Raw genomic sequence first — 288,358 nt, forward strand, 5'->3', positions numbered from 1 at the left:
CAGAGGCCAGGGATACTGTGCAATGTTCTACAGCACACGGGAAAGCTCCCCCTGCCCCCCACCAAAGAATCATCCGGCCCCAAGTGTTGATACTGTGAAGGTTGTGAGACCCTCACCTGCCTCGGAAAGGCCTTGGATACCCGAGGACCAGGGACAGGAAAAGAGGCTGCGGACCCTGAGACGGCAGGGAGCCTGCCCCACCCTCTCCCATTCCCTGGCTCTTTCTTTTTATGAAAAATTTATTTATTTTTAATCAGAGGGTCATTGCCTTACAATGCTGTGTTGGTCTCTGCCATACATTGACATGAATCAGCCATAGGAATAACATGTCCCCTCCCTCTTGAACCTGCTCCCCACCTCCGTCTGCACCCCATACCTCCAGGTAGCTGCAGAGCACTGGGTTGAGTTCCCTGCCTCATACAGCACATTCCCACCGGCTGTTTATTTTACAGATGGTAGTGCGTATGTTTCAGCTGCTCTCCCTGGCTCTTTCTTCCTCCTTGGTGACTCATGGCCCTTCCCCTGTACTCCGAGCCTGTCTGAACTCATCCTGGTGGAGAGAGAAGAAGTTCTCCTTCTCGGGTGTGACTCACAGGCCCCGAGCCTCAGGCAGAGACCTCTCCCTACAAGAGATAAGCCCTCTCGGGGAGAGAGCTAGAAGGGGATTGATCCGGGGGAGGTGGTCAGTGGCCACTCTCTTTCCCTTACCTTGCTGGTCTTTTTTTTTTTTCTCCCTTCTTGTTTCCAGTTCCCTCTGCAGCTGCCCTGAACTCACCAGCAGCTCCCAGTGAGACCTGACTCTACCAGAATCCTTGGACAGGTAGCTGGCTGTCAGAGTTGCTGGGCTGAGAAGGAAGCTGGTGGAAGCTGCTGCTGCTACTGCTAAGTCGCTTCAGTCATGTCCGACTCTGTGCGACCCCATAGTCGGCAGCCCACCAGGCTCCCCCGTCCCTGGGATTCTCTAGGCAAGAACACTGAAGTGGGTTGCCATTTCCTTCTCCAACGCATGAAAGTGAAAAGTGAAAGTGAAGTCGCTCAGTTGTGTCCGACTCTTCTCGACCCCATGGACTGCAGCCCACCAGGCTCCTCCATCCATGGGATTTGCCAGGCAAAAGTATTGGAGTGGGGTGCCATTGCCTTCTCCAGAAGCAGCTGGCAGAAGCAGGCAGGGTTTTCTCATAGAGAAGAAACCTGTGAATTTGCCTCTGGATTTCTTAGAGCTCTCCAGGGTCTGCAGCTGGGACCGGTGCTGCTGGGGCTTGGACAGTCCATTCTGTTACGTGGACGAGAGCCAACCAGTCCATCCTAAAGGAGATCAGTCCTGAACTAGGGCTTGGACAGTCCATTCTGTAACGTGGACGAGAGCCAACCAGTCATCCTGAAGGAGTCAGTCCTGAACTAGGGCTTGGACAGGTCCATTCTGTAACGTGGACGAGGGCCAACCAGTCCATCCTAAAGGAGTCAGTCCTGAACTAGGGCTTGGACAGGTCCATTCTGTAACTTGGATGAGAGCCAACCAGTCCATCCTAAAGGAGATCAGTCCTGAACATTCACTGGAAGGACTGATGCTGAAGCTGAAACTCCAATACTCTGACCACCGGATGTGAAGAACTGACTCATTGGAAAAGACCCTGATGCTGGGAAAGATTGAGGGCAGGAGAAGGGGATGACAGAGGATGAGATGGTTGGATGGCATCACCAACTTTATGAACATGAGTTTGAGTAAACTCCAGGAGTTGGTGATGGACAGGGAGGCCTGGCGTGCTGCAGTCCATGGGGTCGCAAAGAGTCGGGCACGACTGAGTAACTGAACTGAACTGAACGGATTCTGTAACTTTCCCACCAGATGTCATGGAGCCCTGATTCCAAACCCCAGCTCTAAAAGGCAAACTCCTTGCCCTCAGAGAATTTACTGTCTAGCTGAGGAACATGAAATGTGTATGCTTAAAATGATCTAAAAGGCTTTAAAGGGGAGCTTTAAGGCAGCAGAGAGCCAGGGTTCAGAGTGACCATGGGGTTGCCAGAGCTGAAAACACCTGGGCTCTGGAGCCAGCTTTGGCTGTGTCCTTTAGTACTAAAGGGCCAGAGCTGAAAACACCTGGGCTCTGGAGCCAGCTTTGGCTGTGTCCTTTAGTACTAAAGGGCCAGAGCTGAAAACACCTGGGCTCTGGAGCCAGCTTTGGCTGTATCCTTTAGCACTAAAGGGCCAGAACTGAAAACACCTGGGCTCTGGGGCCAGCTTTGGCTGTGTCCTTTAGCACTAAAGGGCCAGAGCTGAAAACACCTGGGCTCTGGGGCCAGCTTTGGCTGTGTCCTTTAGCACTAAAGGGCCAGAGCTGAAAACACCTGGGCTCTGGGGCCAGCTTTGGCTGTGTCCTTTAGCACTAAAGGGCCAGAGCTGAAAACACCTGGGCTCTGGGGCCAGCTTTGGCTGTGTCCTTTAGCACTAAAGGGCCAGAGCTGAAAACACCTGGGCTCTGGGGCCAGCTTTGGCTGTGTCCTTTAGCACTAAAGGGCCAGAACTGAAAACACCTGGGCTCTGGGGCCAGCTTTGGCTGTGTCCTTTAGCACTAAAGGGCCAGAGCTGAAAACACCTGGGCTCTGGGGCCAGCTTTGGCTGTGTCCTTTAGCACTAAAGGTAGCACTAGTATTACCAAAAGAGTGTGGTGAGGTCTGGCTGCTTGTCGCTCAAAAGCCAATCAGCAGGCTGGGTTCATGGGAAGAAAAGTTTGCTTTATTTCAGATGCTGGCAGCTGGTGGAGGGGAGGGTGGTGGACATCTGTCTGAGGGTTGACTCTCCCCCCACTGGCAACCAGAGGGTCACAGCTTTTACAGACAGAAGGAGGGGGCTACATGCAGAAACAGCACAGTCAGCTCTGACAGTCATCTTCAGATCGGTCATTGGGTGCCTGGCCAGCGTCAGACCTTGTCTGTTTGATGTGCAGTTAATCTTCAGTTCCAGCCTTCTCAGGCGGCTCAGTGTTAAAGAATCTGCCTCCCATGCAGGAGATCCCGGTTCGATCCCTGGGTCAGGAAGATCCCCTGGAGGAGGAAATAGCAACTCACTCCAGTATTCGTGCCTGAAGAATCCCATGGACAGAGGCATCTGGCTGGCTACAGTCCGGGGTCGCAGGGACTCAGACACGACTGAAGCGACTGAGCACAGCTGTCAGTTCCAAGGTCCATTTGTTCCCATTTCTCGGAGGCCAGTTCTCGGAACTGCCCTGGGTGCAGTCCGGTCATCGCGTAGTTAACTTCTCCCCCTGGTGTTTCAGTATTGATAAGACAGCTCATGGGACATGGCTCAGAATATGATCTGTAACCCTTGAGAAAGAACTAAAGTCCTTGACTTTGCTTAATGACTACATTGTTATTATTTAATCTCCTTTGACTATTTTTCTTTGTTTCTGCCTTTCTCACTTCTCTGATTAAGCTTACTGACTAAGTGCTTCCACAAAAGACAGGCAGAGGACCTGAGGGGGCTGCGGGAGGGGCAAGAACCGTGGTGTCCTGTGTTTCACTAAAACCTAGGAATAAACGAGACTCTGCTCTCTGCTCCCACTGCCCGCACACAGCTGGGCAGAGTCCTCCCGAGGAGGACCGCTGGGGGTTTCCAGATTGCTGTCTGCTGGAAAATGGCTCACAGATGTGGCTTGCCGATCTGGAGGTGAGGAGTCCCAGCTCCCCACAGAAGCACGCAGCCCTGTAACTTGTAGCAGTGGCCTTGGGCGTAAGCTGGAGGCATCCTCCCGGCTCTGTTCTTGGGAGAAGGGTTCCTGCAGTTCTCCCGCCTTCTGACAGGAGCTGTGATGTACTGTGCGTCTATTACGGGTCAGGTACTGTGTGGGCACTTTGCTGTTTTACTCTATTTGTCAAGCAATAAGCAGTAGCTGAACATCCTCTCTGTACTGAACACTGGGGCAGAGGCTGGGTGACTGGGAAGTAAGCTAAAAAAAAAACCCAAAATACAAATGGGAGAGAAAAACAAAACTGACATTGTCTTTTTCTAAAATTATTTTTTAAAAAAACCACATTTATTTCTTTTGGCCGTGCCTGAGACATGCAGGATCTTGGTTCCCTGATCAGGCATCGACCCAGCGCCCCCCGCACTGGGAGCATGGAGTCTGAATCGCTTTGCTGTATAGTTGAAATCAGCATATTATAAATCATCTATACTTCAATAAAATAAATTAAACAAAAAATATATAGGATGTAAAAATATCACGCCCAGTTATATTTAGTGAGATTAGCAACTTGATCAAGGTAAGAAAGCTGGGACATAGGAAAGTGGGATTAGAACTCAGTCAAATGAGTTATCATGAGCCTATTGCATAACTATAGTCATTTTCGTCCCCAAACTTCCTGTTCCGTGGGGAACCGGCATCACGGATGAGTGTTGAGGCCTGGTGTGTTGGCCCAGAGGGCAGTGCATGACAGGACTAGTCTGTAGCTTCTTTTGGGGCAGGGAGCTGACAGTGCGGCCCCTCAGGCCAGGGCCGCAGGAGACGGGGCCTTATGTCACCAGAGCACAGGGCGACACAGGAGAGCAGCGGTTTGTCCCCGCGTTACAGGCTGAGCCGTGTCTGTCAGGAAGATTTGCTGACGTCCTCACCCCGGTACCTGTGAATGTGACCTTATTTGGAGATGGGGGTCTTTGCAGGTGTGAGCAAGTTGGATCATATTCGATTAGGGCGGGCCTTCAGTCCACTAGGACTGGGGTCCTTATGAGAACAGAAGGTGGGGGCTCCCCTGGTGGCTCAGTGGTGAAGAAGAGTCCTCCTGCCAATGCAGGGGACACGAGCTTGTCCCCTGATCTGGGAGGACCCCACGTGCTGCTGAGTGACTCAGCCCGTGTGTCGCTGCTGGAGAGAGCCCCCCGCAACAGGAAGACCCAGCACAGCCCCTCCTCCCCCAAAATAAACAAAATTAAGACGAGAACGGGGAAACACAGGGAGGAGAATGCCCTGTGGAGGGTCAAACGCAGGGAAGGCGGCCACTGAAGACAGAGAGCGGGGTAATGCTGCCACACGAAAAAGAGACTAGACGATGTGAAGAACTGACTCGTGGCCAAAGACCCTGACGCTGGGAAAGACTGAAGGCAGGAGGAGAAGGGGACGACGGAGGATGAGATGGTTGGATGGCATCACCGACTCAATGGACGTGGGTTTGGGTGGACTCCAGGAGTTCGTGATGGACAGGGAGGCCTGGCGTGCTGAAGTTCGTGGGGTCACACAGAGTCGGACACGACTGAGACTGAACTGACTGCCACAAACCTGGAATGCCTAGAGCTTCCAAAAGTTGGAAGAGGCAAGGAAGCTTCCGAGGGAGCTCAGTTCTGCTAGGAGCTTCACGCTGGGCGTGTAGCCTCCAGAACTACAAGGGAGCGTATTTCTCTTGTGTGACCCTGCACACTTTGTGGGACTTTGTTACAACAGCCTTTGGAGACTACCACTCCCACCTGGGGATCCTCCTGGCTCCTGGTGGAGGCTCCTGAGCTGTTGGCAGGAGCCTGGGGTTTCTGATCTACGTTTACAACTGAGCAGACTCCAAGGGGAGAAAATGAGACAAAACAGAGCCAAGCCTGTTCTATTATTCACTACTAGCTAAAAAGATTTTTCCGGGCTAATGGGCAGCTACAGTAAATACAAAAATTCCCGTTCGACAAGACCGTAACCAAGGAGCAAACTCCTGTGCGTTAGCTATTAACAACCAAAGGCAGCAGGACATGCAGATCTGCGGCATTGGGGTCCGTGGCCGGGCACGGTTCTGAAGGCAGAATTCCGTCCCCAGCGAGCTCAGGTCAGCCTTCTCACACCCACCTCCTTACCTCCCCAGAGGGGCTCTCTCCGCTGTAGTCACGCTCCCAAGCACTTCTGTCTGGAGAACCCTGCCATCTAGATTTTCAGATTGCCATGGCTGCTCGCTGTTCTGAGGGGAAACCCTGGGGTGGGGTCCCGGCCAGGGTCTGCTCTCTTTGGCTGGACATCTGCTGGATTAGTGGAGTGTCGGTTCTGGATCGGTGCCTGTGGCTTTCCAGTTGTTACATCTCGTAATTCTGAATGGTTTGGATGAGGCTGGGAGTAAAGGAGGACCAAGACCGCGTCTCTTTAGAGCGTCTCAGGATAACGAAAAACAGGTGGTGTCGTGTGTGTGTTCGCTGCTCAGTCGTGTCCGACTCTTTTCGACCCCATGGACTGTAGCCCGCCAGGCTTCTCTGTCTGTGGGATTTTCCAGGCAAGAATACTGGAGTGGGGTGCCCTTCCCTTCTCCAGAGGATCTTCCTGACCCAGGGATCGAACCCAGATCTCCTGCATGACAGGCAGATTCTTTACCGTTTGAACCGCAGGGAAGTCTAAATCAGGTGGTGTCTAAATCAAAGCTACTAATATGACTATGTGCTATCAGCATATACTGGCAACTCAGTCTCTTGCTGATAAGAAGAAGGGAATATTTCTTCTGCACTTATGATGTGGCCTTCCCTAAAGCGAGGACCCATTGTGTAACAGTCCTGATGCCCTCTTCTCCTAGAGGAGGAATTTTTGTGATCAGTGAGTTTGGGATAAGGCACTGGACGTGCCTAGCTCTGCTTTGCTCTCTCCTTTGCTTTACTAGAAGCACAGGTTTCGCTCTGCTCTGCTTCTCTGTAATGTAGATCTGAAAACTAGGTCATTGTCCGATTTTTCAGAAGACCACTTACAAGGCTGAGTCGTGTTCTGGAGCACCAGGGTTTTTTTCCGTCCTGCAGCTGGTGTTTTCCTCTCCGTCTGCCTTGCTTCTACCTTCTCTCTCTTAACTGGCTCAGAATTTGCAGAGAGGAGAGACGCTAGCTGTTGTGATGCTTCACGACCTCAGAGAGAGCAAGAGGGGAGCTGGCAGGCATGCTTTGCCTGGCCTGTCTCTTCACGGAGTCCCTGAGCTGGGTCAGGACACCGACAGGGTTAAGGGGTGAGGTGGAGGAAACAGTGGGTGTGGTTGGACCTCGGAGGACCAGGGTTCACAGTGGTGAACTCCTGGATGAGATAGCCGGCCCCAGCTCCTCTGCTAAGATGCTCACGAGGGGCTGCCGTGGTGATGTGAGTGTGTGAAGGAGACTGAAGTGTCCTGACATGAAGGAAAGAGGGGGCTTGTCAAGGTCAGCAGAGTGGTGGCTCGTGAATGTGGAGGTCATCGAAGGACGGGGGAGGCCCTGAGAGTTTCTGCAGGTCTCCGGTTCCCATAGACGCCTTCCAGGGTCATGGATGTGTCCCCATTCTCTCTCTGACTCCCCCTGCTCTTTCCTCGGGCACAGGAATTGCTGTTTTTGGTTAACGGTCAATAAGTGAAAAGTGAAGTCGCTCAGTCGTGTCCGACTCTTCGGGATCCCATGGACTGTAGCCCACCAGGTTCCTCCATCTATGGAATTTTCCAGGCAAGAGTACTGGAGTGGGTTGCCATTTCCTTCTTCAGGGGAACTTCCTGACCCAGGGATCAAACCCGGGTCTCCCGCACTGCTGGCAGACGCTTTACCGTCTGAGCCACCAGGGAAACCCCAAGAATACTGGAGTGGATTGCCCTGCCCTCCTCCAGGGGATCTTCCTGACCCAGAGATTGAACCCAGGTCTTCTGCATTACCTGCGGATGCTTTACCCTCTGAGCCAACAGGGAAGCCGAGGCAGTATGTACCAGTATGCAGGTTTGCTTTTTAAAAGCAAACATTTACTCACCAGTACTGTCTCTTTTAACCACGAGGAAATGCTGTTCAGCTTCTGGAGGACCGGCCTTGAGAGTCCTGTAAATGGAGAGCATTTGTAGGCATTTAAGCAAGACGGCGACCTGGTCAGACTAAGCTGTTAAAATGAATTTAAGGGAAATTAGACAGGAGACGGGGAGCTACATTTGGCAACTGGTCACAGTGGCCTTAGCTGAGATGATGTTGTCTTATTGACTTACAGATACTCTAATGCCCTTATTGGGACTGGAGATACAATGGAGATCAAGGTAGGGGAGATCTTTGCTCCCAGAGAGAGAGGAAAGGTTAGGGAAAGGGTTGGGAGATGGATTTATCCCTGCTTGCTCATTAATTGGATATGTGGGCTGAAGGAGAATCAGGCGTGACATCCCGGGTCCTGGTTCGAGTGAACAATGGCATCATTCACTCTAACAAATAATAGACTCCAGGAAGGGTGTGTTGAGTTCCATTTTTTTTTAATATTAATTTATTTATTTGATGTTAGCTGTGGCATGTGGGATCTAGTTCCCTGAACAGGGATCAAACCCAGGCCCCCTGATTTAGGAGTGCAGAGTCCTAATCACTGGACCACAGGGGAAGCACCAGTGAGATCCACTTTTGATAGAAAGAGCCCAGTACACTGATCCGGGAGACAGGGGAGGGGGGTCTACCATCCTGAAGCTCAGGAGGAAGTTCTTTGCTGGAGACGCAGGCTTCAGAGTTGATGGACATGTTCGGTCATTCAGAATGTGTCTGTTGGGTGTGTGCTGGGCACAGGGCGGGAAGTGAGGATCCAGTGGTAAGGGAACACAGACACGGTGCTCGTTCTCGAGGAATTAGAGGGAGAGCCGAGCATTAGTAAAATAGCCACACAAATTACTGAAAGTTGCAACCGGAGCAGTAACTCCAACATGGAGGTACTTAACGCTGTAAGCCTAAAACTTGGACTCAAGAAGACCAAGGAGCATTTTCCCCAGGAAGAGTTTTTTGTAGGAGGAGAGTGGGCACAGCCCATGCAAAGGCCCTGAGCTCTGAGCAAGCCCCTCGAGGATGAGGAGCTGGAAGGGGCCAGTGCTGGCAGAGGGCAAAGAGGGAGGGTGTGCAAGCTGAGACCGGCAGGCGGGTAGCGTTTTGGAACACTTAATGAGTGCTTTCTGTGTGTCAAGCGCCCTTCTAAACACCATTCATGTAATTTAATCCTCCCAACAACCTTATCAGATGCGCTGTTGAAATCTCTGTTTTACATATGCGGAAACTGTGGGACAGAGAAGTTAGGGACTTGCCCAAAGGCTCAGCTAGTAAGTGGCTGAAGTGGGGTTTGAATTCAGATCAGGTTTAGAGCCTACACTGCTATCGTCTGGTACCCTAGATTATGTTAAGAATTTTTTTTTTTGGGGGGGTGTGGGATACCATAAAAGATGGAGAAGGGAATGGCAACCCACTCCAGTACTCTTGCCTGGAGAATTCCATGAACAGAGGAGCCTGGCGGGCTACAGTCCATGGGGTCGCAAAGAGTCGGACACGACTGAGAGACTAACGCACACCATAAAGGAACTTTAGCCAAGAAGGTGGCAGGGCCGTATTTGCTTTTTGATAAGATCAGTCTAAATGCAGTTGTAGGGACGTGATCGGAGGAGGGTCTGTAGATGGGGGAGATTTGTTGGGGGGACATTGGAGTCATCTAGGAGGGACTCATCGCTTAGACTAGAGTGGGGGTGGCGGAGGCACTTAGAGGGAAGTGGCTCTGAGAGCTGCTCAGCTGTCAGTATGTCAGGATTTGGTGAATTGCTGAAGTGCCGTGTGAGGAGGAGAGCGTGTCAGGGCGAACTCTAAGGTCTCTGGTGTACAAAGTAAAGCTTGTAGGTGAAGCTGAAAGAGGTTAGGGTGTGAGCTGTAAAAGCCAAGAGACCCCAGGGTACCACCCTAAGGAAATTAATTTCAACCTTACTACTCACTGCTTCTGAGCACCAGTTTCTTCCCATTCACCCAAGTGTTCAGGCAGGTGGTTGGATTGGAATAGTGTGAGCAGGTTCATGAAGAAGGGAGAATCAAGGAAGCCAAGACCTCACTGGTATTAGGATTCCATCTCTCAGCCCACTTACCTGTGGTTGAACGGAGACCATCCGTCCATGAGCCTGGTTTTTGCAGACCTCTTGAGGGTGTTCGTCTCCCCTTTTCATTAATGCCCTCTGACCAGCTTTCTCAAGAGAACTTCTCAACGAGTTGTAACAAAGCTTTGGGATTCCTTATTGCTGGGAAGACTCTTGTCATAAGTTTCATCTGACTTTTTTTCATCCTGACCTCCCCGGAGTTCAGAAGCATGCCAGGGGGAATCTGTGACTCGTTCTCCCAGGAGCAGACCTAAACTGCAGGTGGTCCCCGAGGGATGCTGGAGAGGTCTTGGGGAGGGTTGTCTGGGAACCGCCGAGGAGCAGGGATTCTCCATCAAATGCCAGGACAGATGGTCTTCACCGACAGTGTCCAAGCACGGTGAGCCTCTCTTCCCAGGTTACGGAGACCCAGAGAGCCAAGATGTACACGGGGCACAGTCAACATAGCCCCCAGGTCTCACGGGAAGTGACGGAGAGTAACAGTGACATCACCGTGTCAACTCTGACTGCGAGCTGTGGCTTCCCCAGCTGTCGTTTGCTCTGATCTTCAGAACACCTCTGGGAAAAAAGCATGCATATTATATTTGCCATAAATATACAGCTGGGCTTCCCAGGTAGCTCAGTGGTGAAGAATCCACCAGCCAAGCAGGAGATGTGGGTTCAGTTGCTGGGTTGGGAAGATCCCCTGGAGAAAGGCACGGCGACCCACTGCAGTGTTCTTGCCTGGGAAGTCCCATGCACGGCGGAGCCTGGTGGGCTGCAGTCCCTGGGTAGCAAAGAGAGGGATGTGACTGAGCAACTGAACAGCAATAACAACAAATAAAAGTACAATAATGGGATTATATCATAATTGCTTGATTCACTTAACAATATTCCAAATACATCTCTCCACCAAAAAAAGAAAAACAAAACAGAATTCTTCCCACCTACAGAATAGCTCTAATGTCTTTGTAGAAATAACACGTGCTAGTCATAAAAAGATATAAGCAACACAGAAAAGAACCAAGTAGAAGGCAGAACATTATCTAAAACCCTGGCACCACAAGAAATGGGCGTTGGTGAGTGTTCCTTTATAAATTTCTTAATGCACTCATGGCCATAGTTCCCAAAAGCAGAATCAAGCAGAATTATACTGTTTAAGCTATTGTGTCATTCACTTTCTCACTCGTGCCGTGGACCCTCCCCCCTATCAATCAATAAGTAATAGTCTACATAACTGTATTTAATCATTGCTCTTTTCTGCTGTGTGTGTGCGTCCTCATTTACTTAACTGGCCCCGGGTTGATGATAAGGTATCTGCAAGTTTTCGCTGTTATAAGTAACTTTGACAGACACCAGTGGATGTGGACCCTGAAGAGCCAAGTCTCGGGAGAACAAGGTGTAGAGAGCCTGATTTTCACAGGCCAGGAAGGAAGACGTTGGCTCATTCCTTGGGGGCCTTGGCAACTTGGGTTTCCACAATCCCAGGGGACATCTCCACGCACAGCAAGGGCCTCGTTAGGCAAATGACTTGTTTGGATAGGAGAGATTCAGTCCCTAGACTACTGGTCTGGGAGAGACTCTCAGCAGATGAGTGGCTGGATGGCCCATGTCTCCTGCAGGTAAGAGGAGGTTGATTCACGTGGGAGAGACCTGCTGAATCTCCCCAGCAGAAGTGAAACGGGGCTGAGTCCTCTGCCCTTCGAGCTGGGTCCCACCTGCACAAGGCCTCTGATGCATCTTCCCCAGGAACCTGCTTCAAGCTGCCGGTCCTCTCCCCAGGAGCACCGCGTCTCCCTCGCTGTGTTGGATTCTGTCATGATGCTAAGCATCAGGGCTCCTCCATGGAGGTCTTGGAAAACAATTCTTCCCACAGCATGTGGGACCTTAGTTCTCTGACCAGCGGTTGAACCCGAGCCCTCTGCATTGCAGTTCAGTTCAGTTCAGTCACTCAGTCGTGTCCGACTCTTTGCAACCCCATGTACCACAGCACGCCAGGCCTCCCTGTCCATTACCAACTCCTGGAGTCCACCCAAACTCATGTCCATTGAGTCGGTGATGCCATCCAACCATCTCATCCTCTGTCATCCCCTTCTCCTCCCACCTTCAGTCTTTCCCAGCATCAGGGTCTTTTCCAATGAGTCAGTTCTTCACATCATGTGGCCAGAGTATTGGAGTTTCAGCTTTAGCATCAGTCCTTCCAATGAATATTCAGGGTTGATTTCCTTTAGGATGGACTTGTTGGGTCTCCTTGCAGTCCAAGAGACTCTCATGAGTCTTCTCCAACACCACAGCTCAAAAGCATCAATTCTTCGGTGCTCAGCTTTCTTTATAGTCCAACTCTCACATCCATACATGACTACTGGAAAAACCATAGCCTTGACTAGATGGACCTTTGTTGGCAAAGTAATGTCTCTGCTTTTTAATGTGGTGTCTAGGTTGATCATAACTTTCCTTCCAAGGAGTAAGCATCTTTGAATTTCACGGCTGCAGTCACCATGGTGGAGTCTTAACTACTGCACCACCAGGGAAGTCCTGGATAAAGATTCTTGCTTGGGAGGAGGGGACTGCTCTGGCTCTTTGTCGAAGCTCAAGAGCATGGCCTCTGGAACGTGGGCTCTCAAGTGTGGGCTTAGTATTTGTGGTACAGGGCCTAGCTGCCCCAAAGCATGTGGGATCCTCCCAGACCGGGGATTGAACTCATGTCTTTTGCATTGGCAGGTGGATTTCTAACCACTGGACCACCTGGAAAGTCCCTGGATACAATTTTTATCCACTCTCATACATGTATATGTATGGCTGAGTCCCATTGCTCTCCACTCAAAGCTATCACAACATTATTAATTGACTACAGTCCCCAAAAAAGGTGAGAATTCATATCCATTCTCTTTCCTCGCTTCAATTATGCTTGGTCACATCACTGGGTTTGGTCCTGGGAGTGTGAATGAAGGTGTTCTGTGCCCTGTCTGAGCACAGATGTGTCTGAAGCTACCCCGTGTCCTCCACATCCCCTCCTTCCCTCTGCTGTGACACCAGCCATGTCCAGACATAGGAATTTCTCTTACGTTAGCCCAAGTCTTGGAATGAAAAGTAGTGGGCTCACTACTGACTCAAGACAGATGTGAACAAGAGTGATAAATACACTTTCTGCTGTTGTAAGCCAACGAGATTTGGGCATTTGTCGGTTAATATGGTAAAGAATCCGCCAGCAATGCGGGAGACCTGGGTTCTATCCCTGGGTAGGGAAGATCCCCTGGAGAAGGCAAAGGCTACCCACTCCAGTATTCTGGCCTGGAGAATCTCATGGACTATAGTCCACGGGGTCGCAAAGAGCTGGACATGACTGAGCGACTTTCACGTTCACTTCCTGTTACTATGGCAGCCTCCTGTTCATACGGTCATAGCCCTCTCTTGGCCGTGACCCTGCTTCTATCTCCTCTATCCTGTCTCAGATGGCCCGTGCTTCTCAGATTTCTCCTCTCTGTCTCCTCCGAGAAGCCTTTCATTCACACTTACTGAGCCTGCATCTAGTCGATTGACCTAAGGCAATTTTTAAAAACTGTTTTGGCTTTTATTTAAAAACACTTTTTTGTTTGTTTTCTATTTTCAAACTCTGCTCCTACATTTGCATGTAACTTCTAAATAGTTTTATTTGTTTTGGTTTTTGGCTGTGCCGGGTCTTCGTGGCTGCGTGGGCTGCTCTCTAGCTGTGGTTTGAGGGCGTCTCACTGCGGTGCCGTCCCCTGTGGTGGGGCACCGTCTCTGGGCCTGCGGGCTTCAGTAGCTGCCACACGGCTCTGAGCTCGATAGGTGTGGCGCACGGGCTTAGCTGCTCTGTGGCACGTGGGATCTTCCTGGACCAGAGATCGAAACTATGTCTCCTACGTTGGCCGGTGGATTATATACCACTAAGCCTCCAGGGAAGCCCCCTAAAAGCACTTTTTCATTGCGATGTAATTGACCTATAACATTATGTTAGTTTTACGTATACAATATAATGATTTGATATTTACATATGCTGAGAAATGATCACCACAGTAAGTCTCGTTAACATCTGTCACCATACATGGTTACAATTTTCCCTTCTAGTGATGAGAAATTTTAAGATCTACTCTCGGCAACTTTCAGATATGCAATATTATTAACTACAGTCACCATGCTGTGCTGGAGCAGGAAATGGCAGCCCACTCCAGTAGTCTTGCCTGGAGAATCCCATGGACAAAGGAGTCTGGTGGGCTACAGTCCATGGGGGTCGCAAAGAGTTGGACACAACTGAGCGACTGACACACACACACACACACACACACACACCATGCTGTACAGTACATCCCCATGACTTATTTCTGTCAGTACATCTTTTAAAATATGAGAAGGTTCTAGTTGTTAGTAGCAGGTTCCGCACAACCCCATTCTTTCAAGCCTGATTGACAAGTGATGTGAGCTCTTGCACAGCTGAAACTGTTTCTTTATTATCTATCTCTGCTCACTTTGTGGGCTGAGGTGGGAGCATTGGAACACAGGCTTAATGTCACTGGTGGGGAGAACGGAGGTGAAGTTCTGTTTCCGTGGGAATAGAATAGCATCTCATGGTAGCTTTAAAAAAAATAAATGAAACTTGAGCTTGGAGACCAACTGTACTCATATAGTCTCTCTATGGGGACTGAGGTCTGCATTTTCCTACGGCAACGTAACTGAGCTCATTGTTCTTAGAAATTCAGACCTCAGAAGAGATGGTTATAAACCAATAAACAACCTCACTGTGCTTTATGAAACTCCTGCCAGTTTTTCTGAACAAATAGTTTGCACCTCTAGGCAAACATCTTTCTTGTTAAGACAATAGATCACTGTCTTGGATAAACAGCTTTCTCAACAAACAGCAGTTCACTTATTAAGATTTGTTTTCAGGTCCTTCCTCCCTTGTATGTGTCAATCCTAAACTATTATGTCACAAGCTTTTTCCAGCCCTGATCTGCTCCCTGATTTGGAAAATCCACCTTAAGCCACTTGAAGCCTGACCTCCAGACTCTTTAAATATCGCTGTTCAGTTGCCAAGTCGTGTCCGACTCTTTGAGACCCCGTGTGCTGCAGCGCGCCAGGCCTCCCTGTCCTCCACCACCTCCTGGAGCTTGCTCAGACTTGTGTCCCTTGAGTTGGTGATGCCTCCAACCATCTCATCCTCTGTCCCCCTTTTCCTCCTTTTGAGAACCACTAATGGTGAAAAAAAAAGAAGGAAAGAAAGTGAAGAGGAACTAAAGAGCCTCTTGATGAGGGTGAAAGAAGAGAGTGAAAAAAGTGGCTTAAAACTCAACATCCAAAAAACGAAGATCATGGCATCTGATTCCATCACTTCATGGCAAATAGAAGGGAGAAAAGTGGAAGGAGTGGCAGAATTTCTTTTCCTGGGCTTCAGAGTCACTGCAGACAGTGACCGTAGCCATGAAATTACCTTCCTTGGAAGGAAAGCTATGACAAACCTAGACAACATATTAAAAAGAGACATCACTTTACTGACAAAGGTGCATATAGTCAAAGTCACGGTTTTTCCACTAGTCATGTATGGATGTGAGACTTGGACCATAAAGAAGGCTGAGTGTCAAAGAACTGATGCTTTCGAATTGTGGTGATGAAGAAGACTCTTGAGTGTCCCTTGGGCGGCAAGGAGATCAAACCAATCAAACCTAAAGGAAATAAAAACTGAATATTCATTGGAAGGACTGATGCTGAAGCTCCAATACTTTGGCCACCTGATGCCAAGAGCTGACTCATTGGAAAAGACCACAGTGCTGGGGAAGAATGAGGGCAGGAGGAGAAGGGGACGACAGAGGTTAAGATGATTAAATAGCATCACTGACTCAATGGATGTGTGTCTGAGCAAACTCCAGGACACGGTGAAGGACAGGGAGCCCTGTGTACTGTGGTCCGTGGGTCACAAAGAGCTGGATGAAACTTAGTGGCTGAGCAACAACAACACTGAGAACTACTAAGATTCTGTATTCTCTCTTACTACAGTAGGTTTAATAAACTTAGCTTTGGTTGAGGAACAGGTTTTCTGGTCGTCTTTCAAAGGGTTATCAACTGACAATCTGCTCTTTACCCAGGGTTACGTGGGGCCATTTTGGTTCCTGTTTTGGCCATCTGATAACTGGGAAGACAAGCAGAGTTACATTACACATAAGGGAGTTTGCTCCATCAGTTTTATGAGGATATAGGTTCATTGCTCCTGCCAAGAGGGTTCAGATTTCATGTGAATGTCAGGACTGGAAGCAACCTTACATGGATCATGTTCTTTAATTCCTCCTTTTGCACAAGGGCTTCCCTGGTGTCTCAGCTGATAAAGAACCCGTCTGCAATGCGGGAGACCTGGGTTCAATCCCTGGGTTGGGAATATCGCCTGGAGAAGGGAAAGGCTACCCAGATTTGCATGGTCCATGGGGATGCAAAGTGTCGAACACAACTGAGCAACTTTCACTTTCACACTAGAGCTATTGAGGTTCTGGGAAAATAGACCCATCTCTTACTTGGGGGAGAGATTCTCAAGTTGTCTTCTTTAAGCAATGTCACTCCTTCTCTCAGTTCAGTTCAGTCACTCAGTCGTGTCCAACTCTTTGCGACCCCATGAATCGCAGCACACCAGGCCTCCCTGTCCATCACCAACTCTTGGAGTTCACCCAGACTCATGTCCGTTGAGTCAGTGATGCCATCCAGCCATCTCATTCTCTGTCGTCCCCTTCTCCTCCTGCCCCCAATCCCTCCCAGCATCAGAGTCTTTTCCAATGAGTCAACTCTTCGCATGAGGTGGCCAAAGTACTGGAGTTTCAGCTTTAGCATCATTGCTTCCAAAGAAATCCCAGGGCTGATCTCCTTCAGAATGGACTGGTTGGATCTCCTTGCAGTCCAAGGGACTCTCAAGAGTCTTCTCCAACACCACAGTTCAAAAGCATCAATTCTTCAGCACTCAGCTTTCTTCACAGTCCAACTCTCACATCCATACATGACCACAGGAAAAACCATAGCCTTGACTAGATGGACCTTTGTTGGCAAAGTAATGTCTCTGCTTTTGAATATGCTATCTAGGTTGGTCATAACTTTCCTTCCAAGGAGTAAGCATCTTTTAATTTCATGGCTGCAGTCACCATCTGCAGTGATTTTGGAGCCCCCAAAAATAAAGTCTGACACTGTTTCCACCGTTTCCCCATCTATTTCCCATGAAGTGATGGGCCAGATGCCATGATCTTCATTTTCTGAATGTTGAGCTTTAAGCCAACTTTTTCACTCTCCACTTTCACTTTCATCAAGAGGCTTCTGAGTTCCTCTTCACTTTCTGCCATAAGGGTGGTGTCATCTGCATATCTGAGGTTATTGGTATTTCTCCCACCAATCTTGATTCCAGCTTGTGCTTCTTCCAGTCCAGTGTTTCTCATGATGTACTGTGCATATAAGGTAAATAAGCAGGGTGATAATATACAGCCTTGACGTACTCCTTTTCCTATTTGGAACCAGTCTGTTGTTCCATGTCCAGTTCTAACTGTTGCTTCCTGACCTGCATATAGGTTTCTCAAGAGGCAGGTCAGGTGGTCTGGTATTCCCATCTCTTTCAGAATTTTCCACAGATTATTGTGATCCACACAGTCAAAGGCTTTGGCACAGTCAAGAAAGCAGAAATAGATGTTTTTCTGGAACTCTCTTGCTTTTTCTATGATCCAGCAGATGTTGGCAATTTGATCTCTGGTTCCTCTGCCTTTTCTAAAACCAGCTTGAACATCAGGAAGTTCACGGTTCACATATTGCTGAAGCCTAGCTTGGAGAATTTTGAGCATTACTTTACTAGTGTGTGAGATGAGTGCAATTGTGCGGTAGTTTGAGCATTCTTTGGCATTGCCTTTCTTTGGGATTGGAATGAAAACTGACCTTTTCCAGTCCTGTGGCCACTGCTGAGTTTTCCAAATTTGCTGGCATATTGAGTGTAGCACTTTCACAGCATCATCTTTCAGGATTTGAAATAGCTCAACTGGAATTCCATCACCTCCACTAGCTTTGTTCATAGTGATGTTTTCTTTTCTTTTTTTTTTAAATTTTATTTTATTTTTAAACTTTACAATATTGTATTAGTTTTGCCAAATATCTAAATGAATCTGCCACAGGTATACATGTGTTCCCCATCCTGAACCCTCCTCCCTCCTCCCTCCCCATACCATCCCTCTGGGTCATCCCAGTGCACCAGCCCCAAGCATCCAGTATCCTGCGTGGAACCTGGACTGGTGACTCGTTTCATACATGATATTATACATGTTTCAATGCTATTCTCCCAAATCTTCCCACCCTCTCCCTCTCCCACAGAGTCCATAAGACTGATCTATACATCAGTGTCTCTTTTGCTGTCTCGTACACAGGGTTATTATTACCATCTTTCTAAGTTCCATATATATGCGTTAGTAAACTGTATTGGTGTTTTTCTTTCTGGCTTACTTCACTCTGTATAATAGGCTCCAGTTTCATCCACCTCATTAGAACTGATTCAAATGAATTCTTTTTAATGGCTGAGTAATACTCCATTGTGTATATGTACCACAGCTTTCTTATCCATTCATCTGCTGGTGGACATCTAGGTTGCTTCCATGTCCTGGCTATTATAAACAGTGCTGCGATGAACATTGGGGTACACGTGTCTTTCCCTTCTGGTTTCCTCAGTGTGTATGCCCAGCAGTGGGATTGCTGGATCATAAGGCAGTTCTATTTCCAGTTTTTTAAGGAATCTCCACACTGTTCTCCATAGTGGCTGTACTAGTTTGCATTCCCACCAACAGTGTAAGAGGGTTCCCTTTTCTCCACACCCTCTCCAGCATTTACTGCTTATAAACTTTTGGATCGCAGCCATTCTGACTGGCGTGAAATGGTACCTCATAGTGGTTTTGATTTGCATTTCTCTGATAATGAGTGATGTTGAGCATCTTTTCATGTGTTTGTTAGCCATCTGTATGTCTTCTTTGGAGAAATGTCTATTTAGTTCTTTGGCCCATTTTTTGATTGGGTCATTTATTTTTCTGGAGTTGAGCTGTAGGAGTTGCTTGTATATTTTTGAGATTAGTTGTTTGTCGTAGTGATGCTTTCTAAGGCCCACTTGACTTCACATTCCAGGATGTCTGGCTCTAGGTCAGTGATCACAGCATTGTGATTATCTGGGTCATGAAGATCTTTTTTGTACAGTTCTTCTGTGTATTCTTGCCATCTCTTCTTAATATCTTCTGCTTCTGTTAGGTCCATACCATTTCTGTCCTTTATCGAGCCCATCTTTGCATGAAATGTTCCTTTGGTATCTCCGATTTTCTTGAAGAGATCTCTAGTTTTTCCCATTCTGTTGTTTTCCTCTATTTCTTTGCATTGATGGCTGAAGAAGGCTTTCTTATCTCTTCTTGCTATTCTTTGGAACTCTGCATTCAGATGTTTATATCTTTCCTTTTCTCCTTTGCCTTTTGCTTCTCTTCTTTTCACAGCTATTTGTAAGGCCTCCCGAGACAGCCATTTTGCTTTTTTGCATTTCTTTTCTATGGGAATGGTCTTGATCCCTGTCTCCTGTACAATGTCACGAACCTCATTCCATAGTTCATCAGGCACTCTATCTATCAGATCTAGGCCCTTAAATCTATTTCTCACTTCCACTGTATAATCATAAGGGATTTGATTTAGGTCATACCTGAATGGTCTAGTGGTTTTCCCTACTTTCTTCAATTTAAGTCTGAATTTGGCAAATAGGAGTTCATGATCTGAGCCACAGTCAGCTCCTGGTCTTGTTTTTGCTGACTGTATAGAGCTTCTCCATCTTTGGCTGCAAAGAATATAATCAATCTGATTTCAGTGTTGACCATCTGGTGATGTCCATGTGTAGAGTCTTCTCTTGTGTTGTTGGAAGAGGGTGTTTGCTATGACCAGTGCATTTTCTTGGCAAAACTCTGTTAACCTTTGCCCTGCTACATTCCGTATGCCAAGGCCAAATTTGCCTGTTACTCCAGGTGTTTCTTGACTTCCTACTTTTGCATTCCAGTCCCCTATAATGAAAAGGACATCTTTTTTGGGTGTTAGTTCTAAAAGGTCTTGTAAGTCTTCATAGAACCGTTCAACTTCAGCTTCTTCAGTATTACTGGTTGGGGCATAGACTTGGATTACTGTGATATTGAATGGTTTGCCTTGGAAATGAACAGAGATCATTCTGTCGTTTTTGAGATTGCATCCAAGTCCTGCATTTCTGACTCTTTTGTTGACCATGATGGCTACTGCATTTCTTCTGAGGGATTCCTGCCCGCAGTAGTAGATATAATGGTCATCTGAGTTAAATTCACCCATTCCAGTCCATTTCAGTTCGCTGATTCCTAGAATGTCAACATTCACTCTTGCCATCTCTGGTTTGACCACTTCCAATTTGCCTTGATTCATGGACCTGACATTCCAGTTTCTTATGCAATATTGCTCTTTACAGCATCGGACCTTGCTTCTATCACCAGTCACATCCACAGCTGGGTATTGTTTTTGCTTTGGCTCCATCACTTCATTCTTTCTGGAGTTGTTTCTCCACTGATCTCCAGTAGCATATTGGGCACCTACTGACCTGGGGAGTTCCTCTTTCAGTGTCCTATCATTTTGCCTTTTCATACTATTCATGGGGTTCTCAAGGCAAGAATACTGAAGTGGTTTGCCATTCCCTTCTCCAGTGGACCACATTCTGTCAGATCTCTCCACCATGACCTGCCCATCTTGGGTTTCCCCATGGGCATGGCTTAGTTTCATTTAGTTAGACAAGGCTGTGGTCCTGGTGTGATTAGATTGACTAGTTTTCTGTGAGTATGGTTTCAGTGTGTCTGCCCTCTGATGCCCTCTTGCAACACCTACCTTCTTACTTGGGTTTCTCTTCCCTTGGGCGTGGGGTATCTCTTCACGGCTGCTCCAGCAAAGCGCAGCCACTGCTCCTTACCTTGGACGAGGGTTAAAAAAAATTATTTACTTAAAAAATTTAATTTTTTTAGTTGAAGGATAATTGATTTACAATACTGTGTTGGTCTCTGCCAGACATCAACATGAATCAGCCATAGGTATACCCATGTCCCCTCCCTCTTGAACCTCCCCCCACCTCCCATCCCACCTCTCTAGGTTGTCACAGAGCGCTGGATTTGAACTCCCTGCGTCGCACAATTCCCACCGGCTAGCTGTTATGCATTTTTTGATGTGTGTGTTTCCATGCTCCTCTCTCCGTGCACCCCACCGTCTCCTCCCCACCTGCGTCCACAAGCCTGCTCTCCATGTCTGCATGCACATAGTTTCATCAGTACCGTCTTTCCAGATTCCATATATGTGTGTGAATGCGCAGTATTTGTTTTTCTCTTTCTGACTGATTTCACTCTGTGTAGTCGGCTCTAGGTTCATCCACCTCTTTAGAACTGGCTCAAATGCACCCATTTTTATGGCTGAGTATTATTCCTTTGTATATATGTACCACAACTTCTTTATCCAGTCATCTGTTGATGGACATCTAGGTTGCGTCCGTGTCCTAGTTACTGTAAGTAGCGCTATAATGAATGCTGGGGTACATGTGTCTTTTTCAACTACAGTTTTCTCAGGGTATATGCCAGTAGTGGGATGGTTGGATCGTACGGTAGTTCTTTCCCAGCCTTTTCAGGAATCTTCACACTGCCCTCCTTGGTGGTGTATCAGTTTACATTTCCACGAACAATGCCAGAGGACTCCCTTTCCTCCACACCCTCTCCAGCATTTATTGTTTGTAGACTTTTTGAAAATGGCCGTGCTGATTGGTGGGCTTGCCTGATAGTTCAATTGGTAAAGAATCGACCTGCAATGCAGGAGACCCCAGTTCAATTACTGGGTTGGGAAGATCTCCTGGAGAAGGGATAGGCTACCCACTCCAGTATTCTTGGGTTTCTCTTGTGGCTCAGATGGTAAAGAATCCACTTGCAATGCGGGAGACCTGGATTTGATCCCTGGTTTGGGAAGATCCCCTGGAGAAGGGAAAGGCTTCCCACTCCAGTATTCTGGCCTGCATAGCCCATGGGGTCACAAAGAGTCAGACATGACTGAGTGACTTTCACTTTCACTTTCATTCTGACCAGTGTGAGGTGATAACTCATTGTGGTTTCGATTTGCATTTCTCTAATAATTAGTAATATCGAGCATCTTTTCATGTGCTTATTAGCCAACTGTATGTCTTTGGAGAAATGTCAGCTTAGGTCTCCTGCCCACGTTTTGATTGGGTTGTTTGTTTTTCTGGTATTGAGTTGTATGAGCTTCCAAGCCCCTGGTTTTGATCCTATCAATGAATCACTACTTGTCCACTCTTGAAACCAGCCTGGACTTGCCTTGGAAGAAAAAGATTGTTTGCTATGACTCACAAAGAAACTCTATGCTGACATTAAGATGAAACACAGAAAGGGGATGATGGAGCGGTAAATGACTTAGGAGACGAGCTTTTTTTCATGGCAAAGGAATGGGGTCAAAGCAGTGGCACCAAGGGCCTTCCTTGCCTCATTCTTCCTGCCTCTTCTTTCTCATTTTTTTTTCCTCTTCCAAGCGGCTCTTCAGGTGGGCTGTAGGAACTGAAAGCTCCTGGTAGGGGTCAAGACTGTACGGGATGATTAGAAAAGCTGGGTCCTCGGGGAAATATGTGAGAAGCTCTTTGGATATATTTTCGGAAGCAGTGGAAATGTAAATTTGTATAATTTTCTGCAAAAACCCAAGGAGTTTTAGGCCTAACAGTAGAGCATAGACTTTGGAATCAGCTGAACTCAGGTCTGCCTTTATGAACATTATTTGACCTTAGATTTCTTGGACTCTCAGTTTTCTCATATATTAATAGGTCTAGCCTACTCATGGAATTGTTTTGAGGCTTAAATGAAATAATGTGTTCCAGGTGCCTCCCAGAATGCTTGGCACCATAATATACGTTCAATAAATATTAGCTATTAATTTCATTATTGGGCAAATGGCTTCTTCAGGCAGCAGGAGTGTTTCGTGAAAGTCCTGAGCCTTACAGAGTCGTGACAACTGGTCTTTTTATCTTCTGCTGTGTACAAGTTGCAGATCCAAAGAGGGAGAGGTGAAATATATATGAATCCATAACCCTTAATTAATATTCTCCCATTGAGTACCTTGCACTGTGCTAGGTTCAGTGGTGCATGAGATGAAATATGAGCATTGCTTCCTGCTTCAGAGAGCCTGTGGTTTATTTGGGAAAGCCAGAGACACAGCCAGATAACGACGGTGAGCGGAGTGTGTAGGAATGTAACTCCATGGGAATCATTCAGCTCTGTCCCGGGGACAAATATGCTCACATCCGTCTGCTGTCCTGGGAGTGGAGAGCTCGTGAACAAACAGGGGCTGGGGAGGAGACGGGTGTTGAATCAGAGTACACGTCACCGCAGCCTCCGAAGTGTTGTCTTTGGCCACTGCCTTTAATTGGGGGCAGGAGAGATGTGGAGGACAGGCAAGGTCAGGTGCCCGAACACGACAGGCCAGGTCTTTCAGAGAAGCTTGCACGCGTGCGAGCTGAGTTCTTCAGTCGTGTCGGGCTCTTTGTGACCCCACGGACTGTCACCCACCAGGCTCTTCTGTCCATGGGGTTCTCCAGGCAAGAATACTGGACGGGGTTGCCATGCCCTCCCCCAGGGGATCTTCCTCACCCAGGGGTCAGACATGCATCTCTTGTGTCTCCTGAATTGGCAAGTGAGTTCTTTATCATTTGGGAATCCCTCAAAGAAGCTTAACTCCAAACACGTTTTGTACATAAGCAGGAGTCTGGAGGGATCTGAAATACCCCTTTACTCTGAGTCTGGCTCCTCACAAGCTAGCTTTGACTTCCAGTAGCCTTAAGAACAAGAAATCTGACCTACGTCTTGACCCCAAGGGCAGTACCTATTGGTCTAAGTTCACGTCTGACTCTGATTTCACTCACGATGCTGCCTTTCTTCACTTGCCCTGGGTTTTGAAAAATCTTATCCTTCTTCTCCTGGTATTTGGCCCTTGGCTCATCCTTGGTTAGGGTTCCTCTGCTCTCCAGGTTCTGGTTACTTGTCCTGGCTCTGTCCTGCTAGAGGGTTTAACCTACTGTCTTGAGACTTGAGTTTTGCTTTGGACTTTCAGGGAATGCATCCTTCTGAACGTGACTAGGATGATGGTGATAATGAAGCAAGCAAAGGAAGAGGACGGTCTCAGCCTGGCAATGTCGACACAGGTGAGCTGGGGGTTGGGCAGAGAGCCAGAGGCCACAGACGTGCTGATTAACGACTCTGGGCCCACAGAAGGGTGAAAGGAAGAGGTCATCTTGCATGACCGCATCTTGGTGCCAGCAGCCCATGCCCTTTTAATGCCCAGAGTGCATAATCCTAGAAGAAGTGGGGACACTGGTCTCCAGGCATCATCTACTACAAACCACGCTATCTGCAAAGCTTTCTGCCATGTATTTAATCTTTACACAACTGTCTTGTTTACAGATTACGCTAGATTGTATGTGGCAAAACCAGACTTGGACGCTGGTCCTGTGTTGATTTCATAACCCCTGTATCTACTGTGCCATCGTATGCTCTCCCAGATCTACAGTCTTCTGTCTCAGCATGTCTGGTTCAGGGGGAAAGAGAAAGACAGAAATTTGGGAGAGTAACTAGGTCACTCTAGTGACCTGGTCTAGGTAGGTCTAGGTTGCCTGTGATTTCTCAGGGACAGCTGGGCCTGGGGAACGGGCTGGCGTGGTAGAGTGAGGGGCTTGGACAGGCTGGACCCCTCAGTGTTTCCCAGGCCGGGAGTCTCTTCTCGTGGAGAGCTGTGGTTCTGTGGTGGTGCTCCCTGCCACCCTTGTTATAATGTGTTTTGTGACTTCATTAAACTTTCTTCCCTGGATAGAAATAATAAGGAAGGTAAAATTATAGAATAACACAGAGAAATTATTCAGTGTGAGGATGACTAATAACAGCTAACATGTGCTGAACGCTAATTAAGGGCCTGGCGCTGTTCTGAGCACTTTATAGACGTTAAATCTCCTTTCATCCTCACAGGCCACCTCCCGAGGTAGTTAATATTGACAGACTCATTTTTCAGGCCAAGAGACCAAGGTCATAGAGCTTTGTGTGACAGAGCTGGGATCCAGTCCTGGGTCTGGCTGTCTTCAAAGTCCGTCCTCTGAACCTCAAGAAGACACTGCCTCCCTAAGGAACAGTCAGAGTGAGACTGCCTCAGACGGCACAGGCTCGTAGGGACCAAGCCCGATGGAGCCTCTGCCGGGGACCGCAGTGTCTGGGGACCCAAGGCAGAATAATTCAAGGATGATCCCTTAAGGGTTATTTTGGTTATCTCTTGCTATATAAGAAAGCTCCCTGGCATGTAGTATCTTACAAATATGATGATCTGCTCTTTCTCACAGTTCTGGGGGTTAGGGGCTTGGGGCACATTGCTCTTCCCCTTCTCCTGGTACAGACGGAGGTCACTGCCTCAGCCGCACGAAGCTGGCAGCTGGGCTGTCGTGCCAGGCCGCGGCCTGACCCAGTGTCGGGGGCTCAGAGCTTCCCATGGGGCGCTTCCCTGCCGCTGGCTGGGCTGGCCCACAGCACGGTGGCGGCAGGGCGGGCTTCTGAGACGAGGAGCTGGAGACCAGCCGCCCTCCTGGGGCTTGGGACTGGCCCACGGTCACCCCTGCGGTTTGTTATTGGTCAAACAAGGCACGCGAGGAGCCGTCAGTAAAACGTATGCTGCTGGGACGTCCCTGGAGGACTCTGCGCTTCCAAGGCAGGCGGCACAGTTTTGATCCTCGGTCAGGGAACTAAGATCCTGCCTGCCTCACGGTGTCGCCAAAAAATACTACATCCCACACCTGGTGCCCAGCTAAACTTTAATTTCAGACAAGCAATCAATTTTGGCTTGTGTCCCATGCAATACTGAGGTACACTTAATCTGAAAAACTTTTCATTGTTGATCCGAAATTCAGTTTTAAGTGGGCATCTGTATTTTTATCTGCTAAATCTGGCAATCCTAGTCTCGAGACTAGAGCAGATTCCATGGGACGCAGGCCTCCCCTGACCCCAGGCTTGATGGGAGGAGGGCCCCGACTTTCAGAGAAGGAGGGAGCTAACAGTCTCCATCCTTGGAGACTCTTCGCTTATGTGTCCACAAAATACTTCCTAAGTAGTGCAGACAATGTAGCGGTTGGGCATTCCCGGGTCTGTTTCAATCTTGATTCTGCAGCTTTTCAATGTGTGACCCCAGGCAAGTTATTTTACCCTTCTGTGACTCAGTTTTCTTATCCTAAGAATGGGGCTATCTGGAGTTTGTGCCTCGTGAGGGCTGTTGGTAGAATTTTGTGAGGAAATGGAGACACAGTGCCTCGTAGACAGAAGGTGTTTGATAAACATTGGCTGTAATTAAGGCAGGATTTTAAGTGAAGCTCTGGGTAACGTTTCAGTCCTACGGGGTCAGAGATGAGGGGGCAAAGGGGCCCCTGCTCCCACCCTTCACTGTCTCTTGGAGGATCACACCCAAGTTAAGCACAGTTTTTTCATTTAGTTTTTCTCTTTGGCTGCGCTGGGTGAGCACGGCAGCAGGTGGATGGTGCTGGCTCAGTTGCCTGTGGCGCGTGGGTTCTTAGTGCCCCTAGCGGGGATTGAACCTGTGTCCGCTGGATGGGAAGGCGGATTTTTCACCCCTGGACCTTCAGGGAAGTCCCTCCAGCGCTGTCTCTAATACTGTCCTTGTGCTGGTGGAGTGGCCAGTGGGCCTGTTTCTTTCCTCAGGTTTGCCCCAGACACAACACACGTGTGATGCAAGTACGTTAGAAAATCCCCCCACGTCAGGGAATATTTACACGGCTTTGTTACTTTCCCAGCCTTGTTTCTGAGCTTTGTGTTGCGCAGAGGATGCGTCCCCAGGAGAAACGTAAAGGGAAATAGCAGAGTTTACCGTGAAGCAAATATTGGGTTGCAGGAGCGAAGGCTGAGAAATTGGGCCTTTGAAGAAAAGCACTAGCAGGGTCCCTTCCACCTGAGCTTCAGATAAGAGGGAGGAACCTCCAGGCTCCTTGAAATGCAGGCACCTCTGGAGCCTGAGAAAGAGTGCGGACCAGCTCGACTGCGTTCTGGAGGGATGCTCTGGCCCTTGTCACATCTGTGAGCGGCTGTCAGCCCCAGAGCAGATGGGCGATCAATGAGCCGGAGCCACTGATCTTGGGCAGATGCAGAACCGTGAGCTCATGTTGAGTTGGATTTAGCCATGGATTGCGCTGGTCACACTGAGTGACCGCTCTGGCTTCCCAAGGAGTCCCGCCATGGGCACCCGGGGACGGAGCAGCCAGGGCGGCCTCCCACCCTGGGGGTGAATGTCTGAGCCCAGCTCCTGTGCTGGGAGTCAGAAGGTGGAGAGAGGCATGAAGACAGAGGTGTCAGAGGGGACTGATGAGAAATCTGAAGGATCCTATCCCACCTGCTGGCCCTCAAGTCTGTCTCTGGCCTTCCTTGAGCACGACTTAAGAGCCTGCGGGTCTTGCTCACACCTTTTGTTTTACCGACGGCTTTGTAAATTCCGTGATTGGGTCATTTTTACAAAGAGTGGCCGTTTTGAGCTCTGAAGCGCTGCGAGTAGAACAGCACACTCTGCTGCATTCGATAGTAACCCCCGAGGAGAGCCACACTGCTCAAGCTCTGAGGTCCTGCTTCAAACGCAGCGTTTATGGGGCATAGGGCTTTCCGGCTGATACTGATTCTGGAGGGCTGGCCTTGAAACCTGTCTCTCAAATTATCAAACATCATATTTAACATGCATCTCAGAGTAGAAGAACGGGGTCTGAGGTTGACTGGTCCCCCTCCATGGAGCAAATTCAGCTTTCTAGGGCTTATCCATACCCTGACTGTGAGTCAGGCTTTTGGTGTTGCTGTTTGGTTGCTAAGTCATGTCTGACTCTTCGGGACCTCACGGGCTGTAGCCTGCTAGGCTCCTCTGTCCTGGAGTTTGCTCAGATTCGGGTCCACTGAGTCAGTGATGCTGTCCAAGCATCTCATCTTTTGCCACTCCCTTCTCCTTTGCCTTCGGTATTTCCCATCATTGGGCTCTTTTCCAATGAGTTGGCTCCAATGAGTCAGGCTTGCTTCCCATCTAACTCAGCTCCTTGGGACTGGCCAGTTTCTCTGAGGTTCCAGAGAGGGGAGGGATGAAACAGGGTGTGGGTGTGGCCACCGTTCAGTATCCTGTGGAGAAGGCAGGATGGCCACGCCCTAGTGGGATCCATGAATCTTCTGGAGGGGATCTAACCGTCTGCTCTCCTTGTGCTGCTGGCTGTCTCTGAGCAGCTCCAGCTGGAAACGCCCTCAGCCTGTCCTGAATTCTTTTTGCAAGGGAAGGCCCCTCATTTACCTCATTTTGGTTCCTTCCATCTTGCCCCAGGTTGTCCCTTGGGGTGGTGTCTTGAGAGCATCACACCCGGTGAGTGAAGCTGTCAGCCACTGGAGAGGTTGGGTTTCCCACTGAAGGCCCCGGTGCCAGGCCGACGCCCCACCTCACGCAGTGTTCCTCCCGCGAAGACCGTTGCTGCTGCTGTTTAGTCTGAGTCATGTCCGACTCTTTGCGACCCCATGGACTGTAGCCCTCCAGGCTCCTCTGTCCTTGGGATTTCCCAGAAAAGAATGCTGGGGTGAGTTGCCATTTCCTTCTTCAGGAGATCTTCCTGATCCAGGGACGGAACCTGTATCTCCTGCGTTGGCAGTCGGATTCTTTGTCCCGAGTCACCTAGAAGCCCAGGAAGTCCTTCAGGGTTCAGTCAGTTCAGTTCAGTTCAGTTCAGTCACTCAGTCGTGTCTGACTCTTTGCAACCCCATGAATCGCAGCACACCAGGCCTCCCTGTCCATCACCAACTCCCAGAGTTCACTCAGACTCACATCCATTGAGTCAGTGATACCATCCAGCCATCTCATCCTCTGTTGTCCTCTTCTCCTCCTTCCCTCAATCCCTCCTAGCATCAGAGTCTTTTCCAATGAGTCAACTCTTCGCATGAGGTGGCCAAAGTACTGGAGTTTCAGCTTCAGCATCAGTCCTTCCAATAAACACCCAGAACTGATCTTTAGGATGGACTGGTTGGATATCCTTGCAGTCCAAGGGATTCTCAAGAGTCTTCTCCAACACCACAGTTCAAAAGCATCAATTCTTTGGCGCTCAGCTTTCTTCACAGTCCAATTCTCACATCCATACAAGACCACTGGAAAAACCATAGCCTTGACTAGACAGACCTTTGTTGGCAAAGTAATGTCTCTGCTTTTGAATATGCCATCTAGGTTGGTCATAACTTTCCTTCCAAGGAGTAAGCATCTTTGAATTTCATGGCTGCAGTCACCATCTGCAGTGATTTTGGAGCCCAGAAAAATAAAGTCTGACACTGTTTCCACTGTTTCCCCATATATTTCCCATGAAGTTAGTTTAAATGAATTTGAGACGCTTGAGAACATGATAAATGTCTAGGAGATTCAAAGTGATTTATCCCCTTTCCATCTGTAAACAGGAGACTTTAGAGATCATCTTTGTTCTGTATAGACTAGACCTGAGGTCCTGCAAGGCCAACTTTTCTCAGGTGACAGAAGCGGTCACTGGTAACAGTAACCACTCATTCAACACTGACTGTTGGCAGGGACCTTGATCCACTGTAGCCCAGCGCTTTGGCTGCCTGGTCGGGACCACAAACTGGTCTTCATTTCAGCATTTATGGCTTGATCGGCCCCTAACTTTAGCTTCACTTCCACCCAATGGAAAGTTCTAGATCTTCAGGTACTCAGTGGGCTCTGGGTGCTCTGAAGACGTGTAAAGAAAAATTCAATTCAAATGCTCTTGAGAGAGGTAACACTTTGACTGAATTTCCAGTCTTCCAGCAGACTTAGGTGAAGGCAGAGGAGAGAGCTGGGCTGCGTTTGCAGAGGGCAGGGAGTGTGGGGCTGTAGGAGCTGGATGCCTGTTCTCCCTGGCCGACATTGCTGTGCTGTCAGCTGCTCCTGCACTCAGCCCTCTGCCTGTCTTTCCCCCGTGCTTCTTCCGATTCTCACCAGTCAAATTTCTGGGGAACATGTTTACTCCTTAGCCTGTGACCTGGTTGCCTAGGGCTTTGAGGCAACCTTCGTTCAGCAACTGGTGAAGTTAGGAGGCAGAGTCTGGGATTACAGGGCAGTGAGGAGGGGCTGGCACCCCTCTCTCGCTTCCCTGGTCCCCTGTGGGTCCTTGCTCAAAGGGAAATTATCATTCAAAGAAAACTTTCTCGTTAAGCGAATGGCTTATTTTCATGGAACGATTGCAGCCCCTAACCTCCTGAGTCTGAGAGGGTAGGAGACTGGCTGGAGCTTGCTCTCTTCTTAGTTTATGTGATGGTTAATTTTATGTGTCAATTTGGCCAAGCAAAAGAATGCTCGAGAGCTCATAAAATGTTTCTGGGCATCTGTGAAGGGTTTCTGGAAGAGATCAGCTTTATAATTGGGGACTGAGTAAAGAAGATGACCCTCACCAGCGTGGGTGGGCATCAGCCAGTCATTTGAGGGCCTGATTAGACCAAAAAGGCCAAGAAGGGGCGACTCGGCTGTTTTGGTTGGAGCTGGAAGTTCTGCTCTCAGACATTGATTTTCCTGGTTCCTGAGCCTTCAGATTCCCACCGTGGCTTTCATCGGTGGGCCCTGGCTTTTAGGTTTTTGTATTCAGACTAAATTACAGCACTGTCTTCTCCTACTTCTCCAGCTTGCAGATGGCAGATTGGGGATCTCAGCTTTCATAATTGCATGAGCCAACTCTTATAATAAATCTCCATTTTTATGTCTCTGTATATATCCAGTTGGTTCTGCTTCTCTGGAGAAGCCTATACAGTATGTTAAGAAAAATGATCTCAAGCTTGTACATAAAGCAGGGAGATGATTCCAACATGATTACTAGGCATTGATCAGTAGGTTCACCTGGGATTAACAAGTTTTTTAGGAAAACTTTCCACTTTGGCATTTGTGAATTTACAGGTGAACGCTTTGTCTGGGAGAGGTGCAATCTCTTCGGCTTCTTCACAGGGCTGAAGCCCAGCGCTGTGGCCCGCAATGCAACCTGCCTAAGTTTGCCCTTTTCCCCTCCCTATCAGAACCTAAAATGGTCAGAGTTTGTTTTCCCCCATTTCCTCATTTATATTATCCACATTCCTGATCCCAAGCTTTTCCCGCTGTCCCTGAATGAGTCATAAACTGAAGTCATTCAGTGCATTAAGGAACTCGGACTGAGGTGAGCCGGCAAAGCACAACACACACTCACAGCCCTTTCCTGCCGCTTCCAGCGCCCCAGGAATGTTCTCAGGAGTGTGGGGACACCCCCACGCTGGACTGGGGTTCACGCTAATTCCATTTGAATCCTCCAAAGATACGGAGCCTCAGCTGACATCTGGGTTTCACAGTAAATTGCACCTCTTTTTCGTTCTCTTAAATCAGTAAGACTGATGTCTGTTTCAATAAAATAAGGGTTTTATCTAAAAACATACAGATAGTTTCTAATTGAAAAAAGTTATATGGTCTTTCGGTCTGTAATATTGCTTCATTGGTCATTTACATAGAAACGATAGCTCACTACTGCTTTAGAGCAGGTTTTAGTCCAAGGCTAATTAGAGATTTGTGTACTGGGGTCTCCATTCTCTGCTGCATGTCGAGTGACTACTCTCCTCCGTCTGTAGTTGAACACCACGTGGATTATTACTTCAGTAGCGTTTATTCAGAAGGGCAACATACCTTGTAGAGCCTTATGGGGAAGGTCGCTTTGGTTGAAATATGCCGTTTTCACTGTTTGGCATTCAATGAACCTTTCTATATTTGAGAACTCTCAAAACAAGAAGCAGATAGAGTCTAGCTCCGCCTTCTACCTCCCGGGGGCCTGTAAGATAGAAGTACGGATGGAGGAGATGAGCATCTGTGTGCTATCTATGCTGAATGTGGTTAATACATCAAGAGATATAGAATAGGCCAAGAAAGGCAGGATTGCATTTTTTTTTCCTTCCAGATTGAGTTGGTGTAGTGTGTTCTTGGTTACCAGAATACTTAGAGCTTTGGGGCTTTGAGACGGTTAATATTCATGGTGTGTATGACAGCACGATACAGGACTGCGTGATCTTAATAACGTGAATATGGTACTCAGTGGAGAAAATGCACAGATGACACCCAGCAGGGTGTGTCAGATGGTCAACTGCTTGTGATTATGAACGACTGCATTTTGCTTCTGTGCTTTTTGCTTTCCTATTATGCACATATTAACTTTTAAGAAACAAATGTTAAAACCCTTCAAAAAAGAGATATAGAATAGCTATGCTGCCAGACAGGTGAATGCTCCTGCTTAGGACCTGAGCCTCGAGGAAGTGATGAGAGGTCTAGGATCAGCAGGAGATGACATGCAGTTGGATGCTGTAGAGGGTGGTGTGGTGGCCAGAGCAGGTGGCTCTGTCCAGCGCTGAGTGGTGCTGAAAGCTCAGGGCAGTAATGCCAGCCGCAGCCCTGGAGAATGCACAGAGGTGAAGCTCCTTATGTGGCATCCTACACAGACCACCCTGTGGCAGGGGCTTAGCTGTGTCTTGCTGCTCTTGGTTCTTGTCCCGGCTGGGTTCTCTAGGCTTCTCTTCTATGCTATGGTCTTCTGGAGGCCTCTCTAACAAATTTGCTTTCTGCTTAGGTTAAGGACCCTAAGTAGTACAGCAGCCTTGACATCTTTATTCCGTAGGCTGTAGACCGGCGGGTTCAGCATGGGGATCACGATGGTGTAGAACACAGAGAGGATCTTGTTGTAGGCTGACACACTTTCCGGGTTGGGTTGCACATACACAAGGAACACAGACCCATAGAAAAGGCAGAGGGCAGTGAGGTGGGAGGCACAGGTGGAGAAGGCCTTGCGCTGGGCCTCCAGCGACCTCATCCCACAGATGGTGACCAGGATGTAGGCACAAGAGACCAAGATGACTGAGACTGTGGGGACGGTGGTCAAGGCGGAAAAGATGAGCAGGATGACGTTGGCCACAGTGGTGTCTGAGCAGGCCAGGTGGAGCACAGGGGGGATGTCACAGAAGTAATGGTCAATGACGTTGGGACCACAGTAGGGCAAGCTGAAGACATTCCCTGTCTGCACTGCTGAAATGAATCCCCCCACAGCATAGGTGAGCCCCACCAGCTGGACACACAAACGCTTGGACATGATGCTGTGGTACAGGAGAGGGTGGCAGATGGCCACAAATCGGTCATAAGCCATGATGGACAAGAGCACACACTCCCCAGAGCCATGGAGTGTCATGAGGGCCATCTGGACCACACAGCCCTCGAAGGAGATGGACTGGTCAACAGTGAGGAAGCTGATCAGCAGCCTGGGGGTGAACAAGGAGGAATTGCAGACGTCAAGGAAGGAAAGCACACTCAGGAGGAAGTACATGGGGGTGTGGAGGGTGCTGCTGGCTCGGATGACATCTATGAGGCCCAGGTTGCCCACCAGAGTCACCAGGTAGATCAGCAGGAAGGTGGCAAAGAGGAGCTGCTTTTGGTCTGCCCGGTCTGTGAGCCCCAGCAGGATGAATCTGGGCACTGTGCTGTGGTTCTGTCCCGAGGCCATTCCAGTGGGGTGTTTCCTACATGACAAAGAAGAAGAGAAACGAGAACGCTAACTCTCCCATCCAAGGGGTATACTTCAATGTCTGTGTGCCCAGTTGCTCAGTGATGTCCATCTCTTTGTGATCCCATGGACTGTGGACCACCAGGCTCTTCTGTCCACAGGATTTCCCTGGCAAGAATACTGAAATAGCTTGCCATTACCAACTCCATGGGCTCTTCCTGACCCAGGGATCAAACCCTTGTCTCTTGTACTCCTCCATTGACAGGTGGGTTCTTTACCACTGCACCATCTGGGAAGCCAGTAGCCTTTAATATCTCCTACTAACCTCACCACAGAGCTGCCAGAACTTACACAGGACTGGGAGAGAGACTCTTGGAGGGCACAAATAGAACCTTGAGCAATAGGACCCAGGAGAAAGGAGCAGCGACCCCACAAGAGACTGACCCAGACTTGCCTGTGAGTGTCCAGGAATCTGCAGAGGAGGCGTGGGTTGACAGTGGCCTGCTGCGGGGTTGGGGGCACTGAGTGTAGCAGTGCATGCTTGGGATCTTTGGAAGGGGGTCACCTTTATCTTCATTACCTCCACCATAGTGTGGCCCCAGGTAAATAGCAGGGAGGGAACGCAGCTCCACCCATCAACAGAAAGTGAAGTGAAGTTGAAAGTGAAGTTGCTCAGTTGTGTTGGAGAACTGTGGACTGTGACCCTGTGGACTGTAGCCTACCAGGCTCCTCTGTCCATGGGATTTTCCAGGCAAGAATACTGGAGTGGGTTGCCATTGCCTTCTCCAGGGGATCTTCCCGACCCAGGGATCAAAGCCAGGTCTCCCTATTTGCAGGCAGATATTTTACCATCTAAGCCACCAGGGAAAAACTGGATTAAAGATTTACTGAACATGCCCCCACCCATCAGAACAAGACCCAGTTTTCCCCTCAGTCAGTCTCTCCCATCAGGAAGCTTCCATAAGCCTCTTATCCTTCTCCATCAGAGGGCAGACAGAATGGACACCACAATCACAGAAAACTAGCCAATCTGATCACATGGACCACAGCCTTGTCTAACTCAATGAACCTATGAGCCATGCCATGTGGGGCCACCCAAGATGGACAGGTCATGGTGAAGTGTTCTGCCAAAGTGTGGTCCACTGGAGAAGGGAATGGCAAACCACTTCAGTATTCTTGCTTTGAGAACCCCATGAACAGTGTGAAAAGGCAAAAAGATAGGACACTGAAAGATGAACTCCCCAGGTTGGTAGGTGCCCAATATGCTACTGGAGATCAGTGGAGAAATAACTCCAGAAAGAATGAAGAGACAGAGCCAAAGCAAAAAGAACACACAGTTGCAGATGTGACTGGTGATAGAAGCAAGGTCCGATGCTGTAAAGAGCAATATTGCATAGGAACCTGGAATGTTAGGTCCATGAATCAAGGCAAATTGGAAGTGGTCAAACAGGAGATGGCAAGAGTGAACGTCGACATTCTAGGAATCAGTGAACCAAAATGGACTGGAATGGGTGAATTTAACTCAGATGACCATTATATCCAAATAGGAAAAGGAGTATGTCAAGGCTGTATATTGTCACCCTGCTTATTTAACTTATATGCAGAGTACATCATGAAAAACGCTGGGCTGGAAGAAACACAAGCTGGAATCAAGATTGCTGGGAGAAATATCAATAACCTCAGATATGCAGATGACACCACCCTTATGGCAGAAAGTGAAGAGGAACTCAAAAGCCTCTTGATGAAAGTGAAAGTGGAGAGTGAAAAAGTTGTCTTAAAGCTCAACATTCAGAAAACGAAGATCATGGCATCCGGTCCCATCACTTCATGGCAAATACATGGGGAAACAGTGGAAATGGTGTCAGACTTTATTTTTTTGGGCTCCAAAATCACTGCAGATGGCGACTGCAGCCATGAAATTAAAAGATGCTTACTCCTTTGAAGGAAAATTATGACCAACCTAGACAGTATATTAAAAAGCAGAGACATTACTTTGCCAACAAAGGTCTGTCTAGTCAAGACTGTGGTTTTTCCAGTGGTCATGTATGGATGTGAGAGTTGGACTATAGAGAAAGCTGAGAGCCAAAGAATGATGCTTTGACTGTGGTGTTGGAGAGGACTCTTGAGAGTCCCTTGGACTGCAAGGAAATCCAACTAGTCCATACTAAAGGAAATCGGTCCTGAATTTTCACTGGAAGGAGTGATGCTGAAGCTGAAACTCCCATACTTTGGCCACCTGATGTGAAGAGCTGACTCAATGGAAAACTGACTCTTTGGAGAAGACCCTGATGCTGGGAAAGATTGGGGGCAGGAGGAGAAGGGGACGACAGAGGATGAGATGGTTGATGGCATCACCGACTCAATGGCCGTGAGCTTGAGTAAACTCCGGGAGGTGGTGATGGACAGGGAGGCCTGGTGTGCTGCAGTCCATGGGGTCACAAAGATTTGGACACGACTAAGTGACTGAACTGGGAACTGAACATCTGAAAAGCCACTTCTCTTTCATAGTGGCAGACTGCTCTCCAAATCCCACACCATTCCCATGATGTGGCAATCCGGCTTTGTGTGATGTCATTGTGTGATGTCACACAATGTGTGCTAAGTGTTCCCTGTCCCTCTTAAGACAGTGTCTAAATTATTTATCTTTCAGATGTTCTCAGTGAAACACCCCTGTGCTACCCTGCTCTCCATTTACCCTTTAGCAAATCTGAACAGCTTACTTCTACAAGCATACCATGTTATTGCAAATGTCTAAGTTTTCAGAAATTCTATATTATCGCCTTGGAATATCCTTGGGTCTCTCTGTATCCGGCTTGAGGTCTGTTCCTTTCCTCTCTCCCTGAATTTCACAGATACTCCTTTAGCTGAATTAATTGGACCATACTTTAACATAGAAAATGCCCATCCAATGTCACTCAGCCACAAAAAAGAAGGAAATAACTCCAGCAACAAGGATGGACCTGGAGATCCCTACACTCGTGACCTTGGACCTAGAGAGCACCGCACTCGTGACCTACCAGATGTGGGTCTGGTTCCCGTTCTTCCACACTTGGTGCCGTGATCCGGGCAGGTCACTTGGAGAAAGCTGGGTCCTATGGGCTCACCTGCAAAGTGCAAAGGACAGCTCTTGGCTGGGTTTAGAGAGTCACAAATGGTTAAGACAGAGGTACTTTGACAAGAACGAGGTGCTTATAATAATCCTGGCTGGTGGTGGAGGGAGGAGGAAATATGATGATGGAGGAGACAAATATTTGTTGAACGTCTGCTCTGGGCTGTTCTCCAGGCTGGGTGCCCCCCTCTACCCTGATCTCATCTGAGAGGAGAGTAACCTGCTTGAGGTCCCAAATGGATGACCTCATGTTTGAACCTGGATGACCATAGAGAGAGGCCCTGACATCATCCCCTCTTCACTGGGTAGGAATCACAGCCTCAGGAAAGAAAGCAAATAACAGCAGCTGGGAAATAACTTCCTGAGAATCGAGAGACGGCGTAGGGTGACTAGAGAAGCAGAGTGCCGTGCTGTGCTCAGTCGCTCGGCCGTGTCTGACTCTGTGACGCCATGGCCTGTAGCCCGCCAGGCTTCTCTGTCCATGGCGATTGTCCAGGCGAGAATACTGGAGTGGGTTGCCGTGCCATCCTCCAGGGGATCATCCCAATCCAGGGATCAAACCCAGGTCTCCCAGATTTCAGGCAGATTCTTTACTGACTGAGCCACCAGGGAAACCCAGAGAAGATCAGTAAAGCCTATTAATTCAGGCAGCCTAAGCCAGGTACCTAAACTACAAATAACTCAGGAGAACAGAACGCGTCCTAAGTATAGTGTGGGCTTCTTACAAGAAGACCTTTCACGGGAAGCCATTGTTCTCCCACCGTAGGTTTCAGGTGTACATTGCAGCTCAGCCATCCGGTTACAGGAGGGTCCTGGTTCTCCCACCTTAGGTTTCAGGTGTACATTGCAGCTCAGCCGTCGGTTATAGGAGGGTCCTGGTTCTCCCACCTTAGGTTTCAGGTGTACATTCCAGCTCAGCCGTCGGTTACAGGAGGGTCCTGGTTCTCCCACCTTAGGTTTCAGGTGTGCATTGCAGTTCAGCCGTCGGTTACAGGAGGGTCCTGGTTCTCCCACCTTAGGTTTCAGGTGTACATTGCAGCTCAGCCATCGGTTACAGGAGGGTCCTGGTTCTCCCACCTTAGGTTTCAGGTGTACATTGCAGCTCAGCCATCCGGTTACAGGAGGGTCCTGGTTCTCCCACCTTAGGTTTCAGGTGTACATTGCAGCTCAGCCATCGGTTACAGGAGGGTCCTGGTTCTCCCACCTTAGGTTTCAGGTGTACATTGCAGCTCAGCCATCGGTTACAGGAGGGTCCTGGACTTTCACCCTTCACCCAGCCTCCAGCCTCCAAGGGTGACCCAGGTGTGCAGCGTTTCTTCCACTTCCAGGGGACTCGACTGGCAGTTCCTGCCCTCTGTGGATGATCTCTGGGCTCCCATAAGGGAAATCAGGGCCCCAAGAGCATCCAGCCTCTGAAGCCACACCTTTCGGGGTCTCCCCAGCAATGACACGAGGCAGAGCTACTCTGGTCCCTTTCCAAGAGCTGACTCAGCTGTGAACTCACCAAGAGGGTACATGAAAATGTTGAGTGAATCAATTTCATTGAATTTTGGGGGTGGATGGAGGTACGGTGAGAACAAGGGGATTACCTTTCAATTTTAATTTCTGTTTTCGTTTTGAATGGAAATAGGTTTCTATGGTACAAAATTCAGAAGGGACTGCAGTGAAAATAAGCCCTCCCATCCTCTTGCTTATGGGTCTTCAGTCACTCACCCCTCTCCTAAAACCTACCAGTGCCCTGTGGATTTGCTCATGGCCAGTCATTGCTCAGATGAGCAGTAAGTGTGTATATATCCTCCTTTTCTTTTAAAATATGCAAATGGCAGCAAGCCATTCCATTGTTCTGGATCTTGTTTTTCTTTTTAAGCTATGCTATCTTGGAGATCTTTCCACGTTAGTAATTAAGTGTGGCCCACTTTTTCCCCAAAGATATATTATAAATGTTCCTTTTAAGAAGTCTCCTGCTGAGGGATATTTAGGTTGTTGTTTCTTTTTTACAGTTACCAATAGTACTTGTCTTAAAGTGCCTTTAGAGTAAAGCAATTTGGAAACTAAAGTCATGAAGTGAAGTCACTCAGTCGTATCTGACTCTGCAACCCCATGAACTATAGCCCACCAGGCTCCTCTGTCCATGGGATTTTCCAGGCAAGAATACTGGAGTGGGTTGCCATTTCCTTCTCTAGGGGATCTTCCTGACCCAGGGGTTGAACCTGTGTCTCCCGCATTGCAGGCAGACGCTTTACCATCTGAGCCACCAGGGAAGTCCTTGGTGAAGAGTCATGAAACTCACAATAAAAACATTAGTGTACAGCCTCTGATTTAGTTACCATTCAGAGAGCTTCCAGTCTTGCTGGACTTACCACCATTTCCTTTTTGGGGGGAAGAAGAAAATCGGTGGTTCTGGGAGGGGCCTTGCTTGCCTTCCTCTTGCTTCACTTTCTTTTCCCTCCTGGCCAGATGGAACCGATGTTCACGAAATGTGGGCGCTGACCTCCAGCGTCTGGTCACCAAGGAGAGACTGCACACCTGTGGCACCTCTGGGCGCTCCCGAGAAAGGCAGAGTGGTTCCTCCCAGCCCGCCAGCATTTCCACAGGATCCGCAGTTGATTCCTGTTTTGGTTAGAGTCTGAGACACTCTGACTAGCAGCCTGAGTGGATTTGGTTTTTGTGCCAGTTGGCTGCTGGTGGGGAAGGACAGAGATGAGGAGGCTCCCGGTCCCCCATTTGTAAGACTCTGTGTTGAGGCTGATCCAGAAAGGGACCACACATTTGGCGGGAGCATCTGAAAGTGACTTGGGAGGCTGATGAGGGGAGTGTCATGACTTGCTGGAGGGGAAAGCCCCTGAGAACCAGACATTCTCCTTCTAGTCTGAGTGCGAGGGTGTCAGAGAGAAGCCTGCCCAGGGGCGGTCTCCAGCCTGGCACAGGACCGAGCCTCACTGTCCCCCTTACTGGACTTTCTGGTCCATATATATGTCCAGAGAGCAGAATCAGCACTTGTTCGAACCAGTTTTTTTTTTAAATATATTTTTATGTGAGTAGAAGAGGAGTATGTAACTTAAGAACCACGGCTAAGGGCCACCTCACTGGTATGTCATTGGAACCACATATGCTTCTGAGACTTAGAACGCAGGAGGACATGTAGACTTTGAATGTATCACGTGGAGAACCCAGCTCTGCAGAGTCATGGCGGATATCTAAGTGGCCTAGAACAGCTGGGGGACAGAGAGACTCTACGGCACTCTTCCTGCAGCCAGCCCCATCTCCCAACTATTGCAAATGCATCGCCAAATAGATGAACGTTTTACTGCTTTTCAGAAGGGCTTCTCCAGTCCTTTCCTGGAGCCTGAGGCTGTTGGCTTGGTCCTGGAAAGCGCTATTGCCTAGAAGTTAAGAGCATGGACCTTGGGATTGGCCAGATCTGAATTTGAATCCCAGTGTCTGCCCTTAGACCTTTGGTGACCCAGGACAAGTGATTTAACCTCACTCAATTTTCCTTCTGCAAAGCGGTACCTACCATTACGGTTGCCATGGACTGAATAAGATGATGCATTTGAAGCGCTTGTCAGTGTGTTTGGCAGACGGTAAATACAGGCGGTCCCTGACTTACAGTGATTCAACTTAAGTCTCTTGAACTTTATGATGATACAAGAGCAACACACATTCAGTAGAAACCATACTGTTCGTTTTGACTTTTGATCTTTTCCAACCCTCTCAACATGCTGTAAGATACATTCTCGTGATTCTGAGTAGAGGCAGTGATTACAGAACGACTGATACACTTACAGCCATTCTGGGCCCAGACAGTCATTCTGGTTTTTACTTTCAGCACAATATTCAATAAACTACATGAGCTATTCAGCGCCCTATTAGAAAACAGATTCTGTGTTAGATGATTTTACTTAAATGTTGGCTAATGGAAGCCTTCTTAGCACCTCTGAGGTGCAGCGGCCTAAAGCTATGATGTTCAGTGTGACAAGTGTATTAAACGCATTTCAACTAATGGTATTTTCAACGTATGCTTGCTTCACTGGGACTAACCTTAATGGCAGTTAAAGAAGATCTAGATTCAAGGCTTGTTATTAATTCTAAGTGGGCGCTTGAGGGTAAGTGGGGACACGGGAAGCCCAGGAGGAGAGGTGGGGGTCACCTGTGGGGGTCACCTGTGAGCTCACTGACCTGCGGGGGAGCAGGGACCGTCTCCCTGGATCCAGTCTGGAGGCCCCGGGCTGTGACCTTCCCTTCCTGTGACATCGGTGTGTCCGAGCGGCTCCAGGGGCCGGTGGTCCTTCGGCTGTCTCCTCTTCTGAAGCCTTTGGATGAGCTCTTATCCAGCCTTCCCACCCGGGCCTGTGAGAATTGCCTCATTTTTGATTGTCCCAGGGGCTGAGCAGGAAGCCCGTGACTGGTGGTCCAGGACACCCAGACAGTGATGCCTGGAGACGCAGATCCTATTGGTGCTGAGGTCTGGGAACCTCAGGGGGCCCAGCCTGGGGCCTACCCTCTTCACTCACCGAGTCTCTCCCCTGAGGGCCTCCACCCGGAGCTTAATGAGCGTGAGCCTCCTGAGAGTGAGCTCTGCACAGAAAGCCATGCACAGTGCTCTGGGAGCACTCACAGCGCCGGCTTCCGGGGGGCCTGAGGCTATTATTTTTGTTTGTCTCCTGAACAGCGGAGAGTTGGTTAGTGCTCTCTCTCTCTCTCTCATAAGACAAGCCTGAGACCCCGTTGAGGCTCACTAACTTTTTTGTGATCTCACCGCAAATCACAGGTAATAACAAATAACTGGGAAAATTTTGCAATGGTTTTTTTCATCATTTTATGTTCATAAAATCCTCAGAGATCTGAGCAGTAAACATTGTTGTCTGCATATTATGGGAGGGGAAAACAGAGGCTCAGGGAAGTGACGTGACCAGTTCAAGGTCATAACTGATGGGTGGCACAGGCAGGACACAAAGCCAGGCTCTGTAAACTTTTGATCTTTGCTTCCTCCACAGCTCTCGGACTCTAGGAGTTCAGTCATCCTGGGATTACTCGATATTATGGGTCTGGCTTAGAGAAATAATGTTTTAAAGGAGAGGCATATGCAATTTCAGCATCCTATTCTTTGCCACAGCCCCACTGCCCTTGATAAGGTTCCTGTCCTGCTCATCGGCAGCAGATTCTGACGAGAGAATCCCTACTGTTTTCCCTGGAGAATTATGACCGCTGCAGGAACGGAATCCTGTTTTTTTTTTTTTCAAGTTTAATATAATTTAAAAATATCATTTAAATATGCATACGATTGAAACTACATTTGTTTTTTTTCATGTTTTTGCTGCAGTGCACAGCATGTGGGATTTTAGTTCCCCCACAAGGGACTGAAGCCCTGCCCCCTGCGTTGGAGGCAGGGAATCTTACCCCCTAGGCCCCAGGGAAGTCCCTGGGGTGCTGTCTGTCGCTGGACTCCACATGGGCGTTGCAGTGTGCTGCCCACCCCGCCCATGCCACTTGTTGCCCTGGGGGTCCTCTGCCTGCCTCTATCCCCATTTTTTAAACTAATTTTTGTAATTGGAGGATAGTTGCTTTATGATGTTGTGTTGGTTTCTGTTGCACAACAGTGGCATCAGCCATAATTTTACGTATGTTTATATTCATATCCCCTCCCTCCTGTGCCTCTGTCCCGCTCCCCTCCCACCCCTCCAGGCCATCGCTGAGCAGGCTGAGCCCCTGTGTCACACAGCAGCTCCCACTAGCTGCCTATTCTACACACGGTCGTGCATGTACGTCAAGGCTACCTTCCCAGTCTGTCCCACCCTCTCCTTCCCTCGCTGTGTCCACAAGTCCGTCTCTACGTCTGCATCTCCATCCCTTCCCTGTAAACAGGTTCACCAGCACTATTTTTCTAGATTCCACGTTTATGCGTTAATCTGCCACATTTGTCTTTCTCTTTCTGAGTGACTTCACACTGTGTGGCCGGCTCTAGGTTCATCTCACGGCAACTGACGCAAACCCCTTCTTTTTCACGGCCGAGTAATATTCCCTTGGGCATACGTGCCACATCTTCTTTATCCGTTCCTCTGTCAATGGACAGCTAGGGGGCTTCTGGGTTCTGGCTACTGTAAATAGTGCTGTTATGAACATTGGCGTACATGTATCTCTTTGAATTGTGGTTTTCTATGGGTATATGCCCAGTAGTGGGATTGCTGGATCATATGGTAGTTTTACTCCTAGTTTTTTTTAGAGAATCTCCGTGCTGCTCTCCATCGTGGCTGCATCAGTTCACATTCCACCAACAGAGCAAGAGGGGTCCCGTTCCTCCCCTCGTGTTCACCTGCTCTGGTTCAGTATCACACCCTGGGGACCCCTCGCCCACTCTTGCTTCTTGGTGACTGTCGCCTCCTGGAGCTCCAGTGGGGCTGACGGCTTGCCCCAAATTAGCCCTGTCATTACCCCAGGCTTGGGGGTTTCCTGCGTGGCCGGCATTTCTTTCTCGCAGCTGCTGCTCCTGGATCTGTCTCCGGTCACCTGTTACATCCCACCTTTCTCCCTGTGGGTTTCCGTGACTTCATTTTCCGATTCTTTCTATCTGGAGGCAGGGGCCTGAGTCATGCCCGAGGGGCCCTGAGATGTGGCAGCCTTTGCTTTCTGTATCTCGAGGCTCAGGCTGAACATCCTTCCGTCCGAGGGACCTGCAGTGCGTGTTTGTATTATTTAAGAAAAATTCCACCACGGGATGTAAGAGAAAGCAAGGAGAGAGCCAAGGAGCCTGCAAGAAAGGAAGTAGAGAGTGTGTGTGATGAATATTTATAGGAAGGCATGAAAGGACTGTGAAACAGCACATATTTATGAAGCAATGAGGCAGTTTCACAAAGCATCAAAATGCATGAGCTTGTAAATTGGCACCACTGGGTGATGCCCATTTTTGGTCCCACTTGTCTTCTGCCCAAGACATGGAATTAAAAGGCACCGTTGCTTAGCAAGTCGCTGGTGAGCTAGGGCTCTGGGTGAAGCTTACTTTCTCCTGCCTTTTTCTGACGTGCGCCTGTTGGCTCCGGGCACCTTCTGTCCTCCAGCATCCTTGTCTGCCCTCGGCTCAGTGTTCTCGTGATCGTATGTCAGTGGGAATGCGGACGTGTCAGAGAAGGAGGAGGAGAGAGTGACAGGAGTGGAGTTGGAGGCACACGCGTGCACACAGACACACACACACACACACACACACACACACACACACACACAACACAGGGTTCAGGTACTGTGGTTCTTTCATCCTGCTTGAATGGTTCCCTAAATTTGTCCCTTTCCTCTTGATTCTCCATGCATTTCTATCATTAATTGAATACATCATTCGATTTGAGCATCTTAATTTGGCTCAGGAGCCTGTCTGCTCTGTAAGCTCTCTGGTGCTGAGGCTGCGGTTGCATCAAGGACATTTCCCACACAGCAAGTCCACCTTAATCCCATCCTATAAGCCATAGTAGGTTCTGTCTCATCAGGGATTTTATGTGAGTGTGGGGATGAGGCAGGCTTGCACGAAGCACATGAAAAAATTACAAGGAGGTGAGACAGAGATTAGAAGTGAATTCTAGGTCCTGTGCCCTGAGTTTGTTTAGGGGACAGTTTTGCCATGGCTGGCAGCTGGCTCTCTGTGGCACTCTGCCTGGGTTCCTCTTCAATTTCTCCATCCATCCCCAGCCTGGTACTCAGAATCTCAGTTTCTTCTCATTCTACTGAGTTTCCTGTTCTGAATCTGAGAACCCGGCTTCTTTCTCTGTCCTGGGGTTTCCTGAGGCGGAGTCTGAGGCTCCGGAAGAGCCAATGAGAGTGCACTCTGTGGTGGTGCCACTCCAAGGGGACACAGGAAGGGTTGGCCCCTTTCCTAGGCAACTGGAGACCCCACGTCTCCTGCCGCACTGGGAAATTATTATGCAGAATGGATTTTTGGTAGGTAGCTTGTTTGTGTGCAGGAAGTTCAGCCTCTGGACTCTTGAAGCTGGAACAGAGCCTTGGAGTGGAGAGAGTTGTAGAGGGTGTGGAGAAGACATGAGAAGGAATTCTCTGGTGGTCCAGTGGTTAGAACTCCATGCTTTCATTGCTGTGGCCCCTGGTTCAATCCCCATCGGGGAACTAAGATCCCACAAGTCACCTGCTGTACCCCACCCCCAACAAAAAGAAAAAGAAAGAAAAAAGAGAAGGCGTGGGATGCGCTCTGGAGAGACCAAGTCCCTCTGCAGGGCTGGACTCCTGGGTGTCCTACGGGTCATGACTAACTCCCACCTGCCATCAGCTATTACCCCCGTCTTTCTCCAGCATTGCGTTCATTGTCACGGTATACTGCCCAGGGGCATGCATGGCACCCTGAAGTTTTACTGCATAACCTGAACAGGCCAGAAAGCAGAATGGCTTTGCTTTTCTTTCAATCATGATCTTCAATCTACTCGGATATTTTTTCCCCCATTCCTTGATGATATCTTTATCATGAATCATCACCTTCAGACACAAAAGCAAGGGCTCGAAGGAGATTAATCACTGGCCCCGATGCCTCACCTCTCTCTGTGTTTGTGTATCTTTCTCTGAGGAATTTAGGACCATCGGGAGAGTTTAGTCAATTGTCCAGGAGTTCCGACACCAATCTCAAAGGCTTAGGGTCCAACCTCAAAGTTGGCGAGTCGAGTCCACACAAACCACTCTCAGGCCTGATGCCAACTGCAAGTTCGAAGGGGTTTCCAAACCTACCCTCAAATTAGATAGTTCTGTAAAGAACTCACAGAACCCACTGAAAACTTATCCTCAGAGTCACGGTCTATTACAGCAAAAGGATACAGATTAAAATCGTCCAAGAGAAGGGATGCAGAGGGCGGTGTCTGAGAGGGCTCCAAATACAAAGTGTCTGCAGCCCCCACGATGTATTAACTTCTGGACATTGATAGGTGACGAGAGCACTGCCCAACAGGGAAGCTCACCTGGGCTTTGAGGTCCAGCATTTTTATTGGGGCTTTTTTTTTTTTTTTTGTGAAGTATAATTGATTTACAATGCTATGTTATTTTCAGCAAAGTGGTTCAGTTATGCATATCTGTCTTTTAACTATAGGTTATTATAAGATATTGAATACACTTTCCTGTGCTATACAGTAGCTCCTCGTTGTTTATCTTTTATATATAGTAGGATGTATTTGTTAATTCCAAGATCAAATCAGCCAATACTAAAGGAAATCAGTCCTGAATATTCACTGGAAGGACTGAGGCTGAAGCTGAAGCTCCAATACTTTGGCCACCTGATGTGAAGAGCTGACTCATTGCGAAAGACCCTGATGCTGGGAAAGATTGAGGGCAGGAGGAGAAGGGAACGACAGAGGATGAGATGGCTGGACGGCATCACCGACTCGATGGACATGAGTTTGAGCAAACTTCGGGTGGTAGTGAAGTACAGGGAAGCCTGGTGTGCGGCAGTTCACAGGGTCGCAAAGAATCGGACACGACTCAGTGACTGAACAACAACAGTGTGTATCTGCTAATCCCAAGTTCCTAATTTATCCCCCCCCAACTTCTTGCACCCCTTCTCCACTGGTAACCATAAGATTGTTTTCTATGTCTGTGAGTTTGTTTCTGTTTATGAGTAAGTTCACTAGTATCGTATTTTAGATTTCACACGTAAGTGATGTCGTACAATGTCTGTTTTTCTCTAACTTCCCTTCATTTGATAATGTCTAGATCCATCTATGTTGCTGCAAATGCCATTGCTTCGTTCTCTCTCATGACTGACATTCCATTATAAATATATCTTTATCTTCTTTATCCATTCATCTGCTGATGGGCACGTAAGTTGCTTCCATGTCTTGACTATCATAAATAGCGCTGCTATCAACTTTGGAGTGCATGTATTTTTTAGATTATGGCTTTGTCTAGATGTGTGCCCGGGGGTGCTATTGCTGGATCATATGGTAGCTATCTCTGTGTTTCCTTTTTAAGGAACTTCCATTCTGTTTGCTATAGTGGCTGCACCAATGTAGTTCCTATCAACAAGCTAGGAGGATTCCCTTTTCTCCACACCCTCTCCAGCATTTATTATTTGTAAACTTTTTGATCATGGCCAATCTGACTGGCGTGAGGTGATACCTTAATGTAGTTTTGGTTTGCATTTCTCTAATAATTAGCAATGTTGAGCATCTTGTGCCTGTTGATTATCTGTATTTCTTCTTTGGAGAAAGGTCAATTTAGGCCTCCTGGTGTTTTCACTTTCTTGATGTTTTTTAAAGAACAGATGCTCTTCATTTTTAATAAAATCTATATAAAATTTAAACTGAGCTTGTCTCTTTCCAGAAAATTTTGCTGGATTTGGATTGGAATTATATTGACTCAATAGGTCAATCTGGGGAAAACTGACATCCTTCCAATACTGAATATATTGAACATGAGTATCATGTATCCATCAACTTATTTAGGTTTTCTTTAATTGTCTAAGTCATATTTTGTAGTTTTCTGTTGGGGGTCGTACACGTTTGTTTTGGGCTAGGTTTATTTCTAGATATTTTAAGTCTTGAACGTAATTGTAAATGGTAAAAATTTCCTTTTTCCTGTTTTTATTGCTGTGTATGCTTGTTGCTCAGTCCGGTCCAACCGTTTGAGACTCCAGGGACTGCAGCCCTCCAGGCTCCTCTGTCCATGGAATTCTCCAGGCAAGAAGACTGGAGTGAGTAGTCATTCCCTTCTCCAGGGAATATCTTCACTACCCAGCGGTGGAGCCCAGGCCTCCTGCATCGCAGGCAGGGTCTTTACTGTCTGAGGCACCAGGGGAACTTAATTAGGTGACGCACATCTTGTCTGGGAAAGAAGCTCTCCTGAAATGGTTAATGGAAGATACAGAGTTCTGGGATCAGAGACGCGGGTGGTTTCAGATAAACAGATTGTTCCAGTGAGAGAATGGGGCGTATTGTACCAAGCCGGGGAGAGATTTTGAGCGGGTATGTGGGTCCACACTAGTCTGGGTATTCAAGTTTGGTTGTTTGTGCAAAGGATTAATTTACCTTTGAAAGAACTGTCCTTTGGTGTCTGCCTGCCAGCTGGGAGTGAATTTGTTTCTAAAACAGTACAAGGATTCTTGGTTTCACCTGGGAGAGAGAACCCGTCTCTGTCTCTCAAGGTCGCACATTTTTCTGCGTTCTGTCTGGGAGGAGATAAGGGCTCCAGGGCCATAGAACACAATAGGCCATTCTTGTGACTATTCTGGGCACCGTGAGCGGCCTCTGTTCTTGACCCAACACCCGCCTTGGTGCGGGAACTTTGTTATCATTTCCCTGAAAGCAAATCCAACGTGACAGGATGGATGAATAGTGTCAATTCTACTGAAAGTGTCTTGGGGAGACTGAAAAGCCCTGTGAATCCCGGGGAGGCAGTTTTGATCTATGACAGAACCCAATAAAAATCCCTATTAGTCATGTATGTTTTCTCTCCAAGGGGGAAGGTTTCACATTTCTTTCATCTCTTTTCTCCATGTTCTTAAGCAAAACAATCTAGTCTCTCAAAGTCTCCGGCCTCTCTCTCATCCTCCCATCCATTCCTCTGCCTGGCTAACGGAGGCCCCTTCTTAGGGTCCACTCCTCTTAGAAAGGAAGTGGACTCTCATCCCCTACCTCTTTCTGGCGAATGTAGCTGGTAACCCACTTCCAGGTATCTGAGCACCCATTGGCTCAGAGGGATAAATGGGCTAAAGCAAAGGAGAGCCACCTCCCTCCCTAGGACTGGGGGTCCCACGGCCCCTCTTGAACACGTTTTCTAGTTCTTCCCGTTCTGCTCACTGTATGTATTTAGAGAATTTCCTGGGACCCACCTGAGGGCTTTACGGTTCAGCAGGAATGAGAGAAAGGGTGGAGATTCCATTTTGGACCTTCTGCAGAGAGTCGGACACCACTGAAGCGACTTGGCACGCATGCACACACACACACCCCACCAGTCTTTTAGTCACTGGCTGCTCCCAACCCTCTAAAGGAGCATCCTTGGCTGTTTATCCCATATCTTCTGCCCTTTTCACCTGGGCCTTGGACACAGGCAGCCCTGCCCCACCCCAACACTTGCATTTTATTGCAGTTTTTCCCCTCAGGCAGACATTCTTCTCTGTATTAGTCTTGAATTGAGCTGAAAAATAGGAGAGTCACACACACAGTTACTAAGCCTTGCTGCTCATGTCTTTAAAATGTGTTAATGGGTGGGTCATAGATTGCTCTCGCTCCTTATTCATTGGACTTGGATTCTTGTTGCCATTGGCTGGGCTCTATCGCTTTCATTCTGATATGAAAATTTGCCATTGCATTGTGATCCACTCATTCATTCATTCATTCCTTCAATGTTTATTGAGCACATACTATTTGCCAGGCAGCGTTCTAGGCACCGGGGATATAGTGATAAACAAGGGGGAGAAGACTGCTGTCCTCACGGCTCTTATATTATGTTGAAAAAGGAAAGCACAAACGAGCCAAAAACAAAACAGAAACAAAAAAACAGATGGGGACAAATTCTTGAAGAAGATCAACACGAATGACAGACAGGGCTGCGTTACAAGCTACTGACGCTGAGAGAAGGAGGAAGGCCTTTACTCTACATACTTACAAGTGATGAGGTGACACTTGCTGATTTAAATCTTCAAGTTCACAAAATAATTTGCCATTTACCCTTCCTTTTCAGAGTCTGAATTTTCATATTGGTTTTCTCACATAGACTGTGCAACTGCCATTCACAGGAAATGTGATTCTAGACCAGGGGTTTAACTTATATGCAGAGTACATCATTCGAAATACGGGGCTGGATGAAACACAAGCTAGAATCAAGATTGCCAGGAGAAATATCAATAACCTCAGATATGCAGATGACACCATCATTATGGCAGGAAATGAAGAGGAATTAAAGAATCTCTTGATGAAGGTGAAAGAGGAGACTGAAAAAACTGGCTGAAAACCCAACATTCACAAAACAAATATCATGGCATCTGGCCCCATCACTTCATGGCAAATAGATGGGGAAACGATGGAAATAGCGATACTTTATTTTCTTGGGCTCCAAAATCACTGCAGATGGTTACTGCCACCATGAAATTTAAAAAGTGAGGCTTGCTCCTTGGAAGAAAAGCTATGACCAACCTGCTGCTAAGTCGCTTCCGTCGTGTCCGACTCTGTGCGACCCCATAGACAGAAGCCCACCAGGCTCCTCCATCCATGGGATTTTCCAGGCAAGAGTACTGGAGCGGGGTGCCATTGCCTTCTCCGATGACCAACCTAGACAGAGTATTAAAAAGCCGAGACAAAGGTCTATATAGTCAAAGCTATGGTTTTTCCAGTGGTCATTTATGGATGTGAAGGTTGGGCCATTAAGAAGGCTGAGTGCTGAAGAATTGATGCTTTTGAACTGTGGTGTTGGAGAAGACTCTATTGGATAGAAGAGTCCCTTGGACAGCAAGGAGATCCAACCAGTCCATCCCAAAGGAAATCAACCCTGGATATTCATTGGAAGGACTGAGGCTGAAGCTGAAACTCTAATACTTCAGCCTCCTGATGCAAAGAGCTGACTCACTGGAAAAGACCCTGATGCTGGGAAAGATTGAAAGCGGGAGGACAAGGGGACGACAGAGGATGAGATGGTTGGATGGCATCACCAACTTGATGGACGTGAGTTTGAGTGAACTCCAGGAGTTGGTGATGGACAGGGAGGCCTGGCGTGCTGCAGTCCACGGGGTCACAAAGAGTCGGACACGACTGAGCGACTGAACAATGACAACCGAGGCCAGGGACTGGCGGGCTTCTGGAAAGGGCTGGACAGGAAATCCTTTTGGCTTTGAGGGCCACAGTCTCTCAGTCTCTGCTGGTGGTTGCACAAGGGCCATCACGATGATGTCAATGCCAGCAGGAGGCTGAGACCTGACACGGCTTTCCTCACAAAGATAGGAGTCAGGCCACAGCCTGCCGCCCCACCCGCAACAGTTCTCTGACCTTTGCCCTCAACTGCTCTTTGTTTCCCTTTACTTCCAAGTGGCAGCAGCAGCCCCTTTTCTTTGAGGGGAGAGCCCCCTCCCATTAAATGGTCTTTACCGGGACTTCCCGGTGGTCCCATGGCTGAGACGCCAGGCCCCCAGTGCAGGGAGTGAACGTGAGCGCTGCTCAGTCGTGTGCGGCTCTTGCGACCCCGTGGACTGAGCGGTCCGTGGACTTCCCAGGCAAGAATACTAGAGTGGGTAGCCTTTCCCTTCCCTAGGGGATTTTCCTGACCCAGGAACCGAGCCCAGGCCTCCCGCATTGTGGGCGGACTCTTTCCCAGCTGAGCCCCCAGGGAAGCCCAAATCCGCGGTCAGGGAACCGAATCCCACATGCTGCAGGCAAGACCTGGCGCAGCCAAATAAACACATACTAAAAAATAATTCTGTCCTTAATTGTTCTTCATTAGAAAGTACAAACTAAGATATACTAATTCAGAAAATTTATACAGTAGACAAGAAAAAGTAGGGTAAAAAATGTTAGGCTTAATCTTTACCTTCAAATACATTCTTAAGGACAGCCAGTTTTTTTCTTCCTCTTTTTAACAAACTTTTAAAAACTGTTCATGGACTTTGTTATAATATTGCTTCTGTTTCACGTTTTGGTCCTTTGTCCATGAGGCCTGTGGGGTCCTAGCTCCCCGTCCAGGAATCAAACGCTTTTGGAAAGGTAAGACAAATTTACCTTTGGAAGGGTAAATTCCAAATTGTTGTGTGAACTTGAAGATTTAAATCAGCAAGTGTCTTAACCACTGGACCGCCAGGAAAGGCCTGGATGACCTCTGTTACTGTGTTTCTTTTTGGATGTTTCTATGTGTGCGGATATACTTAAGAAGTAGATACACAGAGATATACAAACAAAGGTGTTTTTTGGTTTGCTTTTTTCTTTTCTCTTTCCTTTCCTTCCTTTTGTGCTGTGCTCAGTCGTGTCCAACTCATGCGACCCCATGGACTGTAGCCCGCCAGGCTCCTCCATCTATGGAACTTTTCAGGCAAGAGTACTGGAGTGGGTTGCCACTGCCTTCTCTAGGGGCTCTGCCCGACCCACGGATGCAACCTGCGTCTCTTGTGGCTCCTGCGTTGACAGGCAGAGTCTTTACTGCTAGCGCCACCTGGGGGCTTCCCTTGTAGCTCAGCTGGGAAAGAATCCGCCTGCAATGCGGGAGACCTGGGTTCCATCCTTGGTTTGGGAAGATCCCCTGGAGAAGGGAGAGGCTATCCAGTTCAGTGTTCTTGGTCTTCCCTTGTGGCTCAGCTGTGAAAGAATCTGCCTGCAATGTGGGAGACCTGGGTTCGATCCCTGGGTTGGGAAGATCCCCTGGAGAAGGGAATGGCTACCCACTCCAGTATCCTGGCCTGGAGAATTCCGTGGACTGTACAGTCCACGGGGTCGCAAAGAGTCGGACACGACTGAGCGCCCCCGGGAAGCCCTTTCCCTTCCTGCCCTGCTTCCCCTCCCTGTCTCCCCCCCGCTCCGTCCCTCTGTTGTCTCTGGCACACGTGGGACTGTCCTGAAACCCTGTTCCGCAGCCGCTTCTCTCACCCCACGTTGCATCATGGTGCCTCTTTGGCTCTGAGAGACACACATTCCACAGAGGGCGGCTTGTTGTTGCCAATGAGCATGACGTGAGTGTCGGGTTATGTGCGGTGAGTGGAGCTGTGAGCAGGTGGACGTGGGGGCATCTCCATCTGCACCCACACGACCCTGGCGCCGGCTGGACCGCGGGCCCCCAGGCGCTCTCAGACCATCTGCCCACAGCTGTGGGACCCTTTCCTGGCCGGCAGGCGCCAACAGCTGCTCTGGAGTTTGGAAGGAGCCTCTGTCTCCAGGGGCAGCCTGGCCAGCACTAGATTGTAAGGCTTGCTCCAAAGCAGGAACTTCTCCTGACAGGACTGGCAAACTCCTCTACAAAATGAAGAGGAGTGGGCCCAAGGGGCCTGGAGTTCAAGCATTCCCCTCCCCACATGGACTGATGGGTTTGCCTTAATTAAAAAAAAAACTTTATCAGAATGTCAAGAGCCCTCCTATATGATCCAAGCAAATCAGCTTTCCTTCCCCTTCTTATGGAGAAAAATTGAGAGAATAATAAAATAAACACCTGTATATCTTTCACTCAGATTCATAGCACTTTCCCCCACATTTGCTTTGCTTACTTTTCTTTCTCTCTAAAAGTATGTGTGTGTATATATATACACACACACACACACATAGATGAGTTTCCCAGGTGGTGCTAGTGGTAGAGAATCCACCTGCAAAGCAGGAGATATAGCAGACGTGGATTTGATCCCTGGATGGGGAAGATCCCCTGGAGGAGGGCACGGGAACCCACTCCAGTATTCCTGCCTGGAAAATTCCACGCACAAAAGAGCTTGGCGGGCTACTGTCCACGATGTCACAAGAGTCAGACACAACCTGACTAAGGAGCACACACACGTGCGTGCTTGCTAAGTCACTTCAGTTGTGTCCGACTCTTTGCGACCCTACGGACCACAGTCCTCCAGGCTCCTCTGTCCATGGGATTCTCCAGCAAGAACACTGGAGTGGGTGGCTGTGCCCTCCTCCAGGGGATCTTCCCCATCCAGGGATTGAACCCACATGTCTTACGTCTCCTGCTTTGGCAGGTGGGTTCTTTTTACCATTATCACCACCTGGGAAGCTCCCCCCCTACATATATAAATTATAAATATTTATGCATGTATATATTTAAACACTTAATTTGATTAAATTTTGGTTTTTGGCCACACCATGTGGCTTGTGGGTTCTTAGTTCGACCAGGGATGGAAAGTGGCCCCCAGCAGTGAAAGTGCCGAGTCCTAATCACTGGGCCTTCAGAGACTTCCCAGTTCTATTTTTAACTGTGGTTCCAGAATAAATCACATATTACACATCCAAAGTAAATCACAACTCTAATTTCTCCATTCCAAGCTATTTCTAATATTCCTTTACCAATTAGCTAGCCCTAAGGGGTTGAATAAACTTCCTTTCTCTCAGATAAGTTTCTGTCTTTAGTTCAGCTGCTTAGAATGTTAAAGCTGAGGCCCTTGTGAGTCTAGCTGCTTTCTTTGAGTTGCAGGGTGGTCCTCGAGAGTGCACACTTCCCAGGGGCAGACATATTTGCTTTGTTATTGCTGTTTGTCCATTGTTCAAAACAGTACCTGGCACAGTATCTGTCTGACTCTGTGCGACCCCATAGACGGCAGCCCACCAGGCTCCTCTGTCCGTGGGATTTTCCAGGCAAGAGCACTGGAGTGGGTTGCCATTGGCTTCCCACATAGCAAATACTCGGTAACTAAACGTTTGCTGAGTGATTTATTGTGGCTTCAGCGATCACTTAAGAGCTACAGGCAGCAAAAAAGAGGATGAGATGCAAAAGCCAAGAAAACAAAACATTCCTGGGAAATCCATGATTAATGGATTAAAATCCATCGCTCAATCTACTTGAGATCCATTGGCTGGAGCTCAGGGCTACCCACAGAGAGGCTGGAACATAAGGTTTTGCATTGGGCACGTTGCTGCCGCACACACACACACACACACACACACAAGCTGCTTTTCTCTAAGGAAGAGGGGACTTCATATGGAGCAGCAAAGGAGAGAACTTTTTCTGGGCCTTAGGCACCTGCCTGTGGATGATTCTGCCTGGAGAGTGTGAGAAATCTAGACAGACGATAGATAACAAGGGGTCAGTCCACAGAAAAGGGGCCCAAAGCAACAGCTTCTCAGAAAACTGATCGGGATTAGTAGAGAAACAGCTCTGATGGTGACTTTGTGACTGTTTTCTGTTTGCAAGGGACCAGATGTCTTATTTGTGCCCAACCTACTGAACTGCGGGGCCAACACAGTTCCTAAGAAGCTAAAAATGGACTTGGAGGTTCAGTCACTGGCCTGAGCTGAGCTCCACTACTGGTCAATTCTGAACTGACAAGATAACGAACTGTTTGAATCAGACAATCTTCTTTCCTGTGAACTGCATGGCTTTTACCTTTATCTTGCTGCTTGCCTTTGGTTGGCAAGACTGTCTTCATGGGGTTCCTATACTCCGTGCGTATCCAGAACTGGTGACATGCCTTGTGGAGCCCGGGCAAAATGAAAACGTGGGGCCCTTTGCTTTGGGATTTCAGGATGATGATCGTGAAATTGTAAACCAAGTGTGGGGCCGTCTGAGCACAAGGGCCCTGTCTGGGCAGTTCAGGAAGTGTTTGCACAGGTCACAAGCTCCTGAAGCTGGCTTGCCAGATCCTTACATGCGATGAACCCACAAGACTGGGACCAGTCACCTCTGACTTATTTTTGACAGTTAACCTGAAGATCCCACCCCACAGGATCGACTCCCTCTGAGTTGGATCAGATTTTCCCTGCTTGGCCTGGCAGTGAACTCAGACTCACTCACACTCATGGTGAATCAGAACTTGTTATTTTAAAATTCTATCAATGGCAATTTTAGAGTGGCTGCCACGGAATACTTAGACTAGTTAAACGTGGGAATTGAGACTACGGTTTATGTGTGTGTGTGTTTCCTTCTATGACTCCACCGAAATGTCAGCAAAAGAAAAGTAAAAGGTATGAATCCACAAGGATAAAGATATCACGGGAGGTGAGCAGAGCAGCTGAGAGAGAAAGAAAGCTAAATCTAAAGCCCCTAGAAAGGGGCTGCTGCTGCTGCTGCTAAGTTGCTTCAGTCGTGTCCGACTCTGTGCGACCCCATAGACGGCAGCCCACTAGAGTCCTCTGCCCCTGGGATTCTCCAGGCAAGAATTCTGGAGTGGGTTGCCATTTGGGAGAAGCTAACAAGGCATGAGTTGAGTCTTTCTGCAGAAACCCTTAAAGACTCAGGAGCTGGCACCCAGGCATCTTTTTTTGTGTGTTTTTTTGGCTGCTTGGCTTGTGGGATCTTAGTTCCCCGACCAGGGATTGAACCCCAGCCCTTGGGGGTAAAAGAGTCAAATCCCAACCACTGGACTGCCAGGGAATTCTCTAGCAGCTGTCTCTAGAGTTAGGGGTAGGCTGGGGCTGAAAACAGGAAGCCAACAGGAAGTCCAAACAAAAAACGGTTGTACCCCAGATTGGTTCTCTTGCTCCAAGAAAGACTGAGAGCAATTTTTTTTTCGCTGTAGAAGTCGACACACAGAGCTTTTGGATTTGGGAATGCCATGCAGAACTGAGGGCAGTAGTTGAGTACCGGTTGCCAACAGAGACTAATGAAAATCTACAGGAAGGCTGCCTGGCTTGCTGATAGCCAAACGGCCCCCAAAGTGCCGAGGCCAGGCTTCCAGCAGGGACGCAGGGAAGTCCCCTCTGGGGTGACCACCAGCCAGGAGAAGAGGCTATCTTGGCCCCCCATCTCCAGAGGTCAGCACCCCTCTAAACTGCCCTTTGCTGATGTCTATAAGCAAGAAACCCAGGCACGCCGAGTTGTGCTTCGCTCTTCAATGTGAGTGGACAAAGTAGGGGAAAGATACTAGAAGAAAAGACAAGATAAAAGTCAAGGAACAGGAGAAGGACTTGGGGGAAACAGAATACAGAGGTTAGACGTCAGCTTTGTAATTAATATAGCACGAGAGGACACCACTTCACATCACTTTCTAGTTCCATTTCTTGCTTAAATCTATTACCTCTCAACGTGACACAATCTATTAGTTGTTCACTCTCTGTTGCTCCTCGTTGAATAGCCCACTGTATGAGAGCAGGAGCTCTGTTCATTTTTCTATCATCTGCTCATGACTGTCACAGAGTAAGTGCTCAACCCATGCTGTTGACTGAATGGATAAAAACTGTTTATAAACAAAAACAGGGCACTGTAAAGAAGGCGCAATGACAAGCAGAAGAGACACTGGAATAATAATAGTGTGCTAAGAGAATTTAAAAATCCAGGGACTTCCCTGCTGGCCCAGGGGTTCAGAGCCCACCTGCCAAGGCAGGGCACGAGTTCGATTCCTGGCCCAGGAAGATCTCTCAGGCCACGAAGCAGCTAAGCCCGTGTGCTGCAGCTGCGGGGCCTGAGGACTGCAACCACTGGGGCCCACCTACCTAGAGCCTGCGCTCGGCAACAAGGGAAGCCACGGAGATGAGAGCCCACGAGCCACAGGGACGAGTAGCCCCTGCTCACTGCAACTAGGGAAAGCCCACAAGTAGTAATGGATACCCAGCGCAGCCAAAACTAACTAACTAAACAATAATGGACTGACTCGCCAAAAGAAAAAGAAAATTTAAAAATTCAGTTCAGTTCAGTTCAGTCACTCAGTCGTGTCTGACTCTTTGCAACCCCATGAATCGAAGCACGCCTGGCCTCCCTGTCCATCACCAACTCCCGGAGTTCACTCAGACTCACGTCCATCAGTAGGAGATTTAGAAAATAAAAGTGAGGAAATATCCTCAAATATAGAATAAAACAATGAAAAATAATTTAAAAAACCAGAAGAAAATTGGAAAGATTAACCAAAGAGTTTTAGCATCTGACTAATAGAAGTTCCAAAAAGAAAGAATAGAAAAATCGGAAGGGAAACGGTTGGCACAGAAACGATGAAGAAAAATTCTCAGAAATAAAAGGTATTTTCAGAATTCAAATTCACTGAGTCTGGAAAAATAAATACATACCATCTCAAAGCACCACTCAGGAAATTTCAGTTTTAGGGTTAATTATAAGATCCTAGAAAGCTTCAATGGCACCCCACTCCAGTACTCTTGCCTGGAAAATCCCATGGATGGAGGAGCCTGGTAGGCTGCAGTCCATGGGGTCGCGAAGAGTCGGACACGACTGAGTGACTTCACTTTTACTTTTCACTTTCACGCATTGGAGAAGGAAATGGCAATCCACTCCAATGTTCTTGCCTGGAGAGTCCCAGGGACGGGGGAGCCTGGTGGGCTGCCGTCTATGGGGTCGCACAGAGTCGGACACGACTGAAGTGACTTAGCAGCAGAAAGCTTCTAGAGAGTAAAATAACCACAAATAAAAGATGAGTGTCAGAATGGCATTGGGCCTCCCAGCAGAACACTGGAAACCAGAAGACGGGGACAACGCGTTCAAAGACTGAGAGAGTATGATCTGCACCTTCCAATTCTGCGCTCAGACACAGTGTTACGGGGGTGGTGCAAGAAAGAACTGCTCAGACACGCCAGGTCGAAAATATACACCGTCGATCAACCTGTGTCAGGAAGCCCCAGAGAGCGCATCAAAATTAGGAACTAAACCAAGAGAAGATCTCAGATTGAGAGGGGAAACGTATTCCCATCCCGACGGTATTCTCAGGACGAGCCCTCCGCATCAGATCAAGAGGGCGGCCAGTCCAGAGAGGAGCAGCAGTGTGCAGGGTCCCAGGAGATGCGTCTTTGAGAAACTCACGCAACTCGTGGCTTACCTGATGCATTTGTCTGGGCGTGGATGTTGAGTTGTGTTTGGTACTAGTCTGGGGATAGTTTGAGTCAATCGTACGTATATAAAAAGCCAAGCAAATGAAAAACGAAGGCAATATGAACTCAGGAAAAGCAAACTGCCCTGTAAGAAAGGGTATGTGATCGTAACATGCCAGACGACTCAGCCAAGAATTACATTTTTGTAGTCAGCCATGTCATGTAAGCCTTAAGTAGCAATTTTAACAAAAAATCTTGATACAACTTCATCGAGAGAATGTCCAGGGTATATAGGGATGTGTGGGTTAAAAGAATGAAACCCTTGTTTCCTATCCTGTGAAGTCCAAAGTTAAAATTTTGAAACAAAAAAAAAGAAACAAGAAACACCCATAGGCACGTGATTTAGGAACACGATGGTGAACAGGCCAAGGAACAAACGGAGTTGAGAGGGGTCGCCTTGGGGTGTGGAGGCTGGGCACAGGCAGGGCTGAGGGTAGGGAAGGTTTTTCTGTCGCAAGCCTCGTGGTACCCGTTCACTCTTTAAATTGCACAAGGAAGTCCTTTGATGCTAAAAGTGATTAAAGGCGGTTTGCTAACGGGCTGATGCGCGGAACACCCTCTGTCATCTGTCCGCCTCTTGGCGTGGTGTTCACAGCGAGGGCTTGAGGGCAGCGTCGGCCTTGGAGCTTAGTCATGTGGAGTGTGACGTCTTCTTTGAAGCCATCACGAGCTTATCATGTTCTAGTCTCGCTGGGAACAGAAGGTCTGGGAACCAAGGGCTGGGAGATGGGCATGGAGCCTTTCACTACAGATGGAAGGATAAACAAGCATGCGTATACCATACAAACATCTGGCTATTTCTTCCAACGGGAAAAACTGCAACCCCCTTCTGACTTCACTTGCCCCCAGCTCTTTCCTATTTTTGTGTCACTTTGTAGCCACATTGTTCCAGGTCGTGGTCCTTACTTAGTGTCGTGAGGTCTTCTCCCCGGCTGCCTTGAACACTGTCCAGTCTGTGCTCGCTAAAAACGCTGCTTCTTTCAAGATCTTTAACAGCCTCTGTGTTACTAAGTCCAATGGTGAATTTTGTTTTTATCTTCCTACTGACAGCATTTGATTCAGCTGATGGCATTGGATTCTCTGCAACACTTTGTACTCAGAAGGAGGGCTCAGGGTCATTGATTCTTCTGTTCCATGGCAGAAGGGGAAGAGAGCTGAAGGATCACCCTGGAGATTTCCGCTGCTTCAGCCTGGGAGACAGACATCTCCTCTTCTCACATATCATTGGCCACAACCAACCTTCTCTGTGCCCAGGAAGAGGAAAATAAATGGGATTTGGTGAACAAAAAGCATGACCTTGACTCAGTTACTCTTCAGGGTGTACGTGTGTGAGGGGCCAAGGGAGTACATGGACCATCGTGGAATTGTAGTTGTGTGTGGTTATGACATGTGCTTTATTATAAAAAAGTTTTTTAATACAATTCCCAAAGTGAGCTCTCTTCTTATCTCCTGCTTCGGATTTACGGCATCCATAGTCTCCACCTTTGCCCTGAAACAACGTTACTGCAGGACTCAGCAACTCCTTCAATTCTTTCACTCTTTACAACAGCCTGCAGACTTTTAGCCTCCTCTTAGACACTGGGAAGTGAAGACTGGAGAGGTTACATGCTTTGTCTGAGGTCACACAGCTAGCAAGTGGCTGACTTGGATGCCAGCGTGAGGGTCTGGGTTTCTGGCTTTGTTTCTGACCTCATCCTGCGGTCTTGGAGGGGGTAGACCCTATCAGAGACGAAGCGTCATCTTCCCATGACGTGTGGGCGCCTTCCAGCCCCAGAGCTCTCTGCTGCCCTCTCCTGACGTTCACAGTCCTGGGTGAGAAGTTGCTGTAGCTCCGGAGCGCGCGTGATCTGACAGTCCCTAAGGCTGCAAGCTGTCTCCCTTCTTCTGGATATTTCACACCCCCCATCTCGCCTAATTCCCAGGCACTGAGTACATAGTAGGCACCGGGAAATATGCCTCTTGATTAATGTCTTAGAGCAGCAACACTGATGGGGTTGTCAGAGTACCTTAATGTTCCCACTACTGATGACTGTACACACATAATCCCATGGGTTCCTCATAACGACTCTGTAAGGAAGTGCTCTTAAGTCTCTGACACATGGGAAAACTGAAGCAGAGAGGATGCAGCAACGTGCTCAAGACTATTCACTTACTAACTATTCTATATACTGTCAATGGCCAGACCATGGCTTAGATGTTGGGATATAATTTTAAGTTCTCTGCATTTAAACAATGATTCAGAGATGTAGCTGGAGTTAGAACTCAGATTTGTTCTGATTGTTTAATAAAACTAAAACATACTGCGTCTCTTCCTTCGAGGATGATTGTAAGGCTATTTTCTTTGTGAAGTTTTCTTTGAGTCTTCCTGTCTCCCTCCCAGATCAGATATGGAAGCACAATTAACGTCCTGCAAGTCCTCGGGGTTACAAAAGCACTCTTGACAGCCTCTCTGTCTCCTGGCCCCAGACATGAAGCTCTGGATGGCATCTTCTCGGGATGGCAAATGTCGGCTACTTGTGAATTACTGCCTGGGCTTGAGCTGTTTAGCAGGCATTGCTAATCCGTTACGACACCCTTTCAGAGACACAGCCTGGGAATCCTCTCTGCCTCCCCTCTGGACTACCACAGATTGCTGTAAAGGGCTTTTGATCCTCAAGGCTTTGCTCTGACACGCACTGCCACGTGGTGTGATGGGTGGGCCAGTTTGGGAGTGTCTCGGTGGGGAGAGCTGGGGCGAGCGTGCCTGTCAGACGACAGCAGTAAGCACAGCGCGTGTTTCTGGTCGGGGTGGTGATCTGACCCCTTGGGAGACAGTGCGATGCTACTTCATGACGTCCACTCAGACTGCAGGAGAGGTGAGCTTTCTTTTCCACTGGATTTGTGTGCAAGGTCATAAATCTGGAGCTCCTGGCAGCCCCTTGGCCACTGAGTGGAGGGGGCTTGTTGAGAGTGAAGCCAACACGGAAGTGGATAGAACCGGGAGATGGAGAAAGTTGGCTCTGGGGACTCTTGGGTTCTACAAACCCATAGGTTGTCATTCTCTCTTTTTTCCCCCAAATTGAAGTATACCTGCCGTACGATGTTATATAAATTATAGCTGTACCATATAGTGATTCATAATTTTTATTTATTTTAAAAAATTCGAATGGCATGTAATCTTTTTTTTTTAAATTTTTGCTCCTCAATGTTTATTTCTTCAGGATAGATTTTCGGACGTAATCCCAAGAAGAAAAAAGTAAATATTGAAAAACGTTTGATACCAATTTCCCAACTACACAAAACAATTCCTTACAAAAAAAATCCTTACACAATATTTGTTGAGTGGCTAGATAAATGAAGAAATAAAACTTTAAATGTGCTAACACACTGTCCAAACAAGCTTGTACACCTGAGGCTACACAGTAATGACCACGGATTGTTGTATCTCTCCTGTCTCTTCCTAATTTTGACGAGCAGAAGCAGCATCTCACAGTTCTTTTTCCTTTGTAACAGGAAAAGCTGTGCATTGTTTTTCATATTCCTTTTTTTTTTTAACTGATACATATTTTGCCTCTTTTTTTGAATTTCCTTCCCATTTAGGTCACCACAGAGCACTGATTAGAATTCCCTGAGCGATACAGCAGGTTCTCATCGGTTATCTGTTTTATTAGTCAGTGTTCGTCGCTCAGTCGCGTCTGACTTTGCGACCCTGTGGACTGCAGCCCGCCAGGCTCCTCTGTCCATGATCCTCTCCAGGCAAGAATGCTGGAGTGGGTTCCCATTTCCTTCTCCCATTTTATACATTGTATCAATATTATATCAATCTCCCAATCCATCCCACCCTGATTGGCAAGTTTCAAATGTTCCACTCCATTTATAGTTACTATAAAGTAGTGACTGTGTTACCTTTACCCTACCAGGTGTCCTTGTAGTTTATCTTGTACACAATAGTCTACGCCTCTCGCCTCTCGATTCCCTTTTCCCGTGCGGCCCCTGCCCTCTTCCCTCTCGCCACTGGCAGCAGCTAAGTTACTGTCTCTGTCTGTGAGTCTGCTTCTGTTTCTCGACATTTGCTAGTTTGTCAGATTCCACAAGTAAGTGTTATCATAAAGTATTTGTCTTTCTCTGACAGATAAATTTGAATTCCTGATTAAGAGAGCGGGAGTCAGTTTTTCTGTTATTTGCAACCAACATATTCCTGATAGACAAGGTCTCATTTTATAGATAAGGAACCTGAGGACCAGAGAAGGGGTAGTGAGGTCCCCAACGGCACCAGTGTGGTAAGGGGCATTCATCGCCTCAGCCACCCACCTTTAAAGAAACCTGGGGACTTCCCTGGTGGTACAGTGGATAAGAAGTCCCCTGCCACTGCAGGGGACACGGGTTCAATCCCTGGCCCAGGAAGATTCCACATGCCTCGGAGCAACGAAGCCCCTGTGCCACAACGGCTGAGCCCACACTCCAGGGCCCGTGAGTCACAGCGCCTGAGCCCCTGTGCTGGAAGGACTGAAGCTCCAGGGCCCGTGAGCCACAGGGCCCGAGCCCCTGTGCTGGAAGGACTGAAGCTCCAGGGCCCGTGAGTCACAGCTCCTGAGCCCCTGTGCTGGAAGGACTGAAGCTCCAGGGCCCGTGAGTCACAGCGCCCAAGCCCCTGTGCTGGAAGGACTGAAGCCCCTGTGCCCAGGCCTGTGCTCGGCAACAGGAGAGGCCAGCACAGTGAGAAGCCCCACTCACGGCGAGGAGCAGCCCCACTCACCACAACTAGGCAAGCCCCTGCGCAGCAGCAAAGACCCAGCACAACCAAAACAAATAAATGAAATAAAAAATAACCGTGGTCTCCAGTGCCTCCTTGTTCCTGTAGTTGTTCAGTCGCTAAGTCATATCCACATCTTTGTGACTCCATGGACTGCAGCATGCCAAGCTTTCCCTGGCATTGGGACCCTGGCAACATCCTGAGTACACAGGGATTATACAGATAGCCCTGTTATCCATGCAATTTACTTCTGAATCTCTTCATAATTGTTTTTAAGGGCTGTTCCTGGTCAATTCTCCTTTCCCGGGACTTCTAGGGATAGCTGAAATTCAGATCAAGCAGTCTTACCATACAATTGAACTAATACATTTGTTTCACAGAGACCGTTGTATCATGCACACACACACAGACACACCCCCCCAAACATTTAATTGTTGATGCTTCGCTCATGTGTGAGCTCCTGGGGGATGGGCTACCCCGTGCTTCAGACTTCACCCCGTTTCCCTGCTATGGACGGATGTCCCTGAAGGCTGCTACAATGATCCTCCCCAAGGCCAGTGTTGGACACGCATTTGTCTGGTTTGATTTTCTTTTTCTTTTGCACTCAAGTTGCCTTGAATCTTGGAGTCTGAGCTAATTTGCTCCCTCTCTGTATCCACAGTATAAATTATTTTCACAAGTGCTTGCCTTGGTATCCGCTACAGCAAATCTTTTCTGAGCACCTTTAATCTATTTATTCATTCACTCCACAGTGACTCAACTCTATGTCTTAGGCAGAAAGCTATGAACAGCACAGATAAATCCCAGCTCTCGTAGAAGGTACTTATACATTCCAGAGGGCCTAGGAGCTGTTTTGTCTTCCTGCAGCTTCTTTGGGTTTACAAAACCTGTGCATCTATGTTAATAGCTTTTTATTTGTTGTGTACAGGGTGAGGTTTACTGGAAGGAAGGAAAACTTTATTTCATTGGTGATAATCATCTTTTTCTGTTTTTAATCCTTTCTCCTGTTGGCTGGAGAGTTGTTTCCTGGTCCCTTTTGTTTCTCTCTTCCTGTTGATCCTCTAAAGACGTCTATACCCCCTGGATCCTCTGGCCCCTTCGAGTGCATGCGTGCACCAGGTGTATCCTAGCAGACTCAAGCAATGTAGACAGCGTGATCCGTGCCCTACCCGGAGCACCAATTCCATCCTCCCTACAGCCTGAGGATCCATAAGGTTGGGTATCACAGGAAAAGACTTTTCTAAAATGAGTTAACTTCAAATCTTTATTTCAATTTCTTTCAACTTTATTACTATTTGAATCCTGAATGCTCAGGATAAATTCAGTTCATACTTAGTCTTGACAGCCTCTTACATGCCTGGTGCTTCAGTAACATGCCACAGATGGAGACAAAATTAAGCCTGGCTAAGGTGGCATTCGATACCACAAAACTAACCTGGTTGGATGGCATCAGTGACTCAACGGACATGAGTTTGGGCAAACTGAGGAAGATGGTGAAGGACAGGGAAGCGTGGCATGCTGCAGTCCACGGGGTTACAAAGAGTCGGACACGACTGAGCGACTGAGCAGGAACAGCAACGAGGTGGCTGTGGGGACCACAAAACTGGCCTGGCCTGGCCACGCTGGGCATCAGAATTTTGACCACAGTGAAGATTTATGCAATCTAAACATCTAACTTTATCTATTGACAGCCAGTGTGAGGTGGAGTTCATGCTGTGAGAATCTCCTCTGCTCTACAAACGTAGCAAGTACTGGATAAGACAAACACAAACAGTAAACCGAAGAAGGCAGTCAGGCTTAGATAGCAGACAGGCACTTTCGAAGGTCCAGCTGGCACAGACCAGGAGTGAAGGGGGAGGTGGACCCGTGGTCTGGATGCTGAGGCACTTCGTGGAGGGAACTGAGTCGAGAGCGTTTCCTGTGAAATGAGGAAACAGAGGCAGGCTCACGGACTAAAGCCCAGCGTGAGGGCGGAATTCATTTCTCATCCTCCACCTGCATGGGGAGAGGTTAGAAATAGACCTGCTGCCAAACGCTGAAGGAGCAGTGGCTCCCCTCCAGCTCCAGGCTGGGAGCGATGGCTGAGTCAGCCTCCCCCCGACCCAGCCTGCACCGGCCACAGCCCACTGGCTCTGTAGAATGGTCCCTCTGGCTTCCTGCGGTAGGTTTGGCTGGGGGACCCCCAAAGCTGCTAAGCAGGACAATGGGATATATAGGTAAAGGAGAAGAGGGAAGGGAGAGAGAGAGGAGAGGGGGCTGAAACAAACACACCACCTCATATTCCAAATAAGACTATAAACCAAAGCAAAAAATTACAGGCCAGTATCACCAATGAACATGGTGCAGAACTCCTCAACAAAATTCTAGCAAACAGAATCCAACAACATGTTAAAAAGATCATACATCATGACCAAGTGGGCTTTATCCCAGGGATGCAAGGATTCTTCAATGTTCACAAATCAATCATTGTGATACACCACATTAACAAACTGAAAGAGAAAAGCCATATGATTATCTCAGTACATGCAGAGAAAGCCTTTGACAAAATTCAACATCCATTTACGATAAAAACCCTCCAGAAAGAAAGCAGGCATAGAAGGAACATACCTCAACATAATAAAAGCCATATATGATAAACCCACAGCAAACATTATCCTCATTGGTGAAAAATTGAAAGCATTTCCCATAAAGTCAGGAACAAGACAAGGGTGCCCACTCTCACCACTACTATTCAGCATAAAAAAATTGATGAATAAAAGCTAGTACTAAGAAAAGTAGCCAACAAACCAACAGTTAGAACAGGAGTTCACTTCTGATGAGACTGATTTTACAGAATGATTAGACAAGGCTTAGGACTTCCCTGGTAGTCCGATGGTTTAGACTCCACACTTCCACTGCAGGGGACACAGGTTTGATCCCAAGTTGGGGAATTAGGACTGTGGATGCTGCATGCCCCAAAATTGAAAAAAAAAATGTAGACAAAGCTTTCAAGTAAATATACCGATTGTTTCAAAGAAGTAAATAAAATAAAAACTTCTACTTCAATAACAAAAAGATTGGCTGTAAAAGAGTGGGGAGATATGAGAAAGAGCAAGTTAGGATATCTGAACATGAAGAAATGATCACATGGGGCTTTGAGGTAGGTGGCTATTTGGTTATACATATTAACATGCAGGTTCACAATCCTTCTAAAGCACAGTGAAATCACAGTAAAGAGATTAAAGACAGGAGAAAAGAAACCAACAAGAAGGGGGAGGACAGGTGAAGAGACCACGGCAACAGTGTTTCGGAATCCGGAGAGGAGAGGAAGGAGTGGTCACCGATTAGTAAACCAGCCAGACCTTGAGTCATTGTGGTCTCAGGAAGCTCAAAAAACCCCAATTCATCCTGCTGCTGCTAAGTCGCTTTAGTCGTGTCCGACTCTATGAGACCCCATAGACGGCAGCCCACCAGGCTCCCCCATCCCTGGGTTTCTCCAGGCAAGAACACTGGAGTGGGTTGCCATTTCCTCCTCCAATGCATGAAAGTGGAAAGTGAAAGTGAAGTTGCTCAGTCGTGTCTGACTCTTAGCAACCCCATGGACTGCAGCCTACCAGGCTCCTCCACCCATGAGATTTTCCAGGCAAGAGTACTGGAGTGGGGTGCCATCGCCTTCTCCGCAATTCACCCTGAGAACCCTCTAAATCCCCAGAACTAGCAACTCCAGAAGACTCTGCACCTGGGGCAAAAGTAGAGGCTAAACCAGAAGGGTTGAGTGCAAGTTGTTTGAAAAGCAAGTGCGCCTCGCTTTTCTCTCCCCCACAGTGCTCTCTCATCCAAGGAACACTGTAAGATGATGAAACAGAGCCTGTGTGTCCGTGTGCATCAGGCGTGGCTGGGGGTGGGACTACCATGTTGAAAGCCAGGGGTCTTGAGTGACCGTGTGTGGAAAGACTATGAAATGCTGAGACACCCAGGACTTTCCCTCTTGGCTCTAGAATGCTGGGGGCCTGAACTGGACCGTCCAGTAAGTGTTTGGAAGATTCTTCTATGAGAAATAGAGCCAAAGAAGAAAGTCCTAAAGATAAAGACATGGAGAGGCTCCCCCAAGAAGTGACCTACTCAGACCACCGTAGGGGAAAGCTCCTAAGTCACACTCACCTGCCCAGAACTCCTGCTTGATCCTAAAGTGGCTCAGATGGTAAAGAACCTGCCTTGAATGCGGGAGACCCGGGTTCAGTCCCTTGGTCGGGAAGATCCCCTGGAAAAAGGAGTGGCTACCCACTCCAGTATGCTTGCCTGGAGAATCCGATGGACAGAGGAGCCTGGCGGGCTACAGTCCATAGGGTTGCTAAGGGTTGGGCATGACTGAGCGACGAACACTTTATACTTTGTCCCGAGGAGATGATCTAAGATTACTAGACAGTTGAGGGAAGCCTCTAGTGTGGAACACAGACAGCACAATGAACAGAAGAAAGCAACTTGGAGGGAATGGAGACTATATAGGGGGAGGAGGAAGCAGAGAACCAAAAATTGTAAAGTCAGTGTTGTTAGAGAAAAAGAGATTGTGTTTATGTAACAGAATGTTAAAAATTCAGAATTTTTTTTAAAAGGACAATTAGAAATTAAAAACATGATGGCAGAAATGAAAAAACTCTGTGAAAGTGCTGGAAGCCGAAGTTAACGAAGTTGCCTAGAAATCAGAACAAAAGCATGGAGCATAGAGGGGAAAATAAGAGAGAAAAGATAAAACATTTAACGTATGAATAATGTTAGCTCTAGAGGGAGAGAACGAAGGAAATGGATGGGGGAAAAGGAATAAAATAATTCTGGAAAACTTCCCAGGTTAAAGTACACGAATGTGGATGCTAAAAGAGCTCACCAAATGCCGAGTAGAATGGGTCATAATACAGCCAACCAAGGCACATCCTTGTGAGATTTCAAAACCTAGGGAAACAGAGACGATCCTAATGTGTTTCAGAGAAAAACACACACACATTCAAAGGACCATGAATGATAAGGTCTTTAGTGTCTCAAGAAGAACGTAGATAAGAATGGAGTGATATCTCATAAATGTTAAAGGAAAGAATCTAGAATTCTATATCCAGTCAACCTATCAATAGAGTGTGGATTCTTAGAAACCCCCCAAAGAAAGAAACTCCAAATATCAGAAAGTATACGTTCTCACTGCTGTAAAGCATATTGGCGCAACATTGTAGATAAACCATACTTCAATTTTAAAGAAACATTGAAAGTATACTTTCCCATGCCTTTTCTTAGAGGGCCTTTGTGGAAGGGTGTGCTCCATACCATGAAGGGTGTAAGTCAAGAAAGGGAGCTAACCGAGACGCGGGGAGCCAGCGCAGAGCAGAGTGAAGGCAGCCCCGGAAGTGATGGTGACGGGGAACCCGCGCGTGGACAGATAATACCCGCGCAGAGGACGGAATCCAACAGGTGCAGACTGGAAAATGCCGGGTTATCACACACGCTTCTAGAGTCACTGCGTGCATAGGCAGCAATATGTACCTACAGGAAGGTTTCCTCTCATTCAGGCCAAGCCGACTGTCCTCTGCCCTGAAGTCCCTGGAGACCAGGAGGCTCTTGCCATATTGTTGATAAAAAGACACACCAGATCTTTTTTAGCTTTCTGATTTATATTGGAGTGTAGCCGATTAACAATGTTGTGATACTTTCAGGTGGACAGCAAAGGGACTCAGCCACAGACATGTGTGTGTCCACTCTCCCCCAAACTCCCCTCCACCCAGGCTGCCTCACGACACCGAGCAGAGTTCCCTGTGCTTTACAGTAGGTCCGTGTTGGTTATCCGTTTTAAATACAGCAGGGCACAGCAGACTTTGGTGCAGTCATCCCCATCAAGCCCTCATTCCGTCTCAGGCATAAGGACTCGTCCCTGTGGGCATTATCGGGAAAAGTGAAGGCTCCTTTGACTCTGAGGTGGGCACTGTGCTCGGTCCCGAGTTTTCAAGCCTGATCTAACCCAGACTGCTTTTTCTCACTGTGCCTGGTACCTAGTAATCCCCACCACATAATTAAGTTATGAATAATTTAAACGATAAAATGTAGTTAACGCATCCCTACCATCTCTTTTTCCACCTTTTGGGAAACTTAAGAATGCAACCTTGAATCACTCTGAGTAAAGATGAAATAGATGACACAATAATAAAATATTTATAGCTGAACAATAATAAATGTGCTAAAATTAAAAAAAAATTGCTTGATGTAACTACAGTGGTGTCTAGAGGAAAATATACAGCTTAATTGTATTTGTTATAAATGAGAAAAATGAAAATAAATGTGGAGTCCACTAAAAAACAAAAAGAACAATGAAGTAGCTTATTAGTAGAAGAAGGGAAATAACAAATATAAGAGAATAAGTTAATTAATTAGACATTTAGAGAGGACACAAAACCAAAAACTTATTCTTTGAAAAAAGGAAAATAATGAAATAGTTAAAGAGGTAGTAAAACTCATCAAGAAATAGAAGACATGTATAGAAATAAGTAATAATAACAAAAAAAGGCTGGTCATCATCCAAGTTGTTAAATATTTTGAGTATCCCCCTGGATATAAAACAGAAGAGATATTATCAGTTAATGAGAAAGGATATTCTCAACATGAGGAAAAACTAAAATTTGATCTCTGCTTCATGGCATAAGCAAAGATTAAATCCAGGTATTTAATCCATATCAAAGACCTCAGTACAGAAAAAAAAAAACCTAGACATTTTTAGGACAAGGTTGAGAACAAGAGCACAAACCATACAGGGGAAGACAGGTGCATTTCACGACATGAAACTTCATGGTGCTGCACAAAGCCCAAAGATTGGAAAACATTGACTGTATAACAAAGTATGTGCATTTAGAGAATACACAAAATTTCTACAAATAATTGAAAATGGTGTTGCTGCTGCTGCTGCTGCTGCTAAGTCGCTTCAGTCGTGTCCGACTCTGTGCGACCCCATAGATGGCAGCCCACCAGGCTCCCCCGTCCCTTGGATTCTCCAGGCATGAATACTGGAGTGGGTTGCCATTTCCTTCTCCAATGCATGAAAATGAAAAGTGGAAGTGAAGTTGCTCAGTCGTGTCCGACTCTTAGCGACCCCATGGATTGCAGCCTACCAGGCTCCTCTATCCATGGGATTTTCCAGGCAAGAGCACTGGAGTGGGGTGCCATTGCCTTCTCCTTAGGGAGAGCAAAAAATCAGAAACAAACGCCCTCCTGCAAGAGAACCAAGAGGAAATTATGCTTTTTTAATACCACAGAATATACATAGAAATTAAAGTGAATGAAACTAGAGATGCAAATATAACATAAAAAATGAAAAACAATGTTCTATGAGAAAAGCAAATTACAAAGTGATATATGGAGTTTGATACCATCTATGTACATTTTAAGGAAATGCAATTTGAAAATAATATAATGTTTATGGATAACAAATGGTATAAATCACGCCTGAGCAGGATGATGCCAAATACATGAGAATGGTTAGTTCTGAGGAAAGAGTGAGGGTGATGGCCTGGAGAAACGGAAAAGCAGGTTATAAATTGTGTGTGTACTTTAAAGATTTCTCTTTCTTTCTTCTAGCTAGCTATCTAGCTAGCATATATCAGCTATATATATATATTTTTACAAAAAGACATCCTAAGTAAATATTGCTGTCTTAGTTCAGGCTGCTGTAACAATACCACTGACTAGGTGGTACACAAACAACAGAAATTGATTCCTAACAGTTCTGGAGGCTGGAAGTCTGAGATCAGGGAGTCAGTACGGTTGTGTCTGGTGAGAAAACTCTTTCCAGTTGCAGACTGCCAAATATTTGTTGTATCCTCAAATGGAAGGAAGAGGGCAAGAGAGCTTTTTGGAGCTCCCTTGTGAAAGAGAACTAATCGCATTCATTAGGATTCCATCTTCCTGACCAAATTACCCCCCAAAGATCCCAACTCCTAGTACTATCACATCGGACATTAGCATTTAACATATGGATTTTGGAGAGACACAAACATTCAGTCTGTAATAACTGCCAAAGGTCAATATTTGATAAAGCTAGGGAAGGGGCATACATTCATCACTGTATCATGTTCCTTCTTGAGTAAACATTTGAATAGATGGAAATATTTCATGATAAAAATGCATTAAAAAGAATACCTGCAAAAACACTAGCCCAGGCTTTGTTTCTGGATGTTGTTAAAGATGAAAAACATAATTTTGAGAAGTCTAAGTCTCTATTGTGAAATGAGAGCTGGATACGATGCTATGTGCATGCGTGCCTGCTGAGTCGCTCAGTTGTGTCTGACTCTTTGCAATCCCGTGGACTGTAGCCCGCCAGGCTCCTCTGTCCATGGGGATTCTCCAGGCAAGCATACTGGACCGGGTTCCCATGCCCTCCTCCAGGGACTCTTCCCGACCCAGGGCTGGAACCCACGTCTCCTGGGCTGGCAGGCAAGGTCTTTGGCACCAGCACCAGCTGGGAAGACTGTACAGTGCCACATACTTCATCGTGATGATGGAAAAATTAGAACTACCAGTGTACGTGTGTGTATGCAAAAGGTGCTCATCGTGTCCGACGCTCTGAGACCCCATGGACTATCCAGTCCGTGAATACTGGAGTGGGTAGCCTTTCTCTTTTCCAGGGGGTCTTCCCCACCCAGGGGTTGGACCCAGGTCTCCCGCACTGCAGGCGGATCCTTCACCAGCTGAGCCACCGCGGAAGCCCAGGAGTGGTCTCAGATCTCTTTTCAGAGGAACAGTGAAGACCTCAGCCTCACACTCACGTCTGTGTTCCTCTTCTTTTGTCAAAGAGTTGGTTCTGTTGATCATCCCCTCTGTGTCCTGGTTTTGGAGCTGGGCTATTTGATTCCTCAGCCCAGAGGAGACTAAAAGGAATATGATCATTCAAAGCCTCTTTTATTGCCCTGACAGAGGAGAATTCTGCCTTTAACCGCTCAGTTTCGGACTTTGGTGGTGTAAAACTGGGACAACCGATAGAACTTAAGGGGCGGGCGGGACGGGGTTGGTTTGCATTGTCAGGGCAGAGATGCTCTGGAAGGCGAGAGGGGAGGAGGGGGCAGACAGGAACCCGCAGGACCTGAATTTGAGAGCAGAATTTGACACCTGCCTCTGTTTCTTGGTTCTCCAGGCTGTTCCTCCCTCCTGAATGTCCCTGGGCTGCTGGCATGATGGTCTTCTTAATTGCTTAAAAAAAAAATCATTTATTTCTTTGGCTGTGCCAGGTTTTCCTTGCAGCCATGAGATCTTTGTTCCCATCTTTTCTGTGGCATGCGGGATCTAGTTCCCTGACCAGGGATCACACTTGGGCCCCCTGCATTGGGAGCTCAGAGTCGTAACCACTGGACCCCCAGGGATGTCCCCCTAATTAATTGCTTTTAATCAACCTAGTATGTTTGTGCAGAAGATGGTTTTTGTAGTCTTGGGAAGTAAGAGTCTCTGTCAGATTGGGTCTACTTGGGTCAGAACTGGAAAGGGGTTTTCCCAATGAGCACAGATACAGGTGTGCTACTGTTAAACATCCTCCCTGCCTAGAGAAGCCCAGAGTTTTATGTGCAACCGTCTCACGTCCACTGTTGGGTGAGCAGACCCTTGCTTCATTTATCTCTAAGCATGTCTTTGTCAGGTAGTATTTTCTTCCTAACTTTAGAGATGAGGAAACTGGCTCAGAGAGATTGACTTCCCCCAAGTAGCAGATCCATGCAGAGGCTTATGTGGGATACAAATCCAAGTCTATGATGTTTTACACTGAGCTAGGTTTGTGAGGTTGGGTAAAAGGGTAAGACTTGGTTAGTTGGGAAGATAGCTTTATTATTTAGTTAATAATAAATATTATTAACATTAAAACACCTGAAACATTAAGGCTGGACCCAAGTCATAGGCAATCAAGGAGAATGAGCCCATATGTATGCTAAAGAACTACTCAGCTCCAGAGTCCTGTTAACTTTGATTCCGCAGTCTCCTATAATCCAACAGTGGAGAAGAACATGGCAACCCACTCCAGTATCCCTGCCTGGGAAACCCCAGGGGCAGAGGACCCTGGAAAGCTGTGGTCCATAGGGTCACACAGAGTCAGGCATGACTGAAGTGACTTAGCTCTCAAGCACGCACGTTCAGGGTAAAAGTGACGCTCGGTCACAGCCTCTATGGGACTCTGGACTTCATGCGGGTTGAGGCTGGGTGTTTCACATCTGAATTGCACAGAGCCTGAACCAAACAGGCTATTCAGTCATACCCATTGTTATTAGTCTTGATTTTCCCCACCCGGGGATAAAGGGCATGTAGGTAGGTGGGTAAAACCCACCTAACCTAGTAGAGGAAGACCTCATTGTAACCTTGGTAAGTCTGGAACTCTTGAGATTTCATTTTACCCTACCCCAGAGTAGTCAGGGCTTCCCAGGCAGTGCTAGTGGTAAAGAACCCGCCTGTGAATGCCGGAGACACAGATCACAGGGGTTCAACCCCTGCATTGGGAAGATCCTCTGGAGTAAGAAACGGCAACCCCCTGCAGTATTCTTTCTGGGCAATTCCATGGACAGAGGAGCCTGGCAGGCTGTCGTCTATGGGGCCACAAAGAGTTGGGCATAACGAACAACTGAGCATGCACACAGAGTTGTCAGAGCCACAGACCGAGCCGGAGTCCAGCTGCCAGGCAACCTTCCTAGGTTGGCCCCTGTGGGTGTTTGTCCAGCTAGTCTACAAATCGGGCTCCCATATGGCTTTTGCGTGCCCCGTGGGGCAGGGTTTTCCATGATTCCTTGTCTTCTGTCCTTTGTTGTCTGAGTGCACTGAGCCTCCATGGAGAGCTGATCTCACAGGTCACCCCTGGGGAGTGAGAGGTACTGGGTCACCCTCGGGAGTGAGAGAGAGGTACGTACACGGGAGATGAGTTCTTTTATAGCTGGTGACAACTCCTGTTTCTTCCCTTTCCTGGTTTAGCTGGTGGGGGACCTCTGCCCCCTCTCTTTGGTTCAGAAAAGATGTGATCCTTGAACTGGGGATTCAGTGAGATCGAAGAGCCTGCCTCTGCCACCACCCCCGAGGTTCTGAGCACGTTGGGACCTGTGTGTTCTTCCTGGAGTACAAGCAGAGAGCTAGCAGGGGTAGGGAGTGACACTTCTGGAGATTCACGGGCATGGTGATGGGCTGGCTAGCTTCTGGTTGACATCAAGGCTGGGAACTAAGAAGCACAAAGCAAGCAGAAGGCGGCAAACGGAAAACTCATCGCCAACCAAAGAGACACCACACCTAGTCAAGAGCCTTCACACCAGGGTAACCCAATCTGCCTTCAGTTGCCCCAACCTGTCATCTCATCTTTTTTTCCTTCAAAAACTCCTTTACAGAGTCATTATGGTTTGGTTTATTTAAAAAATTTTAAAAATTGCTTTTACTGAGCATAATGCCTCACAATATTGTGCTGTTTCCTGCCATTCATCAACATGAATCGGCCACAGGAATACGTATGTCTCCTCCCTCGAGAGCCTCCCACCCCATCCCAGCCCTCGAGGTTGTCACAGAGCCCCCGTTTCAGCTCCCTGATTCATACAGCAAATTCCCACAGGCTCTATTTCACATATGGTAAAATATCTCTCCATTCCTCCCACCTTCTCCTTCCCCAGCTGTGTCCTTAGTCTGTTCACTGTGCTTTTAAATATCAATCTACTTCTCAAGTGAGGAAACCGAGGCACACAGAATTCAACTGATTTGCTTCAGCTCACATATAGTAGGGCTGTCAAGGGGCCCTTGGGGCTCTAGGCCCCCTTCATCTCTGCCTGCCCTCTCAAGATACCTCAAATAAACTACAGCATAAGCAAAAATCGATTTTCTTATTATTCAAGTGCAACTTCAAGGCCGTACCCAGGGCCCTACTGAGGTTGCCATCCCCAAGGCTTCCCCTTTTTTGAAATTCTGCAGTCATCATTAGACCATCAGGAATGGAATCAACATAATAAGAAGGGCTTCCTGGAGTCTGTCTTTAAAGCTTTCAAAGAGCCTGCACATTGACTATGCATTGATTCACATAATGTCCTGGGAGTCAGGAAGAGCAGGTATTATTCCTATTTGGGAGCTCAGAAAGCTCTGTCCACCTTGGATCCCTGCTGCTGCAGTGGGCTCTCTGGCTTGCCTTGGGACTGGGGTCTCTGCTGTATCTATGACTGGAGACCCTTCCCATTTCTTTGCTATGCCTCCGCTTCCCATCTGTCCCCTTCGTGAGGAGGCTGTCCGTGAGCAGCTTTGAGGGACGGGCCATGCCTACTCAGTTTTGAAGCAGCTGGAATAACGAGAGAACTCCCAGGTAACTGACCAGGTTTGGTTTCAGGAAAGCCAGCTGCCGCAGAAGTTGGTTCGGTGGAAGATGGTGGGCTGTGGTCAGATGGAGCTGTGTTCTCATCTGGACTCTGCCGCTTCCTAATTGTTGAAGCAGGGCTCGTGGGAACTCCACGCGGTGGGTGCCTCTCTGCAGCCACCTGGCAACTGGGGAAATTTAGGGCTTGGTGGAGAGAAGTTTGAGAACAGCTGATATAATACTGTTTTTTTGGAAACTTAAATTCAGGAGCTCAAATCTCTGCGACCCCATGGACTGTAACCTGCCAGGCTCTTCTGTCCATGGAATTCTTCAGGCAAAAATACTGGAGTGGGTAGCTATTTCCTTCTCCAGGGGATCTTTCTGATCCAGGGATCAAACCCTTGTCTCCTGCGTTGAAGGTGGATTCTTTACTGTCTGAACCACTAGGGAAGCCCTAAAATTAAATCTAGTAGCTAAGAAAAGAAATTATACGCAGAAGTCAACTCCACTTGATTCTCACCCCAGGCCAGTTGAGGGTAGGCTGCTCCAGCACACGGGCTTTGACTGGCGGGAAGGTGCTCTTCCATAAATGCTGGTGGGCTTCCTCCCTCTCCCCCATTCCCTTCAACGGGTGGCTGGACTTGGAAAGGAAACAGCTCTCTGGCTCAGCAGAATGCTCTGCGTGGGTATCCAATTGTTTTTACTACAATTTATTTACATGTACAATTATTTAATGTACAATTTATTACAAATAAATATCGGTGTATTTATTGCACTCAGACTGCATCCAGGGACTCTTTGTGGCTCTGGCAACACAGTGATGAACAAACAGACACAGGCATGGTCTTCAAGGGGCTTCCTTGCATGCGCGGTGTTATAGTCAGGCAAACAAATATCTAACCTATGACAATGAAGCCGTGACCAAAAGTATCAAGGCACTCAGCCGGTCAGAGAGTGACGGGAGCTGCATTTTCAGATCGGTGGTCAGAAAGGGTCTCTTTGTTTAGGAGAATTGAAGGAAGCGCAGGAGGAAACCATGCAGAAGGGCAGAGGGGCTGAAGTAAGAGCAAAGGCCCTGAACTTTCACTTAATGCTACTTCCTTCCATCTTTAGACCAGCCCTGCAAATTGATACATATTATGCCCTCCATTGGAGGACAGAAAAAAGGGAAGCCCAGCAAGACGAGGAACTTTCTCCAAAATGCAGCCAGGGTGGGGCCAGGATCAAGTTCATCTTCTCTGACTCTGAAGACGGTGCTGTGAACTCAGGGGGCTGTGTGCCTGAAAGTGGGGTGAGTGTTGCTGCCCCCTGCAGGGACCCAGAGCAGAGAGGGGGCGGGGAGCAGAGCTCGCAGCTCCTGCCCGTCTGGTAGCCCCTTCCATCTGCCTCTCGCCCCCAGCACCCCCACTGCCTGCTCCCCGTGGCTCGGTCGCTGTTTTCTGAAATCGTTGTCTGGTCTTAGTATGCTCCTTTTCCAAGTCCTTTCTCCCCTGGGGCCCCGTCTCCCAGAGGCTGGGTAGAGAGAACCGGAACAGGGGGAAATCCAGCCTCTCCCACCCGGCTCATCACGCAGCTGCGCCAGCCGACAGCTGCAGGGACCCATCTTAGCTTCCCTGCGTGGGCTCCAAACTGTTTTTCCATATGTGTCAGGGACAGCCTCAGCCAAGGGGGCAGCACCTTTGCAGCACACTAAGTCAGCTCAGGTTCTGGGGTGGCCTTCACTCTTGGTTCAGAGGTGGTTCCCTGTGACCCTCTCCTCCCAGTGGGGGCCGTTTTTCCCCGGCCCGGCACCCGGTTGACAACGTTCTCTCAGCCTCGGAGAGGAAGCCGGGCCGGTTCATAAGCCTGGTGGTCTCACTGGGTTCCCCGCGGGTGGCTGGAGCCCAAGGGGTTCTTCCAACCAGTCCCCGAGGCGCAGAGAAGCGAACCTTACTGCCAGGGCCGGCGGTGAGGGGCGCAGGTGCGTCATTTGGTGACGTGAGATGGCAGAGGGAGACGGCACGGCGCGCGTGTGCATGTGTGTGCGTGTGTATGTGCATGCGCGCACATGTGCATGCGTGTGCACGTGCATGTGCGTGTGTGCGGGCACGCGTTTGTGTGTGCGAGTGTGCATGTGTGTGCGTGTGCATGTGCGTGCGTTTATGTGTGCGTGCACATGTGCGTGCACGTGCGTGTGTGCGGGCACACATTTGTGTGTGCGCGAGTGTGCATGTGTGTGCGTGTGCATGTGTGTGCACACGCATGTGCATATGTGCGGGCACGCGTTTGTGTGTGTGCGAATGTGCACGCGCATACATGTGCGCGTGCGTGTATAAGCGTGCATGTGTATGTGCGTGCATGTGTGCACGTATGTGTGTGCATGTGCGTGTGTGTGCGTGTGTGCATGCATGTGTGTGTGTGTGCCGAAAGCACACACGTGTCTATCAGATGCACTGGGACTTGAGTCCCATCTTTCCCGCTCACTGTCTGGCTCTTCATAGGAGTTTGACGACTCCCGTTCCTGGAGGTGTGACTGGTTTTCCTCAGGGAGCCAGGCTCCTTGTGCGGTTCTGTTGTCCCTGAGGTCTGAGCTAAGTGTACGGAACTAAGCCGGTGAATAGGGAGGGAGTTAGCCTGCAGAGAGGGGGCAAGGCACACCTGCTTCTTAAAAATCCCAGCCCGGCTCAAGAGGGAGGGGATACATGTAAAGATACAGCTGATTCATGTTGTCGTACAGCAGAATGTAATATAACATTGTAAAGCGATTATACTCCAATTAAAAAAAAGTAAAATCACACACACACATCAGTTCAGTCAGTTCAGTGCAGTCACTCCGTCGTGTCTGACTCTTTTCGACCCAATGGACTGCAGCATGCCAGGCCTCCCTGTCCATCACCAGCTCCCGGAGTTTACTCAAACTCATGTGCATTGAGTCGGTGATGCCACACACACGTCCCAGCCCCCAAATGAAATACATCATTGTCTGGAGGCAAAGAAGGTGGGGATGTAGCCCTTGGCCTGGCTGCCAGCTATCAGCAGCTCACGGTGAGGAAGGGAAAGTGTGGGCCTTTGCTGTGAGCATGTGCTTAAAATATCCTGCTGTTTGACTTCCTCCACCAGCAGCTGAGTAATAAAAGTTGTGCTTTCAAGGTAACATCTGGATTTTATGCAGGCCCCCACAGGTTCTGGCATCCTATCTCTAAGCAATGGATCAGAGAACTGAGATTATTATAAGGCAACACCTGCTCTGTGCCAGGTCCATGGTGGATGCTGGGGCACCTGTTCTCTGCCTGAATGCCCCTCTGGTACAGCTGGCACAGAGCTGGTATCCTGTGCATTTTGGTGGTCTGATCTGCATACACATCTGGAGGAATGAGAAAAGTCTTCCTACTAAATAATGAGACTATCAAACCTGAGTCACACCAGGAAGGCTGGCAAGATTTAGAAATAATACTAACAATTCATGGATGAGGCAACCAAGCTGGTGAGTTGCAGGGACAGGGCATGATCCCGGATCTGTTGGACTCTAAATCTTGTGCTTTTAATGACTACAGAAAAGAATGAACATTTCTGAAAAGCTTTACTATGAAGGCAGGTTTCTACAGCATCTGTGTGCGGTGAGGGAAGACATTTGGGAAGGGTGAGCACTGCGCCCAGGATGCTACATTGTAAGCCAAGTTGCAAAGGGGCGAAGTGTGCAGGAAGGGTGTTCTGAAATTTCCTGGAGTCAGCAGAGGCACAAAGCATCTTGGGCTGCAGTGCAGTTATTTGTTCAGGAAACCAGCGTTTACAGATGCTCCCCCCCACCCTCACTGTGGGGAGGTCGGAGCCCGGATTTAGGCGTGGTGAAGATACACACAGGAATCTGAAGACTTTGACCTTCTTTCTTTCTGATTTTGTATCTCTACAAGCTTTCATTGCCAGGAAATCATGAAATGTTGATGCCAGAGGGAACCTGGCATCAATTATTTTTTAGAGGAAAAGAGCAAGGGTTTTAGACCTTGGCAAACCTGGATTCAAATTCCAGTTCAGGCATTTGTAACCACAGGCCAAACATGATTTGTTTTCCTCCAAAGGTTCAGTGGTATTGACTCATGTGTCCGCGGTCACACCACTGGTATGTAATGCTTTTTGTTATCTACTGCTGTTCAACAAACCGCTGCAAAGCTTAGTGGCCGACAGAAACGGTGTTCAGTTATTGAGTTCACAAATCTGCAACTTGGGGAAGGCCCAGCAGGTAATGCTGGTGTCAGCTGGGCCAGCCTGTCCGGGGCTGGAGGGTCCATGCCTCAGATGACTCTCTCGCCTGGCTGGTGTGCGGTGTCGGTGGTGAGTGGGAGGTCAGGGCCGGCGCTGAGGACTGAGTCCCTCCCCACCGGAGCCTTGCCACAGACTGTTTGGGCTTCCTCATGCCATGGGGGCTGGGCTCCAGGAAGCAGGCAGAGGAAGCCAGTGTTAAGGCCTGGAAACCGCCACAGCATCGCTCCCATCCTTCTCTGCTGTAACACGCTTCCCTGGTGGCTCAGACGGTAAAAAGTCCACCGCAGTGTAGGAGACCCAGGTTTGATCCCTGAGTCAGGAAGATCCCCTGGAGAAGGGAACTGTTACCCGCTCCAGTATTCTTGCCTGGAGAATCCCGTGGACAGAGGGGTCTGGCGGGCTACAGTCCGTGGGGCTGCCAAGAGCTGGACGTGCCTGAGTGATGAGGCTTACACACTTGCTGTTGTGAAGCAGCTACAAAACTGAAATTGAAGGGGAGCAGCCATTGACCCCACTTTTTCCTCTCTTTTCAAAAAGCGTTAAAAAATGTTTTTTAAATGAAAAACATTAAACAATTTTTTAAATTTTAAATTAAACATTTAATTGGAGGATAATTGCTTTACAGTGTGGTGCTGGTTTCTACAGTACAGCAATGTGGAGCAGTGATCTGTACACATACATGTCCTTCCCCATGAGCCCCCTCCCAGCCCCGTCCCACCATCCGGGTCATCGCTGAGCACCGAGCCCAGCTCCTGGGCTCCACAGCAGGTTCCCACTGGCCGTCTATTTCACGCGCGGTCGGGTATATATGTCAGCCCTACTCTCTCAGTCTGGCCCAGCCTCTTCTTCCCTCCGTGTGTCCACAAGTCTGTTTTCTGCGTCTGCATCTCCACTGCTCCCTGCAAATAGGTTCCTCGGTACCATTTTTCTAGATTCCACATATATGCGTTAATATATGACATTTTTCTCTTTTGGACTGACTTCACTCTGCATGACAGAATCTGGGTTCATCCACATCTCTATAAATGACGTGGTTTCGTTCCTTTCTATTGGTCCCACTTTCTAGTGGGAAGAGTGTCCAAGAGCTTTGGAATGGCCGCTCTTCTCCACTGGTCTCCCCCACTCCAGACCTGCTTCAGCACAGCGCACTAACTCCCCCCTTCTCTGCATCACTCCTGTGCTGAGAACTCCTCAAGGCGCTCTGTTACCCTTTGCCTTCCTCTTAACTTGGTTACTTCATGATGTTGTCCTAGCCTGCTTCTCAAGATCAGTGAAGTCGTTTTTCCTCTATGATCTATTTCAGGATAAAGAAAGAAAGAAAGTGAAGTCACTCAGTTGTGTCCGACTCTTTGCGACCCCATGGACTGTATCCCACCAGGCTCCTCCGTCCGTGGGATTCTCCAGGCAAGAATACTGGGGTGGGTTGCCATTTCCTTCTCCAGGAGATCTTCCTGATCCAGGGATTGAACCCAGGTCTCCGGTGCTGTAGGCATACGCCTTACTGTCTGAGCCACCAGGGAAGTCCAACATTAAAAAACATTCCAGAATAAAGTCAACATTAAAAAATTCCCCATGGTATGTATGTATGTACTTTTATTGAGGCATAGGTGATGTCCAGTATTATATGTTCAAGTGTGCAACATAGGGACTCACAATGTAAAGGCTGTATTTCATTTATAGTTTTTATAAAACACTGGGCATATTTCTTGTGCTATAGCCTATAGAGATAAATAAGCTGTCTAACTTCGTAGCTTATTTATTTTATACCTGGTAGCTTGTAAATCCCCTACCCCTACCCTGCCGCTCTCTGCTTCTCTCTCTGCGTGGGTAACCACTAGTTTGATCTCTACATCTGTGAGTCTGTTTTGTTTTGTTGTATTCATTCATTTGCTTCATTTTGATTCCACATATAAGTGATGACATGCAGCATTTTTCTTTCTCTGACTTATTGCACTAAGCATGATACTCTAAGTGTCCACCAACAGATGAATGACGTGTGTTCCACACACACAGTGGAACAGTCTTCAGCCATAAAAAAGAACGAAAATCTGCCATTTGCACCAATATGAATGGACTTGAAGGGTATGAACCCCTAGTATTTATTAACCCAATCATGATAAATACTTTAGAGGGATTATCCAATTTGAATTTTCACCGCAACCCTGTTAGCTGGGTTCTTTTGTATTTGAAGTCAGGAATGCTTAACCGGGAAGCTGAGCTGTTAACTCCCACGGTAAACCACGTCCGGTGGAAGTTTCCCAGACGCAGGTTGTTCTCGCTGAGGTCCGAGATTTTATCCTTTTTCTGTGTCTTCTCTTTTATCTCACCAACTTATTTTTCAGGTTCCAATTTAGCCAGCCCTTCCTCCAGGAAGACTTCCCTGATTCTTGAAGACAGGTTGCACTCCCCATTAATATTCCGTCTTATTTCCATCTACCACTTTTCACTTTGTCCTGAAATTTCTGGAACCCCTCACAGGCTATACATTGTCTTTCTTTCTTTTTTTTTTTGAGTTCAGGGCAGCGTCTTAATTTATTTTCCTCTCCGGAAGTGAAAGATCCATCAGTCCAGTATCTCAGTTTCTCCCGAGTTGTCCTTACCTAGGAGGCTATGAGAGCCCCCAGTTATGCAGCCCGACACCGCCAACCAGACCCACACGGCGGAGTTTGTCTTGGTGGGCTTCGCTGAGTTGCGTGAGACACGCCTCTTCCTCTTCTCGCTCTTCCTCACCATGTACCTGCTCACCTTGGTGGAGAACTTGGCCATCATCGTGCTGGTGCGCTTCGACCCCCGCCTCCATAGGCCCATGTATTTCTTCCTGACGCACTTGTCCTGCCTTGAAATCGGGTACACTTCGGTCACGGTGCCCAAGATGCTGGCAGGCTTCCTTGGGGTGGCTGGAAGCCAGAGGATCTCCTACGCAGGCTGCCTCACTCAGCTTTTCGTCTTCACCTTCCTCGGCGCCACCGAGTGCTTCCTGCTGGCCGCCATGGCCTACGACCGCTACGTGGCCGTCTGCCTGCCTCTCCGGTACGCGGCCCTGGTGTCCTGGGGGGCTTGCGTCCGCCTGGCAGCCGCCTGTTGGCTGGGGGGCTTCCTCACCCCCGTGTTGCCCGTCTACCTCATGTCCCGACTGAGGTTTTGTGGCCCCAACGTCATCGACCACTTCTTCTGTGACGCCTCGCCGCTGCTGGCCCTGGCCTGCTCGGACGTCTCCCTGAAGGAGACTGCAGACCTCCTGGTCTCCCTGGCTGTGCTCCTGGCCTCCTCCGCGGTCATCGCCGCGTCCTACGGCCGCATCGTCTGGACGCTGCTTCGGATCCGCGCGGCTGCAGAGCGCAGAAAGGCCTTCTCCACCTGCGCGGCCCACCTGACCGTGGTGAGCCTCTTCTACGGCACTCTCTTCTTCATGTACGCCCGCACCAGAGTGGCCTCTTGCATCAGCTTCAACAAGGTGGTGTCCGTCTTCTACGCCATCGTCACGCCCATGCTCAACCCCCTCATCTACAGCCTTCGAAACCGAGAGGTGAACGCAGCTCTGGGAAGAGCCTTCTCCTGCAGGTCTTGGAAAGGTCAGTGAGGAGGCAGGTGTTGGGTGGGGTGCAGGATCCTTGCCTAGCTTTTTATAAGGAGAGTGGTGAGTACTCTGGAAGGGAACAGAGGCCTAGGAGGCACGAGTTATGGATTCAGTTCAGTTAAGTTGCTCAGTCGTGTCCGACTCTTTGCTACCCCATGGACTGCAGCATGCCAGGCCTCCCTGTCCATCACCAACTCCCGGAGTTCACTCAGACTCATGTCCATTGAGCTGGTGATGCCATCCAACCATCTCATCCTCTGTCGCCCCCTTCTCCTTCTGCCTTCAATCTTTCCCAGCATCAGGGTCTTTTCCAGTGAGTCAAGTTCTTTGCATCAGGTGGCCAAAGGATTTGAGTTTCAGCTTCAGCATCAGTCCTTCCAATGAATATTCAGGACTGATTTCCTTTAGGATGGACTGGTTGGATCTCCTTGCTGGCCAATGGACTCTTGAGAGTCTTCTCCAACACCACAGTTTAAAAGCATCAATTCTTTGGTGCTCAGCTTTCTTTATGGTCCAACTCTCACTTCTATACACGACCACTGGAAAAACCGAAACTTTGACTAGACGGACCTTTGTTGATAAAGTGATGTCTCTGCTTTTTAATGTGCTGTCTAGGTTGGTCGTAACTTTCCTTCCAAGGAGTAAGCGTCTTTTTGTTTCACGGCTGCATCACATCTGCAGTGATCTTGGAGCCCAGAAAAATAAAGTCCCGCACAGTTTCCACTGTTTCCCATCTATTTCCATGAAGTGATGGGACCAGATGCCACGATCTTTGTTTTCTGAATGCTGAGTTTTAAGCCAGCTTTTTCACCCTCCTCTTTCGCTTTCATTAAGAGGCTCTTCAGTTCTTCGCTTTCTGCCAAAGGGTGGTGTTATCTGTGTATCTGAGGTTACTGATATTTCTCCCGGCAGTCTTGACTCCAGCTTGTGCTTCATCCAGCCCAACGTTTTTCATGATGTACTCTGCTTATAAGTTATGGATTGTGTATTAAAGTAAAATGCTACTTCTGCTATGACAAGAAACTCCTAATGATATTAGCTTAAGAAGGAAGGAGACTTCCTCTTTACTGCCAGAATCCGAGGTGCATGCTCCATGTTGGTGGCTGGTTCTGCTCAAGAGGCATTTGAGGATCCGGGTTCCTTGTATCTTTCTGTTTTTTGTGGAGGAAGCTCTCTGCCTCCAGTCAGAACCACATGCTTCTCTTTCTCATCACTTCTCCTTTTCCTTTTTAAATAAATTGATCCAAGTATTTTTATTTAATTTTTTCTTTTTAAACCCTTTTATTGTGAAATATAAAACACAGAGAGGAGGGACGTCTCTGATGGGCCAGTGCTTAAGACTTCACCTTCCAAGGCAGGGGGTGAGTATTTGATCTCTGGCCGAGAAGCTAAGCTCCCATATGCCTTGTGGGTGAAAAACCAAAACATAAAACAGAAGCAGTATTGTAACAAATTCAATACAGATTTTTAAAAGGATCCACAGAAAAAATCTTTAGAAAAGACATTTAGGAAAGTGAATACAACATAACCATATAGCTTAACGGATTATATAGTGACCAGCAGGTTAATACACTGAGTACTAAATCCAGAAATTAACCATCACGTGTACCCCCAGTGCTGGGAAAGATCGAAGGCAGGAGGAGAAGGGGACAACAGAGATGAGATGGTTGGACCACATCACTGACTCGATGGACGTGAGTTTGAGTGAACTCCGGGAGTTGGTGATGGACAGGGAGGCCTGGCGTGCTGCAGTCCATGGGGTTGCAAAGAGTCGGACGCGACTGAGTGGCTGAACCGAACTGGTGCCCCCAAAACCTGCCCTCAGCAGACCTCTTCCCAATCATAGTCTCCTCTTCCCCCAAATGGTAACCACTATTTAGACTTCCATACTTATCTTACCTTTTCTCTTCTGAGAGTTTAAAACCTAAGAAAGCAAGCCTCAACGCTATACGGCTCACCTTGAACAATGCTTAGGGGCACTGACTCTCCACATGGTCAAAAGTCAAAGTATAACTTACAGCTGGCCCTCTGTATGCAAGGTTCCTCGGTAACCATGCTTCTGTTATTTTTATTAAAATCTTTTGGGGTACAGTTGAGTCACAAAGTTGTGCTACATTCAGGAGCAGAGCACAGTGAATCAGTTACACATGAACATATACCCCCTCTTTTTCAGATTCTTTTCCCGTATCGGCCGTTACAGAGTACTGAGCAGAGCTCCCTGTGCTGTGCAGCACGTCCTTGCTAATTATCTACTTTTTCTGCAGTAGTATGTATGTGTCAGTCTTGAAAGTGAAAGTGAAGTTGCTCAGTCATGTCTGACTCTTTGTGACCCCATGGACTGTAGCCCACTAGGCTCCTCTGTCCATGGAATTCTCCTGGCAAGAATACTGGAGTGGATGGCCGTCTCCTTCTCCAGGGGACCTTCCCGACCCAGGGATCGAACTCAGGTCTCCCACACTGCACGTCAGTCTTAACCTCCTAGTTTATCCTCCCCATCCCCTGGTAACCGTGAGTTTATTATCTACCTATGTTAACTCTATTTTTGCTTCTTTGCATCTTTAGGGTCAACCTCCCCTTGGATGTTGGCAAACTAAGGCCAATCCATTCCAGCTCTGATTTACAGCAACCTGTGAGCTAAGAATAGTTTTTAAACTTTAAATGGCTGATCACAAATCAAAAGTAGAATACTATTTCATGACATGTAAACATTTTATAAGATTAAAATTTCAGTGTCTGTAAATCAAGTTTCACTAGAACTCAATCATACTTATGTATTGTCTAGGCTGCTCTTGTGCTCCAGGGACAGGTGTGAGTCATGACAGAGACCATTTGCCAATCCCCAGGGGCTTTCTTACTCCTTCCATGACCAACATTTGGTCCCGCTGGAGAAGAAGGGTGGTGTTGCTGTTCAGTCACTAAGTCGTGTCTGACTCTTTGTGACCCCAAGGACTGCAGCATGCCAGGCTTCCCTGTACTTCACTGTCTCCCAAAGTTTGCTCAAACTCATGTCAGTGATGCCATCCAACCATCTAATCCTCTGTCTTCCCCTTATCCTCCTGCCCTCAATCTTTCCCAGCATCCCATCTCAACTTTTCCAATGAGTCAGCTCTTTGCATCAGGTGGCCAAAGATCAGAGCTTCAGCTTCAGAATCAGTCCTTCCAATGAATATTCAGGATTGATCTCCTTTAGGATTGACTGATTTGATCTTCTTGCAGTCCAAGGGACTCTCAAGAGTCTTCTCCAGCACCACAGTTTGAAAGTGTCAACTCTTTGGTGCTCAGCCTTCCTTATGGTCTAACTCTCACATCCATACATGATTACTGGAAAAACCGTAGCTTTGGCTATACAGACCTTTGTGGGCAAAGCGATGTCTCTGCTTTTTAATATGCTGTCTAGGTTTGCCACGGCTTTTCTTCCAAGGACCGAGAAGGGTGAGGATACAGCACAGAGGGGACACAGCTCACCTCTTAGTTTTTCCACTAGATGTGGCAATCATCATTTTTACAGACCTTTCTTGGTGAGAAGTTAGCCACAGGTCATGTGTAATTGCAAGGTGGCACAATGGCAAATGATCCACCTGCAGTGCAGGAGACGAAAGAGACGAGGGTTCAATCCCTGGGTCAGGAAGATCCCCTGGAGGAGGGAATGGCAACCCATTCCGATATTCTTGCCTGGAAAATCCCATGGGCAGAGGAGCCTGGCGGGTACAGTCTATGGAGCCGCAAAGAGTCAGGCACGACTGAGCACACACAGAAGAGCTGTGCGAGCCTTACTGAATTCGTTTTGTCAGCTCCACCTTAGGCCTGCAGTCCAACCCCACCCGCACTTCCATGTGACTCAGCTTTAGCCTACTCACAAGGAATGCACCCAAGTAAGGTAAGTTCCCTATCAACTTTTACTCTTGTGTTCATCTGAGATGAAAATCAAAAGCATGCCTTTTGCTGACGCAGATGGTTAATGACCGTGGAAATGCAGGGAAAAACTCCTGATCCTGGTGAGGCAGACATGTTTCTCCCTAGCGGTCGATTCTATTTTTAGCTTTGGCCCCTTTAAATTCCCCTGTACCCCTTTTGGTGAAGTGCGGTGCAGCTGCAAATACCTCGGGATCTTCGTCCACCCGACCCTGCCTGTCTGTGAGTCACCAACAATAAATTCCAGAATTGCACTCTGTGTGGTTGCCTGCTTCGATTTTTGGTCTCAAAGTTCCTTCTCAGCTCAGAGCTTATGAGGCAATATCTCTGCCTCCCAGCAAGAGTCCACAGGTGGGCAGACAAATGCCTGCTGCAATTTGGTTACTGTGGGAAAAGGGGTGAACACATTTTGGTAGACAACCAGCAGTTTCTGAAGTCCCCAGAATCACATGACCTATGTACTTATCTTCTTTGTATCTACGTTTTCTTATTTGAAATATAGACCAAGGAACTCCCTGGTGGTCCAGTGGGTAGGATGGAGCACTTTCACTGCTGGGGTCCAGGTTTGATCCCTGGTTGGGGAACTAAGAACCCACATGTTATGAGGTGAGACCAAAAAAAGGAAAAAAAAAAAAAAAGAAATACAGACCAAGCCTCTTGCTCTACCAACCAAGTGGATCTTCTTCTATGGTTCCATATTCTTTTTATCCCTTGCAGTTGTGCCGGGATTCCCACTTCTTTTTTTCAGGCTTTTCAGACTTTGGTTAGTCTCTTACTTTTCAGTTTTCATGTTCCAAGCCCATGGCAGCTGATTCCTAAGTCACATTTGTCAAAATGCTGACTTGGACTGTGGGATGCTACAACTCTCTCTCTCTAGACAGAGTCTTCTTATTTAATCTATATGCTTGTTTCCTTTGTGACTTCATCTTCATTGGCCCAAATAAAATTATTGGCTGGCCATAGACAAGATAAAGCATTTTCAAAAATCAATTTTATGTATTTATTTTTGGTTGTCTCATTGTAGTGGCTTCCCTTGCTGAGCATGGGCTCTCGAGTGCTTGAGCTTCAGCAGTTGCGAGGGGGCTCAGTAGTTGCAGTTCCTGGGCTCTCGAGCACCAGATCAATGGTTGTGGCTCACAGGCTTAGTTGGTCCATGGCGTGTGGGATCTTCCCAGATCGGGACAAACTCATGTTTCCTGCATTGGCAGGCAGATTCTTTACCATTGAGCCACCAGGGAAGCCCCAAGATGAAAGCATTTTGAACCTCCTTTGGCAGGAACTTAAGATGAGTCTCTTTGCCCAGAAACATGGAGGCCTTGACATTCTGTGTAGCACTGTCCAGCAACACCCCTCCCCGAGGACCGCCAAGAGCACCATCATTTAACCAGAAGGTGCCCAGTTCCTGTGGGATGCCTCAGGGGCCTCGTGCTCTCACGGAAGTGGAGTTTTCATTGTCTTTTATACCAGGGTTTTTAAAAAAAATAATTTTATTTGCTTGTTTATTTTACTTTCTGGCTGTGCTGGGTCTGCTTTGCTGCGGGGCTGCTCACCAGTCGTGGTGCACGGGCTTCTCACTGCAGTGGCTTTTCTCGTCCGTTCGTTTTGGAGCACAGGCTCTAGGGTGTGTGGACTTTCGTGGTTGAGGTCCGTGGGCTCAGTAGTTGAGGCTTCTGGGCTCTACAGCAGAAGCTCAATAGTTGTGGTGCACGGGCTTAGTTGCTCCGTGACACATGGGATATCTTCCCAGATCAGGGATTGAATCCATGTCTTCTGCATTGGCAGGCAAATTCTTTACCACTGAACCACCAGGGAGTCCCCAGGTTTTTTGTTTTTTTTTTTTCAAATTTCCTCTCTCATTTCTTCAATGACCCATAGGTTTTTTGGTAGCACATGATTCAGCCTCCGGTGACTGGTGGGTGGCGCAGCATCCTGGCAGTAATAAGCTAGAGCAGGATTCCCAAGAGGCGCTTGCCACCACCACGGTTTGTCATCACCAGGTTGCATGAGCGCCCCCAAATGGTTGCTGCAAGTGTCTCTGTCGCCACGGTGAGACCCAGTTGGCTCCTGCTTTCTCAGAGACTGTCCAAGACAGCTAGCCAGGCTCCTTTCAAATGACTGCTTCTGCTTTACGTGTGGGGCATGTGCGACTTTCTGTGTGTCCTTTAAGAGTGGTGTCTCTGTTTCCCGTTGCCTTCTGGCTGTCTTGAAAGTAAGTCCTGCTGGACTTCAAAGCCAAGTGTTCTGGGGGCTTATCTTCTTTGCGCAGGACTCCTGGGGCTGGGGAGCCTGATGTAGGGCTTGGACCCCTCTCTCCCTGGGGAGAATTTCTGCAGTTGTAATTAGCCTCCTGTTTGTGGGCTGCCTACCTGGGAGTATGGGTCTTGGCTGTACCATGTTTCTGCCCTTCCTAATTGCTTTGTCGTGGTTCTTCTTCTGTAACTTTAATTGCAAAAGCTCTTTTCTGCTAGTCTGCAAGACTTTCTCATCAATAGTTGCTCTTTCTCATCAATAGCTGTAATTTTAGTGTACCTGTGGGAACAGGTGAGATCAGAATCTTCCTACCCTGCCTTTTGGCCACTGCCTATTCCCTTCTTGCTTCCCTTGTGGCTCAGCTGGTAAAGAATCCGCCTGCAATGCAGGAGACCTGGGTTTGATCCCTGGGTTGGGAAGATCCCCTGGAGAAGGGAAAGGCTACCCACTCCAGTATTCTGGCCTGGAGAATTCCATGGACTGGATAGTCCGTGGGGTCGCAAAGAGTCGGACACAACTGAGCAGCTTTCACTTTTCACTATTCACTTCTTATAAACAGTTTCACAATAGATATGTTTTGTCCCCTCTGATCAGGTTAGGTTGGAAATATTAGCTTACAAGCTCTTTGTTTGTACAGACTATTCTTTAACCATTTTGAAGTTTCCTCCCCATGATCTAGCCTGAGCAAGGGTCTCATAAAAGTTTCAGCTATTTGGCAGTCAATCAAGAGATTCAGGTTTGCCATTATTTATAATTTTACTGAATTATTTAATGAATACTTTTACAATATGCAGAGTAATGTTATAAATATCTTATAAATAATAGTTCATTTACTCCTCATTGATAACCCCACAAAATAGGTGCTATTCTTATCTTCCTTTACAATACAAGGAAACTGAGGTACCGAGAAGTTAAGTCACTTGTCCAGAGTCACACAGCTGGGGCAATGGAAGTGCCATGGCTTGAAACTTACTCATCTGACTCCTAACATCTGGACAATGGTGTCCTGGATTCACTGGTCCCCTCTTTTGGCATCAGTTCCTGTTCCTGATCTGTAAAAGGTCAGGGTGGACTTGGTGACTTTATCTATTTACTTTTTGAGTGTTTCGTAAGTGCTGAGAACCTTCACATTTTTTTTTTCCATTTTATTATCACAACAACCTAAGAGAAAGACTTAGTCTCATCTTGCACTGCAGAGAACTGAGGCTTAGAGAGGTTAAGTAATGTGCTCAAGTCCCTAAAGCTACACCATGGAGGAGCCAGGAGGATTTGAATCAAGTCTTTCTGACTTCTTCCAACCATTCTACCTTGCCACCTCCTCTCAAGGATCTCTTCCAATACTACCTTTGCAGAAGTTGATTCATTCATTCATCAAACAACTATCCCGTCTCCTGTTTGCACCAGGCACTGGCTGACTGCTGATGGGTCACAGACCGAATGAGACCACATGTTTCCATCAAGGGCGGTATTATTTGCAAACATGTCTCATCTCCCTCTAATGGGATGAAAGACAAGAAGAGAAGCAGGTGAGTGACAGGGAGGGTCCGGATCAGTGCAGGGCTCAGAGGAAGCAGCATTTTCCTACTGAGGAGCTTAGGGAAGGCATCCTTGAGCAGGTGGGATGCCTTATTGCTCACTACTGATTTTCTCACTTGAGATGCTGCCTGCCAAGCATTTGTTCTTTTGTGTTTTGTTCTGGCTGGAGAAGGATGATGTAGCATTTGGGAAGGAAGAGGCAGAACAGGAGACCTGCTTCTGATGCCAGGATGGCAGAGACCTCCAGAGGGACTGTGTCCCTGCCTCGGGCACTCCTGTGTGTGGAGGATGAAGGTCACCCAGATACAGGAGCAGACCAACGTGCTGAGCGTGATACGCTGGGTTTCACCGAAGGTGTCAGGTAGCTGGTGGGGTCAGGAAGACCACCAGCAAGCTAACCAGACGGCAAGTAATCCCCAAGTAGCCCAGCGTGGCCTAGAGCAGTTCCAAGGAGCCCTCATCACACTTTAGGTCACTGTGGGCCCGGGCTCTGTAGAGGTCACAGGTCGTGGGGGTCATCTGGTCACCCAGAGTGAACATGAGGTTGCCTGGATCAGGGAACAGACCATGGGGATGGTTTTGGGGAGAACTGGCCCCAGAACTTCTGCATCTGGGCATGCAGCCGGGTGCCATGGAAGGCTGCCACCACCACGATGGTTTTGGCTAGCACAGTGGACATACAAGTTGTGGAGGTGACCCCCTGCAAAAGCCGCCTGGTGTACAGCACAGGTGAGGGGCCCTGGAGGGCCAATGAACATGAAGGGGAAGGGGAAACAGAGGGCCAGGGTGGACAGCAGAAGGTAGCTGATCTGGGGTTTCCTGGCTCAGATGATGGGGGTGTGGTGGAGCCCGATGAAGATGCCCCAAACGGCCAGAGTGAGGAGGGAATGCAGGGCTGGGCAGACAGCTGACATGTGTGGAGAGCTGGAGGGAGGACAGGAAGTCATGGGTTTGGGGCTGCACTGGCCGCTCTCCCCGTTGGACCACTGGTCCTCGGGGCACATCTCACATGAAGCACTGTCTAAAGGAGGAGAGAGAAACAAGGTCAGAGAACAGAGTGCGGAAGCTTCTGGAACTTTCCCGTGGTCAGGTGGTTATACGAATTGTGACGGCTTTTCCCCGCAGAATCACTCTGCCTCAGTCTTCTTACGATGGGCCTCCCAGATGGCCTGATGTCCCCAGGTTCAGGGCCAGAAACACAGGTGGCGGAAATCCTGACACCTGCGGCTCTGCATGCCTCATGCTACAGTGAAACAGCAGTGACTCAGCAACCTCCGGACGCGCTGTCCGTCTGAACTGACCAGCCGCGGTGGCAGTGTTGCAGTTGGTAGCCACAGCTAATTTAGCTCTGCACTTATTCATCAGCCTATTTTACGTAAGGAATATTTATGGGAATGCTTACCACCTACATACATCGACTCTCCTTTTTTATGGAGTTATCCTTTTTTTTAAAGATTTTTTTTTTTTTCTGACGTGGACCATTTAAAAAATCTTTATTGAATTTGTTACAGTATTGCTTCTGTTTTATGGTTTGGTTTTTGGCTGCAAGGCACATGGGATCTTTACTCCCTGCCGGAGATGGAACCTGCACCCCCTGCATTGGAAGGCAAAGTCTTAACCACTGGGCCACCAGGGAAGTCTCCATGCTTTTCTAAATCACGGCTTTGATAGAACTCTTCAGAGCTTTGCTTTCTGTAGTGAACTGATCGGCTTTGTGGCTAGAGCACTGGAGCAGCAATATATTCCCATTCACCTCTTTCCTCCATTTGGATTCTGACCCTGGTCTTCCCAACCCTATCTCTTTCCTTTTCAGTGCACCCACCACCCCAAACACATATCGAAACACCCACTGCTTCTCTAATTGAGTGATTCAGTGGCTCCCTATGTCCTACAGAACAAAGTTCACGCTTCCGAGTCTGGCAAGTAAGGCCTTCTGTGATGTGACCACCTGCTTCCTACATCTCGAATCTCAGTCTAGACTCAAGTCACCCTAGGCTCACTGCATTCATGCCTAAGATTTCCCTAATTTATTCCTTGCCCAGGACTGTCCTTATCAAGTTTCACTGCTTTTGAAACAATACCTGTTGCTCAAGGCCCATATCACACGTCACCCCCTCTGGTGAAAAGTCTCCCTACCTATCCTCCATTAGAATTGGTTGTTTCTCTCTGCTTTCATGACTCAGTGCTTGAGCTCTGATTGAAGCGATGAATATTAACTTTGAGCCAAGTTTCTATTATACAATGATCCTTCTCCTTTAGCAGATCACGAGTTCTGTGGGGCCAAGACTGGGCCTCACCACCTTGGCACCTATACAACAGATGCCAGTTGTTATCTGTTGAATGCATGCCATCTTAGTAAAATATAGATTAAATCACCAGCGGGGCTCAGCTCGGTGCTCTGTGATAACCTAGAGGGGTGGGGTCGGGGGTGAGAGAGAGATTCAAGGAGGGGATATATGTATACACGTAGCTGATTCGCTTTGTTGTACCTCAGAAACGAATACAGCATTGTAAAGCAATTATACTCTGATAAAAAAAAAATGAAAAAAATCACTGGGGGGCTTTCTCCCAGTATTTATGGAGTGCCTACCACATGCCAGACATTAAAATAGGTACAAAATTTGGACAAACTCATGGTTGATGAAAGAAAGAATGAATGTGTAACCATAAAAGGTCATAAGGTAGCATGTGCAAAGGGCATATTGACACCATCTTTTGATCTCCTCTTCCCTGGATTTTTTTCCCATTAAAAAAATCTTTCCTGGATGTGGGCTTCCTCGGTAACTCAGAAAGTAAAGAATCTGCCTGCAATGCAGGAGACCCAGGTTCAATCCCTGAGTTGGGAAGATCTCCTGGAGATGGGAATGGCAACCCACTGCAGTATTCTTGCCTGGAGAATTCCATGGACAGACCATGGAGTTGCAGAGAGTCAGACATGACTGAGCAGTAACACCTTCATATTTTCCTTGATGTAAATATCAGCTCTCATCTGAAACCTCCCCTGACTGCTCGCTGGCCGCCCGCCGACTGAGGGCCAGCTTCCCTCTTTCCCTGGTGCCGTGGACATCTCTCCTCTGGGGCAGGGAAGGCAGCGAGAGCAGCAATTTGCCTTCTCAGGTAGGGCTGGCTTCCTGGCTCCCGCAGGACATTTTCACTGCAGAGGGGGGCGGGCACCTGCGCAAGGGAGGAGACGGTGCACGAGGGAAGCCGGGGAGGCTGACCGGCACCTGCGCCGTCAGCCCCAGGGCAGCACTCAGTGCCATTCTCACTGACTGGCCCCTCCCTCTCCTTTCTTTCTCTCTCTCCTCCCTCACCTTAAAAAAATTAAAAACGCTCTTTACCTCCTTCTCCCTTTCTTTATTCCTTTCCTCTTCCCCTTCCCTGCCTTTCTTGCTCAGTTATCAACGTATTCCATGTATCAGGTACTGTGTAGGGTATTAGGGAGGGATCAACAGGTAAAAATAAGTTCGTAAGATGTCACAGTCTATGGGGAACCAGCTGAAGCTGAAGCTCCGATACTTTGGTCACTGGATGCGAAGAACTGACTCATTTGAAAAGACCCTGATGCTGGGAAAGACTGAAGGCAGGCGGAGAAAGGGACGACAGAGGATGAGATGGGTGGATGGCATCACTGACTTGATGGACACGAGTTTGAGCAAGCTCCGGGAGCTGGTGATGGACAGGGAGGCCTGGCGTGCTGCAGTCCATGGGGTCGCAAAGAGTAGGACACGACTGAGCGACTGAACTGAACTGAACTGAATGGGAACCAATAAATCTCAAGGAGAAGAAAGAACTAGAATCATTGCTCCATAGACAGAGGGCTGGCTCCCAGATGTTGGGCTGAAATTCTCGTTCTGCTGTTTATAAGCTGAGTGACCTTGGGTTTAAGCTCTCTAAGCCTTTGCTTCTCCTCCATTAACTGGGGGTAGCAATTATATCTATCTTGAAGCTTGTATGAGGAAATAATGAGTGGATGCAGGGAAGCCCTACTACAATGCCCTGACCATTGTGATTGCACAACAAATTCTAGTAACTAGGATAATATTCTGAATGTTCTGGGAAGTTCATCCTCAACGGTGGGCTCATTAAATTCCTTAACTTTTATTTCAAGGGTCTTATTTTCCCCCAACCCAAACAGAACTGAGACACCAATCAACCGTGCATCAGAAACAAAGACTACAGACAGGAGCCAAGGCACGAGCGTGCGGCTTCTCAGCCCTCAGCATCACCAACATTAGGTACTGATCTTTCTTCGCTGCGAAGGGCTGTGCTGTGCATCACAGGGTACAACATCCCTCATTATCACAGAAATGCAAATCAAAATGGGTTTAGCAGCATCCCCAGCCTCTATCCCCTGAATGCCAGCAGCAGCCCCCGCAAGTGACAACCCCAGACGGCTCCAGATACTGCCAGTGTGCCCTGGGAAGCAGAGTCTTTCTAAATTGAGAGCAGCTGAGATTCAGGTCATGCTTGCAGAATGAACTTTCTTGGGAAGCTCTGGTAAGAGGATTGTTTGGTCTGGGGAAGAAGAAACGAGGGGGAAGACACCTGAGTGATGACCCCAAAGGGGCCCACCCTTTGTGTATGTGAAGTAATGGTACTCAATTCTTCCCTGGGAGTCTGCTCCCTTAACATTTGTTTTTGCTTATTTTTACTCTCTTTTTTTTTTTTAAGTATAGTTGATTGACAACGTTGTGGCAGTCTCTCTCCCTCATATGTGTGTATATACTGGAGGGAATGGCAGCCCACTCCAGGATTCCCACCTGGAAAATCCCATGGACAGAGGAGCCTGGAGGGCTACAGTTCATGGGGTCACAAAGAGTCGGACACGATTGAGTGAGCACGCGCACATGCGCGTGTGTGCACACACACACACACACACACACGCATTCTTTTTCTTATTCTTTACATCGTGGCTTACCCTAGGAGGCTGGATATGGTTCCCTGCGCTCTGCAGTGGGCCCTTGCTGTCCACCCATTCCGAATGCCATAGCTTGCGTCCACCAACGCGAGCACTCTGCCCCCGTGCTCATCAGCCTCCTTGCTTCTTCCTGCAGGATGGGGGAAGAATTCAGCCATTGACCTGTCACACGAGTGGAAACAGACCCACAAGACTAAGGTGAGGCCCGAAGGGACCAGGCTGCAATCACTGAGACGGGGGACAAGACATTTATACTCGTTACAGTAATTTTCTTACTCTTTCTTATTACAGAACCATGTGGAAAATGTTATGGATACTCAGATAAGGGGATGCTAAACCCTTCCGGGATGAATTGGACGGAACTGCAAGAAGTATGGCATGATATCTGAGCTGCAACTGCACTTAAATTAGCAGTCCCCTACCTGGTAACCTTAGATACTAGGGGTCAGGGAAAGGGCAAATGGGGCTCTATGTGTCATTTTCCCATTGTGCAAACAAGCTTGGTATCCATTATCTATTTCCCAACATAAGGTACAAGGCTAACAATCCAGCCATCCCATTCCTAGGTGTATATATACCCAGAGAAAACCATAATTCAAAAAGATAGATGTACCCAGATATTCACTGCAGTACTATTTACAAAAGCCAGGGCATGGATGCAGTGTAAACGGGCACCAACGAGGCGTGGATAAACGAGATGTGGTGTGTGTATATATATATGTGCGCACACACACACACCATGGAGTATCACTCAACCATAAAAAAGAACAAAATAACGCCATTTTCAGGAACATGCGTGGGCCTAGAGATTGTCATACTGAGTGAAGTAATTTAGACGGAGAAAGACAAATATCATATGGTATTGCTTATATGTAAAATCTAAAAAAGGATACAAATGAACTTATCTAAAAAACAAGTAGAGTTACAGATACAGAGAACAAAATTATAGTTACCAGGGGGTAAGGTGACAGGGATAAACGGGAAGACTGCTGTTGACATACACACACTGTATGATGCTGCTGCTAAGTCTCGTCAGTCGTGTCCAACCCTGCGACCCCAGAGACGGCAGCCCACCAGGCTCCCCCGTCCCTGGGATTCTCCAGGCAAGAACACTGGAGTGGGTTGCCGTTTCCTTCTCCAATGCATGAAAGTGGAAAGTGAAAGGGAAGTCACCCAGTTGTGTCCAACTCTTCGTGACCCCATGGACTACAGCCTACCAGGCTCCTCTGTCCATGGGATTTTCCAGGCAAGAACACTGGAGTGGGTTGCCATTTCCTTGTCCAATGCATGAATGTGAAAAGTGAAAGTGAAGTTGCTCAGTCGTGTCCGACCCTCAGCGACCGCATGGACTGCAGCCTACAGGCTCCTCTGTCCATGGGATTTTCCAGGCAAGAGTACTGGAGTGGGGTGCCATTTCCTTCTCCCATAAACACAATACTATATGTAAAATAGATAACTAATAAGGACCTACTGTATAGCACAGGAAATTCTACTCAATGCTCTGTAATGGCTTATATGGGAAAAGAATCTATAAAGAGTGGATACATGTGCATCATAACAGATTCCCTTTGCAATACACTTAAAATGAGGGCAACACTGTAAATCAACTATACTCCAAATGAAAAAATAAAAATAAAACAGTAGCAGCTCCAGATACATACATCGCTATCTCAGGATAAACTCGAATTGACAATTATGTATACTTTTCTTTGCTGACTATTTTGAAGTATCTTAGTATCTTTGCTAAGTGTTTTTAAGTATTAATTTTTTCATTCTCATAATAACCTGACAACATAGTGATTGTTCTTATTTTACACATTAAGTCAAGAAACAAAAGAATTTGCCTGTGATTATATAGCTGATAAGTGGCAACTTGAGATTCAAGCCTGTTTTTCTGATTTTAAGTTCAACTCTCAATTTTTTCCTCTGATAAGAAGCCATGTAATTCTGTAATAATGTATAAGACTCTTTGATCCCAAATTCCACTTCTAAGTATTTATTATACTTTCAAGTAATCAGAGGTAATCTTAAGTATGTATGCACAAGTTATAACACAATGGAGGTATTTAAATGGAAAAAAATTGGAAAACAGTGTAATGTCCAATAGCAAAAATATTTAAATGTTTTCTCAATCTGTATTGTTTAATATTATGCAATCATGCTTCTGAAGATATAAAGTGGCATTTAATGAGCTTATACATAATTTATCTATATATATATTACACATGTATATAATTTATTAATTACTCTTGCCTTTAGCTAGCTCTTTTGTTTTGGGAGCCAGAGAATGATTTTGGAAGGTTTTATTTGCGAACAGCCTCGGAGTTGTGTAGGTCAATGGTCTGCCCTACAAGTGTCCTGTCAGTTCAACGTAACAGTCTGTGCTGGGTGCTGGGGGGTGAGAGGAGCTGTGGGCCTGGCCCTTACGGAGATCTCTGCCTTCATCGCTGAGGGTCCCTCTGCCCGGATGACATTACGGTCATTTACCAGCAGCTCTTGTCCAGGAGGAGATCTGAGCTTAAAATGTCCAACCATCGTGGTCTCTTCAACCTGGTCTGGGAGGAGGTAGATGTTCTTAATGTCAAACGTGGCTGGCATCTTCCCATCTTGGGTGAAGAAAACCCCTTCCTGGGCTTCAGTGGTGAGACGAACCTTTTGGATATAATGCAGCATGTGAGATGGAGACAGAGGCAGAAGGAAAGAACTACTTAGGAGCAGCACAGGCAAGGTGCGAGCCGGGGGTGGGGCTTCCTCCACATCGGGGACTGTGCCTGCCAGCCCTTGGAGGAAGGCGATTTTATGAACAAAACAAAACAAAACAAAACAACCCTGCTAACCCTTGCTAACAGGTTATCTCATCTTCCAAGTTTGTGCTAACCCGTGATAAAGAGGGGAGTGAGAGTTGAGTCTTACTGGAAACCTGGAAGCATTGGGTCTTGCATAAATCAGTTCACTCACAGGCTGGTCTTATGAACACAGGTGTCTCCATCCATCCAATTCTGCACCATCTGTCCTTCCAGATTACGAAGCTTCCTCCTTTGTGCCAGACACGGTTGGGAGGTAGGACACAAAAGCTGAGACCCGCCTTCAAAGCGCCGCCGTGTTCATCCCAGCAGTGCGGCCAACAGAGAAGGCTTGTGATTAAAAGACGGTATAGCCCGAGGAATATGTTTCAGTGCATCCCACACATTTCATAGCTGGAAGAACCTCAGCTTATGTGACTATTAAAGCCCCACTCTTATTTCCTTCTGGGAATAACTTAACAAGTAGAAAAGGCAGGTCAGGCAAAGTTCCTTTAGGAGCCCACCTGAGACTTTAGTGTGGGTGCTTCTGGGTCTTTTAACACCTTTGGAGAAGATGGGATTGCCTTCAGTTCTCTGATTAGGTTGTGATCTTATCTAGAAAGCTGGAACTCTAAGAAAACCTTTGACGATATCTATAATAGAGCTTCCTCTGGCCTTTCCAACCTTTCCTTTTTGCTTTTTTTTTTTTTTCCTTAGTCTGTCCCATGGTTTGAACCAACTGGATCACTTTCCCACTCCTGCCATCCCTTCTCATATCTGGTATGTGTGATTATTTATTACTCTTTCCAACTAGAGTGTAAACACTTTGAAGGCAAGCACACATTTTGAGCATTTTTGTATCCCTGCCTCCTTGCTCCAAAATGCATGAAACTCACTTCATAAATACTTGTGGCATAAACACACATTTGTTGAAGTAGTTATGGAAGCCCTATAAGAATACAGGAGGGAGGCTGAGCAGATTACGCGGCTTGTGGGTGAACCTGGGTATAGACTCATGGGAGATTCCTGGAATTCTTCAGCTTTGAGGGGCAGTGCCCAGACTCTGCCGCCAGGCTGCCTGGCATGACTTCTGACTCCGCCTTGAACCAGGTGTGTGACCTTGGATATGAAACTCTACCTAAAAGAGGACCTGTCTATAAAGTCATCACAAAGAGGAAATGCATTAATATCAATACATACAAAGTGCTTGAAGCATCATGTGGTATAGAACAGTACTCAAAATGTTAACTATTGCTACTGCTACAGTCTTACAAGAACTCACATGATCTAAGTATTGATAAAATTACTCGAAACCTATTTTTAAAATGCTGTGCCTAATCAAAGACATTCTTTTAAAATTAGGAGGACTTTTCTTCTATTCTGACCTCGTTCCTATAACTTTGCTTGGATATTTGCAGTGGTGTGCTGCTGAATGTTTAACAACTGGCTTTCTGGGGAAAAGAGCTGGGATTTTAGTGTTTGCTGATTTCCATGGTTTAGCAAACAATTTGCATAATTTCTGAAAATTTTACAAAGACTCCCATTGCCAGTAGGAGCCAGTTCTTTCTTCTACAACTAGACCCCTGATATCTTTAATAATGAGGTGTGTGCTAAGTCACTTCAGTCGTGTCTGACTCTTTTGCAGCCCCACGGACTGTAGCCCGCCAGGCTCCCCTGTCTCTGGGATTCTCTGGGCAAGAACACTGGAGTGGGTTGTCCTTTCCTACTCCAGGGGATCTTCTTGACCCAGGGACGGGACCTATGCCTCTTGTGTCTCCTGCATTGTCAGGCAGGTTCTTTACCACTAGTGCTGCCTGGGGAGCCCGGTAATAAGGTACCTGAGTCTTAGTCCCTTTGGCTCTAAGTTCAGTATTCCTTCCACTAGGCCTCATTGCCTGTCTGCAGGTCTCTGAGATGAACAGGGTCTGGGTAAGGGTCTTGGCTGCTCACCTGGCAAGGCCTGGCATTCTGTGAACTGGCACAAGCACCTCCCAGGAAGGGTCCCTTTCCTGGGCAGCAAGTCATCAGGTTCCAATGGGCACCCGGCAGGCTTGGTAAGTGGCAGTCAGATCCGGACGTCTGAAGGCAGACAGGTGGGCAGCTGTCGCCTTCTCAAGCCCCCCTGCAGTTCTGAGTGCCTTCTCTGGGCCTTGGGGTGGACGCCCCGAATCGGGTCCACCTGCATCCCTGCAGCTCCTCCCAGAGTTTCCTCATCAGACTGCTGCCAGGGTACCCAGCCGGGCGGGGCACCAACAGGAAATCCGCAAAGTCGGGCATCGCTCCCGAGGATACATTCAGGCTCAAGCTGCCCTTGAGCAGGCCCTGGGCCCCACGGCCTGCAGGAGAAGGAGGTGGAGACCCATGTCCTCTGGGTCACCTTCTTCCCATGGCCTCGGCCAGGAGCCTGGAGTGGAAGTGGGACCAGTCACAGACAATGCCCGTGGCTGTGGGGCAGAAGGCGATGCTGCAGCCCCGGCGGCCCAGCCCCCTGGAGGAGGCCACGCGGCAGCCCACGCGTGGGATCTCTGCCTGCAGCTGCTGCTCCGGCCGCTCGAGGCTGCCATTGTCAGAGCCCACCAGGCCCCCCCGGGGCCAGTGAAAGTGACTCAAGAGCTTGGCCAGGACCGAGGGCCGGTGGGCGCTGCCGGGCACCACGCGTAGGAAGGACGGGAACCGGAAGTGCTCCCAGAAAGGGGGATGCTTAGGCCCATGGCCCACCTGTGGGAGGTCCAGGCTGTGCATTCCTGGCTAGAATGCCCGCCAGTCCCCTTGCTGAGTATCCACTCATGTTCTCATCGACACCAGCTGCTTGGCCTTATTCCTCCCTTCTCTGACCATTACTATTAAAAACATTTTTTTCCCCATTCAAAAAGCTGTGCATAATGAACATTCAACTTGATGGGTTTGAAGAAAGCAACAGTTAGAACTGGACATGGAACAACAGACTGGTTCCAAATAGGAAAAGGAGTTCGTCAAGGCTGTATATTATCACCCTGCTTATTTAACTTATATGCAGAGTACATCATGAGAAACGCTGGACTGGAAGAAACACAAGCTGGAATCAAGATTGCTGGGAGAAATATCAATAACCTCAGATATGCAGATGACACCACCCTTATGGCAGAAAGTGAAGAGGAACTCAAAAGCCTCTTGATGAAAGTGAAAGTGGAGAGTGAAAAAGTTGGCTTAAAGCTCAACATTCAGAAAACGAAGATCATGGCATCCGGTCCCATCACTTCATGGGAAATAGATGGGAAAACAGTGGAAACAGCGTCAGACTTTATTTTTCTGGGCTCCAAAATCACTGCAGATGGTGACTGCAGCCATGAAATTCAAAGACGCTTACTCCTTGGAAGGAAAGTTATGACCAACCAAATAGCATATTCAAAAGCAGAGACATTACTTTGCCAACAAAGGTTCGTCTAGTCAAGGCTATGGTTTTTCCAGTGGTCATGTATGGATGTGAGAGTTGGACTGTGAAGAAGCCTGAGTGCCAAAGAATTGATGCTTTTGAACTGTGGTGTTGGAGAAGACTCTTGAGAGTCCCTTGGACTGCAAGGAGATCCAACCAGTCCATTCTGAAGGAGATCAGCCCTGGGGTTTCTTTGGAAATGCTAAAGCTGAAACTCCAGTACTTTGGCCACCTCATGTGAAGAGTTGACTCATTGGAAAGGACTCTGATGCTGGGAGGGATTGGGGGCAGGAGGAGAAGGGGATGACAGAGGATGAGATGGCTGGATGGCATCACTGACTTGATGGATGTGAGTCTGAATGAACTCCGGGAGTTGGTGATGGACAGGGAGGCCTGGCGTGCTGAAATTCATGGGGTCGCAAAGAGTCGGACACGACTGAGCGACTGATCTGGTCTGATCTGATCTAGGAAAAACTTCCACTGTCACTTTTTCAGTCAGTTACGTAACACAGAAAGGGTGTTCGCTGAGGATTGCTGCTCCAGGTGCTGAACATCCCACAGGACCCCGTCCCAGGGTTCAGTAAATAAAGTCTATCCCTTTGGTGGGACGGTGGAACACACAGGTAGCCCGCCTGGGGCTGCCCCTCTGTCCCAACTAGGGGCACGGAGGTTTGGTGGGCGTCTTTAACCTGATGGCAGGGACCCTCATCTGGAGCTTGGGCTGCTGGTTCGGGCTGTCGGAGGTGGCTGGCGCCTGGGCAGGGGTGGGGACGCCAGGGGTCCCTTGGCTAACTTTTAAGCACACGATACAGCATTGTTAACTGCAGGCTTTACGCTATACAGCAGCTCTCTAGGACTTGTTTCTTTTGCGTAACTGAAAATTTGCACTCCTTGACTGATATCCCCGCTTTTTTCCCATCCTTCCAGCCTCTTCCCTCTTCCCTCCTTCCAGCCATTGTTACTACTCTCTGCTTCTAGGAGTCTGACTATTTTAGGTTATCATGTAAGACGTATCATGAGGTATTTACGATTCCGTGTCTGTCTGTCTTTTATTTTTAATTTTGTCTCTTGTCAAGGTTATTTCAAAGCCTATAGGCTCAGGCTGGAGAAGCCAATTCACCTTCAGAAGGAATGCAATGGGCTAAAGAATATATCTTAGGGTGCTGGTGAAAGAAGCAGAGAAGTAAAGGTATGCTGTTAATAAGTGTTTTATGTTTCAATATTGTATAGTTCTTGACACTGAGAAATAAAAGTTCAAGTGAATTAAAAAGGGTTATTATTGGAAGAATTGAAACAGGATTTAGAACTTCCCAAGTAGTATAAGGAAAATATATTTAAATAATTAGGACGTTTCAAGAAATTTAGGAAAAAATTGGGAAAAAAACAAGAAAAAAGTATAATAAATAGAAAACTATAATAATAGCAATAGTAAATGAATGCATAAGCATCCCTTCTAAGAAATAAAAGTGCTTTTCTACTTATTATTTCTCCTAACAGGGTTTATTATTTATTAGTAAAAAGTTATGACAAAGCACATAAAAGAGAACATTGTATAAGAGGGAGAAATAACACGTTGGCAATCAGAGTAAACGTGAGAGGTTAGACTACTCTAGCTAAGAGGAGTGTGTCGCACACTATGTTTAAAATATACAACTAACAAGGACTTGCCTGGAGAAGAGAATGGCAACCCACCCCAGTATTCTTGTCTGGAGAATCCCATAGACAGAGCATCCTGGTGGGCTACAGTCCATGGGGTCCCAAAGAGTTGGACACGACTGAGTGACTAACACACACACACACACACACACACACACACACACTAAGGACTTACTGTATAGCACAGGGTACTTTACTCAGTACTCTGGAATGAAAAAACACATCTGAAAAGAGTGTGTACATGTACAGGTGTGACTGACTCACTCCGCTGTACACCTGAAGCTAACACAGCATGCAAGTCCACTACTCACTCCAATAAGAATGAAAACCAGCAACAGCAGAAACAGAGCCTGGAGCTCTCTGCCTGCTGTTGGGATGAGCTCCCCAGCTGTCTGAGTCCTCTGGGTGCCAGTGTCCTGACCTCTGTGGACCTCGTCTGTGGGCTGCCCTGCCCTCTCTCCGCTGGTTGGAGGCCTGACCAGAGACTGGGGCTGGGAGGAGAGTCAGGGTTGAGAATTCACGCTCCCAGACGCTCCCTCTGCTCAGCTGTGGGTTGGCCGTGTCTTCCTTCGTCTGAGAAAGACCACAGTTCTAGTGGGAGGACCTCTCCCACTACTTCCTCCTCCCGTGACAGGGAGCAGGAGCTTCTTACTGTGGCTGTCCCAGACGTTTCACCTGTAACCCTGTCTAAAAAAGTGAAAGTGTTCGTCGCTCAGTCATGTCTGACTCTTTGCGACCCCATGGACGGTAGCCGGCCAGGCTCCCCTGTCCATGGGATTCTCCAGGCAAGAATACTGGAGGGGATTGCCATGCCCTCCTCCAGGGGATCTTCCTGATCCGGGGACTGAACTTGTCTCTTTTGTGTCCTGCGTTGGCAGGCAGATTCTTTACCACTGAGCCACCTGAGAAGCCTGACGTGTGCACTGCCGTGTGTGAAATATGATGGACAGCCAGTGGGAAGCTTCCGTGTGGCCCGGTGAGCTCAGCTTGGTGCTCTGTGATGGCCTAGAGGGGTGGGGCTGACGAAGGGAGGCTCAGGAATGCGGGGACATATGGTGGCTCAGAGAGTAAAGAATCCACCTGCAATGCAGGAGACCTGGGTTTGATCCCTAGGGTGGGAAGATCCCCTGGAGGAGGGCATGGCAGCCCACTCCAGTATTCTTGCCTGGAGAATCCCATGGACAGAGGAGCCTAGTGGCTACAGTCCATGGGGTCTCAAAGAGTTGGACAAGACAGAGCAACTAAGCACAGCATGTATCTTATTCACGTTGTACAGCAGAACCTAACAACATTGTAAAGTGATTATATGCTAATGAAAAAAAAAGCTAAGAAACTCTCACAGAATTAAAAGAATTTTTTTTTCATAGAGAAGCATGACGACTAAATAAAATATGACTTGTCTATTGAGTGGCACCGTATGAAGCCTTCCCTGATGCCTGCTCCTCAGGCTGGGCTTGAGTTCTTGCTTCCCGCCCCCTGCCAGCCCCCGGACCCTGGCCTTTATCTCATCATCACAGAGCTCCTTCTGTCTCAGATGGTTTGAGGTCAAGTCTTCCCTCCCCCCATTATACTTTAAGCAGGCCCCATTGAACAGGTCTTAGCTGTCGAGCGCCTGAATGAACGCATGCCCTTCTCGCTAGTCCTTCTCCTCGTCTCCCTCCCCTCCTCCTGGAGGTCGTCCAGGCTACTCCAGGCAGGGTTTACTGTCTCAGGCTTTCCCTGCCTGTTAGGGAAGCTGTTCCACCAGGTGTATGCAGACAGGTTCTTTCACTTAACAGTCTTTGGTGACTCTCCGGCCCTAGACTAGCCGAGATGACACAGAGGGCTTGGGAACTGGCTTTTCTCAAAAGGTAGCTGCTCCTTCCAAGTTTACACTGCTAGCATTATTGTTAGAGTCTTATCCTGATCGTTAGAATCTTTCATTACACTCATTCTACTGTTAGAACATTATTGTTAGAATCTTATCATTATTGTTACAATCTATTATTACTGTTAAGAACAACAACCATTAACTACTGGAGTGGGTTGCCATTTCGAACTCCAAGGGATCTTCCCGACCCAGGGATGGAACCTACGTCTCTTGTGTCTCCTGCCTTGGCAGGCAGATTCTTTACTGCTGCGCTGCCTGGGAAGTGCCTAACATTTATGAGCATTTGTTATACACCAGGCACTGATTATTCCATTGTTAACACCCACAATGACTCTAAGATATATCTTTGTCATCTTCGTCTTGTAGGTGAGGAATGTGGAGCTCCAAAGGGATGCCTTAATTGGACAGGATCGCATAATGAGTAAGATGTTTTTAGGATTCAAATCCAGGTTTCCTGACTTTGAAGCCAGGGTCCTTCATCATTTCTAGCGCTTCTGCTTCCCAGCCCATCTCTACTGGTTCCCTCTGCTGGTTTGCATCCTGAGATTCACGTGAAACCAGGAGAATTTCTACCAGGTCCTTTGACTGGATGAACTCTGGGGTTTTACAGAAGCAGAGTTGGAAAAAACAAGGACTGTTGCCAAATGCTCAAACATTTCTTAAGATGTAGTCCATTTGGGGCGCCCTTGAATTTTAGCAAAATGAAGATACCATGCCACGGAGTGGGGTCCCCCGTGTTTAGAGGGACAATGCAGACACCCTGAGTTCATGGACCTAGGAGCCTGTGGCCTCCCAGGCTGGCCCTGGGGAAAATGAACTTCACTGGCAGAGGTCAGCCTCACGTCACAAGTGACCCACTGGGCTGTGATGCTGCGGAGACCTAGGAGGTGGGCCAGGTGTATCCTCGGGGCTGGAATGTAACAACCAGACAGGTTACAGTACCGTCAGCTGAAGATGTAACCTGCCTGAGTGATGTCCCAGCTGAGCCAAGCGTTCTGGTCGCGGGTCTGATTTCATAGCGAGGCTGGTCCAGTTTCTTCCATACGCTCCAATTCCAGGCTCATGGTTCATCCTTCCGAAAAGACATTGGCTTCGGATAGAGGCTTTTCTGCAGGGAGAGAATACACCGACCAGCCAGCTCAAGGCTGTCAGTCGTGCTGAAAAGCACATTTCTCATTCTGAGTTAATAAGTGATGTCTGATTTTGACAGTGATTTTGGGCAGCTCGAGCAGCCCCACCAATACCAGGCATTCCTGGGTGAGCACTTTTTCCTGGAACTGTGACGTAATGCCATTGTCTGTGCCCTACTTGACTGTCAGCCCTTTGAAGTTGGCAGCTGGGGCTTACTCACATTCGTATCCGAGGGGATTATGACCTGGCCTGTAGCGGTTGTTCAGAAAGCACCTATTGACTGGATGTGAACCGTGTGATTTTGGAGCTACTAAGCTGAGACCAGTCGTCGGCACCCCAGTGCTGAGTGTATCCGGAGGCTTTATTTTCCTTGTCACTGGGGCACCTGACCCGGGAGCGATGTTGGCTCTCTCGTTCTTGTGAGGACCGTGGGGGCTGGTAAGGGGGGCCCAGCGGGAAGCGGCGGGCGGTCTTAGATCCTCACGTCACCCACCCTGCTGGAGTGGGACCTCAGAGCAGGCTGTAACCGTGAGGACTGAACTGACTTCCTGCACTTCAACCTTTTTCAATTAGGGCAACGCGGGTCTTGTTGTACGGGCTTCCCTGGTGGCTCAGTGGCAAAGAATCTACCTGCAATGCGGGAGATGAGGTTTGATCCCTGGGTCAGGAAGATCCCCTGGAGAAGGAAACGGCAACCCTCTCCAGTATTGTTTCCTGGGAAACCCCATGGATGGAGGAGCCTGGCAGGGTTCGTGGGGTCACAAGAGTTGGACACAACTTAGCGACTAAACCACCACCACCAGTGAAGGTCTAGTAAAGTAATTTTTAAGCTATCTTGGCGAGACTTTTCTCATAAATTAAAAAACTAGAAAAAGAATTCTCTGTCAGCCAAGTGTCCTGACATCTGACTTGGAGCCGAGGTCCCTGTAGCCCAACATTCCAGCTCGGAGCCTTGGGTCTGGGCTGTTCTGCTCCAAGTCCTCCTGGTAGGTCCTTGGAAAGCCGCGTGGGCGCCCTGGTCTTATGGCTGTCTGCGTTCATGCTTGCCTTCTGGCCCAGAGCAGGAGCATTTCTGAGGGTAAGGCCACGACCTCAGACGTGTCTCAGGGTACGCGAGGTTGTAGTGTAACACTCTACACCCTGAGTAGTGTGCAGGTAAGCATTTGGAATCAGCCAGCCCCACAATAGGCAGCATTTTCGTTTCGCTGAGGTTCCCTCCTCTGCTTCTGTGCCCTTTTCCGCCCTGGGGTTGAATCGCCTGACTTTGAATCTCAAACTGCTACTTACTAGCTGTCTGATTTTGAGCAAGTGACATTTCCTCCTGGAGCCTCAATTTCATCATCTGTAAAATGGGGATAGTGATATCAACCTCGTAAAGTAGTGAGAATTAAATGACATGATTAAAATAAATGCCAGGAATCCCCTGGTTGTCCAGTGGTTAGGACTTGGTGTTCTCATTGTTGGAACCCGGATTAAGTCCCTGGTCAGGGAATTAGGATATCCTGCAAGCCATGTGGCATCGCCAAAACAAACAAGCAAAAAAGAATATAATAATAAATACTGACATAACACTTCTCTAAGTTATCAGGCATTTTCTAAGTATTTTACATGTATGATCTCATTTAATCTTTAATCTAAAATGCTCTAATTTAATTCTTTATAAGAATTTTGATACTGTTAAGAATCTAAAAAGCAGTTTCCACTCATGGTGATTGTCCAATAAATGATAGATACAGTCATTATGAAGTTACTCTCAACCCACATTGCAGAAAAAAAGCACGTGATAAACTCACTTTTACTAGGATGTGAATGACTGACAACTGCTATGCATTACTCAAGAATAGCCATTGAGAATTAAGTGTTTGCTTCTGACTGAATGATTTTTATAATTGTGGCATTTGATGCCTCAGTGGAATCTGGAAGGGAAGATATTTAATATTTCTTCGAGTGTCTTTTAAAGGTCACAATAAGCAGTCGTGGACTTACCTGTAGACTTCTAGGCATGCTGGGGGGAATGTAGATTCTCCGCCTGGAAATTGATTTGATAAACATTACTTCCCTATCTAATGTTTGCTGAAGATTAGGCAGAACTCAAGTCCACTCCTGTACTCTTGCCTGGAAAATCCCATGGATGGAAGAGCCTGGTGGGCTGCCGTCTATGGGGTCACTAAGAGTCGGACACGACTGAACGACTTCTCTTTCACTTTTCACTTTCATGCATTGGAGAAGGAAATGGCAACCCACTCCAGTGCTCTTGCCTGGAGAATCCCAGGGACGGGGGAGCCTGGTGGGCTGCCGTCTCTGGGGTCACACAGTCGGACACAACTGAAGCGACTTAGCAGCAGCAGCAGCAGCAAGTCCAGGCAAATGTCTCACAGAAACATCAAGGAATTCAGCAGAGTGGTCTGTTATGTGTTCAACTTCCCAACCTACTGAGAAAGGCGGGGAGAGGCAATGAGATGCTCCTGGCTTGAGTTATAAATCTTGGGGTCTATCTTCAGCCCTCGGTCAGGGGCTGTTGGAAAACATGTGTCCCAGTCTGCTTAACCAATCAACAAAAAAATTATGGGACTTTGGCCTAAGGTTGCCAAATTTTAGTTTTGCCATAAAATAAAACCTACAATATCCAAGATGTGGAAACAATGTCCATCAATGGAAGAATGGATGAAGTTGTGGCATCTATATCTATAGCTATCTGTGTCTATATATGGCATATATACACACACCACACACACAATGGAACATTATTTGGCCACAAAAAAGAGGAAACCCCCCATTTGTGAGAGTGTGAATGGACCTGGAGGGCATTAGTGCCAGTCTCTCAGTCGTGTCCGACTCTGCGGCCCCACAGACTGTAGCCTGCCAGGCGCCCCTGTCCATGGAATTCTCCAGGCAAGAATAACTGCAGTGGGTGGCCATTTCCATGTCCAAGGGATCTTTCTGATCCAGAGACTAGACTGAACCAGGGTCTCCTGCACTGCAGGCAGATTCTTTACTGTGTGAGCCACTGGGCTTTATGCTAAGTGAAATAAGTCATACACAGAATGTCAAATACCGTATGGTCTCAGTTATATGTGGAATCTAAAAAAAATCCTCCAAACAAAAAGCAGCCAAAATCACAGAAAATGGGATCAAATTTGTGGTTACTAGAGGCAGGGAGTGGGGAGGGCGGAACTGGAGGGAGGAGGTGAAAAGGTACAGAGTTTCAGTTCTGAGATAAAAAGTACTAGGGTGTAAGTTCAGCATGATGCAGTTAAAGCTGCTTATGTTACATGTATGAACTTGTGAGGAGAGTGAATCCCCAGAGTTCTCATCACAAGGATACACATATCACAAGGATACATATTTTTCTTCTTTTCTTTTTTACTTTCTCTTTTGATTGTATCTAAATGAGATGACTCAGAGAAGGCAATGGCAACCCTCTCCAGTACTCTTGCCTGGAAAATCCCATGGATGGAGGAGCCTGGTAGGCTGCAGTCCATGGGGTCGCAGAGGGTGGGACATGACTGAGCGACTTCACTTTCACTTTTCACTTTCATGCATTGGAGAAGGAAATGGCAACCCACTCCAGTGTTCTTGGCTGGAGAATCCCAGGGACGGGGGAGCCTGGTGGGCTGCCGTCTCTGGGGTCGCACAGAGTTGGACACGACTGAAGCGACTTAGCAGCAGCAGCAGCGGCGGCAGCAGATGAGATGACCGGTGCTAACTGAACTCACTGCGGTGACCATCTCACCGCATGCCTGAGTCAGACCATTCTGCAGTGATGTATGTCAGTTACATCTCGACAAGCTAGGAAAAAGAAAAGAAAAAAGAACACAGCCGGCATCTAAGAAGGTCTAAGAACCTGGTGACCTCACACCGACACACGTGTGCACCTTGTCGCTTCTTTGCTGTCTTGTTGCCAACGAGAGAAACCGTCATTATAGATCAGCGCCAGTTTGTGGGTTGGCACTAGGGAACCACTGATCGAGTCCAATACCCATTCCCCGATTTTGCAGAGGGGAATCCCAGGCTGAGAAGAGGAAAGTGACCTTCAAGGTCACAGCCTGCGACCCGTTACGCTTGTGTCTTCTGGACCCAGCGGCAGTGCACCTGTCAGAGGGTCCATGCACTTGTCTCTGTCCGGGTGCGTCTCTCACCCGAGGGACTCTGTACAAGGCCAGCGGCTTAGCCATGGGCTTGAACTTTGGCGGGGGCATCCCTCCAACCACCCCTGGGAGCGGTGGCTGGAGGCCGCGCTAAAGCTGGGCGTGGGCCGGAGCCGCTTGGATGTCAGGGTGGGGTGCTCCCAGGGCCTGACGCCTGAGAGCCAGGAATCGCAGACCTGCAGTCCATGGCAGGAAGGCTGGGTCCTCTTCCGCCTCAGACACAGTGAAGAGAAGCCCTGGAAGGTTCAGGAAAAGGTGGGCTTCCAATCTTGGAGAGGGTGGAAGACAGAGGGTGTTTGGATCCGTCAGTAGCCGTGTAGAGAGCCACACAGAACAGCTCTGGAGTCTCTCCGTGGGCCAAGCAAGGGCAGGCAGGGAAGTGGGATTGAATTTAGGCGTATGTCTGTTGAAAGAAAGAAGCCTCGGGGGACTGGGGTGTCTGGGGAATATAGGCATGCATAAGTGGACCGTCAGCGAGAAAGGCTGGCGGCCTCCCCGAGATGGACAAAGTGACCCACAAAGGGATGGACACACAAGGGCGTCCAGACATACAGAGAGACGCTGAGAGCAACACAGACGCACACACGGCATCAGGTCCCCAAACTCAGGCAGGCCCGTGGGCTGGGGCACGCGACTCAGGCGCAGAGGCGGGCAGACACACCCAGAGACAGGCGCTCAGGTGTGGCTGAGACAGGCAGATGGGCGACACAGGCTATGGTGAACGGGACAGATGCACGTGGAATCTGGCAGCCGTGTACCCAGGCGGACACACGGCCACGCGCCTGCATGGATGGGTGGCCACCGAAACAAGCAAAGAGCGGTGAGTGGATGCAGAAGACGCCCCAGATGGCTTCTGACAAAGACTTGGGCACGAAGAAGTCACACAGACCTGCAGAAGGCAGACAGTGGGGTTCAGCTCCGTACTTCCTGGGCACCCTTCTGGATAGACCCTGCAGGCTCACAGGCTGAAATCTGGGTAGAAACCAGGGAAGCCTTGGAAATGGTTCAGGCATCTGTGGAATCTGGACTCATGGGAGAAAGTTGCTGACAAGCGTGGCCTGGGGCTGCCTTCTCTTTCATCCCAGAAACGTGTGTGTAGATACATCTGACCGCAGCTCCTGCACCCATGATTCTGGAACATTCCTAGCTCTAAACCTGCTAGCTCTTCTCTCCATCGCGTTTAAGGGATGTTAGCATTATGGTGGCTCAGATGGTGAAGAATCTGCCTGTCAGTGCAGGAGACCTTCTCCTTCCCTGGGTTGGGAAGATCCCCTGGAGAAGGGAATCTTCTCCACTCCAGTATTCTTGCCTGGAGAATCCCATGGACAGAGGAGCCTGGTAGGTTTCAGTCCTTGGTGTCGCAAAGACTTTGACGCGACTGAGCGTGCGCACACACACACACAGCATCGTCCAGTGTGAGAAGGGGGTGTTCCTCCATCTACTGAAAGCCTTGAGAGGGTCTCCACCACCCAATGCACAGGGGCCCTCCCTGCCTGGGTGTCCCTGCCACGGGGCTTTGGAGGCTGGGTGGCGGGTCCGGGGGTCCCCCAGTGCCTGCATCGATCAAGAGGGCTCCTCCACTTGCCCCCGCCTCTCCCCTCCATCCACGTGGGTAAAGAGCACGACCCACCGTGGGCATGGAGGCTGCCAGAAGGTGACCTTCGGCTGGCCCAGCACTGCGTGTAAGGGGGTCACAGCCCCGACGATCACATCCCCTTTGGCGGAGAAGAAGTCTGAGGGCCTGGATGCTGGCAGGTACCCTGGGGTCCGGACAGTGTCCCCCGCAGGCATTCCTGAGAGCAGGGCCCCAAGGACCCGGGCACAGGGGCTGCCCTGTCCTGTGGGCGGGAGGCTAGGGCCTCTCGGCCAGCAGACCCCCTGGGCCTGGCTTCCCCCGGAGGCTCCAGACACCTGTGCTGGGTCTTTCGGAGACCCTGAACCGGACCACAGTGAGCGTCGACGAGCTCCCAGACTTCAGCCTCCGCCACTGTACCCTGGGGCTTCTCCAGGGCTCGGCGACACGCTTCCAGCCCTCACCCCGGCAGCCTCATCCTGGCCGCTCACACTCTGACTGGTCCTGATGCTCCTGACGTCCTGGCTGAGGGAGGCATTGGCTGGTACAGTGGGAGCTGGGGGTGCGCCCTGCCCAGCACGCCCTTCCTTTCTTCCAGGATGCTGCGGCAGGGGGCCCGTGTTTCTAAAGGCCTCAGACCTCCCTGCCCAGGGTCTCCTGGGCCTGCTCACACCGCAGAATCTTTGAAGCCAAAGTTAACCCAGTGATCCCAGCAGAGAGCCTGAGGTCTCCAGGGAAGGGCTGGAGAACAGGCCAGAGAAGCAGCTGGTGGCCTGTGGCTGCCGGCCTCCAGGAGGCCTGACTGTCACCAGGGTGGGGAAGCTGACATGGGGCTCCCGGGGGCCGCGGCCTTAGGGGTCAGCTTCAGTCTGCTTTCGGCTGTACTCATAGTTGGGTGGCAAGGACCCCGATGGGCCTCCGTTTTCTCTCCTGTGGTAGTGAGAGGGTAACAGGCAGGAAGGCCAGGGGTCTCCAAATGGAGGAAATAGCCTGCAAGTGTCAGACATTTTTATCTCTCTTAAGCGGCAGGAGGAAACAAACTAGCAATATTTTTTCCTTCTCTATACAAATTTAAAGGGAGGTTTCTCTTAAAATACTGTGTTGCCATAATGACACCCGGCTTCGCCTGAAGTTAGCTATTCTCCAGTCTAGAGATAACCAATGCCTTTTTCTTATGGAAATGTTTGTCTTAAGCTATGCTAATGTACTATGCCTTTACCCCCAAACTCTGTCTCCAAGTCGGTTCCGCCTCTTGGCCCAGAACCTACTTGACAAACCAGTATGGATATTGTTCCCCTAATCTATGTAAATGAAACTATTTGTATGGTGGTCTGCCCTTCTTCAAGATTCAAGTTAATCATTTTATGGCCCAGGATAAACCATTTATCCCAAAATGCATCTTATGGGTGAGGGGCCTGGTGCCATTCTGAATTTTAAGACATTCCTTTCTTTCATTAACAGACTGCTAGTGACTATATAACATCCAGCTAAACACTAGCAGGGGGGTACTCTTTCTGCCCCCTTCTGATGCCTATGTCAGAAGCTTTCTCTATCTTCTTTATACTTTAATAAAACTTTATTACACAAAAGCTCCGAGCGATCAAGCCTCGTCTCTGGCCCCGGATTGAATTCTTCTCCTCCGGGGGCCAAGAATCCCGGTGTATTCGCGTGATTCAAAAAAGGTTGTTGTTGAATCACGCGAATACACCGGGATTCTTGGCCCCCGGAGGAGAAGAATTCAATCCGGGGCCAGAGACGAGGCTTGATCGCTCGGAGCTTTTGTGTAATAAAGTTTTATTAAAGTATAAAGAAGATAGAGAAAGCTTCTGACATAGGCATCAGAAGGGGGCAGAAAGAGTACCCCCCTGCTAGTGTTTAGCTGGATGTTATATAGTCACTAGCAGTCTGTTAATGAAAGAAAGGAATGTCTTAAAATTCAGAATGGCACCAGGCCCCTCACCCATAAGATGCATTTTGGGATAAATGGTTTATCCTGGGCCATAAAATGATTAACTTGAATCTTGAAGAAGGGCAGACCACCATACAAATAGTTTCATTTACATAGATTAGGGGAACAATATCCATACTGGTTTGTCAAGTAGGTTCTGGGCCAAGAGGCGGAACCGACTTGGAGACAGAGTTTGGGGGTAAAGGCATAGTACATTAGCATAGCTTAAGACAAACATTTCCATAAGAAAAAGGCATTGGTTATCTCTAGACTGGAGAATAGCTAACTTCAGGCGAAGCCGGGTGTCATTATGGCAACACAGTATTTTAAGAGAAACCTCCCTTTAAATTTGTATAGAGAAGGAAAAAATATTGCTAGTTTGTTTCCTCCTGCCGCTTAAGAGAGATAAAAATGTCTGACACTTGCAGGCTATTTCCTCCATTTGGAGACCCCTGGCCTTCCTGCCTGTTACCCTCTCATTCCCCCCTTTTCTTTTAGGAGAATTATGTTGCCTAGGGAAAAGGGGCGTCGTTCTCATTCCATAACTACTTCCGAGCTGACAAGGGGCGTTGTCCCTAAATTGGTGAGGCAACATATTCTCCTAATCCTCATATTGAGGATATCTGATCCAGGGGCCCCAAATAGTAGCTGGAGGTAGCTACAGTAGTAGCAGGAGTTTGAGCAACCATTTGTAACTTAAAAGCTTTCATGCGGCTAGAAACAAATCCAGTTATACAATTACAGATGCAGGGAGCAAACAGCAAGAACAAAACAACCAGAATTATCGTAATTAAGATAGTTGTCCACCATGGGGAATTAGTTAACGTTTTCCAAAGTGAAGCAATTGAGGCTTCAGGAGTGTCCATGGCCCTAATCATCCTGTTCATGTGGTTAGTAAAATGAGTAACATTCGTACTCATATCAGGTATATATGTACAGCATTGGGTATGAATAATGGCACAAGTTCCTCCTTGTGCAGCTGTCAGAATGTCTAGAGCCAATCTGTTTTAGAGGCAGTAGATATTAAACGTCCTTTTTCAGGAGTTAGCCATGTAACCTCATCCCATATTTGATAAACGTCAGGTAAAAAGCCATTAGATCTAGACCTATTTACCTTATATGTAGCAAAATAGTCATTGAACCGAGACAACGTATAATCAAAATTAAAAGTCACATTATGTCCGTAGTTAGAGTACAAAGTGTTGCACCAGTCCATTTTAGGGTTGGTAGATGTCATCAGATGACGAAGAGGCATCGCATGTGATTGTTGTCGAAGGTATTCACAGACTTGGAGAAAGTCTTTTCCTTGAAGTGGGGATGTCCACCACGGGAAGCCTTCCACTGACGAAGAGGGGAGCGCTCCGCAGACCCAGCAGTTAGACCGATTGTGGAATGCAGCATAGGAGTGAGCCCAGGACAGGAAGACATTGTCTTGAGGATCCAACGGCAGACTCAGGATATTTGGAGTCAGCAGAAGTAAGCTCACATAGGTTATCAGGCCCATCTAAAAGGTACAAAGTCAGAGCATAGAAAGTAAAGACATAAATGAAGTCACTTAATTTTGGTCAGGGTGCCACCTCTTAACTCGAGTATGATGTACCCACGAATCAATTCCTGGCACTTTGACAGCTGTGGGAGAGGAAAGAATAACCTGGTAAGGACCTTCCCAGAGAGGCTCGAGGGATGGCCCCCCAGATCCCACTGTTTTTATGAGGACCTCGGTTCCTGGCTCAAATAGAGGCCTGCTTGACTCGGAGGCTGGGTCAGGAGTCTTCTCCCGGAGCTCTGTTAACGTCTGTTGAAAAGCTGAGAGCTGAGTTACATAATTAGTTAATTCCAAGGCTTCAGGGTCTATAACAATGTCTGTGCGTAAGAAAGGCCTTCCATAAATACATTCAAAGGGGGACAGTCCCTCTTTTTTTGGAGTAGTTCGAGCCCTCATTAAAGCTATGGGTAGGACTTTAATCCATTTGTCCTGCGTCTCTTGAGTTAATTTGCGCAGATGCCTTTTGATAATGTCATTAGCTTTTTCAACTTTTCCGGAGGATTGGGGTCTCCAGGAACAGTGTAAGTGATATTCTATTCCTAGAGCTTTAGATACCCCCTGAGTTACAGCAGCTTTAAAGGCGGAGCCATTGTCACTCTGAAGGCTCCGTGGCAGCCCAAACCTGGGGATAATTTCATGAATTAAAATCTTTATAACCTCTTTAGCCTGTTCACTACGACAGGGAAAAGCCTCAATTCATCCAGTAAAGGTATCTACCCAAACTTGTAAGCAAGAATATCCATTAGCTTTTGGCATATGAGTAAAATCAATTTTCCAATCCTCTCCAGGATACTTCCCACTTCGTTGTAATCCAGATTTTGCTAGCTTTTCAGTCTTTGGGTTATTTTTTTGACAGATCTCACACCTTTTGATAATATTCTTTAAAGTTTTCATTACATTTTTACCTTCAAACAAACGAGAAACCATTTGGTAAGTACTCTCAGCACCCAAATGAAAACTCTGATGTAAACCCTTAAGAATTTTCCACTGAGCATTTTCAGGAATTATTAATCGTCCATCCTCGGACTGTAACCATCCTTTATCAGTAATCTTTGCTCCTCGTTTCTCATATCTTTCTAATTCTTCCTCAGTATATTGTGGTCTTTCCTGTTCCACAGGACCTGTCCAGATCAAAGGCGTCTGTAGTGAAGGGGTTTCGTAAAGTGCCGCTTTTCTGGCTTGACAGTCAGCCAGATGATTACCTTCGGCTATTTTACTCCCATCCCTGCTGTGCCCTTTGCAGTGCATAACAGCTACTTCTTTAGGACAATATATAGCAGTTAAAAGTCTCTCGATCTCTCTGAAATGCTTAATAGGTTCTCCTGTTGCTGTTTTAAAGTGTCTCTCTTTCCATATTGCAGCATGAGCATGTAAAGTCAAATAAGCATACTTAGAATCTGTATAGATATTTACCCGCTGCCCTTTGCTTAACTCTAGAGCTCGGGTCAGGGCCACAAGCTCTGCTAACTGAGCACTAGTTTCCTGGGGGAGAGATTTTGCTTCTAAAACCTGTTCAGCAGTCACCACGGCGTAACCTGCTTTACGCTTTCCATCCTGAACAAAAGAACTGCCATCTGTAAATATTTCCATGTCAGGATTGTCTAATGGGGTATCCTTTAGATCCTCCCGAGCTGCATAGTTTAAAGTTAGGAATTGAGAACAATCGTGATCAGGTGTTTCATTTTCCTTCTCAGGAAGGAAAGTGGCAGGATTTAAATTTCCACAAACTTTAAGCTTAGTTACTGGTCCTTCTAACAACAATGACTGATACTTAAGAAGCCTACTGTCTGTCATCCAAATATTAACCTTAGAATTTAAGATTCCACTCACATCATGAGAAGTCAGTACAGTAAGGTTTCGTCCATTAATTATTTTTAAAGCTTCAGGTGCTAATAAAGCCGCTGCCCCAATTACTCTTAGGCAGTGGGGCCACCCACATGCAACTACATCTAATTCTCTGCTTAGATAAGCAATAGGTTGTTGGTGAGGCCCTCGGGGTTGTGTCAAAACTCCCAATGCCACACCTTTTCTTTCAGTGACAAACAAATTAAATTCTGACCCTGTGGGCAAGCTCAGAGCTGGAGCTTGCAGGAGAGCAGTCTGAAGAACCTTAAAAGCCTTTTGAGTTTCTGGAGACCAAACCAGTTTGTCAGTTTGGGCCTGCTGAGTTTCAGCTATAAGTTTATATAAAGGCCGGGCAAGTTCCCCATAACCCGGAATCCAAATGCGACAGTAACCTGTGATTCCCAAAAATCCTCTCAATTGTCTTAAAGTCATAGGTAGGGGTTGATTTAGTATAGGTTTAATTCTCTCAGGGCCTATGGCCCTAGTCCCTTCTGATATGATTAGGCCCAGATATCTAACCGATTGTTGACAAAGCTGAGCCTTTTCTCTTGATGCCTTGTAACCACAGCCTGCCAGAAAGTTTAAGAAATCTTCTGAGGCTCGCGAACAAGCTTCCTCTGTCTCAGCACAGAGCAAAATATCATCTACATATTGTAACACCACTGCTTCAGAGCTATTAAAGTTTTGTAAATCCCGTGACAAACTTTGTCCGAATAAGTGAGGACTGTCACGAAATCCCTGGGGCAAAACTGTCCAGGTTAACTGAGAAGCTGGCTGCGTAGGGTCTTCAAAGGCAAATAGGAATTGACTTTCTTCCGCCAAAGGCACTGAATAGAAGGCATCCTTTAAATCAATTACTGAGAAATATTTGGCCCGTTCAGGAATTTCAGACAATAGAGTATAAGGATTAGGCACCACGGGGTGTAAAGGAACTACAGCCTCATTTATTATTCGTAAATCTTGAACTAGTCTCCATTTACCATTCGATTTCTTTATACCCAAAATAGGAGTGTTGCAAGGACTGTTACAGGGAATTAATAGTCCCTGCTCCTTTAAATTTTCGATGATGGGTTTTAACCCTTCTTTAACTTCAGGTTTCAGTGGATACTGCTTCTTATGTGGAAATACGTGTGGGTCTTTGAGCTTAACAACTACAGGAATAGCATTTTGTGCTCGACCCACAGATTTTCCATCAGCCCATACTCTAGGATTTACATTTTGTTCAACTAAAGGGAGAGAAAGGGAGGGCTCCATATTCATGAAAACAGAGGCATGGACCTTGCTCAGTATATCCCTTCCCAAAAGGGGTGAGGGAGATTCTGGCACAATCAGAAACTCGTGTGAAAACAGCACAGAATCCCAGTTGCAAGATAAAGAATAACTGAAATAATACCTTTTGGCTTGTCCAGACAGTCCCATTACGGAAGCGGATCGGGAAGAAAGTGGGCCAGAGGCTTCAGTAAGCACAGAATAAGTTGCCCCAGTATCTAAAAGGAAATCGACGGATTGGCCCCCCACAACTATTAATACCCGGGGTTCCTCAGGTGTAATTAGGATGGGAGCTTGTGTGGGGACCCCCGGGCACCTTCAGTCCTGATTGTCTTGAGAGTCCGACCCCGGAGACCTACGCCTCTGGGGGCAGTCTCTCTTCCAGTGTGGTCCTTTGCAGACCGGACATGGAGCCGGGGGCGGCTTAGATGCCTGAGGGCAATCCCGCTTGAGGTGCCCCTCCTTTCCACAGCAGTAGCAAGCCCATCCCTTTTCACCTGGGCCCCTCTGGGCATTTTTCTCAGGCTGTTTAAGAACGTTTTTCATAGCCATGGCGAAGGCTTCCGCCTTTTCCTTTGTCTTTTTTTGCCTTTCTTTCTTTTCCTCATATTCCCTACCATAATAGACTGTCTGAGCCAGTTGTAACAGAGTATCTAAAGACTGATTTGGTCCATACGCCTGTTTTAATAGCTTACGGCGGATATCTGGAGCCGACTGAGTGAGAAATCTATCCTTTAAGATCACTTTTCCCTCTTCACTTTCGGGATCAATCTCAGTGAATCTGCGAAGGCCTTCTCTCAGTCTATCTAGGAATTTACCAGGAGCTTCTTTCTCTTCCTGTTCTATGTCTGCCAATTTGCCATAGTTTAAAGGCTTAGAACGCGCCTGCCTAAGTCCCTCAAGAATACATCTAACAAAATGACTCTGATCCCATCTTCCTTTAGCTGTGTTGTAGTCCCAGTCTGGTTCTATAGTTGGGACCGCCTGATTCCCAGTGGGGAGGGCCGCTATCTCGTTCTCCCTCTTCCCTACTGATTCATTACCAAGCCACTCATCTCCATAAGCAACCGCTTTTCCCAAAACTCGAGTCTTTGACTCAGGAGTCAGCGTTTGTCCCAAGATATACATCACATCCTTCCAAGTGAGGTCATAAAGCAAAGTAACACCTTTAAAAGCTCTGATATATTTTTCTGGGTCCTCTAAATAGTCTCCCAGATCCTCCTTGATTCTTTGTATTTCTTGATAAGAAAAAGGCTTATTAACTCTCATGGACTGATTATTTCTCCCGGTGGGTGTTTCATAAAGAGGCAACAGCTTGTGTGGCTGTTCCTCAGTCTCTCTGGCTGCTCTGCGCATATGATCCCAGGGATAGATTGGAGAACCCTGTTTTTCCTCTTCTCTTTGTCTCCTGTCCTCCATCTCATCGCTTACTTCGATGGTCTGAGTTTCTACTGAAACCAGAGTAGTCTGAGGTCGTACTGAGACAGGAGTTGTTTGGACCTCCATGTGGGCAGTTTGAATCCCAGTTTGGAGTCCCAGGTACGGGGGCAAAGGAAGAGGATAGGGGGGAGCTGAAGGTTTCACACCCAAATCTATACCCTTAGGACATAAGTCTGGCATATTTCGCAGAGAGAAAAAGGGCAACACATATGCTACTTCTACCCATTTCCCTTGTTCCTTACAGAACCGGTCTAATTGTAGAACAGTATTATACTTAAGAGACCCTCCAACTGGCCACCGTTCGCCGTCCTCCAATGGATACCGTGGCCATGCAGTATCACATAGGAAGACCAGGTGTGTCTTCTTTAAGCCCTGGGGATCAAATCTATCCCAGTTTTTCAGGATACAGTTCAAAGGAGTGAGGCTGGAATTGTTAGCTCCCATCTGTAAGAGAGAAAAAAAGCGACCAGCGCCATTTTTCCTACCGGAGGCGTCCCTCCCTGCTCTAGATGGGGGTGTAGACAGACGTTACACCAAAAGCTTTTCCTTCCTGGTCGGACTTAGTCTGTCCCTTACCGACGCAGGGGCCGTACTCGTCCCTCCCGGTTCTACCACCGAGACGGGGTGGGGATGTACCAGGGGTAGACTTGATAGCATCCCTACTTGACGTCCAGCTCTTCACCCTTAACCTTGCTTGCCTCTGATGTCACCCGGGGTGAATCAGAGTAACTTTCCGGAATGCCTCCCAAGCTAAGACCATTGTGGGAAACATTCGTCACCTGAGTGCCTGTGCACGACCCTGAGTATTTCCTGACCACAATAAGACCGACGCGAACATAAAACTGAGATGTTCTTTCCAAGCATCACCACACCAGTATAACAGCCTCCTCTGATCCACTAAGAGCCGGCATTACCAAAGAAAAAAAAACCCATCGCAGTCCCAATCTGAGTAACCTTTAACCTCAGAGATGTTCTGGGAGCTAGAGCTCCATCTAGCTTCCGAACTTTCGATTCCTAGCGAGGCTAGACACTTTCTTGACTACCAATCCAAGTTTGGGACCTAAGCCACAGTATACAGTAACAGTATAGATCACAAGTCCCTTGAAAGTCTATGATCCGATAGATTAGGTTAGTACTTCTAATTCCCAAGGCGTTATGAAATGGTCAAAGAGACCGAAAAGTTTGACCGAGAAAGGAGAGTTCGGTCCACACGCTTTGTTCATTTCTGGTCGGTTCTCGAAGGAGACATTGGGTGCCTCTTGGCATTGGCAGGTCGGTATAACGCCCCGACAGGTTTCTGCCATAAGCCGTATGAGATCACCGTGGAACCGCAGAGCAGGGCTCCTTACTTGTTTCACGCAGGGCATGCCATTCATTCACACAAGCACACGGTTGAGTTAGTAAAGCACAGCAGAAAACGTGTTCGCTAAGAGAACAAAGGACTAAAGCTCCAAGCATCCTTACCTTGTCCAGAAGGATCCCGGACGAGCCCCCAAGATGAAAGGTTGTTGTTGAATCACGCGAATACACCGGGATTCTTGGCCCCCGGAGGAGAAGAATTCAATCCGGGGCCAGAGACGAGGCTTGATCGCTCGGAGCTTTTGTGTAATAAAGTTTTATTAAAGTATAAAGAAGATAGAGAAAGCTTCTGACATAGGCATCAGAAGGGGGCAGAAAGAGTACCCCCCTGCTAGTGTTTAGCTGGATGTTATATAGTCACTAGCAGTCTGTTAATGAAAGAAAGGAATGTCTTAAAATTCAGAATGGCACCAGGCCCCTCACCCATAAGATGCATTTTGGGATAAATGGTTTATCCTGGGCCATAAAATGATTAACTTGAATCTTGAAGAAGGGCAGACCACCATACAAATAGTTTCATTTACATAGATTAGGGGAACAATATCCATACTGGTTTGTCAAGTAGGTTCTGGGCCAAGAGGCGGAACCGACTTGGAGACAGAGTTTGGGGGTAAAGGCATAGTACATTAGCATAGCTTAAGACAAACATTTCCATAAGAAAAAGGCATTGGTTATCTCTAGACTGGAGAATAGCTAACTTCAGGCGAAGCCGGGTGTCATTATGGCAACACAGTATTTTAAGAGAAACCTCCCTTTAAATTTGTATAGAGAAGGAAAAAATATTGCTAGTTTGTTTCCTCCTGCCGCTTAAGAGAGATAAAAATGTCTGACACTTGCAGGCTATTTCCTCCATTTGGAGACCCCTGGCCTTCCTGCCTGTTACCCTCTCATTCCCCCCTTTTCTTTTAGGAGAATTATGTTGCCTAGGGAAAAGGGGCGTCGTTCTCATTCCATAACTACTTCCGAGCTGACAAGGGGCGTTGTCCCTAAATTGGTGAGGCAACATATTCTCCTAATCCTCATATTGAGGATATCTGATCCAGGGGCCCCAAATAGTAGCTGGAGGTAGCTACAGTAGTAGCAGGAGTTTGAGCAACCATTTGTAACTTAAAAGCTTTCATGCGGCTAGAAACAAATCCAGTTATACAATTACAGATGCAGGGAGCAAACAGCAAGAACAAAACAACCAGAATTATCGTAATTAAGATAGTTGTCCACCATGGGGAATTAGTTAACGTTTTCCAAAGTGAAGCAATTGAGGCTTCAGGAGTGTCCATGGCCCTAATCATCCTGTTCATGTGGTTAGTAAAATGAGTAACATTCGTACTCATATCAGGTATATATGTACAGCATTGGGTATGAATAATGGCACAAGTTCCTCCTTGTGCAGCTGTCAGAATGTCTAGAGCCAATCTGTTTTAGAGGCAGTAGATATTAAACGTCCTTTTTCAGGAGTTAGCCATGTAACCTCATCCCATATTTGATAAACGTCAGGTAAAAAGCCATTAGATCTAGACCTATTTACCTTATATGTAGCAAAATAGTCATTGAACCGAGACAACGTATAATCAAAATTAAAAGTCACATTATGTCCGTAGTTAGAGTACAAAGTGTTGCACCAGTCCATTTTAGGGTTGGTAGATGTCATCAGATGACGAAGAGGCATCGCATGTGATTGTTGTCGAAGGTATTCACAGACTTGGAGAAAGTCTTTTCCTTGAAGTGGGGATGTCCACCACGGGAAGCCTTCCACTGACGAAGAGGGGAGCGCTCCGCAGACCCAGCAGTTAGACCGATTGTGGAATGCAGCATAGGAGTGAGCCCAGGACAGGAAGACATTGTCTTGAGGATCCAACGGCAGACTCAGGATATTTGGAGTCAGCAGAAGTAAGCTCACATAGGTTATCAGGCCCATCTAAAAGGTACAAAGTCAGAGCATAGAAAGTAAAGACATAAAATGAAGTCACTTAATTTTGGTCAGGGTGCCACCTCTTAACTCGAGTATGATGTACCCACGAATCAATTCCTGGCACTTTGACAGCTGTGGGAGAGGAAAGAATAACCTGGTAAGGACCTTCCCAGAGAGGCTCGAGGGATGGCCCCCCAGATCCCACTGTTTTTATGAGGACCTCGGTTCCTGGCTCAAATAGAGGCCTGCTTGACTCGGAGGCTGGGTCAGGAGTCTTCTCCCGGAGCTCTGTTAACGTCTGTTGAAAAGCTGAGAGCTGAGTTACATAATTAGTTAATTCCAAGGCTTCAGGGTCTATAACAATGTCTGTGCGTAAGAAAGGCCTTCCATAAATACATTCAAAGGGGGACAGTCCCTCTTTTTTGGAGTAGTTCGAGCCCTCATTAAAGCTATGGGTAGGACTTTAATCCATTTGTCCTGCGTCTCTTGAGTTAATTTGCGCAGATGCCTTTTGATAATGTCATTAGCTTTTTCAACTTTTCCGGAGGATTGGGGTCTCCAGGAACAGTGTAAGTGATATTCTATTCCTAGAGCTTTAGATACCCCCTGAGTTACAGCAGCTTTAAAGGCGGAGCCATTGTCACTCTGAAGGCTCCGTGGCAGCCCAAACCTGGGGATAATTTCATGAATTAAAATCTTTATAACCTCTTTAGCCTGTTCACTACGACAGGGAAAAGCCTCAATTCATCCAGTAAAGGTATCTACCCAAACTTGTAAGCAAGAATATCCATTAGCTTTTGGCATATGAGTAAAATCAATTTTCCAATCCTCTCCAGGATACTTCCCACTTCGTTGTAATCCAGATTTTGCTAGCTTTTCAGTCTTTGGGTTATTTTTTTGACAGATCTCACACCTTTTGATAATATTCTTTAAAGTTTTCATTACATTTTTACCTTCAAACAAACGAGAAACCATTTGGTAAGTACTCTCAGCACCCAAATGAAAACTCTGATGTAAACCCTTAAGAATTTTCCACTGAGCATTTTCAGGAATTATTAATCGTCCATCCTCGGACTGTAACCATCCTTTATCAGTAATCTTTGCTCCTCGTTTCTCATATCTTTCTAATTCTTCCTCAGTATATTGTGGTCTTTCCTGTTCCACAGGACCTGTCCAGATCAAAGGCGTCTGTAGTGAAGGGGTTTCGTAAAGTGCCGCTTTTCTGGCTTGACAGTCAGCCAGATGATTACCTTCGGCTATTTTACTCCCATCCCTGCTGTGCCCTTTGCAGTGCATAACAGCTACTTCTTTAGGACAATATATAGCAGTTAAAAGTCTCTCGATCTCTCTGAAATGCTTAATAGGTTCTCCTGTTGCTGTTTTAAAGTGTCTCTCTTTCCATATTGCAGCATGAGCATGTAAAGTCAAATAAGCATACTTAGAATCTGTATAGATATTTACCCGCTGCCCTTTGCTTAACTCTAGAGCTCGGGTCAGGGCCACAAGCTCTGCTAACTGAGCACTAGTTTCCTGGGGGAGAGATTTTGCTTCTAAAACCTGTTCAGCAGTCACCACGGCGTAACCTGCTTTACGCTTTCCATCCTGAACAAAAGAACTGCCATCTGTAAATATTTCCATGTCAGGATTGTCTAATGGGGTATCCTTTAGATCCTCCCGAGCTGCATAGTTTAAAGTTAGGAATTGAGAACAATCGTGATCAGGTGTTTCATTTTCCTTCTCAGGAAGGAAAGTGGCAGGATTTAAATTTCCACAAACTTTAAGCTTAGTTACTGGTCCTTCTAACAACAATGACTGATACTTAAGAAGCCTACTGTCTGTCATCCAAATATTAACCTTAGAATTTAAGATTCCACTCACATCATGAGAAGTCAGTACAGTAAGGTTTCGTCCATTAATTATTTTTAAAGCTTCAGGTGCTAATAAAGCCGCTGCCCCAATTACTCTTAGGCAGTGGGGCCACCCACATGCAACTACATCTAATTCTCTGCTTAGATAAGCAATAGGTTGTTGGTGAGGCCCTCGGGGTTGTGTCAAAACTCCCAATGCCACACCTTTTCTTTCAGTGACAAACAAATTAAATTCTGACCCTGTGGGCAAGCTCAGAGCTGGAGCTTGCAGGAGAGCAGTCTGAAGAACCTTAAAAGCCTTTTGAGTTTCTGGAGACCAAACCAGTTTGTCAGTTTGGGCCTGCTGAGTTTCAGCTATAAGTTTATATAAAGGCCGGGCAAGTTCCCCATAACCCGGAATCCAAATGCGACAGTAACCTGTGATTCCCAAAAATCCTCTCAATTGTCTTAAAGTCATAGGTAGGGGTTGATTTAGTATAGGTTTAATTCTCTCAGGGCCTATGGCCCTAGTCCCTTCTGATATGATTAGGCCCAGATATCTAACCGATTGTTGACAAAGCTGAGCCTTTTCTCTTGATGCCTTGTAACCACAGCCTGCCAGAAAGTTTAAGAAATCTTCTGAGGCTCGCGAACAAGCTTCCTCTGTCTCAGCACAGAGCAAAATATCATCTACATATTGTAACACCACTGCTTCAGAGCTATTAAAGTTTTGTAAATCCCGTGACAAACTTTGTCCGAATAAGTGAGGACTGTCACGAAATCCCTGGGGCAAAACTGTCCAGGTTAACTGAGAAGCTGGCTGCGTAGGGTCTTCAAAGGCAAATAGGAATTGACTTTCTTCCGCCAAAGGCACTGAATAGAAGGCATCCTTTAAATCAATTACTGAGAAATATTTGGCCCGTTCAGGAATTTCAGACAATAGAGTATAAGGATTAGGCACCACGGGGTGTAAAGGAACTACAGCCTCATTTATTATTCGTAAATCTTGAACTAGTCTCCATTTACCATTCGATTTCTTTATACCCAAAATAGGAGTGTTGCAAGGACTGTTACAGGGAATTAATAGTCCCTGCTCCTTTAAATTTTCGATGATGGGTTTTAACCCTTCTTTAACTTCAGGTTTCAGTGGATACTGCTTCTTATGTGGAAATACGTGTGGGTCTTTGAGCTTAACAACTACAGGAATAGCATTTTGTGCTCGACCCACAGATTTTCCATCAGCCCATACTCTAGGATTTACATTTTGTTCAACTAAAGGGAGAGAAAGGGAGGGCTCCATATTCATGAAAACAGAGGCATGGACCTTGCTCAGTATATCCCTTCCCAAAAGGGGTGAGGGAGATTCTGGCACAATCAGAAACTCGTGTGAAAACAGCACAGAATCCCAGTTGCAAGATAAAGAATAACTGAAATAATACCTTTTGGCTTGTCCAGACAGTCCCATTACGGAAGCGGATCGGGAAGAAAGTGGGCCAGAGGCTTCAGTAAGCACAGAATAAGTTGCCCCAGTATCTAAAAGGAAATCGACGGATTGGCCCCCCACAACTATTAATACCCGGGGTTCCTCAGGTGTAATTAGGATGGGAGCTTGTGTGGGGACCCCCGGGCACCTTCAGTCCTGATTGTCTTGAGAGTCCGACCCCGGAGACCTACGCCTCTGGGGGCAGTCTCTCTTCCAGTGTGGTCCTTTGCAGACCGGACATGGAGCCGGGGGCGGCTTAGATGCCTGAGGGCAATCCCGCTTGAGGTGCCCCTCCTTTCCACAGCAGTAGCAAGCCCATCCCTTTTCACCTGGGCCCCTCTGGGCATTTTTCTCAGGCTGTTTAAGAACGTTTTTCATAGCCATGGCGAAGGCTTCCGCCTTTTCCTTTGTCTTTTTTTGCCTTTCTTTCTTTTCCTCATATTCCCTACCATAATAGACTGTCTGAGCCAGTTGTAACAGAGTATCTAAAGACTGATTTGGTCCATACGCCTGTTTTAATAGCTTACGGCGGATATCTGGAGCCGACTGAGTGAGAAATCTATCCTTTAAGATCACTTTTCCCTCTTCACTTTCGGGATCAATCTCAGTGAATCTGCGAAGGCCTTCTCTCAGTCTATCTAGGAATCTACCAGGAGCTTCTTTCTCTTCCTGTTCTATGTCTGCCAATTTGCCATAGTTTAAAGGCTTAGAACGCGCCTGCCTAAGTCCCTCAAGAATACATCTAACAAAATGACTCTGATCCCATCTTCCTTTAGCTGTGTTGTAGTCCCAGTCTGGTTCTATAGTTGGGACCGCCTGATTCCCAGTGGGGAGGGCCGCTATCTCGTTCTCCCTCTTCCCTACTGATTCATTACCAAGCCACTCATCTCCATAAGCAACCGCTTTTCCCAAAACTCGAGTCTTTGACTCAGGAGTCAGCGTTTGTCCCAAGATATACATCACATCCTTCCAAGTGAGGTCATAAAGCAAAGTAACACCTTTAAAAGCTCTGATATATTTTTCTGGGTCCTCTAAATAGTCTCCCAGATCCTCCTTGATTCTTTGTATTTCTTGATAAGAAAAAGGCTTATTAACTCTCATGGACTGATTATTTCTCCCGGTGGGTGTTTCATAAAGAGGCAACAGCTTGTGTGGCTGTTCCTCAGTCTCTCTGGCTGCTCTGCGCATATGATCCCAGGGATAGATTGGAGAACCCTGTTTTTCCTCTTCTCTTTGTCTCCTGTCCTCCATCTCATCGCTTACTTCGATGGTCTGAGTTTCTACTGAAACCAGAGTAGTCTGAGGTCGTACTGAGACAGGAGTTGTTTGGACCTCCATGTGGGCAGTTTGAATCCCAGTTTGGAGTCCCAGGTACGGGGGCAAAGGAAGAGGATAGGGGGGAGCTGAAGGTTTCACACCCAAATCTATACCCTTAGGACATAAGTCTGGCATATTTCGCAGAGAGAAAAAGGGCAACACATATGCTACTTCTACCCATTTCCCTTGTTCCTTACAGAACCGGTCTAATTGTAGAACAGTATTATACTTAAGAGACCCTCCAACTGGCCACCGTTCGCCGTCCTCCAATGGATACCGTGGCCATGCAGTATCACATAGGAAGACCAGGTGTGTCTTCTTTAAGCCCTGGGGATCAAATCTATCCCAGTTTTTCAGGATACAGTTCAAAGGAGTGAGGCTGGAATTGTTAGCTCCCATCTGTAAGAGAGAAAAAAAGCGACCAGCGCCATTTTTCCTACCGGAGGCGTCCCTCCCTGCTCTAGATGGGGGTGTAGACAGACGTTACACCAAAAGCTTTTCCTTCCTGGTCGGACTTAGTCTGTCCCTTACCGACGCAGGGGCCGTACTCGTCCCTCCCGGTTCTACCACCGAGACGGGGTGGGGATGTACCAGGGGTAGACTTGATAGCATCCCTACTTGACGTCCAGCTCTTCACCCTTAACCTTGCTTGCCTCTGATGTCACCCGGGGTGAATCAGAGTAACTTTCCGGAATGCCTCCCAAGCTAAGACCATTGTGGGAAACATTCGTCACCTGAGTGCCTGTGCACGACCCTGAGTATTTCCTGACCACAATAAGACCGACGCGAACATAAAACTGAGATGTTCTTTCCAAGCATCACCACACCAGTATAACAGCCTCCTCTGATCCACTAAGAGCCGGCATTACCAAAGAAAAAAAAACCCATCGCAGTCCCAATCTGAGTAACCTTTAACCTCAGAGATGTTCTGGGAGCTAGAGCTCCATCTAGCTTCCGAACTTTCGATTCCTAGCGAGGCTAGACACTTTCTTGACTACCAATCCAAGTTTGGGACCTAAGCCACAGTATACAGTAACAGTATAGATCACAAGTCCCTTGAAAGTCTATGATCCGATAGATTAGGTTAGTACTTCTAATTCCCAAGGCGTTATGAAATGGTCAAAGAGACCGAAAAGTTTGACCGAGAAAGGAGAGTTCGGTCCACACGCTTTGTTCATTTCTGGTCGGTTCTCGAAGGAGACATTGGGTGCCTCTTGGCATTGGCAGGTCGGTATAACGCCCCGACAGGTTTCTGCCATAAGCCGTATGAGATCACCGTGGAACCGCAGAGCAGGGCTCCTTACTTGTTTCACGCAGGGCATGCCATTCATTCACACAAGCACACGGTTGAGTTAGTAAAGCACAGCAGAAAACGTGTTCGCTAAGAGAACAAAGGACTAAAGCTCCAAGCATCCTTACCTTGTCCAGAAGGATCCCGGACGAGCCCCCAAGATGAAAGGTTGTTGTTGAATCACGCGAATACACCGGGATTCTTGGCCCCCGGAGGAGAAGAATTCAATCCGGGGCCAGAGACGAGGCTTGATCGCTCGGAGCTTTTGTGTAATAAAGTTTTATTAAAGTATAAAGAAGATAGAGAAAGCTTCTGACATAGGCATCAGAAGGGGGCAGAAAGAGTACCCCCCTGCTAGTGTTTAGCTGGATGTTATATAGTCACTAGCAGTCTGTTAATGAAAGAAAGGAATGTCTTAAAATTCAGAATGGCACCAGGCCCCTCACCCATAAGATGCATTTTGGGATAAATGGTTTATCCTGGGCCATAAAATGATTAACTTGAATCTTGAAGAAGGGCAGACCACCATACAAATAGTTTCATTTACATAGATTAGGGGAACAATATCCATACTGGTTTGTCAAGTAGGTTCTGGGCCAAGAGGCGGAACCGACTTGGAGACAGAGTTTGGGGGTAAAGGCATAGTACATTAGCATAGCTTAAGACAAACATTTCCATAAGAAAAAGGCATTGGTTATCTCTAGACTGGAGAATAGCTAACTTCAGGCGAAGCCGGGTGTCATTATGGCAACACAGTATTTTAAGAGAAACCTCCCTTTAAATTTGTATAGAGAAGGAAAAAATATTGCTAGTTTGTTTCCTCCTGCCGCTTAAGAGAGATAAAAATGTCTGACACTTGCAGGCTATTTCCTCCATTTGGAGACCCCTGGCCTTCCTGCCTGTTACCCTCTCAGTAGGAAAATACTGGAGTCCATGGATGGTTCTTAGACTTGACTTCAGCAGCAAAACCTTCTTGTGACTCCTGACAGAGGCTCAGTGTGTGAAGTCAGGTGGGGTTGAGACACTCTCTGTGAGGCCAGGGCGGTTTTGCCTTGCGTTTTGCCCGCTGGCCTCTCCCTGGCCTCTCTCGGTGGTTTCGTAGGCTTCCTGAAAGTATCTTCCGCCTGTAAGGACCACAGTGTGATGCTGGGGCCTGAATGTCCCAGAAGGCTTCTTTCTGGGAGAATTCTAATTTTCCTTTGTTTTGAATTGTACACTTTACTTTTTCTTCCAGTTTTATTGAAATAGAATTGACATGTTGTTGTTTAGTTGCTAAGTCGTATCTGACTTTTGCGACCGCATGGACTGTAGCCCACCAGGCTCTGCTGTCCATGGGATTTTCCCAGGCAAGCATACCGGAGCGGGTTGCCATTTCCTTCTCCAGGGGATCTTCTCGATACAGGGATTAAACTCTCAGCTCCTGCATTGGCAGGCGGATTCTTTACCGCTGAGCCCCCAGGGAAGCCCATAATTGACATACAGCCCTGGATAAGTTTAATGTGTACAGCATGACAATTTGACTCACATACATCAAGAAATGATGACCACAGTAAGTTTACTGAACATCCATCATCAGAGATAAAAATAAAAGAAATAAATTTCTTTTCTTGTGATGAAAACTGGTAGGATTTACTCTCGAAACAGCTTTCATATGTAGCATACAGCAGGGTTAATTATGGGGATTCCCTGGTAGCTCAGGTGGTAAAGAATCTGCCTGTAATGTGAGAAACCTGGGTTCAGTCCCTGGGTTGGGAAGATCCCCTGGACGAGGGCATGGCTACCCACTCTGTATTCTGGCCTGGAGAATTCCGTGGACAGAGGAGCCTGGCAGGCTGCAGTCCACGGGGCCACATATTTATCATGCTGTGCGTTACATCCCTAGTCTTATTTATAACTGGAAGTGGGTGCATTTTGCCTATCTTCATCCAATTTTCCTTCTTCTCCCTTCAGTTTTCAAGTGAATATAACCACAGGAGCATTGGAATAGCATTTTGCCTATCTTCATCCAATTTTCCTTCTTCTCCCTTCAGTTTTCAAGTGACTATAACCACAGGGGCATTGGAATAGCTGTAACTGTTTTTTTATTTTAAAAAAATTGATTGGAGTATAGTTGATTTACAATGTTGATAGTTTCAGGTGTACAGCAAAGTGATTCCGTTATATATATATGTATATATATATCCATTCTTTTTCAGATTCTTTCCCCATGTAAGTTATTATAGAATATTGAGCAGAATTTTTCATGCCATACAGTAAGTCCTTGTTGGTTTTATATTATAATATTTTATATATAATAGCATTATATTATATATACATAATAGTGGGTGTTTGCTAATCCTAAACTCCTAATTTATCTCTCCCTGCAAAGTCTCTGCTTTGGTAACTCTAAGTGAACTTACTTACTAAAAAGAAGCAGACTCACAGATTTTGAAAGCATACTGCTAGTTGTAATCTTGACCCAGGAGGGATGGGGGCTGAGGAGGGGCCAGGGAGCGTCTGGACTTGGGTTAGAAGGGCGTGCGCAGGGATTATACACTGTGCTCGAGGGGAGACCAGGAACACGGAGTGAGCAGGGGCTGTTAATACACGAAGGGCCCACGGATTGTGCCAGGGACAAACACAGTCATGGTTCCAGAGAGCTCAGGTGAGTGCCCGAGGGCAGGTATGAGGGGGGCAGTTTCGGGCAGAAACGACTGCACGGTGTGGAAAGCACCCTTGAACCCACGCTCCCATTCGGTCCTCATTATCCTCCAGGTGACTCAGGACTTACATTCTCATTTTACAGGCAGAGAGATGGAGCAATTTGCTCCGGGTCACGAAAGCCGTAAATGCGAGATCCAGGCTTAGACCCTGAGTCACCTGGACCCGGCCCCACTCCGGCACCGAGTGACAAGGCAGTCCTTCTGAAACGGGACAGGGCGTCACCCGCAAGGGCCGCTCGGATAACACGGCGGGGGCGGCTTGTGTGGTTTGAAATATCTCCCAATGCAGGGGGTGGATCGGCCGAGCTTTGTCCTTCCCCACCCCGGCTGCCGCACAGAGCAGGCTGCACATCCTGCCACGAGCTCTAGAAAAGCCTCGGGAGGCTCAGGGCTGCCACGTCCCTGCCCTGGCTCATGGCTGAAGCCTGAAATTTCTTCTCTGTTATATAACATCCCCATTCCCACCCACCCCCCAACCCCCATCAATGAGAAGGAGCCCAGTCCTCGTACAGGAGGCTCCCCTAGTGCAAGCTCTCAGGAGACAGCTTGGACATTCCCCAGGATTCAAACCCTGACTCAGACCCTGCCATCTGTGAGCCTAGCAAGACATTCAATTCCCTGGGTCTCACTTTCGTTTCTTCAAAGATGGGAGCTATGGTGCATCCCACTCGCTCGGCCGTTGTGAAGCTTAAATGTGATAATTAGGCGTTCAGCAGAGCTTGGTAAATTTTAAAACGCTGTGAAAAATAAGGGATGGCTGAGCCAGGACTGGAAACATAGCAACAGCAGCATATTAGTGTTAATAGCCTCTCAGGGACGCTCCCAGCAGCAGGTGGGCGGGAGGACGGGGTGCGGGGACTGTGCACTGGGCAGCCTGAAGGGGGCGCCAGGGAGGACAGAAAGTGCAGGGCGGGAGAGCAAGGTCCAGGAGCACGCATCCCGGCCAGCCATCTGCTTTACAAAATGAAGCTTCATTGCAGCGCTGTCACAAGAATTTGTTTAGTGTTGCCTTCGGCTGCTTTCTCATCCTCCTGGAAGACGAGCAGCTTTGACAGAGGCTGGATCAGCCAGCAAGGCCTAAAATATTTACAGTCTGTTTCTTTCCAGAAAAAGTTTATCTGATGCTGCTTTAAAAGCAACTCTTAATTTACAAGAAATACAGAGGAGGGTGACATACGTGTTTTCCATTGCCGAGTGACAGATCATCGCAAATTTAGTTGCTTAAGATCATGAGCGAACATGAGTTCTTGGGTCTGATGCGCAGTGAAGACAAACGATACTGAACTGTCAGGGTCTGGAGCAGAGGGAGGGAGGGCCACGCAAGGAGGCGAGTGGCTCCTGCCCCCCAAAACCTCACTCTCCCAAGGGGTTCAACAAAGCATTCTTTTTTTTTTGAATTGATATTTAAAAACAAGTTTTTATTGGCATACAGTTATTTGTTCTTATTTACAAGGTTGTGTTAGTTTTGAGTGTACAGCGAAGTGGATCAGTGATACATGTGCATATATCCGCTCTTTTTTTTTTTCAAAGACTCTTTTTGCATATAGGCCATTACAGGGTATTGAGTAGAGTTTCCTGAGCTACACAGCTGGCACTTACTAGTCATCTATTTTATCTACAGTAGAGTGTATAGGTCAGCCCCAGTTTCTCAGCGTCCTCCTCTCCGCACTTACCCCTGGTAAACATGAGTTTGTTTACTGCATCCATGACTCTACTTTTGTATCAGCAAACATTAATCGTTTTGGACTTTTTTAATTGGGGTATAATCGCTTTACCATGATGTGTTAGTTTTTGCTGCACAGCAAAGTGATCAGCTGTGTGTACACTTGTGTCCCCTCCCTCTTGAGCCTCCCTCCCCCCAGGTCCTCACAGAGCACGGAGCCAAGCTCCCTGTGCTAGCCAGCAGGCTCCTGCTAGCTGTCCGTCTCGTGTATTACGTCAGTGCTGCTTTCCCAACTCCTCCCACTGTCTCCTCCCCCCACCCCCAGTGTCCACAAGCCTGTTCTCCACATCTGTATTCCTGCCCTGCAAGGATGTCCATCTGTACCGTTTTTCTAGATTTCATATATATATATATATATATATATATATATATATATATATATATATATGTCGGAGCCGCATTAGGCATTACTGACAAAATGGAGGCACGGTCCCCAGCCCCCTCTCCTCATTCCGCAGGCACGGCCAGGGATGAAGGAGTTAGGCCTTGTAATTCTGACTTGTCCTTTCCTCTCCTCGGCTGAGTTGACTGAAAAGGAGTATTAAGGTGCTTATTGTTCTTGAGAGGAGCATGAGAAGGCACAAAGTCTTCTGCAGCTGTGCTCAGAAAATAATTCATAAAGTTAATCATTGACATTTGTTCAAGGACTTTTACAAAAGAGTGTTCCAGGATGAACACATAGGCCGTAGCTTGAGGCCATGGGAGGGATTGATATCTGAAGCCTATTTCTGAGGAGAATGTGTATGGCAAAGGAGTTTACTGAATTTAGGGCTTAGAAATAATGAAAACAGAAGTTAAAGATTTAAGGAATGTTGTAAAGTTAGCATATTTTTCTACAGCTTATAGAAGTTAGGAATTTTTAGAGACACTATAGCTAGAAGCCTTTTTAAGAGATAGTGAGCTCAGGATGTTAGGGGCAAACAGGATTTAGGAAGATAAGTAGTAAACGGAGGAATGTAGCATGAGTTACAATGTAATCACAAGTTAACTATAGGACACACTAGAAGAGGTAGATAATAGATGATAAGGCTGATTTCCAGAGAATCACTGAAGCAGGAACTCTGTTTGAAGAGCAACAATGATTTATGGAGATAATAAAAATGGGAGAAGGGGAACTGAAAATGTCAAACCTCTGGCCTAATGTTTTTGTAAAAGTATAAAAGAGAATCTTAAACTTGAAATACACAAGCAGTCCAAGAAAACTGAGAGGCTGTCTCATTCGCCGACACCATTCACCTCTTCAGGTTGAATCCTTGGCTGCTGGAGTTGGACTCCGGCATATATATATATATGTGAGTTACATCTAAAATTGGTTTTGTTCTTTCTGACTTACTTTATATTACAGACTCTAGTTTCATCCACATCGCTACAAACGACCCAATCTTGTTTCTTTTTTTTTTTTTTTGACTAATATTCTTTTCTATGTACGCACAGCATCTTATTTTAATCCATTCTTCTGTCGATGGACATTTAGATGCTTCTGTGTCCTGGCTATTGAAAATAGTGCTGCAGTGAACACTGGAGTACATGTGTGTTTTTGAATTACGATGTCTCAGGGTATGTGCCAGTAGGGGGATTGTTGGGTCATTTCGATAGTTAATGGCAAGGTTAGGGAGGGGTGAAGTTGGTTGTTCAAGCTTCTTGGTGCAGGACTCTTTTGTCCAAATAGGTCGGGTCATGATGTTCCTATAAACCTCCAATAAAGACAATGTTTTTCTTGGTTCTGCCACTTTTTGTCTCTGTATGAATGGAAAACCCTTATACTCTTAAAGGTCAGAACCTTGAGTACTGGCTCTCTTATATATTTTAGGCTATAGGCAACATTCTTAACTCTAAACAAAAGCATAGACTACAAAGGCTAAAGTAAAAGAAACATCTAATCTAATGTGGAGGCAGAGTTGTTCTTCCCTGTTACAAAATGACCCGTATTTATTATCTTATAATGTCCACGAAACGGCCGTCAGGGCATGAGTTATCCATGTCTTCTGCTCAGGGTCTCCTGCAGCTGAAATGTAAGCTCTGGGTGGGATAATAATCTCACCTGAGACTCAAAGTTCTCTTACAAGTCCCTTCGGGTTGTTGGCAGAATTCATTGCTTTGTGAGTTTAGGACTGTGGTGCCCATTTCCTTGGTAGCTGCGGGCCAGGAGCTGGTTTCGAGCCCACCCATCCCTCTTGGCCCTCTCTCACCGAGTGGCAGCTTGCTTCTACAAGGCATGTAAGACGATGTCTCTACTGTTTTGAATTTCTCTTTGAGGCTTCTTCCCTGGTGGCTCAGACGGTAAAGCATCTGCCTACAATGTGGGAGATCCAGGTTCAATTCCTGGGTTGGGAAGATTCCCTGGAGAAGGAAATGGCAACCCACTCCAGTACTCTTGCCTAGAAAATCCCATGGACAGAGGAGCCTGGTAGGCTACAGTCCACGGGCTTGCAAAGAGTCGGACACGACTGAGCAACTTCACTTTCTCTTTGAGGCTGACTCCATCAGGTTAGACCTGGTCAGGCTAACTGCCTCTACTAATTGGGCACCCTATCACATCTTAAAAATCTGGTACTCTCATAACAGAAGTGCTATCCCATCATGTCTTAGGGGCTGCCCTCATCCAAGGAGAGGGGATTGTAGAATTCTGCCCACTCCAACCACTCAGACAAATCTAGAATGTAGAATATTTATAACACAGCAGTGTGTCTCAAAACAAGTGAAAAGGAAGGGGGACTGTATGAGATTAAAAGAAGGCAAAAAATGTAGCAGTCAGATGCAGTGCTTTAATTTAGACTGGACCTGGATTAAAACTAATAAAAACTACAAAACTCATTCTTGGGTAAATAAGGAAAATACGAATGAGAACAGGATATTGAATATTGTGATGGGATAATCAGTCATTTTCTTAGGTGTGGTAGTATTGCAGGGAAGAACCAAATCCAGCTTACTGGAACTGTTTCTTTGACTTGCTTTTCGCTGCCTTTGTTATTATAATCGTACAGAAGGGAACGTATCCCAAAGAACCCTGACCCTCTGCCTGACTGTTAAAAGCAAGTGTCTTTGTTCAGGACCTGTCCACCTGTGAACGGTCAGAAGCAAGAAATTAACACACCCCTGCCCAAGGCTTGCCATTCTAGGAGATATTTGCGAGATTAATGGCCTTTTTACTCTGTTTCCTAACCTCTCCCAATCTTTGACCTGTAAAAGAACCTGGCATTCAGACCTCATATGATGGCTGCTTTGAAACATTAGTCTGCCATCTTCTCTGTCTGCTGGCTTTCCAAATAAAGTATTCCTTGCCTCAATACCTGGTCTCCGATTCACTGACCTGTCATGCGACAAGCAGAGCGAACTTGGACTCGGTAACAGTAGTATTATAATATCATAGTCATGTAGAAGAATATCCATAATATCCATAGTATTTAAAAAAGATCATTGAAGTATAACAAACACTCAGAAAAATTAATGTCGTACATGAATTTTCAGTCTAAACAGACCCGAGTTACTAGCACCAGATGGAAATCAAATACATCACTAATCCCTGGAGCCCTTCTGTGTGCCATTCCAATCATCACTCCTGACCCAGGTCTAACAGCACTGATTACTTTATTTTCTTTTGTCCTATATGTATCTGGAATCATATAATATATAGTCATTTGTGTCTGATTCCTTTCATTCAACATTATACTAGTCAGATCCATCCAGATGGTGCAGCAAACTATAATACTTTTGAGGGAATCACTACTTTTTCTTCATAGAGATGTCTAGTATGCTTTAAGAAAATTTTGCTGAATGGAGAAAATTCTGAATTCTATTTTTTCATGTTGAACTGTATGTTTCAGTGAAAATAAGTATTTACGCACATGCATTTTTTGACCTTTAGTTAGAACACCTACTTTTCTTTGATAATTTCTTTTAAGACAAAAATCATAAAATTATGATCTTTTGAATGTTTCATCAAATTTAAATGTTGAATGAAAAATGGTTGACTTTATTATTTCATTCCAGTTCAGAAGAGAAATTTCTCCAAGTCAATCAGGGACTCCACCAAAAAGAGTCTTGTCACAAGTCAATATAATCCAAGCCACAATTATGTAAATTCAGAATTAAATCTTGTACATTGATTTGTATGTTTGTTTAGTTTTTCTTTTCAATGGAACAGATAAATTTCAATTTCAATGCCTTCCAATTTGCAAGACTTGCTTTCAATACTTGGAACTTGCTAAAATCTTCAAAAGTTGAAGGTTCTTGTGCTCCATTCCTTACATTTTTTGATTAAAGATCAAGATTTCTAACTGATTTTAAATAAATACAATTCATATTTTGGGAACATTTAAACAAAGGAGCTCAATATTATTGTAGATCACTCAGGTTGATTAAAGAGGAGCATTTCAAAGGCTTACATACTTCTACAATGCTGTGGATAAGAAGCAGGAAAGAAATGTTGAGCTGCCATGCCAGAGAGCTTTTGTTTTTGTTATTCAATCCCATCTTGATCAAAACGTTTTGTACTCCCTTTTAAACTGTGTCGTATGAAAATACTTGTAAATGCTAAAGAGTATAGCTTCTATTTTGATGGAAAAACCATCATAACTTGTTTGGATGTGATTCTAAATTCTGTGTGCCACAGTTGACTTCAAATATAAGTCTGTGCCATAGGTTTCATAACTCATTAAGAACATCCTTTTCTTTTTTTCATGATTTCGTGCTTCAGTAAAACTTGTATTTGTTTTACCAGCACATAAACAAGGAATGTTGTCTTCAAGCTTGACGTTTTATGTGGAATTTACAGCAGCGTTCACAATAATGTCAGCTAATTTCATATTTGTCAGAATGAACTCTCAACAGCTTTGCTTTGTAGAATTGGGCCAAAAAAAAAAAATCAAATTATTGGGGTAGATTTTCTGTTTGAAGTTTTTAATGACACTGACATAAAACCATTGTCATCATACTGTGTGAGATTATAGTTTTCTATTGGAGACAAGACACTGCCAAGTATTGTTTTACTTTCTCTCTGTGCACAAAACATTGAAATTAAAGAAATGACCTACATTACTTTCAATGAGTTTGAAAAGCTGTGCTTTGCAGAGTGAAATGTAAACACACCTGCTATTTTAAATTGTTGTCATCAGGCACAGTCTTTGAAAGCAAGGGGTAATGTATCTTCAGATGATTTGTATCTTCTACTGTTCAAGTCCTCATGGACACTACTGAGACATCTGCAATGCATGATAAATGACAAACATTTTGTGCAAAGTATATGTTCATCATTAATTGTCTTGAGTAAGATGCACTTCTGTTTCTTGCTACCAAAAGTGCTCGCTGCAAAATACGAAAATGGTATTGTCCTGACCTTTGCCTTGTACAAAAATGGACCAAAGTACTGTGGCGAAAGCTTTCGAGCTGCTCTCTAATACACAATAGCAGGAGGCCATTTATCCCTAGGAGTCAGCCTAGTGAACAACCTGTTGGCATCACGCGCTGAGTCATGGACCACGGTATAATTGGCTGGTACACCAGTCCTGCCAGGAGCAGCAGATTGGAATATTTCTCTCACCACCATCCTAGACCTAAGAAATGAGCTGTCTCTAGATGCTATGTCTGGGTGATTTCTTCTTCTTTTTTTTTTTTTTTAATTTTTTGAGCAGAGGACACCTTGCTTGCTGTCCTTGGACAAGAGATTTCATTCTGGAAAGAATCAAAGAGAGACGAGATTTGGCTGATTAGTCTTTCAGATTTAAATGCATGTCAGTGTGATAGCCCCGCTTACTATATACATGTCCCCGCGCTGTTAGACTGACCACGGGAGAAGGCAGAAGTACAAAGCTGCAGGTCTGCCGAGCTATTGATTAGAAAGTGGGAAGTCTGGGACAAATGCTGCACTGACTAGGATGTCCGGACAACGGGCGTCAGTAAAGGCTGTCCTGGGGAAACCTTTCAGTTGTAAGTGTGCTTTTCGCTCCTCTCCTCCTTCCCTGCTCCCTCCCTCCGTCCCTGCTTCCTCCCTTCACCTTTCTTTTTCTTTCCTCCCTTTCTCTTTTTCTTCTTGAAGCATTAAAGCCTTTCTTTCCTTCAAGATAACTGATGCTAAATACAGGTGTATGGTTTCATGCCAGCAGCACTTCATTGAGGTATAATATGAATACAGTAACTGACATGATAGTGACTAAACAGGGCTTCCCTGGTGGCTCAGATGGTGAAGAATCCGCCTGCAATGCGGGAGACCTGGCTTCGATCTCTGGGTTGGGAAGATCCCCTGGAGAAGGGCACGGCAACCCGCTCCAGTGTTCTTGCTTGGAGAATCCCCACGGGCAGAGGAGCTTGGAGGGCTGCAGTCCATGGGGTCACAAAGAGTCGGACAGACTGAACAATGAAGCACAGCACACACAGTGACTGAACGACAACAACAAAATACACTAATTGTTGCAATTTAAGTGTGCAGATTAATGAATCTTGATAGCATACATGTACACATATAACCATCACACAGATTGAGGTATAGAAGATTTCCATAGCCCAGGAAATCCTTCCTGTTCCTTTCCAGACCATCATTCTTCCCTCATCCTCCAGAGGCAGCCACTATCTGTTTTCCATTTCCATAGGTTAGTTTGTCTACCTGAACTTCGCAGAAGTGGAACCTTTCCGTCTGGCTTCTTTCATGTATCATAACTTTCCTTTTTTTTGAGATTTGTCCATGTTGTTGTATGTATCAATGGTTCATTTCTTTAAAAACTGCTGAGTCTGAATAGACTACAATTCATTTATCCATCCTTCTGTCTCTGCACATTTGGGTTGTTTTCAGTGTTGAGTTGCTATGAATAAAGCTGCAGTGGACGTTGCTATGAAAGTTGTTTCGGGTGAACATAGGCATTTATTCTCATGAGTCCATGCCAAGGAGAAGGAATCACTGGGACACAGATGTATCTTTAACTGTATAAGAAACTGGAAAATGATTCTCCAAAGCCTATAATTTTATACTGATCATACCAAGGGTCAGAAAGCACACGGAGAGATTGGAGTTCTCGCTGCTGGAGTTCCCACATTGCTGGTGGGAATGTCTTGGCAGTTGTTTAAAATGCATCCAATTCCTTCAACAAATGTAGGCTAATTCAGATTTTATGATTATTTTTGTTTGTGAAGCTTATGTTTTTTAAGGAATTTGTCTATTTTCTCTGTTATCAAATTTATTGGCATAATGTTGATTATACTATCTCCTTATTCTATTTTATGATATCTATAGGATCTGTAGTAATGCCCTTTTAAAATTTATATTACGGGTACCTGGGACTTCTACTAATCTTTTCAAGGAAGCAAAGCATGAGTTTTTGTTGAGTTTTTAAAAATCTATTTTTATTAACAGCTTTGTTGAGGTATAATCGACATTCATCTATTTTTTATGTCATTGATCTTTTTCTCATCTTTGCTGCTTCTTTTATTCTATTTTCTTTGGGTTTAATTTGATCTTCATTTTCTAATTTCTTGAAGTGGAAGCTCAGATAATTGATTCAAGACATTTCCCCCCTAGTATAGCCATTTAGAACTCTAACGACTGCTTTAATATCATCCCCACCCCAAATTTTCATGTTTTTTATTAGTGCTCAGTTTAAAATACTTGCTTATTCCCATTTTTAATTTATTTTTCCTGCACAGGTTATTTAGGAGTGTATTCTTTAGTTTCTTTTAGTCATTAATTACTAACATTATTGGGCTTCCCTTGTAGCTCAGTTTGTCTCCTGCAGTGCAGGAGACCTGGGTTCGATCTCTGGGTTGGGAAGATCCCTTGGAGAAGGAAATGGCAACCCACTCCAGTACTGTGGCCTGGAGAATCCCATGGACGGAGGAGCCTGGCAGGCTACAGGCCGTGGAATCTCAAGTGTTGCACATGACTTAGCGACAACACCACCACCACCACAAACATTATTCACTTAATGCATTGTGGAAAGAGAACTTGCTTGTCTTGATTTCATTTCTTTGTGATTTACTGAGGCCTGACCAGCACATAATCCACTTTGGTGGATGCTCCACAGAAACTTGAACAGAATTTGGATTCTTCTGGCTTTGGGTGTGTGGCATTCCATGTATATCAATTAGATCAATTTGGTTAGTGGTATTCAACTATCTGCCCTTACTGACTGTGACCTACTTTTTCTACATATTACTGAAGAGAAGGGTTAGCATATCTACCTATGTATTTTCTTCACGTATTTTGAAGCTGTGTTATTCGGTACATAAAGGTGTTCGATTGTTACGTCCTTCTGAAAAATTCATGTTTTTCTTCATCTCTGCTTGTGTTCTTTTCCTTAAAGTCTCGTGTTCAATAATAACATAGTCATGCTAGCTTCTTTATCTTAGTGTTTCCATGAAATATAATTTTTCATTCTTTTGCCTTCAGCCAATCTATGCCATATCTTTAAAGAGTGTCCCCTATAAAGAGCATATGGCACAAATGCCTATGGCTGATTCACATTGATGTATGGCATAAGCCATCACAATATTGTAAAGTAATTATCCTCCAATTAAATAAATAAATTTTAAAAAATAGAAAAAAAGAGCGAACAGCAGGTTATATCATTAAAAAGTCCCTTATTCTTCCATTAGCCTGACCCCCAGCTATAATTCTTTCATAAGGAGTAAAAGTCAATATTAATGAGCATAGAGACAAAAGGATAAAGAAAGGGTAACTGGAAACTCAAGCACGGTTGCATTGGGGAATGGGAGGTTGGATGTGGTGATCAGTTTACTAGGATTACGCTATCTTTTAGCTCTGTGATATCAGAGAGTTGCCCTAGAACTCTGAGAATTTGGGGGCTGGACTAAAGAGGAAGAGGGAAAGGAGAAAGAGGCAGAAGGAACCAGCCAAACAAATTTCACCAAACTTGCAGCTTTTCTTATAGAGCTGGTAGTTCTTGCCCACTTCTGAGGTGCCAGTGAAAGCGTTCATTCTTTAGGGTAAGCTTCATATGGCATTGATGCTATTGATGCTTATCTCTCTGGGGAGAATGTGGGTGAGGATGAAGGACCCTTATCTAAGCTACATCCCATGGGGACTGAATTTTACAAATGACTTTTCTGATTGCGCCATCTATGTTTTTGTTCCTCAGACTGTAGGTCAAAGGATCCAGCATAAGGAAGACCATAGTGTAAAAGACAGGATCTTGTTCTCTGGGGATTTTGTCTGAGTTACTTCTCTGGCACATGAAGGCAAGTGTCGCAAAGAGAACAAAAGCAGTGAGATAGGAGGTGCAGGTGGAGAAGGTCTTGGCTTTCCCACCAGCAGACGTCACCCTCAGAATCGTTCTGATGATGAGTGGGTAGGAGACCAGGATGATTACGCCATTGGCCGGGAAGGTGAGTTTGGCAGAAAAGAGAGTGACAATCTCACTTTGCGTCGTGTTGCTGGAGGCAAGCTTTATCAGGGTGGGAGATGGAAGGAGAGGTGGATCTGATTGTCATCACAGAGGCGGAGGGTACAGGGGCACGCAGTACGCAGGATGGCCCTCGATGACCCCCAGACATAGGCCCAGAGACGTCACCACGTTATAGCTCAGCGGATCGCTAACGGCAACAAAGTGGTCAGAGGCCATCCCAGCGAGCAGGCAGAGTGAACTGATGGTGAAGACAGTGGTGAAGATGGTGAGTGATGGTGAAGACGGTGAAGAAAAAGAACCGGGCTGCACATCGGCCACAGGAGGTGACCATTTGGCCGTGGTCGATGTGGCCAGGATCGGAGGGGTGATGACCAAGATGCAGCAGGCATCTGGCAGGGAAAGAAGGCCCAGGAAGAAGCCCATGGTGTGCGGAGTTGGGTGTCCCCTGGGGTTAGAGTAAGCATCTCCACATTTCTCAGACGGAGAAGGCAATGGCAACCCACTCCAGTACTCTTGCCTGGAGAGCCCAGAAGGGCGACTAGATAGAAACTGAGAAACATCAGGAAGGGCTGAGTGGCCAGTTCCGGGTGGTCTGTGAACCCACAGAATGAACTCTGTCGCAGTGGTGAGATCTATTCGGCCACGGATTCCATGCAGCTGGGTGGCCTCAGAGGAGAATGGAATTAGACATTCCAGACCTGGAGGCCTGTGTCTTCTTTAGTGTCAGATGTTAGATGAAAATCTCATGGTTTTCTGCTCAGAGAGAGAAAAGAATGTTACGATTTAAAGAATCCGTAGGCACTGCCCTGGTGGTCCAGTGGCTGAGACTCCGAGCTTCCAGTGCAGGGGGCCTGGGTGCGATCCCTGGCCAGGGAACTAGATCTCACGTGCCACAACTAAAGATTCTGCATGCCACAAAAGATGGAAGATTCTGCGTTCTATAGCAAGGACCTGGTGCACCGAGTGAAGAGATAAATAAAAATAAATAATAGCGACAAAAGAATCTACCGCTGGCAGTCACTGTGGAGAGTGTTCACCTACCTGTGCATCCTTCTGGAAAGTGGACTTGGGGTAGGCATTTCTTCAGGTTCACCAGCTTGTTGTTTAAGGTCTAAGACAACACTTGCTTGTTGTCTGTCTAAGACCAGAGAGCCTCAGACTATCAAGAGTGGAAGGGACCCATCTGGAGTCTCTCTTTCCTAGAATATCCCCAACAGATTGTCACGCAGCCCAGCTGTACGGCAGGGCTGCCTTACATGGATTCCAAAGTTGGGCCCTGACAACCCCCAGCAGGATGTAGACTGTGATGAGAATGATGCCTCCAGAGTGGTCAGACGCAGGGTCCGCTGTGGTCAGACGCAGGGTCCGCTGTGGTCAGACGCAGGGTCCTCTGTGTTCAGACGCAGGGTCCGCTGTGTTCAGACGCAGGGTCCGCTGTGTTCAGACGCAGGGTCCTCTGTGGTTGGACTCAGTGTCCGCTGTGGTCAGACGCCGGGTCCGCTGTGGTCGGACGCCGTGTCCGCTGTGGTCGGACGCCGGGTCCTCTGTGGTCGGACTCAGGGTCCGCTGTGGTCGGACGCAGGGTCCGCTGTGGTCGGACGCAGGGTCCGCTGTGGTCGGACTCAGTGTCCTCTGTGGTCGGACGCCGGGTCCGCTGTGGTCGGACGCAGGGTCCGCTGTGGTCGGACGCAGGGTCCTCTGTGGTCGGATGCTGGGTCCTCTGTGGTCCGACGCAGGGCCTGCTGTGGTGAGACGCAGGGTCCGCTGTGGTCAGGCGCAGGGTCCGCTGTTACCTGATGGGGACTTTCTGGGCAGTCTACAGTCTGCCTTTGGAAAATTCTTCCTGTTGGGAAAGCCGCCTTGCTCTTTCTGAATCTTCTACACATTAGGATTGGGTTTCCCAGTTGGCACACTGGTCAATAATCTGCCAGTGCAGGAGATGCAGGTTTGATCCCTGGGTCAGGAAGACCCCCTGGAGAAATGGCGACCCACTCCAGTATTCTTGCCTGGGAAACCCCATGGACAGAGAAGCCTGGCAGGCTACAATCCATGGGGTTGCAAAGAGTTGGACATGACTGAGCGACCGAGTTTAAGGTTAAGTTTTCCACATTAATATTATGCTTGATTCTGCATGTTGAGAAGACCCCTCTCTCCCAGGACAGAGAGCGATCATGCCCACTCTTATCTCGTCTCTTATTCTTCAAGTCAAACACTTCCAGTCATTTCAACAATTCCCGGTGAGCCCTTTCATAATTTATTTTTGTTCTGCTATGAACACAGGTATCATCTGTCTCGCATCTCCTTTTGGAGGGGCCTTGAGAGAAAGCAATTCTGTGAAAATCGTTAGATTTATGAAGCTCTCATTCTGTGTCGGACGTTTCCGCATTAATTGACTGATTTCTCTCAATAATCCTGAAATAGCCATTATGAATTTTCACTCTTGAATTGTGTGAGCTGAGGGTCAGGAAGTTAAAGTGGCTTGTCAAAGGATAAATTGCAAGTGCAGAAGCCAGAACTTAAGCTGGTGTCACGACTCTAGGGCACTGCTTGTTCCTTTACCCTACACTGGTCCTTCTTAACCACCATCCGTCTCCTTTAATCTTTGGCTTCTGGAGTCTAGAGGTAGCTCATAGGAAGGGGGTTAATAGAAAAGAGCCCATTTTCACCCCTAGAAAGTGTAGAATCAATCTGATTTCTATTAACCCCCTAGCAGCAGCATAGGAAAGGGGTTAATAGAAATCAGGTTGATTCTTCACTTTCTAGGGGTGAAAATGGGCTCTTTGTTAGCTACTCATTGTTCCAGGCTCTGCCCTCTGGAATGAAGCCTCTAGGGGGTGGGGGTGGAGACTTCTCCATCACCCGGAGACTCACCGGGAGGCTGGCTGGAGTCAGGGTTAAAGACTTGTTTGTGAGCTAGGGGTTCTCACCGGCCAAAGAACTTCCATAAAACATTTTGGGCTGCATGTCAGTTTTGATCCTGAGACTTTCAAGGCTCATAAGGCAAAATCAAATTCCTAGTATTTCAGACTGCCAGGCCCACCACGTTTCTGATAAGTACCATTTCAAATCTGTTGATTAGCAGTAGCTTGAGTATCGACCACCCTGGTTCACCCCATTGCTCTTATCCTCGTCGATTATAAGTGCCTTTCCTCCAGAGCACTGCTATTACTGTGATTTTTCTGTGTTCCTACCTTCTGTCCCTCTGTGAATGTTTCCCATCATTTTTCTCTTTTTTACTCCTCATAACTTACACATGGGTGTGGCTATTCACCCCCTGGAGGTCCATCATCTTATTGAAAAACTGAAAATTTTTTTTCACTTTTTTTTTTTTTAAGTTCAAATACTTTAAAAAGAGAATTTGATGTATCCAGCTGCCTTTTTGGGAGCCAGTCCAAAAGTTAGAAAGTTGAAATCATATAGCCAGCCTACATGTTAACTGTCTGTTGTGTCGAAAGGGTCAGTTATGTGGTACAAAACAGAGCTTCATGCCTTCACTTGGACTGTGGAAGATGGTGGCATTTTGATATCTTTTTGAGACCCAAGTCTTGAAAACTCAGCTTGGAACTTATTGGGATAGACATCCTGAGTTTGCACTCACATCTATTATTCTATTCCAAGACTCTATAAATCCTTCTTTCAAAGCAGCATTCTTTATCTTTATTTAGCCACACACCCTTTTTCTCCTTCTTTCCATAGAGATGAAAATTTAAAGACATGGAACCCATGCTTTAGGACACGCTTAACTAAATGTCCTCCAACTCTTTTTGCTACGCTTGTCTCTGAATCATAAGATTAGAAATATAAGTTTCTTTGAAGCATTTAAAAGATTACTTTGAAAATTTCAGTATTTGGACTAAATAGCTAGCAAATTCAGATTTCTAAACAATCACATGCTTTGTAGACACAGCAGTATCCCATTGCTTAGTCGGATTTGGACTGGCTAATACACCATCTTTTTTCCAGAGTGGGCATAATCTTTTGGCTTCCCAGGTGTGTCAGTGGTAAAGTAGCTGCCTGCAATGCAGGACATGCCATGCAAGAGGCGAGGGTCAATCCCTGTGGTGGGAAGATCCCCTGGAGTAGGAAACGGCAACCTGATCCTGTAGTCTTGCCTGGAAAATCCTATGCACACAGGAGCCTGGCGGGCTACAGTCCATGGTGTTGCAAAGAGTCAGAACCAGCGAACGTGCTGGAAAATCCTATGCACACAGGAGCCTGGCGGGCTACAGTCCATGGTGTTGCAAAGAGTCAGAGCCAGTGAACATGCAGGAAAATCCTATGCACACAGGAGCCTGCAGGGCTACAGTCCATGGTGTTGCAGAGTCAGAGCCAGCGAACATGTAGGAAAATCCTATGCACACAGGAGCCTGGCGGGCTACAGTCCATGGTGTTGCAGAGTCAGAACCAGCGAACATGCAGGCAGCACAGCCTCTGAGTCCAGCCCTTGTTCGTGTCCCACAGCGTTTGCATAACGTAGTTAACACAGCCTGAGAACAGGCACCGTCATGGGTGCCTTCGATAGGCCCTCATTGACCCAAAAAGAAACGTTCCTCTGGCAATGTTCTTTCAGAGGGTGGTAGCTAAAACTTGCATCTGTTCAAAACATCATCTTCGTGGGGAAACGTGACAGAGAGAGCTTCCCTTGAAACAGCTACGAGCAGGTGTCTGCCGGTTTCTGGGTCCACGTCTGTCTGATGTCTGATATTTGAATGTGACCTTGTGTTGGGAGAGCGTCTGGGTGACTGGTTTCTCTTTTTCTCCAGGGTTTGTGGGTCTTTGTGCCCGTGGACGTCAGGGTGGGCTCACATGCTCTTCTCCTGCAGTTGGTGGGAGTAACCATGACCCTTAGCAGAGCTCCTGGAGTCTATAAACACACAGATGCTGGAGTCAGAAAGGACTTTGGCACGCGGTTCTGTGAGGCTCCCCCTCTGCTCCTCAGAGGCCTCGGCCTTTGTGGAGATGCCTCGCGGGACACAGTGGGGGAAGGAAGCAGGGGGCTCAGCGGGTACGGTTCAAACAAAGCGGCGTTTCTTGTCACGCTTGTAAACAGGTACTTTATTTCATTTTGTTTGGAAAGGGGTTTCTGATGTTAAAGAAAGATGACCCTCTGCTCCACTATGTTCTTTTTTTCTTTTTATTCATTTATCATTATATTTTAATGTTAAGTTTATAAATGATTTTCTTTATTCAAAATTTATAAAACATTCATCAATATTTTTATAGTTCCTCTATGATTTTGTTTTACATTTAATTCTTTTTTTTTATTTTATTTTTAAACTTTGCATAATTGTATTAGTTTTGCCAAATATCAAAATGAATCCATCACAGGTATACATGTGCTCCCCATCCTGAACCCTCCTCCCTCCTCCCTCCCCATACCATCCCTCTGGGTCGTCCCAGTGCACCAGCCCCAAGCATCCAGTATCGTGCATCGAACCTGGACTGGCATCTCGTTTCATACATGATATTTTACATGTTTCAATGCCATTCTCCCAAATCTTGGAAGAAGAGAACACTGAAGCTCACAGAAGAAGCAACTTTTCCCTGGCGTGTCAGAAAACATTTCTTCCCAAACTGGTCTCGGTGGGGCATCTTGGGTGGCACCTCAGGACACGCCGTGGGGTCGTGAGAGAGCAAACCAGAGCTAACAGGTGCGGGATGGAGCCCCAGGGCTGGGAGGATTGCAACAGCGTAGCTGGGACCCTCAGAGGCCAGGCCTGCGAGGTTTCCGAGTGGTCACCTCCCTCTCTGTAACATCCATTTCCACATCGTCTTTTTTTTTTTTAATTGGGGGATGATTCCTTTACAATTTTGTGATGGTTTTGGCCACACATCAGTGTGAATCAGCCACAGGCATGCATGTGTCTCCCCCTCCTGAACCCGCCTCCCCCCCACCTCCCCATCCACCCTTCCAGCTCGTCACAGCACTGGCTTTGGGTTCCCTGTGTTGTACATCAAGCCCCACTGGCTCTGTTTTACTTACGGCAATGTGTATGTTCCAATGCTGTTCTCTCAGATCATCCTACCCTCTCCTTCTCCCACTGAGTCCAAAAGTCTGTTCTTTATGTCCATGTCTCCTTTGCTGCCTTGCACTTGGGATCATTGGTATCATCCTTCAAGATTCCATATATATGTGTTAATATACAGTATTTGTCATTCTCTTTCTGACTTACTTCACTCTGTATAACAGGCTCTAGGTTCATCCACCTCATTAGAACTGACTCAGATGTGTTCCTTTTCATGGCTGAGTAATATTCCATTGTATATATGTACCATGACTTCCTCATCCACTCATCTGCCAATGGGCATCTAGGTTGCTTCCATGTCCTAGCTATTGTAAATAGTGTTGCAGTGGACATTGGGGTACATGTGTCTTTTTTGGTTCCTCTGGGTGTATGCCCAGCAGTGGGATTTCTGGGTAGTATGGTAGTTTTATTCCTAATTTTTTAAGGGAATCTCTACACTGTTCTCCATAGTGGTTGTATCAGTTCGTATTCCCACCAACAGTGTAAGAGGCTCCTTTTTCTCCACACTCTCTCCAGCGTTTATTTTTTGTAGGCTATTTGATTTTGGTCAGCTGTTCTGACCGGTTCTACATTATCTTTTTGAAAGCTTCTTCTTAAAGAAGGTCTTTCTGACCTCACCAGCTGAGACAGCCTCCTCAGAGGGATGGGACCTAGCCTTGGTATGTGCTCTGAATACCTAGTTATTCAACCATGTGGGTGTTAGGGGAGTAATATCTCTATGCCAATTATTGTTCCCTGCACTTGACGTATTTGGTGCTAACTGGAGAAGGCAATGGCACCCCACTCCAGTACTCTTACCTGGAAAATCCCATGGACGGAGGAGCCTGATAGGCTGCAGTCCATGGGGTAGCGAAGAGTTGGACACGGCTGAGGGACTTCATTTTCACTTTTTACTTTCATGCATTGGAGATGGAAATGGCAACCCACTCCACTGTTCTTGCCTGGAGAATCGCAGGGACGGTGGAGCCATCTATGGGATTGCACAGAGTCGGCCACGACTGAAGTGACTTAGCAGCAGCAGCAGCTGCAGCCATCAGTAAGGTATGTATTCCTGTGTCTGCTTCACAGGAGACAGAATTAAGCCTTGACAAGATAACCTGTCTGAGAGGTCACAGAAAAAATTAAATTGTTTTCAAACATTTGGATACTAAATACTCAACACACTTAATTCTCTCTGGAATATATCTCATCTCCCAATATAGTTACAGGATTTACCCTGCCTCATGGGGAAAGAGCTGATTCTTTTGCTTTTGTGAAGAAATTCTATGAAGCACTGTGGTATTTCCTGTTTTCTGAGCAGATCCAAAGAGATTGCTGCTGTGGTGATCTGAAAGTCATAGAAAATGCAATTACCTAATCTTCCTCGGGCTGATATTACATTTTGCTGAAACCCACTTTTGAACACACTCCCAGCAGGTAGCAAGACCAGGCTGTGAGCCCAGTTTATCTAGAGTTCCTGGGCAAAATTCAAAGCTTGCAACCCCCAGGCCTTCCCGGTGTCTAACTGTTTTGCCTTCTTGCTCAGACAACCCAATTCAGATTGTCTTGTTTCTGAATCACTGAGTTTTCTGATCCTATTGAATTCTTTGGTGGTTTTAACACCTTATAGGTATCACGTGTGTGTGTGTGTGTAAGTTGCTTTAATCACGTCTGACTGTTTGAAACCCCATGGACTGTAGCTCGCCAGGCTCCTCTGTCCATGGGATTCTCCAGGCAAGAATACTGGAGTAGATTGCCATGCCCTCCTCCAGGGATTGAACCACATCGTTATGTCTCCTGCATTGGCAGGTGGGTTCTTTACCACTAGCGCCAGCTGGGAAGCCCCTAGGTGTCACCTAAGATGATGCTAAATGAAAAAGGGGTTCTTTTTTCTGTACGATTCACTGTGATAAGTTGCCTGCCTTCAGTGGGGGTTGCGTGAGCCCAGACTTGACTGCAAATCACAAAATGAGCGGGGCAGGGCTTTGTGTTTCTAGGAGAAGTCAGCTCCGTTGAGTCGGCATGACTCACGGATGTCATCATATCCTCCTCTTTCTCTCGGTGGGTGAGAAAACCACGGGGCTAAGGATTCAAAGCTCAGGAGGGTAAGTGGCAGAGCAGTCTTGGATGACACCGTTTCGCGTGCTCCTTCCTCCGTGAGCCCATCGGGGAAAGAGCACTGTCATCTCCGAGCCGCGTCCTCTGGGTCTGGCAGGAAGCAGTCAACCCAGGCCTGCTCTGATACATCACAGATGAGGAAGCAGACCCGGAGAGGGAGGGCGCATGTCTCATCTGAGGCCACGTGGCTTCTCAGCTGCCCGCTGAGGGCTGTGAGGGCTGATCAGAAATGATGACGGCGGGTAGCTAAGGTTGGGAGGAGCCTAGGACTGTGAAGCCGCACTGAGTTCAATCAGGGTGGTTTCGCCCGTCAGTCTGTTCTGCTCAGGGATTCTGCTTCCTTTGAGACCCAGTTGAAGTCTTACTACCTCTGGGAAAGCTGGCTAAACCCCATATGGATGTTCTCAGGTTTCAGTGAGCCATACCTGGGTTATTTTCCCATTCTCTATTGTAGTAGAGTTTTGAGCATTAGACCTTCTTTAGTTTAAATACCTGCCTTCTAAAATATTCTGTGGGAGAAGTGTTCAGTTCTTCAACTTATTTAATTTAAAAAATTAAAAAAAATTATATTGGAGTATAGTTGTTTTTACAATGTTGTGTTAGATCAGAAGAATAAAAAGCCTTCAAGTAGTGAGTCATCCTGTGGCTCTTTGATCTTCAACCTTCCAAGGTCACAGTGTTTAATGGCCTCAAGCTAGCAGGATGGGAGGAAGCAGGGCTTGTTGGGATGGTCTGCACCATTTATTCAAACACTCTATTGGCTAAGCTGTGTGTCCACACTTAGCTGCAAAGGAGGCTGGCTAAGAGCCTAGGTGCTTCAGCAGTCCTAGCTGGATAACATGAGTCATTTGGGGTCAGAGGGCATGATGAGGTAGGCAGCCCCCAAGGTGGCCCCCAGTGATCCCTGCCGTCAGGTATGCTCGTCTCTGAGTGATTTACTCTTTTGAGAATGGCCTGGATTTAGTGACTCACCTCTAGGAAATAAAGTGTGACGGGGCGTTACTTTTGAGATTAAGTTTCAAAAACCTGCTGGTGCCTGTATCGAGCTATTCTCTCTGAGAAAAGTCAGCTGTCATGTCATGAGTTGCCCCACGGGGAGGTCCATGGTGCAAGGAACTGACATATTTGGCTTCCAGTGGGGAAGGATGCAAGTCTTGCCAACGGCCGTGCCTTAACTTGCAGCCCTGGCCGAGGTGTTAATCGCTGCTTTGTGGGAGACCCTGAGGGAGAGTCCCAACCAACTGGTGCCTGGATTCCTGACCCTATAGAAATGGTGACAGGACACATTTGCTGCTCTAAGCTGCCAAGTTAACAATAATAGACAACTAACACATCCTCCTGGGGAGATGCTACAGATGGCAAACAGAGCTTGAGTACTCTGCTTACTTCTTGCGGTTCTTCTTTTTGCCTTGCATGTTTAGCCCTTGATTTCTTAGTATCTTTTCACTTGTTTATCTTTCTAGGTGCTCTTGTTTTATCTCTTTACATGTTTTAAGGCCAGTTTGGTCGGAAAATCCTAGGCCACCGTCTTGCCAGAAATGGAAATCCTATTCATTTAAAGCTTTCTGCTTTTCCGTAAGTCTTTATTGAGCCTACTGTGATTCAGGAAGCTCACTAGAAACAATGGATAGTTCTTGCTTCCATGGAACTTACATTCTACCGGAGGTAGCGGTCAAAACCAAACAGGCAAATAGAGACCAGGCCTTGTCGTGTCCTGAAGAGTAAAGCAGCAGAGCAGCGGGGAGAGGGTGACGCACAGCAGGGCAGCTCTTGTTCTAATATTGTGGTCAAGGTGGCTTTCTCTCAAATGAGGCGACATTTCAGCACAGACCTGAGTGAGGTAAATGAATGGTCTTGCAGAATGATATTGGGGGGGGGGTGGTAAGAATGCTTGTGCAGACCCTTTCTTCTTGGAGGTCTGCAGGAAACGTTGGGAAGGAAGCATTCCCTCGTTCCTTTTATTCCAGAGGGATTGAATGTAGGGAACTTGGACACAGCTTAGTGGGTTGGTGGATCTGAGAAACCACTGTTGCTTTCAGCCTCTCAAGCATCAGTAGAGCTGTCTTGTCTGGGACAAGACTTCCAGCTGAAGCTGACTTAAGTGCCCTGGTCCCATCTTACCCGTCACAGATAATAGGGTCAGTGTAGGCACTGAATAAATTTGTTACTGAATGACTCTTCTATACAATCTCTTTCATTTTCTACCCAGCTGTTTAGCCAAGAACTTGCAGGTGTATAGGCATTTAGGCTAAGTAAGTTTCTCTCCTTGTTAAATACATTTTTAAATTTTATTTATCTTGTCTTCTCTGACCTATTGGCTGTTGGATTGTCCCTGACTGACTTTTGAATGTCCCTTCACACAAGTCCCAAGTTCCCAAGCAGGAAAACCATCTTCTATGATTCTTGGAGAAATAGCCTAATAAGTAAGTCCTTTCTGTTGTTGTTGGGAGAAATTTATTTATTTATTTTTAATTTAATTTTTATTTTATATTGGAGTATAGTTGGGCTTCCCAGGTGGCTCAGTGGTAAAGAATCCACCTGCCAATGCAGAAGATGCAACTTTGATCTCTGGGTTGGGGAGATCCCTTGGAGAAGGAAATGGTAACCCACTCCAGTACTTTTGCCTGTGAAGTCCCATGGACAGAGAAGCATTGTGGGCTACAGTCCCTGGGGTCGCACAACGCTGGGCGTGAGTGAGCACACACACAAGTGATTCACAACACTGAGTTAGTTTCAGGTGTGCTGCAAAGTGACGCCCGGGCTATTTTCCCTTAAGTGGTTCTGTACCAGAGAAGGCACAACTGTTTATAAATTGTTGTTCAAAGGCGATATAAACTGGTAAATAAGAGTCGAGTTTCTGGAGCCAGATCCTCTGAGCTCAAATCAAGAGCCTCGCTTCTGTGACCCTGGAAGAGCCTCGCTTCTGTGACCCTGGACAGCTTAACTTCTCTGTCTTAGTTTCCTCACCCTATGAAAAGTGAAAGTGAAAGTCACTCAGTCGTGTCCGACTCTTTGCGACCCCGTGGGCTGTAGTCCATGGAATTCTCCAGGCCAGAATACTAGAGTGGGTAGCCTTTCCCTTTTCCAGGGGATCTTCCCAACCCAGGAATCGAGCTGGGGTCTGCTGCATTGCAGGCTGATTCTTTACCAACTGAGCTATCAGGGAAGCCTGCCTCACCCCTCAGCTCAGTTCAGTTCAGTCACTCAGTCATATCCGACTCTTTGAGACCCCATGAATCGCAGCACGCCAGGCCTCCCTGTCCATCACCAACTCCCGGAGTTCACTCAAACTCACGTCCATCGAGTCAGTCATGCCATCCAGCCATCTCATCCTCTGTCGTCCCCTTCTCCTCCTGCCCCCAATCCCTCCCAGCATCAGAGTCTTTTCCAATGAGTCAACTCTTCACATGAGGTGGCCAAAGTACTGGAGTTTCAGCTTCAGCATCAATCCTTCCAATGAACACCTAGGGCTGATCTCCTTTAGAATGGACTGGCTGGATCTCCTTGCAGTCCAAGGGACTCTCAAGAGTCTTCTCCAACACCACAGTTCAAAAGCATCAATTCTTCGGCACTCAGCTTTCTTCACAGTCCAACTCTCACATCCATACATGACCATTGGAAAAACCATAGCCTTGACTAGATGGACCTTTGTTGGCAAAGTAATATCTCTGCTTCTCAACATGCTATCTAGGTTGGTCATAACTTTCCTTCCAAGGAGTAAGCGTCTTTTAATTTCATGGCTGCAGTCACCATCTGTAGTGATTTTGGAGCCCAGAAAAATAAAGTCTGACACTGTTTCCATTGTTTCCCCATCTATTTCCCATGAAAAGATGGGATCAGATGCCATGATCTTCGTTTTCTGAATGTTGAGCTTTAAGCCAACTTTTTCACTCTCCTCTTTAACTTTCATCAAGAGGCTTTTTAGTTCCTCTTCACTTTCTGCCATAAGGGTGGTGTCATCGCATATCTGAGGTTATTGATATTTCTCCTGCAATCTTGATTCCATCTTGTGTTTCTTTCAGCCCAGGGTTTCTCATGATGTGCTCTGCATAGAAGTTAAATAAGCAGGGTGACAATGTACAGCCTTGACATACTCCTTTTCCTATTTGGAACCACTCTGTTGTTCCATGTCCAGTTCTAACTGTTGCTTCCTGACCTGCATATAGGATTCTCAAGAGGCAGATCAGGTGGTCTGGTATTCCCATCTCTTTCAGAATTTTCCACAGTTGATTGTGATCCACACAGTCAAACGCTTTGGCATAGTTAATAAAGCAGAAATAGATGTTTTTCTGGAACTCTCTTGCTTTTTCTATGATCCAGCGGATGTTGGCAATTTGATCTCTGGTTCCTCTGCCTTTTCTAAAACCAGCCTGAACATCTGGAATTTCGCGGTTCACGTACTGCTGAAGCTTGGCTTGGAGAATTTTGAGCATCACTTTGCTGGCATGTGCCTCACCCCTCTGTGGGGATAATAACTGCACCTACATCATAGGGCTGCTAAGGCATCATAGGGTTGCTAAAGACATCTAAAAGTTTTTAGACTTGTGTTTTGCATATAATAGGTATAACTCTTAGCTGTAATAATAGTAGTATTTTATTAGGAATCAGGACAATGAGTTTTTAGGTTCTTTAGATTGTAAAAGAGACCACTCAGATTATCTATAGAATAAGGGTTTATGGTTAAGATATTTATGCTCTAGAAGGCAGACAGGGATTTCTTGGGCGACTTACTGGCAATGCTAGAACTCAGTCTGGAACAGAATTCAAGACTCGGAAAGATCTCATGTAGCACCAGGGACTGGTCTCTCTGCTGCTTTCTCAGCATCTGACATTTGCTCATTTCCTCTCGATCTGCCCATAAGCCTGACTCAGCCCTTCTCTCCATATCTTATCATCATTTGTGAGTCTCATTTCTTAGCTAATGTAGTCTTTCCCCATATTTTTCAGTTTAAATCCTCAAGGCAGAGATACCTTTACTGCTCCTGCTTAGTAATCACCATTGTATGAGTCCAGAGCATCTCATGATTCTCCACTCTGTTCACGGATTGATGAAATCTGCTCCAGGGGCTTGTTTAGTCTGACCACCGGAAGGACAAAGTCAAGTGCCAGAACCATAGTTACCTAAGCAAACGGCGACAAGTAGGGCAGTTTCTCCTATAATGGGAAAGGGACAGAAGTGTAGATACACCCTTCGTTTACACTATTTACCATGTCTCACACTAAGACCAGTCCTTTGTTTATTCAAAGAGTGTGGATGAAATGAGTGTCAATGAGGGCAGACCTGCTGCAACATGCTAAAGAGCTCCTTTCTGTTAAAGTTCTGTGAAGATGGAGTCCCCTGATCCTGATGACCAAGCCCGAGCTAGTCCCCAAAGGGAAGTGTGTTATAGGATCCCAACGTGCTGTCTACGGGGTCTCACAGAGTTGGACAGGACTGAAGCGACTTAGCAGAATGTGTCTTAAGGAAGCAAGAACGTGACTGTGTCTGACTTCAATGCAATGGAAAGTAGGGAATGGGAACTGTCTGTGCTCTTCCTTAGTCTTTTGTTGCAGGTTCTTTAAAAAAAAATTTTTTTTTAATTGGGGTGTAGTTGCTTCACAATGTTGTATTGCTGCTGCTGCTGCTGCTAAGTTGCTTCAGTCGTGTCCCACTCTATGTGATCCCATAGACGGCAGCCCACCAGGCTCCCCCATCCCTGGGATTCTCCAGGCAAGAACACTGGAGTGGGTTGCCATTTCCTTCTTCAATGCATGAAAGTGAAAAGTGAAAATGAATTCGCTCAGTTGTGTCCAACTCTTCAAGACCCCATGGACTGCAGCCTTCCAGGCTCCTCCATCCATGGGATTTTCCAGGCAAGAGTACCAGAGTGGGGTGCCGTTGCCTTCTGCGAATGTTGTGTTAGTTTCTATTATACAACAAAGTGAATCAGCTATATATATATATATATATACACACACACTATATGTATGCATATATGCCCTCTCTTTTTTGATTTCCTTCCCAGACATACAGAACAGATGTATGGATACCTACCAAGGGGAAAGATGGGGATGGAATAAATTCGGAGATTGGGATTGACATACATACATCCTGGTACTATATATAAAATAGTGCCATGAAAGTGCTGCACTCAATATGCCAGCAAATTTGGGAAACTCAGCAGTGGCCACAGGACAGGAAAGGTCAGTTTTCACTCCAATCCCAAAGAAAGGCAATGCCAAAGAATGCTCAAACGACCGCACAATTGCACTCATCTCACACGCTAGTAAAGTCATGCTCAAAATTCTCCAAGCCAGGCTTCAGCAATATGTGAACCGTGAGCTTCCTGATGTTCAAGCTGGTTTTAGAAAAGGCAGAGGAACCAGAGATCAAATTGCCAACATCCGCTGGATCATAGAAAAAGCAAGAGAGTTCCAGAAAAACATCTATTTCTGCTTTATTGACTATGCCAAAGCCTTTGACTGTGTGGATCACAATCAACTGTGGAAAATTCTGAAAGAGATGGGAATACCAGACCACCTGACCTGCCTCTTGAGAAATTTGTATGCAGGTCAGGAAGCAACAGTTAGAACTGGACATGGAACAACAGAGTGGTTCCAAATAGGAAAAGGAGTTCGTCAAGGCTGTATATTGTCACCCTGTTTATTTAACTTCTATGCAGAGTACATCATGAGAAACGCTGGACTGGAAGAAACACAAGCTGGAATCAAGATTGCCGGGAGAAATATCAATAACCTCAGATATGCGATGACACCACCCTTATGGCAGAAAGTGAAGAGGAACTAAAAAGCCTCTTGATGAAGGTGAAAGTGGAGAGTGAAAAAGTTGGCTTAAAGCTCAACATTCAGAAAATGAAGATCATGGCATCCGGTCCCACCACTTCATGGGAAATATATGGGGAAACAGTGGAAACAGTGTCAGACTTTATTTTTCTGGGCTCCAAAATCACTACAGATGGTGACTGCAGCCATGAAATTAAAAGACGCTTACTCCTTGGAAGGAAAGTTATGACCAACCTAGATAGCATATTGAAAAGCAGAGACATTACTTTGCCAACAAAGGTCCATCTAGTCAAGGCTATGGTTTTTCCTGTGATCATGTATGGATATGAGAGTTGGACTGTGAAGAAGGCTGAGCGCTGAAGAATTGATGCTTTTGAACTGTGGTGTTGGAGAAGACTTGAGAGTCCCTTGCACTGCAAGGAGATCCAACCAGTCCATTCTGAAGGAGATCAGCCCTGGGATTTCTTTGGAAGCAATGATGCTAAAGCTGAAACTCTAGTACTTTGGCCACCTCATGTGAAGAGTTGACTCATTGGAAAAGACTCTGATGCTGGGAGGGATTGGGGGCAGGAGGAGAAGGGGACGACAGAGGATGAGATGGCTGGATGGCATCGCTGACTCTATGGACGTGAGTCTGAGTGAACTCCGGGAGTTGGTGATGGACAGGGAGGCCTGGCGTGCTGCGATTCATGGGGTCTCAAAGAGTCGGACACGACTGAGCAACTGATCTGATCTGATATATAAAATACATCCTTGGAGGAGGAAATGGCAACCCACTCCAGTATTCTTGCCTGGAATATCCTGTGGACAGAGGAGCCTGGTGGGCTGCCGTCTGTGGGGTCACATAGAGTGGGACGTGACTGAAGCGACTTAGCAGCAGCAGCAGCAGCAGTTGCTATAGTCCATGGCGTCGCAAAGAGTCAGACACGACTCAGCGACTAAACGACAACAACATAAAACAGATAACTAATGAGATCGTACAGAAAAGGGGACTCTACTTAATGTTCCATGGTGACCTAGACGCAGATTCTCTTTGAATAGCTACTTCACTGTCGTCGCCCCCTTGACTTCTCCACATTGGTCAGTCTGGTCTCCTCCGCTTGATCTCGCATATGTCGAGCTTCACATGCCCAGGGAGCAGCTTATATTCACGTCAGGTGCTGACCTCTGAACAGAACAGCTGCAGGCAGCGGGGCAGGCTGTCTCAACAAAACAGCTGTTCCCATGTGGAGGGGCATGGAGGATCAACTTCTCATAAATTCAAGACAGGTTAGAGGGATTCATTGGGCATACAGCAACACATTCAATAAAAAGGACATCCTTGGGTTGCCCTTGAGTGTGTGGGATGCAAATAAACACACTCACTCCTCCTACCCTGCCCTCAAAATTAAACATCCATATTCATTTTATTTCTTAGTTGAAAAGGAATGTTACTCACCTTTCTGTGTTCATTGTCTTGCCTTTTCATTCGCTCATGATCTATTTAATATTTGCTCGTGGCTATGGAATTGTGGCAAGGGCCAGGGTTGACATCAGAAAGTGAACAAAAGAGAAGGAAAGAGAACAATATATACCGAGCGACTGATTGGTGCTGGATTTCTTTTTCATCACTTTATTTAATGTTTGCAATATGCTCTTGAATTAAAAGTTGTTATATTTGTTTTAGACTTGAGGAAATTTAGGATTTGAGACATTAAACCACTTATCGCAGTTGTCACAGTGAGTTAGTGGTAGAACTGGAATTCGAATACAAGCCTGCTTCTGAGAGTCATGCCTTTGTCTATTGCTATAAACTGAATAAAAGGACTTTGAGCAAAGGCCCAAAGGGACTGTGAGAGAGTGCTTTCTTAACTGCAAAATGAGGATCTTTATGCTACCGTGGCTTCTGTATTTGCCACCTCCATGAGGCTCAGATGAGACCATGCATGTGCCATAAAAATGGGTTCAAAGGCAATTACTGAGCATTCCTCTGGTTCAAGCTCTGGACCTGGGGACGAGTTCAGCCTGCAGAAAACAGACTCTGCCCTAATGGGTTTCTCAGTCTTGTGAAGGACTTACAGTTACTTTCCCCTCTTACCAGATCTTTTGCTAGAGAAGATAATATGTGCTGCAGCCTTTTCCTTTGCTCTCTGACCTTGCCTTTCCTGGATACGGGATGCTTGGTGGGGAGAACCGTGTATGAGGCGGGCAATATGAGTCAGGAGGGGAGGCCGTGCTCCATATCCTTCAGAAACGAAAGACTTGGTCCTTGAGGAAACACTCCCAAAGGCTTAATTCATCTTGAAGGCATCAGAGTAACATTAAATAGGAAAAAAATGAGGGATTAAGTGGGAAGGCAACTTGCAGATTTGCAAATTCCATTGTTCTGGTGTGAACCAGGAGGAGAGACACTCGAGAATCTAGGATGTGAGGGGGAAGGCTCGTTTCTTAACCACTCCCTTCCCGTGACCATTTAGAGACTCACTTTTTAAACACTGAGGTATAGTTGCTTTACAATAATGTGTTGGTTTCTGCTGTACAGCAAGGTGAATCAGCTACATGTATACACATATCCCCTCTTCCTTGAATTTGTTTCCCATTTAGGTCACCACAGATCAGAGCATTGAATAGAGTTGTCAGTGCTATATGGTCGGTTCTTGTTAGTTACATATTTTATGCACGATATCAATAGTGTATATATGTCAACCTCAATCTCCCGATCCATTCCACCTTCCCTCTTGGTGTATGTCATTCTATAAGTCTGGGCAGAGACTCACTTTTGTCTTATACAACATTCCCCACTTACTGAGGGAATCAGTCACTTCTGCATTAAAAAAAAGACTAGCTTTTTTACAAAACCTTTTTGTTTTGTATTGGAGTGTAGCCGAGTAACAACGCTGCGATGGTTTTAGCTGAATGATGCAGGGATGGAGTCCTACATATACGTGTATCGATTCTGCCCCAAACTCTCCTCCCCTCCAGGCTGCCACAGAAGACTATTTAACTTTACCCACTGGCATCTTCAGAAATAATCCTCGTCCCAGAGAAGAAGGCAGAACTGACGGGGGCAAAACTGGGAAGGAAAGGACGGGAAACCCAAGTCTGGGCACAAAGAGCACTGGGCTGGGGAAGACTAACCAAAGACTCCCGGGGCCTCCGAGACACTGAGAGTGACGATGTCAGTGAGCAGCTTGAGACTTCTGGGTTCTAAGGAACGGAGTGGGGTTGGGAGCAAGAGAAGAAAGTACACTTGAATTGCTGGAAACAAGTGTTATCATATACACAGTTAAAATTAAAAAAAATTTTATTGAAGTATAGTTGCTCTACAATGTGTTAATTTCTACTGTATAGCAGAGTGATTCACTTATACATACATATACATATATACATAATGTATTCTTTTTTCATATTCTTTTCCATTATGGTTTATAAAGGATATCACAGGATATTGAATATAGTTTCCTGTGCCATACAGTAGGACCTTGTTGTTTATTCCTGCTATATATAAGAGCTTGCATATGTTAACCCCCAGGCATCCCCAGTGGCTCATCTAGTAAAGAATTCGCCTGCCAATGCAGGAGATACAAGAGATCTGGGTTCCATCCATGGGTCAGGGAGATCCCTTGGAGAAGGAAATGGCAGCCCACTCCAGTATTCCTGCCTGGAAAACTCATGGACAGAGGAGTCTGGTGGGCTACAGTCCATGGGGGCTCAAGAGTCAGAAGACAGACTCATTCACACATCTGCTAACCCCAACTCCCTACTCACCTCCATTCTCCCTTCCCCGTGGCAACCACAAGTCATTCACATATCTGCTAACACCAACTCCCCACTCACCTCCATCCTCTGTTCCCTGTGGCAACCACAGTCTGATCTCTGCATCCGTGAGTCTGCTTCTGTTTTGTAGATAAGCTCTTTTGTGTCACATTTTAAATCCCACCATAGGTGTATATTGTCTCCCTACTTATTTAACTTCTATGCAGAGCACATCATGAGAAACCCTGGGCTGGAGGAAGCACAAGCTGGAATCAAGATTGCCGGGAGAAATATCAATAACCTCAGATATGTAGATGACACCACTCTTACGGCAGGAAGTGAAGAAGAACTAGAAAGCCTCTTGATGAAAGTGAAAGAGGAGAGTGAAAAAGTTGGCTTAAAGCTCAGCATTCAGAAAACAAAGATCATGGCATCCAGTCCCATCACTTCATGGCAAATAGATGGGGAAATGATGGAAACAGTGAGAGACTTAATATTTTTGGGCTCCAAAGTCACTGCAGGTGGTGACTGCAGCCATGAAATTAAGGTGCTTGCTCCTTGGCAAAAAAGCTATGACCAAACTAGACAGCATATTAAAAAGCAGAGACATTACTCTGCCAACAGAAGTCCATCTAATCAAAACTATGGTTTTTCAATAGTCATGTATGGATGTGAGAGTTGGACTATAAAGAAAGCTGAGCACCAAAGAATTGATGCTTTTTAACTGTGGTGTTGGAGAAGACTTGTGAGAGTCTTGGACTGCAAGGAGATCCAACCAGTCCATCCTAAAGGAGATTGGTCCTGAGTGTTCATTGGAAGGACTGATGATGAAGCTGAAACTCCAATACTTTGGCCACCTGATGCAAAGAACTGACTCACTTGAAAAGACTCTGATGTTGGGAAAGATTGAAGGTGGGAGGAGAAGGGGATGACAGAGGATGAGATGGCTGGATGGCATCACCAACTCAACGGACTTGAGTTTGAATGTGCTCTGGGAGTTGCTGAAGGACAGGGAAGCCTGGTGTGCTGCAGACCATGGGGTCGCAAAGAGTTGGACACGACTGAGCAACTGAACTGAACTGAATAGGTGATATAGTATGGTGTTTGTCTTTCTTTTTCTGACTTAACTCACTGAGGATGCTAATCTCCAGGTCCATCCATGTTGCTGCTGATCTGCAGTCTTTCTTGTGTGCCTGTGTAGTTACTGTCTCTCTGAGGATGCAGGTTGCATATACTGCTGGTGCCTGTTAGGATAGGTTGATATGGGGAACAAAATGGACCGAGAGAGCCTTTCACCCAGATCTACATGCTCTGGGACACCTGGAACCTACCAGCGACCTTTCTAAAGGCTGCTTTCACATCTGTGTTTCTCAGGCTATAGATGAGAGGGTTCAGCATGGGGATGACCACAGTGTAGAAGACAGACACTGCCTTGTATTCCTCTAGGGATGTGCCTGAAGCACTCCGCAGATACATGAAGGCAAGGGTCCCGAAGAACAGAGCCACAGCAGTGAGGTGGGAGGCACACGTGGAGACAGCCTTAGCCCTGCCCTCTGAAGAGCTGACCTTCAAAACGGCCTTGATGATAAGCAGGTAGGAGATCAGGATGACCAAGGCGTTGACCAAAATCACAAAGTTGCCAAAAAAGACAATGACAATCTCCACATCTTTTGTGTCACTGCAGGCCAGCTTCAGCAGGGGTGGGAGGTCACAGAAGAAGAAATTGATCTGATTGTCGTCACAGAAGGAGAGGGTAAACGTGCACGAGGTACGCAGGATGGACCCCGTTAGCCCACAGATGTAGGCTCCGAGCACCAGCGCCCAGCAGATCCTGGGAGGCATGGTCACAATGTAGAGCAGCGGGCTGCTGACAGCCACGTAGCGATCGAGGGCCATCACTGACAGCAGGAAACACTCCGTGCCTGCACAGATGGTGAAGAAGAAGAACTGGGCAGCACACTGGCCGTAGGAGATGACTGTCCTGCCTGCGGCCAGGGTGGCTAGGACCTGAGGGGTGATGACCGAAGTGTAGCAGGTGTCCAGCAGGGAGAGGTGGCTCAGGAAGAAGTACATTGGGGTGTGGAGCCGGACATCCTCGTGGATCAGAATGATCATGCCCAGGTTGCCCAGAAGTGTGACTAGATAGAAACTCAGAAACGCCATGAAGAGGGGGATCTCCAACTCAGGATAGTCAGGAAAGCCCATGAGGATGAACTCAGTTACTATGGTGAGATTATTCTTGGCCATGGATTCCACATAGACTGGAGATCTGAGGTTGAGAATGAAATGGGAAAAAATAAATCTCAGAATTGAAGAACAGATGTTTTCTCTCCTCACTGCAGATGGTGACTGCAACCGTGAAATTAAAAGACGCTTACTCCTTGGAAGGAAAGTTATGACCAACCTAGATAGCATATTGAAAAGCAGAGACATTACTTTGCCAATAAAGATCCGTCTAGTCAAGGCTATGGTTTTTCCTGTGGTCATGTACGGATGTGAGAGTTGGACTGTGAAGAAAGCTGAGTGCCAAAGAATTGATGCTTTTGAACTGTGGTGTTGGAGAAGACTCCTGAGAGTCCCTTGGACTGCAAGGAGATCCAACCAGTCCATTCTGAAGGAGATCAGCCCTGGGTGTTCTTTGGAAGAAACGATGCTAAAGCTGAAACTCCAGTACTTTGGCCACCTCATGCGAAGGGTTGACTCATTGGAAAGGACTCTGATGCTGGGAGGGATTGGGGGCAGGAGGAGAAGGGGACGACAGAGGATGAGGTGGCTGGATGGCATCACCGACTCGATGGACGTGAGTTTGAGTGAACTCCGGGAGTTGATGATGGACAGGGAGGCCTGGTGTGCTGCGATTCATGGGGTCTCAAAGAGTCGGACACGACTGAGCAACTGAACTGAACTGAACTGAACTGAACTGAAGTTAGGTTTATCTTTCTGAGCAAACGTACAGAGGTTGTTTTTGAGAAATCTTGTACCTGGCTGACTCTTCTTGGACATCCTGCATTTTGGGAGCTGAGCCATGAGCTGGTGCTTCTAATTTAAATTAACTCTGGGCTATATTTGGAAATTTCTGTGAAGATAAGAGACACATAGACTCTGAGATTTGGAAATAATCTAGGCTCCATCTGCTCTAGTACCCATTGGACACTGCAGTCTCCTCTACTGAACACCCTTCCGTGTGTTTGGTTGCCCTGTGAGCTTCTATCTGTGGACAGTTCTACCTGCTCATTCTCTTTTTGGTTCGAGATTCTCTCTCTTTTTCTTCCACACTTTGGCTTTAGTTTCACCCCTTCCAGACACGATTTTAAACCCTTCTTGTCAGGAAAGCATTTCAGAGGTTGGAAGATGATAAATCTACTCTTTATGTGGACTATGCCCTCATTTACCCATATATATATATATATATATAAATATATATATTTTTTTTACTCTGCAATTTTACTTTTTAATTGAGGTACAGTTGCTGCATAAGTTATAGGTGTACAATATAGTGATTTGCAGTTTTGAAAGTTGTGCTCCATTTATAGTTATCATAAAATACTGGCCGTGCTCCCTATGTCGTACACTGTATCCTTGTAGCTTATTTTCCTTCTTTCTTTTTTCTTTCACTGAACTATAATTGCTTTACAATGCTGAGTTAGTTTCTGCTGTGCACCAAGGTGAGTCAGCTACATGTGTAACGTATGTCGCATCCCTTTTGAGCCGCCCCAGCCCACTTCCACCTCTCTAGGTCATCACAGAGCACCGAGCTGAGCGCCCTGAGCCGTAAGTCAGTAGCTGCTTCCCGCTGGCCATCGAGGTCACACGTGGGGGCACATGTGTGTCTGTGCCACTGTCCATCCATCCCACCCTCCCCTTCCCTCCTGTGTCTGCACGTCCATTCTCTGTGTTTGTGCCTCTATGCCTGCCCTGAAGTAGGTTCATCTGCATCCTTTTCCTAAATTACACATACATGCATTCATATATATTAGTTTTTCTCTTTGTGACTTACTTCGCTCTGTATGATAGACTCTAGGTACATCCTCATCACTGCAAATGACCCAGTTATTATCTAATTCAACATCTGGTCAATAATACATTAGTCAGATGGTATTAAAAGATGTTGTGTATGGGTCCAAACTAGCAAGTAGTAGATAAGTTCTGAAGGTCTAGCGCACAGCAGAGTGATTATCGTCCAACTATTGTATTATAAACTTCAAAGTTGCTAAAGACCAGTTCTTGACTGTTCTCACCACAAAGACAGGACAGTTATGGGACATGGTGGAAGATATACTATGGTGGTGATCATATTGCAGTATGTGTGTATCAAGGCAGCACATTGGACAACTTACACACTATTATATACCAATTATATCTCAACTGTAATAAAAATTATAACTGAAAGACTTTTCTCCACTTTAATTTTTACCACGTTATTCTTGGGTTGGGGGTGTCCTCTAGCTGGGATCAGGGGTCACTAGTGGGAGGGAGACACTGGCTTATCACAGAAAACACAGCCTCCTTGAGCTGTTCCCTGCACCCCACTCCAGCAGCCCGGTCATAGGATGAAGTGTGCTCTTCGGGAAGCCCTCTTGGTATTGTCGGGATCCACTGCTATCATCTCTAGTAGACGCTAACCAGCTGAATAATCTTCAGAAGTTCTCTTCCTCTCCTTGGGCTTTACTTTCTGTCCTGAAAAATGGCAGGGCTAAATGATATAATCATGAAAGTTCCTTTGCTCTCACAATCCATGATTTGTATGTCTAGATGTGTGGGCTAAATGAGGCTCTTGAAAGAATTTCCTTAATGTGTGTAGTATGTCATCTGTGTACTCTAGCTACAACTTACTGAGTATATAAACTACGCAACACTATTTCAGGTGATTGATAGTTTTTTTTCTTGTTTAGTAAGTCGTGTCTGACTCTTTTGTGACCCCAAGGACTGCAGCCCACCAGGCTCCTCTGTCCAGAGGATTTCCCAGGGAGGAACACTGGAGTGAGTTGTCATTTCCTTCTCCAGGGCGTCTTCACTTAAACATCATATTATGAAGTCTTGCATCCAAAATTAATCATATTCCCATGTTCCTGGTAAACCATCATTATTGAGCAAGGTGAGATCCTTCATATAATTTTATTATTCTTCTGTCCACCCTCAATTGTTTCCCAATCCCCTACAGGGATACATTCTAGCATATGTGAACTATATATACCCCTATGTATATTTCTTTTATATTTACACATATTTAAAAATATGTGTATATTAAAAAATACTTATTTTAAGTGTAGTTTACAAACATGATCTTTTTTGTGTCTTTTTCCACATACAGTATATCTTTTTGATTTATCCATATTGTCTCAATAAATCTTTTTTTTTTCTGATTTTGTTATTCTCTTCTTGTGTGCCCTTCCTAAGAGTGCCAACCAGGTTATTAAACATTCTACATACATTATCTCATACAGTCTTCACAATGATCCTATGATAAAAGTATTATTTTGTCCTTGAGGGAACTAAGGCTCTGAATAGTTAAGTAACTTGTTCAAAGTCACATGACTAGCCAGTTGAAAAGTCCCGATTCTAACTCAGGTCTGCCGTGTTTCACAGCCAAAGCTGCAGTACATAGGAGTAATCCCACCTACAGCATAATTACAGGACATCCAGTACCTTATGGTGAATTCTCTGGTCTAAGCCAGGCAGTATAATACCCCACCCCGTCTGGGAAAACTATCTACGTTTTCTAAATGTTGCATACTAACATGCACATAAGCCTGAAAAGATTGCAGCTGTAGGTTTTCAAGGGAAAAAAAAAAAAGAGCCAGTCTTCTTTGTGTATTTCATGTAAGAGCTGAAATCTCAGTCTGGACGTGGTCCCATTAGGTGACAAGTTCTGAGATGTGGCCAGAATCTCTGCTCAGTTTCACCTTCCTGAGTCTGTGTGGACCTTCGTTCAGAGCCAGGACCCTATCAATGTTATCAAGGTCTCGATGATGTCTTACTTACCGGTAGAATAATCTGGTTGGATTCATCTTAATTTTGGAATCATACTAATCAAAAGTCATTTAAGAATTTTGAAGAAGCAGCTCAGACTATGCAAATGGACATATAGAGCTGACAGATTTTAGGTTTTCTTCTTACTCAGCGAACCAGAGGCTCTTTAAAACACTTCTGGGGATGGTTTTGTAGAAGGATGCAGTGAGTGTGAACACGGTCCCTGACTCGTGATTCCGCACCTGGGGACACCCTGGGGCTCCCTGGGAAAGGCAGCTGTGTCAGGGGAAACTCTTTTGAAGGTGCTCATTATCTCATCTCCCACATCAGAGAGCGTGCAAACAAATCTTGTGGGATTTCGTGGCAACTCCTGAGTCTCATTAGTCTCAAAGCTCATCTGCAGTTTCTTTGAGAACTGAACTTGGTTCCTCCTCACCACTGGCCCTGTGTCCAGCTGTCCCGTCAGTGGTGGTGGCAGGAGCAGAACTCAACTCTGAGAACTCTGGGTGAAGTTTTACACACTGCGTCCATCCTACATCCGTCTGTCCTTAAATCTTAAACCTGACGTCAAGTTTCATCTCAGGCACAGCATCTGCTCCGAATTTTATTAGGAGGGATGTTTACTGATTCCGGAGGAAATGAGGCGAGGTGTGCTAAACATTCTTCACCCCAAGGACAAAGAAAGCTGGTGGGCTACAGTCCATGGGGTCACAAAAGAAGTGGACGCAACTGAGTGAAACAAGGAGAGTGTGTGTGCTATGTTGTGAATGCCTCCTGGAATGGTCTAGAGGGTACAGTGGCTGTTGGGACAAAATAGAGAGAAAAAGAGGGAGAATAAGCCAGTAATGACAGTATTCCATTAAACATCCACCCCGGCCCCCGCCCAACATTGCTCAGTTGTGTCTGATGCTTTGGGACTCCATGGACTGCAGTCTGCCTGGCTCCTCTGTCCACAGAGTTCTCCTGGCAGGAATGCTGGGACAGGTTGCCATTCCCTCCTCCAGGGGATCTTCCTGACCTGTTCTCCTGCATTGCAGGCAGATTCTTTACCATTTGAGCCACCAGGGAAGTCCAAACATCCCCTTGGGAACTTGCAAAATAGTAGGGTAATTATTGCTTTCATCTCTTTGTGACATATTGGGAGGATCTGAAGTGCTTTGATGTATTACACAAATATTACTGTTGCTCCATTATTAAGCATAGAGCTTTTGTCTGTACTTTTGGAAAGAGACGTGCCTTAGATTGGGTTCCTTAAAAAAAGAGTTGAGCCATGAACTTTACAGCCAGTGTTTCATTGAGGGAGTAGAAAATATAGGAGTGGGATGGCTGGGTGTTTTCTGCACACTCAAAACTCTGCACAGAGTAAAGCCCATTTACTGCAGGCTGCCTCATTAACTCTGGATGCAATGATATCATTTCAGTTGGAGTCAAGCTTCGGCTTGATCCTCAAGGGACCTCTAGAGTATGAACTACACCATGGGCTCAGTTCTGCCTCTAGCAGGGGTTTTGGCCTTCTGCAGGCCATATTAACTATCCACTGACCGAGGGGTGCCCCCAGGAGATGGGCATGTGACACCTGCCCCGCCCCTTGGCATTTCTGGGAGAAGTGTATCCCTTACTTGAGGGCAATACCCCAGAGAAGACTGCACCTAGGAGCCATTAGCAATTCACACTCAGAGCAAGACAGTGTGGTACCTGCACAAAAGCAGTGGCTCAGGCCAACGGGGGAGCAGAGGAGAAGGCTCCTGTAGAAGCCACGTGGAAGTGATGTCAGACAGCATTTGTCCTCCTCTGACTTCTGGCGGCTCTGTGGTGGGTTAATGCTGACCTCCTCCAAGAGGGCTCGTGGCACACCCAGGTCTGCTGCACCCAGAGTCCCTGCCCCTGCGGCAGGCCACTGCTGACCCGGACCTCTGCAGGAGACACTCAAACACACTTCTGGCTCAGTCTCTGTGGGGTCTCTGGGACCTGGTACAGGCTAAGTTTGTTTGAACCTTCCTAGCAGCTCTGGCGGTTATGGGATTTGATTCAAAACACAATTTTGCCCCTCTTACCATCTTTCTGGGGCTTCTCCTTTGCCCTTGGACGTGGGGTATCTTTTTTGGTGCGATCCAACATTCTCCTGTTGATGGTTGCACACAAGAGAAGGCTCTGCACATGGACATCACCAGATGCTCAACACTGAAATTAGACTGATTATATTCTTTGCAGCCAAAGATGGAGAAGCTCTATACAGTCAGCAAAAACAAGACTGGGAACTGACTGTGGCTCAGATCATGAACTTCTTATTGCAAAATTCAGACTTAAATTGAAGAAAGTAGGGAAAACCAATAGACCATTCAAGTATGACTTAAATCAAATCCCTTATGATTATACAGTGGAATGAGAAATAGATTCAAGGGATTAGATCTGATAGACAGAATGCCTGAAGAACTATGCAAGGAGGTTCATGACATTGTACAGGAGACAGGGATCAAGACCATCCCCAAGAAAAAGAAATTCAAAAAGGCAAAACGGTTGTCTGAGGAGGCGTTACAAATAGCTGAGGAAAGAAGTGAAGCTAAAGGCAAAGGAGAAAAGGAAAGATATACCCATCTGAATGCAGAGTTCCAAAGAATAGCAAGGAGAGATGAAAAAGCCTTCCTCAGTGATCAGTGCAAAGAAATAGAGGAAAACAACAGAATGGGAAAGACTAGAGATCTCTTCAAGAAAATTAGAGATACCAATGGAATATTTCATGCAAAGATGGGCTCAGTGAGGGACAGAAATGGTATGGACCTAACAGAAGCAGAAGAGATTAAGAAGAGATGACAAGAATACACAGAAGAACTGTACAAAAAAGATCTTCATGACCCAGATAACCACGATGATGTGCTCACTTACCTAGAGCCAGATATCCTGGAATGTGAAGTCAAGTGGACCTTAGAAAGCATCACTACGCACAAAGCTAGTGGAGGTGATGGAATTCCAGTTGAGCTATCTCAAATCCTAAAAGATGATGCTGTGAAAGTGCTGCACTCAATATGCCAGCAAATTTGGAAAACTCAGCAGTAGCCACAGGACTGGAAAAGGTCAGTTTTCATTCCAATCCCAAAGAAAGGCAATGCCAAAGAAGGCTCAAACTATCGCACAATTACCCTCATCTCACATGCTAGTAAAGCAATGCTCAAAATTCTCCAAGCAAGGCTTCAACAGTATGTGAACCACAAACTTCCAGATGTTCAAGCTGGATTTATAAAAGGCAGAGGAACCAGAGATCAAATTGCCAACATCCGCTGGATCATGGAAAAGCAAGAGAGTTCCAGAAAACATCTAATTCTGCTTTATTGACTCTGCCAAAGCCTTTGACTGCGTGGATCAGAATAAACCGTGGAAAATTCTGAAAGAGCTGGGAATAACAGAACACCTGACCTGCCTCCTGAGAAATCTGCATGCAGGTCAAGAAGCAACAGTTAGAACTAGACATAGAACAAAAGACTGGTTCTAAATCAGGAAAGGAGTACATCAAGGCGGTATATTGTCACCCTACTTATTTAGCTTATATGCAGACTACATTATGAGAAACGCTGGGCTGGAAGAAGCACAAACTGGAATCAAGATTGCTGGGAGAAATATCAATAACCTCAGATATGTAGATGACACCACCCTTATGGCAGAAAGTGAAGAAGAACTAAAGAGCCTCTTGATGAAAGTGAAAGAGGAGAGTGAAGAAGTTGGCTTAAAGCTCAACATTCAGAAAACTAAGACATGGCATCTGGTCCCATCACTTCATGGGAAATAGATGGGGAAACGGTGGAAACAGTGAGAGACTTTATTTTTCTGGGCTCCAAAATCACTGTAGATGGTGACTGCAGCCATAAAATTAAAAGACGCTTGCTCCATGGAAGAAAAGCTATGACCAATCTACACAGCATATTAAAAAGCAGAGACATTACTTTGCTGACAAAGGCCCATCTAGTCAAAGCTATGGTTTTTCCAGTAGTCATGTATGGATGTGAGAGGTGGACTATAAAGAAAGCTGAGCCCCCAAGAATTGATGCTTTTGAACTGTGGTGTTGAAGACTCTTGAGAGTCCCTTGGACTGGACCAACCAATCCAAGAGATCCAACCAGTAAATCCTAAAGGAAATCAGTCCTGAATAGTCTTTGGAAGGACTGATGCTGAAGCTGAAACTCCAATACTTTGGCCACCTGATGAGCAGAGCTGACTCATTGGAAAAGACCCTGATGCTGGGAAAGAATGAAGGTGGGAGGAGAAGGGGACGAGAGAGGATGAGATGGTTGGATGGCATCACCGACTCAATGGACATGAGTTTGAATAAGCTCCAAGAGTTGGTGAAGGACAAGGGGGCCTGCTGTGCTGCAGCCATGGGGTTGCACAGAGTCAAACACAACTGAGCGACTGAACTGATCAACAATGTTGATAGTTTCACGTGCCCAGAAAAGGGACTCATCCATACATATCCACGGATCTATTCTTTTTCAAACTCCTCTCCCATCCAGGCTGCCGCATAACATTGAGCAGAGCTCCATGTGCTATAGGATAGGTTCCTGTTGGTTATCTCTTTTAAATATAGCAGTATGTACGTGTCCATCCCAAACTCCCTGTTATTTCCGCCAACCCTTCTGCCAGCAACCATAAGTTCGTTGTCTATGAGTCTAAAACTTCTCATTTTTAAAAAATTTATTTAGTTTTAATTGAAGGATGATTGCTTTACAGTATTTGTTGGTTTGTACTAAAACATTTCATTTTTGATGTCCAGGGTGTGAGTGCCAGGTCCAAGAAGGAGCAGGTGGGATTTGGCTGCTCCAGGAATGGAGATTCTGGAGAAACCCTCCAGGAAATGTCCCTCGGGTGCCCAGGGACTTTCTCCCAGCTCACTTCCTGTCTGGAGGACTTACTCAAATTGCATCTGATGGGAGCAGTGGGGCTTCGGCAGGGGTCAAAAGGTAATGACCACCTCTGGCTTGGGATTATCTTGCAGTAATCCCAGAGGCTCTGGCCTCCTGCGAGAGCACCTCCAGACGCTCCCAGCCACTCTCCTTACGACAAGAATGGCACTGCTCCTGCCTCCATCACTGCTCCTCGGAAGCCCAGCTTATTCCCACCCCAGGGCCCTGGCACTTGTGGGTCCGCCGTCTGGCAAGTTTTTCACATAAGAAGATGGTCTTTGTCTTCTTTTCGTGCAGGTCTCAGTGTAAAGGCCACCTCAGAGAGACCTTCTCTGACTTCCAGGAGTCCTTCTCTGTTACCACACCAGTTACCATCACATCCCCCTGCTCTACGTCTTTACGACACTATTTTTTTTTTGGGCGGGGGGGGTCTCTGCCTGTTAGAATGTAAACTCCACAAGGGCAGGCATTTCATCTGTTTTGTTCATTACCACATCTTTAGTGCTCAGTTGCTGGCATACACTCGGCACTCAATAAACTGTTGTTGTTCATTCACTAAGTTGTGTCTGACTCTTTGCAACCCCATGAACTGTAGCATGCCACCCTTCCCTGTCCTTCATTGTCTCCCAGAGTCGGCTCACATTCATTTCCATTGACTTGGTGATGCTATCTAACCATCTCATCCTCTGCTGTTCTCTTCACCTTTTGCCTTAAATCATTCCCAGCATCAGGGTCATAGCTAATCACTCCCTTCACATCACTCAAACAGACCAAAGGAGAGGGACTTCCCTGGTCCAGTGGTTAAGAATTTGTGCTTGCATTTCAGGGGGTGTGGGGTCAATCCCTGAGCACGGAAACGAAGATCTCATGTGCCATGTGGTATAAAGTGAAGTGAAGTCGCTCAGTCATGTCCGACTCTTTGCGATCCCATGGACTGTAGCCTACCAGGCTCCTCCCTCCATGGGATTCTCCAGGCAAGAGTACTGGAGTGGGTTGCCATTTCCTTCTCCAGGGGATCTTTCCAACCCAGGCCATGTGGTATGGCCAAAATAAATAAATTAAAAAATAAAAATAAATTCAAATGAAAGGAGCTATCCTTAATGTTTCTATGGTTCAGTTAGAGAAGTTATACATCTCATTGGAAAGAAAAGGCAAAGAGAATGAATGCTAAATTTACAAGAAATGTATAAAAGTGTCTAAATAACACATGAAAAATGTTTAAAATCTCAAACCTATCTGAAGACCCTGGAAAATGAAAATGTCCTTCTCCCCAGAGTTCTGCTTCTAAGAAGTTATTCCAAGGAACCAAGCATTAATATCTGCGGGATTCTGTGGTCATGTTATTTCATAATAAGAAGTTGAAAGTACCAAAGAGGCCAAACTTATTTAGCATAATAGGATATTTTGGATGAGGGGACCTGGGATTCAAATGTAAACATCTCCCAGTGCACACACTTGCTTTTAGTCTGTGGATGTTGGGTTGGTGGAGGTGAGTAGGGCCAGTGATCTACACAGGAGGCTGAGGAACTTCCTCTGAGATATGAGATTCGAGCTGAGACCTCCAGAGGCTCAGGAATGTAAACTATTGCTGGAGAAACCCGCAAGGAACCCGCCTTGAGGGCGGAGCCTCGCTGGTGGGCGGGGCTGCGTCAGTGGTGGGTGTTGACGTCAGACGTACAAAGACACAAGCGAAGAGGTCGCTTCCGTCCGGCTGTGTTGGTGGATGGCGGCGGAGGGTGGGAGTGACTTGAGAGTTTAGCACTCTGGGGCAGAAGCCCACTCACTGTGGAGCCGCCTCACTAATGCTGAAACGGGCTGTGTGTGCTGTGCTCAGTCCGCTCAGTCGTGTCTGACTCTTTAGGACCCCGTGGACTGGGGCCCACCAGGCTCTGTCCATGGGATTTCCCAGGCAAGCATACTGGAGTGGGCTGCTGTTTCCTCCTCCAGGGGATATTCCTGATCCAGGGGTCGAATCCTGGAACAGGCTAGGAGTGCAGAATGGTGACCGGAACCTAAAGCACCTCTGTGGAACAGGCAGTGGTTCTGGGGCTCCCCTGATGGCTCAGTTGGTAAAGAATCCGCCTGCAAGGCAGGAGACCCTGGTTCGATCCCTGGCTTGGGAAGATCCTCTGTAGAAGGGAAAGGCTACCCACTCCAGTATTCTGGCCTGGAGAATTTCATGGACTGTATAGAGTCCACAAAGAGTTGGACACAACTGAGTGACTTTCACTTTCCACTTTTCACTTTCTAGGACATTCTGAGCTGAGGTGGAGTGTGAATGCACGTGTGACCTCATCTGACCACTGAGGTGGAGAAGGCTCAGGATATAATGCTGAGTGGTCAACAGAGTCTGTGATTTACATTTTGACCATCACATGTGAGCATAAGAGATACCTTTTTTTAAAGTATGCATGAAACTTTTATTTTTATTGAAAGTCCAAACTAATGAACTGGCAATTATTAGAGCTCAGCAAGTTTTCCAGGCAAAAAGGACCTACATAAATAATTATCAGTAGCCTTTCTTGACAAATATCATGATATCACTTACATGTGGAATCTAAAAAAATGATGCAAATGAACTTTTTTACAAAGTAAAAACAGACTCACAGATATAGAAAACAAGCTTGTGATTACCAGGGAGGAGAGCAATGGGGGAGGGATAAAGTGAGAATTTGGGTTTAACAAGCACACACTGCTGTATGTAAAACAGATCACTCACCTACTGTAGACCACAGGGAACTATATACAGTACCTTGTAGAAACCTATAATGGAAAAGAATGTGAAAATGTGTATCTACATATATGTATAGCTGCATTATTTTGCTGTGTACCTGAATCATTGTAAATCAACTATGAAGTGTGAAGTGAAAGTTGCTCAGTCATGTCCGACTCTTTTTGACCCCACGGACTGTAGGCCACCAGGCTCCTCTGTCCATGGGATTCTCTAGGCAAGAATTCTGGAGTGGGTTGCCATGCCCTCCTCCAGGGAATCTTCCCAACCCAGGGATCTAACCCAGGTCTCCCGCATTGCAGGTGGATTCTTTACTGTGGTTCAATAAAAAATAGTCAAAAAGCCTTTTTTATATCAGTAGCCTTTCTCTACATGAGCAGTAATCAATAGAACAATGAAAGAGAAAACTGAAGGGCCAGTGAGGGACTGAATGAGTGGAAGGGAGGTCTCACATCTCATCGATTAGTATAGGCTTAGAAGTGTGTGCCTGTGTGTGAAGGTGAAAGTGAAGTCGCTCAGTCGGGTCCGACTCTTTGCGACCCCGTGGACTCTATAGCCCACCAGGCTCCTCCGTCCACGGGATTCTCCAGGCAAGAGTACTGGAGTGGGTTGCCATGTCCTTATTAGTGTTTTCAAAATTACAGAAACCTATTTCAATTCCCTTTCTGTCAAGAGTAGAAGGATATTACATCTCAGAAACATATATATTAAAATTTTGAAACGTATTTTTCTTTACAGGGTCTCTCCTTCACCAAAGCATTTAGAGGGTTTCTGTATTCCAGAAACCTGGGGATATCTTTTGCGGTCAGGTTATCATGACCACCCCTGTGATCAGGTATCAGACAAGGGCAATAATAGCACCAACTATTGTGAGAAGTTTGGGAGTTGGTTTTTTCTTTTCCTGGGTTGCTTAGACTTTTAGGGTACAGAATCTTGGGGTATATTGTTTGATGACCCCAGTATCATGAGCTGCATGAAGTATCACCATTTTCCAGGGTATTGCAGTGGGTTATAGGTTTCTCCCACTTGAGTAGCTTATAACAGCTATGTTTCTTATATTAACTCACCCCAGTGGAACAGCATAAAAAGTGTATGAATTTTGATCCTGAATTTTAAATACATGCAATAAATGTCTAGATAAAAAATTCAGGAAGGATATTAATAGTACCAAGATATCTGGAAGGATATTAATTTTTTATCACTCTGTTCTTTAGTATTATCCACATACTTATTGGCCCTTTAAAAAAAACAAATAAGAGAAGGACCCATCGTTAGTATTTCAACCGGAAACCAGTGTTTTCACAGGTTAATGCACTCACGGCAGACACCTGGGGTCAGGTACATTATTTTCCGTGTTCCTCTCTCTGTTTGAAATATTTTTAAATTAAAATTTAGGAAGCTTAATAGAAAATGGAAAACAAATGCTTTCTAAAAGCTTGACACTCAAGATGCATGAGTGTTCTGTATGTTTTCTACGGAACATCTTTAGCCTCCACGTCCATCTCAGGAGGTGGGTTTAGAGAAGTCACATAAGTTCTTTAAATTCCCAGCACAGAGAAGGAAGGTGTGAACCCACGAAGCCCACTGCCAGAGCTTCTGTGCTAAGTAACTACGTCTTGGTGCCTTTGCCCCATCTATAACGGTACCTGTTGGAATGGTGTGATTACAGGGCTTTAAATGTTTTCATTAGGCTTCCCTGGTGGCTCAGTGGTAAAGAATCTGCCTGCTTGGGTAGGAGATGCTGCTTCCATCCCTGGGTCAGGAAGGTCCCCTGTAGAAGGAAATGGCAACCTTCTCCAGTATTCTTGCCTGAGAAATCCCATGGGAAGAGCAGCTTGGCGGGCCACAGTCCGTGGGGTCGCAGAGTCGGACATGACTTAGTGACTAAACAACAAGCACAAAAATGTCTTCATTTATGGTTTTTGGACACTGTTCAGATTTTCTGTCCTGAATCGTGTTATTTGTGATCAGCTGACATCAAGCAGTCCAGAAGAGTGCTTAAGAGCAGTGTCTGGAGGTGTCTTGACAAGCTCCCCGAGTTCCAGTCTCAGCTTCCCCCCTTACTGCCCGTGTGACCACGGGCGGTATTTCGCCTCTCCGAGCACTGTTCCCTCACTGGTAGAGCAGAGTAATATAGTATCGACCTCATAGAATTGCTGTGAGGGCTCAGTGGGTTAAATTTGGATAAAACTAATATGGTGTGCGAGGTACTTTGTAAGCACTTTATATACGGATTATTTTTTTCATTTTAATTTAGTGTTTATTGGAGTTTAGTTGCTTTACATTGCCGTGTCAGTTCGTGCTGTACAGCAAAGTGAATCAGCCATACGTATAGGTGCATCCCCGCTGTGCTGGGTTTCCTTCCCGTCGAGGTCACCGCGGAGCAATGAGTGGAGTTCCCTGGGCTCTACAATAGGATCTCGTCAGTTACGTGTTTTATACCCAGCAGTGTGTGTGTGTGAACCCCAATCTTCCAATTCATTCCCCCTACCCCTTATCCCCGCTGGGGTCCGTGTGTTTGCTCCCTATGTCTGTGTCTCTATTTTTGCTTTATGAAGACAGATTGTTAATATTAGTTGAGTCAAAGAGCAGGCAGGGTTCTAGAAATTCACATAATCACTAATTTCACTCATGCCCCATGAATGAGATTGTTCAGAAGGTGTCCCCTTGGGTTGTTGAGAACGTCTCAGGGCGTGGAAATATCTCTCCTATCCCCCCGATGGTTGGAGCTGCCAGATGAGACACAGTCTGAGTGGGGAGGAACTGAGAAAGCTAACTTTTCAGGGGCCATTTCCTGAAGATTTCTCTCCTCTGGGGCTCAGAGAAGCCTAATTAGAAGCTTGGGGCTTGATTAGAGATGCTGAATCAGTGGCGAATTCCCACACCCCGGTTTTCTAATTGCCTTCCTGGAGCACCCAGAACAGGACAGACATCTAGGCACCTACCAATGGGTGCTTCTGTGGATGTCGCGGCTTATGAGCTGCAGGCACTCAAGATGTTTATTCCTCTTGTCTCCAAAAGCCACGTTCAGACCTCACGTCACATTCTGCTCCCATCCAGCCTCATCTTCTAGGAAAGGAACTCTTGGTCCTGCAGAAGGTAAGCATGGCCAAATTAGATCAGAGAGGAAATGAACCACAGTCCAGATTCAAAACATACTCGACGAGGTTGAATCTTCGTTTCCTCTCATCGAAAATTGGATCATCTCTCTTTTCTTTGGAGAGCAGGGTCAGAGCCAGTGTGGTTTGTGTGGAGCACAATGTGTTGGGAGCTGGTAGTGTTTCTTCTCTCTTGCAGGGATGCGAGACACTTAGCATCTCTGGGTCTCAGTCCCCTCATCTGTGTCATGGGACTGATAATGCATCTCCTACCTCCTCCAAGTGACTGCTTTTAGAATCAGAGACAAGGTAGGTGAGACCATATGAAAGACTAGGGAGGCTATTTCAGTTAAGGGGTTATATTGAGAAAAGGGAAAGAGCAAGAAGCATCTCTAATTGAATATCTAAGAAACTTGTAAAACTCCGGTAGGTATTTGGAATGTGATGGTACTGACATTATAAGGAGAGCTGGAAATGATAGGAAGGCTCTAAAACAGAATGAGCTCCTTTGTGGGAGAATAATGTCCCCATCGTGGGAATTGTTCCAGCTCCATAAAGACTGCTTGGAAAGGGTCACCATTAGCTCAAAGGTCAGCCATCAGAGATGCCCTGTGTGGGATTTCTGCTGTGGGCCAGAGGGAAATCTCAGATCCTTTCAGACTGGAGTCCATGAAGTTATTTCCTGTGAGTGCTCACCGTGCTTAGTCACTCAGTCCTGTCTGACTCTTTGTGACCCCTTGGACTGTAGCCCTCAGGGCTCCTCTGTCCATGGAATTCTCCAGGCAAGAACAGTGCAGTGGGTAGCCATTCCCTTCTCCAGGGGATCTTCCTAACCTAAAGCGTAGAGAATTAAGGTCTTTCTTTTAGGACTGATCAACTGGGTCCTGATTTGGGAGAAGCTCTAAGGAGGTTGAAAGCGAAAGTGTTAGTTTCTCAGTCACGTCCAACTCTTTGTGACTCCATGGACTGAAGCCCACCAGGCTCCTCTGTCCATGGAATTCTCCAGGCAAGAATACTGCAGTGGGTAGCCATTCCCTTCTCCAGGGGATCTTCCTGACCCAGGGATTGAACCTGGGGTCTCCTGCATTGCAGGCAGATTCTTTACCATCTGAACCCCCAGAGAAGCCCTAAGGAGATTAGAGGGTGAAAAACTCCACCCAGGACTAAAGAGACCTGCTCACACTTTGCGGGACTGGTCCTATCCAGGTGTTCCCCATCATCAGAACTCCTCTCCCCTCCCATCGCCCTTTGCGGGGGTCGGCTCATTTATTCTCATCACTCTCCAAGAGGCAGAGGGCTTGAGTTGCTCTGGGACACAGAAAAGCTAAGATTTGGAAAAGGAGGTGCAGTCCAGACAGTAGAAAGGGTGTCTCGCCAGGCTGTAGGAGACCTGCCACTCCCAGCATTTTCCACTGGTGTTCGCTTCTTGGCAAGACCCCCCTCATCTCCGGACCTCTTTTCCTCATCTCTGCTCCATCTGTCTGAAGTCCAAAGGGCAGAGCCGTGACTGTCAGAGACTCCTGTAATTTCCAAGAGTCTCCTGCACTCTCTTCCCGGGGAGCAGAAGAGACAGAGGCAGCAGGCAGTGAGGAAGTGTGAGAGACTTGAGGTCAGTGTGTGGAGTGAATGTATGTGGCGTTCTAGAAGTTGATTGTGGGATCACAGAGTGAGGGAGAACTCAAGATTTCCACTTTCCAGGTCTCCCACCTATGCCCCCCAAGCTCCCACCTTCAGGTGGGGGCGCCTGTGTCCCTATGACCGCCGTGCTGAGGGGCTGGGAGGTGAGGTGGAGGGGTTTGCAGGTCTGGCTGCTTTTCTTCCTAGCTGTGTGGCCTTTGCACAAGTCTGGTGACCTCTCCAAATGCCAATTGCCTTACCTCGAAATGGGCTATGTGAAGATCAGATGGGATCGTGGGAGGACAGGATTTTAAAGTGAGGGATCACGAGAGTCCTCTGTCATCTGGGGAAGGGGGATTCACGCCTTCCATGGCTTGCAGCAGAACCCGTCTTTGGGAACGCATGCCTTTTCTTTGCATCCTCGAGCACTCCTGTGACTTGGGGTTATTCCTGTCCTTATACACGACACAACTGAAGTTCAGATAATTTACATGACTGCCTGGGACTTGACCCCAGCGTGCTAGAACTTCCGAGCATTCTAATTCCACGACACCATGCTGGTTCTGCCCTATTTTTCGGTGAGTCTTGCTGGAGATTACTTTCCTATGTATAAGTTTAAATTCAACTAGAAAATGGCCAACTAAAGTTTTCTTCCAAACAAATTTCTGAGAAGGGGAGCTCTGAAATAGTCTCTTTTTCATCTCTAGATTGAGCTACTTTTTACCTGAATACAGAGTGTTGATGCGAGAAGCAGTTATGTTTCCTTTTCTCCCACCACTTAGACATCCTTAAGGCCCAAGTCCGCCCTGACACCTTGAGTGGCAAATGGTCTTGCACCTCATTCCTTTATTCCTTTTTCCTATGACGTTACCACAAGTAGATATGTCAGCTGTATTCTAGGGCCCAGGGAAGATCATTATCATCTAATATTTGTTTAGTTCTGTATATTCATCACTGCAACCCCAGTAGACAGCATTCTGCTTAGCATAGAATACAAAGGAAGATCCTTTAGAAACCTTAGTCGCATATTTCCAGCTGAGAGCAATGGCTGCATAAATTTAGGCACATTGTAGAACCTTTTTATCTTACTGTTTTAAAATAACTTTGACCCTGACTTGGAGGATCTAAGTGGTTTAGTTTTGCTGAGCTATATAAGTACTCTTCAGATCCGTGGCTCTATATTTTCCACAGTGTGAGCTATTATAAAGCTGACATCTGGGCCCTGCTAACAATCCCTTCCAAGTGCAGACTTATTACTTTGAGAATCATCTTCCCATATATTTTCTCGATTAGCCCATAGTAGCCTCTTGGCTCCTAGTCCAGTATATTAAACACCAAAATCTGCTGGGCTTCTTCACTTCAGAAACCCTTGTTAGTGTTCTGAGGTTTAGTGGTGGTCTTGGAGAGGTTAATAATCCCAGAGAGCAGTCAGTCTGGAGGTCTTTCTCCATGAGCTCTGGGGTGTGTGAGTTAGATGACCTGGATGTCTTGTTGCTGTTGTTGTTCAGTAGCTAGGTCATGTCTGACTCTTCTGCGACCCCATGGACTGTAGCAGCCAAGTTCCTCTGCCCTTGGGATTTCTTGGGCAAGAATACCGGAGTAGGTTGCCATTTCCTTGTCCAGGGATACTTCTCCATGGGATACGGGCGTGGGTTGCCATTTCCTTCTCCAGGGGATCCCCCCCTCCCAGGGTGTCTCTAGCATTGGCAGGCAGATCCTCTTACCACTGAGCCACTAGGGAAGCCCAGGTGTGTTGGCCAATATGAAAATGAAGCTGTGAGTCTTGAGCAGACATGACTTACGTGGGGGAAAGATAACCTAGAGTTCGTGGTCCCCCAGGAAGTGTCTGGAAGTGAGATATTTCTGTGCCCAGCAGCAAATAGGTAACAGATCACTGAGAATGGGCAGTGCTGATGTGGCTCAGCACCAAGGAGCGTGGTGGGTTCACGATGACGTTGAGGATTCCTTTTCTTACTGTGCGTCCTCAAAACCCAGCAATTTCAGCTATTTTGTGGGCTCCAAAAACAGGAAGCTGCTCTTTCAGTGTTCCACGCATATTTCCCCAGCAGCTTAGTTCATCTAAACTGCCTGGGACCAAATACTTTCCTCTGAGTCTGCAGCGATCCAGGGTTCTTCTCCCTGCCTAGAGATTTTGTGCAGCTGCTGTTGGTTTTCTCCAACCATAACATTAGGAAATCAATCGGCTACTCTATCTGGAATTATCAATCATTTTGGACCAGCTCAGGAGTTCAGACAAGGCATCACAAGGAGAGGTGGAACTCGTCTTGGAGAGAACAAACTTTCTAGCTCCTCTGAAGGTCAGCAAACACTTGCCAACCTGAGTTTTCTCTAACATTTTCCTCTGTCCATTGAAAAGTAGATGTACCTGATGCTCAGAAGGATCATACTGAAGTGATAGGTACACACTGCTATCTTCAAAATGGGTAAACAAAGTGACCTTGTGTGTGACACAGGGAGCTCTGGTGATATTATGTAACAACCTAAATGGGAAAAGAATTAGAAGAAGAATAGGTACATGTGTATGTATAGCTGACTCACTGTGCTGTACATGTGAAACCCACACAACATTGCTAATCCGCTGTACTCCAGTATAAAATAAAAAGGTGAAAAAAAGAAGCACGCACACAGACAGAGTATGTTAGGGATTAGGAGACCCTCCATGCTTTTCACAGTTTCAAGATGCAGTCCTAGGTCACTACCCTTGAATTTGGGTTTATGAAGACGTCAGGAACCGACTGCAGTAGCACAGACCTGGAGCCCTCCCCGAGCTGTCCATTTGCTCCCCTGCCCGTCTGCCTTTCTTCATCATCCTTGTTGGGTCTGATTTAGACTGAACCACTGTGCGTGCACTGTCTTTCCAGAATCCATTTGGCCAAGGCCTCTGGCGGCACTGCTGCTGGTCTGATGGCTGCGTGTTCGGATGATCTTGGCTTCTGGCAAACAGGCGATTTTATTTTGTATTTATTTATTCATCAATATCTCTTTCCAGAAGAGATTTAAAGTGGCTTATAAAAATGTATAACATGTAGCAAGATAATAAATAAAGAATGAGGAATGAGACTTGGGCAAAGCAGAAGAGCAGGGAAGAACTGGTGAGGAGGAAGGAGCAAGACTGGCCACATGGCCGCTCCCGCCACTTAGACCTGTGCTCCTGGTGGCGGCACGTCCTTGACTGAAGTTTAATTCTGGTGGTGGTCCTGGGCACGTGGTCTGCCTTACATCCCTGCAGACAAGGTGGGGCCAGTAAAGATGATACCACAAAGAGGAGAATGTGTGCAGTGTTCTCAGAGTTGTAGTCACTTTCCAAAATTTTTATTTAATTTGTGTTTCTCTCCTCTTTGCCCAAATGTAGAGAGTAACGCTTGTAAAGCCAGTAGAAAGTTCTGGTTGTGGTGAAAAGGTGCTCACTAGATGGTAACTCATTACCATGCTTGTGAGCTGCTGGCAGCATGACCTTTTTTTTTTTTTAATTTTATTTTTAAACTTTACACTACTGTATTGGTTTTGCCAAATATCTAAGTGAATCCGCCACAGGTATACATGTGTTCCCCATCCTGAACTCTCCTCCCTCCTCCCTCCCCATACCATCCCTCTGGGTCGTCCCAGTGCACCAGCCCCAAGCATCCAGTATCGTGCATCGAACCTGGACTGGCGACTCGTTCCATATATGATATTATACGTATTTCAATGCCATTTTCCCAAATCATCCCACCCTCTCCCTCTCCCACAGAGTCCAAAAGACTGTTCTATACATCAGTGTCTCTTTTGCTGTCTTGTATACAGGGTTATTGTTACCATCTTTCTAAATTCCATATATATGCGTTAATATACTGTACTGGTGTTTTTCTCTCTGGCTTACTTCACTCTGTATAATAGGCTCCAGTTTCATCCACCTCATTAGAACTGATTCAAATGTATTCTTTTTAATGGCTGAGTAATACTCCATTGTGTATATGTACCACTGCTTTCTTATCCATTCATCTGCTGATGGACATCTAGGTTGCTTCCATGTCCTGGCTATTATAAACAGTGCTGCGATGAACATTGGGGTACACGTGTCTCTTTCCCTTCTGGTTTCCTCAGTGTGTATGCCCAGCAGTGGGATTGCTGGATCATAAGGCAGTTCTATTTCCAGTTTTTTAAGGAATCTCCACACTGTTCTCCATAGTGGCTGTACTAGTTTGCATTCCCACCAACACTGTAAGAGGGTTCCCTTTTCTCCACACCCTCTCCAGCATTTATTGCCTGTAGACTTTTGGATCACAGCCATTCTGACTGGCATGAAATGGTACCTCATAGTGGTTTTGGTTTGCATTTCTCTGATAATGAGTGATGTTGAGCATCTTTTCATGTGTTTGTTGGCCATCTGTATGTCTTCTTTGGAAAAATGTCTATTTAGTTCTTTGGCCCATTTTTTGATTGGGTCATTTATTTTTCTGGAATTGAGCTGTAGGAGTTGCTTGTATATTTTTGAGATTAGTTGTTTGTCAGTTGGCAGCGTGACCTTGAAGTCCAGCGGACTTTGGTTCAAATCTCAGCCTGATGGTTTGTTGTTGTTTAGGATCTGAGTCGTATCTGACTCTTCTGCTGCCCCCGGAACTGTAGCCCCAGGCTCCTCTGCCCATGGGATTTCCCGGAGAAGAACACTGGAGTGGGTTACCATTCCCTTCCCCAGGATCTTCCTGACCCCAGGGATCAAACCTGCGTCTCCTGCAATGGCAGGCGGACTCTTTACCACTGAGCCCCAGGCAAGCCCGGTGGTTTCCTGGAACCAGACTGCTTCACCTCTGCAAGCCTCGAGTTCCCAGGCTGTGAGTACAGACAGTCCGAGTCTCCAGTGTCGGGCGTACTGTGAAAGGTCAGTGGGGCAGTGTCTGTAGAACACGTAGAACAGAAGTTCACTCAAAGCGACTGCTGTTGTAATGCTGTGCTCCCTCACTGCTATTAGTACCTGCCCTTTTCCTCTGTCGTGGGACTTTTAAGAGAGAAGAGAGGTCCTCACACTGAAGAACAGGACGCAGCGGTCAAGGTCACGGAGTCCAGTCTGGTCATATGAGGACACAGATCCAGAGATGGGAGGAGAGCTGCTTGAGTTCCATACCGCCTTAGCGGCGGACAGCAGGCGTCCGTGCCAGCCTCCAGACGCCGCTTCCGACCTTCCCCTCGTGCCCTCTTGCTGGCTCAGCATCATCAGCGGCCCTCCCCACCATGACGCTCCGCTCCCAAGGCGACCAGCTCCTCCTCCCGCAGCGGAGACCTAGAAGTGTCTCTCAGGGGGAGTGGTGGGAGAAGGGGGTACTGACTCTCGTCTGCCCCCCGGGGCTGCTCGGAGCTGGGCTAGCGTCTCACTTCCTGGGCCAGAATCACGAGTCCTGTGTCGGTTGGTGGAAGCACAGTGAATTTAGAGCCAGAGGTCCTGGTGTGGCCTTGGGAAGGTTGGGTTAACCAGTTGAGCCTCATTTTACTCAGTAATAAAACAGGGGTAAATTCAATTTCTGCATGGCAGAGCAACCTAGTGGCTGAAAAATCATTTTGTAACAATTCCATGTATTGAGTGCTTACTCTGTGCTACCCACGTCATGTGTATTTCCACGAATTGTCTCTTTCGCCTCCCGCAGCAGAGCAGAGCTGTGGTTGCTATTGCAAGGATATTGTGTCTGCGAGTCTAGAGGCCAAACACCTGGCCCAAGGTCACACAAATAGAAACAGCTGAGTTTGGAGCGAGCTCTGTCTGTCTTCCGGGCCGTTTTCTCAGCCGCTGTGCTGTTTTCTAGTCTGTCTTTGCAGTGAGTGACCTTAGGCTGATTATCGAGCCTCTGATACCTTAGGGGTTTCTCTCTGTGTTGGCACAGGAGGTTGGCACTTCTGAACAAAGTTGTCTTCAGGTCTCAGAAGGACCCGAAGGATTCTGTGTGTTGTGTAATGGAGGCGCAGTGGTCCGCTGCTGGTGTCTTCATTTCCTATGTTCGTGCATAAATGATGTGTACAAATGAGCGTGAGTAGCTGCCTGATTCCCACCATGTCTGCAGAAACGTCCCTTTTCAGTGAGCCTTCCTTGATGAGCCTGTTAACGCTCCTCTCCATACTTGGGGTCTCCCAAAGCTCTGTGTGTGCACGTCTTTCATAGCACTTATCTTCTAGCTTGTTAAAAAATATAGCTCTTTATTTAAAAGAAATATATTTGTATATGCCTAGCTCTTCTGCTAGAATGACCACCTCACAAGGGGAAGATCTTTGTCTGTGTTTTCTTCCCAGCAACCAGAAGAGTGCCTCACGCATTGTAAATTCTCAGCAGATTCTTACTGAATAAATAAATGAACATGAGTCTCTCTCTTTTTTCCCCTTTTTGGTCAAGATGATTTGTGTGAATTCCAAGAACGCAGCAAGCCATTGTTTTGGTTGAGAGTCAATATTATATTGGGCCCCGAGGAAAGAAAAGAACTCCTAAATATTTACCTTAGCAGGACCTCAGTGGCGGAGGGGTAAACACCAGACACTGACACTTATTTCATCATTAGATCAGCTGTTGCCAAACACTGGGCAAAGTTTTATTTTCTCAATTATCTAAAATCCTGTGAGAGCTCTCTCAAATTCAGTTTTTGCTTCAAGGATGGAGGACAAAAAGAATCACCTTTGAAGTCCGCATTCAGTATTTCCGTTACCCCAGATGATGGGCATCCAGAAGGCACAGAAGCAAGATTGTCTGAATACTCGGCGAGCCCTCGATCTCTATTAGAATTCTAAGCTCAGTGTGGTGGCTTTGTCCCTTAAGGAGCTTTGCAGGCTAATTCTGGAATGGCTTGATTCATGATTCTTACCAATTGATAGTGATCTGGCATTTTAAAATAATGGGACAGTTTCTTTGGAATAAGAGAATGTGAAAACCAGGGCAGGTTGCCTAGCAGAAGCGGAGAGGAAGAAGAGACTTGGCGGGCAACAGCTTGTAGGAGTTCTAGCTGAGGTTGCTCTTCACAGCTCACTGTCTTGCATCCAACTCTGTTGGGTTCATGTGTGCATCAAAATAGCCACGCAGAAAGATAGAGTTGATATTGGAATTCCAAGGGGCTGTGGACTTGGAGATAAGATTCCAGAATATACATGAACCTAGAAGATGTTACATTGTTGCAGAATTTAGAAAAAAATAATTCTAAGTGTGTGAGTCAGACCAAGTGTTAGCTATTCACAGTAATATCATGACTTTAGCACTGACATTCTCATTCAACCAACAAGGATGCTAAGGTTGAGAAAGTTGAATTAACTCGGCCAAGGTCTCAAGAGATGGGAACCACGGTCTGATTTCAAAGGTCACGTCCTTAATGCTATACCGCCAGGGTTTCTCCTCACTCTTCAGTGAGGCCGATGACTGTTTCCAATTCGGAACCGGTAAGAAGTTAGGAATTGCCTAGGAGCTGCATTCTAGTCCTGGTTTTGCCTCTTTACTATGAAATCACGAGCTAGTCACTTCACCTCTTTGACCCTCATATTCTTCTCGCGAAAAGCAGGATGAACAAATATGTGCTTGCAAGGATCTCTGCAAGATCCACTGAAAAAGTGTAACAACTGTAAAGTGAGGACTTCCCTGATGGCTCAGTGGTGAAGACTCTGCCTGCCAATGCAGGAGACGTGGGTTTGATCCCTCACCTGGGGAGGTCCCACACGCTACAGAGCAGCAAGGCGCGTGCGCCACAACTGTTGAGCCTGCGCTCTAGGGCCTGGGAGCAGCAGCTACTGAGCCCGCTCGCCCTACAGCTGGTGCTCCACAAGCAGAGAAGCCGCCGCGCCGAGGAGTGCGTGCACCGGAACTAGGGACTAGCCCCAGCTGGCCACACCCAGGAAGGCCCGCACACAGCAGCCAAGGCCCAGCACGGTCAAAAAGAAATACAGGTATTCAAAACCCGTGAAGTGATTTGCTGAAAGTGACCAGATCAGGCCGTGTTCATCTGAATTTATCTTTAATGAGGTTTTCTTTTTTGATTTCAGTGGGCAGCCTGGGACTCATGGCGGAGAATGGCACTTTGGTAACAGAATTCGTTCTGCTGGGGTTCCAGCTGTCGGCCGAGCTGCAGACGGGTCTCTTCTTTGTGTTTTTGCTCCTTTATCTCATCACCCTGGGAGGCAACCTGGGGGTGACGGCGCTGATTCAGAGTGACCCTCGCTTCCAGACTCCCATGTACTTTTTCCTCGGCCACCTCTCCTTCCTGGACATTTGCTACTCCTCCGTTATTGTCCCTCAGCTGCTGGAGACCTTGCGGACCGGTAAGAGGACCATCACCTTTGAGCGCTGTGCCACCCAGTTCTTCTTCTTCACCCTTTGCGCTAGTGCTGAGTGCTTCCTTCTGGCCGTGATGGCCTATGACCGCTGCGTGGCCGTGTGTAACGCCCTCCTCTACGCCTCGGCCATGACGCCCCAGACGCGCCTGGGGCTGGTGGCCGGGGCGTACGGTGGTGCCGCGGTCAATTCTGTGGTCCGCACCGGGTGCGCCTTTTCTCTCTCCTTCTGCAAGTCGAACCACGTGGACTTCTTCTTCTGTGACCTCCCTCCTCTGCTGAAGCTTGCCTGTAGTGAGACCAGGCCACGAGAACGGGTGATCTACCTTTTAGCTTTCTTGGTCATTGCAACCAGCGTTTCAGTGATTCTCATATCCTACCTGTTCATCATTCGGGCCATTCTGAAGATTCGTTCAGCTGGCGGCAAAGCCAAAACCTTCTCCACCTGTGCTTCTCACATAACTGCCGTGGCTCTTTTCTTCGGGACGCTCATATTCATATACCTGAAAGGAAACATGGGAAAATCTCTCGGGGAGGACAAGATCGTGTCAGTATTTTACACTGTGGTCATCCCGATGCTGAACCCACTGATCTACAGCCTGAGGAACAAAGAAGTGAAGGAGGCTCTGAAGAGAGCTCTCAGCAGGATGAAGGTTTCCCAAGCAGAGTAAGACTTGAGCTCAGTTGATTCAGAAGCTCCTGCAGATAATCCTTTGGGCTTTTAGCTTGTCTTTGTAATAGAGAAACCAGACCTGATAATTACAAAGACATATGGAGGCAAAAAAAAAAAAGTAGATTTAGGTTCCAGTAATTGCTTTATTAACTCTGTGACCTTGAGCCAGAAATTCTCTGCCTCAGTTATCACACCAGTAAAAATTACCTAGCTATGATTAAAGCCAGTCTCAAGAGAAATTGAGTGCTGAAGGACTTTATAAGTGATAAGATGCTATAAAATGTGAAATTTATTTTTCTGAACCATCCTGAATATTGCTGATTGTTTTCTAGCTACACAGTTTCTTTTTCCCCATCACACTAACATCTGGACTTTGAATACTTACAATGCAGTAGCTTATTGCTTACATAGTGAGGATAGTCATCTTCCTTGGTTGTGGGTAGTGGGGTAGAAATCAACCTTGTCCAAAAGAAACTGGATCCTCAACATTCAATCATGTATAATTTAGGTATTTGTCACGGAAGAGTCAAGGGGAAGAAAATAAGGGAAGAAAAATAGAGGAAAGAAAGGGGAAAATAGATGTGAACTGGAAAATGTTCAAGTTAGTTTACTTCCTGAGGTACTGTAGAGGACCAAGACACTGCAGAATCAAAGAAAGGTGTAATGACTTGCATTAATTATTGAAAACAGTTCGATCTTGGTGTAAAGCTGAACTGAGCCTGATGGATAACTTTTGAAATATTTCTTGGTCACCAAAGGTCAGGATCCCTGTTTTATTTCTGAAGCATTGTTCATGCACCATCTGGCTCAGTTCACTCAAGCTATTTTCTGTTCTCCAGTGATGAAAACCAGCACTTCCATCTCCTGTAGGACATTTACTTTATCATCTGCAGACAGATGACCATGAATCTGACTGCCACCTTTTAACGACCTTCACGTCCACTAGAAATATTACTTGGGAAATGTCTCCATGGAGATTCCACAATCTGATTCATCAATTCAGCAAATATTTATAGACTATCAACTACATATCAGAAATAACACTAAGTTCAGGAATATAATAGTAAATAAGAAAGACATGGTTTTTCCTTCATGGAGATTAGAATGCAGGGTATAGATATTGAGCCACGACACAGTTGAAAAAGTTGGCTTAGAACTCAACATTTAGAAAACTAAGGTCATGGCATCTGGTCCCATCACCCCATGGCAAATAGATGGGGAAACAATTGAAACAGTGAGAGACTTTATTTTTTTGGCCTCCAAAATCACTGCGGATGATAACTGCAGCTATGAAATTAAAAGACACTTTCTCCTTGGAAGAAAAGTTATGACTCACCTAGACAGCATATTAAAAAGCAGAGACATTACTTTGCCAACAAAGGTCCATGTAGTCAAGGCTGTGGTTTTTCAGTAGTCATGTGTGGATGTGAGAGTTGGACCATAAAGAAAGCTGAGAGCCAAAGAATTGATGCTTTTGAACTGTGGTGATGGAGAAGACTCTTTAGAGTCCCTTGGACAACAGGAGATCCAACCAGTCCATTCTAAAGGCAATCAACTCTGAACATTCATTGCAAGGACTGATGGTGAAGCTGAAACTCCAATACTTTGACCACCTGATGCGAAGTACTGACTCATTGGAAAAAACCCTGATTCTGGGAAAGATTGAGGGTGGGAGGAGAAGGGGACGACAGAGGATGAGATGGCTGGATGGCATCACGACTCAAGGGACACCAGTTTGAATGAACTCTGGGAGTTGGTGATGGACAGGGAGGCCTTGCGTGCTGGGGTTCATGGGGTCGCAAAGAGTCGGACACGACTGAGCGACTGAAATGAACTGAACCCAATTAATTAATTTTTTGATGTGATTTTGGAAAGGGGAAGAGAGGAAGCATCACAGGATACTGTTACCCTGTACAGTAGGGTTCTGACTCAGTTTGATGAGATCAGGTAAGCCTCCCCTGAGGAGCTGACCGTTAAGCTGAGGCTTAAAGAGTAAGTACGTCATAGTCATAGGATGGGGTTACCACTCCAGATGGAAGGAGTTGCAAATGCAAGGATGCCTTGAGGAACTGAGAAACCAGAGTGGCTGCAGCCTGATGAGTGAGAGGCTTAGTGTGAGATTCAGCTGCTAAATTCAAGAGAAACCAGGTCATGGAGAGCCTCGCAGGCTCGCTTAGGGACTTGTGGACTTTACTTGAAAAGCAAGGGATGAAATAATCTTCTCTGAAATTTAAGATCCCTTTGGCTGCAGTGAGACTGGGTGGAAGGGGGGCAGTCTTAGGTAGTGGAGATGGAGGGAAAGAGACCCACTTCATCAAAGGAACAACAAGTGGTGTATTCCAGGAAGAGGTGCTTGGTTGCCCTCCAGTACTGTATGCTTTGTTCTAGAATACACATTAGGCCAGAGAAAGATAACACGTGGGTGTCCGACCATGTTATTGGTATAGGACCGATTCTGGGAAGATGGTGAATTTGGGGAAATACACTTTTGGAGGCATCCGCTTTTTATGTGGTGTACCTTTTCTTCTCTGAATTGTGGACCTAACCACAATCAGGATTTAATCAGGTATGCACCTGGTGTCCATTCATCAAAATGATCAACAACTACTTTTTCTTCAGAGGGCAACACATGTTCAGTAATTCCTGCTATATGCCAGACTTTGTCAATGGGCTGAAGAAATCGCCCCTTGGAGGGTTCTTGCATGCTTAAAGGCAGGAAAAACTTTCCATTTAAAAAATAAATAAATGAGAAAAATGCGAGACAGTGAGTGTGCTGTTTGAGTAGTGGTGAGAGCAGCCTCACATTTCCCCCCACTTCTATTTGACGTGGTTCTTCCTCTGTGCTACCCCATGAACAGCAGCACACCAGGCTTCTTTGTCCTTCTCTATCTCCCAGAGTTTGCTCAGATTCGTGTCCATTGAGTCGGTGATGCCATCCAACCGTCTCATCCTCTGTCATCCCCTTCTCCTCCTGCCTTCAGTCTTTCCCAGCATCAGGGTCTTTTCCAATGAGTTGGCTCTTCGCATCCGGTGGCCAAAGGATTGGAGCTCCAGCTTCAGCATCAGTCTTTCCAATGAATATTCAGGTTGATTTCCTTTAGGAAATCTTGGTGAGTGGCAGCAACCTTTGCCTGTACGTGAATGCCCTTTGATGCATGCACAGTACTTGATGTATATGCAGTTGCTTCAGGGGTGCACAAGTGAATGAAATGCAGATGAAGTCTGAGCGTGTTTTAGGGGCCCATCTTCTGGTGATGAGATAAGGCACTAGAGGAAATGGCATTTATGTTACATTTCCACCTAAGTATATTAATAAATGAATGAAGACATTCCCATAGTGTCTAATGTATACCAGGCTCTGGGCCAAGAATTTTCACTTATCTCATTGGCAGGACTCATTGTTAAAATAGACACTGCTGTTGTTTAGTAACTAAGCCATGTCTGACTTTTTTCAAGCCCACGGACTGTAGCCCGCCAGACTCCTCTGTCTGTGGGATTTCTCAGGCAAGAAGACTGGAGTGGGTTGCTGTTTCCCCCTCCAGGAGATCTTCCTGACCCAGGGATTGAACCCATGTCTCCTTCATTGGCAGGCGAGTTCTTTATCACTAAGCCAAAACAGACGCTACACGCAGTCTTTTGGAGAATAGGGTCCGATCACAGTGATTTTATGTGTCGATTTTACCCCCGGGGTTGGGAGTGCAGATATTTGGCTAAACGTTAATTCTGGGTGTGTCTGTGAGGATGTTGGTAGAGGGGATAAGCATTTGAATTGGTGGACTCAGTAAAGCAGGTCACCATCCCCAGTGTGGTGGGTGCCCTCCAGTCCTGAGGGCTTGACTGGAGCACAGAGCAGAGGTCGGGGGTCGGGGGTCGGGGGGTAACTCATGCCAGCTTCTCTTCCTGACTTGCATGAACCGAAGCACGCTTCCTTCTGAACTTGGACTGGGATCAACACCATCGCTTTCCCTGGTGTTTGAACCCTGAACCACACCTCTGCTTCCCTGGGTTTCCTGGATTGTGGGAATTCCTACTTCCGTAAAAGGAACTGTGTGGGCCAGTCCTTGTGAGAAATCTCCTGCTTTGCCATAAACAGATCTATTACCTCTGAAAGTTTCCTACCGCACTATTTATTTTTTATTACAATGATATTATTTTGTGATAAGAACACAATGTAAGATGTACTCTTTTAGCAAATTTTAAAGTGTACTATAGAGATTATGGTCATGGTTTCACAGGTACACACTTATCTCCAAACTCATCAAGTTGTATATACTGAGTATGTACAGTTTTCAGTATGTCAATCATACCTCATGCAAGTGGCTTAAGAAAAAAAAATCTGTAGATTGACATATGTGCACTACTATATATGCAATTGCTGCTGCTGCTAAGTCACTTCAGTCATGTCCGACTGTGTGCGACCCCAGAGACGGCAGCCCACCAGGTCCCCCGTCCCCAGGATTCTCCAGGCAAGAACACTGGAGTGGGTTGCCATTTCCTTCTCCAATGCATGAAAGTGAAAAGTGAAGGTGAAGTCGCTCAGTCATGTCCGACTCTTCGCAACCGCATGGACTGCAGCCCACCAGGCTCCTCCGTCCATGGGCTTTTCCAGGCAAGAGTACTGGAGTGGGGTGCCATCGCCTTCTCCGTAAACGCAGTAGATAACTACTAAGGTTCTACTGCATAGCACAGGGAACGCTACTCAGTACTCCGTGATATGGGAAAAGAATCTTAAAACGAGTGGATGTGGTGCTCGGTGACAAAGAATCACCCGCAGTGCAGGAGACACAGGGTCCCATCCCTGGGGCAGGAAGATCTCCTGGAGCAGGGAATGGCAGCCCACTCCAGTATTCTTGCCTGGGAAATCCCATGGACAGAGGAGCCTGGCGGACTACAGTCCTTGGGGTTGCAAAAGCGTCAGACACAACTTAGAGACCAAACAGCAGTGTATATGCGTAACATAACATCCCCTTAGTTGTAGACCTGAAACCAGCCTGACACTGTGAATCAGCTGTGCTCCAATAGAAGTTAAAAAAGAAAAATCGTATACATATATATGTTCCATTGGTTCTGTATATCTGGGGAACACTGAGTGATAAAATCCAGCTGGCAATATTGAAATCTCTTTTTTTAAATCCCTTTCAACTTCTAAATATATCCCTCTTAGGAATCATGTTTCAAAATTTTAAGTTTTCGGCTGTAATACTTTAGCCTCAGTCTACCAAAAATGATATAGGAAAGATAGAAGAGCAGACTTTCAGACTTTGAACTGACCCATTTAATTCAATCCATCAAGAGGCCAAAGTGCTGTGTGTTTCTTATCGTTTCGAACAACCCCCAAAATGATGTCACCAAGATGGCAGTGTGGGAGACCCCAGGATTCCTCCCCTCACAAAGATGAAGAGTCCACGATCAAAAACAGCTCTGGGAGAGCCCAGGAGTCCACCTCCAAAATGTCAACACAGTGGAACAAAAGCCTGAGAATGATCACATAGAAGGGAAGGAAGGACAGCTTCATTTTTCCTGTCTTGTCTCACCCCCAGGCTGGCGCTTCTCCGTGCCAACAGGGAACTCCCTGGCTGGAAAGACTTCCCTTCCCTGAGAACGGACAGCCGAGAGGCTGACCAGTGTCCCCAGAGGAACTACTTTGGTTTTACCAAACCCAGAGCCTGGTGAAGCTGAGACTAAAGAGATGGCTAGGAACAGGGAAGCAGGGCAAAGGCCCTCACTATAGCCCCATAGTGGGGGCGACCATAGTTCCCAGAGACCTGCTCTGCAGAGGACCCCAACAGCTTTCTCCACCCAGGAAAGCAACAGCCAGCTCCGCCACCTCGGGGGACCCCAGGCATATCTCACTGTTTTTTACCCCACAGGTGTTCATGTTCCCAGATGCCAACCACCCGAGTCCTTCCCACCTGTTTACACCTGCTTCCAGCCAGCACCCAGTCTGTACCGGCAGCCAGCCCAGGCTTCCACGGCTGCAAGCGTGCAGAATTACAGCTTAGAAAGGAGACCCGCACCCCAGTGTTCTTCACAGCACTATTTACAATAGTCAAGATATGGAAGCAGCCTAAATGTCCCCGACGGATGAATGGAAGAAGATGTGGTACATGTGGATAGTGGAGATTACTCAGCCGTTACAAAGAGCGAAACGCCTTTTGCAGCAACATGGGTGGGCCCAGACATTGTCATATTGAGTGAAGTAAACCCGATGCAGGCAGATGAGACTCATATGATATTGCTTATATGTGGAGAGAGAGGGCGGACAGGTCGACGAGTCCCAGGGACTGCAGGTTGAGGAAATGAGGAGATGTTGGGCAAAGGGCGGTGCAAACACTTCTCATTATTAAGATGAATAAGTTTTGGGTCTAATGTACACCATGGTATAGTTAACAGCACTGTGTTCTTTACTTGAATGTTGCTCTGAGAGTAATTCTTAGGTGTTTTCACTGGAACAGCTACAGTTCAGTGGTAATTATGCACGGTGAAGGCTATGTTACATTCACTGTGGTAAACGATTTCACAGGACATAGGTCTATCGGATCATGTTTGCATACCTTAAACTCACGCAATGTCATATGTCAATTCTATCTCAATAAAGCTGGCAAAAATAGCATCACCAATACTTTGTGATTTCTGTTTTTCACATGTATTAATTTGAATGAATGTAGGTGTAAGGCCCAATTAACCAGATTATCACATAAAGGGCCTGGGTATAGGTCAGAATTATGGCATATAATCAACACAACACATAATCTTGGATCGTTTGTCCCAGTCTATATGTACATATTTACTTACTTACTTACACATATTTACACATATATGTATGAGTATGGATACCATCCATGGAGAAGGCAATGGCACCCCACTCCGTACTCTTGCCTGGAAAATCCCATGGGCGGAGGAGCCTGGTAGGCTGCAGTCCATGGGGTCACTAGGAGTCGGACACGACTGAGCGACTTCACTTTCACTTTTCACTTTCATGCATTGGAGAAGGAAATGGCAACCCACTCCAGTGTTCTTGCCTGGAGAATCCCAGGGACAGGGGAGCCTGGTGGGCTGCCGTCTATGGGGTCGCACAGAGTCGGACACGACTGAAGCGACTTAGCAGCAGCAGCAGCAGCAACCATCCATATCCACCATATCCATGCATATCATCCAGTCATAACACTTCAGATAGGATCAACAAAACCCACAAAAAAGTGCTTTTTTGCCATGATAATCAAGACGAGACATACAGAAATAGTCCACAGATTTCTTTTTCTGGATCCCCGCTCAAATTCTATTTTTCTAACTTTCAGGAAAGGGACGGGCTTCCTGGTGGCTTAGCTAGTAAAGAACTTGCCTGCGAATGCAAGAGATGCAAGAGACATGGATTCAGTCACTGGGTCGGGGAGATCCCTTGGAGAAGGAAATGGCAATTTGTTCCAGTATTCTTGATGGGAAAATTCCATGGACAGAGGAGCCTGGCGAGCTATAGTCCATGGAATCACCAAAGAGTCAGACATGACTGAGTGTGCACACACATACACACACACTCGTGGAAGGGACAATGCCATCATGTGTCCTGCTATGCCTAGTCGTTCAGTCGTGCCCGACTCTGCGATCCCATGGACTGTAGCCCTTCAGGCTCTTCCATCCATGGAATTCTCCAGTCAAGAGTACTGGAGTGGGTTGCCATTCCCTTCTTCAGGGGATCTTTCCAGACCCAGGAGCCTGCATCTCCTGCATTGGCAGGCAGATTCTTTATCACTGCACCCTCCTCCAGGGGATCTTCCCAATCCAGGTCTCCTGCTTTGCAGGCAGATTCCTTATTGTCCGAGCCTCCAGGGAAGCCCAGTGCCATGCTAACCATGTGCAAATGCCCACAAGAACAGAGCTGCTTATGCCCCAACATCACCATCCCCCGCGGACCTCCCATTCTTCTGGGCAGCAAGACAGGTAGCGGATAAAAAGAAAATGAAACATTTTGGTTACCGGTGATGGAATTCAAGGAAGCTGAGATAGCTCTAGGTGCTGAATCTCATTTTGCTTGATGCTGAATCAAACCTCAAGCAATATTTTCTCCTGAATCTTACTCAGATATGGTGTATAAAGAGAATAAATCACCCAAGAAGTTGGGAAAAGCTGACAGAAGTTGAAAGGAAGGTAGGCATCCTGCTTCCCTATGGTTCAACTGCCAGGTTATTCCGTGGAGACCAAGGTGCTTCACGGACATTATACGGTTCATCCTTTTAATCCTATCGGGAAACAAGGTGTCAGCTGTTTCTACTTATCTCTTCTTCAAAAACCACGAACTGTTCTGAAAACTGTTGAAAAGAACACTGTGCCTTTTCTTTATCTCAGCATATCTTTATCCTGCAAGCGCGCACACACACAGATACACACTCACACACAGCACACACATACACACTCACAGCACACTCACACTCACACACAGCACACTCACACACACACAGCACACATACAGACAGCACACACACACAGCACACACACAACACATAGCACACACACACAGCACACACACAACACAGACACACACAGCACACACACACACACAGCACACACACACACAGCACACACACTCACACAGCACACACACGCTCACACACAGCACACACACACTCACACACAGCACACACACAGACACACAGCACACACACACTCACAGCACACACACACATAGCACACACACACACACAGCACACACACACAGCACACACACAGCACACACACAGCACACACACACAGCACACACACAGAGCACACACACACACAGTGTGTGCACACACACACAACACACACAACACACACAGCACACACTCACAGCGTGCGTGCACACACACAGCGTGCACACACACACACAACACACAACACACATGTACACACTCACACACAGCGTGCACGCACACACACAGCACACACACACACTCACAGCGTGTGCACACACACACACACACTCACACACACTCACACAGATGACAGCAACAGCAATAACAAAAGGGCCCCCTCCCTCCATTAGACTCTGTAATGAAATGAATATCTGAACTGTTTCTAATTCTATCCTGAGTAAATTTTACTTTTTTGGGTTTCCCCCTAAAAGGTATTGTAAAATTAGACTGTCTGGAGAAGGAGAAATATCATAAAACATGCCTTATGTGCAGAATTGGGCTTCCCAGGTAGCTCAAGTGGTAAAGAGTCCTCCTGCCAGTGCAGGAGCCTCAGGTGATGTGGGTTCGATTCCTGGGTCGGGAAGATCCCCTGAAGGAGGAGGTGGCAACCCACTCCAGTATTCTTGCCTGGAGAATCCCATGGACAGAGGAGCCTGGTGGGCTGCAGTCCAGGGGGCTGCAAACATGATCTGTAGAATCTAAAAAAAAATGACCCACTTGAACTCATTTACAAAACAGAGTCACAGACTCAGAGAATGAATTTGTGGTTTCCAGTGGAGTAAGATTAGGGGGAAGGGGTAGTTAGGGAGTTGACATGTACAGACTACTAAATTTAATGTGGATACGACGGATAAGGCTCCCTGGATAGGAGGGGAGTTTGGGGGAGATTGCATTCGTGTATGTGAATGGCTGCATCTCTTTGGTGTTCACTTGAAACAATCACAACATTATTAATCGACTATACTCCAAGATAAAATAAAAAGTTAAAAAAATAGCCTGTCTACAGGAGAAGAGGGTGTCAGAGGATGAGACGGTTGGATGGCATCAGTGATACAATGAACACGAACTTGGGAAAAGTCCAGGAGATGGTGAGGGACACGGAGGCCTGGTGCGCTGCAGTCCATGGGGTTGCAAAGAGTCGGACACGACTAGGCGACTGAACAACAACACCTGTTGCTTTGTATTTTCAGTAGATATCGCCTAAAATATTTTATTCATTAATTTAATACATTTACTATTTATTGAGGAGCTACTATGCTAGACATTTTCCTGTCAGTTTGGGAGGATTATCACTGAATAAAACTGGCAAAAAACAAACCTGTGTCCTTGTACAGCATGTATCCTAACGGAGGAGATAGACAATGGACACTGGATGTAGTTAACTGGTATGGAGAAAATGAGATGGATTTTATAACAGTAACTCCCTATGTGCAAGATCCTGGATGAAGCGTTGGGACGTAACTAGTATTTCTCTCTTGGAAACCACAATCATATTCTCTGTTGCTAAGGGTTTGACTATTTTAGACACTCCATGTGAGCGGAATTGAGCAGGATTTGTTCTTCTGAATCTGACCGACTCCACTTAGCATAATGGCCTTCAGTCATCCGATGCTGTAGCAAATGGGCAGGATTTCCGGTCATTCTCTCCTCTTTGAACACCGCATTTTTCCTTACCCATTCATCTGCTGATGGACGTGAGGTTGTTTCCATACCCTGGCTATTGGGAATGATGCTGTTATGAATGTTGGTGTACAAACATATGCTCATGTCCCTGCTGTAAACACCTTGGGCATATACCTAGAACTTGAGTTGCTAGGTCACATGGTGTGTCTATGTTTAAATTTTGGGGGAGTCACTTACCGTTTTGCACCATTCTGTGTTCCCACCATCAATGCACGAGTGCCCCAATTTTTCCACTTCCTCGCCAACATTTGTATATTCTGTTTTTTGTTTTTTTTTGTTACCAACCCTAATGAGTGCAAAGTGGTATTTCACTGTGGTCTTGATCTCATTGCTCTAATGGTTAGTGGTGTTGAATATTGTTTCATGTGCTTATTGGCCATTCGTATAATATATCTTCTTTGGAGAAATGTCTGTTCGAGTCCTTTTCTCATCTAAAAATTTACTGTTGTTGAGCTGTATGAGTTCTTTACATATCCTGGATATAAATCCTTTATTGAACAAAGTAAAAGTGAACGTTGCTCACTTGTGTCTGACTCTTTGCGACCCCTTGGACTGTAGCCCACCAGGCTCCTCTGTCCATGAAATTTTCCAGGCAAGAATACTGGAGTGGATTGCCATTCCCTTCTCCAGGGGATCTTCCCAACCCAGGGATTGAACCCGAGTCTCCCTCAATGTAGGCAGATTCGTTACCATCTGAGCCACCAGGGAAGCGCCAGGAAGTCTTCAGGAAATCCAGCGTCATGAACTTTCCCCCTAGATTTTCTTCTACGTGGTTTGTAACTTCAGCTCTTATGTTCACCTCTTTGATTGATCTTGATTCATTTTTGTAGGTGGGGTAAGGTAAGCTCTAACTTTTGCCTGTGGATATCCGATTTCCCAATACCATTTATTGAAAAGAGGCATCTAATTAACATTCACTGAAACCTAACACCACGAGGGAAGATATGGTATAAAAAAATCACAGGATTGATGGGAAAGTGAAAATCATTCAATTGTGTCTGACTCTTGGTGACCCCACGGACTGAAGCCCTCCAGGTTCCTCTGTCCTTGGAATTCTCCAGGAAAGAGTACTGGAGTGGGTACTATTCCTTTCTCCAGGAGAACTTCCCAACTCAGAGATCAAACCCAGGTCTCCTGTGTTGCAGGCAAGTTTCTTTACCTACTGAACCACCAAAGGGGCACTCAATTAACATTTGCTGAAATCATAGCGCCATGAGAGAAGCTGGGGTATAAAAAGTCACAGGATTGATGGGAAGGAGCTGGTTACTCATTTTCAGGGCATCAGTGACTCCTTGTAGTCAACAGGCCAAATTCTACCTGTAAAGGTTAGATAATTCCAGGGACTGCAGCAAAATAGCAACTGGGCTTTAAAGTTCTGTTGAGAAGATGGTGTTGCATTATTCACTTTCATAGTTTACTTGGGGAAGGGGACATTCTTCAGAATGGGCAAATTCAACCTGCAGGAGAGTGAAAACTGTCTCCAGCCTGAATATTATTTTCTTATCACAAAAGGCATAAAGTCAAATTCCTGCTTATGGCTTGTGGGGCTGCCCAGATATTAAAGTGCAAGCATTGGACAAGGAGAGTGAGCTGAACACTGGGGAACATAGATCTAGTGGGTATTACCTCATTATAACCATGTGGACACAAGCAGTCTTTGTTGAGAAAAGGCAGTTCAGTTCAGTTGCTCAGTCATGTCTGACTCTTTGCAACCCCATGAACTGCGGCACACCAGGCCTCTCTGTCCAACACCAACTCCCGGAGCCTACCCAAACTCATGTTCATTGAGTCGGTGATGCCATCCAACCATCTCATCCTCTGTCGTCCCCTTTTCCTCCTGCCTTCAATCTTTCCCAGCATCAGGGTCTTCTCAAGTGAGAAAAGGCACTTCTAGATATAATGGCAGTGGCAGAATGTCTAGTTTCTATTTCTTCCTTTGAGATTTGTTTGTTTATTTTGGTTGCGCTGGGTCTTCACGGGTGTGCTTGGGCTTTCCCTTGTTGCGGAGCGCGAGCTCTGGGCACACGGGCTCCAGTAGGTGTGGAGCAGGGATCTGTTGCTCTGGGGCAGGTGGAATCCTCCCAGACCAGGGATGGAACCCATGTCCCCTGTGTTGCAAGGAGAATTCTTAACCAGGGACCACCAGCGAAGTCCTCAGTGTCTGTCTCTTTACCTTGCCCAGAACAACCCTGAGCTTCAACACAGCTGTCTTGGTTCTGATGTTACTGACTTTCACTGGGAACTCTGGGTGATTCTACTTCTTTTCCAGGTACAATTGTCAGGAACTGTGTGGGAGGAGGCTGGGGTAGAAAGATGCTCCAGGGCGGTTTTCCCTTTACCAGGAGCCTTGGCAGGGACAGCTCAAAGTTAGCCAGACTGCTGTTGCATTTCCTAGGAGATCTAAGGAAACCAAGACAACCTGCGTGGAAATCCTCCAGACCAGGCGAGCAGCAGTTCTGAATACCAGAAGCTACAAATCGAGTAGAACAAAGAGAGGAGGTCTTAGAACCCGGGGAGGCGCAGGTGTGAGCTCGTTCTGGAAGGCACGATGTGATGGGGGCTTGCTGGATGAGAGAATAAAACTAGGGGCAATTAAAATCGCAGAACAAGACCATATAAAGTCAGTGTGTCACTGAATTCCCTGCTGAAGGGTAGCTTCAATGAGCCGTGAATGCGGATGCCAGCTTCCCTACGTATGGACAGCACCAAGGAGGATCGGTTTTCAAATATCATGGCCAATATTTACTCGGAAAATATCTCATTATTTTAATTTGTATTTCTTTCATTATTAATGAGGTTCAGAGCTATCTCATTTGTCTGCATCATTTATATTTCTTTCATAAATTTTTTATGTGCTCTGTCGATCGATTTGTAAGAGTAATTTGTTTATTGGGGAAATAAGTCCTTTGCCTGTCATTTGGGTTGCAAATATTTTCCCTAGTTTCTCTTTCGAGTTTGTTTATGGTACTTTCAGCCTCCCAAAATGTTAAAATTTGATGTAGTTAGTGTGATCCATTTTTTTTTTTCCTTTTCAGCTTTGAGATTTCCTGTTGTGATTAGAAAGCCCTCTGTAAGAAAATAAAGTTATTCATCCATGTTTTCCTTTAGATTTGTGAGAACTGTATTCTCTCCTCAGGTCTAAATTCTTGGATCCATCTGGAATTTCTTCTGCGTGCATCGCAGCGCAAGTTTGCATTTCTCTGGGAGAAGGCAGAGTAACACTCTCTCCCAGCTGGAATGTGAGCTGCAGGAAGGGGGCCACTGAGCCTTGCTGCCTGTCAATGTGATGCCAGGGCCTGGTACAGCGCCTCACAGCTGGTAAGGGCTTAGTGAAGAACCTTTCATGAGCGGGTGCATGCATGCCAAGTCGCTCAGTCGTGTCCAGCTCATTGTGACCCCACGGACTGTAGCCTGCGGGTCTCCTCCATCCATGGGATTCTCCAGGCAGGAAGACTGGCGTGGGTCGCCATTTCCTCCTCCAGGGGATCTTCCCCACCCAGGGATTGAATTCATATCTCTTATTAGGTCTCTTGCATTGGCAGGCGGGTTCTTTACCGCTACCGCCACCTGGGAAGTCCCCTTTAATGAGTACATGAATGAAATTCGAGAGAAGTCTCTAGAATTTATCTCTCAGGAGGAAAACTTTCATTTCTGGATTTTATACCTTATTTTTTTTAATTGCTCGTTTATCTATTTGGCTGTGCTGGGTCTTAGCTGAGGCACTCGGGATGTTTAGTCGTGACGTGTGAATTCTTAGTTGTGGTATGTGGGACCTAGACCCTTGACCAGGCATTGAACCTGAGCCCCCCGCATTGGAGCTTGGTGTCTTAGCCCTGGAGTCCCAGGGAAGGCCCTGGAGTTCATGCTTTGAAGGAATAAAAGCAGAGTGGTCCAAGTCCAGGAAATAAAAAAGCAAGATGCTAGACAGGAAACTGGGAAGCAAGCGCGAGTGAGAGGGCTCCCTTGGCGGCCCAGAGGGTAAAGCGTCTGCCTGCAAGCAGGAGACCCGTGTTCGATCCCTGGGTCACGAAGATCTCCTGGAGAAGGAAAGCACCCCACTCCAGTACTCTTGCCTGGAAAATCCCATGGAGGGAGGAGCCTGGTGGGTACAGTCCATGGGGTTGCAAAGAGTCGGACATGACTGAGCCATGTTAGACGAGAAACTGGGGTTGCATGCTTTAAATAAAACTCATGAGAAGAGCAGCTCTCCCTTCGTCTAGAGTTCAGGAGAAGAGCGGGGTCCAGCGGCAGACGCTTGGCTTTCACAGGTTAAGGACCGGCCTCGGCGCGCCCGGCTCCCAGAGGGCGTGATTGAATCTGGAGACAGCGCTCCTCTCCCGGGGGCTCCGTATGTTCATGCGCTTCCTGGGGACTGTTGTGGAAGAGTCAAATACCGAGAGCCAAGGAACTGTGGTGCGGCCTGTGCTGAAGACGGTCCAGGAGGGCGGGGTCAGGAATTGAGTAGGGAGGCCTCCTGTCGAGACAGCAAGGACCTTTGCTCTAGCCAAGAGTTAATTTGTGTTGCAACAAGATAGTTTTTGGTTTTTCCAGAGGAGGCTGAAATTGATTTTTAAAAAAATTTTTTCAGAAGACAGTTTTTTTTTTTTTAATACCTCTTATTATTTTTTTTATTTTAGGCTATACTGGGTCTGAGCTGTGGCGCACGGGCTCCAGAGTCCGTAGGCTCAATCACCCTGTGGCCTATAGAATCTTCCCCGACCAAGGATCGAACCCGTGTCCCCTGCGCTGGAAGGTGGACTTCCAACCACTGGACAGGGAAGTCCCAATTTTTTATTTTTAACAAAATTGTATTTTTTTGATGTTTTTTTGATGTGGACCATTTTAAAAGTCTTTGTTGAATTTGTTACAATATTGCTTCTGCTGTGTTTAGGCTGTGAGGCATGTGACGTCCCAGCTCTCCAGTCAGGGATTGAACCCACACCCCCTGCACTGGAAGGCGAAGTCTTAACCCCTAGAATGCCAGGGAAGTCCTGAAATTGAATTTTTTAAATAGAAAGTTTCTTGATTAAAAAAAAAACTCTTCCTGCAGCAAACAGAACATATCTGATGACTGGATTTCTCTTGTGGTTCATCAGTTTGTGACTTCTGTTTTGGATCAAAGGGGAATTATACACAGAGAGCGGCACAATTTCCGGCTCAGATGACCTTTCAAAGCTTTTCTGCCCCTGGCGCACTCCTGAGCTACATAGATGTGAAGGATTATTCATGGCGTCACTGTATCACTAGAGTATGACTCAGCACACAGAAAGAGCAGACAGGATGGAGGAGGAATATGGATTTGATGCAAGGAAGAGGGTCTCTGGAATTAGTCTATGTGCGACCCATGTTAATTGCTGGTTATAATAGGGTGGAAGTTATGAAAGCAAGTTTTGAAAGAGGCAAGAAATATTTAAAGTGGCGATAGAGAGAGAGAGAGAGAAGAAGGAAAAGATGGAAGGGCAGGAGGGGAAGGGAGAAAGACGAAGGCAAGGGAAGGGAGGGGAGAGAGAGTGGAGGAAGGAAGAAGATTTCGCATTGAGACTCCGATGTGCAAAAAAGAAAATTAAGAGTTTGAGCTTAATTTTTCAGATCCCAGCCCAGTGGCCTGGAGACGGCAGGAGGTCTTCTGCACGCGGCCTCATTCATTAACAAAGTGGCAATGTTTCGGCTTAGCCATAAAAATAATCAGTGCTGTGGATTTTTCATCCTGTGATGAAGCTGAGAGAGTCTAAAAGGGACCGAGATTATTCCTGCTTCTCAACCAACATGATTTCCTCGCACCGGTATTCCCCATTATTAGGATATCGGCTGAATACAGAGTCGAGAAGAGAGGTCTTTCCTTCACGTGGCACCTGTGGCCTGGAGGAGGGTTTCTTCCTGCAGCACTGGGAGTGACAGGGATAGAGTGAGGCCTCTGAGAGAAGGAGTGCTTTCAGGGGAGGTGCAGCGTCCAGGCTTGCCATGTGGGTCCGTGGCTCCGTCTGGGCGCACCACGTGCAGCATCTGGGGGATGCCGTCGGCGCCCCTCCGCGGGCTCCAGTGCAGACCGTGTGAGATTCCGACTGTAGACACTGGCCGCTTGTTCTGACCACTCGCCCTGCAGCTCGGCAGGCCAGGGGTGCAGGCTCTCGGAGCAGTCCTCAGTCAGGGAGGGGCAGTGTCTGTAAGTTCCCAGACGACTCCGCTTGGGAGAGGGTCGATCTGCAGTGTGGTCTGTGCAGCTGGCCAGCCTGAGCCTCCTTTGACAACATCAGGAAGCTCTTGTGAACATGCGCGGCTCTGGCCTCCTCGCTTTCTCGGCCTTGCTTCCCACTTCTCTCTCTGTACCTCCTGCAGTCACCTCCCACAAGGACCACGTGCTCTCAAACCCATCTCAGGGTCTGACTCTGGGGAAACCCAGCCCACCGCAGGCAACAGGGAACCTGTGTGGGTGGATTCCAGGGCAATTACGATTCCCACGGTATTGGTGGGACTGAGCGTCTTGTCAAATTCATAGGCTGAGGTCCAGACTCCGAGTACCTCAAAGTGTGACTTTATTTGAAGGTCTTTACAGACAAAATCAAGTTAAAGCGAGGTCATCAGAGGGAGACCAAACCTAAAGGAAATCCACCTTGAGTGTTCATTGGAAGGACTGACACTGAAGCTGAAGCTCCGATACTTTGGCCACCTGATGTGAAGAGCCGATTCACTGGAAAAAAACCTGATGCTGGAAAAGATTGAGGGCAGGAGGAGAAGGGGGACAATAGAGGATGAGATGGTTGGATAACATCACGGGCTTATTTGAGCAAACTTTGGGAGATAGTATAGGACAGGGGAGCCTGGCATGCTGCAGTTCCTGGGGTCTCGAAGAGTCGGGTACGACTTAGCCACTGAACAACAACAACATTAGAGGGGGCCCCAAGCCAACATGACTGGTGTCCCCATTAAAGGGGGAAATTAGGATGGAGAGAGAGACGTGCACAAAGAAAAGATAATATGAAGGGTCGGCGGGGATGATGTGCAAGACAAGGAGAGAGACCTGGGCCAGCTTCTCCCCTTCGAGCCCTTACAAGGAACCAGGGCTTTTTGTCTTTGACACCTTTCTCTTTGCCCAAATTGGTGTTAAGTGTCATGATCTGGGCACGTGCACTACCTCCAAAAGCTTGTCCCATTTGCTACGTCATGGTGCCTGAAACTCTTACAGAAGTCGTGACTCCTCTGAGTCAAGCCACAAGAACCTTGGCTAACATTCACCAATTTTCAAGAGAGAATGAAATTCTTAGCCAACACATCTTTACGTACAACAATAAAACTTTCAGCTACCGGGAGTTTCCTGGAGGTCCAGTGGTTAGGACTCTGTGTTTTCACTGCTGAGGGCCAAGTTTTGATCCCTGATTAGGGAACTAAGATTCTACTAAGATTTTTGGGCATGGCCCAAAAAAATTAAAAAAGAGAATGTTTTAGCTGTTGATTCCTTTACATGGTCTCTAAAGAGAAAAGAAAGACTTTAGCAAACCAAACAGAGAACAGGGAGACTCTTTTATTTTTTTCTTTTGAACTTCTTATTTTATATTTTGGCATAGCCGATTAACAATGTTGTGATAGGTTTAGGTGAAAGGTAAGGGGACTCAGCCATACGTATACACATGTCCATTTCCCCGCAAACTCCCCTCCCATCGAGACTGCCGTGCAGCACTGAGCAGAGTGCCCTGTGCTGTCTGTTGGTCCTCGCTGGTTTTCCGTGTAAAATATAGCAGTGTGTACACGGCCAGGTGGCGCAGTGGTAAAGAATCTGCCTGCCAATGCAGGAGGGTTTTGATAAATGCGGTGGTGATGGCTAGGGGAACGTCATGAATAACATGGATCTCAGGGTACTTCAGGAGAGAAAGATCCATGGTTGCTGAGGCAGGAGGGGTGAGGCATTTGGCAACTGGTGAACATGTTGGGGGAGTTACATTAGGGGCTCCAGATTTAGGAAGTGGGGAGATGCCGAAAGGGGCCCCAAAATCTATGTACTGGCTCCAGAAGCACCCTGCACTTTCGTATCGTCTGGTATCTTGTTCAAGGTAGTCTTTCTGTTCAGGGAAGTTTTCTGATCACACACATGTAGCCCATCACTCACTTGCCCCAGGAAGCCTCATGTGCCACGTTCTCCCGTCTCACCCTTTTCTGCGGGTATCCTCCGCCGTCTGACTCTAGTCCGCCCACTCAGGAGACCCCATTCGATCTGCCCCGTCTGTGGGGTCCTGCCCTCCTCTTCCACCCTTCCTGCTTCCACGATCTCCTTCTGCTGCCATCTGGACTAGAACCCCAGACTTCTAGGGGCTCAGTGGGACTGATCGCTTCCTTCTCCCTCTGTGTCTCCATGACGGTCCATCCGTTCCCCCACCCTGCTGCATACCACCTTCCTCTGTATTTTTGAGCAATGTGTCTGTCTCACACCTGGACTGCTTTTCTTCTCCTGACTCAATCTCTGCACGATGTAAATACACTCCTAACATATCTATTAACTGAATGAAGTTTGATTTGCCTTTTCTGCCCTTCTCTGGGAACTGCTACCAGCCTCTGTGCGCCGGTGACATCCTGGCCTATTTCTTGAAGGAACTGTGGGATGCAACTCTTGGGATTCAGCTGAATACATATTTACTGAGATCCTATTGAGTCGGAAGGAGTCTGTCTTTAGACATTCACTGATGATTTCTTAAGGGAGAGCTTTTCATTCTCAACATAAAATATTCATCTCGAATCCCCATGGTTCTTACTTTCAGAGGGGTTTCTTGCACGGAGACTTTGATAACTTGATGATAACTATGAGTATTCATCTCAGGAAAACAAACACAAGTGTATACAGTCAAGATTGTACAATAAAAGCATAAAGTTAGAGCTGATGTTTATGTAGGAGAAAAGCATTTTCTGTACTTAGGGTTCACTTTAAGTTTCTTAGTTTTAGGCCTAGGTAAAGGGTGAGTCTCTCTAAATCCTCTGGACAATTCAAATTTTATCATATTACTATTTCCATTTTTTCCAAATAGATAAGATAAGATGGATGCTGCTATGAGCTGAATCTCATTCCCCTAAATTCATATGCTGAAGCCATAATCCCCCTGAGAATGCATTTGGGGGAAGGAAGTAGTAAGGTTTAGTGAGTCGGAAGGATGGGGCCCTGATCTGAGTGATCAGTGTCCTTATAAGAGGAGACGGCAGGGGCTCTCTCTCCCCACGGTGTGAGGACACGGGTAGAGGGTGACCTGTCTAAGCCAGAGATAGCTGTCACCGGATCAGGACCATGTCGGCACTCAGACCTTGGGCTTCCAGCTTCCATAACCACGAGGAAATAAATTTCTGTTGTTTAAGCCACCTGTGTGTGCCTGCTCAGTTGCTCAGTCTTGTTCCAACTTTTTGTGACAGTCCCTCTGTCCATGGGATTCTCCAGGCAAGAATACTGGGGTAGGTTGCCATGCCCTCTTCCAGGGGATCTTCCTGACTCCAAGATCAAACCTGGGTCTTCTGTATTGCAGGCGGATTCTTTACCATCTACACCACCAGGGAGGCCCCATAAAATGGTTTACTGAATAGTTTAAGTCCATTGTTGAGACATACTGCTCAGAAAATAAAAGATTCTTTTCAAAATATCACCGTTCATTGACAAAGTACCTGATTACTCAAGAGTGCTGATGAAGATGTGTGAGATTAATGATGTTTTCATGTCTGCTAATTCAACGTTCATTCTGCGGCCCATGGATCAAAGAGTCATTTTGACTTTAAAGAATTATTATTTAAGAAATACACTTGGTAAGGCTATGGATAGTGACTCTTATGATGGATCTGAGCAAAGTAAGAATTCATCATTTCAAATGCTTTTAAGAACATCAGTGATTCATGGGAAGAGGTCAACATGTTAACATTAATAGGAGTTGGAAAGAAGTTGATTCTAATAGTCATGGATGACTTTGAGGGATTCCAGATTTCAGTGAAGGAAGTAACTGCAGATGTGGTGGAAACGGCAAAAGAACTAGAATTAGAAGTGGGTCCTGAAGATGTGACTGAATTGCTGCAATTTCATGGTAAAACTTTAATGCAAGAGCAAAGAAGGCGGTTTCTTGAGATGGAGACTACTCCTAGTGAAGATGCTGTGGAGATCGTTAACATGACAACAAAGGATTTAGAATGTTACATAAATTTAATTGATAAAGTAGCAGCACGTTTGTAGGCGATCGACTCCGATTTTGAAAGAAGTTCCACTGTGGGTGAAATGCTATGAAACAGCATTGCCTGCTGTAGGGAAACCATTTGTGAAAAGAAAAGTCAATCATTGTGGCAAACTTCATTGTTGTCTTATTTTAAAAGATGGCCCCAGTCGTTGTAACTGTCAGCAACCACCACCCTGAGCCATCAGCATGAAGACAAGACCGTCCACCAGCAAAAAGACTCTAACTCGGTGAAGGCTCAGATCTTGGCTAGCATTTTTTAGCAATAAAGGGTCTTAAAATCAAGGTATGTATATCTATTTTTAGACACAGTGCTATTGAACACTTAGTAGACTACAGCGTGGGCTTCCTTGGTGGCTCAGTGGTAAAGAATCCACCTGCCAATGCAGGAGATGCACGTTCGATCTCTAAGTCTGGAAGATCCCTGGAGAAGGAAATGGCAACCCACTCCAGTGTCCTTGCCTGGGAAATCCCATGGACAAAGGAGCCTGACAGGCTACAGTCTATGGGGTTGCAAGAGTCAGACATGACTTAGTAAACAACATGGTGTAAACAGGACTTTCATATGCACTGAAGACAGAGAGGTCTGTGACTTGCTTTAATGCGATTGCTGCTTTATTGTGGTGGTTTGGAGCTGAACTCACAATGTCTGAGGTGTGCCTGTACATATGTGCTCTGCTTTCTGAAAATTTGCTTTATGCCACTTTGACTGAAGACCTACATTAGTACTTGTTCTCACTAACCAAAATAAATTCAAAGAGAATCTTTACTTTTACCAAAAAAAGTGACAAGCAAAGTCAATGTCCAACGTGTGTCTTACAGTGGCCAGTACAGAGGCAGGGCACACCAAGCAGAGAGAACAGCCCCGCCACGCGCCTTCCGTGGGCACTGAGCTCAGCATCAGGCTGCTGTAGCTTCATACCGTGTCTGTGAGCATCCGTGCTTTATTCCAGTTCACTTGTGCATCTGTTAGTCACATGTGTCCTGAAGCAATCGCTTCTTTGCTGTATGCCATTTTGGCTTAGGAAAGGTTGTGTAAGAATGTTCATGTGGTACATACATACAATGGAATATTACTCAGCCAGAAAAGGGAACAAAACTGGGTCATTTGTAAAGATGTGGATGGACCTAGAGACTGTCATACAGGGTGAATTAAGTCAGAAAGAGAAAAGCAAATATCCTATATTAATGCAGATAAGTGGAATCTGGAAAAATGGTGTGGACAATCTTATTTGCAAAGCAAAATAGAGAACAGATGTAGAGAACAAATGGTGGATAACAAGGAGGAAAGGAGGGCTTGGGACGGACACACGTACACTGTTGACACTGTGTATAAAATCATGGCTAATGAGAGCCTGCCTTATGGCTCAGGGAACTCTTCAATGCGTATCTACTTTTAGACACAGTGCTATTGAACACTTTGTAGAGTCCAGGGTCAGGAAGATCCCCTGGAGGAGGAAACGGCAAAGCACTCCACGACTCTTGCCTGCAAAATCCCATGGACAAAGGAGCCTGGTGGGCTATGGTCTATGGGGTTGCAAAGGTTGGACGTGACTTAGTAGCTAAACAACGAACAACATGAGTAAGCGTGGTGCAATCATGACTTTCACAGGCACTGAAAACAATTTTTTTTTTTCTGTTTTCAGCACTCTGTGGTGACCTAAGTGGAAGGATCAGATCAGATCAGTCGCTCAGTCATGTCCAACTCTGCGACCCCATGAATCGCAGCACACCAGGCCTCCCTTTCCATCACCAACTCCCAGAGTTCACTCAGACTCACGTCCATCGAGTCAGTGATGCCATCCAGCCATCTCATCCTCTGCCGTCCCCTTCTCCTCCTGCCCCCAATCCCTCCCAGCATCAGGGTCTTTTCCAATGAGTCAACCCTTCGCATGAGGTGGCCAAAGTACTGGAGTTTCAGCTTTAGCATCATTCCTTCCAAAGAAATCCCAGGGCTGATCTCCTTCAGAATGGACTGGTTGGATCTCCTTGCAGTCCAAGGGACTCTCAAGAGTCTTCTCCAACACCACAGTTCAAAAGCATCAATTCTTCGGCGCTCAGCCTTCTTCACAGTCCAACTCTCACATCCATACATGATCACAGGAAAAACCATAGCCTTGACTAGACGAACCTTTGTTGGCAAAGTAATATCTCTGCTTTTGAATATGCTATCTAGGTTGGTCATAACTTTGCTTCCAAGGAGTAAGCGTCTTTTAATTTCATGGCTGCAGTCACCATCTGCAGTGATTTTGGAGCCCCCAAAAATAAAGTCTGACACTGTTTCCACTGTTTCCCCATCTATTTGCCATGAAGTGATGGGACCGGATGCCATGATCTTCGTTTTCTGAATGTTGAGCTTTAAGCCAACTTTCTCACTCTCTTCTTTCACTTTCATCAAGAGGCTTTTGAATTCCTCTTCACTTTCTGCCATAAGGGTGTTGTCATCTGCATATCTGAGGTTATTGATATTTCTCCCAGCAATCTTGATTCCAGCTTGTGTTTCTTCCAGTCCAGCGTTTCTCATGATGTACTCTGCATAGAAGTTCAATAAGCAGGGTGACATATACAGCCTTGATGTATATACAGCCTTTTCCTACTTGGAACCAGTCTGTTGTTCCATGTCCAGTTCTAACTGTTGCTTCCTGACCTGCATACAAATTTCTCAAGAGGCAGGTCAGGTGGTCTGGTATTCCCATCTCTTTCAGTGGAAGGAAGGAAATCCTAAAGGGAGGGGACACGTGTGTACATGTGGCGGACTCACTTTGCTGTACAGCAGAAACTGGCACAACATTGCAAAGCAACTAAATTCCAATAAAAATTGCTTTAAAAAAAGAATGTCCAACTTTTCAGTTGAAGAGAAACCTGTAAAAGGCCAGATGCTCCTTCATTTTGACACTTGTTTCAGGACGATGTTTCTTCTACTGCTAAGAAGATAGTATGGGCATTGTAGAGGGATGTGACTAAATAGCCTAATCCAGAAGATAATATTTTAGACAGACACTTGACTATTTTTTTGTGTGTGTGTTTGTTTTGGTGGTTTAGCTTGTTTCGTTTACAAGGCATTGATGTGATTTGAAAAGGATTCCAATTTATTTCTTAAAAACCAAGCATTTATTGTCATCTTATTCTGTACCCACCTCTGGAGTAAATCTGTTTTGGAAAATTCAAGGAAATGAAGGCATAGTCAGGTCCTCAAGTCTAGTAGAGAGGAAAGGGGCCCGAGGCCCACGGAACTGTGGCAGGAGGCGGTCTGTAATCAGCGGCTGCATTGTGCAGGGCATTCTTCCTGGTTAGCAATTAGTTCAAGTTATAAGCTGACGTGTAGCTAATAAAGTAGAAATTCTGCAATTCAGTCCTTTCCCTAATTCAGATTTGTCTTATTGATTAGTGAGGTTTTATAACTTTTGAGGAAAAGTTCACTCAGTTTCTCTGCTATATGGAAGGTGTTTTGCTCATGTCCATATGGTTTAAACGTGTATTTTATTTAAATAAAAAAATGATAAATATTTCACTTAACTAGTGGAACAACATTTCAAAGCAGATATCTGGGGGACAAGGACGTTTTTCTGAGTTTCCCCTGTGCTCTTCTGGACTCTGTGTCCTTTTCTCTGTCTCTGCATATAAATGTCTATCTGTCTAGATTGAGTTTGTATCTCTCTACCTTCTATGGTATCTATGGTGGTGGTTTAGTCTCTAAATCATGTCCGACTCTTGTGACCCCACGGACTGTAGCCCACCAGGCTCCTCTGTCCTTGGGATATACCAGGCTAGAACACTGGAGTGGGTTGCCATTTCCTTCTCCAGGGCGTCTTCCAAACCCAGAGATTAAAACTGGGTCTCCTGCGTTGTAGGCTGATTCTGTAGCAGCTGAGCCACCAATACAATATATATATGTATGCATAAAGTATATGTGTAATATATATTTGATCATTTTTGTTTAACATCTTGTATAACAGAGCCCTCTATAGATGTAGAGTCAAGCTTTGCCATTTTGGTTGCAGAATAGCTGTTGAACTAGCAACACGTGAGAGACAGGGGAGACTGGACAGTAGAGAACAGGAAAGGGTGACTTTCTCTATAATAACAGGGCATCTTCCTCCAGCAGCCTGTGAGTCAGCCTGACACTTTGGTGCGTAAGGTTTCAGTTGCTCTCAGGGTAAAAACCAAACTGAACGCAGCTTGTAAAACCCTGCATGATCCAGCCCCGACGAGCTGCTCTCTGCTTCCCTTGGATCATGTTCCCTGTTACCAAACCCGGGTCACACTGGCCCCTTCCAGTCTCTGAAATGCACGATCTTGGCTGGTTCCAGTCCAGGGCCTGCCCAGGTCGAGCACTCTGCTCACTCTCCACCCTTTCTTATCAGGGTAAGTTGATAAAGACTCTGCCTGCAATGCAGGAGACCCTGGTTCGATTCCTGGGTTGGGAAGATCCCCTGGAGAAGGGATAGGCTACCCACTCCAGTGTTCTTGGACTTCCCCTGTGTCTCAGCTGGTAAAGAATCCGCCTGCAATGTCGGAGACCTGGGTGCCATCCATGGGTTAGGAAGATCCCCGGAGAAGGGAAAGGCTGCCCACTCCAGTAGTCTGGCCTGGAGAATTCCATGGACTATACAGTCCACAGGGTCGCAAAGAGCTGGACACAGCTGAGTGACTTTCAGTCACTCACTTAAGACAAAGTGGGAGGTTGTATTGTAAAGACAAAATGGGCAATATCATGGTCAGAGGAGTCAGGCTGTGGCTAGACCTCCTGGAAACCAGGCCCCAGAAGCTACTGGGAACCAAAGCTTCGTGCCCAAGTCTCAGGAGTGCCGTGGTCTGATGCAGCTCAGCCTCACCCTGATCCTCTCTGCGTCTCTTCTCGTAGGCAGCCGGCTGGGAGCCTAATTCATAATGAACCCCACCCACAGACTTTGAATTCCGACCTGGATTTTTCAGTTCTTACATGAAATCCCTTGATTTATATCTCAGAGAAACCAGAAAAAGAGTCCTTGAGGGAAACTTGGACAGTTATTCTCTCTTTGAAACCATGTGACTTGCCCACAAGCCCTTATGGTCATTAGCCATCAGGAATAAGAAGTCCTAAGAAGGAAAACCGTCCTAACCTCTCTGAGAAAATCGCCTTTCATCTTTTAGAATTATGACATTTTGTTTGAATGTGTTTTATGTAATGATACTACCTCCCATGACATAGTGTAATGATAACACTTATGAAGGGCATCATTTTAATAACGGGTTGTCAGGGTGGTTAGACTCAGGCTGCGTAACTTGCAACTGTCCTGAGGATGCGGTTACTGAATCCATGCTGTTAAGATTGTTTCGGGTGTTGGGAATAGGCAGAAAGCTTGCACTGGGGAGCCTTTCTGTGCCAGCCTCTGGTAGTTGGGAAAAGAACTTGTTGTGTCTCTGTGGAAGCTGGGGCACTAACATGAAGGCTGATCTTGTTTACTGTCCCTGGAAGGAGGCAAGAAATGCAAAGGATTCAGAAATGGACTCACAGTGCCAGCTAGTAGTACTAAGAGGTAATTTAATGCCTTTTATGTTTTCTGAAGCATGCTATGCTAAGTCACTTCAGTCGTGTCCGACTCTGTGTGCTCCCATAGTTGGCAGCCACCAGGCTCCCCCATCCCTGGGATTCTCCAGGCAAGAACACTGGAGTGGGTTGCCATTTCCTTCTCCAATGCATGAAAGTGAAAAGTGAAATTGAAGTCACTCAGTCGTGTCCGACTCTTAGTGACCCCATGGACTGCAGCCTACCAGGCTCCTCCATCCATGGGATTTTCCAGGCAAAAGTACTGGAATGGGGTGCCATTGCCTTCTCCTTCTGAAACATAGGATACAGGAAAAATGAAAACATAATTTCTGTTCTTTGAGAGCTTTCCATGCACCGCGAGAGACTGCATGACATCTTTACAAGGTTAGTGGGTGTTGGCGAGCGATGGTGTATAGGTTTCCATCCTCCCCACCCACTGCCCCCCGGCTGTGTGGCTGCTTCGGGAGAACAGGGACAGTCCCATTACCTCTGTATTTCACAGAGTCCTTCTCAGCATAAAATGGATGCAACATTTCTCTGAAAGGTCAAAAGTGAAAAGTGAAGTCGCTCAGTCGTGTCTGACTCTTTGCGACCCCATGGACTGCAGCACGCCAGGCTTCCCTGTCCATCACCAACTCCCAGCCTTGCTCAAACTCATGTCCATCGAGTCGGTGATGCCATCCAACCATCTCTTCCTCTGTCGTCCCCTTCTCCTCCCACCTTCAATCTTTCCTAGCATCAGGGTCCCTTCCAATGAGTCAGTTCTTCGCATCAGGTGGCCAAAGTATTGGAGCTTCAGCTTCAGCATCAGTCCTTCCAATGAATATTAAGGAATGATTTCCTTTATGATGGACTGGTTGGATCTCCTTGCAGTCCAAGGGACTCTCAAGAGTCTTCTCCAGCATTCAGGTGGATTCTTTACCACTGAGCCACAGGGGAAACCCCAGCAGATATTAGAGCTTATTAGTTTTTCTTTCTTTGCTTTTCTCTATTAGGAGAGAAGTGAAAGAAAGTAAAAGAAGAAAGAAAGTGAAAGAAGAGCTTTGGTCAGAGTTGACGTAAAGGTGAAGAAGAGACAATAAATATCATGAGTAAATTTCATGTTATTTTAGAAGGTCATAATTCCTCTGGAGAAAAATAAAGCAGGGCAAGGGGAATCAAGAGTTTGCAATTTTAAGAGTCAAGGTTCATTGTAAATGTCACTTCCCTGGAAATCATCTCCCTGGAATGTCTGTCCCGGTGTGGAAATGATTGATTACAGATATGACCTGCTTCTCATGGTAGCCTATACAATTCTTGAACCCAGGAAACGTGTATCCATGTGTGGACATGTATGCACGTACGTGTGTGGGGTGTGTTTGCAGGTGCGAGCTTGCAGGTGTGTGTGTAAGTTTCACTCTGGCCTGTAGCACAGCTTCCACAGGGAAGTGACAACATGATGCGATGAGCAGGGGGTCCCCATCCGTCCCCTTCCCAGTTCTGCTTTTGTTAAAGGAGATTTTTCCTGACAGTGCTCCTTTCCTGTCTTGCCTGGACATTTTGAGACTCATAAAAAATGCTTGTGCCTCGGGTGCTAAGAATAAGTGCCACAGTTTCTCAGCCGCAGAGAACTGGCAGAGGTCATGCAGCCTGCAGTCTGTGCCGATTGCTTCTCCGGGCCAGGCATGCGTCCTGCTTCTCTTTTCCCCAAGGTTTCTCCAGGGTTAAAGATGAAAGGGGAACCTTGATGAAGCTCCTGACCCCGGGAGGTGGCCACAATGGGCCTTGTCTTTCCCTTGGTGAATAGGCTCCCGTGTACCCTTGCTGGGTAAAGTGTGTGGTGTGGGGAGCCCTGTGTTCACAGAATGTGTTTCTCCCAGGTCACATCTGGGGAGGGTGGGCGAGCCCATAATTGTTCCCAGTGAGGAAACCGGACCCTGGAAAGTGGGTGACGCCTCAAGGGACAAGTCAGAACTAGAATTCAGGCTTCCTCAGTGCTGGTTAAGTGACGGCCCAGCAGGGCACATGCTGCTAGAGACGGGCATATGTGGAAGAGGAGCCTTCTCTATTGTTAATTACAGGTGCCATTTATAACGTGCCTGTGTGCTAAGTCGCTTCAGTCGTGTCCTGTGGACCATGGCCTGCCAGGCTCCTCCCTCCATGGGATTCTCCAGGCAAGAATGCTGCAGTGGGTTGCCACGCCCTCCTCCAGGGGATCTTCCCAACCCAGGGATTGAAGCCTTGTCTCCTACGTCACCTACGTTGGCAGGCAGGTTCTGTATCATTATCGTCACCTGGGAAGCCCCGTTTATCATGTAAACGGAGAACGGTCGTTTACATTATGACTGAATGTAAATGGTAGTATTGGAACCCAGCGTGACCAATAACTTCTCCCTGGGGACCTGGGTCAGCCGTTGAGTGGGGCAGGACCTGCTAGCAGAGTCTTGTGCTGGAGAAGGGAAACCCACAGAAAGAAAGTCACGATGTCAGTGTCTCTCTATCTCTCTGTACAGATCAATCTACTGCTGGTTTTTACTCGCTAAGTCCTGTCCAGCTCTTGTGACCCCGTGGACTGTAGTCCCCCAGGCTCCTAGACAAGAATCCTGGAGTGAGGAGCCATGCCCTCCTCCAGGGGATCTTCCCCACCCAGGGGCTGAACCCACGTCTCCTGCATTGCAGATGGATTCTTCACCACTGAATCCCCTGGGAAGCCCAGACCTATGTATTTTTGATGTGAAGGGTCCAGGGAAGCAAATGAGGAGGAGTGGCTTGGAGAGGGTAGGAGAAGGACGCGGGGGCACACAGCTGGTTAAGAGTGGTGGTGGGGATGGAGCAGCGGGTGGCGAGAAGGACCCAGGGGTCCGCTGTGCTTCTATACCCTCAGCCTGAGACTGCAGTCAGTGAGCGGGCACAGGGTCATGAGCAAACAGAGGACAATGAGCGAGGAGGGAGGAGACTGTTCAGGGAAAGGTGAAGTGGCTTTCAGGTGAGGAAGCGGGTCAGGTGAGTCTGGTCCGCACCCAGTGCTGCTGAGTCAATTTTTTTTTTTCCCACTTGTCACATGCATAATGGTTCCATTTAACGATAATCTTGCTGCCCAGCTGCCTCCAGCAATATCAGCCACTCTCTGTGGGGCCTGGCACCAGAAGTCTGCCGTGACTTCCCTTGATTAGTTAGCAAAAATACCCAGCATCATCACTTGTCATGTTGAATTAAAAAATAATTCCTGGTTCTGTGGTGACCTAAATGGGAAGGAAATCGAAAAAAGAGGGGATATATGCTAAGTGTATATGCGTGAATGTATTCACTTTGCTATGCAGCAGAAACTAATGCAGCTTTGTAAAGCAGCTATGTGGTTCAGTTGCTAAGTTGTGTCTGACTCTTTGCAACCACATGGCTTCCCTGTCCTTCACCATCTCCCGGAGTTTGCTCAGATTCGTGTCCATTGAGTCGGGGATGCCATCCAACCATCTCATTCTCTGCTGCCCTCTTCTCCTTTGATTGAAGGCAAAAGGAGAAAAGCAACTATACTATGATAAAATTTTTTTTAAGAGTAAAAAAAAAAATTCCTTTTTGTATGCTCGTTTCTTCTGCTAAAGTCTGAACTTACTGCTGACCACAGCACACACCAGGGGTGACCTCAGCTCACGACCTCTGCACTTGCTGCTCCCGCTGCTAGAATGCAATTCCACCTGACATCTGTGTGACTCGTACCCAAGACCCCTTCAAATCTTTGCTCACGTATCACCTGATGAGGCCTTCCTTGCTCACCCTATTTAAAATTGCAAACAACCTCCCTAATATCCTTTTCTGCTGTATTTCCCTGCATAGCACTTATCACCATCTGACATAAAATTTTTTATATTAATATTTTTGGAGTTTGGTTGCTTTACAAGGTTGTGTTAGTTTCTGCTATAAGAGAAGTGACTCAGCCATACATATACAGATTAGCTCCTCTTCTTTGGATTTCTTTCCTGTTCAGGTCACCCTAGAGCAGTGAGTACGGTTCCCTGAGCTGTACAGTAGGTTTTCATTAGTTATCACTTTTACACGTGGTCTAGGTTACATCCCTGGGTCGGGAAGATCCCCTGGAGAAGGGAATGACCACCCACTCCAGTATTCTTGCCTGGAGAATTCAGTGGATGGAGGAGCCTGGCGGGCTACAGTCCATGGTGTTGCAAAGAGTCGGACACAACTGAGCGACTTTCGCTCACTTACTCGTCAATACTGTAGGTACATGTGACATAATATTGACATATGTTTTTCTTCTTGATTCTCTCACTCCACGTCTGTGTCCGTTCATGAGTGCAGGGTTCTCTGCTGTATCCTCAGTGCCTAGAATGGCCCTGGCATATTGTAAGTACCCAGTAAATATCTGTGGACTAAACGGCCAGCTGGTGTGTGCACCTCTTCCCGTGGGACACACTGATCATGGTTCCTGGCTCCTGGTGCAGGCCCGATGTCTGCGGAAGGAAAGACCGTGCGATTTGTTTCTGCCAGGGATTCGATCTAAAGCTGGCTTGATCATTTCCTGTTACCTCCCGGAGCTTCACGACTCCCGATTCCTTTTGTGAAGGGATGGCTGGGGCTGGACGTTTGTTCTTGTTGGCTCCCCCTCAGCTCTCTTTTGAAACAGAGCAGCTGCTTATTAACGTCTTGTGTTTTTCCAGTGAACCTTCACTGATCCAGTCGGGCAGAGCCCACGCGAGCCCTGCCCACTGCTGCTTCCTGCGCTTCCCGTGCACGGCTGGCACTTGCTGGACAGTGAATGAGTGTCTGTTGGCTGAAGGGGCCAGGTATTGTTAGCAGTGCCAAGGAGAGCTTAAAATATGTTTCTTGACCTCAGGCACCCGAGTGAGTCATGCTTTAGGGAAATCCCCACCCCTCAGTGCTTCAGTACAGACATCTTGAGGGAAATTCCTTCATCTAAGGAGTCAACATTTACAAAATTATGCACCTCCTAGGGTTCCAAGATTGAACATGGGGATTCTTTCTGTTTAGTCACATGGGAAAATTACAAATCACATGCTCAGATTTCTCTATATTTAAGAATCCTTCTCTGAAGTCTCTCAACTTGCAGGAAAAAGGCAGAGATGGTGCGTCACCCAAAAGCCTATTTGGGTTAATCAAATAATATACTAAAATATTCTACTTACTACTCTTCGTTAGTTCATTAGTCAATAATAAAGATACTAAATTCATTTATCTTAACAGATGAGATCTGATTAAATGCATTAGGTACAGAGTCTAAGATTCTAAAATATTTTTGTTAGCATTTAATCAATTCCTGTGATTTTTATTTTAAGGTACTCTCTTTCTTTTAAAGATTTTAACTGGGTTTCTTATTATGAAGAATACATTTTGCTGTAATAAAATGAAAAGATCCATAAATATATTAAATAAAAAGGGGGCAGTGGCTTCTTCTTTCCCCTCTGCCTCCCAATCTCATCACCCAGAGAGAACTCACTACTTTTGCATGGATGTTTTTATGCTCAATAAGCATTTATGTACTTAAACAAAAATGATATGTTTTATATCATTTTCTGCAACTTGCTAGTTTGCTTTATGTTGTGGAAATTTTGCTGTTGCTGCTGCTAAGTCGCTTCAGTCGTGTCTGACTCTGTGCAACCCCATAGATGGCAGCCCACCAGGCTTCTCCGTCCCTGGGATTCTCCAGGCAAGAACATTGGAGTGGGTTGCCATTTCCTTCTCCAAAGCATGCATGCATGCTAAGTCGCTTCAGTCGTGTCCGACTCTGTGTGACCCCATAGACGGCAGCCCACCAGGCTCCTCTGTCCACAGGATTCTCTAGGCAAGAACATTGGAGTGGGTTGCCATTTCCTTCTCCAAAGTATGCATGCATGCTAAGTCGCTTCAGTCGTGTCTGACTCTGTGCGACCCCATAGACGGCAGCCCACCAGGCTCCTCTGTCCACAGGATTCTCTAGGCAAGAACACTGGAGTGGGTTGCCGTTTCCTTCTCAGTGGAAATTCTAATAACTTGTAAATTGCAGTATGCTTTCTTCCCATTCAAAAGCTGTATAGGGTTCCTTTGTATGAAGATATTCTTATTTATCTATTTATTCTCCTAATGTCTTCCAATGGGGATGTTGGAACAAACTCCAAGCATGGGTAGTTATGCTCTCTTGCTCATCATTCTGATGATAAATGGGTAGAGACAGAATTGCTGGTGGGTGTGTCCTGTGTCAGTTACACAAACCGGAGCCTCTCTCCCCACAGTTTCTTTCCTTATAGAGTTTTGGTTCAGTGTGGGCCACAAGAGTCATTTTGCATGAGTTTGGTAGAAGGAAGTGAATGAAAGAGAAGTCCCGCTCTTTTAGACTTTAGGGGCGGTACAGAGCACCACGGGGCTGGGAGAGAGAGACTGTCACAGCTCATGGACCTTGTCCCTTGGGCTTCCCCGGTGGCTTAGCGGTAAATCTTCTGCCTGCAATAAAGGAGATGTCAGTTTGATCCCTAGGTAGGGAAGTTCCCCTGGAGGAGGGCATGGCAACTCACTCCGATATTCTCGTCTGGGAAATCCCAAGGACAGAGGAGCCTGGCGGGCTACAGTCCCTAGGGCTACAAGGAGTGGGACACGACTAAAGTGACTGAGCACAGCACAAGCCGTGTTGCTTACGTGCTGGCTTACCTGGTTGCCACGGGACCACTTCAGCTCCTGCCAGGTCCCGCAAGAGCATCTCCAACCCCTGGGCCAAGTGCAGGCTTTGCAAGCTTCCCTGCTGCCGTCTACCCAACGCTTATAAAACTACACTTTCATATTTTTGTAAATAAAAAATGAGCAATTTTAATTCATATTGAATTGGTTTTTGATGTTGTATGCCAGTTTCCTAAATGCTGTTACTTATTTTCTTTATTCATTAATCTGATACTTTGTTTTAATATCATGTTTCTATATTTACTTGAGTTTGTTTTCAGTATTTACTTTTTTGTTCCACAGGTGTATTTTAACCCTATAATAGTTTTAACTTAATTTCAATTCCTGAAGCTTTGAATTGTCTTTTGATATCAGATAGGGTGAAACATCTTATTCTTCTTCAGAAATTTCCTGGCTTGTATTATGTGTCTAAAGTTCTAGATAAGCTTTAATATCAACTGGTTCTATCAAATGTATCAGTATCTATGTGCATGTATGCATGCTAAGTCACTTCAGTCATGTCCAGCTCTTTGCAACCCCACGGACTGCTGCCCACCAGGCTTCTCTGTCCATGGGATTCTCCAGGCAAGAAATACTGGAGTGAATTGCCATGCCCTCCTCCAGGGGATCTTCCCGACCCAGGCATCGAACCCTCGTCTCCCAACGTTTCTTGCATCAGCGGGCAGGTTCTTTACTGCTAGTACCTCCTGCGAAGCCCGTATCAGTATCTACTTCATTAATAACTCATTGGATGAAAACGATAAGCTTTTATTATTGCTCATACTCTAGGGATAAGCCAGCTGGTGTTTCTGACTTTAGCTGGGGAGGCTTATGAATCTGTAGTGAATCCTGGATAGGGCTGCAGCTTGGCTGTCTCTCACCTCTTTATCTGGGGTTGGCTGGCTAGAGGGAGCCCTTGGGTAGGGTGACTGGGCTCTTGTCCCCATAGTGCCACAAACTCCAACAGGCTAGCCCAAACTCTTCCCAGGACAGTGGCAGACTCTAAGAGCCAACGTCTCTCTCTCTTTTTAAAAAGTTATTTTATCTATTTTTTTATTTTTGGCTTTGCTGGGTCTTTGCTGCTGCACAGGATTTTTATTTAGTTGCAGGGGTGGGGGCTCATCTCTAGTTGAGGGGGGGAGAGCTGCTCATTGTGGTGGCTTTTACTGCGGGGCACGGGCTCCAGGGCATGTGGACTCAGTGGCTGCAGCACGGAGGCTTATTTGCTGCGTGACACGTGGGATCTTCCCGGACCAGGGATTGAACCCGTGTCTCCTGCATTGGCAGGTGGATTCCTTACCACTGAGCCATTAGAGAGCCCAAGTCAAAGTCTCTTGAAGCTTGGTCTCAGCATCCACAGTGCCACCCCTTCAGCCATGTTCTGTTGGGCAAAGTCATAAAACAGGACAATGTTGAAAGAGGGGAGAAACAGATTCGGTCGCTGGGAGGTTGGAGCTGCAGTCACATTGCTAAAGGTATGCTAACGGGAAACCCTTGACTGGGGTCATTGATACAGTCGTGACACAACCAAGCAACACGAGCAGAAAGCTCACTGGATTGGATTTGCACCAAAATAATAGATTTAATTCTATGAGAAGTGACATTTGCATATTTTTGAGCCTTCTTATCTAACAACGTGGTAATTTCGCCCAGTTTATCCATTTATTCTGTTATGTCTTTCTGTTGTATTCAGTCACTCAGTCATGTTTGACTCTTTGAGGCCCCATGGATAGCAGCCCACCAGGCTCCTCTGTCTGTGGGATTTTCCAGGCAACAATGCTGGAGTGGGTTGCCACTTCCTTCTCCAGGGGATCTTCCTGACCCAGGGATCGAACCTTTCTCTCTGCATCTCCTGCATTGGAAGGCAGATTCTTTACCACTAGCGCCGCCTGGGAAGCCCTACGTCCTATAGATTTTTATAATTTTCTTTATATAGGGTGGTGCATTTTTTTTTAAAATTAAGTTGGTTCCTAAGTAGTAACCAGTATTTTGTTTTTGGTATAAATTAAATCCTTCTTCAATTGCATTGTCTAATCCAGTGTTGCCCAGTAGTAATAAGAGCAAAGAATATGAGCCACAATCATAATTGAAAATTTTCTTATAGTCACATTAAAAAGAAATAGATGAAGTTAATTTTTCATAATAGATTTCATTTGACACTGTATATCTAAAATACCATATTTAGCATAATTTATGGACATTAAGATATTTCATGCTCTTTTTGTTATGAGACCTCTTAACTCTGACTAGCCACATGTTGTTATTGTTGTTTATTCACTAAGTCATGTCCAACTCTTTTCCAGCCCCATAGACGGTAGCCTGCCAGGCTCCTCTGTCCATGGGATTTCCCAGGCAAGGATACTGGAGTGGGTTGCCATTTCCTTCTCTAAAGGATCTTCCAGACCCAGGGATCAAACCCACAGCTTCTGCATTGGCGGCAGATTCTTTACCATTGAGCGACCAGAGAAGCCTGACTTAGTCACATATCAAATGCTAAATGCCAGGTGTAGCTAGCTGTGACCCTAATGGACAGTTCAGAATTGGTCAGCTACAGCTATTTATCTTTTATATTTTTCTTCCATGGACATCAGACTAAAATCTTTTATTAGGTCATGATAATTTTTCAGTTGGTTCTCTGTTTTTTTTTTTTTTTTTTACATTGCAGTATAATAATCTGTCAACTGTAACTTTTTTATTCCACTTAAGTTTTTAACAATTTATTTAATTTAAAAATCTGCCATAGTGGTTATGATTATCAGAAAAATGTTAAATAATTACTGTCAGGGACAACTGTTTTGCTCCATATGGGATGTTAATGGAAATAACTTTAGTATTTCACATTCAGGATGATGTTCACTGCTAATTTCTGGAACGTAATTTTCCTTACCAACATAAAGAAATCTACTTCTATTCTTAATTTTCAAGCTTGTTATTTTCATTGTCCTTAAACTGTGTTATATTTTACCAAATGCTTTCTGGGCATATGTTATAATAATCATATAATTTTCTCTTTTAATATATAGTAAGATAAATCATATTAATAGACATTCTAACCTTGGAAGGAATTCCAACCTTAGTTTTTTATACCAATGAAAAAGACTCACTTGGCTAATTTTTTCTTTCAAGGCCTTTGCAATTGACTCGATGGGTCTTTGTGGTTTTATTTTGGTGTGTGTACATGTGCATCTGACTCTGCCTTTGATACCAGTGTTATATCTACTGTGTACTCAGAGTGTTTAAAACCACAGCATTATCAGTTCCTGGCAGGTTCCAAAGAACATTAACATACAAACCATAGTACTCTGATGTCTTTGGTGGTGGCTGGAGCTTAGACTACTTCTCAAGTCTCATAGTGTGTTTACCTTTTTTCTGTTTCTATTGTGTTAGCGTGCGTGTGTGCTCAGTCGCTAAGTCGTGTCTGACTTTGCGACCGCGTGGACTGTAGCCTGCCAGGCTCCTCTGTGCATGGGATTTTCCCGGCAAGAACACTGGAGTGGGTTGCTGACCCAGGGGTTGAACCTCGTCTCCTGTGTCTCCTGCATTGCCGGCGGATTCTTTACCACTGAGCCACCTGGGAAGCCCATGTGTTAGTTTAATAATGTATGTTTTCCTGAGAAATAAAGCATGATGTTTAGATTTTTAAGTTTAAAATTACCTAGGATACTCTCTTGTAACTTTTATTACACAATATTTTAATCATGCCCTAGATCATAGAGAATATCTGATGGATACGCACTCACCCAGCACCTATCAACATTTGACTGTATTTATTTAATATTTTAAAAAAGCAATGATGATACTCCTGAAGCTTTTGTGTGCCCATCTCTGATCTCATTTCCTTTCTCTCCAGAGATAATCACAATCTCACATTTGTCATTAACATTCCCATATCTGCTTTTCTATTTTTACTACATATTTATGTCTCCATTATAGCCCACAGTTTATTTATATTTATTTTAAAGCTTCACATCTAGGATGTCCTAATGTTCATAACATTCACACCTGTGGCAATTTTTCATATAGTGGTTCTAAGATTTATCTGTACTCATATACATAACTCCTGGTCATATTTAATTTTTCGTTGATCAGATACAAATGAACTATTCTTTCTCATAATTTAAAATTACCTCCAAGAAAATTTCCCCCTCATTTTTCAGTCCCAATGGCATTTATTTGTATTGTTTTCTATCTCTTTTTTACCCAAAGGACTGGTAATATGTTTTCTATTATATTGGTCATTTTAAAGAGCCAGTTCTGGTTTTATTTATCAGATCCATTAAAAAATTTCTTATGCGTCGTTACTTTCTACTTTTGCTGTATTTTTCTTGAGTTTCTTTCTAGATGCTCTTGGTTGCGTGCCTGTGTGTGTACGTGTTGGTATTTGCTTGCAAAGTGTTCATTTATTTTAGGTGTCCACATGGTCTAATACGTGCATTTACAAATATGGTTTTTCTCCTTTACCACTGTTGCTACCATTCACAGATCCTGATATACCCTCAGTGTCAGTGATTTCTAAATAGTTTGAAATTTGAGGATGAGCTTCACTTTATCTCGAGTATAAACACACAGGCTATTTCAATATGCCAGAATGGCTGATATCCTTTTTGACAAGACTTTTGTTAATTTCTATGGTCCTTACATTGTTGTCAGAGAATGTGTCTTATATAATTAGTTCATATCTGAATGATAGTTTGGTTGGAAACTGAATTCTAGATTCAAAATAATTTGATCTTGGTAGACATTTTTCTTTCCTTTGACTTTTGGTATTCTTTAGAGTAAATGCAAAATCTGATGGCAGTCTACTTCTTGGTCACATATAGATCACTTGTATTTTTCTTTTATTATCTTCTGTTAATGTGTGATGTATTCATTCTACCCCTGTGTTTAGAAGCTTGTCTAGTTTTCAGTGTTGTTGGCAAGATCTTGGCGAGATGTTTGGATCTGAAAGCTTAAGATACTTTTTCAAGCCCAAAGAAATGTCCTTCTGTTGTTTAGAAGATTTTATCATTCTCTTGTTTATTCGTCTTGAGCTTTTATTAAAACGGGTATTTATTTCTTGTGTCTCTTAACTTTGGTTCATGATTCTCGTCCCTGCTGCTGGCATTTCTAATAATTTTATAATTTACAGTCTCAACACCAGTGTGAAACAAAAATAACTTCTTAATATTTCATTACAACTGAACTCAATATTTTTTCCACTGAAGGCAAAAAAAAAAAAAAGAATTCTTTCCAATCTAAGGTAACTAAGTCACTTTCAGTTGTAAACATGGCCCATTCAGGATTTAAACAACTCACGTCAGTTCAAAATTCTCTCTCCTTTTTATTCCCTTCTTCCCCCTGGCGGGGGTCCAAGCTCCAAGGACGTTTCTGTATCGTCCTGGCATAGCAGGTAGGACATTTAGTGCGATGGATTATGAAGTCTAGGACACTCAGTACAGTGAGCTCCTCTGTTCTCACTCGCTCTGTGTGGAGGCAGCTGGTGCGTCCTGGTTCCTATTGTCACGTGCTTGTAACTGCTGCTGCCCGTAGCCAGGCCTTGGCTTCTCTGTTAAGAAGTGTATACTCTGGGTTCTATTTGTGTAGCTCTGAGGCGCCTTCAGCTCTCTAATATTTGTTTCATAATTGACCAGCAGCCTATCAGTGTTTTCTACTGGGGTGTCAGCATTCTGTGAGGTCACTCTTGGCCCTCTGTCGTCACCATCCTCTGCTGCCATGTTGGATGCAGAAAATCCCTGGAAGTCTTGACGTGACCCTAGGAAGTGAGCACAGGTATCTTCTCTTTCAGATTCTTCTACAAAATGAGGCAGGGTCTTTTTAGCACCTATACTGACCTTCTCTGGGACTCATCTGGGGTTGGAGAGTACTGGGGTACTGGGGCACTGGGTCCTTCTTAAGATCCAGACAGCATCTATAATCTAATCTGGTAGATGCAGTTTATCCTCCCTTGCCTACTGATCGTGTGTCTTTGTTTTTTGCTGGTCTCAGCCTATTGATAGTAATGCTATCCCTAGCAATGCCTAGGGGCCCAGTGACCTTCTGACATCTCCTCTTTGCAAACTAATGTAACTAGACTAACTCGTGTGGTTCTTATTATTATGGTAAGATACCCTCTAGCAATAACCATTAGGGAACTTTGAAGGCAGAAAGAGTTTATTACTTACAAGCCCGCGAGTGTATAAGGCACGCCAGGGGGCATACAAGGAAGCCTCTGGTAGAGACACATGGAGAGCGCTTGGCCACAGGCCTGGGAATCTGCTTTGATTGAGGTTGAGGGTGGGGGTCTAGGGTTTCCCTGGATTGCTCTTTACTAGTGAATTAGAAACATAAGAGTGGGAATTTAAAGCAAGGGAAGAGAGAAAGAAAGAAAGAAAAGAGTACCCAAATGGCCACATGTTGGGGGCCAGAGTGAGGTACTCCACCCGTGACAAAGGTCATGAGGAAGGAGGCTCGACATACACAAAGGCAGGATCGAGCCTCAGGAGTCCCCCTGGAAATCCTTGAGCATCTACCCCCATAACCAGAGCCTGCCTACTTTACTACTTTGTGCTCTCACCTACACCTCTGACTTTACGGGGGGCTGTCCCCCACCACCTTTTTTGGAGAAGGAGTTAACTTAGAGCTCCAGTTAATAATAATTCCTGGGCGTGGTAAGAGTGTTTTAACCTACAAACTCCCCTGAAGGTTCTCTAGCCTGCCTGACAGGCTTGTCCGGCCACATGTGATCACTCACAGCCTCCCAACCGTGAGAGGCACGAGATGCTTTAAACCTTCTAAAAACAGGTTCCTTAGAAAAGTTAGAAAACTATTAGTATAAGTATAGTGGGCTGATTAGAAATTGTATTGGAGAAGGGTTTTTCATTTGTTGAGCCAATGTTTGTTGCTAAGTCTCCATATCCCCTGCCCTTACACACATTAATGAATATATAGAAGAAATAAGTATTAACCTTTGATATTAATCACGTTAGACCTTAGGCTAAGTAAATTCTTTCCTTAGCTAAAACCCACTACACCCTCACCCTATAGGAATGTAACTTTATTTGGGTGGCGTCTGTTTTAAGAATAATCACCCCTGGAGATATAAGTGTCCTGGTTGACTGACCACTGTCACAAGGAGAGGGTCATAAATTGTCAGCAGGCCCCCTGGCCAAAAGATGATGTAACACCCCTAAGACTTCTGTATACATTTGTATGAAGCACCTGACTTTGATAAAAGTCAGGACTGCTGACCCCGCGTGACTTTTGCATAACATCTCAGTGTATAAAAGTAGACCATGGAAAATAAAGAATTGGGATCAGTTTCTCAAAATACTGGTCTCCCCATGTCTCTCTCTCTCTCACTCTGGCTGAGTCTCCATCTGGAGCGTGGAACCCACCATGCTTACTAATTATGCCTGGGCTTCTAAGATCCGACCAGGGAGGCCTCAGTGTCTCCTCTCCTTTGGGAGAATGGAAGGACGCCTGTGGCCTACGTAAGTGGTGCAAACTTCTTGTCTTGAAGTTTTATTGGTCTCCTGTGTAAACCAAGCTACTCAGCCTCTTTTCTCCACTGTATTTTCCTACTGAGCTATCCTCATCCTATTACTCTTTATATCTTTGATAAAATATTTAAATAAATAGGTCGCCGGCGCCGTCCCCGCTTCGAATACCCTGGATCAGCCGGGGCTGGACCCCGGCAGTCACATAAACCAATGTCTCTAAAACAAAGGAACCTCATGGGGTAGGGAGCAAAGCAGAGACTCGAGATGGCCTTCCTAGATGCGTTGAAGCAGAGGCATCTTTGAAGTGGGTGCCTCAGCAACCAAAGCTTAAAGTCAGACACTTGCATTACAAAAAGGAAAGGCAACTGTCAGGGCTTACATTGCAATCTCTTTTTCCTTTTAGGTAAGAAAATGACTCTTTATTCATAGTGTGAATTTTAGCCTCTCCATGTAAACTCTTTGCTTCCTATCTTCCAGAATTGCTGTTTATAGTAAAAGATCCATGTTGGGGAATTCCAAGGAAAACTCTTTGTTTTTAACACAGCCTTTCTTGCAATTAAAAGCTTAACATCAACACTATTTTTCTTTAGGGCATTAGACAAATCTATTTAGACATTTAATTGGTTTCTTTAGTTCAGGATGTATCAGGCCCACTCCTGAAGGGAAAAATTTTGACAAATAATCACTGCTTTCTGAATCATGGGGATAAAACAGGGCTATAAGGAACACAAGGTATTGAATTGTGGTGCTGATCTGAAACATAGACTGCCAGCTATTTCTCCAGCAAAGGTGGATTTATTTGGGACTAGCAGAGAATTGCAATTCAGGGTCTCCAACCACGGTGAGTGTGTGCAAATTCCCACATGACAAGGAGGATATTTTTATAGAGGGGAAGAGGGAGTTGGGAAGGTTACAGTAAGCAGAGTCCATGACTTTTCATTGGCTGAATCCTTGCCAGGGAAGAAAGTGAAAGTCACTCAGTCATGTCCGACTCTTTGCAACCCCATGGACTATACAGTCCATGTAATTTTGCAGGCCAGAATACTGGAGAGGGTAGCCATTCCCTTCTTCAGGGGATCTTCCCAATTCAGAGATCGAACCCAAGTCTTCCACACTGCAAGTGCTTCTTTACCAGCTGAACCACCAGGGAAGCCCAAGAATATTGGAGTGGGTAGCCTATCTCTTCTCCAGCAGATCTTCCTGACCCAGGAATGGAACTGGGGTCTCTGGCACTGCAGGTGGATTCTTTACCAGCTGAGCTGCCAGGAACACCCTGCCAGGGAAAAGAGGAGCTTTAATTCTTCCTGTTGGGCTGTGCTATTGTTGCAGGATGTGAGAGCTACCCCTTCTTGTCTCTCAACTTTATTTAAGTTTCTGTTCATTATTATTATTATTATTTTTTGCCATTCCCGCTTTTGATCAAGGTCTTTCTCTGAAAAAATTACTCATCAAGAATCAGGTTTTCTAGTTTCATAGGCTTTTCCCTCCCAATTCCAGGAAAGATCTTTTCTGGGTGTAGTGTCTCATGTTGGGGGGAAAATGCACAGATGGGAAATCTATTCAAGTCAATAGGGAGGGGTTCAGTTCAGTTCAGTTCAGTCACTCAGTCGTGTCCAACTCTTTGCGACCCCACGGACTGCAGCACGCCAGGCTTCCCTGTCCATCACCACATCCTGGAGTTTGCTCAAACTCATGTCCAGCGAGTGGGTGATGCCATCCAACCATCTCATCCTCTGTGAGGGGTAGGAAGGAGAACTCTAGGGTACTTTTTACCTTTTAAGTTTATATGTTATCAAGATTATAGACATGAGAGATCATCTGAAATGTTATTTCATCCTCAAAAGTTTGGGAAGGAACTTCCTGCAGGCCTGGTCTGGATATCATGGGAAAGCTGTCTCATCAGATGTCTGCTTCAATTCCAGAAAATCTTTACTTTTAGATCACCAGATGGTCCAGTCAGTGTCTGGTACTTTCTGGAGGGATGTCACATGAATCTATGAATCTATTCCTTGGCATTTGGTGACACAAGAATTGGTTAGCACCATCTAATGCTACTAATCTTTCCAATCAGGTTGAAGAGAATTCTCCTGCAGTCGTCTTTTCCGGTAGGCAAAATCTCTAGGTTGCAAGGTATGATGCTTAAAGGTCCTTTTCTCCCAAGGTCACCCTGTAAAAAATTGCTCTACCAAAACATGGCAATTTTTAATAGAAGCAACTAGGGCTTTGCGATGTTAGAGTGTCTCTCCTTTTATTAGTTTTGGGTCAAAAGAATTAGGAGCCCAGTACATTGGGCATCCTGTGACTATCTCAAAGGTGGGAGTTTATGGGTTACTAAAGAGGTTATATTATATTTCTAAAGATATATGTAGATATATATATATTTCTAAAGAGATATAAGATTTAGAAGGACTAACCCAATGCTTTTGGCCAGGAATTTTGAGGACCTCTACGAACTTTGCCGACTGAGTCTTAATCACGCCGTTGGGGTGTTCAGCTAAACCAGAGAATTGAGAGTGGTGACATGAAATGTTGTAAAACTGGCCAAACAGCACGGACTGGCTTGGGCACCTGGCACTGCAGTGGGTTCCTTGATCACTATCAAGTTCAAGGGGAGTTCACCAGGTAGAGATGGTCTTTTCCAAAAGAACTTTAGCCATCAAGGAAGTATAGTAGCTTGTCTGCAATAGAAGGCTTCTGTCCAGTGTGAAAACATACAGGCCATGTCTAAAACATATTTATATCTATTATTCAGAGGAAGTCGTGTGAAGTCCACTTGCCAGACCCTAAATGGTCTGTTAGGCAGGTGAAACTCCAGGAGCAGTGTGATCAGGCTCCTGGGCTGTACTTTGGACAGGTGGGGCAAGTAAGGTAGGCACTTGGGGCTTATTAACACTTCCCACCAGTATCGACTCATGAAGACTATCGTTTGTCCATTGACCATTTGTTTAATGTATGTGCAGTGTTGAGGACTGGGGACTTTATAGAGTGTCCGGTAGGACTTTGATGCCATTTGATCTAAGCAACAGCTTTCTCTTTTCATCAAAACAACAATTGTTCAATTTCCAATTTTGCTTTTGCCTTTTTGAGGCCAATTATTGAGCCAGTTTTTCTAAATTATCATTTAGGAGACTATCCGTTTGCTCCGTGATGGAGGTTTGGCTACTGTAGGTCTCTTTAAGGGAAATAGCAGAAGGCGCAGAAATAGCCACAAGGTGATTTCCCCTCATTTCCGGAAAGTTGGGTTTAGAATGCCCCAGATCTTACTAGAAGTATTAAGTAAAGTAATACTTTTACTTAATGCAGATCAAAGTATTACATTCAGTAATTCTTGAACATAGGGGCCGATTTTAATTTCATTTCCTCTGGAAGTAAGGAAGCCATATTGCTTCTAAAACATTCCAGAACCATGAGCTACTCTAAAAATATATTTCCTGTCAATATAAATACTGGCGGTTTGTCCTTGACTAACGCACAGGTCTGCGTAAGAGCACATAGTTTAGTCTGTTGGACAGAAGTAGCCACAGATAAAGACGCTGCTCAACAACATCGAAAAGAGTTCTAATAGCATCTCCAGCACAGTACTTGCTACTGTCACCTTTTCAGTAAGAACCATTAGTGAACCAGGAGAAGTCAGAGTCCTGATGACCCAGTGGAATATCCTGTATTTCACCATCAGGCGTCAGGAGGTGGTCTGTCAGCACTGAGCAATCATAGCTAGTCCGTGCTGGAGAGGAGAAGAGCAGCCAGGTTAAGGGCATTAAAATGTCAAAGAATTATGTGAGGTGCAGTTAACGGAAGGACTTCATAGGCAGTGAGACGGTTGGCTGGAAAATGTAGACGTGATGAAAATTCAGGAGAGATCCTTCTGCATGAGGAGCAAAAACGATACAGGAGAGCCCACAATAGTTTTCTCAGTGGCCTTACCTGGAAGGGCCGTGGCCTCAGTGGCCCTCAGGCAAGGCTCACACACTTGCGCCCCTGGGCCCAGCTGCTGACAGTTCTGCACTATGGGTCAATGGTGTCTCTGTTTTTCTGGATGAGCACCCCAAGGGCACTTCCTCCCTTTTCATATTAAAAAAAGGGGGGGAAAGGGAATCTGATCATTGGGATGCTCAAGGGCAGGTGGGTTCATCACACTTTGCTTTAAGGCCTTGAAGGTGATATCATTCAGTTCTTCCCACAACATTGAGTCAAAGTTGTTTTTATTGAATAAAACACCTGGAGGAGAGGTTTGGCCTTGAAAGAGAAGTTGGAATCCAGTTTTGGCAATAACGGATCAGCTGAGAAAGCCTCGTTAGTGCTTAGTTTTGGGTTTTGGGAAACTTGTGGTCCATGAAGTCTATTCGGCTCTAGGTGTAGTTCTTGTTCTGGTATCAGATGCCCTAAACATGGAAGTTGGATTGGGCAAACTGCAATTTTTCGTTTCTCCCCGCCCCCGCCCAGTTTACTTAATGTTTTTTAAAATTTTTTGATTAAAAAATATTGAGGGATAACTTACATACTGTACATTCATTCACTGTAAATGTACACTTTGATAATTTCTAGTAAATTGGCAGAATTGTATAACCATCAGCACACACCAGTTTGAGAACATTTCCATCCTTCCAAAATGTTTCTTCATGTCCATTTGCAGCCAGTCTCTACTCCCATTGTTAACCTCAGACAACCATGAATCTGCATTCTGTCACCACAAAATTACCTTTTCCAGATATTTTGTCTTTTAAAATTTCAATTGCCACCACATCTATTTATCCAGTCACAGCTGTTGGACACAACAGGAACAGACTGGGAATAACCCAAGTGTCCAACACCTGTGACTGGATAAATAAAATGTGGTTGCAATTAAAATTTTAAAAGATAAAATATCTGGAAAACGCAATTTTTCTTCGGTGACCTTCTGTCCCTTTAAAATAAGGCGCATGCTGTCTTCCTGTGAGGAGGCTATCATGGTCTGTGTGCAGCTTGGGAAAGAATTTCCAAACATGAGGCAGAATGAGAAAAGCATGAAGTTTATCAGAGTGGGGAAAGCTGTCAGAAATGTGAGCAGGCTCAAGGGAGAGCCACCCCTTTCACAGGCTGCATTGATGAGCTCAGTGGTATCCGACCCTTTTGTGACCCCGTGGACAGTAGTCCATCAGGTTCCTCTGTCTGTGGGATTTTCTAGGCGAGAGTACTGGAGTGGGTTCCCGTTTCCTTCTCCAAGGAATCTTCCTGACCCAGGAATCAAATCCATGTCTCCTGTGTCTCTGGCACTGCAGGTGGGTTCTTTACTGGCTAAGCGGATGGGGAAGCCCAGGCCAGCAGCTGATTTTTACAGCCTGCAGATGGAGAAAATTCCTACTGGAAGGGTGGCATAGGTGATGGTTAGGTGCTATAGGGCGGATAATAGGGTGGGTGGTTACCTAATATTGGAGAAGGCAACGGCACCCCACTCCGTACTCGTGCCTGGAAAATCCCAGGGACAGAGGAGCCTGGTGGGCTGCAGTCCATGGGGTCGCTGGGAGTCGGACACGACTGAGAGACTTCACTTTCACTTTTCACTTTCATGCATTGGAGACGGAAATGGCAACCCACTCCAGTGTTCTTGCCTGGAGAATCCCAGGGACGGGGGAGCCTGGTGGGCTGCCGTCTATGGGGTCGCACAGAGTCGGACACGACTGAAGCGACTTAGCAGCAGCATTTACCTAATATGCGGTCAGGGAATGGTCAGATTTAGATCCAGAGGCTCATGGCAACAGTGGCTATGGGGCTCAGTCCAGTTCTAGATATTTTTTTCCTGTGACCTTGGTATAGAGCTCCACACCTGTGACTTTGGTATAGGGCTCCACAGAGGCCTGACAAGGAGAGCAGAAAAGCAATTCATCCACATACTGCAACAAAGTAGAACCTCTAGGGAACTTTATATTATCCAGATCAGCCTTCAGGATTAGAACAAATAAGAAGGACTCTCAGTACAACCCTGAGGCATGACTGTCCAGGTGAACTGTTTCTCTCCTTAACTGAATGGAAAAAGATATTTTCTAGCTTCATGAACTGGAATACTAAAGAAGGCATTGCAGAAATCAATTATAGTAAAAAATTATTTTCAGTGGGAATGAATGTTAATAATGTATGTAGATAAGAAAAGCAGGGTGTCCAGGGATAATAGTGTTGTTTGTTGCTTGAAGGTCCTGGACAAGACTCCAGACTCAGTCCTCAGGCTTTCTCACCTAAAATGGGAATGTTACAAACTAGTACAAGGGCTGAGAGAGGCCTTGGCACTTGGAATCTTCTGTTACGGGATTTACGCCTTGAAAGGCCTCTTGTCGCTGTTGTTCAGCTGCTGAGACACGTCCAACTCTTTGTGACCCCTTGGGCTGCAGCACACCAGCTCCTCTGTCCTCCGCTATCTCCTGGACTTTGCTCAAATTCATGTCCATTGAGTTGGTGATGCTAACTATCTCATCCTCTTTAACTGATTAAGTCTGGAGATATTGAGGGGTCTATTTGAATTCTGATGGGAGATGTCCTGTGAATTTTGCCAACAGCAGTTGGAAATTTTGCCCATAAGAAAAGTGGTCACTGACTTAACAGGAATAAATGCTCAGTGTTTAGAGCAAAGGAAGTGCTAATATTGTCAGAAACAGAAAAAATGAGATGTCAAAGTATCATTTAATTCATCTGGTTGGTTACTTTGATGATAACTGTCAAATTCTAGATTTATTTCCTCACTTCGGGAGAAAGAAATCCTGGCATGATACTTCTCTAAAACGTCTTGGGCTAATAAGTGGATAGAGGTAGTGGAACTAAGGGGAGAATGGTAGGTATCTCTCCAAGGGCTTAAACAAAAAAGGGAAAAACTAGAGGTTCATTAGAGATCCCCACTGTCTGAGGCAGGGACTGCTTTACAATAGCAGGCTGGAGCACCAAGAGTGTGGTCCTGGCGTCATTTAGGATTGGAAGAGGTTCGTCCCCAACCTGGAGAAGTGTTATCCAAGGCAAACGTGAAGAATTTTGGAATTTTGTCATTGAGAACTGGGAGAACATTGGAAAGGCTGGCTGTTTAGGGGGCTGAAGGTGCCTAAACACTTAAATTTGTGACATCCCCCCACCCCCGTCCTGATTTGGCAATAGCAGAAACTAGTTTTGGTTTCATTTAGGAGCCTTCATACACTGGAGTCGAAGATTAAGAATGTTAACAGTGTTCTCTTGAGATGACTCATCTGGAGTGCAAGCGGGCTCCTCTGCCAGACTAAGTAAGTCCGGAGTGGACCAGTTTCTTGGTCCATCCTGGTCCTTTTTACTGGAAGAGAAAGATCTTGGTTCAGCCCATTTATAAACACCGAGTTAAAAGCTGCTTGGGTGGAATTAACATCTGAAGGGAGATCAGAATTTTTAAGTCAACTGTAATAACCATGAATAAATTCATCAGAGCTTTTGTGCGTGCAAGCCTGAATTTTGTTCCAATTAACAGCATTTGGAAAATCCCAGAAACTGCTTGGTGAAGTCCCCTAGCAATTGCCTACACCTGTTCATATAATAGAGCTTCTCTGGTGGCTCAGATGATAAAGAATCTGCCTGCAGTGCAGGAGACCCAGGTTTGATCCCTGGGTATAAAAAGTTAGTACTGGTCTCCCGGCTGTAATTCTAGAAACTTTTCAGGACTTTCCCTATTAGCAGGTTTCATCCAGTGTTGAGCCTGGCCTTCCCGACAAGCCTATGAACTAGCTGATATGAGTCAGAGAAAGGAGGTTGATGAGTTTGAATGGCAGTATTAAATTCCAGGAGAGGGGAGGCTTCCTTCTTCCTGCTGGCCTCTGCTCTCAGCACAGGGCATAAGAGCGCCCCCTGCTGGTCTCCCAGCTCTAACTGAGGTTTCTGTTCGTTTTTACAGTGGGAATGGCCGGTGGTGGTGAAAATTCAGTGCTTAAAATCCCAAAGTATTTCTCGACTGAAATTAGGGCCTCATCTTTGGAAATACTAGTTATATTGTCAGACGTGTTTGTGATTATTTTGTGGCCAATGTTGGCCCCTGCTTTATGCCCCCATCAGGACTCCCAAGAGGTCTGGCAGAAGTTGGTGACAGCACATTTGAGAGGGCTTGACAGGTACAATTCTGTCTAAGCACTTCACCTTCTTTCTCTCCCTCCATGGCCCTTATAAAGTGATTTTATTGTCTGTGACTTCCCATTGTTATTGGCAGAGTCCTGAGAGATGGCTTCCCCTTGCAGCTGCTGCTGCGTATATAATTTCTCTCTGTATAATCTGTTACCTATATGAATCGCTCTCTGTATGATTCTGACCAGACTAACTGTGACGCTGTTTACTGACCTGTTCATCAGCAAGCCCGCCAACACGTCTGCACATCAGGTCGCCAGGCAAAGACCTGCTCTGCCTTTACCTCCTGTGTAACTAAATAGGGTTGGTTTTTGTGACTTGAGCTTTAATCTGTGTATACAATGATATCTGGAAGGGGAAAGGGCTGTGACCATGTTCTACGCAACCACGAGCCCCAGGCTGCATTTTCTGATTCTACAGCCTGAGGAACAAGGAAGTGAAGGAGGCCCCGAGGAAAGCTCTTCATAAAGCCAAGTTGTACTAATTATCTCCACAGCTCTGCAAAATGCTCATCAAAACCCGCCTCTGTTGTACTAACCATCTGGGCTCCGGTTGTCACTTGCCAGCGGTTGCCCCACATGAGACATGGAATCAGCCCCCCAGAGGTAGGGTGTCTTCCGGTAAGGAGTTCCCCACGAAGCCTGCCTCCAGGGAAAGCAATGCAAGACAGAGGCAGAATACCAACAAAGAAATTCCCTATTTTAATGGGGGAGAAATACCAATAAAGACTTGAAATTAAATTGAGTAATGGCAACAACAGGGAAGCTTGACATCAGCAGTAACATTAATATTGAGCTAGAGAAGAGTAAAATGGAATAGGGGGATGATGAGATGACAATTGCACAATGGATTTATGAGAACTACTAACCAAAGATGGCTTTATCATCTGTGAGGGTATTTCCTTATGTGATTAGGAACGTTGCATTTTGTCTGAGCCATTTGTAATTTTATTTTTAAGTGAGAAGTTCCACGTAAAGTGCTTGGCCTGGTGCCTGGTACTTCGTGGCCCCTCAGGGATGTTGGCTGTTTCTGTGGCATCAGTTATTATTTGTGGGTTCTACATTCTTTAAAAAAAAAGTGTTAGTGGTTCAGTCATGTCTGACTCTTTGCCACCCCATGGACTGTAGCCTACCAGGCTCCTCTGTCCATGGGATTCTCCAGACAAGAATACTGGAGTGAAATGTCATTTCCTCCTCCAGGGGATCTTCCCACCCCGGGGATGGAAGCCATGCCTCTTGCGTTGGCAGATGGATTCTTTACCACTGCAGCACCTGGGAAGCCCATGAGGATGAGACCAAGTGCTTATCCCCGCATGTCACTGATGTCACTGAATCTGTGCGCAGCTCAGTACACATTCTATTGTCAAATACTTTAGAGAATTGCTGCACAAAACACGCTTCATTTTGGAGACTTATAAAGCATATTATCACACCAAAGCGTCCGAGAAAGTATTTAGTAAAGACAGTTTATGTCATTTAACCCAGTTTCCAAGGCATCTTTGAGCATTAAGTCCTATTTTGGTGTGTTAAAAGTAAAAAAAAAAAAAATTAAATGCTAACTGGAGTTTGACCTAATTTTTTTCTATTTAGGAGAGACATTTCCCTTTGTTGAGGAAAACATCTGAAAGGGCATCTGGATTATGGAGTTTAAGAACCTAATGTATGGTCTAAGTGGAAGGTATTTGGGTATTAATGGTTTAGATTATCATGCATAACAATATACAAAGCATTTTGAGTCTTCTCTCAGTGGATTGGATTGGATGGGGATTTGGAAGATGGGGGAACTGGGAGAAGACAGATAAATAAAAGATGATCTCGGGAGAGAAAGTATGGGTCAGATGGTAGCAGGCAGGTTTCAGGTGGGGGTGGGGAGCAGCCGGTGACAAATTTCTTGTGATGGGCACGACTGGGGAATTTGTAGCACAATGACAACAATTATGCAATTCTAATTTTCTCCTTTTTCTGTGTAGTACTATGAACCTAGTTTCTTGCAATAAATTTTATTAAAAACCCGTCACTCAAACAAACACACCATGTTGATTTTGTTTAAGAGAGTGAAGGATGAAGAAAACAGGCCATGCTGTACCCTGGTGTGATGTGATACGGAGGAGGGTGAGAAGTAATGGAAAGTGGGTGAGAGTGTAACACTTGAGCGGAAGCAAGAGAACAGAGCCTCACGGATACAACTGTGAGCCCTTGCTCGTCCTTGGGAATTCTGGGGGGAGCTCTGGACCTTACACGAAGGGTGAGGGGCGTGGCAGAGATTTTAGGCCAATCAATTGTTGGCACAAATACCGTGTGCTTCTCTACATTTTCTAGATTGTGTAAGCAGTAACACCAAAGCCACGTGACCGGATTCTGGTCACTGGGATGTGCGTGGGAGGGAGGCAGACCAGACCCGGTCCTCTGTGACACCCTCGGTCATCTTTCCCTGACTTCCCTGCACTAGCAGTACTGACGTCTACCTGTTCTAAATGGCTTAGCTGCAAGGCAGATGAGAATGACTCAACCCACACTGGTCTTTTCAAGGGTAAATATAAATTCATTGTGTTAAGTCACTGTGATTTTAAGGTGATTTGTTAATACAGCATGACCCAGAGGACTCACCTCTTCACCCAGTGAGCTCTGGCATGGATGTGTCTTGTGTGTGGTCATAAAAACATTGTTTTGGGCAGAAGGGACTGTGGCTTAGGCAGAATCCATTAGCAGCTGGTGAGCCCAAGGCAGACTCACTTTCTGGTCCACTCCCTGGGTAGCTCTAAGACCGTGGGCTTCTCTTTGCCACGTTTCCTCATCAGTGCCAATGGGCAGTTTGTTCTCTCTCTCAGTCCCACAGGGATCTTGTGATGATGAAGGGAACACGTTGAAACGGTTAAAGCTACTCTGCAAGCATTAGATCTGATTGATTTTCCTACATTTTCTTTTCCTAAGGGGAGGGCAGAGAGGAAAGATAATGGAACATCCTTAGTGGAGTGAATGGCCCTTGTTAAGCCTGTGCCCTGAATCCGGTGGCCTCGCCCTCCCTTTTCAAGCAGACATCCTAGCACCAGCACTATGTTGAACTCTATCTGAGACTGAGAAAGAGGAGAGTTAGTAATACCGGCTCTCTTTATTTAAAATCTTGATATTTTATTCATTATAGATTTTTGCAATGGGATTTATTGTTTAGCTCTATCTTATGACTGTTTATCCTGTTTACTAAAGCTTTGGGTGCCCCTTAACTTTGGCATCCGAGCTGAGTGCCTCACTCCTCACCCTAGTCCCGGACTCGCCTAATACCATCCTGTGCCACTGCCACGGTGCCTTGCTGGTCCCGGGTGAGGTCCCTGGGCTTTCTGGACCCTGTGAAGTTGTCCCCCTTCCTGAAGAGCCTTGCCTGTCATTCTCCTGCCAACACTTGCATCCTAACCGCCTGCCGACGTCCACCTCCACGGGAAGCCATCCCTGATCTACCCCAACTGTAGGCACCCTTGCCTTACCGACTCCCCTCGGCACCTTCGTTACACCTCTCTAGGAGCTTAGTGCTTGTTTCCCGTAGGATGCATAGTTATGTAACCTACTAGGTTGCCTAGTCCTTGTACACAGCCGTTGTGTTTTCTGTTTTAGAAGGATTTGTTTCATTAAGTATCTCCTGCTCTTCATTTAGAATGCTTAGCACAGTGATGAATCACGATAGAGGTGGTATCATTTTCTCTTGGTTCTCATAATTGTCCAAGAGGACAATTATTCTGTAATTATTCCCGTCTTCCTTAGTTCCTTTTCTGAACTAAGACATCTTGAAATTCAGTGACTAAATCAAGAAACCTCTGAATTTGGAGCTAAAGAAATACTGCAGCGTTAAAGACGCAGAGAGTTGGCAAAGTCCATGCCAACAAAAAGGATGTGCCAATTTCTCCTCTGGGCAATATGCCAGGCTTTTGTTTTCCCTGTGATTTCATTTGTTTTTAAAGGAAACAAAGGGAGCAAGGGTGGGGGGAAGACAGTGAAAGCCCTGACTTCCAGACAGGGCCAAGTTAGAAGACATGATGTATCTTGGTGAGGTCGCTGTGTTGAGTCCCCATGGTGTCCTTCTGAATAATGTGATCAAAGCCTCGTGTTTACAAAACACCCTATTCCTTCTAGGATGTGGCCACACCGATGAGGGCACAGTTTCTGACATTGTTTTGACTAGAGAAGGTAAAGCCAGAGACACCTCACTTCTCCAGGGACCGTGTAGAACTGGGATTCAGGCTTTTCAGACTCAACTGAGTTGGTGTGTTGCAGGGCTTTGGGAGCTGGGACTGGGACCAGAAGCCTTGCTATGAATCCATGTGAGAAATAACTGAACTGCCTTTCCTTAGAGACCACACCAGCTGTTGACTGGGGACTTCAGACTTCCAGAGACTATCGGTGTCTTAATCAAAAGAGATTTAATTGCACTGGAGTTGGGAGTCCAAACAAAGAGGCTTTTCTCCAGTCTTTGCTCTCCTAGCCTGGAACTGAACAAAAACTGGAATGAGGCATATATAATGAACCAGGTTTAGGAAATCACGGAAACAGAAAGATTAAGGGGAGAGAGAGAAGTAAGTGCTTGACAGACCAGAACTGGCAAGGAAGTTGAGGGTGATACATGCAGGGTTAGGGTTAGCCAATCTTCAGGCAGCTATGACATTACTGTCCCCAAGTTCATTCACTAATATGTGTGTGTGTGTGTGTAGAGTGTAGGAGGAGGGGGAAGGACACTGAGGCCTGGAGAGATAAGGTAATTTGCTCAGGGTCATCACTAAGCAGGTTTGGGAGGATAAGATCTACCCAGACCCCCTGCTCCCCAGCACAGTGGTCTCTCCCCAGACCCTTAAGATTCTCAAGCAGTGGAAGAGAAATGACTTTTTAGAGACAAAGGAAAAAATTAGTGAAAAAGAGAGACGAGGACTGCAGGGTAAAGATGAAGTGGAATTCAGGTGAGGAAACTGTTCTGGTCCCCTTGGCTCATGCTCAGTTCAGACCACCAGATCCAATTCCTTGGATTCATCATTCTCTCCAATACGTCAGTGCAACGCTGGCCTAGCTGCCAAAGTTTAATGCTTTAAAGATGATCAAATACCTTCTCTACTCCCCTGCACTGCACCTCTGCCAAAGGAATTTCTGTCCATTAGCACAAGAGTCTCCATCAGCCTCAGATACGGAGAGACTGCAGAGCTGGTTTTCATGCTTGTCTGCGTAAAGGCAGACATTTCCCCAGTCCTCTTGGGCTGTTGGAATCGACTCGTGATGCATGTAAAATCCTGCCTTAAGATAAATAGGGCTTCTGTGTGCAGTTTTGTTCCTAATGGCAGTTCCATTTTAGCTGTGCAATCTTGGAGGCAAGATGGAGTTACTTAAACTCTGTCTCAGTTGCCTCATCTGTGGAGTGGGGATAATAAAAGTTCCTGCCTCATAAAGTGAATGTGGGGATTAAGTGACTTAATATATAAATCACTTAGAATAGCGTCTATATATATGCACTCTGTTATTAAAGAAAATATCTGTCCTTTTAAAATCTATTTTTGTGCTCTACAGCAGCTCCCCGCCAGTGATCTGTTTTACACATGGTAGTGTACACATTCACTATATTCAAGCAGAGACATTACTTTGCCAACAAAGGTCCGTCTAGTCAAGGCTATGGTTTTTCCTGTGGTCATATATGGATGTGAGAGTTGGACTGTGAAGAAAGCTGAACGCCGAAGAATTGATGCTTTTGAACTGTGGTGTTGGAGAAGACTCTTGAGAGTCCCTTGGACTGCAAGGAGATCCAACCAGTCCATTCTGAAGGAGATCAGCCCTGGGATTTCTTTGGAAGGAAAGATGCTAAAGCTGAAACTCCAGTACTTTGGCCACCTCATGCGAAGAGTTGACTCACTGGAAAAGACTCTGATGCTGGGAGGGATTGGGAGCAGGAGGAGAAGGGGACGACAGAGGATGAGACGGCTGGATGGCATCACTGACTTGATGGACGTGAGTCTGAGTGAACTCCGGGAGTTGGTGATGGACAGGGAGGCCTGGAGTGCTGCAATTCATGGGGTCGCAAAGAGTCGGACACGACTGAGCGACTGAACTGAACTGAAGTGTATACATGCCAATGCCACTCTCCCCATTCATGCCACTTTCTCCTCTCAGATGACCCAGAGGAGATGGAGGGGGTAGGAGGCTCACAAGGGAGAGGATTTATGTATACATATAGCTGATTCATGTTATTGTACAGCAGAAACTAATACATTGTAAAGCAATCATATTCCAGTTAAAAAATAGTGAAAAAAATATATTTTTGGTCAGCTAAGAGAATCTAGTTAAGACAACAGCTTTCTGTTAAGTAACCACACTTAGCTTGTTGAGATTGGTAGGCTAAGTCCAAGGATGGCTTATGATCTCTACGAATATTCATCAATTTTATTGGGTTCTTAAGAGTTTAGCTTTTATTTTTAAATGTTTTCATAAAAATAAATACAATCACTTGAAGGTCTGCACAATGCCTTTCTCTCTGCAGTGTGCTTTATATCTCTTGATAACTTTGTCTGTTGCACAAAAGCATGTTGAGGTTTACTGTGTGCTGAGCTCCAGGGCACATATGCTGACCAGGGAAGACAGTCTCAAGGAGACTTCCTGTGGGAAGTAGGCTCTGAGCTGGGGTCTGAAGGTGGAGTGAGGCTTGGGCAGGACACTGAGGAAGGGAAAGTTAAGATGTTTCAGCAGTAGTAATGGCCTGCGGAAAGCACAGAGGTGAGGCGGACACGACTGAGCGATTTCACTTTTACTTTTCACTTTCATGCCCTGGAGAAGGAAATGGCAACCCACTCTGGTGTTCTTGCCTGGAGAATCCCAGGGACGGGGGAGCCTGGTGGGCTGCCATCTCTGGGGTCGCACAGAGTTGGACACGACTGAAGTGACTTAGCAGTAGCAGTAGCAGTGAGTGAAGGTGGGGGATTAGAGGAGACGCAAATAATTCAGGTGGCTGGAGAAAAGGGTGAGGGTGGGCTGTGGCTGTGGGTTCAAAGAGTGAGAAGCGAGAAAGAGGCACAAGGGATTAAGTAGGGGAGACCTCATGGAGGGCTTCCCCTGACACACCCAGGAGTCTAAGAACCTCCTGTCCTTGATGGGGTGCGATGCCTGGAGTTTTTAAATTAATTATTGGCTGCATTGAGTCTTTGTTGCTGCGCACGGGTGAGCTGGGCAGTACTCTCTAGGTGTGGTGATAGGGCCTCTCACTGCGGTGGCTCCTCTTGTTAGAGTTCAGGCTCAGTAGTTGTGGTGCATGGGCTGTGTTGCTCTGTGGCAGGTGGAATCTTCCCAGACCAGGGATCGAACTCATGTCTCCTGCATTGGCAAGTGGATTCTTAACCACTGAACCACCAGAGAAGTGCTATGTCTGGATTTTTTAACAGGGGAATGAAGAGGGATTCTATTAAAGTCTTAGAAGTATCACTCTGGCTACACTGAGGAAGAATTGGCAAGAAGCCGGCCTGAGGACAGGGGAAGCTGTTAGTTACAAGGCTCTTGTTTTGATCCAGGCAAGAAATGAAGAGGGTGTGAAATCAGGGAGGAGCTATGGTCATAGAGGAAAACAAAGGAAGGAGTCCTGAGATAGATATTTCGGTGGGAGACAGGAGCCCAGGTATCAACCCCTGTTGGAGAGATAGGGAAATCCTGGTTGAGTGGTTATCTGTGTGCAGGGGTTTACACAGCTAGTAGGGAATAAAGCACTGCTTTTCTGAAAATGTTCACCAGTACTGGTTTTCTTGACATACCAAGATGACTCCATGTCACAGAACTGCCTCGGATGTAAGAGTTCAGACCCGTTCTCTCTGAAGCCCCCACGTAGCACCTGGATTTTGTCCACAAGACATGCTCGACATGGTAAACCAGAAAGAGACTGAAATCCCATGTACGGCTGCATAACTTGCTACTCATCCTCACCTTCTCAGGTACCCCTGGCTTCATGGCAGAGAAGAACCTCACTTTTGTGACGGAACTCCTCCTCGCCGCCCTCACCGACTGCCTGCACGGGCCCTGCCGCTCTTCCTCCTGTGCCTGTTTGTCTGTCTGGTCACCCTGTCGGGGACTGTGGGCCTGATCATCCCGACCCGCCTGGCTCCCCGGCTCCAGTCTTCCGAGTCACCTCTCGCTCCCGGACGTCTGCTGCTCGTCGGTCACTGCGCCGCAGACGATGGCCGCTCCCCAGCGCGCCGCGCCGCCCAGCTCTTCCTCTTGAGCTTCCTGGGCTCCGCGGACCGCTGCCGCCCGGCCCTCACGGCCTGCGAGCGCCGCGTGGCCGTGCGCCGCCCCCGCTCGCCGTCGCCGCCGTGACGCGGAAGGCCCGCGTGGGTTTCGTGACGGGAGCCCACGCGGCGGGCGCCCTCAGCGCCTGGGTGAGGACCGCGTCGGCCTTCGCGCTCTGCTTTTGTGGACCCAACGAGATCGCCTTCGTTTTCTGTGAGCGCCCACCTCTCTTAGAGATGACCCGTGGGACAGCTGTACCCAGGAAGGGTAATGACTGTGTTTGCCGTGTTCGTCATCCCTGCCTGCATGGCGGCGATCCTGCTTCCTGCCTGCTTCCCATCACGGCCGTGAGGATTCCCTCTGCAGGAGGCCGCGCCAAGACCTTCTCCACGTGCACCTCCCACCTCACTGTGCTGTCGCTCTTCTTCGGGACCCTCATCTTCATGTATCTGGGAGATCACTCTGGCCGGATCACAGCGGTGATCCCCATGTTGAACCCTCTTACCTACAGCCTGAGGAACAAGGAAGTGCTGGAGGCTCTAAGGAAAATTCTCAACAGAGCCAGGGTGTCCTAACCATCCAAATTGGAAATTCCTGAGCATCGTTTTCTTTGCAGTGCCAACATTCTGGGAACTCGTTATTTATAGCATGCTCGATGTTTAGATGAGTGTGTCATGGTGTAAGGCATAAAAAAGAACCAGAACTTGTAGTTCCAGGGAAAGAAAAGAAGGAAAGGAAGCGGCAGCTTAGGAAGAGATTGGAGTAAGAGCTCTAACTCCCACGACCGTGACAAAAAAATATCTGAAATTAAATCCTGTGTAATCTGTTCATTTATCCATCCACCAGTCCATCCATTAATCCACCTTATTCTTTTGATGCATTTCAAAGTGAGTGAGAGACATCAGTATTAATGCTGTTCTATCCTATATAGGCAAGAATGATGTCATCAATTAGGATTCAATATTTAGATTATGTTTATTTAAAAATGTTTTAAAATTGAACTATAGTTGGTTTAAAATATTGTGTTAGCATCAGTTGTACAGCATAGTGATTCAGTATTTTTGTAGATTTTACTCCAATACAGTTTATTACAAGATATGGCTATAATTCCCTGTACTCTACAGTACAGCCTCACTGCTTATCTGTTTTACACCTAGTAGTTTGAATCTGATCATCCCATACTCCTGATTTGTCCCTCCCGCTCCGCCCTCCCCTTTGGTAGCCATAGTTTGTTCTGTTTTACCTATACATTCATTTGTATTACTGTGTAGATTCCACATATAAGTGATATCACATAGTATTCGTCTTTCTCTGTCTGACTTACTAAGCATAATAGTTCCATTTATGTTGCTGCAAATGCATTATTTCTTTTTTCATGGCCGAGTAAAATTCATACATATCCGTAGAGAGCACATCCTTTTTTTTTGGATGTGCTGTGCAGCTGGTGGGCTCCTAGTTCCCCAAGCAGGGATTGAACCCAGGCGCCCTGCAGTGGAAGCACAGAGTCCTAACCACTGTCCAGGGCCTTCCCATGGAACGTGTTCTCAATTCAGTCGTCTGTTGACGGGCACTTGTGTTGCTTCCCTGTCTTGGCTATTATAAACGGTGCTGCTGTGAACACTGGGGTGCCTGTGTCTTTCTGGATTAGAATTTTCAGTTTTTCTGGATATATACCCAGGAATGGAGTTCCTGGATCATATGGTAGTTCCATTTTTAGTTTTAAGGAGACTATATAATAGTGTTCTCCGTAATGGCTACACCAAGTTACATTCCAATCAGTAGTGTACGTCCTACCCAGTGTTTGTTATTTGTAGACTTTTTTAGGATAGCCATTCTAACAGATGTGAGGTGATAGCCCATTGTTGAAATAAACTCAAAATGGTTTAAAGACTAAATATAAGAATGGAACCATAAAACTCCAAGAAGAGAACATAGGCAGAACACTGACATAAAGCATAGCAGTATTTTCTTGGCTCAGTCTCCTAAAGCAAAAGAAATAAAAGCAAAAATAAACAAAGGGGACCAACTAAACTTAACAACGTTGGCACAGCAAAGTATACCATTGACAGAAATGAAAAGATAACCTAAGGAATGGGGAAAATAACTGCAATAACATGATGGATAAGGGATTAATATCCAAAATATACAAACAGCTCAAATAACTCCATATCAGAAAAACAAACAACCCAATGAAAAAGGGCAGAACTGAATAGGCATTTTTTCAAAGAAGATATACAAATGAGTATGTGAAAAGATGCACAATTTCGCTAATTATTCAAGAAATGCAGATTATGTTCTTTGTTTTGTTTTTGTATCTTGGCTTTTTTTGTTTTTGGCTGCATTGTACAGCATGCTGGATCTTAGTTCCCCAATCAGGGATCAAACCCACACACCCTGTAGAGGAAGCATGGAATCTCAACCACTGGACCAGCAAGGAAGTCCCAGATTATGTTTATTCTTAATAATTAAATTCAGGTAGTGACCTGATAGTCCAGTTCATAGAGCTGACCCTGCTCTTAGTACTCTTCAGACTCCTGTCGTCGTCTCCCAGATGCTCACCTCAGTCTGTGCTCCCAATAACATGTTGGTCAATTACTGTCACCACTGGAACTATGACTTGTTCTTTCTTCTTCTCCCCCTGTTACAGCTCCCATTCCTCACATCACTTGCCTGAGAATCCACTTGGTGATTTCTTCCATTTCCACTGCCCGTAATGGTATCTTCAGAATCTGTATCATAGATGTTGACGCTCTATGTTCTCAAAGCTTTTGACCTCGGGGAGGCAGAGCATTGCTGTGTCCCATGACACACAAGGAAATCCTTGTCTGCACTGGCCCCTGAGCTCTGCAAAAGCTCCACCTGTATACAAAACTTTGCAGAGTCTGTTGGGTCTTGCTCTTCACTTGTCTGACTATAGGTACCTTAGTCAATTCCAATGCACTAGGAAGGAACAGGCCTCACTTACTTATTAGTCTACATTTTTCCTTTGATCCCCATTCTTGGAATTCAAACTCCTTTTTATCCTGTTCTTGGCTTCCAGACCCTGATAAGTTGGCTGTTCTGAGATATTAGTTTGACATCTTAGTCTGCCGGCTTTCTGAATAAAGTCGTATTTCTTGCCTCAACACCTCATCTGTAGACTTACTGGCATATCATGAGGTGAACTGAGAGAGTCTGGACTTGGCAATAGGACTCCTCCCATCACCCTTCTCAGTTGTCTCCTGACAAATGATTTCCTCCAAGGAGACTTCATATTACAAGCCAGGTCCTTCGAGAACCATCAAAGAAGGGACTTGGTATTATGGTCTCTCTAGTGACTTGAGGAGACGATCCCACCATCCTTTGCCCCAGACCTGAAAGAGAAGTCCTGGGGACCACACTGTTTAGTAGAAGAGATTGGAGAAGAAAAGCCACCGCTCTTCTGGGGACAGTACAAGATAGCAGGTACTACCTACATTGGTTGCAGGAGAGCTGAGCAATATGGCATGATTTTCAAGGTGCCAAGATGTGGTTGGATTCACTCTTAAATCCCCTGTCTTAGCTTCTGATTCCTTTGCTTGAAATTAGCCTGCTTAGCTGTGAGAAATGGACTGTTTCTTGCCACCTCAGTAAACAAATGATGTCACAGTCTCCCAGTGATTGCAGCCTTCCAGTGTGAGCCCGTGAGCCCTGAGGAAAGGAAGCCCTGAGGAAGGAAAAGAATACCTTCCACTAGCAGCTGTCAGACTGCTGTCACTCCCTATGGTGAGCCCCGAGGAAGCTCAGCATGTGGAAATACAGGATACTGGCCCCAGATAGCTGAGGTGCACATCAAAGGAATGATTTCTTTGAGCCCAGACTCTTGCATCTTTCCATACATAGAGAAGTGCTAAAGTCCTTAGCTTGGGCTATCTGGTTTTCTTTAATTTATGATAATCTTTTGATGTTCTGGCTACCTACCCTTTGTTGCAAAACTTCTATGTAACCTGGTTCCCCACCTTGCCTCCTAGGAGCAGTTCTTTCAGGCTTATATGAGTTGCTGTCTCCTGGGCCTGAAGTCTTAAAATTCCCACTGAATAAAACATAACTCATCTTTTAGATTGTGAATATTTTTTTAAGTTGACAAACTTTTCTGGAGATTGTAGGATATGATAGAAGGAAAGCTGGATGGTGACTGCTGCTAATCAGCTGTGTGTTCTTCCATAAGAGAGTTCCCAGTCTATACTTCGATTTCTCCTTCTGCAAAATTGGGGAGAGGTTGGAATAAGAGCATTTTGAGTCCCTTTGTCATATGGCATTCTATATATCCAGGCTTTAATTCTGTTAAAGTGTAAATGATTTTTACACTTTAGAGAACCCACATTATGCATTGTCAGCCACTTTCTTCAGAAGAGGACCATCTCAGAGATGTCTCTGAGCATGAATTAGGATGGGAAGTGAGTGCCTGAGAACCAGGTAACTGAGAGATATGGAAATGGGTGCCAAGGCTAAGGAAGATGCAATAGCCTGAGACAAACTTTCTGTGCTTTACATTGGCATCTTATAGGGAAGAATAAAAATTCTGGAGTTCTAGAATATGTAAAGTGAGGGCAGAGATACCATGATAAGCTGTTACAGCAAGATGAGTTTTTCCACAGCAAACTTATGGGCGCTAGGCTATCTTCAGTCTTCCTGGTTGGCTTAGTGGTAAAAGATTCTGCCTACCAATGCGGGAGAGGTGAGACGGGGGTTCAATCCCTGGGTCAGGAAGATCCCCTAGAGGAGGACATGGCAACCCACTCCAATATTCATGCCTGGAAAATCTCATGGACACAGGAGCCTGGTGGGCTACAGACCACGGGGTCACAAAGAGGCAGACACGACTAAGCACACATACATGTAGGCTATCCTCAGCCTCGCTCTAGTGTGAGACCCACCCAAGTATGGATGGGGAAAATAGTAGAGACGGATCCCAGGGGAAGAGCTTGAAACACGGAGGAGTCAAAATTCACTCTTCTGGGCTAGATCTGTTTCTTTGGCCACTTTTGTTATCATAATCACATATAATGGCCTGGCTCAGAGAATCCCGTCCCTCTGCCTGACCATTAAGCTAAAGTGCCTTTGTTCAGAACCCTGTCCACCTGGAGATGGTAGGAAGGAAGAAATTAACACATTCCCCTTCCTGAGGCTTGCCATTTTAGGAGATACATGCAAGATTAAATGACCTTTTTCACTTTGTTTTCTCACCTCTCCCTATCTCTGATCCATAAAAGAACCTGGCATCTGGACCCCCAAAAGATGGTTATTTTGAGACATTAGCCTGCCATCTTCACAATCAGCCAGTTTTCTGAATAAGGTTGGATTCTTTGCCTCAACACCTTATCCCTGCGATTCACTGGCCTCTTGTGCAGTGAGCACAGTGGGCTTGGACATGGTAACAAGCTGACGATATGCCCTGCTTTCACCAAAACCGCGGAGGCTCAGCCACTGGACACCTAATAACTGAAGGAAAAGTCTTTCTTAAAGGGCAATGGTTTCCTCTTCCATCGCTCTTGAGACATCCATCTAGAAGGATGCGGCTCTCCTTCTGTTCCCCTCCAAATTCCTTTCCCAGCAGGACTGATTGCTTGAGGGGCAGCCAGTCTGACTGAGACTTAAAGCAGCCAGATCCTGAGCTGAGTCATCAAGAGATGCCTTTTTTGGAATGATTACTGCTCTGCTGATGGCATTTGGTAAACTGCTGAGCTTTTCTAGAGCTGCCCTGCCTAAGGATATCCTTTCCCTAGGAACTCTAGTTCTGCAGGGTGTTAATCTGCTTTCAGTGAAAAAGGTCTGTGGTCAAATACTTTTGGGAAATGGTGGGTTAAAGAATGTTGACAAGGTTTCTTAGTAATTGGACCTTATAGATCCATTAACATGCTGATATGCCATAAGATTTTCCGCTAGGAGAATGAGGTATGCAGTGATTTCCAAACTTATGAGAATGGTAAGCCTATTTTCTTTCCTGGCATGTCTACTAAGACACCTGGATAAACATAAGCCTTTATAAAGTAGGAGAACCCTTTGGCAGTGGTTCTCAAACTTCGCTGCCCAATGTAATTAACTGGGGATTTAAAACATATGGATATCTGGCTCATACACTCAAATATTCTGGATTAATTGTGTAGGGATACAATTGGGGCCTCAGGTTTTAAAGAGTTCCCAGGTGATTGTGTTAGGCAGAGAAGTTGAGAATCATTACCCTAGATCCTCTTGTCTTATGCCATCTTCCAAACAGGCTTAGTCAGTAGAGCACTGACTTGGCTCACATCATTGTTTTGCCACCAAGTAGCTGCATAGCCCTCTCTGTAGCTATGTTTTTAAATTTATATGACAAAAAAAAAAAAACACACCAAAAAACAAAAAACAAAAAAACATAAAACCCACCCTGATGATCTTAGATCTCCTATAAGGAAGGAAAGTACTGATGGGGCTTCAGAAAAACCATGCTCTTCAAGAATATGCCTTTGCTATTTTACTTTATGGTACACAGCACGGGCTTCCCAGTTGGCTCAAGTGGTAAAAAATCTGCCCGTCAATGCAGGAGATTCAGGAGACATGGGTTTGATCCCTGGGGTGGGAAGATCCTTGGAGGAGGAAATGTCAACCCACTCCAGTATTCTTGCCTGGAAAATGGACAGAGGAGCCTGGTGGGTTATAGTCTTTAGGGTTGAAAAGAGTCCGACATGACTGATCATGCCCACGTACACACACAGAACACAGCGGATCTAGCAGGACTAGAGCTCCTGAGAATGCTTCCCAAGGCGCCATCTGTAGATCTAATTTTTGAAGATTAATTTATCAGAACCCCCTGCAGTGTCTGTTAGCAATGTAGATGCCTGCATTGTAGACACTGCATCAGAATTTATGGATGTGGAACAATAGTATTCATGTGTTAAATCAATTCCCTGCATAATTCTTATGCCTGCTGAGTTTGAGAAGCAGTGCCCTGAAGCAGAGGCAGGGCACCATTAAGAGTGTGCTTAGTTTGCCTGGGGGAAGTCTGCTCAGGACCCGCTCACATCTGCCTTTGCAATTATCATCTTGACCCTTCCACTCTGAAGATTCTTTCTGTCAAATGGTGAACTATCAGAGTCACCAATTACAGCACATCTTGGCCATGGGGGTGGGGGGGAAGCATGTGCTTACAAAACAGCCTCCTTTGGGGATCAGGTCCTCAGGTGGGTAAGAATCCGCCTGCAATGCAGGAGACCTGGGTTCAATCCCTGGGTCGGGAAGACCCCCTGGAGAAGGGAAAGGCAACCCACTCCAGTCTTCTGGCCTGGAGAATCCCATGGATGACAGGAACCTGGAGGGCTACCATCCATGGGGTCGCAAAGAGCCAGACATGACTGAGCGACTGAGCACAAGCACGTATTTGGCTAGGGTGTCACTGTGCAGAATGCCCCAGTTGAAGTTCTCAACTGAGATACAGAAAACCTTCAAAGAAATATATTTTTTTTGGTGCAAGGTAGAAATGAGACAAGGCATCAGCTCCATCAGACCCTGGTGGCAAGATGTAGGATGGGGCTTTAGGAGTTTGAAATTAAAGAGAAAACTTCAAATTATTAGTCATTTTGGTGGGAAGATAAATTGTCTTTCCCTGGAGACTTACCCCGGGGACCAATTATGGCATGATGCTAGGGCGGCAAGTACAAAAAGCACCGCCAGAAAGGTCTAGTGCGGGATCAGAAGCTCAGGGAGAGAGGCCAATCCCCAGGCCCCGATATCCTGGGCCAAGTCTGAAAAAAATCCTGGTGACTCTAACATCAGGGATGCATTGTTTTGTCAAGGGTGAGAGGAATTCCATGAAGTTAGAATAAGACATAGTGGTTCTGGAAGCAACCCCCCATGAACCAAGTTGCTGGGACTATGGACTCACGCTGCATTTTTGTCTATTTAAAGAGGACAAAGACAAAATAATTGAAGTCTAGAGAAGAAAAGTGACTTGCCCTGGGTCATACATCTAATGTGAGTGAGCTAGAACCCAGGTCTCCTCTAGATCAGCCGGTCATTGACAGAGGAAACACTAAACAAAGAAAGAAGACGCTAGTGAAGTGGAAATCAGGTAAGGATGGTTCATGCCTCTGCTCGTGCTTCAAAATCTAATTTCCAGTCCTTGTTATTATGTCTAATGGGTCAGCTTAGTTTTGACTTGGCTGCTGGTACATCAGGTAAGCAAACATGACTGAAATCCTCCTTTACAGCCCTATTCTAGAACTCTATTAAGAGCCCTCAAATCCATTAATCCAGATTCCTCTGGCAGTGCTTGGGCAACATCAGGCTGCAGAAATAGTTCTTCTTTCAAATTTGGATGCTGTTTATTATTATCAAGGGCTTCCCTGGTGGCTCAGCTGGTAAAGAATCCGCCTGCAACGTGGGAGACCTGGGTTTGACCCCTGGGTTGGGAAGATACCCTGTAGAAGCGAAAGGCTACCCACTCCAGTATTCCGGCCTGGAGAATTCCGTGGACTGCATAGTCCATGGGGTTGCAAGGAGTCAGAGACGCCTGAGCGACTTTCACTCACTTGTTATCACTGCTGCTTTTATTAGGGACTGTGAGAACAACCAACGGTGCTTATGGAGCTTTGCGAGGTGCTAAAAGGAGCTTATGTCTGCTCTTTGGAGTCAAAGGTTAATGCAAGTACTTGCAAAAATCAAAGAAAACAAACAGAAAACCCTGGATAAGCCAGCGAACTCTAACTAGGATAACAGCTATTTGTTAAAGATGCATGTTGTCAGGCTGAAAATAGAAATATTCCTATAAGCACAGCTCACTGCTGATTGCTAATGGATTTTTTGTTGTTATTTATGCTTTTTTTTTTGTTCATAGAATATAAATTGCCCTTCCTTAAAATGTTCATTTAAAATTTTAAATAGCCACCATATATATGTACAGCACTTCTGCATCTATTTTAATCTTTGCATTAGTATTATCTCATAAGCAGGGCGGATATAATGATCCCCTTTTGGCAGAAGAGGAAATTGAGGTTCAGAGAGGTTAAGTGCCTTGTGGAAGATCAAACAGATAATTGGGGACAGAGTTGCACATACAAAAGCTGACTTGTAGGGGTGGGGAAGGAGAGGAAGGGATGAATTGAGAGAGTAGCACTGAAACATGTACATTATCATATATAATAAAGTAGATAGCTAGTGGGAAGTCGCTGTGTAACACAGAGAGCTTAATCAGGTGCTCTGTGACAACCTAGAGGGGTGGATGGGGTGAGGGGTGGAAGGGAGGTTCTAGAGGGAGGGAACAAATGCTTACTTAAGGCTGATTCACCTTGCTGTATGGCAGAAACCAACACAAGGTTGTAAAGCAATTATCCTCCAATTAAAAATAAATAAAAGCTGACTTGTAGAGGGGATATTTGTATACATACAGCTGATTCATTTTGCTGTACAGCAGAAACTAACAACATTGTAAAGCGACTATACTCCAATCAAAATTAATTAAAAAAAAGAGCGGACGTAAGTTAGAGAATCACTTGGTCTTCATTCTTAGTATAAGGGAAGCAGCCATTACTTTTTAAAATTTAAGTTAAAAAATTGTTTTTTACAATGTTGTGTTGATTTCTCCTCCTTAAAAATCTAGGAACAGATCTACCATGTGACCCAGCAACCCCACTCCTGGGCATATTCCCTGAGAAAACAAAACAGAAATATGCTGCCAGTATTCATGGCAGCACTTTACAAGAGCTAGGCATGCGAACAACCTAGATGTCCATGGACCGATGAAAGGACAGAGAGTTGTGGTACATATTACAGTGGAAGCATTCATGACTTTTTATCCTATATGGTTGCGAGCTCTGTATTTGTTCATTTCCACATTAGGCTGCCAAGTTTGCTGATGTCCAGAGCTTTACCTATCAGACACTCAGCTTAAATCTCTTCCTTGAAAATGGCTTGAACGTCTCTTCAGGGATCCCCTTATGGGGCGCTGGGGTCTCCGCCTTCACAGGCAAACCGCTGAGTTGGATGCCTGGCAGGAATGCCACAGTAGTGACGGAATTCCTCTTGACGGTGTTCGCTGACCACCCCCACTGGGGGCTTCCGCTCTTCGCGGTCTTTCTGGGTTTCTACCTGCTCACTCTGCTGGGGAACTGTGGAATGATCCTCCTGATCCGCCAGGATCGCCGGCTGCACACCCCCATGTACTTCTTCCTCGGCCACCTCGCCCTCGTGGACATCTGCTACTCGTCCACCGTCGTCCCCCAGGTGCTGGGGGTCCTGCTGGAACGCGGCGTCGTCCTCTCCAGGGCGCGCTGCGCCACCCAGTTCTTCCTCTTCACCTTCTTCGCGTCCATGGACTGCTACCTCCTGGCGATCATGGCCTACGACCGCTGCGTGGCCGTGTGCCGCCCCCTGCTCTACGTCGCCATCGTGACCGAGAAGGCCCGCTGGGTTTTGGTCGTGGGGGCGTACGCGGCAGGCTTCTCCAGCGCCTTGATTCGAACAGTCACCGCCTTCACGCTCTCCTTTTGCGGGAACAACCAGATCGACTTTATTTTCTGTGACCTTCCCCCTCTGTTAAAGCTCTCCTGTGGGGACAGCTACACCCAGGAGGTGGTGATCATTGTGTTTGCCGTTTTGGTTATGCCCACTTGTATCCTGATCATCTTGGTTTCCTACGCGTTCATCGTCCTGGCCATTGTGCAGATGCGCTCTTCCGGGGGCCGCGCCAAGACCTTCTCCACCTGCGCCTCCCACCTCGCTGCTGTGGCTCTCTTCTTTGGGACCCTCATCTTCATGTACCTGCGGGACAACTCGGGCCAGTCCTCGGAGGCGGACAGGGTGGTGTCGGTGCTCTACACGGTGGTGAGCCCGATGCTGAACCCTCTCATTTACAGCCTGCGGAACAAGGAGGTCAAGGGGGCGGTCCTGAAATCCCTGAGCCGACCGAAGGTTTCTGGAAGGTCCTAGATGGACCTTCATCAGATATGTCACTCCTTAGTTGCTCCACCTTTTCTGTCTTTCCTCAAGTGTCACCTACTTGGGAAGATTTTCCCAGATAACCGTATTAAAATTGCACCTAACATTCCATCTCCATTTTCTGATTTACTGTGTCATGTAATACTCGTCAGGGCTTTCCGGGTGGGTCAGTGGTAAAAAATGTCTGCCTGTGATGTTGTAAGAGGTGCAGGAGATGCTGGCTCAGTCCCGCGGTCAGGAAGATCCCCTGGAGGAGGGCAGGGTGTTGTCCCACTCCAGTATGTGTGCCTGGAGAGCCCCATGGACAGAGGGGCCTGGTGGGCTACAGTCCATAGCTCCAAAAGAGTCGAGAAGAATAGGACACGACTGAAGTGGCCAAGTACACACGCACAGAATACTTGTCAGGATCTGATGCTCTGTGTTATGCATATTTGATATTGTCTGGTCCTCACGACTAGAAAGGAAGCCACGTTAGAGGAAGCACTTCTATCTGTGAGATTCATTTCTGTATGCCCCCGGGGCTTAGCAAAGCACCTACCACGCAAAAGGCTCTCAATAAATATTTGTTGAACGTATGAATTAATCCCAGGTTCCAGTGTCAACCTTTAAGTTCCAACTTCTTCTGTTCTGAGTGTTTTTATCTGCCAAGTGGGTTTACCTAACGTAAAGGACCATAATTTTGAGGATTCAATGCACGAATGGGTAAGAACCATGCCGATCTTATTCCCTAGCATCCGTTGACTGTAATGCATTGCCCGGCACAGCTGATGAATGAAACGAATTAAACCCTATCTACCGACACAGCTATGTTTTGATCCAAAGGGATTTCCAAACCCCATCATTTATGTTTTCACTGTTTCCCCTCTTATTGTTTCTGTGGGTTTTGAATGATAATAATATGAATATTAGTGATGATAATGATGGATAGATAGCAACAATCAAGATTTACTAGGCTTTATCACCTTCCAGGAATTGTGATGTTTGCTCCAGGAATTATTTGATTTAATTCTTTCCACAACACTGTGAAGCATATTTTGTTATTATTCCTGCTTACTGGTGTGGGAGGCACCTGGGAACTTAGAGTTGAGTAATTGTGCCAAAGTCAGCAAGCAAAGGCTAGAGTGAGGTTCCCTCGCACCCCACCCAAAACCTGAGCTCTTCACAGTCTCCTACTATGATCTACTTCCCACCCTATATAATTACTCAGTCTGGAATTTATTGTTATTGCAATTTTCTTTTTCCTTTTACCTGGTGAAGAAAAGATAAAAGGCCAGTCAGTAGAGGTACAAGGCAGTCAGCAACGTTTATTTTATAGCCCTGATGTGTTGGTACTGTGTAATGTGGAAGTGTGTGTCAGTGTGGTGTGTGTGTGTGTGTGTGTGTGTATGCATGCAGTTGTGTATGAGAAAATGAAGTGCACAGATTAAACAGATGGTGACTTCTGAACTCTAGGACCTTTCATTTTAAGGACATATAACAAAAATTTTAGAAAAGAGTTGAGTGGATATGTTTAAGAAAAGATACTGGGAGAAAATTACAGCTGTGGCCAGGAGATTTGGATTCACACAGCAGCCTTTGCTGGTGTTTTTGTGCAAATCACTTCACTTGGGGTGAAGCAACTCCATGGAGGGCATCTTGGTCATTTTTCAAATATTAGCTGCCATGTGATGTTCCTGACCCATAAACTTCTGTCATAGGTGCTAAGAGGCATTTTGTATTGTAGAAAGAGCTCAGAATTGGGTACCAAAGTGTCTAGTCTGTCACTTCTTAGTCCTTATGGCTTCAGGTCCGTTAAGGCCTATCAGCCTGCTTTCTCAGCTGTGAAATAAGGCTTACTGAGCATTTACTGTAGGCAAGGTTTTATGTGATGGCACCCCACTCCAGTACTCTTGCCTGGACAATCCCGTGGATGGAGGAGCCTGGTGGGCTGCAGTCCATGGGGGCCCGAAGAGTCGGACACGACCGAGGGACTTCACTTTCACTTTCCACTTTCATGCATTGGAGAAGGAAATGGCACTCCACTCCAGTGTTCTTGCCTGGAGAATTCCAGGGATGGGGGAGCCTGGTGGGATGCTGTCTGTGGGGTTGCACAGAGTCGGACACGACTGAAGCGACTTAGCAGCAGCAGTAGCAGGTTTTATGTGCAGCTCATTTGTCCTCACAACTTGGTGCATGTAGAGGATGGGAAGGTGCTGGCTGGCATTCATAAGCATAAACATTAATTCATAAACAGCGTTTTCATGGTGATTGTCCCAGACCCCACAGTCCACATGTACTGATGGGTGGAGGGACCCACAGCTGATCAGTGGACATCTTCATTTCAGAACCGTCTGAAACTATATTTCCTGGGCCAGGATTAGCTTTGGATCCAGACACCTTCTGAGGTAAAGAGTTCACTAGTAATTTTTAAACTAGCCCTCAAACTGGCATACACTTAAATGCACACTTAAGCTAACAGTAGACTCTAGGCTAAAAGCTTTACATGAATCATTTATTTTAGCCCTCCCAACAAATTTAATGGAAAGTAATTATTACTGACTTCATGTCCAAAAGAAAGAAATTAAGACCCAAAGAGGTTGTGTAACTTGCCCAAGTATCAAGAAACTGACAGACCAGGGAAGGTGATCTCAGGTGTCCAAAGTATGTCCTCTTAAATGATACCCAGCCTTCTGTATTTTTCCCTCTTTTTCTTCCAGGCCCCAGTACTCAGTTGCAATTTGCTTCAGAGGTGTCTGAATTTCAGTTGCTTTCTTGGTCTCAGTGTTTGGTAGGTCTGGGCTGGTGTGGATGCGTCTAATGGACTGACATAGATATGAAGTTCATGGAACTCATGTTTGCCCTCTTGTAGGGTGGTGATGTGAATTGGGGAATTTGCATCTCCCTCAGAAAGAGCAGGATTGGCTCAGATGAACTGTTGACTTCGGAAGGCCTTCTAGAGCACCTTTGGAATCAAAGCTTCCTCCAGTAAGTAGTTCATTAGCGTGGGATCTCTGAACTATCTTCCTGATGGCTCAGTCACTGAAGAATCTGCCTGCAATTCAGGAGACCTGGGTTCGACCCCTGGGTAGGGAAGATCCCCCAGAGAGGGGAATGATGACACACTTCAGTGTTCTTGCCTGGAGAATTGCATAGACAGAGGAGCCTGGGGGGTACAGCGGGTGGGGTCACAAAGAGTCAGATACGCCTGAACGACTAACACTTTCACTTTCATGAGGGCTCCAAATAGTCGCCAAACTTGTCTCCATGTCTTCTTTTCCAATCCTTAGTGATTGTCTAAGAATTCAAGATTCCTTTCCAAACACGGATCATTGCTGTTTCCTACCACTAAATAGCATTAAAAAATGTAATCTATTATTTTCTTGTATTTATCATCTATCTATCTCCATCATCATCTTCTATTCATTATCTATTTATCATCTATCTTTTATATCTGTCTCTCTGTATCTATTTTCTATATCTATCTACCTATTCATCTATCATTTCATCAGATATGACTCAAAGGATGTACCTGAAATCCCTTCTGATTTACAAAATCTTTTTAAAGACAGCTTCACTGAGGCAGAATTGACAAGCAATAAATTGCATAGTAAGTGTACAATTTGGTAAGTTTTGACGTGTGAATACACCTGGGGAAGTGTCACCAGAATGAAGATAATGGACACATAATCACTCCTCAAAGTTTCTTTTGTCCATTCTACTCTCTTGAATGTGCCCCTTCCCACCACCCACCCCTTCATAAACCCAGGAAACCACTCATCTGCTTTTTTCAGTCTCCATTAGCTAGAATGTCTTAGCATTTACGTAAGTTTTATATAAGTGGAATGTCTGACTTTTCCCACTGGCACGCTTATTTTCAGGTGCATTAGTGTTGTGAGTGTCAGTAGTCCATCCCTTATGATCGCTCTTGCACTGCATGAATACGCCATGGTTAGTTTGTTCCTTCACCTATTCGTCAGCATTTTGCTTGTTCCTGGTTTTTAGCTTTTTTAAAAAAAAGCTGCTGTGAACATTCCTGAAAAGTCCTTTTATGGATGCACACTTTCGTTTCTCTCGGGTAACGATCTAGGGCAAGCATCGTCGGATCACATGGGAGACACATGACCAGCATTTCAAGAAACTGCCAAACTGTTTTCTCCAGTGGCTTCATCACTTCCCATTTCCACATCTTCCACATCCTCATCAGCACTTGCTGTGGCCATCCTTTTTAATGTTAGCCTTCCAGTGGGTTTATATGGTACTTCACTGTGATTTTAGTTTGCATTTCTCTGCATCTCAATTACATTGATGTTGAATTTTTAAATGTGGTCACTTGTCTTTAGGAAGTCTTTGGTGAAGAGTCTGTTCAAATCTTTTGCTATTTTAAGTGGGCTTTCTGTTTTCTTATAATTAATATGTGAGAGCTCTTTATACTTCTAGATACAAGTCCTTTATCAGATATATGATTTGCAAATGTCTTCTCCCATTTTCTACATTTTGCTTGTGTTATTCTTAACAGTGTCCTTCAGACAGTAAATGCTTTTCATTTTGATGAAGTCCCACTTATCAATTTTGTCATTTATAGATTGTGCTTTTGGTATCATATTTAAGAAATATTTGCCTGTCTCCATGGTCACAAGATTTCCTCCGTTGTCTTCTAGAATTTACAGTTTAGGTTTTACGCTTCTGTGTAGGACCCATTTTGAGTTGAGTTTTGTATATGAAACAAGGTTTACTTTGAAATGGACACTTCTACATATAGACGCTCAGATGTTCCAGCATCATTTGTTGAAAAGACTGTCTTTTCTCCACTGAATTCCCTCTGCGCCTTTGTCAAGAATCAGTTGTCCATGACTGTGGGCCTGTTTTTGGACTCTTCTGTCCCAGTGATGTATGTGTATGCTTTTACTCCAACACCACACTGTCCTGAATACTAGGGTCAGAAATGAGGCAGTGCTCGTCCTTCAACTTCATCCATTTTCATAATCATTTTAAGTATTTTAGGCCTTCTGAATTTCCATATAATTTTTGAAATCCAATTTTTCAATTTATGCAAAGATGTCTATTGCAATTTGAGATTTCATTAAATCTGATTGATCAGTGTGGGGACAATTGATATAATACCAGTACTGATTCTTCTGACCCATGAGACTGATGCATCTCCTTTTATTTTAGCCTTCCTTAATTTCTGTGTTTTGTACTTTACAGTGTATAGGGTTTTCAATTCATCTGTCAGATTTATCCTTAAGTATTCTATTATTTTTGATGCAGTTGTAATGGTATTGATTTTTAAATTTCAGTTTCAACTGTTCCATGCTTGTGGAAATACTATTGATTTTTTTATATTGCTCTGGCAACACTGCTAAACTTACTTATTAAATCTAGAAATTTTTTTTTGCAGATTCCAATGAATTTTCTACTTAGAAAATCATATAAATAATAGTTTTTCCCTTTCTAATTTAATGACTTTCTTTCTCTTGCCTGGCTGTGTTGGCTGGAGCCTTTGATATGATGTTTCTCTGTTTTTTTTATTCCAAATTTGGTACCATAAGTTCTCCTTTGCACTGTTTTCTGAGCGTGTGGCATATTATTTTATTTTATATATTTTTGTTATGTTTATTTCTTTAATTTCTCTAGTTTTATTGAGATCTAACTGACATATGGTATATGTTTAAAGTGTACACAATAATGATTTGATTATATATATATATATTATATATATATATATATATATCGAAATGATTACTACAATTAGTTTACATCCATCACCTCAGTTCAGTTCATTTCAGTCGCTCAGAGTCGTGTCTGACTCTGCGACCCCATGGACTGCAGCACGCCAGGCCTCCCTGTCCATCGCCAACTCCCAGAGTTTACCCAAACTTATGTGCATTGAGTCAGTGATGCCATCCAACCATCTCATCCTCTATCGTCCCCTTCTCCTCCCGCCTTCAATCTTTCCCAGCATCAGGGTCTTTTCCAATGGGGCAGCTCTTCCCATCAGGTGGCCAAAGTATTGGAGTTTCAGCTTCAACATCAGTCCTTCCAATGAACACTCAGGACTGATTTCATTTAGGGTGGACTGGTTGGATCTCCTTGTTGTCCAAGGGACTCTCAGGAGTCTTCTGCAACACCACAGTTCAAAAGCATCAATTCTTCAGTGCTCAGCTCTCTTTATAGCCCAACTCTCACATCCATACTGGAGAAGGCAATGGCACCCCACTCCAGTACTCTTGCCTGGAAAATCCCATGGACGGAGGAGCCTGGCAGGCTGCAGTCCACGGGGTCGCAAAGAGACGGACACGACTGAGCGACTTCACTTTCACTTTTAGTCTCTCACCTTGTATTATGCAGATTTCCACAAATGACTTTTACCAGCTTAAGGGAGTTCCCTTTGATTCCTAGTTTGTTGAGAGATTCCCCCCACCCCAAAATCAAGGATGAATAATGGATTTTGCCCACAATCAATTTCTGCATCCATTAGCATCATCACACAGTTTTATTTTTTGTTTATTAATATGGTGAGCTACGTTGATTGCTTTTGAAATGTTAAACAATTCTTGTGTTTCTAAGGGAAACTGTACTTGATCACAGTGAGAAATCCTTTGATTATCAAAGAAAGTAGAAGATGTTCCTGAATATTCTTGGCTCATTAAAAAGGTCACCAAGGGTATTGTCTAAAGTCATAGGCCAGTTTTAAAAGGGATTTGGAGTTCTGAGTCGTCTAAATTCCTCTATTAAAAAGAGACTACAGAGAGAAACATAAGCCATGGAAGGAAGACAGAGGCAAATGAGAAATCTGAGATGTTTCCATCTTCTGAGAAATATGTTCTGAAGGGGGCATTCCCAATCTGAATTCAACCCTGAGGATGTAGATGTGGTGGGGAGATGGCTAAGGATGAGAGCAGCATGGACTGAAGAGGGCAGATGAGGATGTGTGGTTTCAGGAGTGATGGTGGCCCCTGTGGTATTTGAAACAGTTGATCCCCCCTTTCTTTGGAAGAGCTCTCACTTCCTTCCTCCATCTTCCAGACTCTGTTCTGTCTCCTGCCTCCGGGGCTGCCGTCCTCAGCCTCCTTTGCTGGCTCCTTATTTCTGAATATCAGAGTCATCCAGGACTTAGCCATAGGTCTTCCTCTCCCTCTGAGGCCACTCCTTGGGTAATTTCATCCCATCTCATGGCTTTAAGTGCTTGAGGTATTTAAATAAAATGCAGATTCTTTGCTATGATCTTCATGATTCAACCAGGTTAGGTACGTAACTACCCCCAGGACTATATCTGTGTACCCTCCCTTTCCCTCTAGTCCAATGCACTTACTATTCCTTCAGGATGTCAGACATGTCCTTATATCAGGATCTTTATTTATTTATTAAAGGATCTGCTCTTCTTTTTTCTTGGAATATTATTCCCCAGATTGACTCACAGCTTACTCCTTAAGTTTATTCAGGTCTCAGCTCAAACACCTAGGACAAGCCTTCCTCCACCCCTGAACTTCCCTCCCTAAAACAGCTATTCCAACTTGTGACACAGTCTGTCACCTGACCCCACTTCACTTCTTATCAGAGGCTTGCTTGCTCCCTCATAGCATAGCCAGCATTTATTTATATGTTCATTTCTGTCTCATGCATTATAAACTGAGAACTGGGAAAGCAATGGTGCTGTCTTATTTTGACTCTCACTAAATACTAAAATTATTTGTTAAGTGAATAAATGTATGAACATTTACTGACACTTTATACAGTAGGTTTTACAAATTATTCTTACTCAATATATGGATTTTTTCCTACACATTTCTGAGGCATTTATGTTACCTACATTTAGATGGCAGAGGTTTTTATTAATTTATTCATAGAACCACAAGTCAGCTTTTCTCAAGTAAGACTAACACAAAAGAAAAATTGTGGCATAAAAGTCAGTTTATCTGTGCTTTGAACAAAATCTGTATACTTTCCAAATCTAATGACATGAATTATTGCTTAAATATTGTCTTTGTTTATCAAATCTTAAAAATCATTTAAATTTTTTGTCAGTTTCTCTCTTTAGTTTGTGAGTGTATTAAGGGTATAGGCTGTGAATTATTCATTCTTTTAGTCCCAGGGCCAGACTCAGAGCCTGGTGAAGAGAAGGTTTATAATAGATGTTTGTTGAAAATGACAAATAGAGGAATGATTCAGGGAAATACAAGAATTTAGGTACAGATTTATGCCTTTCTTCTGAAAACCTGTCAAGGTTTTCATAAAAGTTTGTGATTCCTTATTTCCTTAATCAACTGTCTTTTGTGTCCCAAACTCAATCTTCATTTAATCTCTCAGGCAAGCTTCCAACCTGCATTCAAGTTTATTTCTAGCCAACTCAGCTTCCCCATTACTCACTGCAGATGAGTGATATCTTAGAAGGGATATAGCCTCCTCTGGGCCTATAAGACAGAAGTAATAGAGGTCCAGGGCAGGCCCATGGGGATGAGGCCCAATTCAAACCAAATGATGGAGGTCTGACCATCATGGTACTTATTCCATCAAACATGGGCTCAGTGAAACCAGAATAAAGAGACAAAGTTATAGCTCTGCCTAGTTGATGTTTATGCAGCCGAGAAGATTCTGGTACCATGGTATCCATGATGACTTAATAGGCAAGACAGCTTATCTTCCTTAATATAAAAAAAGCACTTTTTGTTCCTAAAATGATGGCTACAGTAAAATGTTAAAGTGAAATAGTGTGTGTGTGTGTGTGTGTGTGTGTGTGTGTGTGTGGCAGGGCTGTGATGTGTGTGTACCCAGTCACGTCCAACTCTTTGTGGCCCCACACTGTCTTGCCAGGTTCTCTGTCCACGGGATTTTCCAGGCAAGAATAGTGGAGTAGGTCTCCATTTCCTACTCCAGGGGATCTTCCTGATCCTGAGATTGAACCCACGTCTCTTACGTCTCCTGAAAGGGCAGGCGAGTTCTTTACCACCAATGCCACTGGGGAAACCCCAAAACGATGTAGGGTGTGATATTAATCACTCTATCCCATGAAACGAAACCATCATTTTGGTTACATGCTGCTGTATAACAACCCTCAAAAGTAAGGGACTTAAAATAATAATAGTAATTTTCTTGTTATCCCTCAGAGTTCTCAGAGTTGACGACGCAGCCAGGCAGTTTTCCCTCAGGTACCTGCCGCCAGAGCTGAGGCTGGGATCAGCTGGAGTCTCACTCCGTCACGTGGCGGGTGCCTGGCAGGAGACTCAGAGGCTTGTTGGCTGGAACACCCGGGACACCGTGTGCATCTCTCTCTGACTCTCTGTGGTCTCTCCAGCAGGGCGACCTCAGAGTAGAGGGACTTCTTCCATGCTAATTCAGGCCCCGGAGTGCATTCTTGAGACAGTGCTACAGGAAAGTGTACAGGGTTTTCTAAGAGCCTCGGGGATCATGCAGCACCACTCTGGGATCCTCTGTTGGTCAAAGCCACCCCCACAGTCCTCCAGGTTCAGGGGAGGGGCCTCAGACTCCACCTCTTGATGAGGAAGTGGCAAGTCCTTCAAGAGCATGTGGGACGGAAATGTTGTTGCGTCCATTCTTGGAAAACATAACCTGCCACGGCCGCTGTTAATGTTTTGCTGACTCTCCTCCTTGGCTACAGGGTGTTTTTAAGATGGATGAATGAAGGACATATCCGTTAGGCAGTAGGCATCTAAATTCACAAAATCCTGGACCTGGAGTGCAACTTAGGCATTTTTGGAATACAAGGGAACTGAGGTTCCTTCACTGGAGTCTGGGTTAATAGATCCCTCTGGGTTCGGAGGGAAAGCCATCGAAGATGGTTTGCAGCCTCTTCTCAGCCTTGGAGAAGTCTGAGCTTTGACACGCCATCAAATCCCTCTTGCAACTAACTCAAGAATTGTAAAGGTGTGTATTGGATCCAAGACACACGAAAGCCCTGCTGAAATGGCTTTGAGGTGACAAGGGCACGTACATCTATTTAAATTGGTCAGGGGGGAATCTGTGATCCATGAGTAACCTTACTTGATGAGATGCAGCCGTGTGCTAGAAAATGGGTCCTAGTTGCACACCCCGAGGGTATTTATGTGATAAACAACTAAATAAAGTTTCCTTGACTTCCAGCTCTTTCTCACGATGGTGCATACCCACTGCCTTCTCTCTCATGATCGTCATTCCAAGTGTGGAGTGACTGAGATCTTTAGAAGGCAGGTCTGGGCACCACGAGATCTCTGCCTGGCTGTCACTGAGTGTGGTTTGGCTGTCCTGTGTCCTTCTTGATGTTTGCGTAAAGCTTAACTCTTTGTGCATCCTGTGAGTTTGATTGGCAACCTGAATCCAAGACCGCTGCAGGTGATCAAGCAGAGAAGGCATTGCCGCGTCTGACAACGTGAATTTTGGAAGATCCCTCCAGGCACCCTCAGTTGGAAGCAACTGCTATCAGTGGCCTCAGTTTGAAGATGAGAAACTGAGTTTGAGAAGGCGTGCTGACCTGCCTAAAGTCTCACAGCTGCTTGTGGACAGAGTCAAGACTAGAACTGAAGTCTTCTGTGCACACGCTCTCTGGTTTTGCATTGGCGTGCACTCCCCAAAACGTGTTTTGCACAGTGCTGGCCCCATGTATTGCTCTGTGATGAACCGTGTTCTGTATGACTGAGTTTAGTTTGGAGAAATGCTGCGTACCTAGCCCCCTGGAGATTTATACTATACTAAAGGCTCTGAGAAAACATCTAGTTCAGAAATCTTGCTCCATTTAGCTCAAAGATGCCCCAAATTATTTGAACATGGGACTCTTCATTTTTACAACTATTAAACATCTGTATGAATAGCAAATTTGGTGAAACAAGCTATGAGGAAACCTGGCACTGAGAAAGCTACACTGAATAAAGGGATTAATGACAACTGTCCTCAAAGATGCAACAACCAGATTGTAGGTACTCCATGTGCTTGTTATTAAAAAATCACAAATTGGTTTTAAAATTTATAAATAGTTTGTACCAAAGTTAGTAGTAATGCAGACTATAATCAAGATATGTAGAGCTCTTGTGAGTTACCACGGGGGTTAGGGGTCTTGTTTAGAAAAATCAGTGCTGTGTGGAAAAGTCCCAAGCCCTCAGAGTTTGGAATAGGAGACAGATTTCTGAAAGCTCATCAAAAGTTAAACCATCACATCTATGCCACAGATACTGAGCAGAATCAGCCATTCTGCAATGGGGACAAAGGAATTCATATGCTCAGGGCATCACAGGGAGAGCCCTTCTCCCATGGAGGAGTCTCCTCAGGGCCCCTTTCATGTCCTTGTTCCTCAGGCTGTAGATGAAGGGGTTCATCATGGGGGTCACCACAGTGAACAGCACCGCCCCAATCTTGTCTCTGTTGTCAGGGTCAGAGGATGAAGGGAAGAAGTAGACCCCTGCGATGGTCCCGTAGAAGAGGAACACGACTGTCAGGTGAGAGCCACAGGTGGAGAAGGCTTTCCACCGCCCCTCTGTGGGTGAGAGTCTCAGGACAGCCCTGACGACGCAGACATAGGAGATGAGGGTGAGGGCGAAGGGCAGGGTGATGACCCACGAGCCCACGACAAAGAGCACGAGCTCATTGGCTGTCGTGTCTGAGCAGGACAGCCTGAGCAGCGGGGCCAGGTCACAGAAGAAGTGCGGGAGAGCATTGCCATCACAGAAGACCAGTCGAAGGAGCAGAAGGGTGTGTGTCAGGGCGACAGCATTACTGAGGACCCAGGGGATGGCGGTCAGCCAAAGGCAGAGCCTGGGTCCCATGATGGCCGTGTAGTTCAGAGGGTGGCAGATAGCCACAAAGCGGTCACAGGTCATGACCCCCAAGAGGAAGTTGTCAATGACAACAAAGACAATAGAAAAATACATCTGTGTGACGCAGCTCTCATAGGAGATGGATGGACTCTTGGTCTGAATATTCATCAGCATTGTGGGGACTGAGGTGGAAATGGAGGAAATATCAGCAAAGGCTAGGTTGGCGAGGAAGAGGTACATGGGGGTGTGAAGGTAAGAGTCCAAGCCGATGGCCAGAATGATGAGCCCGTTCCCCACCACAGTGGCCAGGTACATAGCCAGGAAAAGCGCAAAGAGGAGCTCCTGCTGCTCAGGTTGGGTGGAGAGACCCAGGAGGAGGAATTCGGAGACGCTCGTTTGGTTTCCTAGATGCATATTTCTGCTGATCTGGAGAAAGGACCGCAAAGTCTTCACCCCCACAAGGAAACCCAATGTGGTACTATTCAACTGGGGTCATGGCAGGGAGGTGGGCACTCCCTCTAGGCTGAAGGGGAATGAAGGGTGGAAAAAGGTTACTTAATAAGGGAACTATTTCAGCAGTGCAGAGACTCAGGAAATGCCTTAGAAAGAAAAGACAGGAACATGATAGATACTTCTCGATGAATATGTTTTAAGCTCTAACATGGTTCTGAATGTGATTTTTACAGTTGGCTCCAAATGTTGTTAGATGCCCTGAATTGAGGGCAATAAGTGATGTACGTGGTTTTCTGAAGATGCTAGATCAGCCCTGAAGGAGTTACTTAAAAATTGAACTAACTGGTCCTAAGACCTTTCCCACCACTCACCTGCATCCTTTTGAAGAGTCATTAAAGTGCAGAGTTTGGGAAAGTAGAAACAGCTAAGTGTTAGGAACCCTTATGGGAATATATTGTCATGTGGGTGCTCCTTCTCATTCAAGTTAGGGGGACACTCCCCCAAAAGAACTGTTCTTGGAGAATGTGTACAAGAAGGGGAGACCAGAATTTTACTTCATTCGTGCTTAGATGTTAGGTGGATGGAGAAGTTTAGGGGACACGTAAAAACCTAAAGACTCGGGTTTGCCTCTCTGTCTAAAGCTGGGAGCTCAGCGCATCAGCTCACGACTGATACGGCAGGACCGTCCTGCATCCTCACACGGGACAGAGCACGAGTTGCCCACAGGCCAAGTGGTGGCTGCAGGAGGTCATTGAGCTCAAGCCTCCTTGTTGGGACTCCAACCAGGAAGAAGCCTTTTGTGGTAGAGGAGGTTATAGAATAAGGGATCAGGGAGGGGCTCTCTGATGAAACAGCAGTCATAGAGAGATCAGGGAGGAAACTCATCACCCTTGTCAAGGAAATGCTTCATGGACCAGTCCCTAAAAGGCCTCTGAAGAATCCCAAGTGTTCTCACGATGGAGCAGGCGTGCCACCCACAACTCACAGCCCCTTAGTATTCCATGGCAGCAGACAGAAGACATCCCCCTTTCCACCGCCAGCCTTCTCCTTGTGGCTCCCTGCGACACACCCCAACACTGCAGAGCAAACTCAGCTCAGAAGGGAGGATGCAGGCTGCGAAGGACGTGAAACTGAAGTTTCTGTTCATAACTGGGCCGGGCTTTTGAATCTCTGGTGAAGTAGGCCTTTAGTACCAAGGCAAAACTTATTTTTAAAAACTAGAAGCAACCAGAAAGGCATAGAGACCTCCCAAGATATTACCCGGGGGTCAGGGAAGGGAGATTAGACCCAGTCTGGTTTTCTTTGTGGCTTGTTGGGAACACTATTGTCTGGAGAGCCAAGCGGTGCTGGTCTGGTCTTTCCTGATTTCTCCTCATTTTTTGCTCTCCTCTACTTATTCCCAAAATTCTTGTCCTTAAACGATGAGAGAGAGCCAAGTCCCCAGGTAGCTTTTCTTTCCATGAAGAGGCCAGGAAAGAAAGAAAGAAACCTCCACCCCAGGGTCCTGGAAGACCGAAAGGGATCAGAGACTGGAGCAGGGTCTCGGAGGTCTCTCCGACCCTGAGAAGCTTGACTTCCAGATGAAAGACGGATGGGGGTGGAGGGAGAGAGAGACCGAGGCTTGGATGTAGGAGAGAGGCGCCAGGGCCAAACTAAAGTGAGATAAAGGACCAGCAGCGTGTCCCTCTAACCCCAGGGCCAGACACGGAGCAGCCTTCGAGGGTCCTGCGAGGGTTGAGCCCTGGACTGGTTTGGGATCGACTAGCATGAGCAAGTGTGTATTTTGAGTGACAGTCTCACCTTCCTGCCCTCCCTGTCCTGCCACCAGAAGTCCTGCAAAACTCGCCCGAGTCCCTGGGGCCCCTGCCTAACTAGCTGAGAGCCGCGGTGTTACAGTCTAAAGGGGCTCACCTCTGAAAGACGCTAGGACCTCAGGAAGTCACTGGACTGAAGACCCCGCAGCGTAGCTTGTTGATGACAAAGCTGCAGGGGGAGACAGAGAGCAGGTCCTGTGTACTTCCCAGAAGCAGGCTCTTTACCCAAGCACAGAGCTGATAAAGGCATGGGCAGGCTCACATGGGACAGTCAGTTCCTCCTAGGCCCCTGGGGACAGTGTCCCTGAAGGCTTTCCTCAGGACAGATGGGTGTTTTCACACCCCAGGCACCACGAGGTGCGCGGGGAACAGACGGGCTGCTCTGTTTTCTTGTTTGTCTTCCGGGCCTCTTCCCACCTGTGATTTCCTATTTGTAACTTAGGTGCTTAATGCTCTTTGTAGCAACTGAATTGTTTGCTGCGTGTCTTATGTCCCCAGTGAACTGGCAAGCATTTTGAGATCGCCTTCTCTGTTTCCTCTCTAGTGCCTAATCGAGGGGAAACAGTAAACACCCTGAGAACTGAGGGTAATTCCTGCACTAGGGATTATGACTCCAAAGAGACGCCGTCTCTCATGGAAGTAGGTAGACTACAGTCTCAGTCCCACTTGAGTGAAGGTCAGGGTTGGAAGGGAATCTGGGGACCGAGGGATTCAGCACTCGGGGCTCACAGTTGCAAACTAAATAAACTCTGGGTTTTTACGAGTGGAAGAAACAGATTGAGATGATACTGGCTGGTTCACAGATACACTGGGGAGGCTGCAAATATGGACCCTGAGATAGACAGGAGAAAGGGATGGTATGTAACCAGAGACATAAGCAAAATTCATGGACTCCTACATCTCATGATTGCATCTGCTTCATAATATAATTCAGTGATTTCTCACCCTAAACAAGAACACTCACTCCCCCTTAACAGGAAATGACTTAACCTATAGGCTGATTGAGTTCATGAGTAACGTCCAAAATAACTGGGTGATGGAGAAGAAAGCAAAGGCAAGCTGTTTTATCTACCTATCATCCTCTGTCTGGTCACGACCAGAAAAGAAATGTGTGTGGAATCAGAATCCTTTTTTCTACAACTTGTCCATGAGGGATACTTTTGAGTTCCTTCTCCTACTACTGTTATGATCTAAAAGTTTGTGTCCTCTTAAAATTCACATGTTGAAACATGACCCCAGGTGATGGCGTTAGGAGGTAGGGTCTTGGAAGCTGATTAGGTCATGGGGACAGAGCCGTCCGGAATGGGATTAGCATCCTTATAAATGAGGTCTGAAAAAGCTCCCGTGCCCCTTCCACTTCGTGACGACGCAAGGAGAAGATGGCAGTCCGTGAACCAGGAGGCAGGCTCGCAGTCCGTGAACCAGGAGGCAGGCTCGCAGTCCGTGAACCAGGAGGCAGGCTCGCAGACACTGAACTGCTACAGCCTTGGTCTTGGCCTTCTAGCCTCCAGGACTGTAAGCAATAAATTTCTGTTGTTTATAAGCCACCTGGTTGTATTTTGTTATAGTAGCCCGAAGGGACTATGATAACTGCTATCTCAGCATGGGTCTTCTCATTTCTAGGGCCTGAAGGAGCCAAGTCTTGAAATTTTATTGGGAAGATGAAATCCCACGATGTAAGGAAGAGGACAAGACAAGGAACAGAGGCTGGGCTAGATGCAGTATAATGCAGTGGAGTGAATTACTGCAAGGGTGAGTGTTCACGAGATGCAAGAGCTGGGGAAAACTACTCATCAGGTAAGTTTTATTATGTTAGACTCCTCTGCAAGGAGAAATCATAGCTGGGATCAGTCCAGGGAGAGAAGAAAGGGACACCTGTGTACCCCATTTCTTTTCTTCTCTTGCTTCCCATCTACCAAGGCTCACCCCGTGGGGACCTGACTCTCTTGAACTTGCATGCTGCATCATCTGGCCCCTCGGTGGCCACACAGAAGGTCGGGAACCACATTCCTCAGTACGACTGTTGATCTGAGTCCAGAGGCTGAGGGGAATTTGCGTGGTCACGCGTGGCCCAGCTTCAGTGTGGGGGAGAGCTTGGAAAGAGGCAGCAGCATTTGGAAGGAGAACTACGTCTTTAGAAAGAAGAGAGTAATATAAAGCTTGTGTCCAACACGATCCACCTCTTGTGCTACTCATATCTATTCGTGCCCCTCCTTATCTCTAGTTTCATTTTTTTTTTTTTTGCAAAACAATGAAAATACTGAGAAGGGAAGTGCAAGTCCAGTCTGTCTAGAGGTCCTCATCCTTTTGTTCATCACTTCCCAGCGATCCCTTTAAGGAGGCTTTAAGGGAATGACATGGTTGGATGAGATGGTTGGATGGCATCACCGACTCAATAGACATGAGTTTGGGTGAACTCTGGGAGTTGGTGATGGACAGGGAGGCGTGGTGGGGTTCATGGGGTTGCAAAGAGTCAGACATGACTGAGCCACTGAACTGAACTGAATTGATAGATCTTTTATTCTCAATTCTCTCTGCTCCCATGTAATAAATACTGTGAAATAAGATTTTTGTCAGACTGGGCTGAGCTTTTTGTTGTTCACTCACCCAGTTGTGTCCGACTCTGCGACCCTGTGGACTGCAGCATGCCAGGCCTCCCTCTCCATCAGCAACTCCCGGAGTTCACTCAAACTCATGTCCATCAGGTGGGTGATGCCATCCAACCATCTCATCCTCTGTCGTCCCCTTCTCCTCCTGCCTTCAATCTTCCCCAGCATCAGGTCTTTCCCAATGCGTCAGCTTTGAGCTTTGGAGAGGCACAGTTAAAAGGCTTGTTTTCCTTTTTCACCCCTGAAGTACTAACTTTTGACCACTTGGGGGCAGTATCACCCTGTTTGAGACCGCCCCCGCTTCAGGGTGGTGGACAGAGTCACCTCCGGGAAAACTAGGGCGAGAGTGTCAGCACAGTCCTCCAGTCTGTAGCTGATGCTGAGACTCTGATTAATATTCTCCCTTTCCCTCCGCCATCACTAAATCCTAAATGAAGGACGTGTGTGCTGGCAAAAAATGGGGTTTCTCAAGTTGCTTCATAAGCATCACCCAAGCGTGTGGTCTATCCTCTGAAGACTGTGGTCCATCTCTGCTGAATAGCCTCCTTTTCCCAATGCCGCGAGTGCCGTCCTTTTCCTTCTCAAGAGGACTGGATTGAAATCAAAAAAAGGAAACCAAGGCAATTCACAAATCGGATCCAGTGGACAGAGAGAAGCCCAAGCGATGATCACCATCGCATATAAAATACCTACTGGTTTCCACTGTTGTTGTTGTCTGCTCACTAAGTCGTGTCTGACTCTGCGACCCCATGGACTGCAGCACGCCAGGCTTCCTTGTCCTTCACTGTCCCCTGGAGTTCGCTCAGATTCATGTCCATTGAGTGATGTTATCCAACCATCTCATCCTCTGCCGCCCTCTTCTCCTTTTGCCTTCAATCTTTCCCAGAATCAGGGTCTTTTCCAATGAGCTGGCCCTTCACATTAGGTGACCAAATTATTGGAGCTTCAGAACCAGTCATTCCAATGGATATTCAAGGTTAATTTCCTTTATGATTGACTGGTTTGATCTCCTTGCAGTCCAAGTACTCTCGAGAGTCTTCTCCAACACCACAGTTCAAAAGCATCAGTTCTTCATTGCTCAGCGTCCTTTATGGTCCAACTCTCACATCTGTACATGACTACTGGAAAAACCATAGCTTTGACTATACGGACGTTTTTGGCAAAGTGCTGTCTCTGCTTTTTAATATACTGTGTAGGTTTGTCATAGTTTTCCTTCCAAGGAGCAAGTATGTTTTAATTTCATGGCTGCAGTCACCATCTGGAATCTGGACTTTGGAGCCCAAGAAAATAAAATCTGTCATTGCTTCCACTTTCTCCCCTTTTATTTGCCATGAAGTGATGGGACTCGATGCTATGATTTTAGTTTTTTGAATGTTGAGTTTCAAGCCAGCTTTTCCACACTCTTCTTTCACCCTCATCAAGAGGCTCTTTAGTTCCTCTTCACTTTCTGCCATTCAGTTCAGTTCAGTTCAGTCACTCAGTCATGTCCGACTCTTTGCGACCCCATGAATCGCAGCACACCAGGCCTCCCTGTCCATCACCAACTCCCGGAGTTCACTCAGACTCACATCCATCGAGTCAGTGATGCCATTCAGCCATCTCATCTTCTGTCGTCCCCTTCTCCTCCTGCCCCTAATCCCTCCCAGCATTAGAGTCTTTTCCAATGAGTCAACTCTTTGCATGAGGTGGCCAAAGTACTGGAGTTTCAGCTTGAGCATCATTCCTTCCAATGAACACCCAAGACTGATCTCCTTGCTATTTAGGTTGGTCATAACTTTCCTTCCAAAGAGTAAGCGTCTTTTAATTTCATGGCTGCAATCATCATCTGCAGTGATTTTGGAGCCCCCCAAAATAAAGTCTGACACTGTTTCCACTGTTTTTCCATCTATTTCCCATGAAGTGATGGGACCAGATGCCATGATCTTCGTTTTCTGAATGTTGAGCTTTAAGCCAACTTTTTTACTCTCCACTTTCACTTTCATCAAGAGGCTTTTTAGTTCCTCTTCACTTTCTGCCATAAAGCTGGTGTCATCTGCATATCTGATGTTGTTGATATTTCTCCTGGCAATCTTGATTCTAGCTTGTGCTTCTTCCAGCCCAGTGTTTCTCATGATATACTCTGCATAGAAGTTAAATAAACAGGGTGACAATATACAGCCTTGACGTACTCCTTTTCCTATTTGGAACCAGTCTGTTGTTCCATGTCCAGTTCTAACTGTTGCTTCCTGACCTGCATACAGGTTTGTCAAGAGGCAGGTCAGGTGCTTCTGCCATTAGAGAGGTTTATTTGTATATCTGAGTTTGTTGATATTTCTCCTGGAAATCTCGGTTCCAGCTTGTGCTTCATCCAGCCCAGAATTTTGCATGATGTACTCTGCACACAGGGCTTCCTTGGTGGCTCAGATGGTAAAGAATCTGCCTGCAATGCAGGAGACCCGGGTTTGATCCCTGGGTTGGGAAGATGCCCTGGAGAAGGAAATGACAACCCACTCCAGTATTCTTGCCTGGAGAATCCTCATGGACAGAGGAGCCTGGAGGGCTACAGTCCATGGGGTCACAAAGAGTTGGACATGACTGAGTGACTAAGCACACAGAACTCTGCATATAAGTTAAATAAGCAGGGTGACAATATACAGCCTTGTCTTCTTTCCCAGTTTTGAACCAATTCATTGTTCCATGTAAGATTCTAACCGTTGCTTCTTGATCCACATACAGGTTTCTCAGAAGACAGGTAAGTTGGTCTGGTAGTCCCATCTCCTTAAGTATTTTCCACAGTTTGTTGTGATCCACAGTCAAAGGCTTTAGCACAGTCAATGAAGCAGAAGTAGATGTTTTTTCTGGAATTCCCTTGGTTTCTGTATGATCCAACGGATGTTGGCAATTTGATCTCTGGTTCCCCTGCCTTTTCTAAACCCAGCTTGAACATCTGGGATGTCTCAGTTCACATACTGCTGAAGCCTAACTTGAAGGATATTGAGCATAACCTTGCTAGCATGTGAAATGAGTGCAATTGTGAGGCAGTTTGAACTTTCTTTTGCAGAATCTGTGATTTTATGTGGTTTTCAAAGTCACTGCTGAGAGAGAGATAATCGTTATGAAAATACCTCTTGTGTTGATTTTTGACGGTGTACTGCGGCTTATTTTTAACCCACCCAGTATCCCTGAAACAAACTGCCCGAGATGTACTGTTGTACGGTAATCTCTCGCATTCAGTGATTTCCCCACCCAGCCATCTCTCCCTCTCCATGCTTTAGTCGTAATTGGACAACACCCACGTGCTTGGGCAAACACTCTCTATGTGGTTTTCTTGGTCTTCAACATGTGGGAATGGGAAATTGAAATTTCTGGGAATTTGTACGAAAAGTATAAGGTCATAAGTCATTCTTAAAATATTTTCAGCATTCTTAGTACTCTTTACTCATTAGTTCAGGTATCTTAAATTTGCTTAATAATTACAAATTTTAGGAGTTTTAGTATATACTAAGTACTGTAGACTATAGGGGATGACCTGGTGGCTGAGTCAGTAAAGAATCCACCTGTAATGCGCGAGACTGCCTGCTGTGCAGGAGACCTGGGTTGGATCCCCAGGTCAAGAAGATTCCTTGGAGAAGGAAATTGCAACCCACTCCAGTTTTCTTCCTGGAAAGTCCCATGGACAGAGAAGCCTGGCAGGCTACAGTACATGGGGTAGTAAGAGACACAACTTAGCCACCAAAGCACCACCGTTGTAGACTACAGAGAACAGCCAAACACTGGAAAATGCTCCAGGGACGTGACTGCACAGTACTTGGATAAATGAGCATTCAGGTCTCCCAATACGATTAAAAGTATTAGACAGAATCATGTTAAAAGTGCCAGTTTAAGGACTTATTTTTTCTATATTATTTCCTGGAACATGTCTCATAGGATTTGTGTAAAGTATCTTATGCATATAAACACTACTTCCTTTACTTGCAAGAATAACTCACTGTTAACAGCAAACAGACCATGAACACACACATGGGAACAGCTACCATCAAGGCTGACCGATCAGATCACGACGGTTTCTCCCAGTGCTTCTAGTTCTGGTCTCAGAACTCAATTTCCTGGTTGGTCCCCACTTTCTTCCTGATGTGAGTGGATCCCTCTGAACCAGTAACCTCTCTATATTGATGGTTATGCTTTGTTTACTTTTTTAAAATTAAATTATATTTTATTTCTTTTTAAAATTAATCTGTAATTTATCTGAAGCATTATATTTGTTTTAGGCATACAACATAGTGATTCAATTATTGTTGTAGATTGTATTCCATTTAAACTTTTGGTATTTTGGCTATTTTCCCTATGCTGTACAATATATCCTCGTATCTGATTTATTTTATACATAAAAGGTACATATTTTGTAGCTCTTACTCCTCTTTCCCTGTCTTGCCTTTCCTCTCTTCCCTCTCCCTGCTGCTAACCACTAGTCTCTTCTCTGTAGAATTTTTGTAGACTTTTTGATGATAGCCATTCTGACAGCTGTAAGGTGCTATCTCATTGAAGGTTTTCATTTGCATTTCCCTGATAATTAGTGATGTTGAGTGATTATTATGCTTTAATTCCTGCAGCAGAATTATAATAACTTTCTCAATTTTCCTGATTTCGCAATTACCTTTTTTCAGACTTTGGATTTAAAAATCAATACTTTCTTCTGGGGGAGGGGGCGTGTGGGGAGAAACACCAGGAAGGGATTTCCACATAGAAGCGCCACTCCTGCTGCTGTAACTCACCCTTTTTCTCATCCACCAGTAAAACTGTACGAAAAGGGTTGGAGGAATTCATTGTATCAACACACTAGTGATATTTCTGTCATGTGTTCTGGCCACAGTGTGCTTATCGATTCACAGTGGAATCACATGGTTACTTGATTATATTGCGTGATAAACTGCGTTTTAATAAAGTTCTAATGAGACAGGCATAGTTAGAGAATGCCAGCAGAAGGGCAGTGTACCTCCTGGGCATACTTCTCTGTAAGTCATTTGATACCAAGAACAGACTCACAAACCCAAATGGCTGCACATGAAAAGGATGAGCAGGGCTTTGAAAGAAGTAGAAAATTTGAAAGTAGCAGTGAAGATGCAGGAGAGGAAAAGTGGAGGAAACCTAAAATAATTTTGCAAGTTCTGACTTCCACTTATGCTACCATGAGTCTACCTTGTTACCAGGGGCTGGGGGGTGGGGGCGGGGTATGTGGGGGAGGGGTAACCATCATTTTCTCAAAGAAACATCATTGATGGACAGGTCAGTCCCATGATATGACTCATGATGCACTGATATTCCACTCAGTGTTCTAATTTCTTCACACAAAGACTCTTATTTTAAGGGAATAATTTATTAATAAGAAGGAGGAGCTCATTACATTCAGCTAAAATATATTCAGGAAGGTAACTGGGGGAACTCCGTAATTCAATGGAAAGGACTGATCAGCACTTCAGAGCCTTCTTCCCAACAGGGTAACATTTCAACACTCGTCCTTTTGCGTGGTGCTCAGTCATGTCTGACTCTTTTACAACCCCATGGACAGTAGCCCACCAGGCTCCTCTGTCCATGGGATTTTCCAGGCAAGGATACTGGAGCGGGTTGCCATTTCTTCCTCCAGAGGATCTTCCTGATTCAGAGACCGAACCTGTGTCTCTTGTGTCCCCTGCATTAACATGTGGATTCTCTACCACTGAGCCACCAGGGAAGCCCCTTCCTTTGGAATTCCAAGTTAGTTTTCTCTATGATTTGTGACAATGAGTACAAATGAAAGGAGGCAAGAAAATGCAGTTGCAAACTTTTGTTCGCATTCTCAACAATGCCAAGTTCACTATGTACATTTAATTGATTCATTATGTTCTGATGTGACTTGACCTGGGTTTGTTCTTAAGCAACCTGCCCACCAGAGAACTTTCTTTCTCTTCTTCAATGTTTAGTTGAAAGCAAAGGCATTTTTAATATTGTTAAATCTATAGCTGTTCCTGGAATAAGTAACACATGTTTAGTTCTCCCTATCATGTGAAATTATATAAAACATTTTAAAGTACTAAATCTAGTTTTGAAGAGAGGAAGTAACCAAAGCAAAAAGTGTTAATCTAGGGAAAACATTAAAAATTTAGGAAAAACACAAAAACATCATCACTGTGATGATGGAAAGTTTACTTGTCAAATAAATTTATATGAGCTTCAGATTCCTCTTATAAGTGACTATTTTCCCAATTATAAGAGTAACAGATTCTTATATTTAAAATCATGAAAAATGCCTAAATGGGTATAGAAGAAAAACATTATCCATAATTCTACAAATCACATATAACAACTGTTCACTTTTTGGTATATTTCTATTCATTATTATGCATATGTATTTTTACAAAATTGGGTTCCTATTGTAAATAAAGATTTGTACCTTGCTTTTTATCACTTATAAGTGCCTTTATTATGAAATATTAAATGTAATTCAAAGTACACTCTATTTTTGTATCCAATATTTGAAATTATATGTTAATAGCTTTTTAAAATAAATTAAGAAACAGCCTTGTATTTTCATTTTTGTTTGACTCAGTTATTTGAGGTTACACTTTTAGAATAAGAATTATTGAATCAAAGAAGAGAAAGTTTTCTAGGCCTTTGGTGTACTTAGTCACAGCATTCAGAAGGTGTAGCTGACTACAGAGTTAAAAATTCAATAACTAACCTTCTCTTTTAACTCTTGCATTAAATCAAATAATGTACACATGTTGTTTTTTCTGCTAACTATGCTGATAAGTTCTTTCCTGTTTTGCTAGTTGTTCTTATCTTGAGTCACAGGTGCTTAGGACCTGTGGTCGGCAGAAAAACTGTCGGAACATCTTGACCAAAGGCAGACAACCACAATGGCCACGAATCGTGGGAAAGTCAAGAACAGTGGCACCTGCTCAGCGAAGCCTTGGTCACATAGTCCCGCCACCCAGACCCTCATAATTCTCCTTAAATTGACCTACCCTCTTTCAGAGAGCAGAAGGGCAGTTTTCAACATGCTAGTCTGCTACCCGCCTCGTTTGCCAGCAAATTAATAAATTTCTCTTTCTTTGTCCTCACAACCTTGATCTCATTACTCTTTCTTTCTTTGTTATTTTTTAAATTATGAAAGTATTGATAGCATATTTACAGGAGACTTGGAAAATACAGAACAAAGTTACATTTAGTTCCACTATATATTACAATTATCTTTTTAAGAAGATAAATTAAGATTTTTAGTTGGAGTTTCAATATCAAACAATCAAAAATTAATAGAATGGGTACACAGAAAAGTAGAAGGGTATTGTTGATGTGTAGTTGCTCAGTTGTGTCCGACTCTTTGCGACCCCATGGACTGTAGCCTGCCAGGCCTCTCTGTCCAAGGAATTCTCCAGGGAAGTGTACTGGAGTGGGTTGCCATTTCAGTAGAAGGATATAGTAGATATGAAAAGCACTGTGAACCAATTCAACCTAATAAAGATTCATATGATGTTCACACACAGTAGGATACAAATTCTATTCAAGTTTCCATAGACCATAAACTAGGAGACACTGGAACATATCCAGGTTGTTTTCATTACTCTTACTCAGCACTGGGGGCAGGGGCTGAATTTTCAGTTACAAAAGGTTATACCAATTTACTTTTTTAAATTAATTTTTAATTGGAGGGTGATGCTGCATGTGCAATCTCATTATCAGACCCACTCCCCCCCCACCCCCCCTCCACTGCCACTTCTGAAGAGCCAGGAGCAAGCACTGAAGCAGTGCAAGCAAGGGGCCCATGTCCCAGCACATCTCATTATCAGGCAGGAAGAGGAAGTCTTTCCTCTTGGACTGTTATGATGAGTACCCGTTGTGGACCTGGGCCAAACAGGGCAAAAAGTCAAATCAACGGCAAAGGGTGGGAAAGCATGAAAGTGCTATCTTTGTCATGATGGCAAGTGACAGACACCCACCCCAGCCCCCTAAGCCTTCAAGTGTTGTCTGAGGCTGCTTTACTGACCAAGGCATTCTTCAGAGCGCCTTTGACATCCTTGTTGCGCAGACTGTAAATCAGGGGGTTGAGTAAGGGGGTGACGAAGGTGTAGATCAGGGCGATTTGGCGGTCCTCGTCCTCCGAGGTGCTGGATCGGGGGCGCAGGTAGACCAGGCTGCAGCAGCCGTACTGCAGCAGGACCACGGCGAGGTGGGAGGAGCAGGTGGAGAAGGCCCGGCGGCGGCCCTCCGCAGAGCGGATGCGCACGATGGCCGAGCCGATGAGCACGTACGAGACGGAAATGAGGAGGAAGGGCACGGTCAGCACGAGGCTGCCCACGGCATAGAGCACGGCCTGGTGCACGCGGATGTCCGCGCAGGCCAGCCGCAGGACCGGGGGCACGTCGCACAGGAAGTGGTTGATTTCAGGGCGGTGCCCACAGAAGGGCAGGGTGAAGATTAGGACGGTGAGCTGCAGGGAGAGGAGGGAGGCCAGGCCTCCGGCACAGCCCACCATCCGGACGCAGAGCTTCTGGGTCACGATGAGCGTGTAATGCAGCGGGTGGCGGATGGCCACATAGCGGTCATAGGCCATGACCGCCAAAAGGAAGCAGTCAGTGCTGCCCAAGGTGACGAAGAAGAACATTTGGGCCCCACAGCCAGCCAGTGGGATGGGCTTCTGGGCCCCCAAAATGTTGGAAAGCATCAAGGGTACCACCACGGTGGTGTAGCAGATTTCCAAGAAGGACAGATTGCACAAGAAGAAGTACATGGGGGTGTGGAGTGAGCAGTGTGTGCACACCACCCAGATGATGGCCGTGTTGCCGCAAAGGATCGTCAAGTAGAGGACGAGGAAGAGGGCGAAGAGGAGGACCTGGAGTTCTGGGACGGTGGTGAAGACCCGAAACACAAACTCCGTGGGGCCAGACTGGTTGAGGACAGGGCTCCTCGCACACATGTCTCCTGCGGAAGAAGACCAGAAGATGCTGAGACTGCCTTTCCTGAATTACTCAATTGTGTGAGTAGAATCAAGGACTTAAATTTTTGCTTTTGATTTGGAATTGCCTATTTAGTATCCAGTTTCCAATCTCAGTGTTTGGAAATGAATTCACAATAGAGGGCATGGTACATTCCCCCTGGGAAATCTTCAGGAATGGGATAGATTCTAATCTACAGAAGTTTCTGCTGACAGAGATGTCTTTTTTGTTTTTAAACTCTGCTATTTAAAATCCAATTGACAAGGGCTAATTCTTTGCTTGTATTTAGTTAAAGAGTTGCGTACAGTTGTACTTTGTTATCTGTGGGAGATTGATACCAAAGTCCAGGAAGGCTTAAGTTCCTTTCATAAAACAGGATAGTATTTGCCTATAACCTACACACATCCTCCCATATACTTTTTATCCTCTCTAGATTATTTATAATACCTAATACAATGCAAATGCTTTGTAAATAGTTGCTGCTACTGCTAAGTCACTTCAGTCATGTCTGACTCTGTGTGACCCCATAGACGGCAGCCCACCAGGCTCCCCCGTCCCTGGGATTCTCCAGGCAAGAACACTGGAGTGGGTTGCCGTTTCCTTCTCCAATGCATCCAAGTGAAAAGTGAAAGTGAAGTCGCTCAGTTGTGTCCGACCCTTAGTGACCCCATGGACTGCAGCCTACCAGGCTCCTCCATCCATGGGATTTGCCAGGCAAGAGTACTGGAGTGGGGTTCCATCGCCTTCTCCGAAATAGTTGCTGGTGCCCTGCAAATTCAAGTTTTGCTTTGGGGAATTTTCTGGAAATTAAAAAAGTTCTCTATTGCTGACTGATCAAACCCATGGGTGCAGATCCAACATCCATTGGATCACTGTAAAAGCAACAGAGTTCCACAAAAACATCTACTTCTGCTTCATTGAGTATGCCAAAGCCTTCAACTGTGTGGATAGCAACAAACTGTGGACAATTCTTAAAGAGATGGGAATACCAGACCACCTGACCTGCATCCTGAAAAATTTGTTTGCAGGTAAAGAAGCAACAGTTAGAACTGGACATGAAACAACAGACGGATTCCAAATCAGGAAAGAAGTATGTTGAGGCTGTATACTGTCACCCTGCTTATTTAACTTATATGCAGAGTACATCATGAGAAACGCTGGGCTGGATGAAGCACAAACTGGAAGCAAGATTGATGGGAGAAATATCAATAACCTCAGATATGCAGATGACACAATCTTTATGGCAGAAAGCAAAGGAACTAAAGAGCCTCTTGATGAAAGTGAAAGTGGAGAGTGAAAAAAGTTGGCTTAAAACTCAACATTCAGAAAACTAAGATCGTGGCATCTGGTCCCATCACTTCATGGCAAATAGATGGGGAAACAATGGAAACTGTGACAGACTTTATTATTTTGGGCTCCAAAATCACTGCAGATGGTGACTGCAGCCATGAAATTAAAAGACGCTTACTCCTCGGAAGGAAAGTTATGACCAACCTAGACAGCATATTAAAAAGCAGAGACATCACTTTGCCAACAAATATCTGTCTGGTCAAGTCTATGGTTTTTCCAGTAGTCATGTATGGATGTGAGAATTGGACTGTGAAGAAAGCTGAGCGCCGAAGAATTGATGCTTTTGAACTGTGGTGTTGGAGAAGAGTCTTGAGAGTCCCTTGGACTGCAAGGAGATCCAAACAGTCCATCCTAAAGGAGATAAGTCCTGAATATTTATTGAAAGGACTGATGCTGAAGCTGAAACTCCAATACTTTGTCCACCTGATGAGAAGAACTGACTCATTTGAAAAGACCCTGTTGCTGGGAAAAATTGAAAGTGGGAGGAGAAGGGAATGACAGAGGATGAGAGGGTTGGATGGCATCACTGACTTGACGGACATCGAGTAGGCCCTGAGAGTGAGTTGGTGATGAACAGGGAAGCCTGGTGTGCTGCAGTCCATGGGATCACAAAGAGCCAGACATGACTGAGTGACTGAACTGAATTAAACTGATGGGTACAGAACATGTGGATAGGGAGGACTGACTCTATTAATAATTGTAGATATTTTCAAAATTAGGTAAATCGATGTATTGTTTACATTTTTGGTAAACATTCTTCTTGAAATATAGCATACACAGAAAGAATGTCACACATTCTAAATGTACTGTTTGATCTGTTTTTTACACAGTTAATGTACCAGCATAAACTCTATCAAGATTAAGAAATAGAAAAATTCTAGTAACCTGCAAACATTCTTTATGTCTTCTCTCAGTCTTTATGCTTCACAAAGATAACCACTCTTTTGGCCTTATCACTGAAGATTAGTTAAACTGTGTTTCAATCTATATATGTAATAGTAAAGTGTGTGTTTTATCGTACCTGGCTTCAACATTATGTCTGCAAAGTTCGTCTTGCTGTTTTGTATAGCGGGTCTTTGTTCTTCCCACTGTGTTATAGTATCCCATTTTTTTATGGCTACACTATAATTTATTCATGAGTTTTTCCCTTTTCATCCAGTTTTGACTCCATATGAAACTAGGCAAACATCTTTTATTACAACCCTTTCTGATATATACTCTGTGTATTTCCTCTCATTTGAATATTTTTAAAAATTTTTCAACCATGAACCTAAACTTTTAAGACTTGGACAAATTCAGATGAAAGGAACATGTAAAGGGAATCAGGTAATAATGAAGCAGAGCTGCCTGAGGTAAGAAAAGAAAATAAGAAAACTAAAGATGCAATAGCAGAATTCAAATAGGCATTAAAACCATCAGATGCATAAGTTTTATGAGGATAGGGAAAAGTACCTGTCAACTAAGCGCTTTTACATTAGACTGGGCTGCACTTTTATTTTTGATACAAAACCCCAAGAGACAATAGAGCAATGTCTACAGAGTTTAAAGAAAAGCAAAGTTTTTTTTTGTGAAAGAATGCTATACTCAGGCTTTAGAGCTTTATGTTCAAAAACAACAGAAAGACTTTCTCAAATTTACCAGGGCTTAGGAAACATGGGCATACCTTGGAGATACTGTGAGTTCAGTTCAAGACCATAGAAATAAAGCAATTATCATGATAAAGCAAGTCACAATTTTTTTTTGTTTGTTTCCCAGTGCGTTTAAAAGTTATGTTTACACAGTACTATAGTCTATTAAATGTGCAATAACAGCATTATGTTTAAAAATATGAAAGTGAAAGTGAAAGTCTTAGTCACTCAGTCGTGTCCGACTCTTGGTGACCCCATTGACTATAAAAATATAGATACCTTAATCAAAAGTGGTTTATTGCTAGAAAGTGCTAATGATCATTTGAGCTTCTGCCAGTCATAATCTTTTTGCAAGAGTAATACAAAGATCACAGGAAACAGATCACCATAAAAAACAGAACAATCATGAAAATGTTTGAAATATTACAAGAAATTACCAAAATGTGACACAGAAACAAGTGAGCAAATCTATTGGAAAATGGCATCAACAGAACGGCTTGATGCAGGGCAAACCTTCAACTCGTCAGACGAGGAAATATCTGTGAAGCACAGTAAGTGAAGTCGCTCAGTTGTGTCCGACTCTTTGCGACCCCACGGACTGTAGCCTACCAGGCTTCTCCCTCCCTCCATGGGATTTTCCAGGCAAGAGTACTGGAGTGGGTTGCCATTGCCTTCTCCAGGGGATCTTCCCGATCCAGGGATCGAACCCTGGTCTCATGCATTCCAGGCAGATGCTTTAACCTCTGAGCCACCAGGGAACACAGTAAAGTGAAGAGCAATAAAATCAGGTAAGCTTGTGAGAAGTGGAAAATTTCCTGTGATATCAGTAAATAAGGATGTCACAGTCATCAGCGTTTCCAGCCCTCCGGTGTGAGCTGGTGAGCCCTGAGGGACGCAGGAAGGAGACTGTCTGCCTTCTAGCAGCCAGCAGACCTACGGTCACTCCCTAAGGTAAGCCCCGAGGAAAGGAAGCTCAGGATGTGAAAACACAGGAAACTGGCCCCAGATAGATGAGGTGCATGTCAAAGGAATGATTTCAGTAAACCCAGACTCTTGCATTTTCCCCTACATAGACAGGAGCTAAATTCCTTAGCTTGGGTTACCTGGTTTTCTTTAATTAATAATAACCTTTAACTTTTGACATTCAGACTACCTGCCCTTTGCTATAAAACTTGTATGTAACCTGGCTCCTCCCCTTGCCTCCTTGGAGTAGTTCTCAGGGTCACTTGAGGTGCTGTCTTGAAGTCCTAAAAATTCCCACCAAATAAAACATACTTTTATGTTGTGAATATTTTTTAAGTTGACACTTGCATGCCATTCAATTTAAATACAATTAAAATAATTTCTCAACAAAAAATCTGGGTTGTTGGGTGATTAATATTACTCCAAGATGGTGGAGTAGAAGGATGTGCGCTCATTATCTCCTGCCAGAACTCCAAAATTAGAACTCACTGCTGAACAACCATAGACAGGAGAATGTTGGATCCTGCCAAAAAAAGATAATCCACATTCAAAGGAGAAGCTCCAGCAGGACGGTAGGAGGGGTGAAAGCGCATTTAGAACCAAACCGCATACTGGCCAGAGACAAACCTTGTGCTCGCCAGGACCCAGAGACGCCACAGAGACTGAGCCCGAACTGTGTTTGAGTGTCTCCTGCGGAGGTCCGGGTCAGCAGTGGACTGCCCCAGGGGCAGGGGCTCCGAGTGCAGCAGACCTGGGGATAGCATAAGCCCTCTTGGAGGAGGTCACCATTAACCCTACCATAGAGCTGCCAGAACTTACAGACTGCCAAAAATGGACTCTTGAAGGGCACAAACAGAACCTTGTGTGCACCAGGACCCAGGACAAAGGAGAAGTAACCCCACAAGAGACTGACCCAGACTTGCCTGTGAGTGTCCAGGAATAACTGGTGGAGGCATGGGTCAGTGGTGGCTTGCTGCAGGATTGGGGGCATTGAGTGTAGCAGTGCATGCATGGGTCCTTTTGAAGGAGGTCATCATTATCTTCATTACCTCCACCATAGTTTGGCTGCAGGTCAAATAATAGGGAGGGAACACAACCCTGCCCATCAACAGAAAATTGGATTAAAGATTTACTGAGCATGGCCCCACCCATCAGAACAAGACCAGTTTCTCCCTCAGTCAGTCTCTCCCATCAGGAAGCTTTCATCAGCTTCTTATCCTTCTCCATCAGAGGGAAGACAGAATGGAAACCACAATCACAGAAAACTAACCAAACTGATCACATGGACCACAGCCTTGTCTAACTTAATGAAACTATGAGCCATGCCATGTGGGGCCACCCAAAACAGGCGGGGCATGGTGGAGAGTTCTGACAAAATGTGGTCTGCTGGAGAAGGGAATGGCAAACCATTTCAGTATTCTTGCCTTGAGAACCCAATGAACTGTATGAAAAGACAAAAAGATAAGACACTGAAAGATAAACTCCCCAGGTTGGTAGGTGCCCAATATGCTATGGAGATCAGTGGAGAAATACCTCCAGAAAGAATGAAGGGATGGAGCCAAAGCAAAAACAACACCCAGTTGTGGATGTGAGTGGTGATGGAAGTAAAATTTGATGCTGTAAAGAGCAATATTGCATAGGAACCTGGAATGTTAGGTCCATGAATCAAGGCAAATTGGAAGTGGTCAGGGCAGAGGAACCAGAGATTAAATTGCTAACATCCATTGGATCATCGAAAAAGCAAGAGAGTGCCAGAAAAACATCTATTTCTGCTTTATTGACTACACCAAAGCCTTTGACTATGTGGATCACAATAAACTGTGGAAAATTCTTCAAGAGATGGGAATACCAGACCACCTGACCTGCCTCCTGAGAAACTTGTATGCAGGTCAGGAACCAACAGTTAGAACTGGACATGAAACAACAGACTGGTTCCAAATAGGAAAAGGAGTACGTCAAGGCTGTATATTGTCACCCTGCTTATTGAACTTATATGCAGAGTACATCATGAGAAACGCTGGGCTGGAAGAAGCTGGAATCAAGATTGCCAGAAGAAATATCAATAACCTGAGATATGCAGATGACACCACCCTTATGGAAGAAAGTGAAGAAGAACTAAAGAGCCTCTTGAAAGTGAAAGAGGAGAGTGAAAAAGAGGAGAGTGAAAAGGAGAGCTTAAATCTCAACATTCAGAAAACTAAGATCATGGCATCTGGTCCCATCACTTCATGGAAAAATAGGTGGGGAAACAGTGGAAACAGTGATAGCCTTTATTTTCTTGGGCTCCAAAATCACTGCAGATGGTGACTGCAGTCATGAAATTAAAAGACGGTTGCTCCTTGGAAGGAAAGTTATGACCAACCTAGACAGTACATCAAAAAGTAGAGACATTACTTTGTCAACAAAGGTCCATCTAGTTAAGGCTATGGTTTTTCCAGTAGTCATGTATGGATGTGAGAGTTGGACTGTGAAGGCTGAGCAACAAAGAATTGATGCTTTTGAACTGTGTTGTTGGAGAAGACTCTTGAGAGTCCCA

General features: G+C 46.1%; 9 protein-coding genes and 1 pseudogene across 14 annotated transcripts in view; 4 read left to right on the forward strand and 6 right to left on the reverse strand.

The window, feature by feature from the left end:
- The first annotated feature begins 5,644 nt into the window (after nt 1-5,644).
- Nucleotides 5,645-108,866, forward strand: OR6Q1 (olfactory receptor family 6 subfamily Q member 1). Of its 6 annotated transcripts, none has more exons than XR_009490565.1 (10): nt 5,645-5,799; nt 12,520-12,664; nt 23,938-24,028; nt 80,492-82,760; nt 94,602-94,701; nt 95,521-95,582; nt 95,676-98,947; nt 102,656-102,768; nt 104,114-104,211; nt 105,472-108,866. XR_009490565.1 is itself a non-coding variant. In XM_059874533.1 (3 exons), the coding sequence occupies exon 3, from the start codon at nt 81,815-81,817 to the stop codon at nt 82,766-82,768; it is 954 nt and encodes a 317-aa protein (XP_059730516.1). In that variant the 5' UTR covers nt 5,645-5,799; nt 23,938-24,028; nt 80,492-81,814; the 3' UTR covers nt 82,769-87,624. The 6 variants fall into 6 exon arrangements, 2 of the variants coding, with proteins under 2 accessions (XP_059730516.1, NP_001377656.1); XR_009490564.1 differs by lacking the exon at nt 12,520-12,664 and having other exon boundaries at nt 95,676-98,535; nt 98,885-98,947; XR_003029523.2 differs by lacking the exon at nt 12,520-12,664.
- On the reverse strand, nt 32,465-33,412 carry OR5AZ2 (olfactory receptor family 5 subfamily AZ member 2). The gene has a single exon (NM_001390811.1). The coding sequence runs from the start codon at nt 33,410-33,412 to the stop codon at nt 32,465-32,467; it is 948 nt and encodes a 315-aa protein (NP_001377740.1).
- Nucleotides 108,867-113,651: 4,785 nt separating the features above from the next.
- Nucleotides 113,652-120,449, reverse strand: LOC132342373 (uncharacterized). The gene is made up of 2 exons (XM_059875180.1): nt 119,609-120,449; nt 113,652-115,409 (listed from the first exon to the last, which is right to left on the reverse strand). The coding sequence occupies exons 1-2, from the start codon at nt 120,447-120,449 to the stop codon at nt 115,282-115,284; spliced, it is 969 nt and encodes a 322-aa protein (XP_059731163.1). The 3' UTR covers nt 113,652-115,281.
- A 2,702-nt stretch (nt 120,450-123,151) lies between these two features.
- LOC132342374 (uncharacterized) lies at nt 123,152-128,319 on the reverse strand. The gene is made up of 2 exons (XM_059875181.1): nt 127,479-128,319; nt 123,152-123,279 (listed from the first exon to the last, which is right to left on the reverse strand). The coding sequence occupies exons 1-2, from the start codon at nt 128,317-128,319 to the stop codon at nt 123,152-123,154; spliced, it is 969 nt and encodes a 322-aa protein (XP_059731164.1).
- Nucleotides 128,320-162,929: 34,610 nt separating this feature from the next.
- On the reverse strand, nt 162,930-163,897 carry OR9I17 (olfactory receptor family 9 subfamily I member 17). The gene has a single exon (XM_002693765.6). It carries the CDS (start codon nt 163,872-163,874, stop codon nt 162,930-162,932), a length of 945 nt encoding a protein of 314 aa, XP_002693811.1. The 5' UTR covers nt 163,875-163,897.
- Nucleotides 163,898-187,922: 24,025 nt separating this feature from the next.
- OR9I2 (olfactory receptor family 9 subfamily I member 2) lies at nt 187,923-189,058 on the forward strand. Its single transcript, XM_024975931.2, has one exon. The coding sequence runs from the start codon at nt 187,954-187,956 to the stop codon at nt 188,893-188,895; it is 942 nt and encodes a 313-aa protein (XP_024831699.1). The 5' UTR covers nt 187,923-187,953; the 3' UTR covers nt 188,896-189,058.
- A 56,050-nt stretch (nt 189,059-245,108) lies between these two features.
- Nucleotides 245,109-247,691, forward strand: LOC107133202 (olfactory receptor 9Q1-like; annotated as a pseudogene).
- A 7,692-nt stretch (nt 247,692-255,383) lies between these two features.
- On the forward strand, nt 255,384-256,328 carry OR9Q6 (olfactory receptor family 9 subfamily Q member 6). The gene has a single exon (NM_001389863.1). The coding sequence runs from the start codon at nt 255,384-255,386 to the stop codon at nt 256,326-256,328; it is 945 nt and encodes a 314-aa protein (NP_001376792.1).
- Nucleotides 256,329-267,523: 11,195 nt separating this feature from the next.
- Nucleotides 267,524-268,471, reverse strand: OR1S8 (olfactory receptor family 1 subfamily S member 8). The gene has a single exon (NM_001390761.1). The coding sequence runs from the start codon at nt 268,469-268,471 to the stop codon at nt 267,524-267,526; it is 948 nt and encodes a 315-aa protein (NP_001377690.1).
- A 12,431-nt stretch (nt 268,472-280,902) lies between these two features.
- LOC104974344 (olfactory receptor 10Q1) overlaps nt 280,903-288,358 on the reverse strand; it is a 24,239-nt gene continuing 16,783 nt past the window's right edge. Inside the window, 1 exon segment of the mRNA XM_010812940.3 lies at nt 280,903-281,524. Coding sequence (XP_010811242.3) covers nt 280,903-281,524 — 622 coding nt within the window.

The sequence above is a fragment of the Bos taurus genome, chromosome 15 (assembly GCF_002263795.3).
Source record: "Bos taurus isolate L1 Dominette 01449 registration number 42190680 breed Hereford chromosome 15, ARS-UCD2.0, whole genome shotgun sequence".
Lineage (NCBI taxonomy): Eukaryota > Metazoa > Chordata > Mammalia > Artiodactyla > Bovidae > Bos > Bos taurus.

Bases quoted from the DNA above. Each gene is read 5' to 3' on its own strand.
- OR5AZ2 (NM_001390811.1), bottom strand. From the start codon at position 33,412: ATGGCCTCGGGACAGAACCACAGCACAGTGCCCAGATTCATCCTGCTG.
- OR6Q1 (XM_059874533.1), top strand. From the start codon at position 81,815: ATGCAGCCCGACACCGCCAACCAGACCCACACGGCGGAGTTTGTCTTG.
- LOC132342373 (XM_059875180.1), bottom strand. From the start codon at position 120,449: ATGGGAGCTAACAATTCCAGCCTCACTCCTTTGAACTGTATCCTGAAA. The intron at 115,410-119,608 runs GTAATGAATCAG...TGTACCTTTTAG, and splicing joins TTATGGAGATGAGTGGCTTG to ATGGGCCTGATAACCTATGT.
- LOC132342374 (XM_059875181.1), bottom strand. From the start codon at position 128,319: ATGGGAGCTAACAATTCCAGCCTCACTCCTTTGAACTGTATCCTGAAA. The intron at 123,280-127,478 runs GTAATGAATCAG...TGTACCTTTTAG, and splicing joins TTATGGAGATGAGTGGCTTG to ATGGGCCTGATAACCTATGT.
- OR9I17 (XM_002693765.6), bottom strand. From the start codon at position 163,874: ATGGCCAAGAATAATCTCACCATAGTAACTGAGTTCATCCTCATGGGC.
- OR9I2 (XM_024975931.2), top strand. From the start codon at position 187,954: ATGGCGGAGAATGGCACTTTGGTAACAGAATTCGTTCTGCTGGGGTTC.
- OR9Q6 (NM_001389863.1), top strand. From the start codon at position 255,384: ATGCCTGGCAGGAATGCCACAGTAGTGACGGAATTCCTCTTGACGGTG.
- OR1S8 (NM_001390761.1), bottom strand. From the start codon at position 268,471: ATGCATCTAGGAAACCAAACGAGCGTCTCCGAATTCCTCCTCCTGGGT.